Genomic DNA, 288,358 nt, shown 5'->3' with positions numbered 1-288,358 from the left:
TAAGTACCTACAGCTATCATGATTTAACAGTGTATTTACAAGGGCAATCAGGTACACACATAAGGAGTACAAACACAGACAGGTATCCCACCTGCAAATGTGTATCTACGGTGAATTTTTCCTGCTGTCTTTAAAACAAGGACTTAAAGAGGAAGGTTTTCCCATTTCCTAAGCCAGTTAAAGATCATCCTGAGTGGTGCAGAAGTTGAAAGTTTAGGTTTGTGTTTTACCAGATATGGTTGGTATTTGCCAAGAGATCAAATGGGACTACAAAGGATCTAGGTGTAATTAAACATTAATTACTTTATAATTCAAGGATCTGCATAAATCAAATAGTTTAACTAAATTTGTGCAAAATCACACCTTTAGTTCAGCTGATACAAATTTTAGATCAAGCCCAAGTACATTTTAGTAATTATAAAAATGAGGTCATTTACAGCTACTTCTACCCCTGCAAGACTGCTTATTTCCCTAGCCTAGACTCATACCTCTTTTAAAGTATTGTTAATTTTATGCATCACCTGTGGGTATAGCCTGTCATTTCTATTTAAAGTCTACACACAGAGCATTTTTATTTCTCAGTTTTGAATAACTGTTCCTGGGCCATTCTCTTTCTCTGTCCCTAGATACAATGTCTGACTTTCAGAGGTGAGAAACAGAACTGGGATTCTTTCTGAATCTTGGGAGAGGGTGCAGGGCTAACCTTTGCTCTTGTTTTGCCCCAGATTCTCAGCTTTGCACATGAATGGATACTCTTCTGTTGAGGTCTTTTGGGAGGATGAAACAAATAGACTGCAAAAGAATACCAGGGAATTAACTTTGTGCACTATCTCTGCAAAGTTTCTTTCTGAGACTCCATGGAAAAAAGAAATTCAGAAGCTTGAAATGCCTGATGCAAAACTTTCAGAATAGGCAGGGCAGCCCAGCATTCCTCACGCACTGCTCTACAATAAAAATACACACAAATCTCTTACCAACTACATGGTTTCTTGCCAAAGATGGAGTGTAAAATACATTAATATAATTCTTTTGAAGTCCAACTGCAGTTTTGAAGATAAAAAGTTTTGCACTTGTTTGTTTAATCGCTGCTCTCTAACTAAGAAGGACAGATGCTATTTTTAGTTCAATAACTTGGGGAGTTTAACAAAATATGATGTTGTCGTGGTTTAATCTCAGTCGGCAACTAAGCACCATGCAGCCGCTCACTTACGTGGCACAGGAGACACCATGATCAGGCAGGTGGTTTTCCCAGGGCGAGGCTTATTCCCTGCACTCCGGGTGTGCTGACCCCTGCGATTTCCCCAAATGCGGGAAACTCGACTGCATAACTTGTGGTAGTGGGGGACTGCGTTCGCGCTCTCCCCTGTTTTTGCACGTGGCGCTTGCCTTGGCGGGTTTGTGGGAGTGTGATATAATCGATCTGCCAGGCCTCCCCATATTTATATTTCAGCCATCGTCCTCCATACCACAGAGGCTTTAACCGCTTGGCTTGCTTGATTGCAGCGCATGTTTCGCATTCATGGATAATCTGTGCAATAGTGTCCATGGTCAAGTCCACCCCTCGATCACGAGCCCATCTGTATGTTGCATCTCTTCCTTGGTGACCTGAGGTGTCATGGGCCCACTGAGCTATAAATAACTCACCCTTATGTTGCCAGTCCAGATCCACCTGAGCCACTTCAATCTTAGCAGCCTGATCCACCTGCTGGTTATTTTGATGTTCTTCAGTGGCCCGACTCTTGGGTACGTGAGCATCTACGTGATGGACTTTTACAACCAGGTTCTCCACCCGGGCAGCAATATCTTGCCACAATGCGGCAGCCCAGATGGGTTTGCCTCTGCGCTGCCAGTTGCTCTGCTTCCATTGCTGCAACCACCCCCACAGGGCATTTGCCACCATCCCTGAGTCAGTAGAGAGATAGAGCACTGGCCACTTTTCTCGGTCAGCAATGTCTAAAGCCAGCTGGATGGCCTTTACTTCTGCAAATTGGCTCGATTCACCTTCTCCTTCAGCAGTTTCTAGAAGTTGTCGCATAGGACTCCATAGAGCAGCTTTCCACCTCCGATGCTTTCCCACAAGATGACAGGACCCATCAGTGAACAGGGCATATTGCTTCTCCTTTTCTGGTAGTTCATTATACATTGGGGCCTCTTCAGCACGCGTTACCTCCTCCTCTGGCGATATTCCAAAATCTTTGCCCTCTGGCCAATCCATGATCACTTCCAGGATTCCTGGGCGACTGGGGTTTCCTATTCGAGCCCGTTGTGTGATCAGTGCGACCCACTTACTCCATGTAGCATCAGTTGCATGATGTGTACAGGGGACCCTCCCTCTGAACATCCAGCCCAACACCGGCAGTCGGGGTGCCAGGAGGAGCTGTGCTTCAGTGCCGATCACTTCCGAAGCAGCTCGAACCCCTTCATATGCTGCTAATATCTCCTTTTCAGTTGGAGTATAGTGGGCCTCGGATCCTCTGTATCCCCGGCTCCAAAACCCTAGGGGTCGACCTCGAGTCTCCCCAGGTGCTTTCTGCCAGAGGCTCCAGGTAGGGCCATTCTCCCCGGCTGCGGTGTAGAGCACATTTTTGACATCTTGTCCTGCCCGGACTGGCCCCAGGGCTACTGCGTGAACTATCTCCTCTTTAATTTGTTCAAAAGGCTTGTCGTTGCTCAGGGCCCCATTTGAAATCGTTCTTCTTTCGGGTCACTTGATAGAGAGGGTTTACAATCAGACTGTAATTTGGAATATGCATTCTCCAAAAACCCACGATGCCTAAGAAAGCTTGTGTTTCCTTTTTGCTAGTTGGTGGAGACATGGCTGTTATTTTGTTGATCACATCCATTGGGATCTGACGATGTCCATCTTGCCATTTTATTCCTAAAAACTGGATCTCCTGTGCAGGTCCCTTGACCTTACTTTGTTTTATGGCAAAACCGGCCTTCAGCAGGATTTGGACTATTTCCTTCCCTTTTTCAAAAACTTCTCCTGCTGTGTTGCCCCACACGATGATGTCATCAATGTATTGCAGGTGTTCTGGAGCTCCACCCTGCTCCAGTGCAGTCTGGATCAGTCCATGGCAAATGGTGGGGCTGTGTTTCCACCCCTGGGGCAGTCGGTTCCAGGTGTACTGGACGCCCCTCCAAGTGAAAGCAAACTGTGGCCTGCACTCTGCTGCCAAAGGGATTGAGAAAAACGCATTAGCAATATCAATTGTGGCATACCACTTGGCTGCCTTTGACTCCAGTTCGTATTGAAGTTCTAGCATGTCCGGCACGGTAGCACTCAGCGGTGGCGTGACTTCATTCAGGCCACGATAGTCTACTGTCAGTCTCCACTCCCGATTAGACTTCCGCACTGGCCATATGGGACTGTTAAAGGGTGAATGAGTCCTGCTGATCACTCCTTGGCTCTCCAGTCGACGAATCAGCTCATGAATGGGAATCAAGGAGTCTCGGTTGGTGCGATATTGCCGCCGGTGCACCGTGGTGGTAGCGATTGGCACCTGTTGGTCTTCGACCTTCAGCAACCCCACAACAGAGGGGTCCTCCGAGAGACCAGGCAAGGTCGACAGCTGTTTAATTTCCTCCATCTCCAAGGCAGCTATACCAAAAGCCCACCGGTACCCTTTTGGGTCCTTGAAATACCCTCTCCTGAGGTTGTCTATGCCAAGGATGCACGGAGAATCTGGGCCAGTCACAATGGGGGGCTTCTGCCACTCATTCCCAGGTAGACTCACTTCGGCTTCCAATACAGTTAGCTGTTGGGATCCCCCCGTCACCCCAGAAATACAGATGGGTTCTGCCCCTATATAGCTTGATGGCATTAGGGTACACTGTGCACCGGTGTCTACTAGAGCCTTATACTCCCATGGGTCTGATGTGTCAGGCCACCGAACCCACACAGTCCAGTAAACCCGGTTGTCCATTTCCTCCCCCTGGCTGGAGGCAGGGCCCCTCTAATCCTCATCACAGTACTCATTTCTCATTTCTTGTACGTACGAGTCAGAAGTTTCTTCATTAAGATCAGGAGTAAGATCAGCCCTTCTACTCTCTCTGGGGAACTGCCCGCTGGAAACTGGAGCAGCAATTTTCCTGGAAGAACCTCTTTCTGTGATTGTTTTCCCTTGCAGTTCGCGTACCCGTGCCCCTAGGGCTGCAGTAGGTTTTCCATCCCACTTCCTCATGTCCTCTCCGTGGTCACGCAGATAAAACCAGAGGGTGCCCCGTGGTGTGTACCCTTTATATTCTCTCTCTTGAGCAGAAGAACGCTTACTTCTAATAGCCGAGATACTGGTCCGTACAGGTGAGGAGTAGGACCTATCCTCTCTGAGTTGCTGGATCTCCCGGGACAGTTTTTCGGACAGTTTCTCCACAGCCGAGACGAGGGAGGAAGAAAGACTTTCCTCGTATTGCCGGAGCTGACCAGCCAATTCATCCACCGTTTGTTCCTCTCCATCTTTCCAGGTCATCACTGCCAATGAATTGGCGTATGACGATGGTGAGCTCCTTATAAACTTCCGCCACATGGGTCGTGTGCACTTGACTTCATCTGGATCTTTGGATAGTTGTTCATTGTTCAGGTCATCATAAATCACCTCCAGCACAGCTAATTCTCTCAGAAACTGGATACCCTACTCCATGGTGGTCCACTTGCTTGGGCGACATATGACATCTTCCTTGAAGGGATACCTTTCCTTCACGGCTGACAAGAGTCGCCTCCAAAGGCTGAGGACTCGTGTCCCTTTTCCAATTGCTTTGTCAATGCCCCCTTCCCTAGAAAGGGATCCCAGCTGCTTGGCTTCCCTACCCTCTAATTCCAGGCTACTGGCCCCATTATCCCAGCATCGGAGCAGCCAGGTGACAATATGCTCGCCTGGACGACTGCTGAAATCTTTTCGTATATCTCGCAGCTCACTCAGGGATAGAGATCGGGTGGTCACTGCCTCGTTTATGAGTTCTTCCTCTTCTTCCTCCCTGATCAACGGCTGTCTCTCCTCCTCCCGTTCTCGTGATGGCCCTTCTCCAGGGTAGTCGTACAGTTCTTCCTCCGCTTCCCTTTTAGAAGAAGCTTCTTCCTCCCTTACTAAACGAGCTGACTTTCGCTTCCAAGATTTCTTCTTGTGTACAGGGGCGACTGATATCGGCACAGGCTGGTTCTTTGGTTCAGCCACAGGGCGTGTCGCCGGGGTTGGAGTGGCTGCAGTGCATGTCGCCAGAGTCTGAGTGGCCGCAGGGCCTGTCACCGGGGTTGGAGTGGCCGCAGTGCCTGTCACCGGGGTCTGAGTAGCCGCAGGGCCTGTCACCGGGGTTGGAGTGGCCGCAGTGCATGTCGCCGGGGTCTGAGTGGCCGCAGGGCCTGTTGCCGGAGTCTGAGTAGCTGCAGAGCATGTCACCGGGGTCTGAGTGGCTGCAGGGCCTGTCGCCGGGGTCTGAGTGGCTGCAGGGCCTGTTGCCGGAGTCTGAGTAGCTGCAGTGCATGTCGCTGGGGTCGGAGTGGCTGCAGGGCCTGTCGCCGGGGTCTGAGTGGCCGCAGTGCATGTCGTTTTACTGTCAGAGCCAGAGACCTTCGCTTCCCTTTGAGGGTACTGAATGGTGTTGAACAGGGCTCGGTAGGCATGGGCCAGGCCCCAGCACGTTGCAATGAGCTGCATCTCTCTGGAGTTGCCAGGGTGACAGCATACTTTGTCCAAATATTCTACTAACTTTTCAGGATTCTGCACTTGCTCAGGGGTGAAGTTCCAAAACACTGGGGGTGCCCATTGGCCTAGGTACTTGCCCATCTTGTCCCACACACCCTGCCACTCATAACTATTCGGCCTTGGGGCAGATCTCTGGATGATATTCTTAAATTGCTTACCAACTTTAGACAAAACCGAAACAATATTCCCAAGAAGTACCAATAGAAGTATCTTAACTGCCCAAGGATGTTCAAAATACTGAAAAGTTACTGTAATGAAGGAGGAAACATCATAGAAGAAGGTAGTGACACTGCCATCCTGTATTTCCTCCGTAAAAAAACTCTCAGAAAAGTTACTGCAATTGCTAGTTGTCTCCACGAAATGGTCTCCGTGGTACAGTAACGGCTTCATTGTGAAGTTTACATACCACACTAAGGTCAAGGTCAATGTTCTAAAAACAAACCTCACAAGCGAGACATCACTATTCACTGCAGACCACAGCAAACTGCAAAACCCAACACCAATCTTTAACATGTACAGCAGGAAAAAGAGCGCAATGCAGATTATACAAATCAATATCGAGAACAGAGAAACCAACATTGTGACCCACAACTACTAACAGATATAAGTTCCTTAATACACTCCGGCTAATCTGTTATTATCTCAAACCCTTCGAGCCCCACGTTGGGCGCCAAAAAGGACTGTCGTGGTTTAATCTCAGTCGGCAACTAAGCACCACGCAGCCACTCGCTCACTACCCCCCACCCACAGTGGGATGGGGGAGAGAATTGGAAGAGCACAAGTGAGAAAAACTCGTGGGTTGAGATAAAAACAGTTTAATAATTGAAATAAAATGATAATAATAATAATATGATAATAATAATAATAATACACAAAACAAGTGATGCACAGTACAATTGCTCACCACCCGCCGACCGATGCCCAGCCAGTCCCCGAGCAGTGGCACCCCCCCGGCCAGCTTTCCCCAGTTTATGTACTGAGCATGACGTCACAACGTCACATGGTATGGAATGTTTCTTTGGCCAGTTTGGCTGTGCCCCCTCCCAGCTTCTTGTGCACCTCCAGCCTTCTCAGTCAGTAGAGCATGGAAAACTAAAAAGTCCTTGGCTAGTGTAAGCATTACCTAGCAACAACTAAAACATCGGTGTGTTATCAACTTTGTTCTCATCCTAAATCCAAAACACTGTACCAGCTACTAGAAAGGAAATTAACTCTATCCCTGCCGAAACCAGGACAGATGTGCAGAAAAGGATTTTTTCATCTTGAGAACAGAACTCTGTGTGACAGAATGCCCACACTGTGTAGAGTATGAGTATATACTACAATTGTTTTTCTGAAAGAACGAACCTCATTATGCTTGTGCTATTAAATGTCACTTATGTCTAAGTAAATGTGCCTGGGTGGACATGTTGCTACCAAAGTGTCTTCTGTCCCTTGCTAACATTTAGGCCTTTAAACATCTCTGAAGTTCTTCCAGTTGTTTCATGTATGTATTTTACATGGAACACAGGAATTAATCTCTCATGATTCAATATGAAAAAGCTGTAGAAAAAGACGACCATTGCTACTTTTTGGTTTTTTGCTGTTAAGAAGCACTTAAATATGCAATATACACTCATTGAATCTTACAGTGTTTTCAGGTGAGACAGCGACACTGTGATCAACAATAATGAATGCTGTGCTTTGTCCATCAACAACGAACTACCATCAGCAGTGGAATCAACAATATATCACGGCTATCCTACTTCTGTCTCCTTCTCTGATCCTGTTTAGAGAGAATGTGAATTCTCCCCCTAACCTCTGAGATGCATTAAGAATATTAATGGTAAGTATGTGCAATCCAGCGGGTCATTCCCTCTTAGCTTATTGAACATCTTTTCACAAATGAGAAACATATTACTGTATATTAGTTGACAAGGTCACACAAGCCTAGTGAATTAAATACATATTAAAAAAATTAAACTATTTTATTCAGCTCTATTTATATGGATTTAAATATAGATTTGTTTCATATATATTAAAAAACAATATGTATGTATAAATGTAAAATGTGCATATGCTAATATTGGGAGGGTGGACAGGGCTACTATTTTAATTAATTCTTTATAATTTCCATAAAATAATGCTTTGTTATTAAAAAAACAAACTGATCTTGTCTTCTGGTTAGAGTACTGTGTTTAAACTCAATTTCCTAGCTTTTCTCATCTTTGTTTTTGAATAAGCATTTTCTGAAACATTCAGACGGTTTGATAATAGTGAACTTATAAGCACTGTAGATTTACAATTAAGACGTTCTTAATACTCACGACTATATTTCTCTTCACAAGCTGAGCATAAAGCGTAATGGCAGGTGAAGATTCATGACTTTGGGTTGTGAGAATTAGCTGAGAAAGGGGAAAGGGCTCTCCTGTTGTTGGTACTTTAGATTCAGCTTTTCAGACAGGTGTACAGGCCCTCACAACAAGTAGTTCTGCTTTTGAGGTTGAATAAAAGTAGTCTAGATTACCCAAATCATTTTTTTTAAACAGTCAAATTTAACTTGGACTAATTAACTGTATAGTTAGAGGGTAATTTGCATGATTAACAAACACTGCCTTTTACACTTTGGGAAAAAAAAATAAAAGGAATTAAAAGGAATTCCCCTTTTAAAATACAGTTTGTTTTGGATATACTTGTTATCCATCTTTCTTCCTGCTATTTTACCAAAATAAACATACTTAATTGTTTTTTACATAATACTGGTAACAAGATCAGAATCTCTCTGCAAATATTACAGCTCTGTCAGCGTAAGTAATTTGTATTTCCCAACTTCACGCTTGGTCATCAGGCAATCATCCCACATCAGGCAGCATAATACTTTAAACCCCTGAGCTACAGAGTGGCCAGCTGGAAGCAGAATAGGTTTCCCCTTACCCATTGCCAATGTGCTGGACTCAACCAATTCCCTGAAGAAAAATGACTATATACTTGGCACACAGCAGCTACTAAATTTAAATTCCTCCCACCCCTATATACTAAGTTTTCTATCTGGTTCAACACTGAACTCCTATGATTTGGCCAGCTTGGATTCAGAAAGGGATCTTAGCCATCAATAAATTGAGTGAAAATGATGCTCTGTTTTCCTTTCCTTCATAGTACTAAAAGGAAGTTTCAGGGAGATGGAAAAAGTGGCAGATACAGCCAGCCTAACATGCCATTGACAATCATTTTGGCTCTATTACATCCGATTACACTGCTTCATTTCTCTCATGAATTACTGTCGTCTGTAGCACTGTGCATGTTTAACTAGCAAATCTGAACCGAATGCAGATTTTCTAGAAAGGAATGGAAGAGGAAAATAGTCTGAATAGTCACTTTTACTTAATGAAAACAAATTTTAGTTAGGGTTCTCAACTGTTCTTGGGACTTCTATATGAGATTCATCCAACATCATATGGAAGAATCATTGTATCACACTCCTGTGATTGTTTAAAATAAGTGCCACTAAACTGAACAAATGTTGGCTGTGTGTCTCAGCAGACATTAATTTAACGCAGATGTTTATGAGTTCTCTGATGTCAATTTATTCTAGAGAAAACTTAATTGCAGAATTAATATCTTTATCTCAAATTAGATTATGTTATAAACTAGCCATGTATGTTGTAAGCCTGATGGATACTAGATAGGAGATGAATAAATATAAAGAACTCTGGCTTAAGAGATCAATAATAAAATACAACTATTATAGAAGCAGAAGCATGATTCTCTGATTTTGTAAACAATGAAATCAAGGTAATTGTGTTTGGTTTCAATGAAAGCAGGATTGGCTTCTTTATTTTTACTAATCTAATTTTGACACACAGGACTGTCTCCAGTTTCCATTATTCTTACAAACCTTTTTTATGTGGAGGCAAGATGGAACGACCCATTAAAACATCTTACAGCCACCCTTAGTATGTATACTAACATTGAGATGAATGTATACCAACTTGACAGAAAAAGAAAAATGATTGTCAGATGTTCAGAATCCTTATGCATATCCCTTAAATTAAATAGAAAATAGAGATTTTTCCATTGTGTTTTTAGACCGAGAACTTTGGGATTTTTTTCTGTGTGACATTCATTTTCTAATGTCTATCCCATATTAAGTCTAAATATAATGAAGCAACAGAGTTAATATTGCTCACAATATTTCTTGAATAAAATAACAGTTTAGCAGAAAACAGTCTTTATCTGAGCCAAATGCTTTTCAGGTTGCACTGCCTCCACTGCTGTTTCATTCCTTGCCAATACACAATTTGTGTTTGGAGCCATAAAGACCCCTCAAATTTGTAGAATTTGTTTGTAGAAAAAACAAAAAAAACAACTAGAGAACATATCTTTGGGCTTATATCCACCAGTGATTAGTCTCTTACAATGGGTTACAGTTTTCATCTCCTTTCTTTGAGTTTGAGAGTTTAGGAATAGTGACGGTGAAGTTGAAAAGGAAGTGGTTTATCTGATTAAAAAAAAAATCATGCGTCTTACCGTTTCACAATGAGACAAAATACAGTCTTCTGTTAAACTGTACAGCCAGAGCACTAAGCTGAGATGTGAGAGACCCAGTTTCATGACCCTGCTTCAAATAAGTCAATATTATTTAGAGTAACTGGAATTGATTTAACATAAAACCGGGGAGAGATCTATGCTTGACTGGTAAATAAGTTTGTTGTCCTGGTATTCAGTAACACAAATCAAGGTTCACACCTTTGCTTTGCACCAAGGTTTTACACATCCTATCTGGTAGCCCTTATTATTAGATTGTTTGGGAGGGGTTCTTTATTTTTTTTTGTTTTTGTTTTTGGCCTTTGTAGAGCTGAGAAACCTTTCCATAAAAAGAATACAACAAGCCATAGTCTATGGCCTGGATTTTAACTTCCATGAAACTGAAAAAAAAAAAAGGTACTTATTGGTTCCACCTACAATGGCATATAACTATTACAAGGAGAGAAGAAAAGTCAATTAAATGGCACACCTTATACTGAAAGATTTCCAACTATTCCATCACTACATTTACAGAAACTTGTTCTAAATTCAACTTTTTGAAAAGTTGTTATTTTCCACAGTTTTCTTACTTTTCATAAAGCTTAAGAGAGGGAGTACAATTTGGACTATGCTCCTATAAATTGATCTGCCAGGACTGAAGAATGTCAGTAATTGGCAAGCAAAGTACAAAACCTTTGTAAAGAAAAGATGCTTCCTTTCAAACTCTTAACTGGTAACTGTTTTTTTAAAAAATAAGTAAGGATAGATAACAGTAATAAATAAACAGCAAATAGAAATGTAGTACATAGCATGTGCTTGATCTTTGATCCACAGTTTCTATACCAGTTTCCTGGTATAGAAAGTGTAATGGAAGCTCTAGACATTCAACATGCTTAAAAACCTGGTCACTTAGGCTAGAGACTAAATACAGAGCTAAGTGTGCAGCACCAATTTATAATTTGCCTCTAAAATGCTGTTCGTCAACCTCTTCCAACAAACTGTTATTTGTTTTTGCGATTGTAATTCCTTTTTCCACCTTCCCAGTTTTGTGTGTGGCAGAGTTTGTTGAGAAAATGATGTCCTTTTCTGACAGAAAGACATTCTTATGTTCTAGGAACAAAGGACTGGAAGGCCCAACAAAAGCTACGACCTGGATCCCTATGGCCTGTTTGCACAATCTTGTTTTTTTTAAAATATTTTAAATATCAGTGGCTTGGCATCAAGCAGTAGGCTAGTAGGAAGGAAATCATAACAGAGTCTGAGGGCACCTAGAAGAGAGGTCCACAGCTTTCTTCTGTGGGAATCATTTTTGTAGTATTTTAGCATTTTCCAGCTGGACCTGGCATGCAGGTTCACTCAACGCTTTCAGACTTCCCCTGCAGGGTCCAGATTTCAGGCTCTGTGCAGATACGTGATTACGAGGGTCAGTTGTCCCTCATCTTTTTTCCATGTTGATATTGGAACCCAAGGCAGTTTTTCTGTGTAATACTAAATATCTTCTGGTTTATCAGTTTCATATGCGAATCTGACAAGTGTTCCACTGCAGATGGGAGAGGGACAACTGAATGATTCACAGAGCTAACCGAACTATCTGCATCTCGCCTCCATCCACAGCTCCTCTTTGTCGCTTTAGCAGCTCAGGTGTGCACCCCTCACAGAGAGTTTGATATTTGTGCGGATGACTTGCTTCTTTGGAGTCAGCAACAAGTGGCAGATGAAGAATTATCTCCCAAGGAGATACTGGTATGGTATCTGGATCAAAAATTTTACAGGCTTTGTAGTTGCACGGAATGCAACTGTTCATTCCTCCATAAGGAGACTCACCAGGTCCTCTGGGTTTCCTGGAAGCTGGAAATGGAAGGGGGGTGCATCTACCCTTCTCTGAATGTATTTATCTCCTTGCTCTTTGCAGCAGCATCCTGATCAGATGAAGGCTGACTGCCCAGAACAAGAAGGCAGTTGAAGATCCAAGATGATTCCCAATAGCTGATGGTATGTAACAAGGCTGACTCTTTTTCCACTGGTTAAGACATGACATAATGAGCTGCTGGAGAAGGATGCTCTTCCCATATACCTTCTAATGTGTTGGGAGGGATACAGACTTTTTGTTTTTATTCTTCATACAGGGGCTTTTCCTTTTAACATGATTCAGTGAGATTCTGCAAATTTTCTTTCACAGTTTTACAACATAATGGGTTAACTCACACTTGTATTATTGGGAAATAGAATCATAGAATCATAGAATAGTTTGGGTTGGAAGGGACCTTTAAAGGTCATCTAGTCCACCCCCCCCGGAATGAGCAGGGACATCTTCAACTAGATCAGGTTGCTCAGAGCCCCATCCAGCCTGACCTTGAATGTTTCCAGGGAGGGGGGCATCTACCACCTCTCTGGGCAACCTGTTCCAGTGTTTCACCACCCTCATGGTAAAAAATTTCTTCCTTATATATGTAATAATATAATAATATATGTACTAATAACCCCATGTTTATAGGGAAGTTTTTGGAAAACTCTAAAAAAGAAAAACATGTCCTGAACTGAGAATTTTTCACTAATTTGAATGAGGAACAACTGCAGGCAGTGCCCTGCTTACAAAGCAGCTAAAAATCTGCATCTGGTAACATTCTTGATGGGAAAGGGACCATTTCTTGCCTCTTAGCTTCCTCTGGACACTTCTATAAGAAAAAAAGAGATGCATCCCTCAGAATTGCCTCAGAAACCAAATGAAACTTTTTTTTAATGTATTAGTTTTGAAGAGAAAAATCTTCAGAGCAAGCTGTGCCACAAAGAAAGCATCTGGATAGAGGCTCAGAGCCAAAGATAGGTCTGTTCTGAGTTACAATAGGGCTAGGGAACACCCTGTTGTGAATACTGCTTGACCTAGAAGGTACTGATTTTGGAAGGAGAAATGGGAGAAGAAAGGAAATAGAAAACATAAAAGAGAAAGTCAAGAACAAAATATAGAGAAAGAAAACTTAAAATGTGTATGGAGGAAGATGGAAAGAAGAAATAGACACAAAATCTCTGAAGAAAATGGCATGAACTAATGGTGTGAACATGATAGAAGCAAAAAAAAAAAAAGACAAAAATGGCAGGTTTTTCCAAAATAAAATGGTAATTCTTACTCTAGAATTACTCTATATGCAATATATGGACTGAGATTTTAACATCATAGCATATAATGTAACAACTATTTTGTTGTTTGTTTGTTGTTTTAATTTAGACTACTAAAGGATACATAAGTGCTTCATATGTGCTAGAGATGCCGGGGGAGGGGAGCCTCAATCCATCCCACTCCTACCAGTTTGATGCCAGGGCCAGCAATAGATGCCCAGAGCCTGGAGAAGGAACACAGGTCAGCAGGAGAGCAGCACAAAGGAACTCCAGCCAGTAAGACAGCTTCATCGGGGGCCCAACTTAAATGCCTCTATGCAAACGCACGTAGCATGGGGAATAAACAAGAGGCGTTAGAGACGTGCGCACGCCTGCAGGGCTACGACCTTATTGGCATCATGGAGACGTGGTAGGATGGCTCCTATGACTGGAGTGTTGGGATGGAGGGATACAGGCTCTTTAGGAAGGACAGGCAGGGGAGACGAGGAGGGGGTGTCGCCCTCTATGTCAATGACCAGCTGGAGTGCATGGAGCTCTGCCTGGGGATGGATGAGGAGCCGACCGAGAGCTTGTGGGTCAGGATTAAAGGGAAGTCAGGGACAGGTGACATTACGGTGGGGGTCTGCTACAGGCCACCCAACCAGGAAGACCGAGCGGAGGAGGCCCTCTATAGACAGATAGGAGCAGCCTCACGCTCACAAGCCCTGGTCCTCATGGGGGACTTCAACCACCCCGACATCTGTTGGAGGGACAACACGGCAGGGCATAAGCAATCCGGGAGGTTCCTGGAATGCGTCGATGATAACTTCCTTCTCCAAGTGGTAGAGGAGCCAACGAGGAGAGGTGCTATGCTGGACCTTGTTCTCACCAACATGGAGGGGCTGGTGGGGAATGTGAAGCTCAAGGGCAGCCTGGGCTGCAGTGACCACAAAATGGTGGAGTTCAAGATCCGTAGGGCACCGAGGAGGGCGCACACAAGCTCGCTACCCCGGACTTCAGGAGAGCAGACTTTGGCCTCTTCAGGGACCTGCTTGGTAGAGTGCCATGGGACAAAGCCCTGGAGGGAAGAGGGGCCCAAGAAAGCTGGGTAATAGTCAAGGATCACCTCCTTCAAGCTCAGGAGCGATGCATCCCAACAAAGAGGGAGTCAGGCAAAAACGCCAGGAGGCCTGCGTGGATGAACAAGGAGCTCCTGGACAAACTCAAACACAAAAAGGAAGCCTACAGAGGGTGGAAGCAAGGACAGGTAGCCTGGGAGGAATACAGAGAAATTGTCCGAGCAGCCAGGGATCAGGTTAGGAAAGCTAAAGCCCTGATAGAATTAAATCTGGCCAGGGATGCCAAGGGCAACAAGAAAAGCTTCTATAGGTACGTCGGGGATAAAAGGAAGACGAGGGAAAATGTGGGCCCTCTCCGGAACGAAACGGGAGACCTGGTTACCCGGGACACGGAGAAGGCAGAGGTACTCAATGACTTTTTTGCCTCGGTCTTCACGGGCAAGTGCTCGAGCCTCACCACCCAAGTCACAGAAGGCAAAGGAGGGGACTGGGAGAATGAAGAGCCGCCCATTGTGGGAGAACATCAGGTTCGAGACCATCTAAGGCACCTGAAGGTGCACAAGTCCATGGGACCCGATGAGATCCATCCGCGGGTCCTGAAGGGACTGGCGGATGAAGTTGCTAAGCCACTATCCATCATATTTGAGAAGTCATGGCAGTCTGGTGAAGTTCCCACTGACTGGAAAAGGGGAAACATAACCCCCATTTTTAAAAAGGGAAAAAAGGAAGACCCGGGGAACTACAGGCCAGTCAGCCTCACCTCTGTGCCTGGGAAGATCATGAAACAGATCCTCCTGGAAGCTATGCTAAGGCACATGGAGGACAGGGAGCTGATTTGAGACAGCCAGCATGGCTTCACCAAGGGCAAGTCCTGCCTGACTAACCTAGTGGCCTTCTATGATGGAGTGACTACATCAGTGGACACGGGAAGGGCTACAGATGTCGTCTATCTGGACCTCTGCAAGGCCTTTGACACGGTCCCCCACAACATCCTTCTCTCTAAACTGGAGAGGTATGGATTTGATGGGTGGACTGTCCGGTGGGTGAGGAATTGGTTGGATGGTCACATCCAGGGGGTAGTGGTCAATGGCTCAATGTCCAGATGGAGGTTGGTGACGAGTGGCATCCCGCAGGGGTCCATATTAGGACCAGTACTATTTAATATCTTCATCAATGACATAGACAGTGGGATCGAGTGCACCCTCAGCAAGTTTGCAGATGACACCAAGCTGAGTGGTGCGGTCGACACGCCAGAGGGACGGCATGCCATCCAGAGGGACCTGGACAAGCTCAAGAAGTGGGCCCGTGTGAACCTCATGAGCTTCAACAAGGCCAAGTGCAAGGTCCTGCACTTGGGTCGGGGCAACCCCCAGTATCAATACAGGCTGGGGGATGAAGGGATTGAGAGCAGCCCTGCCGAGAAGGACTTGGGGATACTCGTGGATGAAAAGCTGGACATGAGCCAGCAATGTGCGCTCGCAGCCCAGAAGGCCAATCGTATCCTGGGCTGCATCAAAAGAAGCGTGGCCAGCAGGTCGAGGGAGGTGATTCTGCCCCTCTACTCTGCTCTGGTGAGACCCCACCTGGAGTACTGCGTCCAGCTCTGGAGCCCTCAGCATAAGAAAGACACAGACCTGTTGGAGCGGGTCCAGAAGAGGGCCACGAAAATGATCAGGGGGATGGAACACCTCTCCTATGAAGAAAGGCTGAGAGAGTTGGGGTTGTTCAGCCTAGAGAAGAGAAGGCTTTGGGGAGACCTTATTGCAGCCTATCAGTACTTAAAGGGGGCTTATAAAAAAGATGGCGGCAAACTTTTTAGCAGGGCCTGTTGCGACAGAACAAGGGGGAATGGCTTTAAACTAAAGGGGGGTAGCTTTAGACTAGATATAAGGAAGAAATTTTTTACGCTGAGGGTGGTGAAGCACTGGCACAGGTTGCCCAGAGAGGTGGTGGATGCCCCATCCCTGGAAACATTCAAGGTCAGGCTGGATGGGGCCCTGAGCAACCTGATCTAGTTGAAGATGTCCCTGCTCATTCCAGGGGGGGATGGACTAGATGACCTTTAAAGGTCCCTTCCAACCCAAACTATTCTATGATTCTATGATATATTGAGTAGTATATAAAAACAGTAGCATGTTATTTGTACTTAATTATGTATCACTATGCCAAAATAGGAAAACAACTTTCTAAAGTTGAGCACATCTTGTCTTATCCATTAATTATCAAATGTTTTGGAAAGTAATAGTGATTATAAACAAAACCATTACTATTTTAATATCTAGCTGCCATAGAGTATTAGTAAAGCATTACAATGATTACTTACTGCTTAAGTTTAGTTGAAATATACTGTTAATCAACAATGAAATTTTGATCACTATTACTATTGTCAGTAAATTTATGCAAAGGATTTCCTTAACCATCCAAAAAGCAGGCATAAATCTCTGAAATAAAACATTTTCATGGGAAAATATAGCATTCTAATTAATATACTAAAAATATTCCATTTGGTCTGATTCAGACTGATTTGTCAATTATGGACAATTGTGTAGTTTGCTAATAATTTGCTAAACTCCAATATCTGATAATGCTTTTTCACATAAGCCTGATCCCTGCCATACATATGCATGTTCATTGGAAAACCACATACTAATATTACTTCAATATAAATTACTTCTTAAATTGAGTTCTGAACTGCTACCACAAATTAAATGTTTGAAAGTGAAACATATCAACTTCAGTTTCATCATTTCAGTCTCTAATTTTTTCTAGGTACTCCTGCTTTTTAAAATTGGCAGTGGGTTTGTGACCCCTCACAGAATTAAGTGCATTCTGACTACCTTACAGTTTGCATTTTTGAATAATAGCAGCTTGAAAACAACCTTGCTAAAATATTGCAAAGATAACTTTGTTAAAGAATCGCAACAATGCTTCTTTGTAAACATTGCTACTGCAATAATCCAGTGGGACAGTTTCATCCCTGGTATAGCCCCACGGACAGTCCTATCTCTAATGGAAAAGAATTGCTGCAGGAACTAATTTGGCTGAGTAAAATAACTCTCTCTAGATTTAAGGTGAAGGTTTACATCTAAATCCTGATAGTTCTATATAGAGTTGTAGATTTGTTTTAGGATGTTTCTGGCATGGTATAGAAGACTTCTCATTGTAAGTACTATTCCCATCATACATCCTACTGGGGCTCCATCTGTCTTCTCCCAATTTAATTTGCTTTACGTGACTCTTAGCTCTCTAAAAAGTGCTGCTTCTCTTGTGGTAATTCACAGTTGATGTAGAGATGTAGTATTTCATAAAAACAGTATCTGTGTTACATTATAAAATTTGAACACTGCTGCAGCTACACTTTTCTTGACATAGAAGAGTCACTGTTTGACAAATTCAGTCAAGACATAGTTGTTATTCTCAAGGTCAGCTTCAGTGTTCCTGAACTGTAACCCATATGTGAGAGCTTTCCTTCTGAGTTAATCATCTCAAAGTTAGCAGTCAAGAGTCTTGGAAATGTTTTTTAAATTCAGCTTTGTTGTTCCTGCCCACGTCAGTCCTAGCTGTAGGAGGAAAGTTACATACAAATTCATATGTTGTTCTTAGCAGAATTCCGCTGAGACTCTCACATATGCAGTTATGGTATTATTTTTATACCTTTGCCAGCTTTTCAATATTTCATCTTCACAAATCATAGACTACATGCAATGTTGCCAGAATCCTGTCATATACAAGGGACTTTGATCAGGTTATACTATTTTTGTCAAGCTTGCGCTCAGTCAGTCAAAGAACATATTGACTGCGCAGCATTAGCCTTCATGCGCAAAGAGCATCAAAACTAAGCTCTTGTTTGCAGTCAGGGGTTGCCCTGCAAGGTTAGAGCCATCTGGGAACTACCTGATAAAGTCTAGTTGAATTTTTAATTTGCAAAACAGATAGGAGGACTATTCTGAACAGACTATCTAACTTTAAATTCAGCTCAGTTGAACAGTTTCACCTTTCCATGATGAAACGCAGATCTGTTCCCTTCATTCACGTTGACCTCAGCCTTTGGATTCTTCTCTTAAATACAACAAAACAGTTACCTAGTTTTCCAGTGTTGCAGTTCAGTGTTGCAGGACTATAACCAACATGTTCCTGGACCTAATCAAAATACAACTGTCAATGCAATGACTTTCACAAAACAAACCCATCTAATAGTGAATAGACACAAGTCCAAAAAGGAATCATACTAAAAGCATGCTGCACATTCAAATAAAAAACTAGATGCAACTGCATCCAGTTACACATGCAAAGTAACATAAGTTAACACTCGCTCTTCATTTATTAATATAAATTAATAATTATTAATTATTAATTAATGAATATTAATTAAAGTAATTGTAATTATAATTGATAGTATATTAATATAAACTAATAATTTAACCATAAGAGCTTTATGGTCAGTGCAAACAGAAAATTGAACAGTTCTGTTAAATAAAAGCAAAAGAAGCACCGAAGATGAACTATTATGAGATATCAATTTTAAGCACTGTAATTTGTTTCTGTGTGTGGTGGGTTGACCCTGGCTGGATGCCAGGTGCCCACCAAGCCGCTCTATCACTTCCCTTCCTCAACTGGACAGGGGAGAGAAAATATAATGAAAGGTCGAGATAAGGACAGGGAGATCACTCACCAATTACCGTCACAGGCAAAACAGACTCGACTGAGGGAAATTAATTTAATTTATTGCCAATCAAATCAGAGTAGGATAATGAGAAATAAAACCAAATCTTAAAACACCTTCCCCCCACCCCTCCCTCCTTCCCAGGCTCAACTTCACTGCTGATTTCTCTACCTCCTCCCCCCGAGCGACACAGAGGGACGGGGGGAAAGGGGGCTGTGGTCAGTTCATCACACGTTGTCTCTGCCGCTCCTTCCTCCTCACACTCTTCCCCTGCTCCAGCGTGGGGTCCCTCCCATGGGAGACAGTCCTCCACAAACTTCTCCAACGTGGGTCCTTCCCATGGGCTGCAGTTTTTCACAAACTGCTCCAGTGTGGGTCCCCCACAGGGTCACAAGTCCTGCCAGAAAACCTGCTCCAGTGTGGGCTCCTCTCTCCATGGGGTCACAGGTCCTGCCAGGAGCCTGCTCCAGCACGGGCTTCCCACAGGGTCACAGCCTCCTTCAGGGCACATCCACCTGCTCTGGCGTGGGGTCCTCCATGGGCTGCAGGTGGATATCTGCTCCACCGTTAACCTCCATGGGCTGCAGGGGGACAGCCTGCCTCACCATGGTCTTCACCACAGGCTGCAGGGGAATCTCTGCTCTGGCGCCTAGAGCGCCTCCTCCCCCTCCTTCTTCACTGACCTTGGTGTTTGCAGAGTTGTTTCTCTCACATATTCTCACTCCTCTCTTCCGGCTGCTGTTGTGCAGCAGTTTTTTCCCCTTCTTAAATATGTTATCACAGAGGTGCTACCACCGTCGCTGATTGGCTCAGCCTTGGCCAGCGGCAGGTCCGTCTTGGAGCCAGCTGGCATTGGCTCTATTGGACATGGGGGAAGCTTCTAGCAGCTTCTCACAGAAGCCACCCCTGTAGCCCCCCCCCCCCCCCGCCCCCGCTACCAAAATCTTGCCACGCAAACCCACTGTGGATAATTTAGTATTCTGGCAAAGATGTCTCTAGAAGATCATGACACCAAGAATAATGACTCGCTTCATCACCAATCAAAATTCCCCAGTGTTCTATTAAACAAAATAAAAGCACTTTATAATCTTAAGGAAACTTGAGCAATTGATTGTCAGGGAAATGATTTATTATAAATAGTAAAGGACTGGTTATTTATCAAGTAAACTGCAACATTAATCTATTTTAATTTGTATTTTAAGTCTTTCTGCCTGAAACAGTCTCCAGCAACTTATTTAAATGCAACCTAAATTACAATTACAATAGGAATACCACCAAAATTACATTTGTCTTGGCTAACTATAAACTAAAAGCTCATTTGGAAGCATCTGCAAGCAGCATTTGTTGCCAGATAGAGAAGGCAAGATTATGTTTCATTTGACACAATAAATTTTGTAAAGTAGAGCATTTAAAACTTTTACAGTACAAAGAACTTTTTGTAACTATGGCTGATTATAATTACAAGTAGTTCGGCACTGCTGATGTACCTTGGAATGCACATTGTTTAACCTGGAAACAATCTGAACTAAAACATAGTGTTAGTATTGCCTGAGAATATGCATGAAAAAAGAGTCTCACTGGGTTAATCACTAAAATTTCACCTTTGAGAATAAGTAAAAGTATTATGATCAGAAAGTTGCTATGCTAAAACAGTTTGAAGCAAAATAAATAAATAATAAAATAAAATAAAAATCCAACAAGAAAAAACCAGTAGACCAAACCAAAACACTGAAAAAACCCCCTTTCTCTCAGAAAGTACATGGATTGGCTATCTTTTGTGAATAAATAACTCATAAAGGATGTATTGGAGACTTAAAGTAAACAGGTGCAAGGTAGCAATACCTTCCCAGACTAAGTTTTATATGCTGTTTATTTGACAATGCCTTTTTTTTAAAGTTTCAAATACAATATAAGATACAGAAAATGTAGTGCTGTTGTATCAAAATACTAAAGATTGTTCTAGGTTTCAAGGTGCACTTATTTTTCTAAGGTTATATGCCTGTAACTAGCCATAGCAGTCTTCATTAGCATCACCTGTTCTCTCTCAAAAACACAAACAAAAAGCTCATCTATATTTCTGCCAAAACTTTATATCCAAAAATTTTTATGCCAGTCTTTTAAAAAATCACAATTCTTTTACCTGCAGCAAAATGCAGACAAATACAACAGTTAATTTTAATGCCACCATCAAAAGTTGAAAAACTACCCAGAACAATTTAGTTAATTCACTAGGAAGTGATGACAGTAAGTTTGTACCAATCGTAATCTTTTGCAGAGTTGAGTTTGTGAGGGCAGATGTGGTCTGCACTTCCTTGTAATACTACCTGCAAGAAGGTGTTCATGTTGCTAAATCAATTTCCTTGCAATATGAAGTTTGCTGTAACTATGTATTCTGAAAAGTGAGAAGAGTCAGGGGCTCTACACTATATGCGCAATCCAGAAGAACAGTTACTGTGGAATGCATCATTTTTTCCTCTTCATGTACGTGCCAATTTGGATCACATCAAAGCTGAATGGCAAGTAGCGCTCCCTTAGGTTGAGATTTTCTACTGAATCAGTCACAACCTAAAGCACCATTCTCTCAGATTTGGCCTATGATTCAGCAGGTGATCATTTATCCATGAATTATATCCTGGATGGTGACAGGGTTGTGACTGACATCTTTTTCTTGACCATATTAAAGGTGCAGCCATTGGCTCAATACTGGGAGAATATGATATGGGTTAGATGGAGAAGCCTCCTACTTATCTGACACTTAGCAGAGTCAGAGTTGTGAGGGGTTTTAAGCAGCATCAATACTCCAGAGATATGGGCCTAATCAAATAAACCCAGCCAAGTACAACACTACCTTACTCAGTAAGGATCAAAGTCAAAGAAATCTGTCCTTACTGCCCATTGCTATCATGGCATCTATCTCGATCACTATTGGTTTATATAGAAAACACAAAGATTCATTGTGGCTAACCAAGAAGCCTGGTTGAAACTTCTCAAGATTGTCCTGATATGATCAGCCAATTGTCTAAATATGAATTGACAGACAAGGTTTTAATTAAGATCTGAGAGTCCAAGGGCAGTTCTGTGTGTTAGTAAGATTGGCTCAGCTGTGAATCTCAGGTACACTTCTCATAGCTCAGATGGATAGCAATATGATGTAAACAACCTCTAAGTAAAAAAACATGACTCTGAAGTGATAGAAACAAGTATCGCCATTCAGAAGCCGTGATAACATATGTAGTGTTTGGCTTCCTCTGATCTGGGATATTATGAAGTTTCCTCTTCTTCAGAATAAGGAAATAAGAAAAATATCTGCTTACACTTCTGCATGATCTCTCCTACAGCTAAGTAAATCAAAGCAACCACTTCTTTTTATAATAAACTCCTTGAAAAGAATTATTGAAGTGAGGTGCAAAAATTCCCATATGAGCATAAAATATGTTTGCCATTGCTGACAATGTCTACTGTTCAAGTATCAACTGTAGTCTCTGACCATGTCCAGTGGAAACCATGTTTCCAAAAGTCAGCTCCAGGATGGTTTTAATGTGATTCATGCTCATGTCATGAAACTGCAGACTAGGCAATCAATTCTTTTAAGAACAGACAGATGAGATACTGTCCTCAGCTGGAATCCCAGACACCTTTAAATAGGTGTCTGAATTGTGACTCCTGCAGCCATGGATCAAGCATGCTAAAAACTCTTTCATTACACAGACGATCCATATGAACACTAAAGTGCTGGCAATAAAGATATGAATAACCTGGGTACATTCTCTTGGATCACTGTTGCCTTAATTTTAAGCTCCAAATTATTTACAAGAGCTGCTTTTGGAAGACCTGTAGGTTATCAACAGCCTGACAGACTAAGAGAACGCATACATCTGGAAAATGGAAAATTCCCTAAAAAGATGGGAAGGAATGAATTTTCTCCTGAGCCATACTACACTCCAGCGAGAGATTCCTCTAAATACAATAAAAACTATCTGAATAAACATCACCTGTAAGGTGGTAGGAAACACATTTTTTTCCAAGATGTGTGACAGAGCTTCAGCTCAGGACATAAAAAAGGGATCTCAAAGATGACAACAGTTACAGCAATCCACAGGTGGTCTGTTTGCCATCATTCATGTGTTGGACCTCACTATGGGATGCTTTCCCGATTTTAGTTTTGTTTGTAATTACTACTGCCATATCTGATATGTCAAGATGGACAAAATGTTTTCAAAGACTTATTTTGGTACCAGGAAGAACTTGCTTGTCAAGGCTAGTATACTTGTGTCTCAGCAGTGAAACCTTTTTTGTTATTATCACTGCCTTTTGTTATTGTTCCACAAATGTTTTAATGAATTGGCTTTGCTTCTTGACTTTTCTTTATAAGTTGGATGCATTTGTACTAATTTATAAATATGGCACTAGGCATATGAAACTGAAAATGTGATCTCTTGGTCACAGAGCTGGTGCTGATGAAATTAATGTCAAAGTCATAGACTCCAAAGCGCATCTAATTATAAACATGTTGGTATCAATGGTCACAATGCTTTTTATATTTCTTCCCCTTGGAATTACAGATGTCTTACTTTGAAGTAAGGGTAACTGTTAAAGTTTCCTAAATTTTGGCTGAAGGACAGTAACAGATAAGAATAGCTTAAGTGCTGTATCTGAGTATTCAGGTGCAGGATGAAAGAGAGCAAGAGCAATGGCTGTAGCATTTGTCAGGGATGTCTCCTCTCTTTGGGCATAAGATTTACCTGCTATGTTTGTTGATTAATGATGTGAAACAGTTATGACAGACTAATTTCAGTCATTATCAATAGCTGAAAGGGGGGGGGGGGGGGGGGGGGAAGATCTGTGCCTCTTCCTGAGTGTTTTCTAACTTATTTGGGGGAGGAAAGGTCTACAATATCCAGAAAAAAAAAATGTTTATGAAAGAAACTGAGTCAAAACTTCAGCCCCAGATAACTGCAGAAGCTGAAGAGCACAGGAGGAGGTTGTTGGAAGCTACTATGGCAGACCCGATTAAAGTCTATTGTGCCATGTATGATGATGATTGGGATGGGGATATCTGGAAACAAGCAGGCCCGCACACCCTCCCCTCAGGGCAAAGTGATAATGCGAATGATTCCCTGCCCTCTTGGTACCAGCAATCAAGACTGAACAAGAGAGCATGCCTATGGGGGCACAAAACCCGCCTCCCTCTACAACAACTACTCAAGGGTTTACTGCCCTAGAGTTAAGAGATCTGGAGGAGAGATACAGAGCTAACCCAGGGTTAGCTTGTCAACAACAAGCAAACCTTAGAGAAGGGAAAGTCCTTTGGGGTACTTGGCAAGTTAACTATATTGGACCCATGACACGTACCTCTGAAGGATGGAAATTTATTATGACTAGAGTTGAAATAGTAAGTGGTTTGGGTAATGTTTACCCTACACGCACTGCATCTGGATTGGCAACTGTAGCAGGATTAAACCAATGGTTTGCTGTGCACCCAATGCCACAAGAGATACAGTCAGATAATGGTTCATCTTTTAAAAATAAAATAGTACGGGAATGGCGTCTTAAGCATGGAGTTAAGTGGACTTTCCACTTACCCTATTGACCTCAGAGTAATAGTATAGTAGAAAGATTGAATGGGTTGCTTAAACAACAGCTCAAATGGCAAAATGGTAATGCTAATTGGGGGAGGAACTTATGGGAAGCTGTACAAGCATTGAACTCACGGCAGACTCCTACTGGCAGTCCACTATATAGAGGTTATGAACAATCCCCTGTGCTGAACCAACACCAACAGGATGCTTTGAATACCTCTGTGTGGCATCCAGGAGATCAGGTGAGAATTCAACACCCATCATTCGGAAAACGCTGGGTCACTTTGCAGCACTTCCGAGGGAAAGGAATATGGGAAACTGTGGATGCTGTTGGAGTGAAATTAATCATTACTGAGGCTTGGAAATGATCCAAGACCTAGGCCTTCTTTCTCTCTCCCTAGGAACTGTTGAACTCCTGGACAAATATGTGAAAATCTGTCATTTGACCTGCATACCACGGAAAGTATCTATCTAGAAAGTACACGGAGCGTTCCCTGGAACTTTGTTAATACTCACTATGGTGAGGTGTTGACGTCTAAAAAGACAAGAGCCTTCATGCGTTGGACAATTCTAATCCTCACATTGGGACATCTGGCATTCTATCACATAAATGTTGATGTACTATGCAATAATCAAACAAACCCACAGAAGCTGGTAACCTCCACCATAACACGGACAGCGAGGTCCAACATATCCAACACCTCAGATCAGTGCTGGTAGAATTCTGGCCTACAACTTGGTCCGGACCGATATGGGACATACAGTATACTCTCAAATTGAAGAACTGGAGTCCTTAATCGCCAGCTATGAAAAAGCTATTACATACCAAAAACAAGTGACTATTGCTATCAAACACGATACTGGCCGAATTGTCAGAATTGCAACAGAAATTGAACAAACTGCTGGACACCACTGGTATGACATTTTTATGGGATATGTACCATCTGCAACTGGCATATTGCATCTTACGTTACATCCTATGACTATTGTACTATTGTGTTCTATTTTATTAGCTTTGCTATTAGTGTGCTTGTGTATCCATTTATCGCTTATCTTGCCATGTTGAAAGCATGTACCATTAATTGGTACCTGATTACAAACTGTGAAGTCAGACTTCAGTGAAAGTGCTCAAAACTTTCCCCTACCCTCAACCCCCAACAAGGCAAGAGGAATAACAGTGTTGTAAATAGTTGTAAGATAAACGGCTGGATTAATCAAGCATGCGTCAAGCATACAAGGCCAAAGCTAACGAGGACATCGTGAGATAGATAAGTACTAGCAGAAACCAGACAAGGACAACCAAAACTGTGGCAAACGGCAGTGATGAGCCAATTGGTGACCATATAAGGAGAAGGGCCCAAAGGTTCAAGAAAAGTTCACCTCCTGCAAAGACCACAAGAGACCACCAGAGGCCACCTAAGACACCTGTAGATGCTCCTAAGGACTCAAAACGCATGCGTGAAAGACTATGCAGATATTATAATTAGTTCTTAGAAATATAATGAATATGTATGATCATTCCAAGAAATTATTATGAATACGTATATCGAAGAGCCATATAAGGGATGGTTGATGCAACATACGGCGTGCATGCTAGGAGGAGAGATCCCCCATGCATCCAGCCGAATAAAGTAATGCCTGCTCTTTAATACACCCAGTGTTAAGGAGTTTTATTCCCAATGTTCGGTGACAATTTGGCAACCCAGATGGGACTCCGCATCTGACACTCGACGGATTCTCAGGATCGAGAGGACTCCAGTGCCACCGAAGTCTTTTTTTCGGGGAGATCCTCCGATCCCCTGATCCAGTGAGTTCAATGCAAGATCCCCTGGGATTATAAGGCATTACTTCTAAGGGAACCAGTCCGTAAGGGATTAAAAGGGAAAACTGGTTAAAGGGAAGGCTTGTTTGCACATTATTCCGGGAACACCCGGAGTGCCAGCTGTGGAAAGGTGTACGAGTGTTGTGAGTGTAGCCGCGGAAAGGTGTGTGAGTGTTGTGAGTGTGTGAATGTGTCTGATATTGCTAATTGTCGGTAATTGTTGTCTGTAATTGCTGTATCATGGGTTCTGGACAATCCTTAGAAGGGGGAATTTTGAAAAAGTCACCTCTGGGATGTTTATTAAAGCACTGGAAGGATGTTGGGAATGACCCCCTCACAAGGAAGCAATTGATTGAATACTGTAATCATTGGAAGACCAAGAAAAATGGCCAAATGGGACTTTGAAGTATAATACTATATTACAATTAATGTTATTTTGCTGCCGTGAAGGGAAATGAAATGAAGTGCCTTATGTTGATTTGTTCTTTACATTGCGAAATCGACCGGAATGGCAGAAAGATTGTTGTTTAGTGCCAAACAATCCTATGGTTCTGGCCTTAGAGAAGGATCAGGGAAAGAAACCAAGGAGATGTTGTTCTGCTTGTAGTATTGGAAAGCGTTGTGTTAAGTACGGAAAATCAGAGGAAGAGGATGTAGATTTACTAGTGGCCCCAGGGCAAAGGAGGTGGGAGTCGCAAAGGCAGGAGAGATCAGGGACAAGGCAGGAAGATGAGTCGAGTACAGATGAAGAAGGGGATTTTAGCCCCATAGCCGGGAGAACTAGGAGGGGAATGGAACATCGTGATGCGGAAAGGGGGGAGGCACTTCAAGCACCTCTCCGGCAAGCGGTTGGGAATAACGGGCCGGTTAAAGTTCCATTTTCAGTAATTGATTTAAGGTCCTGGAAGGAATTGGCAGGGAAATATAGAGATGATCCAGAAAAGGTAACAAAAATATTCGAGACTATAGTTCGAACCCAGGACCCGTATTGGATCAATATACAGGTGGTGTTGGATACTTTGTTAACTCTAGATGAGAGAACTATGGTATTAGCTAAAGCTAAAGAAGAGGCAGAAAGAATACATGCTCAGAGTGCCCAACCAGGAACTGTGAATGACCATTTTCTACCCGCGGATCCCTGATGGGATCCTAACAACCCAGCTCAACGCAAATTATTGACCAGATACCAGAGATTGATAGTGTTTGGTATAAGACACGCTATTCCAAAAGCTATTAATCTGTCCAAATTGTACCAGGTGATACAAGGGAGGGAAGAATCTCCCTCTGACTTTCACGAGCGATTAATGTCTGCAGCTCGGAAGTACACAAACTTAGATCCTGAAAAGGAAGGGGATGCTTTGCAATTGGTAACTTTGTTTGTGGGACAGTCTGCACCAGATATCAGAAAGAAGCTTCAGAAATTAGAGGGAGAAGATTCCAGGAACCTGAACAAATTATTAGAAGCTGCTTGGAAGGTGTATAACAACAGGGAGGTCGCTGAGAGGGATCGGGAAAGGAAGCTGATTGCTGCACTAACAGAACAAGGATTGCGAGGAGTAAGGTATCGGGGAGGCGATGGAGGAAACAGATTCCAGCACCGACCTCTGGATAGGGATCAATGTGCTATTTGTAGGGAAAAGGGACATTGGAAACGAGAGTGTCCACGAGGGAGGAGAGTTAACGGGATTACCCCTGATCAGGCTGTAAAACTGTTGACTCTAGACGAGGCATGAAGAGGACTGGGGGAGTCATCCCCAGCTGAGCCCCTGGTTACCCTGATGCTGGGGAATGAGAGGACAGATTTTTTAATAGACACTGGAGCAGCATATTCCGTTTTAAATACTTGTAAAGAGAGTTTTAGTCAAGATACTGTAAATGTAGTTGGTGCCACAGGGAAAGGGGAAAACAGGCCGTTTTTCCAGCCATTAAAATTTAAAATGGGAAGGCGATGGTTGACACATCAATTCTTATACATGCCTGAATGCCCAATGCCATTGTTAGGAAGGGATATCCTGAGTAAACTGAATGCACAAATAACTTTTGAAAATGTGCGAGTACAAGTCCATATTCCAGAAAGTAAAGCCCTGGAAGCCCAGGTTTTTATGTTACAGCAACCCAAGGCAGAAGAAGGGATTCCGGAAGAGGTAGAGAACGCCATTACTCTGCTGGTTTGGGCCACCGAAATCCCAGGGAAATCACAAGCAGCAGAACCAGTAAGAATACAACTAAAACCTAATGCCAGACCGGTAAGACAAAAACAATATCCTTTAAAATTGGAAGTAAGAAGGGGATTGGAAAAATTGATTAATAACTTTATACAGTATGGATTGCTAGTAGAATGTCAATCAGCCTATAATACCCCTATTTTGCCAGTAAAGAAACCTCATTCAGACGAATATAGGCTAGTACAAGATCTTAGAGCTATCAATCAGATAGTGCAAGATATACACCCTGTCGTAGCCAATCCGTATACTCTATTGAATACAATCAAGGAGAATGATAAGTGGTTCAGAGTCTTAGATTTAAAGGATGCTTTCTTCTGCATACCTCTAGAGGCAGGAAGTCAGGCGTTGTTTGCATTTGAATGGGAAAGTCTGAGTACAGGCCAAAAAACACAACTTACCTGGACTGTGTTGCCCCAAGGTTTTAAAAACAGTCCCACGTTGTTTGGAAATCAATTAGCGAAAGAATTAGAAGTGTGGAAGAAAGAAAATGAAGATCTAACTCTCCTCTCTTATGTGGACGATATTTTGGTCGCCACATCCACATGGGAGGAATGCATTCGTTCGACTATCAGTTTATTAAATTTCCTAGGGCAAGCTGGCTACCGGGTGTCAAGGAAGAAGGTGCAAATAGCAAAAGCTCAAGTCTTATACTTGGGATTTACCATATCACAAGGAGAACGGAGTTTGGGAACAGAAAGAAAAGAAGCAATGTCAGACACCAGAGCCAAGATCTGTGCGAGAACTGCGTGCCTTCCTAGGAATGGCTGGATGGTGTCGGTTGTGGATCCCTAATTATGGGTTGCTTGTGAGGCCCCTATATGAAACTTTGAATGAATCTAAAGAAGTATTGTACTGGACTCCTGAATGTAGAACAGCCTTCCAGTCTCTTAAGAAGGCTTTGATGACAGCCCCTGCTTTAGGTTTACCAGACCTGACTAAACCTTTTGAACTTTTTGTACATGAACGCCTTCACTTGGCATTGGGAGTATTAACTCAAAGATTAGGCTCTTGGAAAAGAGCTGTGGGGTATTTCTCCAAACAGCTGGACAACATAAGTAAGGGATGGCTGGCCTGTCTCAGAGCAGTAGCTGCCACAGTATTACTAATTCAAGAAGCCCGAAAACTGACTATGGGGCAAAGAATGACCGTTTATGTACCCCACATGGTTATATTCGTTCTGGAACAAAAAGGAAGTCACTGGTTGTCTCCAAGCAGGATGCTAAAATACCAGGTGGTGCTCTTGGAGCAAGAAGACGTGGAATTGAAAACGACGACTGCCCTCAACCTTGCCATGTTTCTTGAGCCATCGGTAGAAGGAGAAATATTACACGACTGTCTCCAGACCATTGAACAAGTTTATTCGAGCAGGGAAGATTTGAAAGACACCCCGATAGAGAACCCTGACTGCGAACTGTTTACAGACGGAAGCAGTTTTGTGCGCCAAGGGAAACGAATGGCTGGTTATGCGGTTGTGACTCAGACTGAAGTTGTGGAAGCTCGTCCGCTACCTAGGAACACATCTGCTCAAAAGGCAGAATTGGTGGCACTCTAAAGAGCCTTAGAACTATCTAAGGATAAAAGAGTCAACATATGGACTGATTCCAAGTATGCATTTGGGGTAGTACACACCCATGGAGCTACATGGAAAGAGAGAGGACTGCTATCTGCACCGGGATCTCCTGTCAAGTATGGGGATATAATTAAACAACTGTTGGACAGTGTTCAGCTACCGATAGAAGTAGCCATAATGCATTGTAAAGCCCATCAGTCTGGACAAACATCAACTAATATAGGGAACCGATTAGCAGATAAAATAACAAAAGAGATAGCAGAGGAAAGCATCCTGATTGTTGCTCCATCAAGGTATGTGAACCTCCCAAATGTAACCCCGGAATATCAGAACCAAGATAACCAATTGGCCAAACTATTAAAAGCCCACCTAAACCCTGAAGGGTGGTGGATAACAGCAGATAGACAAGTAATAGTACCCCAGGCAGTAATGAGACAGTTGGCAGAAGACAAACAAAGCAACACATTGGGGTGCAGAAGCTATTGTAAATGCCTTAAAAGATCAAGTACTTAGCATAAGGATGACAGGAATTGTTAAAAGTATAGTGGGTAAGCGTGAAGTTTGCTTACAAAATAATCCACATTCCTATAAAAGACCCCCCTTAGGAATTATAAAAAAAGGAAATAGTCCTGGAGACTACTGGCAGATAGATTTTGCTGAGTTACCTTGATAAGAAGGATACTGGTATTTGCTGGTTCTAATTGATACATTTTCTGGATGGCCTGAAGCCTTTCCCTGTCGCACCAACGAAGTTACTAAGGTATTATTAAAAGAAATAATACCCCAATTTGGGGTTCCCTTCAGAATGTCATCAGAGGACCACATTTCATAGCAGAAATTGTACAGAACTTGTCTAAAATGTTAGGGATCAGATGGGATTTACATACCCCATGGAGGCCACAATCCAGTGGGAAAGTTGAAAGAATGAATCAGAGTCTAAAAAGACAAATGAGCAAAATTTGTCAGGAAACATCACTTAAATGGCTGCAGGCTCTTCCCCTGGCTTTATTGAGAGTCAGAATTCAGCCAAATTCCAAGGAAAAGGTGAGCCCGTACGAGATTCTCTATGGGATACCTTCTCAAGTTACCATCATTCCTGGGGAAAGCCAAATAAAAGGAAATAATGATTTAAAGGAGTATGTAATATCTCTGGGAAGGATACTTTCATCTTTACATCGATTTATTGTTTTAGCTTCTCCAATAACTTTGGACATCCAGGTACATCCCTATCATCCAGGAGACTGGGTATACATCCGAACCTGGGGCGATGAACCACTCAGAGAGAAATGGAAAGGACCTTTGCAAGTTCTTCTGACTACCCATACAGCGGTAAAGGTAGACCAAATAAATTCATGGGTACATTTCACTCGGATAAAACCAGCTCCAGAACCGAACAAACCTCAGTGGAAAAATAAAATCAGCAGAAGGTCTGCAGGTAAAACTGACAAAGAGACAATGATGCTTTTTGTGTTGTACATTCTAGAGTTGAGTGTATTAAAAGGGGCCACTGTTATTGATGGGGTTGGACATGAAAATACCTATGAGAATTTAAAGATAAGCTTTGCAAAGGCAGTGAATATGACTGATTGCTGGATATGTTCACAAGTAATGACAAGAGGGACAGGATTTCCTTGGAAAGTTATCCCCTTAAGTTGGCCTGGGATGTGTTCTTTTTGGTTAACAAAACAGAACATAACTGCATCTGATGTAGTGTATCAAAACTGTACCCTGATGGTAAATCAAAGTATGATCAACTTTGGCGATCAACCAAATTATTTCCCCACTGAAAAACCTCAGCCCATACTAGTACGAAACCATAGAGAGCAAGGGTTTGAGTGCTTCAGTATAAACAAAAATGATTCCTGAAAACAACCATGGAAAGCTGGAAACAGTACTTGTAAATATTATTTAACTCCTACCCAAAATGCCACCATACAGTTCCTCCATCCGAATGGCACATCAGACCAGTTTGTTGATTATATTCTTCCGTCTATGAGTAAACTGTGGAGCGAAGGGAAGGCGGCTTTACTTGCCAATGCCGGAACCTATTGGATATGTGGAGACAGCGCATACAAATGGCTTCCTTCCGGATGGTACGGTTCCTGTTATATGGGAACACTGGCCCCACCCTTTAGAGTTACAAAAACCTTACCTGAAGGACGCCCTAGACATAGAAGGATGATAGACACTAGCGATCGACCAATAATTAGTGAGGGGAGTAGGTTCTTGTATGTAATGTGCCCCATGTGTGCAGCCAGAAAGTATGGAACATATTTATGTAAGTTGAGCACTTTAGTTGAACGATTGGCTAATGACACTGTTAAAGTATTACACAGTACTTCATCATCTTGACTTGCAGTAGTTCGAGTGACTTTACAAAACAGAATGGCTTTAGATTATATATTAGCTAGTCAAGGAGGTACTTGTGCTATCATAGGGAAAGAGTGCTGCAGTTATACAGAAGATGATTTTAAGATCCAACAATCCGGAATATCATCAATTGAGAGGGCTGTGCAAGAATGGAAAAAGGCAAAAGAAAAATCCTGGTGGAACTGGGACTGGCTCACCTCCTGGTTGCCCAACCTACAGTGGCTTAGGGAAATATTTTTAGTTATAGTGGGAACAGTAGTAATATGTATATTGAGTTGTGTTATGATACAGTGTGTCCCTTTACTCACTCTATGTTGTAAAGTCTTATGTAGAACTCCAGAACAGAACGTGTGTTGCTACGAACATGAGCTATGAGACTCCCAAGAAAAGGATCTTGGAAGTCTCAAAGGGGGGATTTGTTGTAAATAGTTGTAAGATAAACGGCTGGATTAATCAAGCATGCGTCAAGCATACAAGGCCAAAGCTAACGAGGACATCGTGAGATAGATAAGTACTAGCAGAAACCAGACAAGGACAACCAAAACTGTGGCAAACGGCAGTGATGAGCCAATTGGTGACCATATAAGGAGAAGGGCCCAAAGGTTCAAGAAAAGTTCACCTCCTGCAAAGACCACAAGAGACCACCAGAGGCCACCTAAGACACCTGTAGATGCTCCTAAGGACTCAAAACGCATGCGTGAAAGACTATGCAGATATTATAATTAGTTCTTAGAAATATAATGAATATGTATGATCATTCCAAGAAATTATTATGAATACGTATATCGAAGAGCCATATAAGGGACGGTTGATGCAACATACGGTGTGCATGCTAGGAGGAGAGATCCCCCATGCATCCAGCCAAATAAAGTAATGCCTGCTCTTTAATACATCCAGTGTTAAGGAGTTTTATTCCCAATGTTCGGTGACACCATGAGCAATAAGAGGGAGAGTTTCAATGCCATCCTGACCTTTCCTTTACACTAACACACAAGGTGTGTATATACAGCTTTACGAAAAAGCTATTTAAGAGTTTATGAACTTGCATACCTAAGGTACAAAGGTATGTACAATGGAATCTACACCAAACTACATGCAAAATTGAAATTTTTTCCATGAAGCGGGACAGCATACTCAAGTGACATATTTAATACTCAGTGTTAGATTTAAACCCACTGTACAGGTCTGCCCTTTCTACTGAGGTTTCTCATCACCAAGACAATTTATCCTAGAGTAGCAGGAAATGAGAAAGGAAGCCTGGGGAATATTCAAGTAGGAAGGAATAGGATACATGACCTTCATAACCAGCAACAGAAGACCAGAACAAATAGGTATCAAAATGCACCCTAAAGCAGATTTACTGTGTAGACCTCCATACTGCGAGTTGCTCAGTGGAAGTCACCCATGTAAAAATGAGTCCTAACAGAAAATGTCTATTGATATTATCCAGGACAGATCAGTATCATGTCTAGTAAACAAATTAATATTCTACTTCACATAATAGGTAGCTAAACTGTGAAACTATTTGTCACAGGACATTCTGGATATTAAAAAAATACATGGATTCAAAAAGTGACTACACAAATATATAGGAATCTTGGTTAAGGACTTCATATTGGTGATTATGAGAACACTTGGCTCTCTTCCTGGCCCATGCAGCTGAAAGAGGACATACAGGCGCATTTTGAAAACCCAACAACATACTGGAAGCTAAGCACCTGTTAAGCAGTTCTAGTGCCTTAGCTTTACCACAGGTAGAAAGCTCACCTCTTTCCTCTGATCCTTTGTGACTTTTTCCACAATGAAGTGTTTTGTAACTGTGTATTAATTTCTACACTAGCAAATGTACTTGATACACTTATCTAAAGAAAGTAAATGCAGGTTGCTCATTGTTGGCCCTTGACTGGAACAAGGCACAAAGTGATTATTGTGAAGTGACAGAGAGGTCCAGCTAATTGAACTTGTCAGTATCTCTCCCATAAGAAAATTCATAACTATCCATAGTCACACTATCCACTAAAAGGTCACAATCAAAGAATGGACAACTGTGGATTAGATCAAATTTTCATCTTACTCAGGCTGGTAGCTCTGATTGTTAATCAAACTTCCCAGCTTTTTTTAATGTTAGCTTTGTAGAGTTAAAAATTGTCATTAAGCTAAGCAAATCCTTATTTCATAGAGTGCATATAGGTAGAGTCCCAATATTAGCATTTACAGAAGTGTTAATTCCAATTAAACAACTGTGAATTAGACATGCATGGATGAAAAAAAAAAATTGATAAGTTACCCTACACTCTGTCTTTAGATGTACTCCCCAACCTTCCTGATTGTTGATACTACTGATGGAAGATCCTATTCCAGGCTGTTCTCATAAGGAAGATTTGTTCTTCATTACTGCCTTGAACTTCTTCCATTTACTTGCCAAGAGTTTTCTAGGAGCAACAGTTTCCAGCTAGCCCAGTTTCAGTCTGAATCAGTCTCCCTTAAAAACTGATAATGCATTTTAGGCCATGAAAGAAAATGGATTACAGCTTTCTACAGCTTTTATTTTGCTGTAGTAAGTGACTTAATTGAGCCTAAGGAAAAAGCTCTACACTGAAGTATTGGGTTCTGAGCATGTCCGAAGCCTGAGGAAAAAGGCTTTCTGGAGGGCAATAAGATACTGTGGAGCTGCAACAGAGTCTCAAGGAATATCTATATATCTTCTCAGGGTCCAACAAGTAGCAGGATAGGGATTTCTGAAACAGCTGATTGCCAAATTTGTTCAGTAAGCACTCATGAATCTAAATTCTATAAATTGGCATTTTAAAAAAATTTATACTTAACCTTTACAGCACATTTTATGGCAGCAAGTTCCATAATTTATATGAAGAACTATATGGAGAAATGCTTTCTTTTTAACCTATTCTGATAATTTACTTGGATGAGATTTGGTTTGTGTTATGAATAATAATGAATATTTCATCTTCTCTAGAGCACTCATTTAGAGACTATCCTATCGCCTTCTCAGTTGTGGGGTTGGGGTTTTTTTTTTTGGGGGGGGAGGGGTGGTGGTTGGGTTTTGTGTTTTTTGGTGGTTTGTTTTTTTTTTTTCCCCTGCTCTTTTTAAAACTGGAGAAGCTACTTAGTGTTTAACATTTTTTTATTCAACTTACCAACGTCACCACAGAAGCAGACATCCAGGGTCAATAAAGTATTTGAGCTTTGTAATATTAGTAATAAGGTGAAAGGATAGCAGAATACTAAGTATTTAAAAACAAATGAAGAAAAAAAATAATCTAACGAGACAATGCTAGAAAGCAAAGCCAAGAAACTTAGCTGTTTGAATAATCAAGTAAAAAACCTGTAAGGTAAATGTGTATAGACTAGTCAGAGCTAGACTTCGAATAATGGAGGGCAGTTGAACAAGCAGTATGAAACAAATAAAAGTCAATGTTCATGCATAACAGCACACATCAGGATCTATACTCATGCCTAATCACCAATTGTGTGGGTAAAATTAACAGCATTAACTCAAAAAATACAAGACAATGAATTTTTTTGCTTAACGTTTAGTAGGGCTAAAAAAGGCAATTATGCTAGAACCTGCACTGGATTGGTCCTCCCTTCCCTCCCCCAAGTGTCTTTATATCACCTTGTCAAGTCGTCATGTGAAATACTCTGTTGAGCCCTGTTCAGGAAGAGACTTCCATCGTAATTTTCATTAGCTGCAAGACCTAACTGCAAAAAATAGCCTGATTTCAGTCATTGCATTTAGTTTCTTTATCTATATAATCCTTTATTTTTCTATGAACTAAAAAAATCATTAAAAGTTCCTACCTCAATAAACTAAAATATGCCTTTTATTAACTAGATTTCATTTCCCAAGGTTATAGTAACTACAGATCTGCAAGAGTAGAATTTACAGCTTCAGTTCTAGGGTTAATTTGAGACTATTTGTGTAAAATTGGGCAAGTTATCATTTGTGCACAAATGGACTACAATAATGAGGGCTATAGAAAAGCAGATTAGGATGACAAAGAATGCCAGCATTTATTCAGAAGGTAACTGTCAATTGACATAACTTAGAAACTGTAGAAATCTACAGAACAGAGATCTGTTATAAGCCTTGATAAACTAGATCTGAAAAGTGAAGACAGATACTGTTAGGCAAGATAGCATAACACAAAAAAGGGGCTGTTTAGGAAACATGCAGTTGTAGAGTTGCACGCTCAACATCTGCAGCCCTTTGCGCAGAAAGATGCATCAGCTTTCCTAAGTGTTTATCTTAAAACCAATATATTTGTTTGCAAAGCCTCTGGAAAACAACATATTCTTGAGATGCTACTTCACTGTTAGTTCCAAATGTCTGCAAGGCCACATACAGGAGGAGCTGAGTCATTTCAAATTTTGCCTCTACAGAACACAAAAAAATACTAAAGGAAATTGAGAATAAAGCAATCTAAGAAAAGAACATAAAAGAGAAGTCACATATAAAAATACGATTTTTAAAGTAAAAAGGACTGATAAGCATCTTTACTTTGTCTATTACCTGAATTTGCATCTTATTTAAGCAGCTGGAAAAAAACCCTCCAGAATGCAAACCTTGGCATCACTTGCCATAAAACTGAAAAACAACTGTAACTGTGAGCAGTTAAAGTAGAAATTTTTGTCTTTTTTTTTCCATATTTCACACACTGACCAAATGTACACTTTATTAAAAAGTCAAATCTATCCAACAGGAAGAGTTTGCCGATATGAAAAAAGCTTATCATAAAACATTAATATGTCTTCCCCCCAAGTAAGAGTACTGGTGCTCTGTTTTGTTTTAAAGTAAGCATGTAGGTCATGCTATTGGTGAAAGACTTCTAGGCGTATTCTGTTTGGATCTTCTGGATGTCTCAGGGCAATTCCATATCGCAGCAGCAGCTCAATATAAGGTGGTCAAAATGAGTCATTGATTGTTAAATAGGGTTCATGTGGTGTGCTCATTAATTTCTTTATAAGAATCTGGAAGACCAAAAGGATGAGATTTAGAAAAATAACAAAACGGCTAGATTTTGATCTCCTTTAGCCAAATTTGTACAAATTATTGTAACGAGAGACAGTTATATTGCCTACGTAAGAAATACAAGGCTACAGGAGAAATACAAGACCTGTTCAAGGTAGAAGTAAAATGAAGAATTTCCAATTAACTTCATTATATCTTTTTTGATGTAAAAATTAGAACCAGAATTCTCCTTTTATCCAGACTAAGTTTTTCACCATCTTTCAAAAATTCTTAGTGTATTTTAGGTAGTGGCTAAAAAAAAATCTGAACATGAAGGCGGTAAAATCCTTATATAATTAATCTTTAAATCAGTATCTGTCAATTTGGGATTAAAAGCATTAAATAAAGAGGGAAAGCTAGATTTTTTTTTTAAATCACTTGTCTCAAAACCATAGTGACTTACTGCCAACAAGTAGTCTTTCTCCCTCACTCTTTCAGATTTTAGCAGAGAAGAATGTCCATCTTACAATTTTTCTAAATTTCATCTCACTAATAAGCTAAAAAAAAAATCTGTCATCTTAGATTGGAAAGAATTATTTTTAGTTTGCACCTATGAAGAGTTAAACATCACAGTCATAGTTTACAACTTCACTACTTTTGCACGTCAAATCTTTTTGCTCATCTCAAATGGATTATCTAAATTCTAAATATCACTTCTTGTTTGGGCATGACAAGCACCTTACAACAATTGACCTCCTCTTGATACTTCCTTACTTCTTCCTTCCTTCCTTATCTAAATATAGTATTAGTTAGTGGAATTAAAAACAAAGATAAGTTTTGACATTCTTTTTCTGTTCTTGGAGACCATGTTTATGCCCTCATAATATTGTTCACAGGGAATACTGCAGACATACCTACAGATTATTTAATATTACCCATCTTATGGTGCTCTCTCTATTCATCCCAGATATTTCATCTTTCTACTCAGATCTTCTAAATGTTCTAGCTTTCCCAATTTCAGTAAGTACAAAATATTCTGCCTGCCTCTTTAGTAAAGAAAACCTCATCAAAATCCTCATTACTAGACTTTACTCTTTTTTTCACCTATTGCTATTTTCAAAAAAATACTGCTCTTCCTTTTTTCAGAACATCCCAAAGAACTGTTCCAGTTTATGTCTGTTATACTTATCCGCCCCAATTCTGAATATTTACTCCAAATACATTATTTTAGATGAACTGTTACTTTTCTGACATCTGATATTCCAAAATAGCCTTTATGGCTATAACTTTACATACATTTGTATAGTAAACATTCTTTCAAATCTTACACTAGTTCACTAAATTCTCAGTCAGATAGGAATAATCCTCAAACTGTTGAAAAGGAAAAGAAATACTACATTTTTAAAAAAGAAATACAGCTCATTACTAGAATAAAAAGTAGTATAATAAAAATTCTGAGGTTTGCATGAGAAAAGAGTTTACTGCTTGCTGTGGTATCTTATGCTAATTTAATGAAGTAGGTACTGATATACCTAAATAATATAAATATATACATCTAGCTTATCAAAGTGGATTTATTGAAAATGTACACTGTCATTATTTAAAAAAGTAAACACACGGGGATTGAGGAGACGTGGTTAGGAACATATGCATTAGTTGTAATTCTGGGAATGAATTACATTTGTACAACAGCAAATCCTAAATCTGTAATTATAATACAAAGATGACTTTGCATTTGTCTCTAAGAAACTATTATCTGTACCTAAGAAAACAGTTTTGAAATTTAACAGGCACTTGAAGCTAGAACCAAGTTGCTCAACAAAAAAAAAAAAAAAAAACCCACAAAAACCAACCCATAAAACAAAGATCAAGGGACATGCACAATTTACGCCAAGATAGTTAAAATTAAAAATAAGTCTGAATTTCTGGAACTAGTATGTTCTTTCAAATGGAAATCAGACATTACTTGGATGTGTTCACATTTTGAGGAGATTAATATTATAAAAAAATACAAAGGGCAATTATAAAGCATTAAAAGAGCTTTAAAATTTTATTTCCATAGGAAATGTGGCTATTTTAAATTCTGATCTGTTTTCAAGCTCTGCCTAATTTGGCATTAATAGGCATGCTGAGATACTTGAAGCATGTAAAATGATTTTGATGATATAAGTACAGATTCAGCATCTGGGCTTTAAAGTACAACAGTGTCACAGTGACCGGATTGTAGCATCTTAATACCAGAAAGTTGTTATTCATCAAGTTTTCCCTCAGGAAAAAAACTTCCCCCCCGGGAGGTCTTACGCATAGATGCTTACAACTGTCTGAACAGAGTGAGGATGGAGGAGGAATAGGAAATTTCAGTTCAAAGTGAAGGCACAATGCTAGTGAAAAGATTTTTAATGCTCCTTCAAAATTATGTTTTTTAATTCAAAATCATAAATTGCACCGTGATTAAAAATACACACTGAGCAATACTGGCATACTTATAAAATTGAGTAGAAATACATGTATAAGATTCATTAATTTCCTCATATGAGAAGATAATCCAATTAATACAAGAGACTACACATTAACTGGTCCTTCAATAACTATTTTTGAAATGTAATACAAAAACACTTTATTGAAACAGTACAAAATATAGCATAAAATGGAATACTTAATTTTTCTGTTAAGCATAGCATTTGTCTCCCCTAATATGAGCCACTAAGGCTCATAAAACTTCTTTAAAATAATTATAAAATTAAGAAATAAGGGATAACTAAATCTTCCGTTTGAGCTGGAGAATCATTATCTAAATTATTGCCACGTCTCGTAAAAATTTTGGGGTTTAATTTGATAGGAATTAAAATAGAAATCTGATATAACATTCTTAAACATTCTACTTTTCATTTAACTATCTTAACTGTATGTCATATACTGTTATTTATATATATTGTGATCAGATCTGAGTATTAGAAAATCCCCCAAATCTCTACATAACAAAGCCATCTTACCTCTAAGATTTCATGCAGCGTTATCAGTTGTACAGCTGGCTCTTCAGAAGAATTCTGCAAGGATAACCACCCCCCAGCCATATTAACAGAAATCCAAAACTAAATAGTCAGGAAGTAGTCTTCATTGACAAAGAAAAATAATCACACAATTATTTGATTGCATAGTACACAAGAGATTAAGACTTTTACTTACATTGTCATGACATAAATACAAGGTAGGTTTTAAATCATTCATCCACCAGTTCAATATCATAAACTTTAAATGTAACTAATAATTAATTCAAAAAATGTTAAGAAGATTAATCTTAAGTGATTATAGTATATCTACCTGGGTTTACATTTAAATAAAACCAAGGACATCATATTTATAAATGTAGTACAGTGCAAAACATTCTGTGAATATAATGTTAGGAAAAATAACGTTTTTCTTGAACTTTAGAAAATGTTTACAATGAGCTGCAAAGTTGACACAGCTCAAGACTTCAGTTCATAGTGCCTTAATATTTTTTCATGACTTGCCAATGAATATTTGTTTACTCTTACCCTGACTTTAATTTAAAAAATTGGCCAAGTTTAAGAAATAGAATCATAAAAAGTTAGGAAAAAAAAAAAAGCCCTTGATAAAATATCATTTGTACAGCAATCCATTAGAAAATTATTTGTTTTCACTTGCAGCAAGCAAATCAAGCCATTTGCCTATAAATTGATATGGATTCCTTAGGCAGCAATGCCAACAAAACTGCTTGTGCTGTTGCATGGTGAACCTGCTTCTTTTATTTTTCAGTTTTATCAGTTTTCCCCATCCACTTCCCATTCAACAAAATAAAGGAAATAACACAGCATTGGTGGCTGGTGGCCGCTTACTCAACACTGCTGTTGAATATGTTGACTTAAGTCCTAAGACATTAAGAGATGTGCAGCACCTTACACAAACTCCATTTCTGGAACAGAAAAGGAATACAGGCAATAAAGAAGAATTCGTGAAAGGCAAATTCTGGCTCCTTTTTCCACCACAGTTCTTAACATTCTCACCTTCAGAAAGGGGGACATACTGCCTGCTCCATGGAAATCTTGCAAACCGTGACGGAGCTAGGGCTCAAAAACGCATATCTTTGTGCCTTTATCTTGATACTAGGCTGAGGAAATAGAATCTACACTAAGAAGCTGCAAGAGCTTCCTTGGAGCACTCATGAAAAGATACTTCGTAGCCTCGGCTGTTGTATTTCTCTGCCCAAAAATATTACTTTGTAACTTAGGTAGTGGGTACAATATTCATGTTTCAAAGTTGAAATCAGGTTATGACTTCAGTAATTACTAAATGTGATATACAAAGAATAAAATCCTAAGGATATTAAAGAGGTTTGCACTCTCACAGAACTAGCAAACTTAATTTGCTAGGTCTATAACATACATTGTGTATACTGTTTTATAAAAATTATATTACCTATATATTTTAAGTGTTACCAATATAATAGCACCTCTAATTAATTAATGCTTATGTCCTGGTTTCGGCAGGGATAGAGTTAATTTCCTTTCTAGTAGCTGGTACAGTGTTTTGGATTTAGGATGAGAACAAAGCTGATAACGCACCGATGTTTTAGTTGTTGCTAGGTAATGCTTACACTAGCCAAGGACTTTTCAGCTTCCCATGCTCTACTGACTGAGAAGGCTGGAGGTGCACAAGAAGCTGGGAGGGGGCACAGCCAAACTGGCCAAAGGGACATTCCATACCATGTGACGTCATGCTCAGTACATAAACTGGGGAAAGCTGGCCGGGGGGGGGCCGCTGCTCGGGGACTGGCTGGGCATCGGTCGGCGGGTGGTGAGCAATTGTACTGTGCATCACTTGTTTTGTGTATTATTATTATTATTATCATATCATTATTATTATCATTTTATTTCAATTATTAAACTGTTTTTATCTCAACCCACAAGTTTTTCTCACTTGTGCTCTTCCAATTCTCTCCCCCATCCCACCGGGGCAGGGGGGAGTGAGCGAGCGGCTGCGTGGTGCTTAGTTGCCGACTAAAATTAAACCACGACAGTCCTTTTTGGCGCCCAACATGGGGCACGAAGGGTTTGAGATTATAACAGGTTAAGCGGAGTGTATTAAAGAACTTATATCTGTTAGTAGTTGTGGGTCACAATGTTGGTTTCTCTGTTCTCGATATTGATTTGTATAATCTGCATTGCGCTCTTTTTCCTGCTGTACATGTTAAAGATTGGTGTTGGGTTTTGCAGTTTGCTGTGGTCTGCAGTGAATAGTAATGTCTCGCTTGTGAGGTTTCTTCTTAGAACACTGACCTTGACGTTAGTGTGGTATGTAAACTTCGCAATGAAGCCGTTACTGTACCACGGAGATCATTTCGTGGAGACAACTAGCAATTGCAGTAACTTTTCTGAGAGTTTTTTTACGGAGGAAATACAGGATGGCAGTGTCACTACCTTCTTCTGTGATGTTTCCTCCTTCATTACAGTAATTTTTCAGTATTTTGAACATCCTTGGGCAGTTAAGATACTTCCATTAATACTTCTTGGGAATATTGTTTCGGTTTTGTCTAAAGTTGGTAAGCAATTTAAGAATATCATCCAGAGATCTGCCCCAAGGCTGAATAATTATGAGTGGCAGGGTGTGTGGGACAAGATGGGCAAGTACCTAGGCCAATGGGCACCCCCAGTGTTTTGGAACTTCACCCCTGAGCAAATGCAGAATCCTGAAAAGTTACTAGAATATTTGGACAAAGTATGCTGTCACCCTGGCAACTCCAGAGAGATGCAGATCATTGCAACGTGCTGGGGCCTGGCCCATGCCTACTGAGCCCTGTTCAACACCATTCAGTGCCCTCAAAGGGAAGAGAAGGTCTCTGGCTCTGACAGTAAAACGACACGCACTGCAGCTACTCAGACGCCGGCGACAGGCTCTGCGGTCACTCAGACCCCGGCGACATGCACTGAGGCCACTCAGACCCCGGCGACACGCACTGCGGCCACTCCAACCCCGGCGACACGCACTGCGGCCACTCCAACCCCGGCGACAGGCCCTGCGGCCACTCCAACCCCGGTAACATGCACTGCAGCCACTCCAAACCCGGCGACATGCACTGCGGTCACTCCAACCCCGGCAACAAGCCCTGCGGCTGAACCAAAGAACCAGCCTGTGCCGGTATCAGTCGCCCCTGTACACAAGAAGAAATCTTGGAAGCGAAAGTCAGCTCGTTTAGTAAGGGAGGAAGAAGCTTCTTCTAAAAGGGAACCGGAGGAAGAACTGTACGACTACCCTGGAGAAGGGCCATCACGAGAACGGGAGGAGGAGGGCCGGCCGCTGATCGGGGAGGAGGAAGAGGAAGAACTCATAAACGAGGCAGTGACCACCCGATCTCTATCCCTGAGTGAGCTGCGAGATATACGAAAAGATTTCAGCCGTCGTCCAGGCAAGCATATTGTCACCTGGCTGCTCCGATGCTGGGATAATGGGGCCAGTAGCCTGGAATTAGAGGGTAAAGAAGCCAAGCAGCTGGTATCCCTTTCTAGGGAAGGGGGCATTGGCAAAGCAATTGGAAAAGGCACACGAATCCTCAGCCTTTGGAGGCGACTCTTGTCAAGCGTGAAGGAAAGGTATCCCTTCAAGGAAGATGTCATATGTCGCCCAAGCAAGTGGGCCACCATGGAAAAGGGTATCCAGTTTCTGAGAGAATTAGCTGTGCTGGAGGTGATTTATGATGACCTGAACAATGAACAACTATCCAAAGATGCAGATGAAGTCAAGTGCACACGACCCATGTGGCAGAAGTTTATAAGGAGCGCACCATCGTCATATGCCAACTCATTGGCAGTGATGACCTGGAAAGACAGAGAGGAACAAACAGTGGATGAATTGGCTAGTCAACTCCGGCAATACGAGGAAAGTCTTTCTTCCTCCATTGTCTCGGCTGTGGAGAAACTGTCCGAAAAACTGTCCCGGGAGATCCAGCAACTCAGAGAGGATAGATCCTACTCCTCACCTGTACAGACCAGTATCTCGGCTATTAGAAGTAAGCGTTCTTCTGCTCAAGAGAGAGAATATAAAGGGTACACACCACGGGGCACCCTATGGTTTTATCTGTGTGACCACGGAGAGGACATGAGGAAGTGGGATGGGAAACCTACTGCAGCCCTAGGGGCACGGGTACGCGAATTGCAAGGGAAAACAATCACAGAAAGAGGTTCTCCCAGGAAAACTGCTGCTCCAGTTTCCAGCGGGCAGTTCCCCAGAGAGAGTAGAAGGGCTGATCTTACTCTTGATCTTAATGAAGAAACTTCTGACTCGTACGTACAAGAAATGAGAAATGAGTACTGTGATGAGGATTAGAGGGGCCCTGCCTCCAGCCAGGGGGAGGAAAGGGACAACCGGGTTTACTGGACTGTGTGGATTCGGTGGCCTGGCACATCAGACCCACAGGAGTATAAGGCTCTAGTAGACACCGGTGCACAGTGTACCCTAATGCCATCAAGCTATATAGGGGCAGAACCCATCTGTATTTCTGGGGTGACGGGGGGATCCCAACAGCTAACTGTATTGGAAGCCGAAGTGAGTCTAACTGGGAACGGGTGGCAGAAGCACCCTATTGTGACTGGCCCAGATTCTCCGTGCATCCTTGGCATAGACAACCTCAGGAGAGGGTATTTCAAGGACCCAAAAGGGTACCGGTGGGCTTTTGGTATAGCTGCCTTGGAGATGGAGGAAATTAAACAGCTGTCCACCTTGCCTGGTCTCTCGGAGGACCCCTCTGTTGTGGGGTTGCTGAAGGTCGAAGACCAACAAGTGCCAATCGCTACCACCACGGTGCACCGGCGGCAATATCGCACCAACCGAGACTCCCTGATTCCCATCCATGAGCTGATTCGTCGACTGGAGAGCCAAGGAGTGATCAGCAAGACTCGTTCACCCTTTAACAGTCCCATATGGCCAGTGCGGAAGTCTAATGGGGAGTGGAGACTAACAGTAGACTATCGTGGCCTGAACGAAGTCACGCCACCGCTGAGTGCTGCCGTGCCAGACATGCTAGAACTTCAATACGAACTGGAGTCAAAGGCAGCCAAGTGGTATGCCACAGTTGATATTGCTAATGCGTTTTTCTCAATCCCTTTGGCAGCGGAGTGCAGGCCACAGTTTGCTTTCACTTGGAGGGGCGTCCAGTACACCTGGAACCGACTGCCCCAGGGGTGGAAACACAGCCCCACCATTTGCCATGGACTGATCCAGACTGCACTAGAACAGGGTGGAGCTCCGGAACACCTGCAATACATTGATGACATCATCGTGTGGAACAACACAGCAGGAGAAGTTTTTGAGAAAGGGAAGGAAATAGTCCAAATCCTGCTGAAGGCCGGTTTTGCCATAAAACAAAGTAAGGTCAAGGGACCTGCACAGGAGATCCAGTTTTTAGGAATAAAATGGCAAGATGGACGTCGTCAGATCCCAATGGATGTGATCAACAAAATAACAGCTATGTCTCCACCAACTAGCAAAAAGGAAACACAAGCTTTCTTAGGCGTCGTGGGTTTTTGGAGAATGCACATTCCAAATTACAGTCTGATTGTAAACCCTCTCTATCAAGTGACCCGAAAGAAGAACGATTTCAAACGGGGCCCTGAGCAACGACAAGCCTTTTGAACAAATTAAAGAGGAGATAGTTCATACAGTAGCCCTGGGGCCAGTCCGGGCAGGGCAAGATGTAAAAAATGTACTCTACACCGCAGCCGGGGAGAATGGCCCTACCTGGAGCCTCTGGCAGAAAGCACCTGGGGAGACTCGAGGTCGACTCCTAGGGTTTTGGAGTCGGGGACACAGAGGATCCGAGGCCCGCTATACTCCAACTGAAAAAGAGATATTGGCAGCATATGAAGGGGTTCGAGCTGCTTCGGAAGTGATCGGCACTGAAGCACAGCTCCTCCTGGCACCCCGACTGCCGGTGCTAGGCTGGCTGTTCAGAGGGAGGGTCCCCTGTCCACATCATGCAACTGATGCTACATGGAGGAAGTGGGTCGCACTGATCACACAACAGGCTCAAATAGGAAACCCCAGTCGCCCAGGAATCCTGGAAGTGATCATGGATTGGCCAGAGGACAAAGATTTTGGAATATTGCCAGAGGAGGAGGTAACGCGTGCTGAGGAGGCTCCAATGTATAATGAACTACCAGAAAAGGAGAAGCAATATGCCCTGTTCACTGATGGGTCCTGTCGTCTTGTGGGAAAGCATCGGAGGTGGAAAGCTGCTCTATGGAGTCCTATGCGACAAGTTGTAGAAACTGCTGAAGGAGAAGGTGAATCGAGCCAATTTGCAGAAGTAAAGGCCATCCAGCTGGCTTTAGACATTGCTGACCGAGAAAAGTGGCCAGTGCTCTATCTCTCTACTGACTCATGGATGGTGGCAAATGCCCTGTGGGGGTGGTTGCAGCAATGGAAGCAGAGCAACTGGCAGCGCAGAGGCAAACCCATCTGGGCTGCCGCACTGTGGCAAGATGTTGTTGCCTGGGTGGAGAACCTGGTTGTAAAAGTCCGTCACGTAGATGCTCACGTACCCAAGAGTCGGGCCACTGAAGAACATCAAAATAACCAGCAGGTGGATCAGGCTGCTAAGATTGAAGTGGCTCAGGTGGATCTGGGCTGGCAACAGAAGGGTGAATGATTTCTAGCTCAGTGGGCCCATGACACCTCAGGCCACCAAGGAAGAGATGCAACATATAGATGGGCTCGTGACTGAGGGGTGGACTTGACCATGGACACTATTGCGCAGGTTATCCATGAATGTGAAACATGCGCTGCAATCAAGGAAGCCAAGCGGTTAAAGCCTCTGTGGTATGGAGGACGATGGCTGAAATATCAATATGGGGAGGCCTGGCAGATCGATTATATCACACTCCCACAAACCCGCCAAGGCAAGCGCCACGTGCTTACAATGGTGGAGGCAACCACCGGATGGCTGGAAACATATCCCGTGCCCCATGCCACTGCCCGGAACACTATCCTAGGCCTTGAAAAGCAAGTCCTATGGCGACATGGCACCCCAGAAGGAATTGAGTCAGACAACGGGACTCATTTCTGAAACAACCTCATAGACACCTGGGCCAAAGAGCATGGCATTGAGTGGGTGTATCACATCCCCTGTCATGCACCAGCCTCCGGGAAAATCAAACGATACAATGGACTGTTAAAGACTACACTGAGAGCAATGGGTGGCGGGACATTCAAACATTGGGATACCCATTTAGCAAAGGCCACCTGGTTAGTCAACACGAGGGGATCTGCCAATCGAGCAGGCCCTGCCCAGTCAGAACTTTTACGTACTGTAGATGGGAATAAAGTCCCTGTAGTGCACATAAAAAATATGCTGGGGAAGACAGTTTGGGTTATTCCTGCCTCAGGCAGAGGCAGACCCATCCGTGGGATTGCTTTTGCTCAAGGACCTGGGTGCACTTGGTGGATAATGCGGGAGGATGGGGAAGTCCGATGTGTACCTCAAGGGGATTTGATTTTGGGTGAGAATAGCCAATGATCTGAATTATGTGATGTTAAGTACTAATTATAGTTATAATAGTTATACTAATAATACACAGATATACTAATAATATTATATGCCATACTAATGTTATTACAATAAGAATCACCCAGACTAATGAAGAATAACTTCAGTGAAACCAAGCAAAGCACAGTGATGATGGTACCAGAACTGACTTCAACATGAAACAATCCAACACCACATACCATCTCCATTTTTCCTACCCTGAAAGATTATTATGACAGATGGAGCCTGAAGTCATGGACTAAATGAACTCACCGAACATTTTAGAGGGATGGCCCACAGACGAAGGGAATGATATCTGTGTGTGTGTGTATATATATATATATATATATATATATAAAAAAGGGGGTGGTGATTAATGAAAAAGTACTGGAAAATATGAGACTTGAGCATGACGCAGATGGTATAGAATAAGGGGTGAATATTGTCCTGGTTTCAGCAGGGATAGAGTTAATTTCCTTTCTAGTAGCTGGTACAGTGTTTTGGATTTAGGATGAGAACAAAGTTGATAACACACCGGTGTTTTAGTTGTTGCTAGGTAATGCTTACACTAGCCAAGGACTTTTCAGCTTCCCATGCACTCATGAAAAGATACTTCGTAGCCTCGGCTGTTGTATTTCTCTGCCCAAAAATATTACTTTGTAACTTAGGTAGTGGGTACAATATTCATGTTTCAAAGTTGAAATCAGGTTATGACTTCAGTAATTACTAAATGTGATATACAAAGAATAAAATCCTAAGGATATTAAAGAGGTTTGCACTCTCACAGAACTAGCAAACTTAATTTGCTAGGTCTATAATATACATTGTGTATACTGTTTTATAAAAATTTTATTACCTACATATTTTAAGTGTTACCAATATAATAGCACCTCTAATTAATTAATGCTTATAAAGTCACTTTTAAGCAGGACGCTCAGCATTTATTTATTTAACCTGAAAGGCACCTTTCTTCTCCCTTCCACGAGATAGATTTGCATAAAGAATAATCTTCAACAAATGGCTTTTCATATGTCTTATCTTGAAAAAAATGTGTCTCTTATCTGAGATAAAAAAGTATCTCAGTGTTGGGGCCAGTTCTGTTTAATATCTTTATCCATGATCTGGATGAGGGGATCGAGTGCACCCTCAGTAAGTTTGCAGACGACACCAAGTTGGGCAGGAGTGTTGATCTGCTCGAGGGTAGGAAGGCTCTGCAGAGGGACCTGGACAGGCTGGATCGATGGGCCCAGGCCAACTGTATGAGGTTCAACAAGGCCAAGTGCCGGGTCCTGCACTTGGGTCACAACAACCCCATGCAGCGCTACAGGCTTGGGGAAGAGTGGCTGGAAAGCTGCCTGTCGGAAAAGGACCTGGGGGTGCTGGTTGACAGCCGGCTGAACATGAGCCGGCAGTGTGCCCAGGTGGCCAAGAAGGCCAATGGCATCCTGGCCTGTATCAGAAATAGCGTGGCCAGCAGGACTCGGGAAGTGATCGTCCCTTTGTACTCGGCACTAGTGAGGCTGCACCTCGAATACTGTGTTCAGTTTTGGGCCCCTCACTACAAGAAGGACGTTGAGGTGCTGGAGTGTGTCCAAAGAAGGGCAACGAAGCTGGTGAAGGGTCTGGAGAACAAGTCTTATGAGGAGCAGCTGAGGGAACTGGGACTGTTTAGTCTGGAGAAAAGGAGGCTGAGGGGAGACCTTATCGCCCTCTGCAACTACCTGAAAGGAGGTTGTAGCGAGGTGGGTGTCGGTCTCTTCTCCGAAGTAACGAGTGATAGGACAAGAGGAAATGGCCTCAAGTTGCACCAGGGGAGGTTTAGATTGGACATGAGGAAAAATTTCTTTACTGAAAGGGTTGTCAAGCATTGGAACAGGCTGCCCAGGGAAGTGGTTGAGTCACCATCCCTAGAGGTACTTAAAAGACATGTAGACATGGCGCTTAGGGCCATGGTTTAGTGGTGGATTTGGTAGTGTTAGGTTAACGGTTGGACTCGATGATCTTAAGGGTCTTTTCCAACCTAAATGATTCCATGATTTAAAATGCAAGATAATTCTTACCTCAATCACTACCTATACTAAAGGTGTTGGGCCATTGCAACAGAATGGGCTAACCTGGGCTGCTATGATTTGGTCTTCCCTCCCACTCCCAGATGCAGGTGTCTGGTGAAAGGGGGGCGGAACCAGAACAGCTAGGTTTGGAGCAGTTCACACTGCTGTGGAGCCATGCCCTAAAGGCTTCAGCCCTGCACATTCGTGGTCACACAGAACTACTGAGAGCACAAGAAGCTTCCATGAAGCAAAGCAAAGTTACTAACATACAGAGTTAAGAGTTCTGTGCTTCTAGTGTGTTGAACAAAGCTGATAATAGACGCAAATAATGGGTTCCTCTGAATCAATGTAGCAGCAAATTTCATTATTAATGCCTACAATTTGTATTTCTGACTTATTAAAGAAAATAACATAGGTGAAAATGGCTGTCTCTCCTGCCTTCACAGTTAATCACTTAGATGCAGATTACAGGGGATCTGCAGTTGAACCAGTGAGATCCGACTGAGTCAAAAGATATAAAAGAAGCTATGAATTCAAAAGGAGTGGAAAGAAAAAAAAAGACTGATCAGAAAAAATAAACTGTGTTTAAGAGTTCAGGAAATTCATAAATAAAATTAAAACTAATATAAATAAGACCTTGCTTGGAAATTTATCAAAATAAATTTTACTTTTAAGTAAAAAAAAAAAAAAAAAAAAAGGTAGAAGGTGAGCTTCTGTGAGCAGGGGAAGGGTAGATTAATCCCAAACACCTTGGGTGATCATTTTTTTCTTTAGATTTTAATAAGGAAAATTGCATGGAAAAGAGATGAAGACAGGGTAGCTAATCAGAAGTTCTGACAGTCAGTATAACAAAGGCTGAGAAAATTCAAGCAGTTGAATTTTGCTCTGGGGCAGGAGATTTTACATTAAATCTTCCGCAGAATTCCAAAACACACGCAGGAATTAACTGTTTCTTATATTTAAAACTCAGCTGGATATGACCATGAGCAACTTGATCCAACTTAGAAATTGGCACTACCTTGATGATGGGGTTGGATTAGAAGATCTCTAGAGGTCACATCCAGCCTGAATTTTTCAACAACATCACACATATGGGAGCAAATGAACTGATGTATCTCATTGTAGGAAATATATTTTTAAGGAAATAATAATGATATATATGGGAAAAATGGACAACTACTTAAAATGCATCTGGGAAAGTCATTAGCATTTGAAGAGACACGTCCTAGAACAATTGTAATATGAATAAGAACCAGCAAATAGGTAGATGATATATCAGGCTGAAATCAGGAAATGTGCGACTGAAAGAAGACTTAATTAAATCCCTGAAGTTTTAATTTCTTAACGATGGAACAAAATGTAGGGGTGATCATATTTAGTAATAGCAGGAAATAGGAAGGCATTGATATGCAGAAGAACTGAAATATAATAGAATAAGATGTGAAAATAAGGAGGTGATTGGTGACAGCCAACATGGCTTCACTAAGGGCAAATCGTGCCTGACAAATTTGGTGGCCTTCTATGATGGGGTTACAGCATTGGTGGATAAGGGAAGAGCAACTGACATCATCTACCTGGACTTGTGCAAAGCATTTGACACTGTTCCACACGACATCTTGTCTCTAAAACGGAGAGACATGGATTTGACGGATGGACCACTCGGTGGATAAGGAATTGGCTGGATGGCCGCACTCAAAGAGTTGCGGTCAACGGCTCAATGTCCAAGTGGAGACCAGTGACGAGTGGCATTCCTCAGGGGTCAGTATTGGGACCAGTACTGTTTAACATCTTTGTCGGGGACATGGACAGTGGGATTGAGTGCACCCTCAGCAAGTTTGCAGATGACACCAAGCTGAGTGGTGCCGTTGACACGCCAGAGGGACGGGATGCCATCCAGAGGGACCTTGACAGGCTTGAGAAGTGGGCACGTGCGAACCTCATGAGGTTCAACAAGGCCAAGCGCAAGGTCCTGCACCTGGGTCAGGGCAATCCCAAGCACAAATACAGGCTGGGTGGAGAATGGATTGAGAGCAGCCCTGAGGAGAAGGACTTGGGGGTACTCGTGGATGAAAAGCTGGACATGAGCCAGCAATGTGCGCTCGCAGCCCAGAAGGCCAATCGCATCCTGGGCTGCATCAAAAGAAGCGTGGCCAGCAGGTCGAGGGAGGTGATTCTGCCCCTCTACTCTGCTCTCGTGAGACCCACCTGGAATACTGTGTCCAGCTCTGGAGTCCTCAGTACAGGAAAGACATAGAGCTGTTGGAGTGGGTCCAGAGGAGGGCCACAAAAATGATCAGAGGAATGGAACACCTCCCCTATGAGGAAAGGCTGAGAGAGTTGGGGTTGTTCAGCCTGGAGAAGAGAAGGCTCCAGGGAGACCTTATAGCAGCCTTTCGGTACTTAAAGGGGGCCTACAAGAAAGCTGGAGAGGGACTTTTTACAAGGGCATGTAGAGATAGGACAAGGGGTAATGGCTTTAAACTGAAAGAGGGTAGATTTAGATTAGATATAAGGAAGAAATTCTTCACTATGAGGGTGGTGAGGCACTGGAACAGGTTGCCCAGAGAAGTTGTGGATGCCCCATCCATGGAAGTGTTCAAGGCCAGGTTGGATGGGGCTTTGAGCAACCTGGTCTAGTGGAAGGTGTCTCTGACCATGGCAGGGGGGTTGGAACTAGATGATCTTTAGAGGTCCCTTCCAACCCAAACCATTCTATGATTCTATGAATGACTTCGAAGATGGACATCATGCCTCAAAGGCTGCATTTGGTATTTCTATGTGCAAAATACATACTTCTGTGCAAAACCAAAGCTTTTTAAATTATTATTAGAAGCTCAAGGTTCATCAGTTGGAAATAACATGAAGAAAAAGACAAGGGTGTAATTAGCTGCTTTCGTGACAACTATGAGCTAGTAGTTTTGTTTATAATATTGGTTTCTACCAGGTTCCAAAAAAGATGAATCCAAGCGGAAGCAAATATAGGAAATGGACGTTATTACGATAAGCCAGGGAACTGAAAAACTATCTTACAGGAGAATAAGAAAGCTTTGTTAGTTCAATTATCAAAACAAAGAAAGAGAAGGGATAAGATTGCTGTCTATAAATATATTAGGAGAAATAAACACAAGAGAGTGAGCTAAGGACAATACTGGTGTAAAAATACATGGATCTGTGTTAGACACGAATAAATTTAGACTGGAAATTAGGAGACAATTTCTAACCAGAGTACTGAGGCACTAGAACTCCAATAGAAACAGTAGTAACAAAAATATTTAGTTTTAAAATGGAGCTCAATGATAGCATTAAAGAAATTATGTGGTTGTCTACAATAACAGGGAACCGGATTCAAGAAATCCTTTCTATTTCTGTGTTCTTAAGTGTGTCTGAAATACAAATCAATCCCCACTTTTTTTGTAGCTATTTTGTAACTGTTCTTTCAAATGGTAATGGTAGACTTTGAATTTATTATGCAAAATACTCCCTCATTGCCTATTTTCCCTAAAGTTTTAAGATAATTTTTGGCCCAGTTTGCCTGAAGAGAAACTGATGGTTAACATTCTGAACTACACTGTAATTATAAATGCTTGTCCTTATTATTGTTCCAAAACCACTGTTAGACAATTAAAATTTGCTTTGCCAAGGAAAATATGAATCCACTTGCCTAGTCCAGTAAAACAAAAACAAAACAAAAAGGTGGAACAATTTGGAGTGAACCCGTCACTATTTCCAAATTTGGCACAGCTTGCAGTTCAGTAAGAAATACAATACATTGCTATGCATCTTATTTGGTAAAAGATATATGCATTAAAAAAGAAAATATCCAGCTGGGAACAGCCTTAAATAATATAAACCAACTTGAAAAATATCAATTAAACATAAAGGATCAGCTGTAAGAACTATAGTTATTTCAAAATATAACTGAAGATTCTATGCTAGTGACTTTAAAAAGATATTATGTGTAATTAAATAAAAATTGAACATTCCAAATTTAATAGTTAAAGTCTTACCTTTTTCTTTTTAGCACTTCCACCTTTCTCTGGAAGGGGAAAATGTTCTTCTAGGAATTCACCCAAAGCATTCAAGAGTTCTTCCTTATATGCCCTTAGTTTCAACATTTTATTTTCCAGTTCTTGAAATGCTCTAGTATCCAAAGTAATAGTAAAAACATAGTAATAGAATATGAAATTCAAGAAAATAATTAAAAAGTTCTTAAGTAAAAAAAAAATCCCTTATTTTCTGTTGTTTTAAGTTCAACATCTTGAATCACAGGATATAAGCAGATTGTAGCAATATTTTCCATGTTTCAAATATGCATTACTGAGTTGTTATTTCATCTATTTAACAAAACAAGTAGTATGCTTTTAAGAGTTTGTTTGTTCAGTTCCTCTTGTTGATATTTAAATTCTTCAATAGAAAAAAAACTCAACACTATAGAAATACCTTTTTTCAGAAAATCGTACAACTTGTTTTTTCATCTCTTCTTCAATTCCATTAAGAGCATCTAGTATCTGCTCCTGTTCCTCATGCCACTGCTGTTCTCTTTGAAACATGAGAAGTAGGAAATGGCACAATAGATAAATAGAGTTTTCCTCGACAGTCAAAAAAATAAGGTGTGGTAAAAAAAGCTTACAGCATTCATAAGTCCAAATTACCGTATTACCTTTTCAGATCATCTTCAATTTTTTTATTCTTTGACTAAACTGTTGACAGCACCATTTCGAGATCATTCTTTACTTTCTGCAACTATAAAAAAGCAAAAATGAACCTACAGTTTGCAGAGTCTGGAAGAACTCAAAATATTTGCAGATTTCCACAGAATTCTAGATCTAAGAATACTGACTCTTCTGTGTAGCATATAATGTTACATTATTTTATATAAAGTATGAAATGCAATATATAAAGTTTTAATAATAAAATGCAATAAATAAAGTTTTCTTTTTGTTTAAAAAAAAAATCATTCATTACAACTAGGAAATTTTAGTAATTATAATACAAGGGAAGAAAAACATTAGAACAACAACAATGCCTGAAGAAACATACACAATATCTTAGCAGTAGTCCACCACAGGAGCAGTCATAGGAAAACGTAGCAACTGTATATACTTCTTTCATTTTTTTAACAAAAGTTTATCATCTCTTAACAAAGAGACTTACCTCTTCTTTTCCTAATGCTACCAGTACATCTGGATTGGTAGAAATTACTGAAAAATAAAATGAATTGGTTTTTTTGCATTGCATGATGTAGACTTGTTTATACTGAAAATCAGCCTGGCTAGAAAGAAACTCCTGTAGCCTCTAAAAAACTAGCTTGGCTATCAGCAGCAGTTTAACCACATTTTGTGGTGTCCTGCTGGGCTAATTTACTGTTACTTTTCAGCAAATTAAATTAGACTGAAAAAAGTGTGGTGTTAATGCTTCTGCGTTATTTTTTTGTACCTGAGCTAGTTCAGGTACATAATATTGAAATGTGAAGTACAGATAAGCAAGCCTGATTTTTTCAGTGGAAGGGATTCCATCAACATTACCAACATGGGCAAATTCCTCCAGTCTTCTAATTCCTTGTAAAACAGCCTCCCAACTGCTTGATCAGGATTGTAAAATCTATCATATTTAAAGAACTTACAAAGCAAAGCATGATCTTTACTGTTCACAAGAACAGCAACACGTAGGGAGATGAAAGGCCCAGCAAGGCCAATATCCTAACTCCAACCCTGAGCAACAGCAGTACTTAAGGGAAAATACGGTATTATTCAAGGATGTTGTAATGTTTCCCCAGTGAGCGAGCAGCTGTGTGGTACTCAGTTGCCAACTGAAGTTAAACCACAACACCTAGTGATACATAGTACAATTACTAAGCAAAACACTACCAGATGCTAGGAATGTAAAAAGCAACTACTATACACATGTTCATACAGAAACTCCTATTAAAATAAGAAGAATTTGGCAGAATACTGATATTTTGCAAAGAAAAACGGAAATCATGCAGAGCCCCCAACTGTTTTATACAGTTTAAGATATGGTTGCTTCCACTTCCTAGTTTCGCAAAGGTAAAAGTTAAATTCTATTTTTATGAGCCAAATACTTGTTAAAAAGTTTTAATTTAGCTGATTTAGCAGCTCTAGAGCTAAATAAATAGTACCAGAAATTGAGAAAGAACAAGAGACTAAAGTAAAAGCTTTGTAAACATAAAATTTACATTGTGGATTCAAGTCTGTTTGCCAGTATTGTGCCCAAAGAAACGTAGAACTGTCAAGTTATAACCTCTGAAAATAAGGTTTAAAATTGAAATGCTGACAGGACCTCATTTATAAGAAATGAACTGGCCATTACTAAAATCATAAACCAAAGTAACAAGACAGCCTGACATTCGTGCTCTATTAGTAAATTGTATGAAATTAGCATTTCTGCTATTCCTATTTAGGTTCATTCAGACAACGTTTTCAATTAAGTAATTCCTCCTTCAAAACAAACAATAGGTAGAAAGAAGCCAAAATGGACACAGAAGATATAAGCACAGTAGACTTCATTTTCATACAAGCACTATAACTATTCAAATTCTTAGCAGCAACTTCTTTTTCCTTCCCTCAGAAAGGTAGCCAGAAAGGCAAAGCTTTGACTGCAAAATATTATTTGCATTATAATACACATAGATCATTTCTCTAGTACAAAATTAAGATTTCTAATAATAAATCTTATGACCTGGGAACAAGCAAGAATAGCTTGCTGAGTTGCTTTGCTCAACCAATAAAAATAGGTCAAGTCCCAAGAATATTTTTAAGTAAATAGCTCAAAGTTTAAAATAATTACATATTTTAGTAAGGAAACCTAACATCTCCAGGTATTTTACCCAGGTAAAAACTGTAAGTGCTTTCAATTAATTTGCTTTAAGTCAGCAGCTTATTCATGAACAGCAGCCAAGAACAAGTATTTCCCAAATTCATTCAGTGTCATACTCTTGGTCTACATACCTCTAAGAAGCACTTGAGGCTGACCATTCTTAGAGACAGGCTTACAAAGCACATGAACTATGAATTTATTCTAATAGAGCAACAGTATCTATTTATAAGAAAGAAGAAATATTTTTTTCCAGCTCCTATTACTTGATCACGATATGCAGCAAGTACATGAACTTGGAAAGAAACTGGAGAAATTACTTTAATGTTAATCTGAAAATGCATTCCAATTTGGCCAAATGACAAAGTATTGGAAATCACCATTTGCTGTCTACAACACATTTCTGTCATTTTGGAAACACTAAAAAAAAAAACCAAACCAAGCCTCTTCTGGCATAGAAATATTCAAATGAGTCAATGTATCCATTTAAAGATTAACTAATAAGTTTTACTGGGTTGAGAGGTGCCAACAGGTCCTTGACAGGAGACATAACAGTGAATGCTACCAGAATACTAATGATAGTGCAGTGTAAACTGTTTTAGGAGTCTCCAAATGAGACATCTGAAAGACCAGATTACTCACACTTAGTGAGTAAACCATTCTGAATGGTTTTATTTTCACAGTGTCTAGCCACATCAGCCTTGCAACAAGAGTGAAATCAGTTAGCACTGATGCTTATGCACAGAAGGCATTTTGAAGAACTGAGGAATTTATACCTTTTGACCGATAATGCCTAACAACTATAAAAGCTACCACTTGTCTCAGTGGTTTGTGTTTCTTGGGATCAATAAGTGATCTGGATTCCTGTGGTGTTAAAATAAACTGAAGTGTCTTTTACCACTTTTTCTTGACCTGAAATCTTGACCCCTGTTAAATCCAACCTAGGTTTTTTTTTTTTTATTAGAGCGTAGTGGGCTTACCACTAAAGGTTTATTTCAAAGTTACAGCTAGTACATCATAATACAAAACACTTCTGTGAAGTATTAATAATAATAAAAAAAATTCAAAAGAAGTATGGTTAAAAATATGTCTGAGTAAATTAGTTTATTAGCAATACTTGCAAAGATAGAAAGTATATCAGCTTCTTAAAAGACAAAATGAAGACAAAATTCTTTGCCAAAGTAGTTCTGTCCTAAAAAGGAAGTACAAATAAAAGAAGGAGAAGAAACAAGCACAGAAAGGAAAAAAAATGAAGGAGGGTAACAGCATAATGAACTTTCATTTGGGACAAAACATTTTAGGAGATGTGCTAACAGTTCTTTTCTGACTGATGAATAGTGATATGAATTATGCATTTATTTGTCCAGAATCATAATATTAAGTTATATTAAATTTACTTTCAATTCTAAATTCACTTAGAACTAAAGTGCTAAAAGGATATAGAAATGAAACATACATGCTATTGTGGGAAATATTTAATTTTAAGTAGTTACAGTATAATAATACAAATTAGCAGACATCCAATATATACACAGTTTAAGATGCCTAGATGAAAGGGACTTTGCAGAAGTTTATATGAGTATATCTTACATGTAAGCAGTTACTTTCAGGACTTCTTTTTTGCCATTGATTATACTCCGCTGTTAAAGCTTTCACTCGCATCATTAACAAGGAAAGCTGTATAACAAGAAAAGAAGCATCTCTTGAAGTGTGCTGAGTTGCATTGGAGTAAAATGAGACAGAATGGGATAGAAATTTAATTATTAAGTTTACACAAAACGAAAGAGCACCTATCGCAAAAGACCACTTATTTCTTTAAAGGATTCAAAAAGCCACTTGCAGGGATCAAGAAACATTTTCATTCTTTTTTTTCCAAAAGGGGGAAATCAGAAGTAGTTAGAGTTGGAATTTTTCCCCTAATTTCCTCTGCAATATCAGACAATTACCACAACTGAAGATGAGCCACTAGAAACAATGACAATACTTCACATCCTCACTCTTCCTTAGATGCATAGTTGATACACATTTAAGGTTAAATGGACTGTGATCGATATGTGTGATGACTAAACAAAAGATTGTCTTCCAAAAAAACAGTAGTCAAATACATCTTCTATCAAAACCACATCTGTGGACTCAACAAAAATCCTTTATAACTACTGTTCTAGCTCACTGTAATCACTGAAAATATAGAAGCAATTAGACAAAACATCAGTTCAGGAAAGTTTATGAAGAAAAACTCAAACTAAACGACTGTAGATTTTAAAAAATGTACTTATTTTAATATCTTACTATGTTTTGGAGAAACAATATATTCATTATTACTATTCCACTTCCTGAAGTTGGGGACTGCACCTATAATTTGTCTTCAAATACATTATATATTACATATAGATATCATATTACAAGTAATCTGATGAGAAATTAAGCATACATTTAAATACAAAAGGTACTGCTGATATGGTCAAACATTCCATAAAAGGCACTGCAGATTATATTTGGCTTTTCATCAACTAAAAAAAAAACAACCTGAAGAGAAAAACGTGCTAAGAATCATCAGCCAAGTTCTCATAATAAAAATACCAAGAATTGAAAACTTAAGTTTGGCTTTTCACTACTCAAAATAACTTTGTAAAGTGCATCTTCAAAAGACAGCCTTTTAAAATAAAGGAAAAGAAAACAAACACAAAACAAAAGAAATAATCACCAGACAAACATTTCTTATTTTCCAAATAAGGTGGTGTCATCTCTTTCGTAATACTGGAGCACTACTCTTGACAATACCATCAGCTCATTCTTTGATCCTTTAAACTTGATAAAAAAGGATGTACGAAATGTTCTGGATATTCCAGTAACTTGACAAAAAGCTTACAACTAAATTAACACTACCATACAGCAACCTTAAATCAAGGACAGTCTTTTCAACAGACAAATGCATACAGCAAATATGTACATCAGATGTCTCTCTCTCATGCCCTATATATTCCCAGCAAAATATGCTGCTCAGTAAGTAAACTATTACATTGTAGACCAGAATCAGTCCCCAAACTTAAAGCATAAAACCACACAGAATACATTTCAAGATTACGATCTTGAGGTGATTAAGGAGTGAACGTTAGTGACAAGGTCAACAGCAAGGAAAAAACCCACAGCTTCTTTGCCAGCTACAATGAAAATACAAGTGCCTATGTTAGGGCTGCAATAAGATCCCATGAAAGTTGCTGACAGAGGGTATAACATGACCTTTTCCTCTCCTCCCTACTTTCTATCATGAAGTGCAATCCACCCTTGCAACTCCATTTAATCATTGTCTTGCTATGACAGTTTTCAAGAAAAGCACATCTCCAAAGTTTAAGTATTAATTGCAAGGGTATGATGTGCTTCAATAAAGCTGCAAAGAAACATAAAAACCTGAGTCTACACCAAATTAAAATTATACAAAATTTATTTCTACTTTTAGGATTTTATCCAGAGTCCTAAAAGAAGAAAAAGATTGTATTTTATGCATTTGAATATGTATCTTCATTTTTTTATTTGTTCTGATTAAATAATAGTTTAGAACATAGTTTATTACTAGCAAGAGATTAACGTTAGTAATTAACTAGTAATTAAATATCTGAATGTATTCAACAGATATATCTCTAACAAAACGAGCACTTTTCTTCAGTCAAATATATTAACTATCTGAATACACTTACTGAAGTTATGCAAGATGGAGATTTATAAAACCTATATATTTCACCCAACCAGGTCAATGTTTAACTATTTATATTTTCAAAATTTGGGGTCCAAATTCCATTTTAAAGGTTCCTATTTAGAATTTACAAGCAACTAAACAGTGAGCCAGCATTACCTTTTTGCATGTTCCCCAAAATTTGAGGGATACAGGAGCTCACATTCATGCACTCAGCATCACTCAGTTCATTTCTAATTCAAGCACATCAGTTTTTTAATGTTTCCCATTTGTGGATATCAACTGTAGTTTGCAAATCCAAAGTTCCAGAGTAAAACTAAAGGGATTCATATACAGTTTCACAAATTACACATACACTGATTAGGAAAGAGTCCAAATGGCTATTAAAGTTACACACCCCTCCATTTTGCTGCCTACGTTAGTCATTTATCAGATTGTGTAGCAGGACTGCACAGAACCTTTGCTATACATAAATGAAACTTTTCAGTATTTGCTGGACACATACTTCAGAATAAACCTTCAAAGTTAATAAGAGTACAGCTCTCAGCTTTAGAGACTAAGTAAAGATAATTTAGTTTCCTTCTTTTGGAAGCACACCATTTCTTTACAGAAAACTAAATATTTTGTGGAGAATAAATAAATAAATAAATACTGTCTTACCTTGGCATCTGATTTTTGCAGTGTTTCTGTTCCTAGAAGCATTAGCTTGCTCTGACACTTGGTAGAAAACAAACAAAACACAAACAATGTTTACTTAATCTTCCCTTTTGTAGGAAAGAAACATGATGTTTAGAAATTCCAACAAAAGTTGTTTACTATAGGGAAAAAAAAAAAAGTTTTGACTTGGCTCCTACCACGTCCCTCAGAGCCTGACCCAGAACAGCAAAGAATAAATATTTTGAAATCATACTGCAGTAAAAAAGTAGAACTTCAATTAATTGATAAGTAGAAAAGCAGCAGCTAACAAAAGATGATGTATGATTTGAGGTAAAAGGCAAGTTACAAGGGAAAAGTTGATATGGGGAAAGACACTAAACAGATAAAGAATGTGAGAAACTGGGAAGAGAGGAGAGTCATGGACAATGACAAAGGCTGAATAGGGAAGCTGCTGTCAAATTCACACACTTGGTGCTACTATTCTGGCTCTCCAAACAGAGCAATCACAGTATAATACACATTTTTTGTTTCAACTCCTTTAGCAGGGCGATATACCATACACTTCAGAAATGGTCTGATTTTTAAGAGTGCTCTACATCAGCTCCCATTGACTGCAATGGGATGTATATAAAGTCTGAAACTCAGGCCACCACAGGTATCCAAGGCTTCAGCAGGAGACACCTGCTAAACTCTTTCTTGTTTTATAACTGTTAGCAATTTATCCTGCCGCATGACAGGGCAGGATGCATTCTACTAAGCAGTACTTTAGAACCAAACACAATATAGGATTTCTCCAATAAAAATTGCTAATGCTGACACAGTCATTGGAACATTGCATCATAAACCATATAACCTGAGGAGCTAATTCAATGACTATTAGTTCTTTAAACTTTTTGCTGAAACATGCTTGCATTCAGGATGCAACAATCACAAAGCAATAAAAATCCAAAAATATCCAACTTCCAAAAATAACACACATTATCATTTCCTGTATTGTTTTGGGGACACTGGAAACGAGATACAAGATTTCAAAGATTTTCAATTAAATTCAAAATAATAAACATTCTAACTTCCCTTCTAATCTGAAAATTTCAAAGAAAGTTCACATCCTCTGAAGTGGTGCCAAACAAACTTCTGTTGATAACTTATTACAATACTTCAGAAATCTAGATACAGGATTCCCTGCCACTTGTTCAATATTAAGATATGCATTGTGCCAATTTCTTAATAACATAAACAAGTGTTAAGTTTACACATAACAGCAAAAGTTTCTCTTTCCTGGAATTCCTGTAAATAAAAAACTCACTCTAAAATGTTATTATTAACATATTGGACGATATATCAAGAGAGATAAATTTTATTCTTGAGGATGTAACTGTCAGCTTGCATGACTGTATGCTAACAGCATTGTCCTTCTAAGCCTCTTTCACCTCCCATTCTCTCTCCTTTAAGATCCAAAGTACTTGTGAACAGGAGTTGAATCCTATCTTGCATGAGGCTAAAGAGAGAAGGATCTCAAGTCTCAGTTTGCTGGTAAAAGGGAAAAAAGGAAGACCCGGGGAACTACAGGCCAGTCAGTCTCACGTCTGTGCCTGGGAAGATCATGGAACAGATCCTCCTGGAAACTATGCTAAGGCACATGGAGGACAGGGACATGATTCGAGACAGCCAGCATGGCTTCACCAAGGGCAAGTCCTGCCTGACTAACCTAGTGGCCTTCTATGATGGAGTGACTACATCAGTGGACACGGGAAGGGCTACAGATGTCATCTATCTGGACCTCTGTAAGGCCTTTGACACGGTCCCCCACAACATCCTTCTCTCTAAACTGGAGAGGTATGGATTTGATGGGTGGACTGTCCGGTGGGTGAGGAATTGGTTAGACGGTCGCATCCAGAGGGTAGTGGTCAACGGCTCAATGTCCAGATGGAGATTGGTGACGAGTGGCATCCCGCAGGGGTCCGTATTAGGACTGGTACTGTTTAATATCTTCATCAATGACATAGACAGTGGGATCGAGTGCACCCTCAGCAAGTTTGCAGATGACACCAAGCTGAGTGGTGCGGTCAACACGCCAGAGGGACGGGATGCCATCCAGAGGGACCTGGACAAGCTCAAGAAGTGGGCCCATGTGAACCTCATGAGGTTCAACAAGGCCAAGTGCAAGGTCCTGCACCTGGGTCGGGGCAATCCCCAGTATCAATACAGGCTGGGGGATGAAGGGATTGAGAGCAGCCCTGCCGAGAAGGACTTGGGGATACTCGTGGATGAAAAGCTGGACATGAGCCAGCAATGTGCGCTCGCAGCCCAGAAGGCCAATCGTATCCTGGGCTGCATCAAAAGAAGCGTGGCCAGCAGGTCGAGGGAGGTGATTCTGCCCCTCTACTCTGCTCTGGTGAGACCCCACCTGGAGTACTGCGTCCAGCTCTGGAGCCCTCAGCATAAGAAAGACATGGACCTGTTGGAGCGGGTCCAGAAGAGGACCACGAAAATGATCAGGGGGATGGAACACCTCTCCTATGAAGAAAGGCTGAGAGAGTTGGGGTTGTTCAGCCTAGAGAAGAGAAGGCTTTGGGGAGACCTTATTGCAGCCTATCAGTACTTAAAGGGGGCTTATAAAAAAGATGGCGGCAAACTTTTTAGCAGGGCCTGTTGCGACAGAACAAGGGGGAATGGCTTTAAACTAAAGGGGGGTAGATTTAGACTAGATATAAGGAAGACATTTTTTACGCTGAGGATGGTGAAACACTGGAACAGGTTGCCCAGAGAGGTGGTGGATGCCCCATCCCTGGAAACATTCAAGGTCAGGTTGGACAGGGCCCTGAGCAACCTGATCTAGTTGAAGATGTCCCTGCCCACGGCAGGGGGGTTGGACTAGATGACCTTTAGAGGTCCCTTCCAACCCAAACTATTCTACGATTTTCACATATTTTCTATGCTACTACCAGAACACAAGTAAATTGCTTATAGTTTCCCTAGTTTTAACATATACTCCCATTCTATTTAACTAAATCATAACATCAGCACACTGTAAACAAAGTTTGACACAGGCATTCTTCACCCCTGCCAGCACTTCTACCTTTGGCCTTTTTGAAGATATTTTCTTCTTCCTCTTTTTTTGTTGTTGTTGTTGTGGTGGTGGTTTCTTTGGAGGGGGTGAGGTAAGCATGCAGTGAAGGATGGGGAAATGAACGAAAAAACACTGAGAAAAGTTTACAACAAATCTAGTCCAACACTCGTGATTTGCATACCTCTTCCATCTGCTTCCAAATACTCTCACATTCATCCAAGAGTTCTTCTTTGGCATCTACAGGACAAACCGAGTCATTGATTTCTGGTAATTTTTCAGGCTATTAACAAGCAAATAGAACAGTTACCATGTAGATCTACAATAAATATTAATGGGTTACTGAATCATACCTGCTACTTTAGGTCAAATGTGTAACAGAGCAATCCCTTTGAATCCAAAGTTTTCAGTTAACTCCCTATATTTCTAGATAGCACTCTGATTCAGTAAAATCAGCTAACCATATTACTATAGTAAAATTTGAAGACACTGATAACTTTTTTTTATTGAATCAGTCCTAAATTTTCAAAACTGTTTTGATCATCTGCACTTGTGTTTTTTATTTTCTGACAACTTTATTAAAGAAACAATGAGAGAATAAGTACACATCTACAAAGCCATGCTTTTCTTCCATATATCTGCAAAGTTCTTAAGCATAGTTACTTCTACTCTGTTTTCTAATAAATGTCCTAATCTACTTCTCCTTATGATAACTTTCATTTGTTAATCAAAGACTCTGAATTCAAGTGTCCTGGAGATTACTAGAAAAACAAATAACAAAAGAACCTAAAAGATATGTAGGTGACCAAGTAAAGAGGGCACCAGGACAGCAAAGACAAAATCATCATAGGTTAAATTAAAAAGTTTGAGAAACTGTTGGGTCAAATAGAAACAAATAGAAATTCAGAAATGTAATCCTAGTTAAATCTAGAGGGATACATAAATGACAATAGCAATTAAGAGGGAAAAACCAGAAGGGCCAAAATGGCACTCAAAGGGAATTTTTTTTTTAAGGTAAAACAACCAGAAATTTCTTAACTGTACAAGATGCAGGAAGCCTTTAAAAATACGTAAATGGATCACTAAGCCCACCAAATAGGTAGAGATTAGAAGGAGACATTAAAAAAGATAAAGATCTAAAGAAGAAAAACATATCTCTGCCTTCTTAATGATGCATAAATTCCTAAGTCAACCTTTTGTTCATTTTCAGAACAAAAATGAGGCATCAGAGAAAAATATGCTGAACAAATGAATAATTTAAGAGGAGTGAAATATTCAACTAGTCCTTCCGAAGTTCAAGTATGCCATAGAAGAGTGGCTAAGAAAAAAAAAATCAGAACGTCTCACTGAACACTGGAAGTATTCTAGAGAACTGAAAGGTAGCAATACTTCCACTAAGCCTTCCTGGCAAATTTGTTGCATCAATAATTAAAAACAGAACACTAGAAAGTCTGGATTGCCATGATCTGATAAGGTCTAACAAGCACAGTTTTTGCAAAGTAAAATCATTATCTTCTTAAGAGTCTTGGAATGTCTCCATAACATAAAAGAGAACTAGTTCACATAATTTATTAAGACTTCTGAAATGCCTCCAGCAAAGTCCCCCACAGAAGGCTAATAAAGAAACTAAGTAGTCTTGAGATGCGATGTACTTTTTTTCTTCAGACCAAAAACTGGCAAGACGACAAACAAACAAAAAAGCCTGAACAGATAATTTTCATCATGGCAAAAAGGCTCAGCAGCAGAGCTGAGAGGGCCTGAACAAAACAAACAAACAAACAAAAAACCCAAAAAAACACTCACCAAAAAAAACCCCTTTGGAAATTGGAAAGGGGTGTTGGGGTGGAACAAAAAGTTCTATCCCCCTCTCCCCCACCCCCAATAATATGATCCATCAACATGAAAACATTATATGAAATAAATCTCTGAATATATAGCCAAAAAAACCAACACCCAAAACAGTTTAAATTATTATGATTATTGTTGACCTTCAAAATTTCCATGATTGATTTTACACAAAGTTTCAAAATATACATATTATGAGGAGATACTACAGGCCTCTGTACTGCAAGCCAAATTGACTTGTGGTCCCTAATACTGTGCTGTTAATTACCTTATAAAGTATATATAAAGTGTCACATTTGTTCAGATGTTTTTCTTTGTAGCTTAACAGTTTCCCTATTTCTGTATGGTAAGATTAGGATTCTACCTGTATGCCATACCGGAAAACTGAAGACTTTTTTTTTTGTGTGTCGATAATATTAATGCATTCCACTTTCGACATGTTATTCCTTCTTACCTCAGTTTAGAACTACATAATTAGGTAAAAAAATACATGCAGGGACAAGTGTGCATTGTAGGCCATTTTTAAATAGCAGGCTTATCTGTTGTAGTTTAAAAATAAAATGAAGACTTTTTCATTTCATAAATATACTAAATCCTTCCTACAAAAGTTTTTGAGAAACAAGGCCTCCTGTTAAAGAATTATAAGCTTGGGACAAATTGGGCAGCTTGCAAACAAGTTTAGTTTGCAAAAGAAATTAAAAAAAAAAATTTCCCTTAAGGGGAAAAATGTTTTTCTTTCATGGTTTCAAAATTTCTGTAAAGTTCTCACCTTTCACTCATGGATAAGGAATAGCAACAAGAAGCATGCAAACGGCACATTATATTCATCAGAACCAGAAGAGACCATGAAATTGAAGAGAGCTCTATACTAGGCAAGGGAATAGGTAAGCTTTATGGTAAGTGTCTCATGTCAACAAATACAAAACGACCAACTAGTGGAAGAAATTCAGAGATGAGAAAGGAAAGTAACAGCAGCCCTGGGGAAAACCGATAGGAAAAAAAAAAAAGACTGAAAACTGGGAGTTCACCTTAGGAAGGAGAGTAATAAAAGCAGGATACAAATAACATCACAAAAAAAGGTTAGACAGGAAGCTCCTATTCTCCCTAACGTAAACCCCGGAACTACAGCCAGTGACAGGAAAACACGGGAAAAGAGATTATGACTCGTACACTAGGGCTGAGTCTATCCTTTTCCCACGCAGAAACAGGCGGACATAGCCACAGGGGCCACCCGCTCCCGCCCCAGCACCCCGCAGGCCTACGTCCGCAGCCTCCCCCCAGGCGCCGCGGCTGCCCCGGCTCCACGGGCAAGGAGCTGCTCCGCTCAGTCGCCAAAAGATTACCATGGCAGCTCCGCTCAGTTCTGCCCGGCCCACGTCCCCGTCTGCGCTCGCTCCACGCTCACTAGCTGTGACACAGGGGTGAGGCGGGGAAAGTGACGTTGGGCAACATGGCGTCGTCCGGCTCGGAACGTAAGTGAAAGCAGCCCAAGACGGCGACGTGGCGAGGGCCTTTCTCTGGGGTATGGGTCTGTGAGGCGTCCGTGGTGCTGTCTCGGGCCGAGTTCTGAGCGCTGGGTTTGCGTCGTGGCCGCAGGCCCTGCCAGGAGCGGGAGCAGTCCCAGGGTGGGGGCGCCTGGCAGCTAGAGCGCCCTTGGGCGGTTCCCTCGCTCCCCGGGGCGGGGGGGCACGGGTGGGTGTGTTCGCGTTTGGGTGGAAACCTGTTGCCTGAAGCGGTGTCTCGTACGTAAAATGACTGAGCTTTCTGTGGAACCGTGGGGGGATTTCTTGGGTGCAGTTGACTACTGTGCAGAATTATAGGCCAGGGACACCATATTTCTACTTCATCGGGAAGACATCCTTAGGCTAAGAGGCATTGCTTTGCAGCGTCTGTATTGCTGAAGCCGTGCTGCTTATAGCTGTGGAATTAACTGTCTTCTGGATCACTGCCCTAAGCTGGAGGAGTAGGAGAAGCCTCTAGGCTGTATTTTGACATATGGTATTGATGTGTCCACATATGGATGTGTCCAGCAACTCAAAGCTCTGTGGGTATGATCGTAATGTAAATGTGAGTTTAACACTGTTCAACAGATACAAGCCTGCCAGTTCAGTAACAAATGCTATTGCACAGGTATTAACAGTTAGGATGTAAAAATCAGAGACAAAAACAGAAAAACAGATTTTTTTTTAGGTGGGCCAGTTAAACAATGAAATAGGTAGATGCCAGTGCTTAGAATTTAAGCTATGATACCTGAGTGGGTCCTTGAATCTCTTAACAACAACAGGGATACGTTTGTTTTTGGAAGAAAATGAGGTGTGGTTGATCTTCTGTTTTCTGGCAGTACCTTAAAAATTGTTGTGCTGAAATTCTTTGTATACATTCAGAAAGCCAAGGTAATAGTCACTTTAAAAGGCAGCATCTGTATGGGCAAAAGTGGAGTTTGAGTGGCTTTAGTCTACCAAGAATCTCGAAGTCTGAGCACAAAGCCACAGTGGAAACCCCTTTTATTATGTTTGCACAAAATCCTAGCATATTCTTGACTAAAATGGAAGTAAGCTATTCAAGGGTAATTAAGGGAGAACAGAAGCCAGATGCACCTTTATGAAAAAAAAAAATTCCTCATTTTTCTTCTTATTCTGTTTAGTTCTTGAATTTGAATGTGTTTATCTTGAAAATCTACCATGTGCTTTGATGTATGAATGCAGTTACATGCACAGAGATGTCATTACACATATAGCATGTACTAAGTAAGTGTCTTTTTTTTTTCCCCACTGTATCTCATTGTCAGAGATGTATTTTTGTATATGCTAGGAAGTTTTCATTGTAGAAGTTTAATAATGGAAAGTTATTATGTCCAGAGGTGGTATTTTAAGATTTTTTGAAAACTAAGTGCAGAGGAAAGGGCATACTGAGAAGCAATATAAAAAATGTTTAAATAGACTAAAAGGGGTTCTTAAAATCCTTATTGCAATGTGCAGTATTTACAGTAATAAGAGAAACTGACTGCATCTGAACAAAATATGATTCAACAGAACTGCAGAGACTGAGGAGATAGTTTTCTTCTCTTTTTTTATATATATATAAATGATTTATTTATTAGGAAAGTGGTGTGGAAGTGTGTAATATGTGTATTTTTTTTTTTTTCATTTTCTTTTGTAATTGTAGGACAGATTTTATCATAACAGCCAGTCACGATGGACATGTAAAATTCTGGAAAAAAAACAGAAGAAGGGATTGAGTTTGTTAAACACTTTCGTAGCCACTTAGGTGAGAAGTTGCTTTTTCTTCTATAAAGGAGCTCGCTTTTTTTCCCCCCCCCGTGGGGGGTTCTGCAATTCATTTACTGCAGTCAGGGATTAAATGATATCTACCTATCTTCCTTCATTCCCCTGTCCTGTTACATTCTGCTCCCAAACTGCAGGAGGGATAGGGTGAGAATAAAACACGTCAGACTCCTCCTGCACAGATCCCCTACATCCTTTGCATCTTTTTCTTCTATAAAGGAGCTCGCTTTTTTTCCCCCCCCCGTGGGGGGTTCTGCAATTCATTTACTGCAGTCAGGGATTAAATGATATCTACCTATCTTCCTTCATTCCCCTGTCCTGTTACATTCTGCTCCCAAACTGCAGGAGGGATAGGGTGAGAATAAAACACGTCAGACTCCTCCTGCACAGATCCCCTACATCCTTTGCATTGCCTTGTGCTCCGCCTTTGGGGAGAATGTCTAAGACAGGAAGAAACTGTCTATTTAAAAACAAGTGAATGGGGTATATAAAATCCAGAGAAGTTTAAAAAAAATGTTACTTTAAGTAAGGGTACCTTCATCCCTTATCATCTTTTTTTCATGGAGTCAAGTCTCTTCACTTTGATGTGGTGAATATTCTTATTTTGTATAGAATACCCCCCCCCCCCCCCGCAGCATGGTTATTTTCATCTGGAATTATTGCAACTGTAGAATAATTTCTGCATCAATGCCATGATTATCAGCTGAATTGCAATTAAGAATTTTAACCCAATTTTCTGGGTTAGTAAGTACACATAGTTCTTCTATACTGTGATAGGCATTAAATAGGCCTGACAGACAATGAAGTTCTCATTGCTCTTAGAAATGATGATATGCCTGATGGAAAAAACAGTTTGATATGCAGACTGTCACAATAAGTAAAATATATAATAATAGATAGTAAAAGTACCATTTCTTTTTAGAGTTAGAAAAAAAATATTATGGTGGGTTCTTAATCTTAACTATCAGCTTCTCATTACATACAGAAACAAAATGTGAGAACGAAGCCTACCAAGCAAAAATAAGTATTGTGAAAAACTTGTGGAAGGCTCAGTTGCAGAGTAATTTTGAGTTTATGTGTGTTAATAGCAGAACTGTAATAGTTTATGGAGTTCTGCTGCTTTTTCTCTTTTGAGAGATGCAAGCCAAAGAGCATATAATTTTTTTACCCTATCATAATGTTGTTCTCAAATTTTTTAAATGAACATTTAAAATGAAAATAATTGTAATTATAATCTTTCATTTATGTAGATGGTAAGTAGTTCATTATCATGTACCTGATTCTAAACAGTGATAGGATACAAAGTGGGTTTTTAATTTTTTTTTTTTTTTAGGTTTTTAATTAAAGTCATGTAGGTTTTTTTAAAGTCAAAAAAGGTGGAGAAACAGCTGAGAAACAGGTTTAGACCTCTGTAGGTTTTTTCCCTGTGGAATATGGAAGTGAAGGATGTCCCTTTCCTGTGTCTTAATAGTAAGTTAACTTTTTTAATAGGTGTTATTGAGAGTATTGCTGTTAGTTCAGAGGGGGCATTATTCTGTTCAGTTGGAGATGACAAAACAATGAAGGTGTTTGATGTAGTCAACTTTGATATGATCAACATGCTGAAACTCGGGTAAGTTACTTAGTTCTTGAAAATGTTTGTTTAGGATTATAAATGAGGGTTATTTTGCATAAGAGGTAAGTAAATAACTTGTTTTATTTTAGTTGTTGGTTTTTTTTTTTTTTTCCCCCAATCAGATGAAGCTGAGTAAGTTGCATTATCCAAAATGCATCCAGTGGCTGGAGACTGCCTGACTGAATAGAAAAATCTATGAGACTGTACGCACAATACATATGAGTGGAGTAGGTCTACGCCTTTCCTCAGTGTCAAATATCATGCACAAAGATGTGGTGTTTCTCAAAATACTTAGCTAGGCATAATTTTTCTTCTGTTGTTTGGCACTGAATTTAAAAATTATAGTCAACTAATAGTTCCAGTAGAGAAGGAACTCAGCCTGTATGTATTGTCTTATTTGTTGTCATAAGGATATGTCGTGGTTTAACCTCAGTCGGCAACTGAGCACCACACAGCCGCTCGCTCACTACCCCCCACCCGGTGGGATGGGGGAGAGAATTGGAAGAGCACAAGTGAGAAAAACTCGTGGGTTGAGATAAAAACAGTTTAATAATTGAAATAAAATGATAATAATAATGTAAAAATAGTAATAATAATAATAATACACAAAGCAAGTGATGCACAGTGCAATTGCTCACCACCCGCTGACCGATGCCCAGCCAGTCCCCGAGCAGCGGCCCCCCCAGCCAGCTTTCCCCAGTTTATGTACTGAGCATGACGTCACATGGTATGGAATGCTTCTTTGGCCAGTTTGGTTGTGCCCCCTCCCAGCTTCTTGTGCACCTCCAGCCTTCTCAGTCAGTAGAGCATGGAAAACTAAAAAGTCCTTGACTAGTGTAAGCATTACCTAGCAACAACTAAAACATCGGTGTGTTGTCAACATTGTTCTCATCCTAAATCCAAAACACAGCACTGTACCAGCTACTAGGAAGGAAATTAACTCTATCCCTGCCGAAACCAGGACAGGATAGCAGTTTTCTTCTGTTAGAAAGAATGTTGTTGTTTTCCTTAATCTTGCTGTTGTAGGATTTCTGTAGCTAAAGAATCTGGGAGAAATAGGAATGGATGTTATTGGAATTATATCAATACCAGAGGAAAACAAGCCCCACACTTTTACAAGAGTGGGTTTGGAGAGTAGGAGGATCAATGAATGCTATACCAAGATTGGTAGAAATACTGATGTTTCCACAAGCCTTTTAAAATTGCAAAACATTTATCCCACAGTCTACTATTTGTTGGTTAATTGTGAAACTGAATAAAAGTATAAACAAAAAAAAAAGAAAAAAGCTTTTCAGAATGCCTATAAAAATGCTTATGTTAGCTGCTTTGTTGGTTATAGTTTTAGTAACATCCTCCAGATAATGTACTTAGCCTGTAGGAATTGATTCCCTCTTGGCTGTGTGCTGTGGAAAAATTCCAGTTAGCCGTAGTCTTTTGTTTTTGCTGGTGTTTTCTACTTAGCAGCCCTGTATTGTCACTACAAAATTGGTAAAATTATAGGATGAAATTAATTTAATATTAAAAAACCCACTTAATTTGATGTTATGATAGAAAGTGCATTTTTTTCCTGTTTGAGAATTCAGGGAAAACTGAGGTAGAATTTAAATCCATTTTGCTTCAGGGATACCCTGAATGTTACCTATAACACTTGTCTATAGTATGTCCCCTGATTTATCTTTGAATAGTTTGTTTTCAACTTCAGTAATCTAGACCCTCCTCTTCCCATGTATTTTTTTTTCAGAGATAATTGGGTTTGACCTGAAGTGAACTCTTTAATGAAGAAGAGAAAAGTATACAGCTGTAATATAAGCATTGTCCTGAATAGCCTTTTAAAATTTAATGTTTGTTGCTCTATCATCTTCTGCATTACTGTTTATTGAGCAGATAGTTTCTGTTGACCTGCCTTAGAATTTTTTCATGGCTGTTTGCTTGGGCTTGCAATGATTAATGTAGAATCATAAGTTTTGTGTGATCTTTTCAGCTCACGTTATCTTGTGTTGTCTGCTTTGATAGGTATATGCCGGTATGTTGCATGGTTGATTAGCTTTGTCTCAAATTCTTCAGATCCTTTCAGTTCTAACTAATCTATACAGTGTGGCTATCTGCAAATCCCTATGCTTTATGCTTCCATCAATGATCTGGAGAACGGTGGCTATTTCTACAGAAACTTTGGATAATGATGCATAGATCAGTGGAACATCTTATTTATTTATTTGATCCTATTCTTTCTAGGGAACCTGAGACAAAGTTCTGGTTATGTTTCTCTGTTTGAGAATCTTTACCAGACAGGCATTGAAAATCCAAATGATTAGTATCTGTCAGTCCCTCAGTATCTGTTAGTTTGATTTGTGAAAGGATACTAAATATGAGTTTCCTATGGAGACTGTATCATTTCTTTGTGCTCTGTCATTTAGTTTCCGAGTTCTGGTTCTCAGAATCTTTGGTTACAGACTTTTTTAAAAACAGACATAACTTATATTATTGACCATATCTCTGGCTTGTTTTATTTGTAGAGTACGTTTTTGCTAGTAGCAAATGGGTTCCTTCTTAAATGCATTCAAAACACTTATTGAATATAGGGCGATTGTCTTAATTTTACTTACATCTTGATAATTCTTTTTTTTTTTTTTTTTTTGCAAGACCTAGTTGTACTTTTCTGTAAGTATATGGCAAAGGTGCGGTTGTCTTCATTTGCACTGAAGCATTAATCATTTAACAGATGGAAGAGAAATGCTATTGAGTCATAGAAGTTGAGTAGTAATCTTTAATGCCACTGGTGCTATTTAGCTGGATTTCCATCCTTATTCTTCTTTTATACCCACCTCCTTCTACCTCTGCTTTCTGTCACAGCCTCTTTATGAAACAATATGGGAGCAACAGAAATTGTTGTACATCCACTGATTTGTATTGCTTGGAAAAGCTTGGTTATAACACCGTTGAATTTTAGCAAGACAGATATTAGCAAGACTAGTAAATAAAGTTCAAAATTTGCTTCCGATATTTGATTTCAAGTTTATAGCATAACTCTGTTCTTATCTAAGTAAAACCTGTTCGGGTTTTTTTGGGGTTTTTGTTTTTTTTTTTTCCCCTCCTTCCACTCTTTGTTGCAGCTACTGCCCTGGCCAATGTGAATGGGTATATTGCCCTGGAGATGCCATATCTTCTGTTGCAACATCTGAGAAGAGCACAGGAAAAATATTCATATATGATGGATGAGGAAATAACCAGCCACTTCACGTTTTTGATAAACTCCATATATCCTCTCTTACTCAGATATGGTTAAACCCTATCTACAAAGTAGTAGCGTCTTCTGCCAAATCTGGAATGATTGAGTACTGGACTGGTACTCCTCCTGAATATAAATTTCCCAAGAATGTGAACTGGGAGTATAAAACAGAGACTGATCTATGTGAATTTGCTAAATGCAAGGCTTACCCATCCAGTATAAGTTTTTCCATTTTTTTGATGGGGAAGGTCATGAAAGTCTTTGATGAATCTCTGAGTGTGAGTTTGGTCTTGCTTCTCTTTTTTTCTACTTATTTGAATTTATTTACCAGCACATTCACCTACGTTATCATCTGTTTCTAAAGCTGAGCTTTATTGCTATATTTTTCTTGCGGAAAAGGTTTTCCATGTTCTCTTCCTTGCTTCTTGTATTGCTTTGTCACAAAATTAATTCTTATTAATTTATGTTAGTTATGCAGTGAAACTGAGTTGTTGATTTTCATCTGTGTTTTCATACTGCTAGATTTCTTTTAACTAGAAAGCAATAAGGGAAAATGCCCATTTCAAATAACATCATAATAATGAAAAGAATTAAATTTGTAATCTTCTAAGAACTTTTAGACAGCTACACACTTTTCTTTCTTTGCTTGAGCCTACTACTACAACATGGCTATTAGGTCATTAAAATAAAGAGAGTATTACTTGTATTTATTTTAATTCTTCAGATAAGTTTGAGTGGAGTAGTCTCGCTTGAATTCTGTATTTTCTAAGCATGTGGATTGGTGTTTTGCTGGGTCAAAAGTTTAAAATATGTTCATATAATAGTGATTTTTTTTTTTCTTTAGATGTTTACTGAACTTCAGCAGATGAGACAGCAACTACCAGACATGGAGTTTGGCCGACGCATGGCAGTTGAGTGTGAGCTGGAGAAAGTGGACGCAGTAAGATTAATTAATATAATTTTTGATGAAACTGGACACCTCGTTCTCTATGGAACAATGTTAGGCATTAAGGTCATAAATGCAGAGACTAACAGGTAAGTTTCAGTGAGACATATGGAGATAAATATATTTGTTTCAAAGTCTATATTCAGTTAAATTTATAGTATATTTAAAACTTGATATAACTGTGGGTGTGTCTAATCTTTTTTTGTTGTTGTTATTTGGGAGCCTTAAATTAGACTGTAGATAAGAGATTCCCATGCTTAGTAATAAGTCGTTGCAGTTTAAAGCTTAGTAAAATGAGGAGAAAATATGGCAAGCATATTCGTATTAAAAATGTGTAATCAATTCATCTCTGGCTAACTGGATGTGATAACAAAGTAAATGTGGATCATGTGGTTGGGTTTTTATCAGGTAGGGAGGCTGACTAGTAAATTACGTAGCAAGTTTGAAAGAGAAGCATTATAAAAACAATTAGTAAAAAATTATTTTGAGAGGCTTTTGTAATTTTGCTTTGAGTCTCTTGCAGTCAGAAAGGAGACATTCTCTGACTGAGCAGCTAACAGTAGTTACACCTTTTTACATCTTGTACTTCAGGTGTATTCATATCTTGGGGAAAAGAACATCAGAGTGATGCAACTAGCTTTGTTCCAAGGAGTAGCAAAGAAACATCGTGCTGCAATCACCATAGAGATGAAGGCATCTGAAAACCCTGTTCTCCAGAATATCCAGGCAGATCTGACGGTAATTAGCACAGCTTTTTTTTTTTTTTTTAAAAAAAAGGTTTTACATGGTGTATGTGGTTTCTCTTTAAGTAACTCCATTCTTGTATTGATGTTTTCTCTGTATTATTTTTTAATTTCCTCCTTGCGCATTTCCAGTGCTTTTTGTCTTGAGTGTTTGCAAACACAACTTTTGCAGAGGCATCCCTTTAAATTGCAAGTATATTCTAGAATTTTTAGCTTGAACAAGCCATAAATTGACTAGAAATAGCTTTGTAGTCTTTATTTTTTTCACTGTTGCTCAAGCAGTTAAAAAAACTTGGATATTTTTGGCTGTCTAAATTATAGTTCTCTGAGAAGGGTATAGGCTTTTGGTCTAGTTTAAGAAGCTTAAAGAACATTTAAAAAAAGAAAAACAAACAACCCTAACCAGATCTAATACTGATAAAGAAACAATAATTAACTGTATGTATAAAACATATAATAAAAAACAACTAAATTCAGAGAAGCATCAGGACTCAGTAGCACTAAGTGCTAAGTAAGTGGTAAGTAACAGACAGGAGTCTTCTTCCTGCTCACGATTTAGATTTTAGATGAGATGCAATGAATAAGCCAAACAGACAAGCAATTCTGGAGTAGCTATTAGTTGATCTGGGATGTAATCACCACAGAGGTTAGAGGTCGGTCTGTCTGTTGTTACTTTTGCTTGAATTTGAATGTGTTTTCAGTTGGAGCAAGACAGTATACTTTCTAAACCTTTGTGTGGTTAGCATATAGTATATAATGGAATATACTATTCTGAACAATTTGACAAGTAAGGAAGAAAAGTTAGATAAAATCTGGAAACATTACTTGCTGTTAGAAATCATGACTATATGGCAAATGAATGCATGCAGAAAATTAGTGATTGTCATTTGATACGTAAGTGTACTCACTTATGTGGATGCTTGTGTACTCTGATATTTACTGTATTATTTGGTCCTTTAAGAAGTACTATAAAAATTTCATTTCTGAGATTTCTCCTGTTTTGAGTTAAATTTGCTGTTTTTCTATAGTTTTGTATTAACGCAGTATTGGAATAAGAAGATTTCGTTTGACTTTGTAGTGAAACCAAAAGTTTTGTGATGAAACCTGCCATTTACACAACAGATATGGGGCCCTGGAACTTGAGGGCCAGGCAAACGAGGATGTAGACGAAGGTCCATCCAGGAGGTTGCCTAGGGTGAGGCAGTCAGACCCACGCATTATGACTGCCTCTGCTAAGAAAAAAAGGAGGGTAATTGTCATAGGCGATTCCCTTCTGAGGGGAACAGAGGGCCCTATATGCCGACCGGACCCGTCCCACAGGGAAGTCTGCTGCCTCCCTGGGGCCCGGGTCAGAGACATTACTAGGAAGCTCCCTGGTCTGGTACGGCCTTCTGACTACTACCCGCTGTTGGTTGTACAGGCTGGCAGTGATGAGGTTGCAAAGAGAAGTCCTGCAGTGATCAAAAGGGACTTCAGGGCACTGGGGCGACTGGTTGAAGGATCGGGAGCACAGGTAGTGTTTTCCTCAATCCCTACAGTGGCAGGGAAGGATACTGAAAGGAGCAGGAAAACCCACCTGATCAACACGTGGCTCAGGGGCTGGTGCCATCGGAGGAATTTTGGGTTTTTTGATCATGGGGAGGTTTACACGGCACCGGGCCTGCTGGCGACAGATGGAGTCCAGCTGTCTCACAGGGGGACAAGGATCACTGCTCATGAATTGGCAGGGCTCATTGAGAGGGCTTTAAACTAGGTTCGAAGGGGGAAGGGGATAAAACGAGGCCCACTAGAGATGAGCCTAGGGGTGGCATGCCAATGCCGGAGGCGAAATCGATAGCCCAGCTCAAGTGCATCTACACCAATGCACGCAGCATGGGCGGCAAACAGGAGGAGCTGGAAGCCATTGTGCAGCGGGAGAGATATGACTTAGTCGCCATCACGGAAACATGGTGGGGTGACTCCCACGATTGGAGTGCTGCAGTGGATGGCTATAGACTCTTCAGAAGGGACAGGCGAGGAAGGAGAGGCGGTGGGGTGGCCCTGTATGTTAGGGAGTGTTTTGATTGTCTAGAGCTCAACGATTGTGATGATGGTACGGTTGAGTGTTTATGGGTAAGGATGAGGGGGAAGGCCAACGAGGCAGATATCCTGCTGGGAGTCTGTTATAGACCACCCAACCAGGATGAAGAGGCGGATGAAGCATTCTATAAGCGGCTGGCAGATGTCTCTCAATCGCTAGCCCTTGTTCTCGTGGGGGACTTCAACTTCCCGGACGTCTGCTGGAAATACAACATGGCAGAGAGGAAGCAGTCTAGGAGGTTCCTGGAGTGTGTGGAAGACAACTTCCTGACACAGCTGGTAAGTGAGCCTACCAGGGGAGGTGCCTCGCTCGACCTGCTGTTTACAAACAGAGAAGGACTGGTGGGAGATGTGGTGGTTGGAGGCCGTCTTGGGCTTAGCGACCATGAAATGGTGGAATTCTCAATTCTTGGTGAAGGAGGGGGGCCAGCAAAACCGCAACCGTGGACTTCCGGAGGGCAGACTTTGGCCTGTTCAGGACGCTGGTTGAGAGAGTCCCTTGGGAGACAGTCCTGAAGGGCAAAGGGGTCCAGGAAGGCTGGACGATCTTCAAGAAGGAAGTCTTAAAGGCGCAGGAGCAGGCTGTCCCTGTATGCCGTAAGAAGAATGGGCGGGGAAGACGACTGGCCTGGCTGAATGGGGAGCTTTTGCTGGGACTCAGGAAAAAAAAAGGAGAGTTTACCGCTTGTGGAAGAAGGGGCAGGTGACTCAAGAATGAGTACAGGGATCTCGTTAGGTCGTGCAGAGAGGAAATGAGAAAGGCAAAAGCCCAGCTAGAAGGCAATCTGGCCGCTGTCATTAGAGACAACAAAAAATGTTTTTACAAATATATTAATGACAAGAAGAGAGCCAGGGAGAATCTCCATCCCTTATTGGATGCAGGGGGGAACGTTGTCACCAAGGATGAGGAAAAGGCTGAGGTACTTAATGCTTTCTTTGCCTCAGTCTTTAACAGGCAGACCAGTTATCCTCAGGGTACTTGGCCCCCTGAGCTGGAAGACAGGGACGGCGAGCAGGATGAACCCCCCATAATCCAAGAGGAAGCAGTTAACGACCTGCTACACCACCTGGACACTCACAAGTCTATGGGGCCGGATGGGATCCACCCGAGAGTGCTGAGGGAGCTGGCGGAGGTGCTCGCCAAGCCACTCTCCATCATTTATCAGCAGTCCTGGTTAATGGGGGAGGTCCCGGATGACTGGAGGCTTGCCAATGTGACGCCCATCTACAAGAAGGGCCGGAAGGAGGATCCGGGGAACTACAGGCCTGTCAGCCTGACCTCGGTGCCGGGGAAGATTATGGAGCGGTTCATCTTGAGGGCGCTCACAAGGCATGTGCGGGACAACCAGGGGATCAGGCCCAGCCAGCACGGGTTCATGAGAGGCAGGTCCTGCTTGACCAACCTGATCTCCATCTATGACCAGGTGACCCGCCTAGTGGATGAGGGAAAGGCTGTGGATGTGGTCTACCTGGACTTCAGCAAGGCCTTTGACACTGTTTCCCACAGCATTCTCCTAGAGAAGCTGGCGGCTCACGGCTTAGACAGGTGTACTCTTCGCTGGGTCAAAAACTGGCTGGATGGCCGGGCCCAGAGAGTGGTGGTGAATGGAGTTAAATCCAGTTGGCGGCGGGTCACGAGCGGTGTTCCCCAGGGCTCAGTTTTGGGGCTGGTCTTGTTCAATATCTTTATCAATGATCTGGATGAGGGGATTGAGTGCACCCTCAGGAAGTTTGCAGATGACACCAAGTTGGGCAGGAGTGTTGATCTGCTCGAGGGTAGGAAGGATCTGCAGAGGAACCTGGACAGGCTGGATCGATGGGCCGAGGCCAACTGTATGAGGTTCAACAAGGCCAAGTGCCGGGTCCTGCACTTGGGTCACAACAACCCCATGCAGTGCTACAGGCTTGGGGAAGAGTGGCTGGAAAGCTGCCTGGTGGAAAAGGACCTGGGGGTGCTGGTTGACAGCCGGCTGAACATGAGCCGGCAGTGTGCCCAGGCGGCCAAGAAGGCCAATGGCATCCTGGCCTGTATCAGAAATAGTGTGGCCAGCAGGAGTAGGGAAGTGATCGTGCCCCTGTACTCGGCCCTGGTGAGGCTGCACCTCGAATACTGTGTTCAGTTTTGGGCCCCTCACTACAAGAAGGATGTCAAGGTGTTAGAGCATGTCCAGAGAAGGGCAACGAAGCTGGTGAAGGGTCTGGAGAACAAGTCTTATGAGGAGCGGCTGAGGGAACTGGGACTGTTTAGCCTGGAGAAAAGGAGGCTCAGGGGAGACCTTATCGCTCTCTACAACTACCTGAAAGGAGGTTGTAGCGAGGTGGGTGTCGGTCTCTTCTCCCAAGTAACTAGCGATAGGACGAGAGGAAATGGCCTCAAGTTGTGCCAGGGGAGGTTTAGATTGGACGTGAGGAAAAATTTCTTTACTGAAAGAGTGGTTAAACATTGGAACAGACTGCCCAGGGAAGTGGTTGAGTCCCCATCCCTGGAGGTATTTAAAAGACGTGTAGATGAGGCGCTTAGGGACATGGTTTAGTGGGCATGGTGGTGTTGGGTTGACGGTTGGACTCGATGATCTTAGAGGTCTCTTCCAACCTTAATGATTCTATGATTCTATGATTTCTTTCTGAACTGAACGTACTGATATTTTCCACTCCTTTTTAAAGAAAAAATGCTGAACTACTGTGGGCTTTCTGTTGAAAAGGGGAGAAAGTTTAGAAGATAACAGAGAGATTATAAAAAGTTAATTGGATTTGCATGTAGTTGCACTGGAATTTGTGACTGTGGAAATGCTGATAACACACAACACTGAAATGCAAGGATAGGCTGTCTATGGATTCTCTGCCTACATTTCAAATCTAGTTGGGTGTTTAGCAGGTTGAATAATCACACTGATGTCTCGGGTGTGGAGCAGTATGTAATACAAGGAAAAAAAGAGAAAACCAAAGTTACCTTCTTTTGTTCTTCAGTTTGTATCTTCTGGTTCACGTTTAGTAAAGAGTGCAGATTCTGACAGAGATGTATTTAATGAGAAACCTTCTAAAGAAGAGGTCATAGCAGCCTCTCAGGCAGAAGGTCCTAAAAGAGTTTCAGACAGTGTCATCATCCACACAAGTATGGGAGATATTAATATCAAGCTTTTTCCTGTTGAGTATGTACCTGGTAGTTTTTCTGTTATTCTGTTTTTCTTTCCTTCTGTGTTTTTTGGTGGTAGTATCCAAGACTTACATTCCAAGCAAGGAATAGTTCTTCCCCTTTTTCTACTGTCCTTGTTTCCTGACAGTTTCTTAATGCATCAAGCTAGGAATGTGACTCTTGACAAACACAAATAAAGTAGGGTAAAAATAGGTTTAAGTAACAGTGGGGGCACAGGGTTGTTTGGGGTTTTTTTTTTATGATTTTTGCTTTTTTAAATTATTGATTCAGGGGGTTTATTCTTTTCTTAACTTTTGTTCTTTCTCTAAACCGCAAATGTGGATAGGTCATGATGCTCTTCTGTGTAAGCTACGTATTATTGTAAGGCAATGCTGTTTGATTCCATCTTGAAAGAGAAGAATGATGTTGGCAGCAGCAGTAGTAGAAGATTTGGCAGTAGGTCTGTGTAAGCCAGAGGAGTAGTAGAGTTTGCAACTTCCAAATGTGGCCATCGTACTACATTTTATGTTATTGCAGCCCCTTCAAGAGCAACATAAAATTTATACCAGCATATAACATTTAGTGCTGTGTATATCCAAAAACAGGCATATAACTGAAAAGGAGTTTTATGCATGACTATTGGTAAAGTTCTTATGTCAGCATCTCTCCTTTATGATGCTAATAAATGCAAAGATTTGTTATGAAACAGTAGATTTATATATTATATATATTATTGCTATACATTGAAACTTAAACCATTTAAGTGTAGTCCATGCTTCTCCAAAAACAAGTTCATGTTTTTTCAGAAGCACAGGTAAGGCAACACAATCTCAATTCTACCCTGTAGGGCTGCTTTCGTTGCTCTCTTCACCAATGTCTCCTTGCATCAAGTTCTAGTTCCTGGAATTCATAATTGTAGTATGTAGGTTGCAGTAACTGTACAGCCTTTACCAGTGAGTGACAGGCCAAGCTACGTTATTTTTGACACCTTTTTTGTTTGTTTGTTTTTTAATTCTCATGCCAATGTGTCGGTATATTTGCATGCATGGTATTGCTAGGTGCTGCACTGCAATGTTTTGTATACAATATTACCAGTCTTGGTTATTGTTAGGTTTGTCCTTTCTTGTTCTGGTATTTCCTCCCAGCTGAGCTTTGAAATTAAAATCTCTTTAAGATGAATGTGATGAAAAATTAAAGAAGAGCATAGAGGATGTGGCTTTGTATGCCCTTTAAATCTTTGGCCATATGCTTGTGGAATGAAGTTGTGAATGACTACTTTTGTACTGTTCAGCAGGAACTGGGACTATAATCTTGTCTGTTCCATTAGTTATGCCATTGGTGCTCTGTTTCATGAGATGCTTTAGAATATCACTAAGCCCAAGCTAATGTTCCTTGTCACAGCTAAAGTAACTCTGTAGCTATGGACTCAACTTGGCTATTTTCTGGTTTGCTGGGAAAATGTGTGTGACTGCGTAAACCTGTCTATGTAGATCTATTCTGGCTACTAATCCATTTTCTAAAACCAGTGGAAGAGCTATCGCAAAGAATTTTCACTCTGGTAGCAAATCTCTCAGAAATAAAAAAAATAATAAAAAAAAAAATCAAGTCACAAAGGTGAAGGGGTGGTTTGTTTGGGGTTTTTTTGTTTGTTGTTTTCCCTTTTTATTCCATCAACAGTAATATTCTACCTCTTCAGCCTGATTCCAAACAATGTTTGCCAGTAGTTTCAGAGGAGGATAACTGACTCTGTTGACTGCAAAATTGTTCTATAATATTAAAACACTGTATTTTTAGATTTTACTTCTCATATGCAGCACTGGACACCTTACATATATAGCTTAATAGAATTATAGAGGTAAAAGAATGAACACCTTTCTGCTTATGGAGCATATATTCCTTAATTGGTTTTGTAAATGCACAATATGTAAGTATAAAGCTGGAGAAGGAACATTTAATCAGTGGTGCTTTGAGGAAATAGATTTGGTTCCTGACCCTGTTGCTCCCTTCCTGTGTAATCATGCAACTTAGTACTCCTCTCAAGATTTTTTACTTCCAGCTCTGGGTTTGAGGAGGTGGGGGTTTGGTTTTTTCCTTATTTGATGAAAGCCCTTTCTACAGTGTGCTGAAACATTGCTCAGTACAACAGGATCTCAGTCTCAACTGAAATCTTTATGGCCTTGCCACAATACAATTAAATATTTATTGTAGCCTGTATTTTCTGTTACATGATTTTAGGTGCCCCAAAACAGCAGAAAACTTCTGTGTGCACAGCAGAAATGGTTATTACAATGGACACATATTTCATTGTATCATCAAGGTAACTTGTAAAAAAGTTAATTTATTTGTTGGTTTAGATAATGTACTTTTTGGTCAGTACTCTCTGTTAACCCTTTAATTTCCCTTTTGCACAAAGGATTTCTGGAATGGCTTCAGAGTTCCCTGTACAGTCTGAACAACTCTGAGGTTCTAAAGAGCTTTATCACTTAACTAAGTTGCTTAATAGTTGTCCTGCAACTGACAAGGTGGAAGAAATCTGAAAATAGAGAGAAAGATCAATTCAGCAATCCTGATTGAATTAGGACTTTGTTTCACGTCAGAATGGCATTTTGTGTAAGGCTTCTTATTTCTGTTGCCCAGAAACAAGTTGATACAGCCTAAGTGTTTGCAGAAAGTACAGATAGACAGGTTTCTGCCCTTCACTAGCAGGAACAGTGAGTAATCTTTTTTTACAAGTACTTGATTATCACTTAAAGAAGCCTCAAATGCCTTGTCCCTTATCCACAGCATTTTAACACGTTTTGTTGAAAGGTATGATGTAAGCTTGGAAAAAAAGGTCACTTGGCATAAAACATTTTTGTTTATTCTATGTGATGATGTAATAACATTTAATTTCTATGCAGGATTTCATGACTGTCATGGTTTAACCCCAGCCAGCAATTAAGCACCACACAGCCACTCGCTCACTCCCACCCAGTGGGATGGGGGAGAGAATCAGAAGGGTAAAAGGGAGAAAACTCGTGGGTTGAGATAAAGACAGTTTAATAGGTAAAGCAAAAGCCGCGCACGCAAGCAAAGCAAAACAAGGAATTCATTCACTACTTCCCATCGGCAGGCAGGTGTTCAGCCATCTCCAGGAAAGCAGGGCTCCATCATACGTAACGGTTACTTGGGAAGACAAAACGCCATAACTCCGAACGTCCCCCCCTTCCTTCTTCTTCCCCCGGCTTTATATGCTGAGCATGATGTCATATGGTATGGAATATCCCTTTGGCCAGTTTGGGTCAGCTGTCCTGGCTGTGTCCCCTCCCAGCTTCTTGCTGGCAGGGCATGAGAGGCTGAAAAGTCCTTGACTAGTGTAAGCACTACTTAGCAGCAACTAAAACATCAGTGTGTTATCCACATTATTCTCATCCTAAATCCAAAACACAGCACTATACCAGCTACTAGGAAGAAAATTAACTCTATCCCAGCCGAAACCAGGATACTGGTACAGTCCTTCAGGAACAGACTGCTCCAGCGTGGGTCCCCCACGGGGTCACAAGTCCTGCCGGAAAACCTGCTCCAGCATGGGCTCCTCTCTCCACAGGACCACAGGTCCTGCCAGGAGCCTGCTCCAATGTAGGCTCTCCACAGGGTCACAGCCTCCTTTCAGGCGCATCCACCTGCTCTGGTGTGGGGTCCTCCATGGGCTGCAGGTGGATATCTGCTCCACTGTGGACCTCCATGGGCTGCAGGGGGACAGCCAGCCTCACCATGGTCTTCACCACAGGCTGCAGGGGAATCTCTGCTCTGGCGCCTGGAGCACCTCCTCCCCCTCCTTCTTCTCTGACCTTGGTGTCTGCAGGGTTGTTTCTCTCACATATTCTCACTCCTCTCTTCCAGCTGCTGTTGCGCAGCATTTTTTCCCCCTTCTTAAATATGTTATCACAGAGGCACTACCACCGTCGCTGATTGGCTCAGACTTGGCCAGCGGTGGGTCCGTCTTGGAGCCGGCTGGCATTGGCTCTATCAGACATGGGGGAAGCTTCTGGCATCTTCTCACAAAGCCACCCCTGTAGCCCCCCTGCTACCAAAACCTTGCCACACAAACCCAATACAATTCATGTTCATTTATTCTAGATAAGTCTCTTCCTGGTTTTGTACCTAACCTACGTGCTGCTTTCTATTTTAATATGCCTTTTCTTTCTCCTCCTGTGCCCTCAAACAGCCTTAGCTAGACAATCAGCACAGCATGTTTGAACGGGTGACTAAAGGAATGGAAGTTGTTCAAAGAATCTCAAATGTAAATGTCAATCCCAAAACTGACAAAGCCTATGAGGATATCAGCATCATTAATATCAAAGTGAAGTAAACTAGGAGTTGAATGTTCCAGCTTAAACAAAAAAAACCTCAGCATGGTGGGACCCAAAAAGGACTTAGTGTGTGCTACGTGCTGGTTTTGGCAACAGAGTTCATTTTCTTCATAGCAACTATTATGAGGCCATGTTTTGGCTATGTGCTGAAAACAGTGTTGATAACACAGGGATGTTTTAGTTACTCCTGAGCAGTGCTTACACAGAGTCAAGGCCTTTTCAGCTTCTCACACCACCCCACCAGCGAGCAGGCTGGGGGTGCACAAAAAGTTGGGAGGGGACACAGCTGGGACAGCTGACCCCAACTGACCAAAGGGATATTCCATACCATATGACATCATGCTCAGCAATATAAAAGCTGGGGGAAGAAGAAGGAAGGGGGGACGTTCGGAGTGATGGCTTTTGTCTTCCCAAGTAACCGTTACGTATGATGGAGCCCTGCTTTCCTGGAGATGGCTGTAAACACCTGCCTGCCGATGGGAAGTAGTGAATGAATTCCTTGTTTTGCTTTGCTTGCGTGCGCGGCTTTTGCTTTACCTATTAAACTGTCTTTATCTCAACCCACGAGTTTTCTCCCTTTTACCCTTCTGATTCTCTCCCCCATCCCACTGGGTGGGAGTGAACGAGCAGCTGTGTGGTGCTTAATTGCTGGCTGGGGTTAAACCACGACAAAAGAATAGAAACCTTTTGGATAATTCCTAGATGTAAGAAGTACCAGGACAGAGCAATCACCAGTTCTACTATTTTTAATGTACCTAACGTGCCCTAAGTCTGTATTTCTGGTAACTTTGTATTTTAAAGTAAAAACATCTCCATGTTTCTTACAAAGTCTACTGTTTTTTTTGTGTCTCCTCTATGCAAGACTGAAGATGCAAACCCACACCCTGGCTCATAATAGCATTTTTAAAATAGAATCGGTATAATTTTTAAGTTTTCCAGGTTTATTTGCATCTTTCATATCTAATTAATCCTTTTCACAGTAGTGAAATCTTTGACAGAGGAAGAGGTCAGAAATCTTAAGCTATGAATAAACTCTTCAGTCATATGTACACGCATCAAAAGTTAGATTAAGTTATAATACTATTTGCTATAACAGTGTATGTAATCTACCTCTGTCCTTTGAAGAGGGTTGTGTACATGTCATCTGTGTCCAAAAGCCATGATCAACTCATGGAATGCCAGTGTATGAAGTCCTGTGGAATTTGTTTGGCATTGCCAATAATTTTTTTTTGTCTTTTAATGTTTGCTTTCTCATTATTTTAGCCCTAGGGAGTCTGCTTCTGGCCTCATATTTACACAAAATCCTATAAACATTACTACTTCTACTGAAATACTTAGTTGAGGTAATTGTCATCATTTATTTTAAAACTAAGCTTATGTCAGGTGTTTCTGATACAGTCCTCAATGAAAGCTCAGACAACTTCTCAAGCTGTTGTGAACCTGTGGCTTAAATATGGTCCTGTTACTATGTTGGATAGTTAAGTCTACTCTAAATACAGTAACATTAACTTTGACTGTTTATTTTCACATAACACCACTACACTCATACAAGACTCAGGAGTTCACAGTTGTGGTAACTTCGTTCATGAAACCAGATGTGATGCATGCTAATCAAATTCAGTCCCTCAAAAGCTGCTACCACTAGGAAGCTTTCCTTCAGTGAGGTAAAGGGATATCTTCAGGGATCAATAAGAATAATTTTACAGTAAGTTAAAATGTAGCACACCTCTATTCTGAGATGACCTTAAAAAAAAAAAAAAAGTAAGTTTATTAAAATTAATTCTCAAAGTTTTAGATACTTTTATTGAAGAGAATTCATTTTCTGGGCAACTCAAATCGCAGCAGCTCATTAATTGTTTCCACTAAAAGAGCCCTTTCTTTCAAAAAATCATTATATTACATCCACACAGTTCAGAATAAGAACTATCTCAGAAGAAAACCCTCATGTACCACATACTCCACAATAAATTTGAAGGTAGCATACAGTAAGACCATATCAAATGATAAAACATTATTTTTCAGTTAGCCTAGACATACTGTTTTTGAGCCAAGATTCTTTAAAGAACACCACAACACAGTCACTGGCTCTTGTATTTACTCAGTTTCACAATTAAGTCAAAATCCTATGAAAAGTTATTCAGTCTTTTCAAATAGTCGTCATAGTAACGCTTGAGTGAGTTCAAGTTGAGGAAATATTCCAATTACACATTGCATAAGTCAGTACACTAAAAACTAAAGTTCAATAAAACTGGTGAAACAAGCTTAAATTTATAACTGAAGCATTTATAGATAGTGTTAATTTATAATACAAATAAACCTCTTAGTGTACCTGTTTACACTGAAGAGTTCACAGACGAACACAACACTTTCACAGTTACTTCAAGTCATCTTAAATTCCATTTAAAAACACTTTTATGGTAGCATTCCGTGTGTCACAAGCAATCCTTTGTACTCAAAAGTACACGAGTATTTTTCTTCTGCCTTCAAATGTACTGTTACAAAAAACCAAACTGGTCACCTTGAACATTTTATAGTAGTAAGTAGAACTATAGTTAAGAGTTTGAGAGGCATGTATAACAAGCAAAAGCCAGCTAAAATAAAATTACAGATTCAGGATTTTCTAAAGAATGCGTGTCTTCTCTGTTAAAAGTACTCCAGGAAAATGTATCTACCATACTTAGCAGAACTTGTTCATATTTTAAAAAGAGCTATGAAGGGACAGTCAGCCCTAACTAGATCTGGGACTGCTCTGCAGTACAGGTTAAGCAGATGCTCAAGTCAGAGCAGCCAACTGTCTATTGTGCAAGAAGTTACAGGCTGGGAAGGATGAACAATTTTTAGGTTGGTTGGTGCAAGGAAACACCCTTCACCCTGTTGTAAACTATTTCCAAATCTATCAGGTTATCTAAATAAAGACTAACTACCCCCTTCTCAGTACCTATTTTTGTGAAATGGGCTTCAATGCCTACATTTAACTACTTTAAAGCTTAGTGGTTTTTCAGCTACTATTTAAGTCATTAGATTTGCTGAAACTGAAGCTGCATTTAACACCATTTACATGAAATTTAAGTAACAAGAGAAAACTACAAATAAGTGTCATTATGAGGAAGTAGTTACTTTAACTGCTTTCTCTTCAAGAAAAGTGCAAATGTACTAATTTATTTGTTTATACATTCTTGGCTTTACCTAAGGTATGTAGTGGGAAAACATAAAATTGATAATATTACAATAAAAGCCATAGCCACAGATAATGGGATACATTTTCTTTGCCAAGTGAGGTTCAGAGCCCTCACAGGTAAACGCGTGCGTGCGTGCGTATGTGTGTAATCTACCGATCTGTGAAACAACACTGCTCACTTGCACTGTCTGGTTCTCCCTATTCACCTCTACTCTAGTAAGAAAAGTGACAATATGCAGTTTTGATCTATTGGCTATGCTTTTCGTAGCTCCTCTACCAATGTGAAGAGGGCCATGGCATGGCTTCTTCAATTGGCAATGACTGTGCACTTAAAGAGCAGGCCAGAAGATTCTGGTGTGCATACCAGACAGATAAAATTGTTATCAGAGTTGCACGTGCAGCAGAAAAGGAGACCACTAAATTTAGAGAAGGTTGCAATGACTTAAACAGCACTACACCCATATTTCATGGGTTTGTGAATGAGTAACCTTCAAAAATAGAGGCATTGGTGACAGTTCCATGTAGAAGATACAGTAAGAATTAAAAATCTAATCACGGAAGGTTTACATCACATTTTACCATCTGCTCTTCTAAGTAAGGGTTATAATTAGTGTACGCTGCTTTTACATTGTGTTATTTAATATTAAGGTCACTACCTTAATCTGGAAGCATGACTTATGTGTAAGAGTATATAGCTGAATTGACGTTACACCACACTGCTTCTTAAAGAAGTTCTTTTTTTTTGTTGTTGTTGTTTTTTAAGCTTCATTTGACTTCTTGAGGAGTAGGCTTAATCCCAAGAGGCAGATTATGTCCTCAAGCATGCACAAAACACTTTCACCTCAATATCTCTATATTCTGTCCATAAATAATTTAGCATGTTTACAATTAACAAAAAAAACCCCCAAAAAACAACCAACTCAAAATGAGAAAACAACTAGCTAAACAATGCCACAGCCCCCTAGCCCTGCAACACTGTTCCTCATTCTCAGTTTTCTTTGCCCAGTTATGCTCCCTTCCGGTAACAAACAGGGAAGCTAATAAATAATGGGGGAAACATTTTTCCTTTTGAAGTGTATTTGCATGTAATTTTCAATCCCACCTTTAGATGAATGCTTTTTTTAGATATTAAACAGTAGCACCATTTATTTCTGACTAATAGCCAGAGCTGGCTATTCTAATAAATTGAGATGGATTTTTGGAATAGTTTCCTGGGAAAGTGTTTCTAAACCACTCAAAATTTTTCTGACATCAATTAACTACTGTAACCTTGTTATAATTATTAGATGAACTCCAATGCATATTTTATCAGTTAAGAATTTTAAATTGTAACAACCTAATTTCACCAAAAATAATTTCAAGGCACCCTTGTAACTAGATCATTCCATTACTTGTAAATGTATCAAATTTAAAAAACATAACTGCACAAGTTTACTGAACCAATTATCCAATCTAGGATAAAGGCTTATATTTTTCTGTAACCACCCAGTTAAATAAAGTCCCCTCTTCAGACTGCAGACCTGGCTACAACATCCTAAATCGTGCAAACAAAACAGTAAACTACAACCTTAAATTGCAGCTGCTGTGAAATTAAGCCACATCCAGGACACTGGCAGCCACTAACTGCCTTGAAAGCCAGTCCAATCCTTCATAAAGTCCTGTACCACTTTGGGCATCACAACCCTGAATATACCAGCTACAGCCACAGCGGAATTTGTGGAGACTCAGCAGTTCTGTAATTTCTTCCACTGAAAGCGCACCTGCTACATCCTGCAACAGAATCAGATACACAGACTCAATTATTCTTCTGTATTATGTTTGAAGCATTTTATTTTTAACTGATAGCTTAGATTGAGGCTACAGATCATATAAAAGCTTTCCAAACGTGAAAGCCAAATCAAGCAGTTACAAATTTACTACTTTTTACCATAAAACAAAAACTGGTTGTTGAATCTACTAAGCACTCTAGCGTCACTTATTTTACCAGCATTAAACATAATGAGAACAGCTACATTTTATCCTTTCCACATTACCATTCCCTACTCACAGCAGAGGGTTCAGAAAGTTGGAATTTGATACACAAACTGAGGAAAAGAGTAACAGAGTGAAGAAAAAAAAAAAATCACAAGTACCTGTTTATTAGCAAAGATCAAGAGCAAGGCATCCCACAATTCCTTCTCTGTTAACAATTTTGCAAGTTCACTGTGTGCTTCACTGACCCTGTCTTTGTGACTGCTATCAACAACAAACACCACTGCTATGAAAGAAAAAAGAGAAATGTTTTACACACATTCAAATATGAACTCTGTAAAGTTAGCTTTCAACCAACACAATTCTTTTTTCCTAAGCAGCCTTCTATGTGAGGTTTCTCAGCAGTGCGCAACTTCAATTTCAACTCCAGGAAGACTGAGAAATGCCTTACATACCTCTATACTTTTGACAAAAATCTAGAATTCATCCTAAAATGGAAAAAAGTCTGAAGTTTTTGGCGTAGTCTAACATAAAGGCTGTGATATTTTAACTGCTTAGGTCTGAAACCAGGTTTACCATGTATGGATTGAGTATCTCAGTTTAAACCATTTCTTGATCCATTTATGCTCAATAAACTCCCACGCAACTGTTCCAATTTCCCTTAACTGGCTGTAAAATCTACAGGTTCAGCCAAATCAGCACAGCTTCCTTGAGACTACACAATCCAGAGAAGATTCCCATGGACCCGACACAGCAGTGGTAGATTTTACTATCCACTAGAGAGTAACCAAGATGCCAGAAAGACTGGAGAGTCAGGGAGGCAGAGCTAGAGGACAGAATTTAAACTCATGCTTTTTGCAATGAAAAACACCCCAACACCAAAACTAAACAAAACTTACTGCAGGTATGCGCCAGGGTAACTGCTTAGACTTTCTCTCCAACTTAAAATTCAAGGCAGACACGATTCTATGCTACTGGTGTTTGTAGGGTAAGTTTTAAGAAGACAACAGAAACCCCAAAATACGATTTTTAAAAGTCTGAAAAGATGAACAATTTAAAATGTTTAAGTTTGCAATGAAGGCTGAAATAACACACAAAATGGAGCACATAAACTGATGTTTGTCATTCCTAAGTATTTCAGATAATTCTGAATGAATTAATGAAGAGGAACCCCTTTCTAAATTGGAAAACAACTATGGAGGATTTACAGAAGGAGAGCATGAATTTCCAAGTCAACATAATTTATAACAATGTTTTCAGAATCAAGCAGTTCATCTAGTCTATGACTAGATATTACACTGCAATACCAAGTCACAAGTTACAGAACTTTGTAGAATTTTATAAGTTGCCAACTAAAGGCTCCTAAAGGCTGAGTATTTTCATTTCAAGTGCTATTTAAAGTTCATACCTGGCAAGTACTACTTCTCACTATGCAAACTTTGGAATGCTGCACCTTGTCTGTTGTCAGCTAAAACCGGTTTAACGGAGATTCTCCATGAACTGTCTGATGGGTTTATGGAGAATGCACCTTTATCATGCAGATGACACTGACCAACTGGATTAAAATTTCTTAGCTCATGAATCTAGCAGCTGTACTTTGCATTAGATTAACAACTTTCTACAGTTATAAATTATTTCTATTAATAATATTTTTGGCTCTGAAATACAAGCTAGAAGACAAAATACAGTTTAAAAGTTGTATTAGTCTCACCTTGTGTATTGAGATAATAATGTTTCCACAAGGGCCTCAATTTGTGCTTCCCTCCTACATCCCAAATAGTAAACTTCAGATTCTTGTATTCTACTGTTTCAACATTAAAACCTAAAATAAAAATAAAGTTTTATAGTCTTGTTCTGTATGAATATAAAATAATCAAATTCTACAGATAAATCAAACATTCAGAAAATCATTACATTTAAATTGTTGCTACTAACCTATTGTTGGAATTGGCTGCATGAATTCATCTTGTTTTAACTTAAACAAAATAGTTGTTTTGCCAGCTCCATCTAATCCTAGAGTGGCAACCCGAATTTCCATTTTTGGTCCAATATGTATCCCGTTGTCCTGGAAGAAACAGCATACACAAAACAAGAGCAAGTTTAGGAAAATCAAATTAGAAAACCCCTATGTTTAAGATATTTATCTTCTCACTATTTGTAAAGTGATTAAATGGACAGACTCCAAGAGTACAAGGCACAATCACCATCCAACAATAATATAAACCACTATATCCAATAATTTCTGTAGTGAACTTGTAAATTCTGCCTGAGTTATCACATTTCTTTTAGAAAGACAGCTAATTTCATGCTAGTATGTCTGTACTTGACAAAATTTCAAATTCTTTTATCATTCTTGGCTCAAACCCCATGACGAGTTGTTCGCAACAATTAATTAGAATTCTCTGACCAGAGAAAACTGTTGGTTTTGTAGCTTTTCCACTATGTTTTGTCACATTATTAATGCCCCCACCTACAGAATTATTTCCTTGCTGGAGGCTCCATAGCTACACCTCTTCACCTCAAGCCACTTCCAATCCTTTACCACATTACAACAGCAACATTATTGGCATTAAGCAGTAATTTGAAATAGTGAAGAAAAACTAACAAAAAAACCCAAGTCTTGCTTGGAGGCAAGGAAAGAAAATCAACTTCCTATTTGTAGTTTAGACCAAGCTACCTTGAGTATTGAATGAGCTGAGGCTAACAATGCGATCAAGTGGCATTACTAATATAAAGCAGCAAAACGTAAACTGTAAAACAAAACAGCATAGGCTAAGATTACTGTGTATCCCTGAAACATATTTTTGAAGTACTTATAAATGCTATCTTGATGAAACACCAGAGTTTCAATCATCAGAACTATGTGGCAATATATTTGTTTTCTTGCAAAATCTGGACAGCACCTGTGCTGGGCAATACACAAAAAACTGTGTCTACCCCACACAGCTTTTTATTTCTTCTTGCAATAGAAATGTTATTTATCATATGCAAAAGTACTACAACCTCTCCTGGTACAAGACCAACGTGCACCAGCGTGACCAGATGTATAAACATTGCATCATGTGATGAGAGAGAGAGAGATACACACAAGATCCATTATATAGCTGGATGTATGTCATCATGACATGCAACTCCATTCTCCCCTCTGTCACAGATTAAGTAGCATACTGCCAGAATAATCAATACAGCTTAATTCAATGACCTTATGCTATTGCAATCTCCAAAGAGAGTAAAAACACCTTGGGAAACTGCTTTCTAAAAAAAAAAAAAAGAGGGAGAGAGAGAGAAAAGGTGTAGGAGTAGGAGTCAGATCAAAGGTCCATCTAATCTAGCATGTTGTCTGAAACTGGGTAATGATTGATACATGTGAAAGTAAGGAACAGGGAAAGCATATAGTGATAACTCCCCTAAATACCCTCCCTGTGTCTAACAGCTTGCAGCTCATGGACTTACTGAGCCAACAGTGCAGTTTCTGCAACTAACAGATCTCGATGTATTATTCATCTATGAATCTGTCTGCTTCTTGAAACTACAGACATTTAAGGCCCAGAAGATCCTTGGCATAGAACTCTACAGGCTAACTATTTGTTGTGAAAAACCTACTTTATTTGCTTTGAATCTGTTGAAATAAAACTTGTACAAGCTGAGCAGTATCAGCACTAGAGTTTTGATACTACACAAGACAGATGCTCCAAAACCAAAAGACTAATTGAATATTTGAGATTTGGAAAATAAAACATTGAGACTTATTTTCTTTTTAATAAGTTTCCTCTAATTTCTAGATTTTTTTGATTCAGAGCTGAAGTTGCCAAATTCAGTGACAACATTGCAACACAGCATGTTATCACAAAGGGTTACCTCCTTCCGGAGAAGAAAAACCTGCAGGCAGATTCTTGGCAAGCATGTCAGCAGGAAAGGTGCGGGCAAAGAGAAAGAACACAAAGAAGTATGCAAAAAGGCACTGAAGAACCTAAAAAATGCCATGCCTCCAGCACCCTTTTCACACTCACGCCTCAGTTCTGATCTTGTCTAAAATTTCTGGGTATGAATCTCCCCAGTTCTTCTCTGTACCTAAAAGGAAGGAGGAAGAAAAGAGGCAGCTCTGAATAGAGTTGATAAGGTATCGGTTTCTTGCTGGAGGTGGCACCCTGGCTATGGCCAGAGCTTGCTGACAGTGAGCCAGCCTGGCCATTTTCTCAGGGCTCCACTAGAAGCACCAGTCACCTCTACAGCTCCCACAGCTGGAGGGCAGAGGCAGTGCTGGCCTGGGCAGCTTAAAGCATCAGGGAAGTGGAGATGAATGATTCTGTCAATTTTAGCCATCCTATTGCAGTTTGCTTTCTGTAAGCTTTAGAATGAAAACAGGTTGTTTCAATATGTTTGTATTTTCTCAAAAGGAATCAAAATGCAATCTGAGAAGGACACCAAATTTCCATTTTTTGTGTGAGTAGTTCTGTCACTTCAGGAAGAACTATGCAAGACAAATTTCTACTCAGAAAACAACATGTAGCACTTATAATACAAGTCAGAGATAACCGACTATTGATGATAACAGCTAGAAATTGACAGGTGAAAAAAAAAAAATCTCTGCATCAACTATATCAGCACTTCTAATCAGAAGTGTTATTTAAAAAAATCTGACCAGTAGAACCCTTTCACGTCTGTATTTCTGGCAGGTGCATAACTTGATAGCATGCTTAAAAACAGGTAACCTGTGACTTCTGTTCAAGTAAAACCATTGGTGTTTTCTTAAATCTCAGTACAGAAACCGCAAAAGAAAAATCCACACAACAGCTAGAATCTCTTGCTTTTTGTCCTTGTCCTTTGTCCCTCTTAAGAAATTTGTTGACGTGACAAAAGCTGTATATAGGTTTACTTAAAGATTGTGTTAAGTGCTTTCCCTCTGCTAGATTACTGTCTTCTTGGGTACTCTTGGTATTGGTAAGGGTTAGCAGTTTCCCATACTTGCTTTAATAGTGAGGGATAAGTGCTCTTTACTGTCACAGGTACTGTTTTCTTAATTGTTTTCCCTCTCCCCAGTATGTACACACAAATATTTAGGATGACCAATTACTATTCCTGTATATAACACTCCATAGCCACTGCTCTCATTTGACCAGGACACAGCAGCAACCTCTCTCTTCAAACAAGGATCACACTCCTAGATGAGGAGCCATTTCCTTGCCAACAAGCTAAATATTTGATCAAAGTCCTCATAAATGCATATGTAAAGAAGGATCCACTGGAAACAATATATTAACAATATTTGGATAAAATATTATATACTAACATATTTCATGAAAGATTTTCAGTATCTTGTCCTGGAATTCTTCAAATCCTCCCTTCAGAGCTTTATATGTGGCATTTCCCTTGATGGTTTAGAAGGACGAAACAGCACTATTCATGTTTTTCATGTCATCTGTGAAACAAATGTGGATAAAACCTACTAATTTTGAATAGTGAAAAGGACTTCTCCTTCCCCTCCTTAAATCTCTGAGTCCATAACCTTCACTGGATATGGAAATGTCATGTTCCTCTGATCTGGTACCGTTTGAAATGCTTTTTTAAATTTATAATGGATGCAGCCTTCAGCACGAGAGATCCTGAGAAAGACCTTTTCAGTGATATAATAACAGTTTAGTTTTTGATCTGAAGATAAATCCCATTTTATTTTTGTCTGAAATCTGTTGCCAGGCACAGACTTTTCAGGTACAACAAGCCTCACTATAAGTCACAACAGTGGCCATCAGCACAGCAGTACTCAAAAAAAACCCCAAATGAACAAACACCATTGTGTAGAAGGAGAACTTTAAACTTTATCAGAAATGAGGAAACATTAAAAAGTAAGAGACTGAAATCATTATTTTCACCTTATTTTTTCATGGCTGCTGCTGTTTTTGTGAAAAAATGACATTTGCTTTGGCACCTTTGAAATTTAGAATCTAAGCTTCAGAAGATTTCATAAAATCCCAATTCATGACAGGAGAAAACAAATAAGCCCCATTTCTTTCCAAAGAATGCTGAGGTGTAGAGAGACACTCGAAGACTTCTGGGTCCCCCAAGCCTAGACCTATTTCAGATCTCCTATTACAGCTTAGCTGGCTGCAAACATTCTCTTTCCAAATGCTCAGAAATTCCCAATCAAAAATTTCTGAGTCAGATTAACAGCTCCTAAGGGCAAAACCAGACATCCAAAACACCTCTCTGACTCAGCCCTGTAAGATGGCAGCATCAATCAACTCTGAATACACAGAATATAATTTATCTTCTGTGAAATGTGAATGCTGCTTCATTAATGGAACATCACTTCAGTTTGACCAAGGTTTTGCAGAAGAGGCCTTCCTGACCCTACTACCTCCAGTCTCTGCCAAATAGGGGAGGGAGAGGCAGAGGTGAAAATATTGCATTTATAGATCTGTTGACTGCAACCTTCACCTACCTACCTGAGACAAAGCAGTTATTACATGGAAACTGAAACATACTGAAGTTACAAAACAAATTATTTGGAAGAAATTGAATTTCTGACATCAACAAGTGGAATATGTTGATGTCTGATGTTGATGTTTACTATAGAAATGCAACATGTGCAAAAAGACAAGACCTAGACACTTCTAAAGAACACTAATTATTAATTATTCTGAGAACACTAATTAAGAACAGCAATTGATGATGAATCTGTAGAAAACAACAGAAAACACACACACCACTTCTGAATTACCTACTTTGTTGCAGAAGTAACAGGAATACACCAAATTAAATCAAACAATTTTTTTCCAAAAGGACATGGTGTGAAATCTCTTACGAGAATGCCATACTAGGACACAGATGTTGATAGCAATACTGATAATTAATACAAAATGACTGGAACAGAATCCCCATGGAAGCATCCATTTCCTTAAAATGAAGGCTTCAACAGCAACAGTTAAATCCTCAGTTTCATCTCAGCAACAATAGATCCTATTCCTCTTTCAGTCATTCGGAACAAAAAACCTCACACACACAAAACAAAAAAACCCCCACAAACCCAGTAAATCAAAGTTTTTCTTGTCCTTTAGATTCTCAAACTTATTTGCTCTACTAGGTGAAAAGAATCACCATTATCAAACTCCAAATAATTTCATCCCTTTCAAAGAATAGGTGGTATTGAAATGATATTAAAGCAATAAAAAAGCTACCTAGAAGATGAACTGTGTCCAAAATATCAGTGAATACAAAGCAAATATAAGACAAATCACCATTTAACAAATTGAAAGAAATACATTATTTTGACTATTATAAACTGAAATACATAATGGCATTTTTGTATTTTAAAATGGGTGTGCAATATTCAGGAAATAAAATAATAAGCATTCTGCAAAAGTTATGCTGTCTGCATGAAAAAGCCAAAGAAACATGAAAAAAAAGGGGTAGATTCCTGGTCCGAGTTGAATGTATAACAAATCAGGGATGTTTCCAAAGAAAGGTGTTTCTAGAATTCACAAATACTATCTTAAATATTTAAAAGAAAGCAGCTGATGTTCAAAGCTACTGATGTAGCCAATATTAAACAAATGTTTCTCACACTAATTAACAGTACAGTGGTTTTGTTGTTTAAATACCAGATGGCACTCATCATACGATAAGACGCTGTGGCTCTTACTGATGCTGAACTGCCTGAATTTGCTGCAACAAATACAGCATCATAACAAACATACATTATTCCTGCTTTCTTTTAAGATACATTTGGGACTTCATAAAGTGGATAGCTATGTTTTCATGAGATTAAGAATACCTTTGTAAAAGTGACAGGTATGCTAGCATCCAGCTGTACGTGATCTGCAAGTTCTGTAAACTGCTGCTGTTGTTTCTGTAATGTTTCTAGCAATCCTGTAATTTCCTGTTTGGCCAACACTACTCTGCAGTCATCCTAAATAGACAAAGAAAACTTTCGTGAAGGCCCGCAGCGGGTGTTGACGCGATGTGATTTCTGCCCAGTGCTCTGAATGTCAAAGTGAAGAAATTCAATGAAGCGCGGGTAAACAGCGGGAGTAACTATGACTCTCTTAAGGTAGCCAAATGCCTCATCATCTAATTAGTGACGCACATGAATGGATGAACGAGATTCCCACTGTCCCTACCTACTCTCCAGCAAAACCACAGCCAAGGGAACAGGCTCGGCGGAATCAGTGGGGAAAGAAGACCCTGTTGAGCTTGACTCTAGTCTGGTGCTGTGAAGAGACATGAGAGGTGTAGAATAAGTGGGAGGCCAGGCGCGCGCTCAGCGGCGCGGAGCGACCCGCCTGCTGGCGTCCCAGCCGCTGGTGAAATACTACTACTCTGATCGTTTTTTCACTTACCCGGTGAGGCGGGGGGGCGAGCCCCGAGGGGGGCTCTTGCTTCTGGTGCCAAGCGCCCAGCGAAAATTTTTAGGCCAATGGCATCCTGGCCTGTATCAGAAATAGTGTGGCCAGCAGGAGTAGGGAAGTGATCGTGCCCTTGTACTCGGCACTGGTGAGGCCGCACCTCGAATACTGTGTTCAGTTTTGGGCCCCTCACTACAAGAAGGACGTTGAGGTGCTGGAGCGTGTCCAGAGAAGGGCAACGAGGCTGGTGAAGGGTCTGGAGAACAAGTCTTATGAGGAGCGGCTGAGGGAACTGGGGTTGTTTAGCCTGGAGAAAAGGAGGCTCAGGGGAGACCTTATCGCTCTCTACAACTACCTGAAAGGAGGTTGTAGCGAGGTGGGTGTCGGTCTCTTCTCCCAAGTAACTAGCAATAGGACGAGAGGAAATGGCCTCAAGTTGTGCCAGGGGAGGTTTAGATTGGACATGAGGAAAAATTTCTTTACTGAAAGAGTGGTTAAACATTGGAACCATTGCCCAGGGAAGTGGTTGAGTCCCCATCCCTGGAGGTATTTAAAAGATGTGTAGATGAGGCGCTTAGGGACATGGTTTAGTGGGCATGGTGGTGTTGGGTTGACGGTTGGACTCGATGATCTTAGAGGTCTTTTCCAACCTTAATGATTCTATGATTCTATGATAAGAAAACAAATGTATGCCTTTCCTTCAGTAACTTACTTAATACAACCAAACACAACGTAAATATGATGGCTGGAAATAAAGCATTTTAAATAGAAATACTCTAATTAAAGAAACTCACATTTACAAAAAAAGATTTATTTAAAATTGCGATGGAAGTGTGAAGGCCTTGTCATTCTTCCTTAATACTAAAAGATACTAAATAGCTCTGCAGTTTAAAAAAATCCCACCTTTTTCTTTGACCTCTCTTAGTCCTGTAAGAATATAAATTATAAAAGAGTAATGTAATATATAAAGAATATTTATATTATTCATATATCATCCCAGCAGCTGCTTTGCAGCATACAGGAACACAACACAAAAAGAAGATTAATATCCACCCATTAACGATGGGAACATTTGCATGGTTAAATGTACATTTGAATAAGCAACCAGACACTATCTCTAAACAAGTTAAAAAAATTTAGAACAAATAACACATTAATGAAGTAATTTCTCATGCTCAGTTTACTGTTGTGGTGGGTTGACCTTGGCTAGCCGCCAGGTGCTCACCAAGCCGCTCTGTCACTCCCCCTCCTCAGCAGGACAGGGGAGAGAAAATACGATGAAAGGCTCGTGGGTTGAGATGAGGACGGAGATCACTCACCAATTACCATCACGGGCAAAACAGACTCGACTCAGGGAATTTAATTTAGTTTATTGCCAATCAAAAGCCAGAGTAGGATAATGAGAAATAAGAACAAATCTAAAAACACCTTCCCCCCCACCCCTCCCTTCTTCCCAGGCTCAACTTCACTCCTGATTTCTCTACCTCCTCCCTCCGAGCAGCACAGGGGGACAGGGAATGGGGGTTGCGGTCAGTTCATCACATGTTGTCTCTGCCACTCCTTCCTCCTCACACTCTTCCCCTGCTCCAGCGTGGGGTCCCTCCCATGGGCTGCAGTTCTTCAGGAACAGACTGCTCCAGCGCGGGCTCTCCACAGGGTCACAGCCTCCTTCGGGCGCATCCACCTGCTTTGGCGTGGGGTCCTCCACGGGCTGCAGGTGGATATCTGCTCCACCGTGGACCTCCATGGGCTGCAGGGGGACAGCCAGCCTCACCATGGTCTTTACCACAGGCTGCAGGGGAATCTCTGCTCTGGTGCCTGGAGCACCTCCTCCCCCTCCTTCTTCTCTGACCTTGGTGTCTGCAGGGTTGTTTCTTTCACATATTCTCACTCCTCTCTCCTGGCTGCTGTTGCACAGCATTTTTTCCCCCTTCTTAAATATGTTATCACAGAAGTGCTACCACCGTCGCTGATTGGCTCAGCCTTGGCCAGTGGCGGGTCTGTCTTGGAACTGGCTGGCACTGGACATGGGGGCAGCTTTTGGCATCTTCTCACAGAAGCCACCCCTGCAGTCCCCCCCGCTACCTAAACCTTGCCACATAAACCCAATACAACTGTTCACTGCATATACTATCTACTTTTTGCTGTCATTAAATCAAGTGAATAATGGACCAACCAGATACTCTCATATAGCCACTTTCTTCACACATTTAATATGATCTTGAATTATCTGTATTGCAAGTGCTACAGCAAGTTATTTAGTCCAAAACACATTTTTTCCTACCAGCCTCACATGACAACTATCCTCCAACACTTATACTAGTAACTGCAACTATAAAATCCTTCCTATAAATCTTGTAGGTTTTTTGCTTCAGTTTCATATCTCCTTCCCACTAACCTCACAAATAACCAGAAATTACTCCAGACTAGAGAGTCACACCACGGGATTTCCAGCAACTGGAGGACTTGATGCTTTTGTACTGATTATCCTTGTCTAACACCCCGTTGTAATGAATACTTCCAATCTCATGTTATACCATTATTTTTTTAACATTGTAAAGGAAAAAAAAATGCTGAGTACCATTTAACCTTTTTGTTTGTAGCCTAAACTTAATTTGCAGTTCCACGTATCTTATCCAATGTTACGGCTCACTTGCCAACCTGCCTGTTGTAAAGTCTTTTCACAATGAAGGCAAGCTGTTGAAACCTGTGACAAGAGGATGGTCATGTCTTCTTGCTGTTGTCTAAGCCAAATCAACTCCTCTCTCACATGAGCATCAACAACACTAAGAGCCATTTCCTCCTGATGACAAAGGGTTTCACAAAGATCAGAAAAATAGGCTCGAACACATGAGCGAGCATTCTCTGCAGTCCCTGGTACCTACAGTGTTGCAGTTGAGAAATCAAGAGGATTAAGGACACCAGCTGATTCCAGAAGTTCATTTTTCATTTTATTCCAATTTCTAGCTTATGTTCACATCTGCTTGGCTACCTCACAGTTCAAGTCCCAGTTATACAGAAAGTCTAGACAGCCCTAAGACCAAGATCCTCCAAGAAGTTACTCCAATAATCAAGTAGCTTATTTGTATAGATACACACCTTAGTAGAAATGACCAGGGAAAAAAGCTTCAATAGTATCATAGCACCTGAAAACAGATGTGCAATCTGTCACAGTACTTCAATATTGTACTTGCAGTTACACAGCTTTCCCTACTGCCTCTCTATTTTTAAGTAAACTAAAAACATTGTAACGGACTACAAGGTCCCCTCTATCTGCTGTCTTAAGCCTCAATACCAACTTGGCAGAGATAAGAACTTAAGGTCTTGTCTTACAAAACCTATGTATCATTTTCAAAGAAATTCCTTAAAATGGCACACATTGTAATAAGGTATGTTATCATTTACTGCCCTGAAAAATTCTTCATTTGTTAGAAGATTAAAAACAACCTCATAAACTACATCTCAGTTATTACAAAAAGCAAATATTCAGTGCATGTGGGAAAAAAAAAAAAGCATATGTGTTCACTATGGGCCATTCCAACTCCATCTTCAACTATTTGTTCTCCTCCTTCTATATGCTGAACAATTCCAACTAGTTTTCTGGAATAATCTGAGATTTCTTCTGTGAAGGTTCTTATACAGTGGGCCATGTCTAATATGGATGCACGAATCTGGTTTGCTTCTGGTTCCAAGACAGAATGCTATTAATTAAAAGCAACATATCAAAGATCAAGCATAAATATCTTCCTTAATAAACTTTTTTATTTTACTATGTATTTTAAAAAAATATATACATTTTTAGGAAAGACAAGTAAGAATTTAAAACCATCTTGCAATTTTAAATGCAATCAGGAGTTACAGATTATGCTGAGACTAAGATAGGCATCTAGCAATTACACAAGTAAACATACGAATTTGCCTGTTTCCCATAATCACTTATAAAAAAAGTAGGGTGGTTGGACTGCACCGGGTTGAGTGAGCCTAGTATTTGCATGATGAAAACAACTTTCAGAACTGGTGACTCGATGCTGTGAGAAGTTCAGAAAAGCATCAAATAAAGGGACTGTCCATCTTAATATATAAATAACTTATTGTGGTCTTAGAAATAATGTTGGGCTTTTTTTCCTTGTAATTTTAGCATGACAGTTATCTGAAATGAAGGGAAAAGGAAAAAACAGTATGAAGTTACTTCTATAAAGACATATCAAGAATCTACCCTCCTTTCTTAATAATCTTTTGTACTTTAATTGGATAAATAATTATGCAAGCCACCCCCATGGCATGACTAGAAACAGGTTCTTAGCAGTACCTTATGACCTTGATGCTTCCCATATTCTTTGCAGACACAACACATAAGAGGACTGGCTTGACAGCCCTCTTCTAAACAAGCATGCACTTGGTGTTGGGAGCACATGGTCTTCTCATGCAGCTTATCAGCAAGAGGTACACGCCTGTGTTTTGCTAGTGTCTTTGTAGAATGAGTAAGCTGGGAACAGTCTACACACAGGTGAGTGGCACAAAGTGCAATAAACAGATACAACGTGGGCTTCATCTTCATTGCAATGAATGATACTCTAACAAAAAAAAAAAGACAAAACTGAAGTTGTTAATATTTGATCCCAATAACTGGGGGAAAATCAGAAGACCTGCCACCAATATAAGCCCGAAAATAGACTTTCCTTAAAAGTTACATGCTAATAAATATTTGGATTACTTTGGAAACTTCATTTTAAGTTCTCAATAAATTTTAAAAAAATAAAAGTCAGTTTCCTTTACAGTCAACTCCAATAAATTAATCTAGAGGTGTTCAGTGGTTCTATAAATCCAAACTTCAGTGGAAGTTGTAAAGGTTTGGAGGCTAAAATAATTCACGCTCCAGTCATTTCCTCCAAAGCAGGCATTACAGAACAAAGAATTACAGTTACATACAGACAAAACACCAATGGACAAATTTGCACTTAGGGCACTTATCTATTCCTAGAATGGCACTGCATGATACTTTTTGCATACCAATTGTTAATACTGGGATGATTAAAGCAGCCAGTTTTGATAATGAAGTGCTATCACATGATGTAGTGATATCAAATGACTATAAAAGGCAACTACTTGGGAAGAATTGAAGTCTTTAGGAAGAGTTTCTAAGAAGTTTTAGAAAACTATCCTTAAATCACTATAACTAAAATATCCAAATGAGTAACCTTTTCTAAGAATCTTAAAAGCCTAAAAAAGGGGAAAAGAGTATACATGCATGGCAATAACTTTTTATTTTCTGCTTTAGTCAGTGCATATTAGCATTTAATTATGAAGCAATTAATTAAAGCCTTAATACTAGATACTGAAAGAAAACAACAGCATTATTAGTGAAATTAAATTTGGCAAGGAACTGAATTTCTTTTTTTTTTATCTAAAGATAATTTTAAGCAAATGTAAAAAACTTTTCTGCTTTTTTAAAACTCAGTACCTCTCCAGATAGACCAATAGCTGCTTCTGCTGTCCCACATTGCCCAGCAGGTCCATTCTGCAACCATTCCAAGAATTCCAACAAAGCAAAATTCTTTTTCAAGCCCCAGACACCAGAATCTCCTATTTTTGAGGAAGAGTTAAATGAAGGGGAGGAGAGGAAGAAAAACCTCAAGCAAATACCATCATGACAAGCTCCACAAACCACAGGTAAGATTCTGACAAATATTAAGAGGGCATTAACTACAGTGATATTAGTTAGAGTGAGATACAACTACCACTTTTTCTATGTAAGCTCACACTGCCTTTCCATCCTCTTCCTTCCTTCCATCACGGAACTATTTAATATTTACGCAGATTTTCCCTACTTAAAAGATGCCAAGATTATTAAAATTTACAAAAACTCAGTAAAAACACTTATAAAATAATCTGTGATAGCTAACAACTAAGGACTACAGGGAACACACACACTATAATGTGTATCATAAAAATTAATACATTTTGTGTAACTATGTACAGTGAACATTTCTACCGTACTAACAGAAGCTGTGAAGAATTCACACTGACAAACCTCATTCCCTGAATCACAAGATGCAACACCTATTGCAGTTCTCAGTCCAGTAAAAACCTGAATAAGAGTTAAAACAACATTCATAAAGAAGGACCCACATACAACACTAGTTAATACAGCAAAAAAGAAGATATCTCATACTCCCTAGAGCAAACCAGAAGTCCATGTCTACTCCTGTATCATCCTCATTTTGTAGAGGTTAACATGAAGCAATGTAATGAGAAGCAAAACCAGAATTGCATCCCAATGACTGCTGCTAAATGCTACCTGCATAGATTATGTAGTATATGAGAACCCTAGTGATTGCTTCTTCAAGAAAATATCATCCCTTGACTTTTTTCAGCATCACTGTCATAAATTTAAAGACATTTTCTCTGTTGCAGGGTAAAGGTGCCTCAGAGATGAGGCATCATCTTTGAGCGCTGGGTTATTACTTTTTAGTCATTACAGAATCACAGAATGGTTGAGGTTGGAAGGGACCTCTGGATGTCACCTTTCCCAGACCCCCTGCTCAAGCAGGGTCACCTAGAGTTGGTTGCCCAGGACCATGTCCAGATGGCTTTTGAAGATCTCCAAGGATGGAGACTCCACCATCTCTCTGGGCAACCTGTGCCTGTGCTCGGTCACCCTCACAGTAAAAAAGTGTTTCCTTATGTGCAGGCAGAACTTCCTGTGTTTCAGTTTGTGCCCATTGCCTCTTGTCCTGTCACTGGACACACTGGAAAGAGCTTGGCTCTGTCTTCTTTCCACCCTCCCTTCAGATATTTATAAAAATTGATGAGATTCCCCCCCTAAGCCTTCTCTTCTCCAGACTGAACGGTCCCAGCTCTCTTAGCCTTTCCTCATATGAGGGATACTCCAGTCCCTTCATCATCTTAGTGGCCTTTCACTGGACTCTTTCCAGTAGCTCCACATCTCTCTTGTACTGGGAAGCCCAGAACTGGACACGGGACTCCAGGTGTGACCTCACCAGTGCTGAGGAGAGGGGAAGGATCACCTCCCTGGACTTTCTGTCAACACTCCTTCTAATGCAGCCCAGGATACTGTTAGCCTTTGTCCTGGTTTCAGCAGGGATAGAGTTAATTTCCTTCCTAGTAGCTGGTACAGTGCTGTGTTTTGGATTTAGGGTGAGAACAATGTTGATAACACACTGATGTTTTAGTTGTTGCTAGGTAGTGTTTACACTAGTCAAGGACTTTTCAGCTTCCCATGCTCTACCGACTGAGAAGGCTGGAGGTGCACAAGAAGCTGGGAGGGGGCACAGCCAGGACAGCTGACCCAAACTGGCCAAAGGGGTATTCCATACCATGTGATGTCATGCTCAGCATATAAAGCTGGGGGAAGAAGAAGGAAGTGGGGGGACGTTTGGAGTGATGGCGTTTGTCTTCCCAAGTAACTGTTACACATGATGGAGCCCTGCTTTCCTGGAGATGGCTGAACACCTGCCTGCCGATGGGAAGTGGTGAATGAATTCCTTGTTTTGCTTTGCTTGCGTGTGCAAGCACGGTGCCTGCCTGGGCCTGCCTTCTACTGTGCCTGGGAACATTTTGATAACAGCAATGGCCATGCGCTTGGGCTGGCAGATGGCCAGGGCATCGCTGCTGTTTCTGTGCTGCTGTACTGGGCAGGCTGGAACTCCAGTGTGAACTCGAGTCGAAGGGACTGTGACCTGTGGATAAGCCCATGCCAGAGCAGGTACATCTCGAAGCGTCTGTGGCCGCGGTTACATTTGTGCTACAGCAGGTTTACTTCTGAAGGGACTGTGGCTGCGAGTAAGGCCATGCTGGAGCAGGTATATCTCTGAAGACATTGTGGCCCATGGAGAAGGCCATGCTGGAACAGGTGCATCTCAAAGTGACTGTGGATAAGTCTATGCTGCAGCAGGTGTACCCCTGGAGAGACTGTGGCTCATAGATAAGGCTCCACTTGGAGCAGGTACAACCCTAAGGGACTGCAGTCTGTGGATAAGTCCAAGCCAGAGCAGGGGCAAGGGGAGGAGTTCATTGCAATGTTAAACCCTATGGTTTGATCCGAAGGGACCAGGGGTGGAGATTGTAATGGAAACATCTTTAAATTGTTGTAACCCATGATTTGAGTTGCATGTTGTAGGAATTACTATAGCAGGAACCCCTTGTTGCTAGCCAGGCTAGGAGCAAGGGGAGGAGTTCATTGCAATGTTAAACCCTATAACCTGGCCCAAAGGGACCAGGGGTGGAGATTGTAATGGAAATACCTTTAAATTGTTGTAACCCATGTTTTGAGTTGCATGTTATAGAAATTACTATAGCAGGAACCACCCGAACCAGTGGAGGACAAGCCTTACAAGAAGCAGTGCAAGTGCAGCAGTGACCTGACCTGAGCTGGCTTTGGTACCCAGTAACTCCACGCAACACACCACCTCTCCTGGCCTGAGTGACCACCATCACAGATGGAGCCCAAAGTCACGGACTAAATGAACTCAATGGATATTTCATGGACATTTCTGGACATTTTACAGACATTCCACAAGGGTGGTCCATAGACTAAGGGAATAATATCTGTGTGTTATATCAAAGGATGGAAAGCGGGGCGGGTGGTTAATGAGATTGTACTGGAAAATATGGGACTTGAGCATGACGTAGATGGTATAGAATAAGGGGTGGATACTGTCCTGGTTTCGGCAGAGATAGAGTTAATTTCCTTCCTAGTAGCTGGTACAGTGCTGTGTTTTGGATTTAGGGTGAGAACAATGTTGATAACACACCGATGTTTTAGTTGTTGCTAAGCAGTGCTTACACTAGTCAAGGACTTTTCAGCTTCCCATGCTCTACCAACTGAGAAGGCTGGAGGTGCACAAGAAGCTGGGAGGGGGCACAGCCAGGACAGCTGACCCAAACTGGCCAAAGGGATATTCCATACCATATGACGTCATGCTCAGCATATAAAGCTGGGGGAAGAAGAAGGAAGGGGGGGACATTTGGAGTGATGGCGTTTGTCTTCCCAAGTAACCATTACGCGTGATGGAGCCCTGCTTTCCTGGAGATGGCTGAACACCTGCCTGCCAATGGGAAGTAGTGAATGAATGCCTTGTTTTGCTTTGCTTGTGTGCACAGCTTTTGCTTTACCTATTAAACTGTCTTTATCTCAACCCATGAGTTTTCTCACTTTTACCCTTCCGATTCTCTCCCCCATCCCACTGTGGGGGAGTGAGCGAGCGGCTGTGTGGTGCTTAGTTGCCGGCTGAGGTTAAACCACGACAGCCTTCTTTACCACAAGGGCACACCAAGTCCACCAGGACCCCCAGGTCCTTTTCTGCAAAGCTGCCCTCCAGCTGGTTTGCTCATTCTTTTCTCATTCTCTCTCTGAATTAATTATTTACTTCTAATGCAGAAAACATCTAGCAACTTCCTCTCAGCAGAGTTGTTATATATAAAATTAAAAATACATATTTTAGTTGTATGCTATCAGATATTCCTCAAATGGGATGTTTGCCATTTTCAAGGACTGAGTATACAGAATCTGAGGTTCTCCTCAATATACAACATCTAGAGAGTTATATTTGATTAACTGCAATAGGCCAACTACCACTGCTGAATCATGACTATATACTTTTGGATATCAAGAATGACCAATTGCAGCTGGATGATCTGAGAATAAAGAGGTGTTTTTAATGGAGCTTAGTGTTGAATTCACTATGAATTTCCAGAATGAGTGATTTCTGTGGGTTTGGGTTTTTTTCCCCCCTCTCTCTTTTTTTTTTCCTCCCCTTCTTTAAAATCAGGGGCAGATCATCTTTTGAAGTTGTCTGATGCCCAAACTAAACCCTTATTACCGCACAGTTTAGAATCAGTTTAAGTCCTAATTGACACTAACAAGGCTGTTCATATATAGCATCAGTACATGCCAATCCAGGTACAGGGTGTAATTACTTGTTAATGATTCCTGATTTGGAAGGGACAAGTAAAGAAACACATGTGCTCTTCCTCCTGCCTCAACACTATGATGAACTCAAAAAAAGATGTCTTCTGCTGTTGTCATAGGGATTTTATTATGATCAGTTCACCAAAATTGGTAGAACAGAGATATATAAACCAATCCCCATTAAACCTCCAAACATCCTGTTTTCCTAACAAATATCACAGAGTTAACCCATCAATGCCTATGATCTCATAACAAATTATTTTCACCAGCTCTTGGAACTACATATCTGAGAACAAAGACAATCTCAAGAAGTTAATTACATCCAACATTACCACTGAATACTAATAGAGCACTTCTTTTGTGCACTGAAAGGAAGGCAAGATGTGAAGGACATTAGTTTTATCACATAACATTGCCCTTATCTCTTTATCAGATGTTTACAGAAGTGTACACAAACTGCAAACTTCAGAAAAAGAAATACAGGTGTTTTGCTAGCTTTGAGTAGAATGACAGAAGGCACAACGTTACCAGTAGTGCCTGGGGTAGTGACACATGTACAGTTACGTAGCTAAGAAGGTGCCTGGAAGTGCCACCTTGTATTTAAATAGAATCTGTATGAACAGAAATTGACTCATCTATTTTATTACGGAACTTTTGAACTGTGTTCATAAGACAAGAAGAGGCAGCTGCAGTTACTTTTTAGAGTGTGGTACACCACTATCTGGACAAAACTGCAGCTGCATACTGCTTCTGTAATTCAAGTATGTTTCATACTTCATGCAAACATATCAATCTAAGAATATGATCCAACCCTTTAGTGCACTTCTGCTAGTCATGGTAAAAAAAAAAACCAAAAAACAAAAACAAAACATACAGTAGTTCTTTATTAAATTCAAGTAACTGCTTTATTTGATTTACGCTTTGCTTCAAGCATGATCTGGAAAACACAATTTTAGAAAACAATGCCAGATCCAGAAAAAAGTTGGGCTGCCTCTCATAATCCAGATGCAAAGACTAGCAGAACAGCAACTGGAGCCTGAGGTTGGTTCCAGATGATCTCTAAAAACTCTTGACATTTTCAGTCCACATATCTGGTGTCTGACAGAAGTCTGCATCTGATGTGAACTCACAGAAACTATATCCCACATGTTTTCCCAAAGAGAAAGCCCAGGCTACTTGACTTGTCTGGTTCTCCTGAGTGTTGTTTCGTAACTCCTAAATTATGCTGCCCTGTGGTGGCCTGGTAGGTATATGCCCTCTGCATCCTTCTGGAATTCAGATGTCATCTCACTGATCCTATACAGACATTAAGTCTTTCTTCTTCAATACTGAGATTTGTCAAACACTCCATAGATTTTGATACATCATTAGAGTGAAAGTGCTGTTCCAAATGAACAGACAGACACCAACTACTATGAGTAGCAGAGAGTTATGAGAATGAGCAAAAGAAAGTACCAAATACTCATGTTTCACTGCTCCTCAGCTTGGTACACACAGACAGAGAATAATCAACATTTTCATGGTTCTAAAAATACGTATCTTCAGTTCCCACAGGAGTCTGGATTTGCAACACACAGAGTATACACTGCTATAAAGGTTCTTTGTAGAATTACACAAACACTGTTCAAATATATTCACTACATAAAAGGCAAAGCTTTTAGAGCTAGATATGTTACAATATTGTTTGTAAGGAAGGGACCACAAAAGCCAAAAATGGATCTGCAAGTTCTCCTATCTTCAGCTTGTTAAGAATTATTCTCTGTACTGGTTTTGGCTGGGATAGAGTTAATTTTCTTCATAGTAGCTTGTATGGGGATATGTTTTGGATTTGTGCTGGAAACAGTGCTGATAACACACCCATATTTTAGCTATTGCTGAGCAGTGCTTACACAGAGTCAAGGCCTTTTCTGTTTCTCACACCACCCCACCAGCGAGTAGGCTGGGGGTGTACAAGAAGTTGGGATGGGACACAGCTGGGACAGCTGACCCCAACTGACCAAAGGGATATTCCATACCATACGACGTCATGCTCAGCATATAAAGCTGGGGGAAGAAGAAGGAAGTGGGGGGACGTTTGGAGTGATGGCGTTTGTCTTCCCAAGTAACTGTTACATGTGATGGAGCCCTGCTTTTCTGGAGATGGCTGAACACCTGCCTGCCCATGGGAAGTAGTGAATGAATTCCTTGTTTTGCTTTGCTTGCACACGCAGCTTTTGTTTTGCCTATTAAACTGTCTTTATCTTAACCCACTCTTGCTTCTACATTCTTACTTTAGCTTTTTATTATATTAGCAAATCTCAGGGTATATATGGTACGCACTGTCAATCTTGGGCACAGACGGAAAAACAAGCAAAGCTTACAAGTATGCATCTCAACTATTAATCTACTAAAACAAAAGTTATAACCGGTAAGCACCCTATAAAACATGCATTATCATACAGAAAGTCACATCTCATTTCACTGGTATCTACCATAAAGTTTACATATTTGAGAAAAAGCCACTTTGCTTCTTTTTACACTAAACCTAGTATAAAATTACGGCGTACTCAATATACACATTTTCAAAACATCTGATCAAGTGTTTATTTTATATTAAAAACACTAAAAGATGAATCGTGTAAATACATCTATTTAATCTGTTAGACTTTAATTCAAATTCTGCTTTGGTCACAAGTGTGTGAGTCACAAGTGAGTCTAGTGATCTCATCCTTGTGCCTACAGGGGATGTTTGTGCCCATTGCAAAACCACTACACTGACTATCTGACTGTCTCTTCTCAAGAGAAGAATAAGACATGAATAGCAGGAAGTATGTCAGCCAGGAATGAGATAGTGACAGAGCTGTGTGAAGATATTAAGACCAACTCCAGCCAACAATACAAATGTCATTTTCAAAAAGCATGAAGCTTGTCTGCGAAAGGATTATAAATAATGCAAGGAATAAAAGAGCAACTTGTGTCTAAATGTCTGAACAAAGCAGAGAGAATGTTATGTTATAGCCACATTTTCTTGCACAATGTTTTCAAGTTTTATCTTAGCACTCAAACACTAGCAAAAATATATGAATGTAGACAATACCAATGGGATGGATTCCATGAAGGATGCCAGAACTTGCATACATCAGTTCAACAAGTTCTAATGATAGAAAGTAGTTTCAGCCCTGTTATGTGATGATGGCAGGGAGAGTTCACCTGAGCCATAAACTGCTAAATGCTTCCTTAGCAGAGCTGCTCAGCTAAAGTGAGAAGTCAGAGCCTCCAAAACTGTTATATAAGCACATCCTTCCCCACAGTTCCCTGGTCTATGTATTTCCAAAAAACCTAATCCCACACAGGAAAGAGAAGAGAGAAAGCAGGCTGCAAGAAATGATTCACCTCTTCTCCCAAATCAGGATACTTTAAAGAAAAAGCTTTAAGAGGAGTCGTCTTCTAAAAAAGACCATTTTATAGATTTCCCCCCCAAATATACTGCCTGAATCAACATCATATCCAGAATACATGGCTTCAAAAGCTTGAAAACTGAAAAAGCTTTTCCATTACATCTTTTTGGTTAAAGAATGTTAATCCAGTTGAATATAAACACTAGACAGCTCACCTACCTTCAACATCTACATGCTCATTTAAAAATCGCCACCGGAAAATTAGTCACAGGCAACTGTCCTGGTTTCAGCTGGGATAGAATTAATTTTCTTCCTAGGAGCTGGTACAGTGCTGTGTTTTGGATTTAGCATGAGAATAATGTTGATAACACACAGATGTTTTAGTGTTTTATTATTGTTTAGCTTACACTAGTCAAGGACTTTTCAGCTTCTCATGCCCTGCCAGCAAGAAGCTGGGAAGGAGCACAGCCAGGACAGCTGACCCAAACTGGCCAAAGGGATATTCCATACCATGTGATGTCATGCACAGTATATAAACTGGGGAAGTTAGCCGGGGGGCAGCGACTGCTGCTCGGGGACTGGCTGGGCATCGGTCGGCGGGTGGTGAGCAATTGCATTGTGCATCACTTGTTTTGTATATTCTTTTATCATTATCATTATTATTATTATTTTCCCTTCCTTTTCTGTCCTATTAAACTGTCTTTATCTCAACCCATGAATTTTACTTCTATTTTTTTTTCTCCGATTCTCTCCCCCATCCCACTGGGGGTGGAGGGGGAGTGAGCAAATGGCTGTGTGGTGTTTAGCTGCCTGCCAGGTTAAACCACAACAGTCCTTTTGGCACCCAGTGTGGGGCACGAAGGGTTGAGATAACGACAGATCTGACCAGAGCATGTCAAGGCAAATTTGTTAAAAGCATTCATCATATTGGTTTAACAGTCGCTGGTCATAATGTTGATTAATTTGCTCTCAAAGTTGTCGTACTTGCTCTCAAAGTTGTGTGATGTAACACCTTACTTGCTGTATATGTTCCCTGTTGTGCTATCACCTCTGGGAGCTGGATCAAGGATATCATTTTGCTGCACTGTGTAACACTACTGGTTTATGATGGGATAAAATTTTTGGTTGTGAGACTAATTTTTGTACTTGTACTTGTGTATTTGTACCCAGCATTGCCGTCATCTCCATACCTCGAGAGTCACTTTTTGGAAACTATTAATAATGACACCTTTTACCTTTTCTCCTCGGGGAACCAATCTATGGGGGAGAGAGTGGGGGGACACTTTCCCCGCTCCTTCACCTTCCCTTTCTCCTTCAGGCTAGTTAAAACAGCTCTTGAGAATTTTGAATATCCTTGGGATGTTCAAACCAGCATGTTCCTATTGCTTTGTCTCCTGAATCTGGTTCAGGTCGTGATCTTGTTTAAGGTTAAACAATTATTTAAGAATACCACTGTCGTGGTTTAACCTCAGTCGGCAACTGAGCACCACGCAGCCGCTCACTCACTCCCCCGCCACCCCCGGAGGGATGGGGGAGAGAATTGGAAGAGCACAAGTGAGAAAAATCGTGGGTTGAGATAAAAACAGTTTAATAATTGAAATAGAATAAAATAATAATAATAATAATAATAATAATAATAATAATAATAAAGAAAGCAAGTGATGCACAATGCAATTGCTCACCGCCCACTGACCAATGCCCAGCCAGTCCCCGAGCAGCGGCCCCCCCCGGCCAGCTTTCCCCAGTTTATGTACTGAGCATGACGTCACATGGTATGGAATATCCCTTTGGCCAGTTGGGGTCAGCTGTCCTGGCTGTGCCCCCTCCCAGCTTCTTGTGCACCTCCAGCCTTCTCAGTCGGTAGAGCATGGGAAGCTGAAAAGTCCTTGGCTAGTGTAAGCATTACCTAGCAACAACTAAAACATCGGTGTGTTATCAACATTGTTCTCACCCTAAATCCAAAACACAGCACTGTACCAGCTACTAGGAAGGAAATTAACTCGATCCCTGCCGAAACCAGGACAACTATCCAGAAATCAACCTCAGCGACAGGCACCGCAACTACTCCAACCCCCACGACAGGCATTGCAGCTACTCCAACCCCGGTGACAGGCACTGCAGCTGAACCAGAGAATCAACGCGTGCCGGTATCAGTCGCCCCTATACACAAGAAGAAATACACAAGAAAATCAACTCGTTTAGTAAGGGATGAAGATGAACCAGGGCCATCACGAGAACAAGAGGAGGAAGAGGCAGAACCCATAAACAAGGTGGTAACCACCCGAGCCCTATCCCTGAGTGAGCTGCGAGATATACGAAAAGATTTCAGCCGTCGTCCAGGTGAGCATATTGTCACCTGGCTGCTCCGATGCTGGGATAATGGAGCCAGTAGCCTAGAATTAGAGGGTAGGGAAGCCAAGCAGCTGGGATCCCTTTCTAGGGAAGGGGGCATTGACAAAGCAATTGGAAAAGGGACACGAGTCCTCAGCCTTTGGAGGCGACTCTTGTCAAGCGTGAAGGAAAGGTATCCCTTCAAGGAAGATGTCATATGTCACCCAGGCAAGTGGATCACCATGGAGAGAGGTATCCAGTACCTGAGGGAATTAGCCGTGCTGGAGGTGATTTATGGTGACCTGAACAATGAACAACTATCCAAAGATCCAGATGAAGTCAAGTGCACACGACCCATGTGGCGGAAGTTTGTAAGGAGCGCAACATCGTCATACGCCAACTCATTGGCAGTGATGACCTGGAAAGATGGAGAGGAACAAACAGTGGATGAATTGGCTAGTCAACTCCAGCAATATGAGGAAAGTCTCTCTTCCTCCCTATGGGCCTGCATCTCAGCTGTGGAGAAACTGTCCCGGGAGATCCAGCAACTCAGAGAGGATAGGTCCTACTCCTCACCTGTACGGACCAGTATCTCGGCTATTAGAAGTAAGCGTTCTTTTGCTCAAGAGAGAGAATATAAAGGGTACACACCACGGGCCACCCTGTGGTTTTAACTGCGTGACCACGGAGAGGACATGAGGAAGTGGGATGGGAAACCTACTGCAGCCCTAGGGGCACGGGTACGTGAGTTGCAAGGGAAAACAATCACAGAAAGGGGGTTCTTCCAGGAAAACTGCTGCTCCAGTTTCCAGTGGGCAGTTCCCCAGACAGAGTAGAAGGGCTGATTTTACTTCCGATCTTAATAAAGGGACTATCTGATTCACATTTACAAGAATTGAGTAATGGATACTATGACCAGGACTAGAGGGGCCCTGCCTCCAGCCAGGTGGAGGAATGGGACAACCGGGTTTACTGGACTGTGTGGATTCGGTGGCCTGGCACATCAGACCCACAGAAGTATAAGGCTCTAGTGGACACTGGTGCACAGTGTACCCTAATGCCATCAAGCTATATAGGGGCAGAACCCATCTGTATTTCTGGGGTGACGGGGGGATCCCAACAGCTAACTGTATTGGAAGCCAAAGTAAGTCTAACTGGGAATGGGTGGCAGAAGCACCCCATTGTGACTGGCCCAGAGGCTCCGTGCATCCTTGGCATAGACTACCTCAGGAGAGGGTATTTCAAGGACCCAAAAGGGTACTGGTGGCCTTTTGGTATAGCTGCCTTGGAGACGGAGGAAATTAAACAGCTGTCCACCTTGCCTGGTCTCTCGGAGGACCCCTCTGTTGTGGGGTTGCTGAAGGTCGAAGACCAACAGGTGCCAATCGCTACCAGCACGGTGCACCGGCGGCAATATCGCACCAACCAAGACTCCCTGATTCCCATTCATGAGCTGATTCGTCGACTGGAGAGCCAAGGAGTGATCAGCAAGACTCATTCACCCTTTAACAGTCCCATATGGCCAGTGCGGAAGTCTAATGGGGAGTGGAGACTAACAGTAGACTATCGTGGCCTGAATGAAGTCACACCACCGCTGAGTGCTGCTGTGCCGGACATGCTAGAACTTTAATACGAATTGGGGTCAAAGGCAGCCAAGTGGTATGCCACAATTGATATTGCTAATGCGTTTTTCTCAATCCCTTTGGCAGCGGAGTGCAGGCCACAGTTTGCTTTCACTTGGAGGGGCGTCCAGTACACCTGGAACCGAATGCCCCAGGGGTGGAAACACAGCCCCACCAGTTGCCATGGACTGATCCAGACTGCACTGGAACAGGGTGAGGCTCCGGAACACCTGCAATACATTGATTACATCATCGTGTGGGGCAACACAGCAGGAGAAGTTTTTGAAAAAGGGAAGGAAATAGTCCAAATCCTGCTGAAGGCTGGTTTTGCCATAAAACAAAGTAAGGTCAAGGGACCTGCACAGGAGATCCAGTTTTTAGGAATAAAATGGCAAGATGGACGTCGTCAGATCCCAATGGTTGTGATCAACAAAATAACAGCCATGTCTCCACCAATTAGCAAAAAGGAAACACAAGCTTTCTTAGGCGTCGTGGGTTTTTGGAGAACGCATATTCCAAATTACAGTCTGATCGTAAGCCCTCTCTATCAAGTGACCTGGAAGAAGAACGATTTCAAATGGGGCCCTGAGCAACGACAAGCCTTTTGAACAAATTAAAGAGGAGATAGTTCACGCAGTAGCCCTGGGGCCAGTCCGGGCGGGGCAAGATGTCAAAAATGTGCTCTACACCACAGCCGGGGAGAACGGCCCTACCTGGAGCCTCTGGCAGAAAGCACCAGGGGAGACTCGAGGTCGACCCCTAGGGTTTTGGAGTCGGGGATACAGAGGATCCGAGGCCCACTATACTCCAGCTGAAAAGGAGATCTTGGCAGCCTATGAAGGGGTTCAAGCTGCTTCAGAAGTGATCGGCACTGAAGCACAGCTCCTCCTGGCACCCCGACTGCCGGTGCTGGGCTGGATGTTCAGAGGGAGGGTCCCCTGTCCACATCATGGAACTGATGCTACGTGGAGTAAGTGGGTCGCACTGATCACACAACGGGCTCGAATAGGACACCCCAGTCGCCCAGGAATCTTGGAAGTGGTCATGGATTGGCCAGAAGGTAAAGATTTTGGAATATTGCCAGAGGAGGAGGTGATGCGTGCTGAGGAGGCTCCAATGTATAATGAACTACCAGAAAATGAGAAGCAATATGCCCTGTTCACTGATGGGTCCTGTCGTCTTGTGGGAAAGCATCGGAGGTGGAAAGCTGCTCTATGGAGTCCTATGCGACAAGTTGTAGAAACTGCTGAAGGAGAAGGTGAATCGAGCCAATTTGCAGAAGTAAAGGCCATCCAGCTGGCTTTAGACATTGCTGACCGAGAAAAGTGGCCAGTGCTCTATCTCTCTACTGACTCAGGGATGGTGGCAAATGCCCTGTGGGGGTGGTTGCAGCAATGGAAGCGGAGCAACTGGCAGCGCAGAGGCAAACCCATCTGGGCTGCCGCACTGTGGCAAGATATTGCTGCCCGGGTGGAGAACCTGGTTGTAAAAGTCCGTCACGTAGATGCTCACGTACCCAAGAGTCGGGCCACTGAAGAACATCAAAACAACCAGCAGGTGGATCAGGCTGCTAAGATTGAAGTGGCTCAGGTGGATCTGGACTGGCAACAGAAGGGTGAGTTCGTTATAGCTCGGTGGGCCCATGACACCTCAGGTCACCAAGGAAGAGATGCAACATACAGATGGGCTCGTGATCGAGGGGTGGACTTGACCATGGACACTATTGCGCAGGTTTATCCATGAATGCGAAACATGCGCTGCAATCAAGCAAGCAAGCGGTTAAAGCCTCTTTGGTATGGAGGACGATGGCTGAAATATCAATATGGGGAGGCCTGGCAGATTGATTATATCACACTCCCACAAACCCGCCAAGGCAAGCGCCACGTGCTTACAATGGTGGAGGCAACCACCGGATGGCTGGAAACATATCCCGTGCCCCATGCCACTGTTCGGAACACTGTTCTGGGCCTTGAAAAGCAAGTCCTATGGCGACATGGCACCCCAGAAAGAATTGAGTCAGACAACGGGACTCATTTCTGAAACAACCTCATAGACACCTGGGCCAAAGAGCATGGCATTGAGTGGGTGTATCACATCCCCTGTCATGCACCAGCCTCTGGGAAAATCAAACAATACAATGGACTGTTAAAGACTACACTGAGAGCAATGGGTGGCGGGACATTCAAACATTGGGATATGCATTTAGCAAAGGCCACCTGGTTAGTCAACACGAGGGGATCTGCCAATGGAGCTGGCCCTGCCCAGTCAGAACTTTTACGTACTGTAGATGGGAATAAAGTCCCTGTAGTGCACATAAAAAATATGCTGGGGAAGACAGTTTGGGTTATTCCTGCCTCGGGCAAAGGCAAACCCATCCGTGGGATTGCTTTTGCTCAAGGATCTGGGTGCACTTGGTGGATAATGCGGAAGGATGGGCAAGTCCGATGTGTACCTCAAGGGGATTTGATTTTGGGTGAGAATAGCCAATGATCTGAATTATGTGATGTTAAGTGCTACATAATATTATATGCCATACCAATGATATTACAATAAGAATCTCCCAGATTAATGAAGAATAACTGCGATGAAACTAAGCAAAGCACAGTGATGATGGTACCAGAACTGACTTCAACATGAAACAATCTAACACCACATAACCATCTCCATCTTTCCTGCCCTGGAAGATTGTTACGACAGATGGAGCCCGAAGTCATGGACTAAATGAACTCACCGAACACTTCAGAAGGATGGCCCATAGACTAAGGGAATGATATCTGTGTGTGTGTGTGTATATAAAAAACGAAACCCAGGAAAAGGGGTGGTGATTAATGGGAATGTATTGGAAAATGTGGGACCTGGGCATGACGTAGATGGTATAGAATAAGGGGTGGATATTGTCCTGGTTTCGGCAGGGATAGAGTTAATTTCCTTCCTAGTAGCTGGTACAGTGCTGTGTTTTGGATTTAGGATGAGAACAAAGTTGGTTACACACCGATGTTTTAGTTGTTGCTAGGTAATGCGTACACTAGCCAAGGACTTTTCAGTTTCCCATGCTCTCCTGAGTGAGAAGGCTGCAGGTGCACAAGAAGCTGGGAGGGGCCACAGCCAAACTGGCCAAAGAAACATTCCATACCATGTGACGTCATGCTCAGTACATAAACTGGGGAAAGCTGGCCGGGGGGGCTGCTGCTCGGGGACTGGCTGGGCATCGGTCGGTGGGTGGTGAGCAATTGCACTGTGCATCACTTGCTTTGTGTATTATTATTATTATTACATTATTATTATTATTTTTAGTTATTATCATTTTATTTCAATTATTAAACTGTTTTTATCTCAACCTATGAGTTTTTCTCACTTGTGCTCTTCCAATTCTCTCCCCCATCCCACCGGGGGGGGTCCGGGGAGGAGTGAGCGAGCGGCTGTGTGGAACTCAGTTGCCAACTGAGGTTAAACCACAACAAGTAGCTTCGAATAGCGGGGGGGGGGGGAAGCTGTTGGAAGGAGGAAAATCATCAGAGAAGGACATATATAATGCAGTAATCCATGAAATAAATGTTTCAATATCAAATTAGCTTGAATAAGAATTTACTTTGAAGTAAGAGAATCTGCTTGAGCGTAGATTAAACTGAGAGGAATACTAAGGTACTCTCTGGGATGCTTTAATGGAAATGGGAGTCAGGAAAAGTAATATTAATGTTGTTGTGAAAGAGGGTGTTGTTTGGTGCTGGGGGGGCGGGGGCAGTATGAGCATCATGAATGATTGCCAATCTGGAAGACGTGGTTAAAAGAGTCACAATGTGTTTTACTTCTATCTATGACTGTACAGCTGCACGAGATTTCTTGAAGTATGCTTTTAAGAGGGGTATGTTAGTCAATGAGACTCAGTCCTACTGTGTTGAAACATTTCTGTGTAAGACCACTGCTTGTATCTTGTAAACCAAAAGCGTTTTTATTGTAATAGGGAACTTGTCACTCTTTTATTGTGCATTTTTTTTTCACCAGACATCTGAAAGTATCCTATTGTAATCTTTTATGGGTTTTAGGTTTAAGAAAAATGAAGCTTTATAAATACATTTAAAGTTTCTTCATCTTTTATAATACTGATGAGCTTCTGACGAAACACAGTGAAATGTTATTAAACTTGTAAGGCTTCTACAAAAAGGAGGAGGGAAGAAAAGCTTCAGCTTTTGTGTCTAGGATAGTAGACTAGCAGCCTACTGGCTAGTTCTAGAAAGAAGGATGTTATGTTGTGACCAGCAGTTGCTCAAAAAACTGATAGGTGAAAAACTTTAGCAAAACAGCTTGAAAGTAAAAATACTTCTGTGAATAAAAACGTTCTGCCTGGTGATTTGGGGTGAAAGAGGGTCATAGCCACTCTTAGTCTCACCAGGTCCAGAAGAACTGTCTTAAGAAATATTATTGCTTCCAGCATGTAAAGATGGGGTGTTCTGTGGAGTGCATCTCATCATGGCCCCTCTTTGAGGTGTCTGTGTGTTTGTTGTCTTGCTCTAATCACGTAGTAGTTATTGCTGTTGGTGAAATCCACTGAGCTTGTGGTTCTGTTTCCTTCTGAGAGCTCAGGAGTGGAGCTGGGAGGGAGGCATGGCAACTCTGAGCCTGTTAAAGGGAAATTCTCATCCTTCCCTCCCTTCCATTTGAGGGCCTGTGAGGAAACAAGCTCCATTTTCACCCATTTCTGCAATTGCCATTCTGCCCTTTAATGAGGTAGTCTCAGGAAGCTGTTTATTATCTAAATCTAGATTATAGGATCACTGTCAAGAGAAAGTTTTCTCAAAGGAAAACCTGTATAATCAGGGCATAAAGCCACCTGTGTTGAATAAAGTTCCTTAATCGGTAACTATGGGTTTTATGGATGCTTTTAGTTGGTCATTTAACATATACAATTCAGCAGATAGACTTGCTTGTTTTCCTTTGCTCGTATTACTAAATCACTTAATCCTATATTTCTCCAAGTTTTCAGAAGGAGTCTTGGGAATTTTTTGAAAGAGGTACTTGGGGATCTATATGAAAGCTGTATTTTATTCCCTTCTGAAGTAGACACTTTGTTTAAATTTGCTGGCCTGTGTCTTCTACATGTATATAACTGTATGGGAAGGCAAGGTTAAAAGTCCTTTGTCAGTCAGGATTTCTGGAAATATGGAGTCTGCAAGTGAAAACTGACAATACATTGTTTACATCCTTAGCAAAATGTTCTAATAGTTCATAAAATCTTGCCATGAGAGGAAAATATTTAGTCATGAACTCGTAGGACTAAAGCCTGTCCAAACCATATTAATTTGCAGAGTACCCTAACATACATTTAGGTTTGTTTGGTTGGTTGGTTGCTTTTGAGAGTTCTTTAATGAAGTTGCAGTTGTGGTTTGACCAGCAGGCAGCTAAACACCACACAGCCGTTCGCTCACTAACCCCCCACCCCCAGTGGGATGGGGGAGAGAACCGGAAAAAAAAAAGTAAAAATCGTGGGTTGAGATAAAGACAGTTTAATAGGACAGAAAAGGAAGGGAAAATAATAATAATAATAAAAATGATAATGATAAAAGAATATACAAAGCAAGTGATGCACAATGCAATTGCTCACCACCCGCTGACATATGCCCAGCCAGTCCCCGAGCAGCGGTCACTACCCCCCTAACCAACTCCCCCCAGTTTATATACTGAGCATGACATCACATGGTATGGAATATCCCTTTGGCCAGTTTGGGTCAGCTATCCTGGCTGTGCCCCCTCCCAGCTTCTTGTGCACCTCCAGCCTTCTCAGTCGGTAGAGCATGGGAAGCTGAAAAGTCCTTGACTAGTGAAAGCATTACCCAGCAACAACTAAAACATCAGTGTGTTATCAACATTATTCTCATCCTAAATCCAAAACACAGCACTGTACCAGCTACTAGGAAGGAAATTAACTCTATCCCTGCTGAAACCAGGACAGTATCCACCCCTTATTCTATACCATCTACGTCATGCCCAGGTCCCCACACTTTCCAGTACATTCCAATTAATCACCACCACTTTTCCTGTCTTTTGATATATACACACAGATATCATTCCCTTAGTCTATGGGCCATCCTTCCAAACTGTTCGTTGAGTTCATTTAGTCCATGCCTTTGGGCTCCATCTGTCATAACAGTCCTTCAGGCAGGAGAGATGGTGTGTGGTGTTGGATTGTTGCATGCTTAAGTCAGTTTTGGTTCCATCACCGCTGCACTTGTCCGGTTCTATCATTGCTGCACTTTGCTCAGTTTCATCAAAGTTCATTCTTCATTAATCTAGGTGATTCTTACTGTAATACCCTTGATATGGCATATAGCCACCACAGAAATGAAGATATACAGTATTATATAGCACTTAACATCACATAATTCAGATCATTGGCTATTCTCACCCAAAATCAAATCCCCTTGAGGTACACATCGGACTTCCCCATCCTCCCGCATCATCCACCAAGTGCACCCAGGTCCTTGAGCAAAAGCAATCCCACAGATGGGTTGGCCTTTGCCCGAGGCAGGAATAACCCAGACTGTCTTCCCCAGCATATTTTTTATGTGCACTACAGGGACTTTATTCCCATCTACAGTACGTAAAAGTTCTGACTGGGCAGGGCCTGCTCGATTGGCAGATCCCCTCGTGTTGACTAACCAGGTGGCCTTTGCTAAATGCGTATCCCAATGTTTGAATGTCCCAGCACCCATTGCTCTCAGTGTAGTCTTTAACAGTCCATTGTATTGTTTGATTTTCCCAGAGGCTGGTGCATGACAGGGGATGTGATACACCCACTCAATGCCATGCTCTTTGGCCCAGGTGTCCATGAGGTTGTTTTGGAAATGAGTCGCGTTGTCTGACTCAATTCTTTCTGGGGTGCCATGTCGCCATAGGACTTGCTTTTCAAGGCCCAGAACAGTGTTCCGAACAGTGGCATGGGGCACGGGATATGTTTCCAGCCATCCGATGGTTGCCTCCACCATTGTAAGCACATGGCGCTTGCCTTGGCGGGTTTGTGGGAGTGTGATATAATCGATCTGCCAGGCCTCCCCATATTGATATTTCAGCCATTGTCCTCCATACCACAGAGGCTTTAACCGCTTGGCTTGCTTGATTGCAGCGCATGTTTCGCATTCATGGATAACCTGCGCAATAGTGTCCATGGTCAAGTCCACCCCTCAATCACGAGCCCATCTGTATGTTGCATCTCTTCCTTGGTGACCTGAGGTGTCATGGGCACACGGAGCTAGAAATAACTCACCCTTATGTTGCCAGTCCAGATCCACCTGAGCCACTTCAATCTTAGCAGCCTGATCCACCTGCTGGTTGTTTTGATGTTCTTCAGTGGCCCGACTCTTGGGTACGTGAGCATCTACGTGACGGACTTTTACAACCAGGTTCTCCACCCGGGCAGCAATATCTTGCCACAATGCGGCAGCCCAGATGGGTTTGCCTCTGCGCTGCCAGTTGCTCCGCTTCCATTGCTGCAACCACCCCCACAGGGCATTTGCCACCATCCATGAGTCAGTAGAGAGATAGAGCACTGGCCACTTTTCTCGGTCAGCAATGTCTAAAGCCAGCTGGATGGCCTTTACTTCTGCAAATTGGCTCGATTCACCTTCTCCTTCAGCAGTTTCTACAACTTGTCGCATAGGACTCCACGCAGCAGCTTTCCACCTCCGATGCTTTCCCACAAGACGACAGGACCCATCAGTGAACAGGGCATATTGCTTCTCCTTTTCTGATAGTTTATTATACATTGGAGCCTCCTCAGCACGCGTCACCTCCTCCTCTGGCAATATTCCAAAATCTTTGCCCTCTGGCCAATCCATGACCACTTCCAAGATTCCTGGGCGACTGGGGTGTCCTATTCGAGCCCGTTGTGTGATCAGTGCGACCCACTTACTCCACGTAGCATCAGTTGCATGATGTGGACAGGGGACCCTCCCTCTGAACATCCAGCCCAGCACCGGCAGTCAGGGTGCCAGGAGGAGCTGTGCTTCAGTGCCGATCACTTCTGAAGCAGCTTGAACCCCTTCATATGCTGCCAATATCTCCTTTTCAGTTGGAGTATAGTGGGCCTCGGATCCTCTGTATCCCCGACTCCGAAACCCTAGGGGTCGACCTCGAGTCTCCCCTGGTGCTTTCTGCCAGAGGCTCCAGGTAGGGCCATTCTCCCCGGCTGCGGTGTAGAGCACATTTTTGACATCTTGTCCTGCCCGGACTGGCCCCAGGGCTACTGCATGAACTATCTCCTCTTTAATTTGTTCAAAAGGCTTGTCGTTGCTCAGGGCCCCATTTGAAATCGTTCTTCTTTCGGGTCACTTGATAGAGAGGGTTTACAATCAGACTGTAATTTGGAATATGCATTCTCCAAAAACACACCACACCTAAGAAAGCTTGTGTTTCCTTTTTGCTAGTTGGTGGAGACATGGCTGTTATTTTGTTGATCACATCCATTGGGATCTGACGACGTCCATCTTGCCATTTTATTCCTAAAAACTGGATCTCCTGTGCAGGTCCCTTGACCTTACTTTGTTTTAGGGCAAAACCGGCCTTCAGCAGGATTTGGACTATTTCCTTCCCTTTCTCAAAAACTTCTCCTGCTGTGTTGCCCCACACGATGATGTCATCAATGTATTGCAGGTGTTCCGGAGCCTCACCCTGTTCCAGTGCAGTCTGGATCAGTCCATGGCAACTGGTGGGGCTGTGTTTCCACCCCTGGGGCATTCGGTTCCAGGTGTACTGGACGCCCCTCCAAGTGAAAGCAAACTGTGGCCTGCACTCCGCTGCCAAAGGATTGAGAAAAACGCATTAGCAATATCAATTGTGGCATACCACTTGGCTGCCTTTGACTCCAGTTCGTATTGAAGTTCTAGCATGTCTGGCACAGCAGCACTCAGCGGTGGCGTGACTTCTTTCAGGCCACGATAGTCTACTGTTAGTCTCCACTCCCCATTAGACTTCCGCACTGGCCATATGGGGCTGTTAAAGGGTGAACGAGTCTTGCTGATCACTCCTTGGCTCTCCAGTTGACGAATCAGCTCATGAATGGGAATCAGGGAGTCTCGGTTGGTGTGATATTGCTGCTGGTGCACCGTGGTGGTAGCGATTGGCACCTGTTGGTCTTCGACCTTCAGCAACCACACAACAGAGGGGTCCTCCGAGAGACCAGGCAAGGTGGACAGCTGTTTAATTTCTTCCGTCTCCAAGGCAGCTATACCAAAAGCCCACCGGTACCCTTTTGGGTCCTTGAAATACCCTCTCCTGAGGTAGTCTATGCCAAGGATGCACGGAGCCTCTGGGCGAGTCACAATGGGGTGCTTCTGCCACCCGTTCCCATTTAAAGTCACTTCGGCTTCCAATACAGTTAGCTGTTGGGATCCCCCCGTCACCCCAGAAATACAGATGGGTTCTGCCCCTATGTAGCTTGATGGCATTAGGGTACACTGTGCACCAGTGTCCACTAGAGCCTTATACTTCTGTGGGTCTGATGTGCCAGGCCACCGAATCCACACAGTCCAGTAAACCCGGTTGTCCCATTCCTCCACCTGGCTGGAGGCAGGGCCCCTCTAATCCTCATCACAGTACTCATTTCTCACTTCTCGTACATACGAGTCAGAAGTTTCTTCATTAAGATCAGGAGTAAGATCAGCCCTTCTACCCTGTCTGGGGAACTGCCCGCTGGAAACTGGAGCAGCAATTTTCCTGGAAGAACCCCTTTCTGTGATTGTTTTCCCTTGCAACTCACGTACCCGTGCCCCTAGGGCTGCAGTAGGTTTCCCATCCCACTTCCTCATGTCCTCTCCGTGGTCACGCAGGTAAAACCACAGGGTGGCCCGTGGTGTGTACCCGCTGTATCCTCTCTCTAGAGCAGAGGGACGCTGACTCCTAATAGCCGAGATACTGGTCCGTACAGGTGGGGAGTAGGACCTATCCTCTCTGAGTTGCTGGTTCTCCCGGCACAGTTTCTCCACAGCCGAGACGAGGGAGGAAGAGAGACTTTCTTCGTATTGCCAGAGTTGGCCAGCCAATTCATCCACTGTTTGTTCCTCTCCATCTTTCCAGGTCATCACTGCCAATGAATTGGCGTATGACGATGGTGAGCTCCTTACAAACTTCCGCCACATGGGTCATGTGCACTTGACTTCATCTGGATCTTTGGATAGCTGTTCATTGCTCAGGTCACCATAAATCACCTCCAGCACAGCTAATTCTCTCAGAAACTGGATACCCTTCTCCATGGTGGTCCACTTGCTTGGGCGACATATGACATCTTCCTTGAAGGGATACCTTTCCTTCATGCTTGACAAGAGTCGCCTCCAAAGGCTGAGGACTCGTGTCCCTTTTCCAATTACTTTGTCAGTGCCCCCTTCCCTAGAAAGGGATCCCAGCTGCTTGGCTTCTTTACCCTCTAATTCCAGGCTACTGGCCCCTTTATCCCAGCATCGGAGCAGCCAGGTGACAATATGCTCACCTGGACGGCAGCTGAAATCTTTTCGTATATCTCGCAGCTCACTCAGGGATAGTGATCGGGTGGTTACTGCCTCTTTCATGAATTCTTCCTCTTCTTCCTCCTCCCTGATCAGCGGCCGGCTCTCCTCCTCCTGTTCTCGTGATGCCCGTTCTCCAGGGTAGTCTGCCTCATCCACTTCTTCCTCCGGCTCCCTTTTAGAAGAAGCTTCTTCCTCCCTTACTAAACGAGCCGACTTTCGCTTCCAAGATTTCTTCTTGTGTACAGGGGCGACTGATACCGGCACAGGCTGGTTCTTTGGTTCAGCCACAGGGTGTGTCGCCAGGGTCTGAGTGGCCGCAGTGCCTGTTGCCCGGGTCTGAGTGGCCGCAGTGCGTGTCATTTTACTGTCAGAGCCAGAGACCTTCCCTTCCCTTTGAGGGTACTGAATGGTGTTGAACAGGGCTCGGTAGGCATGGGCCAGGCCCCAGCACGTTGCAATGATCTGCATCTCTCTGGAGTTGCCAGGGTGACAGCATACTTTTTCCAAATATTCTAACTCTTCAGGATTCTGCACTTGCTCAGGGGTGAAGTTCCAAAACACTGGGGGTGCCCATTGGCCTAGGTACTTGCCCATCCTATCTCCCACACACCCTGCCACTCATAACTATTCAGCCTTGGGGCAGATCTCTGGATGATATTCTTAAATTGCTTACCAACTTTAGACAAAACCGAAACAATATTCCCAAGAAGTACCAATAGAAGTATCTTAACTGCCCAAGGATGTTCAAAATACTGAAAAGTTACTGTAATGAAGGAGGAAACATCATAGAAGAAGGTAGTGACACTGCCATCCTGTATTTCCTCCGTAAAAAAACTCTCAGAAAAGTTACTGCAACTGCTAGTTGTCTCCACGAAATGGTCTCCGTGGTACAGTAACGGCTTCATTGTGAAGTTTACATACCACACTAAGGTCAAGGTCAATGTTCTAAAAACAAACCTCACAAGCGAGACATCACTATTCACTGCAGACCACAGCAAACTGCAAAAACCAACACCAATCTTTAACATGTACAGCAAAAAAAGGAGCATGATACAGATTAGACAAATCAATATCGAGAACAGAGAAACCAACATTGTGACCCACAACTATTAACAGATTTAAGTTCCTTAATACACTCTGGTTAATCTGTTCTTATCTCAAACCCTTCGAGCCCCACGTTGGGCGCCAAAAAGGACTGTTGTGGTTTAACCTCAGTTGGTAACTGAGCACCACACAGCCGCTCGCTCACTCCTCCCCACCCTGCCCCCGGTGGGATGGGGGAGAGAATTGGAAGAGCACAAGTTAGAAAAACTCGTGGGTTGAGATAAAAACAGTTTAATAATTGAAATAAAATAATAATAACAACAACAATAATAATGTACTACTACTACTAATAATACACAAAGCAAGTGATGCACAGTGCAATTGCTCACCACCCGCCGACCGATGCCCAGCCAGTCCCCGAGCAGCGGCCCCCCCGGCCAGCTTTCCCCAGTTTATGTACTGAGCATGTCACGTGGTATGGAATATCCCTTTGGCCAGTTTGGCTGTGCCCCCCTCCCAGCTTCTTGTGCACCTCCAGCCTTCTCAGTCGGTAGAGCATGGGAAGCTGAAAAGTCCTTGGCTAGTGTAAGCATTACCTAGCAACAACTAAAACATCAGTGCGTTATCAACATTATTCTCATCCTAAATCCAAAACACAGCATTGTACCAGCTACTAAGGAGGAAATTAACTCTATCCCTGCCGAAACCAGGACACTACTGCAGCCAGTTCTATTAACAAGTTCTCGGTACAAATTCTTCTGATAACTTGACTTCTCTGTAACTCTATGTTGAATAGGCAATTCCTATTTTGAAGGAATTATAAGCATTTGTCATCTTTCGCCTAAAATAAACTCCCACTGTAGGGTAAGAGTTGTATGTTATCCTTTCAAATACTCTCTGCAGACACTCCTACAATAGTGAAATTCCTGTTGATAGCCTGCCACTATCAATTATTGCGTATATAGAATTACTTTACACTTTAAAAACAGGTTTGTTAACACCGATACTTCCCTCAATATCACTTCATTGTGAATCCGGACAAATCTGTTTGTCAAAGAAACTACCTATTTAATTGCATGGTTTATTTAGTGTTTAGGACAACAGGAAACTAATACCCATTCAGATACCCTTAGACACTAGTTTAAAATAGAGCAGTCCCTTTGTAAATATAGGTGCAAGCCCAGGTTCAAGGAGAAGATAAAGGTAAAATCTTATGACTTTCTAAGATATCTATTTTACTAATGCTTAACAGTGCTATGAGCTTCTCTGAATGAAAAAGAACATTCCACATTCATTACTTAGAAATATTAATTATCACTGAAGTGGAGCATTAAGAAGGACTATTGCACAAAACCAGTGTATTTAGCACACCCATATTATTGGGCCCTGTGCATTATCCACATACGCCATCCAGCTACTCATTTTCCTTTTCCTGTACCTCCCCGCTTTTCATGGATTTTCAGCAAAATCAAAGCTATGAATTGTAAAGATTCTGATATAGCCATAGCATGCAACAGAGTTTACTAGCCCACAAACAGGAATTAGCTCTTGTATATTTTTTGCTAAAACTTCACAGTCTTAGTCTTCTAGATATCCTTGGCTGACAGGTTTTAAGAACTTTAGACTTACATTTTCTTACCTAGTTCAGTAACTTGTTGATTAAAAGGACAACAAACTGCTCTGCCGCAAAGGGGAAGCCGGGTAAGACAGTCATGGCAGACAGTATGGCCACACAAAAGCAGCCGGGGAACTTTGTCACCTTGCAAAGAAAACACATCTTCACAGACTCCACACTCAAGAACCTAAAATTTAAGGAGAGACCGTATTTGTTTTCAAGCTGATAAAAAAAGCAAAACTTCATGCAGTAAGCCATTTGACACAGTTTATTTTATAAAAGTTCCTGCAGTCACAGCAGAGTCATTAATTTTGCTTTGTACACACAAATAATGATCATAAGAGTGATAGTTAAAAAATAAATACACATGAACAGAACATTTTAACTCTTCAGCATCCCACCTGATCACCACTAGTTCTTACCCACTTCATTTAATGCACTGCCACAAGAAAAGCCCACTGGTCAATCAGTACAACTAAGTAAGCAGAAACTTCCTCTCAGGAAAAGGAAACGGGGCGGGGGGCAGGCAATACCCTGCCAAAGCAGACAGGCAGCTGGTGGAGAAAGTTTCTCTTCATAGCTGATCCATGTAAAAAGGTCAGTCATACCAAGTTAATAATTTATGAAGCTAGAAACGCAGCATCGAGGTACCAGGACCAAATAGTGGGCGACTAGGACGTCTTAAACCGTTAATAAAAAAACAAAATTAATTGTCGTTTAAAAACAAAAAAACCCAACAAACTGTAAGATGATTGCATCAGCTAACCAAGAGCCTCCCCGTCGGGCTGTCCTCCTTCATGGAATCCAGGCATTACATTTTCTCCGAGGCAGCTACCCGCTTTGAGGCAGCTACCCTTCCTCTCACACGGAGGCCTCGCAGCTCGCTCCGAGGCACCCCGCAGCAGAGCGGCTCTGCGCGGACGAGGCAAGGAAAGGGTCCCTGAAGCGGCCTCCCAGCCCGACCCGAGCCCCACGGAGGCCCGACCCGAGCCCCACCACCTCAGGGAACGCCTCCTGCCCCGGAGACCCCTTGCTACGGCGCAACCCCAGCCGCCACAGCCCGGCCTGCCACAAGAGGCAGCCGAGCCTGATGGCGTGAAGAACCAGACAGCCCATCTCACCTTCACTGCAGCACCAGCCAGGCCCCGGCCCTTGCCACTGGACCACCCAGCTACCGTCCAACCCAGTACCGGCCCCAACCTTGTGTAAACCCAGGGCCGCCATCTTGGGAAGAGCAGAGCAGCCACCAGCAGAAAGGAGCCAGCAACCACTCACCCCTCAAGCACCACCCCAATAAGCGCATGCACTCCCACACCGAGCCAGTCTGCGCCCGCCTCCTTTGACTTGCACCAGAGAACTACAGTTCCCATCGTAGAATCATAGAATCGTTCAGGTTGTAGAAGACCCTTAAGATCATCGAGTCCAACCGTTAACCTAACACTACCAAGTCCACCACTAAACCATGGCCCTATGCGCCACATCTACACCTCTTTTAAATACCTCCAGGGATGGGGACTCAACCACTTCCCTGGGCAGCCTGTTCCAATGCTTGACAAACCTTTTGGTGAAGAAATTGTTCCTAATATCCAGTCTAAACCTCCCCTGGCACAACTTGAGGTTGTTTCTTCTCATCCTATCACTTGTTACTTGGGAAAAGAGACCGACCCCCACCTCGCTGCAACCTCCTTTCAGGTAGTTGTAGAGCGATGAGGTCTCCCCTGAGCCTCCTTTTCTCCAGGCTAAACAACCCCAGTTCCCTCAGCTGCTCCTCATAAGACTTGTTCTCTCTAGACCCTTCACCAGCTTCGTTGGCCTTCTCTGGACACGCTCCAGCACCTCAACGTCCTTCTTGTAGTGAGGGGCCCAAAACTGAACACAGTATTCGAGGTGCGGCCTCACCAGGGCTGAGTACAGGGGCACGATCACTTCCCTACTCCTGCTGGCCACACTATTTCTGATACAGGCCAGGATGCCATTGGCCTTCTTGGCCGCCTGGGCACACTGCCGGCTCATGTTCAGCACCTGACCAACACCCCCAGGTCCTTTTCCGACAGGCAGCTTTCCCACTCTTTCCCAAGCCTGTAGCATTGCATGGGGTTGCTGTGACCCAAGTGCAGGACCCAGCACTTAGCCTTGTTGAATCTCATACAATTGGCCTCAGCCCATCGATCCAGCCTGTCCAGGTCCCTCTGCAGAGCCTTCCTACCCTCGAGCAGATCAACACTCCCGCCCAACTTGGTGTCGCGCCGCGCGGCATAGCCGTCTCCGTAGCTTATGAAGAACTACATATCCCAGCACGCAACGGAGGACGAGGCGGCTCCTCGGAACGGGGCACTCATCCACCCCGTCCGCGAGAGGGGAAGCGGGAGGCAATGCGTTCTGGGGGCTGTAGTTTCGCTTGCCGTGCTGGTGCTGTGACGGTGACGAGTTGCATCCTGGGACAGCTGTTTCCGGGTTCAGAGATATTTGCCGCGCCTGGGTTTTGTATACGCATTTATTTTGCGTCTCCTAGGCGCGTGTTTTCTGCTACCGGTAGCGTTTTGGCCTGTCTGCCCTCCCGTAGGGGCGAAGGCTGGCGTCATGGACGTTAACAAGCACAAGCAGGAGTCCTTGCTGGCTCTGAAAGGTACCGACAGCGCGACCCGCCGCGCTCGCCCGAGCCGCTTGTGCCGGCGCCTCTGCTTGCCCTGCCCTGCCCTCCCTTCCCTTCCCCCGCCCTGTGGTCGGCCCTGAGGGGCGAAACAGGGCTGGCCGCTCCGGCCGGGTCGGGCGCTGCGGTCAGGGAGGAAGCCCAGGCGGCTCCAGATTACGAACCGGTCTTGAAACACTGTGTCCGTTCCGGAGGCGAAGCCGTTTCTTCTCTCCGCTTTAGAAGAAGGTCGAGTAGGGAGCGGCCCGGCAGCAGCGCCTGACTATCGGGCGCAAGGCGGGAGGTGCCGGAGGGTAAAAGGAGGCTGTGGCGGGGAGGGGGAGCTATTGCAAGTGATAGAGGGCCCTCGAGGCTGTTCGATGTATTTGCATTTTGCAAAAGGTTTTCAGTAGTTACAAGGAATTTTTTTTTTTTTATATATCTAATTAGTTCCCTGATGGGTTTTGGTTTTTTTGTTTGTTTGTTTCCTTTTAATGGTTTTTGCCCCTTTAAGCTGTTGCTTAATGAACAACTGCTAGGTGTTGATCGTTTCTACTGGCAGTTAGGTACCAGTAAGTTAGCAATTGAAATACTGAAAAGCCTGAATCTACTTTCACCTTATTTCAGTCAATAGACATAATATTTACTTTCTTTTTGACAGTGCTTGTTTTGAAAATAAATGTCTCCAGTGAAGTAGGAGTAATAGTTGGTTAAAACCTCAATTCTGCAGGCATTCTAAATCAGTGAGTCCCCTCAGATGTGTTAAGTAGTGCAGGTGTTTAGATGATTTCAGAGTCCATCTTCTGTCCATTTACTAGTTTTACAACACTCCTGGAGAGAGTTTTTATGGTGTCTGCATGTCACAGTAAAATCTGTTAACCATAATTCAGAGATCAAAAAGCCCTTTTCCATATATGTACACACACAAAGTAACAAAGCCAAAACCCTGAGAACATGAAACACCATCAGCTGCTATTAAAAATGCATTTTGATAGTAATTAATTCAAAGCAAAAAGTTTTACGATGAATTGTTTTGCTTTTGTGAGAAATCAATGGAATCCTTGGGCTTGTATTGAATTTGGTGCAGTGTCCAGGCTGTAGATTTTGCAAATAGAAGTGAGAAAGGTGTCAGGGTTTCTTTGCATTGTGTTCATTTTAAACAAAATCTTGACAGTGTAATGATTAAGCAATACTAGGTTTTATTGATTTTAATATCATTGTATGTTGCTGATCTCTGGCAGGGAGCCTGAAATGATTGCAAGCGTGTTAGGGAGGGGGGAAAAAAACCTCAGGAGAACAAGAGAGTGCATGTTATGTTATGTTTCACAGTAGTGTCTGTAGTTGTTCTCCCCTCCCCTACATTTAATATAATCTTTGCATGAAAGAAAGCAATGATGGATTTTTTTTTTTTTTTTTTAGAGTATAAAATCTGTAAGGAATTATCAAGTCCTTCAGTTATTCTAAAAGTCTAATAAATTAAGGAATTATCAAGTCCTTAAGTTATTCTGAAAGGATGTCTGCATGCATTGCTCAGAAGCTCTGAGAGTAAAACTAAACGTGTAGTTCTGATATAAAATGGAAAAAAGCAGACAACTTTAGTTTGCCCATAGTACTTCCCTTTTAACCTGTGACTTTAAAAACTGCTATATCTGTCAGTACTATTTCAGGAAGGTTTTTATAACGTACAATGTGTTTTCTAGTTGCTTTATATGCCCTGGCTTAGCATGTTGAAGTGTAGGAGGAAAATACTTTAAAAAATATATTTGGTAAATTTGATAAAATAGGCAGTAGTAATTGTATGTCTTATTAAAGGTGATGTTTTAAATGAATTTTTCACTTCATACTTTGTTACGCTTATTAGAAATACAGTCATATGTGTACATAATCTCTAGGAAAAGATAATGATGGTTACCTTAGTATATAAAATTTGACATCTGAGATAACTTCTGAGTTGTCCTTAATGGGAAAAAATTTCTTTTTAATACGCATCACAACAATATAGCAAGAATAATGACAGATGGATGGCAAGTATGAGATGGTGACAGTAAAAGTCCCTCTTAGGAGGGACAACGTTGAGTAAACTGTGTGCATATGGGTAATATTCAGCGTACTGAAGTTACGCTGGTAATGATGGAATACAGTTGCTAATGTTCAGCCTGGGTAAAGGAGAAATGTTCTGATATATCTCTCTAGCTTATTTTTACTACATGTTGGTTTTTTTTGCAAAGTATCCTAGCAATGTTTTTCTTAATATGGTAGTATCTTTTTTTTTTTTTTTTTTTTTTTTATAATACTTCTGCTTTAGGTCCTGTTTTTCACTGAACTTTGCAGCACGGGGCAAGGAAATTCTTGTAAATAGGATGCTTTGGTCTAGATTTGAGAATCCTAATCAAGAGACTGTTCCTTTTCTTAAGAATAACTGGATTCCTACTGTACAAGCATGGAAGTGGTCTTGCATTATCGACCACATCAGAGAGATCTAATAAAACTGCAGAAATTTGCAGAAGCAGCAGTGAGGGAGTTTCCCACTCATCAGTTACCGAGACTTACACCCTGGTTTCCAAATGATCTATACAGACTTCCCCTCAAAACAAAAAAGTAACCACCTGTTATTTCTTGTGAGGAAGCAGAAGAATTGAAGCAACTTTCTACACCTTCAGAATATATTATAGGATCTCCTGATTATGACTGCATAAAAAATCTCATTGAGTTTCAGTCTAACATGAAACATGGGCAGGCTTTGTCCAAGCACAAACTGTTCACAGATCAATTAACTTGGAGAATCAAGGAGAACCACCACTTAATGGAAAACAAAAATTGAAAGGTCTTGGAGTGTCTTTCTCCCTAGCCCTAAGCTTAAAGAAAAGATTCTTCCTTTATCTCAAGAACTGCGGAATAATTTGGAAAGACTAAAACTGCATGTGTTTTACAGAGCAAAGTGGACAATTGAACAGTCTATTTGTAATAATCAGAATTTGGAGGACATCTGGATAAAACTGAATAGACTCATCAAGCAGAATGAATTGCCATCTTGCAATGCTACTATTCAAAGATCTGTGGGACAGATATGGATTTTCTGTGATATGTTATACTGTGAATATGTTAGAAATATTCTTAGGGAAAAGCTAAGCCTTACTGATAAAATGAATTTGCTTGTACATAAATTTGTAATTATATTTAGTTTATAATTGTAAGTTAGAGTTTCATAATAATATTGCTGTCTGAAGTACTGGAGTTTTTAAGCATCTTAGAATATACAAACTTTAGAACAACTGATGAATTAATGAGCAGAAAACTATTTAATATTACTTTGCTACAGTTTTTTTTAACTGTAATAATATATTTATTTAACTTTTTTTTTTTTGCCAGGAAACTTACTAATCTTAATAGAACCATTCATAAGTTTCTCTTTAGTTTAGTACTGCATTTTGTAGCTTTTCTCTACCTCAGTGGTCTAAAGGAAAAAAATAAAAATTCCAGACTATTATGGCAAGCTGTGTCAGATAATAAAAGTTATGCTTTCAGTTAAACAAAGTACATCCTCACTGTGCTTCTTTGTTTGAACCTAGAAGGAGATGGAAAAATATTTTTAAGTGAGTTGTTATAATCACTATAAGGATCTGTAGTTATTTTTGACACTGAGACTTTCAAGATCTGATTATTTCCTGAAAGTAGTGTGTGGTGGTGTGTTTTGGTTTTTTGGTGGTTTGTTTTTTGTTTTTTTAATTTTTTTAAATGAAGGCATAGCCCTCGCATGAAATACAGACTTACTTTCTGTTGCATGGATATGCTGTCTTAATAATGTTATCCATATTTTCCCAGAAATATTAATGAAAATTTCAGTGAAAGTTGTGTGCTGGAGAATAATGAACAACTTTAGCATTTGCTGTTTTATGACTTTGGCAATAAGATTATTTTTTTTTTTCCTCCCTGATGTTTCTGGTCTTTTCTCTATGACCAATATGGGAGCCTCTAATTATATTGGGGAACAAGAAAGCACTAATTTCCTACAGGTCAGGAAATTAAGAAATCAGACTTCTATCTGTAAACCTCTATTTGTTGTCATTATGGGAGGTAATGGTCTCTGAGGATATGGATGTGTTTTATGGTGATAAAAGGCTGAGTTCAGTATGACTTTTTGTTACCTGAAAGAATAAACTGTTTCAAAGTCATGCTGTCCCTGCTCAGTATGATATTTGGGGGGGTCAGTAGAGCAAATAAGTTGGGATCTATATGGCTGCATGGATATGCATTTCTCTTAGGGACCCCTTCTAACTCCTCTCCAGATAATTTTGCTGTAGCTGGAGATCAAGGTCTGTGGTATCTGGAAAAGGAGGAAAATAAGTGAATGGTATTTGCAGATTATTAGATTATCATTAAGACTGATCAAATAAAAGTGAACGTAAACATAACAGAGATCCCTCTGTGTGAAAACTAAATAAAATCCCCTTGGACTTTTACTTACATTGTTCTTCTGATGACATCCTTATGTTGGAATAATTATATTTTATTATAGCCATTACATATCTCTTTGTAGCTTAAAATTAAGGATACTGCTCAATTTGGATCATTGACATGTATTTCTAAACTTTGAATGTTAAGGCGGTCTTATATTGACATTTGGGGTGTTTATGTGACAATATTAGCAAAATTGATGTAAAATGCTGTCTGGAGTAACTGAGGGTCTTTTATTAGTTTTAACACTTATATAGCTGAGTTATTTCACTGGAATTATTTTTCTGAGCTTAACACTAATAATAACAAAGTTACTTTGTGCAGTCAGAATTTTTAAAGATATGATGGAGTAGAATGCAGTGTGATTTGAGTTTCATTTAATGTTGTATTTTGTATCTAGGATCTTAGAAGAAAAGCAAGAGATGAGAGGTAGTCCTGCAAAGATACAATATTTTCTAATATTAATTTAGTAGTCCCATTAAATATGGTAATCTACATATCTTAATTTGTGTGTTTTGACTTCAGTGATTTTTTTTTTTAATTTATTTATTGCTATCTTTGTTTTAAACATGTGACTAAACTTGATCTGTAACTGTTCCTTTAGAAACAGTCAGCAAGTATTAGTTTATATGAGCTTACTGTAGAACTGAATACAATTAGGTAACTGCCAATAATACAATCCCACTATATTTATTTAATACACTGACAACAGAGCTAAACAAACATCATACTAAATAGAAGGAGAGATCAGTGTCACTACTCAGTGGTAGCTGTCAGCTTTCTGCTGCTTTGGGTTGGCTTGTGTATGAATAATGATACATGCACTACTAGCTATGAGCACCTCAGCTGGATAACTGTCATGTAATAAAGCGTGAACACCACATTGGGTTTCTCTATAGAATTATTACAGTCTTGGGTAGCACCAACGTACAAGCTGAAATCCAGAATTTAATTTTGAACTGTTCCAGAAATCCTTAGTTCATATGCATGTATAACTCAGTATCTATCTTTTTCATTTTCAGTGTTGAATCTGGTTCTCCATTTACTTTGTTTTGTATATTTTGGGGCTTTTTATTTACCTCATGGTTCTAAGCCTTCAGAGGTCATGTTTTTCAACTTTTCACTATAACAAAGAGAATGTATTACCTTTTTAATGTGAAAACTGAGATTTGTTCGTGTCAATGCTAACTTGCATAGGTCTGCTGTATGGTAGTGTAAGTTCTTGTGAACCAATACAGCCCACTACACCCAAATGTGTATCAAAATAATTGAATATTTTACAGTTGGAAATAGTGAATGCTGACCGGATGTATAAGATAGCATATAAGATCTACAAAAGTACAATAAAGATAAAAGCACAATACGTGTGTCAGTTCAAGGATGTTGATTAACTTGTTGCATTCAAGAGAAATCCCTTGATTCTTTTAGTTTTCAGAAAATATATGGTTTTATGTTTGTTAAGATTAGAAGAAAAATGAATCAGCGAATTTTACATATTCAGATCAACACCTAAGTTTACAAATGCTCAACTTTAAGTTTGATGCAAATGCTTTCATGTGAAGCTATGTGCAAGATTAGGGACATTGGTTTATATGAACAGGAAGGAATTCTTTTAATAAGCAACATTTTAAATGTGTAATAGAAATAAAAATAATGTAATTTTGAGTATTCTGAGTTAAAATAGCCTTTGAAAATACAGCTTTCTTGAAGTAGAGGGGTTTTTAATAGCAAGATCTCAATGATTTCGAATTTGTCAGTATAGATAAAATATTTTTGTAAGTGGGTTCCTGAGTTTTTTGTGATTATTTTTCTGGTTTGATTTTAAAGTTTGTGACTAAAAGAAAAAGCAGTTGTATAAATAATCTAGGCTTTTAGACTTGTATCTCTATCTTGCGTATGTTTTAGAGATTAGGGTGATTGATGCAGTTCCTTATATCCTGGAGTGTATGACCAAAAGGGTCCATATTAGTCGTAGTGTCCCATTCTAGAGTAACCAGGATCACAGAACAGGCTTTTAGCCTAGAAGAGTCCACAAAAAGATGAAACCGGTACACTTCTGAAGTCCACAAAGTACTTAACGCTGTAACAGATATAAGACTTTTAGCACATAAGATTGAAAGCAGTAGATGTTAGCATGCCAGGGGAATAAAGCAAGAGGGAGCAATGGCATCACCAGTGCTCTCGTATCTCATAGTAGCAGGGATTTTGTTACACTGAAAATGGCCAGGTGATCCAAAAAGGTGTTACCCTCCTGAGGTTTCGTACCCAGAAAACAAAACCCCACAAAAAAACTTGTTTCATTGACCTTTTCTTTCTCCCCCCTCCCCAGTGATGAGGCTAACCAAACCTACTTTATTCATTAATATTCCGGTGACTTGTGAAGAAAGAGATTAGTCAGGTATGTCTTTTCTACTAACTGGTTATTATGTACGTATTACCAGGCTTAAGCAATGTGAGTGTCTGAGACACTGAGATGTTAGAGGCGTTTTACAACCTCCCATAGACAGTAATCTGAAACAGCAATATATTTTATGTTTGGTAATGGCTATAGGCAAATACCAAGGTGCACTCTACTACTATTGACCTACAGCTTTGAGAGCTTGGTGATTATATTGCAAACACGTGACCTCAAAGTCTGAGCAATTAAGACACAATATCCCTGTAGATGCTGTTGTGGGGTAGGGAGCACGCAGATATTGTAAGATGGAAGGTAGCTGTAAGAAAGAGAAATATGTAATTGTAGAAAACAAGTTTGGCATTACTGTCTTTATCTGGAGAAAACTCCGTGCTAATTAGAACCAACACATGAATGTTGTATGGAAAATGATTTTGCAAGAATTGCTGCTTTTGAATTGTTATGCTTGGTGTAGAGAGGCATAAATTGGAAGTTCCTGGGTTGTCCCTCAGTAATAGTTGCAGTCTAGAAGTCAAGTATAAGAAAGAGGCAAAGGAAAGATCCAAGAAAAGAGGATTGTGTGGAACTGCAAAGCAAGCGGGGGAAGAAAGTAAGTGGGGCTGATTAGTTCTGTTACGTAATATGCTTTACTCGGGCAGAATTTATCTTGAAGTTTAATGTTAATTTGAGCAAGGCCTTTGGGATTGAGCCCTTCAGCATGTATACTGAATGACTTATTGGACACAAATGCCTGGAAGTAAGTTGTAATTTATAGGCAGGCATATAGATATGTATTTTATCCCTAAATAAATTGCTGTCTAAAATAAATTACGACTAAATAAGTGATTAAGTGTCATAACTTAAACGCAGACAAAGCTTTAGACTTGGCAAATATTTAGATACTAGCAATTTGATGTTTCTACAGGTAACCTATTTAACCAGCTCATGAAAGATGATCCTTCTACTGTAAAGGGAGCAGAAACTTTGATGCTAGGAGAAATGCTGACTTTGCCTCAAAATTTTGGGTAAGAATGAATTATTATAACTGTAGCATGCAAGGTTTAAGATTCATTTAACAGTAATGTGTTTGTTACTTTTTTTGAACATCATTGTTATGTAATGAGATGTGCAATCATTTTTAAAATAATCTGTGGCTTGATTTATAATGTGACATAACGTATAAATGTGTGCTGCCTGGTGTTCTTTGTCTGTAGCCTAACTCTGAATGTAATAAGGGTTGGAAGTTGAAATAAATTTGCACCTGTGGGTGAATTTCTAACATAACGCACTACTATAAACCACAGCTTATACAAACAGAGTTTACTATGGTGGTTTTTGTGGATACTGTAAGCTATCTTCTTATTCTTCTCAGATTTTTATCTAGAAAAAAATTCTGGTTTGTTTGTTCTCTGTTGAAATTGTTTCTCTTAGAAGGATGACATTTAGAAGTATGGGTGTGAAATTGCCAATGTACTTTTAGGCTTTGATCTGGCAAACTCTTAAGCTATTCTCACATTTGACTCTTGGGAAGAATCCTGTTGCCTTCTGGATATAAAAAGAGAGAGAGAAAAACATTTGACCACTATGTCTGATGCAGCTCTGTAATCATAGTAAATGGGATTCCCATAATAGAACCTGTTGCTTCTCATTTAAGCACTATATTGACTTGTGTGCTCTGAGTAGGGTTTACTGCAACTTCTATGTAAGCCTCTTCTAGGGCCTTCACAGACTGCCTCTATATAGCATTATAAGAACTGGAGCTAGTAATTGGTATTGGCAAGGTAGCTGAACAGCTTAAAATATTGTGGTGGGTTGACCTTGGCTGGATGCCAGGTGCCCACCAAGCCGCTCTATCACTCCCTTCCTCAGCGGGGGGGGGAGAATATAACGAAAGGCTCATGGGTCGAGATAAGGACAGGGAGATCACTCACCAATTACCATCACAGGCAAAACAGACTCAACTTGGGGAAATTAATTTAATTTATTGCCAATCATATCAGAGTAGGATAATGAGAAATAAAAACCAAATCTTAAAATACCTTCCCCCCACCCCTCCCTTCTTCCTGGGCTCAACTTCACTCCCGATTTCTCTACTTCCTCCCCCCGAGCAGCACAGGGGGATGGGGAATGGGGGTTGTGGTCAGTTCATCACATGTTGTCTCTGCTGCTCCTTCCTCCTCAGGGGGAGGACTCCTCACACTCTTCCCCTGCTCCAGCGTGGGGTCCCTCCCATGGGAGACAGTCCTCCACGAACTTCTCCAACATAGGTCCTTCCCATGGGCTGCAGTTCTTCACGAACTGCTCCAGCATGGGTCCTTTCCACGGGGTGCAGTCCTTCAGGAACAGACTGCTCCAGCGTGGGTCCCCCACGGGGTCACAAGTCCTGCCAGAAAACCTGCTCCAGCGTGGGCTCCTCTCTCCACGGGACCATGGGTCCTGCCAGGAGCCTGCTCCAGCGTGGGCTCTCCACAGGGTCACAGCCTCCTTCAGGGCACATCCACCTGCTCTGGCATGGGGTCCTCCATGGGCTGCAAGTGGATATCTGCTCCACCGTTAACCTCCATGGGCTGCAGGGGGACAGCCTGCCTCACCATGGTCTTCACCACAGGCTGCAGGGGAATCTCTGCTCTGGTGCCTGGAGCGCCTCCTCCCCCTCCTTCTTCACTGACCTTGGTGTTTGCAGAGTTGTTTCTCTCACATATTCTCACTCCTCTCTTCCAGCTGCTGTTGCGCAGCAGTTTTTTCCCCCTTCTTAAATATGTTATCACAGAGGTGCTACCACCATCGCTGATTGGCTCAGCCTTGGCCAGCGGCAGGTCTGTCTTGGAGCCATCTGGCATTGGCTCTATTGGACATGGGGGAAGCTTCTAGCAGCTTCTCACAGAAGCCACCCCTGTAGCCCCCCTGCTACCAAAACCTTGCCATGCAAACCCATTACATTTATATATAAATGTATATATATTATTTAAAACTTAAAGGAGTTTTAGTGAAATGATATGTAGTTTTTTAAAAATAATTGTTACTAAACTTTTTTTTTTTTACAGTGAAATATATTTCTGGGAGAGATGTTTTCTGGTTACCTTAGTGTACATAATGATAGTAATCAAGTTGTCAAGGACATAGTGGTGAAGGTATGTGAAGATAAATCTACTTACTGGATTTATACAAAATAAAATATGTTGAGTAGGTTTTCTGACAATAGCTGGTATGTTTAACGCTAATATATAGACTTTAAGAAATATCTGTCACTTTCCAATCCAGAAAATATCCCTGGAAATTGGAAACAATTAGAAATAAGAATAGAAATTATGTTAGAAATCTTTAAAGATTAAAATAAAAAAAAAAGGATAGGTTGTAAAGCTTCTTTTGGAGAATTAGCATAGCAAAACTTCCACAGCTGAAAAATTGGAGTTATATTCTCTTACTTGCACTTTCAATGAGGTAATCGAAGCAAGTCTCTAAAGCATGTGTTGACTTGTATTTTGCTTATATTTCAAACGAATTCTTTTCTAGTGCATCTTTTTTTTGCATTTTCTGCTGAACAAATAATACGTTGAGAATAGAAGTTCTAGAAATCGTTGTGGAACTCAATGTAAAAAGTAAATGGAGATTTTTATAAGCTGCATGTTAAAGGATTAGACTGTTTATATATATTTTAGAATTTGTCTTTAGCTTTGACAAGTATCTTGTCATCTTAACATATCTTAGTTGTGTTATATGTATAAAAGTGTGTAGGCTACAGAATGCTTAGTGAAACCTAGTACTTTTCAACATAAGTTATTTTTCTTTAGATTGCTTTAAGCAGCTGTAGTTCTAACCAATGCTTTGGTTTTTTGTCCCCAGGCTGATCTTCAGACAAGTTCTCAGTGCCTGAACCTTTCAGCTTCTAGTGCTGCAGTGGCAGAACTTAAACCTGACTGTTGTATTGAAGATGTGATCCATCATGAAGTAAAAGAAATAGGAACACACATGTAAGGTTTTAAATTTTTCTCTGATTTTTTTTTTTTTTTTAAATTACGGCAGAGCTTAATCAAGCTTAAATGAAACTGCAGCACATGCATGCTATTCTGTTTCTGCTTTGATATAGACACAAAATTTAAAGTAATTAAATTATTTTTTAAAAAAATTGTTTCTTTTAGCTTAGTTTGTGCAGTAAGTTACACTATGCAGACAGGAGAGAAGATATACTTCAGAAAGTTCTTCAAATTTCGGGTATTGCATGAAGTATTCTACTCGTAATAAGTAGGTAAATCTGGAAAACCTATTTTAAGAGTTGATACTTTAAAAGCACTTTTACATACTAAAAATATATTTTACTTTTAAAATTGAACCAGTAAAAACTATAGCTTCAAACTTCACATGAACTGATGGTTTCTAATTACCATGCAGTTAAACATTTCAGAAGTAATAAATATTCCCTCTTATAATTTTTATTCATTTATTGGGAAAGAAAAAATCAACTCTTTAAAAAAAATCTTTTTATAGCAGCCAGCTTTATGATTATTTTTAAACAGAACAAGTATTGTTCATTCTGACTTTGACACATCTAACCTTTGAGTTTAGATTGTAAAATTCTTGTTTTCTTTTAGTGTGTGTAACCTTTTTTTTTTTTTAATTGGAACTTAATGTCGGTGTGTGTTTATTTAATGGATGTTTATTTTTCAGAGAAATATGCTGAGACCTGGATAATTGTGGGCCCTTTTCCATAGAAAGGAGGATTAGGTGACATGCTTTACTGAATACGTTTTTAGATATTGTCATAGAGTTTCTGGTAATATAGGAATATTATATCATTTAGACCTGTATCTTTTGCAAGTTGCAGGTGATTTAATTTTGCTATTTTAGCCCTATATTCAGTCTAGATACTTCAGACAAAAGTATTTCAGTCTTTAGAAGGCTAAATTGCTATGTGCTACAGACAAAGAACACCCGAGTGCTGTTAGTACTTGTGGGCTTGAAATGGCAGGTATTGATTAGGCAAGATGTTCATAGACAATCCTAGGGAATGATCCCTACCAATTTTTGTGTTATACTCTCCTCTGAACTCAGAAACTCTGCAGTGTTTCTTCATCTTTATTGAAGTTGATTTTCATCTTTGTGTGTTTTGTCTTGCTCTCCTTGTGAAACTGTTTCCCTTTCAATTTCTCCATTCTTTGTCCCCCGGGTGTTCAGTATTCTGTCCCTCTGTCTCCTCTAGGATTTCTGATGTATGCATCTGCAGGCTTCCAGTTCTCATCTTCTCTCCCCTCCCTACCCTTGTTCTTGCCAGAGCCTCATTCAGGACTGTTGATTTGTCTCCTTTACATTTGATACAGACACTCTGTGATAACATATTTAAGAAGGGGGAAAATGGACACATTTTTCAGCAGTCTACATGCATATTGTAATTTCTATATGTTTTTTAACTTAATCCAACACAGGCAACTTTAATGTCAAAATAGCTAAGGCCAGTTATCTGTCAAATTTGAAGCTTTTCCTTCAAAAAAGGAAGCATAGGAGCTTCTCAAAAAGTATATGTACACTTTAACACCGTTCTGTAAATACTCTCTGATTCATTATGAGAAAAACACTTCACTGAGTAATTTTGGTTGCTATTTTTTTTTAATTTGATGTGGAGACCCCAGGTAGAAAATCTGAGAATGAACAGACAACTGAACAGTGTTTACAACGGGAATTGATGGCTGCTAGTGATTGAGGTGCCACCAGCTACTTCATAACATAAAAACCATTTTCTGTTTGACAGATTTTGAATGTTTTCCATTATGTTTTCTAGGGTCATTTAAGTTGAACTGGTGTTACAATTGGTTTTAAACAGCTTCTTTTTCAATCATATATGTACTTTAATACTGATCAGTAGTGCCTTTTTGTTCCAGAGCTTTCTCTGAGTAAATAACACCATTATGTTTATACGGAGAAGGAATGATTCTTTCTACGGTTTGGTTGTTTCTTGTTTTGTTTTGTTTTCTTGTGAACCTCACAATAATTATTTGATTTTCACTGGAATGCCACTTGAAATTTACTGGAATGAACGGAAAGACTTTGTTTATAAAAAGGAGATAGAAAACATCGGAGTTTAGGGAAATGAATAAGAAGCTCACTGAAGCAAAATATTTGGGGGAGGACACCAACAAACACCTACATTAAAATTTTGACTTTTTTTCCTCACTAGAGAGAGAGATAGTTATGATTATTTGAAAGATTTTAACATTATGGCTGTTATGCAAAAACCTCTATGAAGACTACTTTTTAACCTTGAATTCTTCAGGGCTAAAAACTTTGTTCACAACTTGGAACTTTAGGGGTCTCTCAAGATGCTGTACATTTATATGTAAACAAAAGAAAATTTTCCCTGTGTAAAGGAAAACACGTCTTCAGCAAGATAATTTAAATTTGTTTCCTTACATTAGAAGATTATTTCTGAGTTATATCAATGTATATCCATTTCATATTTGAATGTGTTACCTGTAGGGGCTTTATGCACAAAATTCAAGCACTTAAGAACCAACATTTTATTATCACCTTTTACATCATCAAATTGTTCTCTCTTGCTGATTTAATCTTACGTGATTAATATGTTATAAGAAAAAAAAGGAGGGTAATTGTCGTAGGCGATTCCCTTCTGAGAGGAACAGAGGGCCCAATATGCCGACCAGACCCATCCCACAGGGAAGTCTGCTGCCTCCCTGGGGCCCGGGTCAGAGACATTACTAGGAAACTCCCTGGTCTGGTACAGCCTTCTGATTACTACCCGCTGTTGGTTATACAGGCTGGCAGTGATGAGGTTGCAGAGAGAAGTCCAGAAGCGATCAAAAGGGACTTCAGGGCACTGGGGCGACTGGTTGAAGGATCGGGAGCACAGGTAGTGTTTTCCTCAATCCCTACAGTGGCAGGGAAGAATACTGAAAGGAACAGGAAAACACGCCTGATCAACACGTGGCTCAGGGGCTGGTGCCATTGGAGGAATTTTGGTTTTTTTGATCATGGGGAGGTTTACACGGCACCGGGCCTGCTGGCGACAGATGGAGTCCAGCTGTCTCACAGGGGGAAAAGGATCATTGCTCATGAATTGGCAGGGCTCATTGAGAGGGCTTTAAACTAGGTTCGAAGGGGGAAGGGGATAAAACCAGGCTCACTAGAGATGAGCCTAGGGGTGGCATGCCGATGCTGGGGATGAAATCGATAGCCCAGCTCAAGTGCATCTACACCAATGCACGCGGCATGGGCGGCAAACAGGAGGAGCTGGAAGCCATTGTGCAGCGGGATAGCTATGACTTAGTCGCCATCACAGAGACATGGTGGGGTGACTCCCACGATTGGAGTGCTGCAGTGGATGGCTATAGACTCTTCAGAAGGGACAGGCGAGGAAGGAGAGGCGGTGGGGTGGCCCTGTATGTTAGGGAGTGTTTTGATTATCTAGAGCTCAACGATTGTGATGATGATATGGTTGAGTGTTTATGGGTAAGGATGAGGGGGAAGGCCAATGAGGCAGATATCCTGCTGGGAGTCTGTTATAGACCACCCAACCAGGATGAAGGGGCGGATGAAGCATTCTACAAGCGGCTGGCACAAGTCTCTCAATCGCTAGCCCTTGTTCTCGTGGGGGACTTCAACTTCCCGGACGTCTGCTGGAAATCCAACATGGCAGAGAGGAAGCAGTCTAGGAGGTTCCTGGAGTGTATGGAAGACACCTTCCTGACACAGCTGGTAAGTGAGCCTACCAGGGGAGGTGCCTCGCTCGACCTGCTGTTTACAAACAGAGAAGGACTGGTGGGAGATGTGGTGGTTGGAGGCCGTCTTGGGCTTAGCGACCATGAAATGGTGGAATTCTCGATTCTTGGTGAAGTAAGGAGGGGGGCCAGCAAAACTGCAACCATGGACTTCTGGAGGGTGGACTTTGGCCTGTTCAGGACGCTGGTTGAGAAAGTCCCTTGGGAAACAGTCCTGAAGGGCAAAGGGGTCCAGGAAGGCTGGACGATCTTCAAGAAGGAAGTCTTAAAGGCGCAGGAGCAGGCTGTCCCTGTATGCCGTAAGAAGAATGGGCGGGGAAGACGACTGGCCTGGCTGAATGGGGAGCTCTTGCTGGGACTCAGGAAAAAAAGGAGAGTTTACCGCTTGTGGAAGAAGGGGCAGGCGACTCAAGAAGAGTACAGGGATCTCGTTAGGTCATGCAGAGAGGAAATGAGAAAGGCAAAAGCCCAGCTAGAAGGCAATCTGGCCGCTGTCATTAGAGACAACAAAAAATGTTTTTACAAATATATTAATGACAAGAAGAGCGCCAAGGAGAATCTCCATCCTTTATTGGATGCGGGGGGGAACATTGTCACCGAGGATGAGGAAAAGGCTGAGGTACTCAATGCCTTCTTTGCCTCAGTCTTTAACAGGCAGACCAGTTATCCTCAGGGTACTCGGCCCCCCTGAGCTGGAAGACAGGGACGGCGAGCAGGATGAACCCCCCATAATCCAAGAGGAAGCAGTTAACAACCTGCTATGCCACCTGGATGCTCACAAGTCTATGGGGCCGGATGGGATCCACCCGAGGGTGCTGAGGGAGCTGGTGGAGGAGCTCGCCAAGCCACTCTCCATCATCTGTCAGTGGTCCTGGTTAATGGGGGAGGTCCCAGACGACTGGAGGCTTGCCAATGTGATGCCCATCTACAAGAAGGGCCGGAAGGAGGATCCGGGGAACTACAGGCCTGTCAGCCTGACCTCGGTGCCGGGGAAGATTATGGAGCGGTTCATCTTGAGGGCGCTCACAAGGCATGTGTGGGACAACCAGGGGATCAGGCCCAGCCAGCACGGGTTCATGAGAGGCAGGTCCTGCTTGACCAACCTGATCTCCATCTATGACCAGGTGACCCGCCTAGTGGATGAGGGAAAGGCTGTGGATGTGGTCTACCTGGACTTCAGTAAGGCCTTTGACACCGTCTCCCACAGCATTCTCCTAGAGAAGCTGGCGGCTCATGGCTTAGACAGGTGTACTCTTTGCTGGGTCAAAAACTGGCTGGACGGCCGGGCCCAGAGAGTTGTGGTGAATGGAGTGAAATCCAGTTGGCGGCTGGTCACGAGCGGTGTTCCCCAGGGCTCAGTTTTGGGGCCGGTCTTGTTCAATATCTTTATCAATGATCTGGATGAGGGGATCGAGTGCACCCTCAGTAAGTTTGCAGACGACACCAAGTTGGGCGGGAGTGTTGATCTGCTCGAGGGTAGGAAGGCTCTGCAGAGGGACCTGGACAGGCTGGATCGATGGGCCGAGGCCAACTGTATGAGATTCAACAAGGCTAAGTGCCGGGTCCTGCACTTTGGCCACAACAACCCCATGCAACGCTACAGGATTGGGGAAGAGTGGCTGGAAAGCTGCCTGGTGGAAAAGGACCTGGGGGTGTTGGTGGACAGCCAGCTGAACATGAGCCGGCAGTGTGCCCAGGCGGCCAAGAAGGCCAATGGCATCCTGGCCTGTATCAGAAATAGTGTGGCCAGCAGGAGTAGGGAAGTGATCGTGCCCCTCTACTCGGCCCTGGTGAGGCTGCACCTCGAATACTGTGTTCAGTTTTGGGCCCCTCACTACAAGAAGGACGTTGAGGTGCTGGAGCGTGTCCAGAGAAGGGCAACGAAGCTGGTGAAGGGTCTAGAGAGAACAAGTCTTATGAGGAGCGGCTGAGGGAACTGGGGTTGTTTAGCCTGGAGAAAAGGAGGCTGAGGGGAGACCTCATCGCGCTCTACAACTACCTGAAAGGAGGTTGTAGCGAGGTGGGTGTCGGTCTCTTCTCCCAAGTAACTAGCGATAGGACGAGAGGAAATGGCCTCAAGTTGTGCCAGGGGAGGTTTAGATTGGACGTGAGGAAAAATTTCTTTACTGAAAGAGTGGTTAAACATTGGAACAGGCTGCCCGGGGAAGTGGTTGAGTCCCCATCCCTGGAAGTATTTAAAAGACGTGTAGATGAGGTGCTTAGGGACATGGTTTAGTGGGCATGGTGGTGTTGGGTCGACGGTTGGACTCGATGATCTTAGAGGTCTTTTCCAACCTTAATGATTCTATGATTCTATCAAATGGAAATAAAAACCTTTTAAGGTAATTTTTGGGCAAACTTTTGACATAGGTCAAAAGTATTCTTTTCTTACAAAATTGTTTTACTGACTGGCCTTGATAAAGGACTGAATAAAATATCTGCATTCCTCAATTAGCCACCAATTCCTCATGATAAAGATCTATGAGAAGCTTTGTTGTCTGAGCTGGTATTTGTGGGTTTTTCTTTTTTTGCTTTTTTTTGCTTTTTTTTTCCCACCCCATAAAGGTTTTAAAAGGCTGCTTTGATGCCTTTTGTTCTTTGTCCAGGAATTTGTGACTCCCATTACCATAGTATCCATATGATTAAAATAAAAATAATAAAAAAATTCAAAGATTGTGGATGATATTAACTGAGGGATTTTCATTTGCCTAGCAAACTTATATAGTACCATTCAGATTTCATTTCTGAAAGTATATAAAGTGTTGCTATGTGTTGTGACCACAGAAGTCAAATAAAATTAAAAAAAAGAAAACTAGAAATAAGTCTTTGGTTAGATGTTGTATGTGATACTACATTGCTGTCAGTAGCACCGAGACCTTCATCCTGATATATTAAGGAAGACTGTTATCCTTGGGAGCAGGGGAGAAAAAAAAATTGTATGTGTCAGTTATTGGTTAACTAAAGGTCTTTAAAGGTTAACTAACCAGTTAAACTGTTACCATTAATGTTAGAGTGATGTGATGCTATCTATTCATAAAGTCTGTCAGTAAAATTTTTTTCTACTAGAAATTGTAATCTATAATTTCATTTTTTTCCAAGACAAGGAATGCTGCTGAACCTTAATCTTTTTGCTTGTTGCTCATATTGCAGAAGCATCCAAATCAAGTTGATCACTTAAATTCGTGCATAGAATGCATGCCCTGTCACCCTAACCTGCTGCAATCCTGGGATTTTGAATTACTTGTCCCGGTCTATAGAAAGTCTCTCACTGACTTTGGTGTGCCTTGGAAAAGGCTCTGTAAAAGGTTCTGTTCCTGCAAACATGCACAGGGAGACAAACATGCAGACACTTAAGAAAATAAAGTTTGCAATTACAGTTGGGTTTTGGAAATGATGGATACTCAAAAAAGAGTTTTTCCTGATTACATTATGCCAAATTTTGTTATAAGCTGCAGTATTGTAGCTTTTTTAGAACACATTACCACATAATTTGAAGTATCCACATATATAAGGTCTCAAAATAAAAATAATCTGTGAAATCACAAGGACTTTTTTTTTTTCCCATTTCATATACAACCCATTGCATGGATTTAAATTCAGGACAAACTTTAAACTTGCTCAAAAACTAACTCTCTTTTTTTTGGGTCAATTTGTTCTACCATACCTTATTTGTGACTGGTGTGCTTTAGGCTCTACTTCTGGATTGGTTCTGAAGCAAAGCTAGTAAACCATGTAACAATACTAGCTATAACTTATTAGAAATGTAGTGGTCATCTTTTTTTGCATCCATTTTTATTTACATTTCTGTCTTACTAATGTTATCTTGTTTAGATGGTGCAAAAAAATGCAAAATGTATTTTGTTTGAAAGTTAGCCTCTGTTTTCTTTAACATTTAACCCTAATTTCTCTAATGTGCTTTTTTTTAATTTTCCCATTAGAGTGACCTCAGTTTTGTGGTAACTTTTATTTATTGTTTTATAAATACATATGCTTTTTTAATTGCCTATCTGTCTCTGTGCTTGTTGTTGACATTGCTTGTCCATTATGTCTTTAAAATGTTTGTTCTGCATATCATGAACTGATGTTTTATGATCTTTATATGTGCAGCTAATCATTTAAATGGTTAGCTCTTTCTTTAATACCCATTGTTGAAACTAAAAGTTGATTATCACAAACCCTTGTTCGTGGGGGTCCTTCTACAAATGTGTTTTTCAACTTTTAACTGCATGTAGCAGTTGATGAGTTAGTATGATACTTCTGCAGTCTGATTTAACTTTAAGGTGTGCATTGTATTAAAATAAACTACATTCTTGTGACATACTAAAGGATTTTTTTTTTAAACCATGTGATATTAAAACAACTTAAGAATAACACTAAACTAACTTGCTTTTTCATTATGCTGTTTGTTTTTTCTTTTCCCTTTCAAATTAGCTTTTTCTAAATTTCTGCCTATGGTTGCTGCTTTGAAAACAACTAAAATTTGGGTAAATGGAGATTTTGAGCAATGGATTTATGGGATATAAACAATATCAATTTAAGTGACAGGTGGCAGTTGTATTGATTACTGAGAGCCATGTTTTAGTTGTGGGTATTTCCAGCTCCTTCTGCAAGTGCAAAGTCTGTCCATAACCCATGGAGCTGGCAGTTTCCATTACTATATATATGCTATCATCTGGTTTGTGTGTAACATGTTTATAAGGCACAACAAATAGTTCCAGTACCATTCTGTATTTCTCCTTCTAACATGGCACCTTTTGAGAATAAAAAAAAACTTTTACTATCTTGTCCCACTTTTTATTTTGTTATTTACAAGCAGGACTCCATTTGCATAATGAAGTCACTTATTTACACTGATTAAAAAGAAACTGTAAGCTTCCTTCCACCTTCCCCTTAAAATACGTTTTTTTGATTTATCATAACGAAATACCTAAACTGGTTCTTACTGAATTTATCAATAACTCTCTTGTAAATGCAGATTTGGTACCCCCCCTCCCCTTTTTTTTTTGTAGTTGGCACTTCTTTGTTTTTCTTTTTCACTTCTCCAGGGGCTTATATCTCTAGTAGACTGAGCCTTCAATAATTATTCTATCCTGAGATTTTAGAGCTGCAAAGTGGCTTTACTGGTCTGCAATTCCACAGAAGCAATGAGGCAAAAACACCTCTAGTTTCATGGTTTTTTCAGCTTGTGAAGTTAAGCAGTCTGTAGCTTTCATTCCTATACTAGAATTGGTCCTTATATACCATTCTTAGGCATTAGCTTCATTTAACAGATATGTTTTATAGGATGTTTTGAAGGTAGAGCACCAGTTAAATTGTTGGATGCATATGATATTGGTAACCATTGGCATGATGCAGCTGAGTGAGAGAGGAGGTTGGTTTTTGCTTTTTAGCCAGTACATCAATGTTTCATAATAATAATAAAATCTCAGAGCATGTACCTGAACTATTATACTTCAGTTAAAGAAAAACATACACACTTATTTTAATTTTTTTATACAGCTTGATTCACTAGTAATCTGACATGGCATGGCATTAATGTGCATTGCAATTCCTTACCATTTATTCTATTTTTTAATTTTTTTAATAATTTGGATTAAAACTTGAGTTGCAATTGAGGTGCTTAAAGTCTTGGGAAGCGGTGACCTCAAGGTGTGCTGGTTTTGGCTGGGATAGAGTTAATTTTCTTCATAGTAGCTAGAATGGGGCTATGTTTTGGACTTGTGCTGAAAACAGTGTTGATAACACAGGGATGTTATAGTTACTGCTGAGCAGTGCTTTCACAGAGTCAAGGCCTTTTCTGCTTCTCACACACCCCACCAGCGAGTAGGCTGGGGGTGTACAAGAAGTTGGGATGGGACACAGCTGGGACAGCTGACCCCAACTGACCAAAGGGAGATTCCATACCATGTGACGTCATGCTCAGCATATAAAGCTGGGGGAAGAAGAAGGAAGGGGGGAACATTTGGAGTGATGGCGTTTTGTCTTCCCAAGTAACCGTTACGCGTGATGGAGCCCTGCTTTCCTGGAGATGGCTGAACACCTGCCTGCCGATGGGAAGTAGCGAATGAATTCCTTGTTTTGCTTTGCTTGCGTGCGCAGCTTTTGCTTTACCTATTAAACTGTCTTTATCTCAACCCATGAGTTTTCTCCCTTTTACCCTTCTGATTCTCTCCCCCCATCCCACTGTGGGGGGAGTGAGCAAGCGGCTGTGGTGCTTAGTTGCCAGCTGGAGTTAAACCATGACACAAGTGTTAAAAATAAGCAATAGCTAGAACATAGCAAAATTATGCCACATCCATTGTTTGGCAAGATATCTGTTGACTAACACTTTTGCTCCTATTGTTACTGGGATTAAGGGTTTTTTTCCTTGCATTAATTAATTTGATTTGCAGGCATGAACTAAACGTGACTTTTTTTAACAATAGGACTGTGCTTTTTTTAATAACACTAATCACATTTTCATGAACTTGCAATTTTGTTTTTTCAGATACATGAAGTGTTTCTGGAAGCTCAAATTCAGAATATCACTACCTCTCCAATGTTTATGGAGAAGGTTTCTTTAGAGCCATCTATTATGTACAACGTTGCAGAAATGAACACAGTTGACACAGCAGGGGAAAGGTATGTTCAGATTCAGGATATTTGACTTTGAAACTCTTTGTATTATGATTTCATGAGACATAAGCACTGCAGTTAGTGAGTTGTCTGTAACGGTAGGATTGTACTTCTTTCCTTGATTAAAAAGATCAAATTCCTGCTATGTATTCAAGCTGGAAAAGTTGTTACAGTTTTCTTTTTATAGAAACTATTCTTAAAACTTTATACTTCTACCTAGTAGAGAAATCCTCAACTTAATCATCAAATAATTGATAACATGGATTTATTGAAAACATACTACGCTTTCAGTATTTCCTATATAAAATTTAGCCCACACCTGGTTCTAACTTGATCTGTTTATACATATTTAGCCTTACAGGACCCATCTGACTTGTCTTTGTTTCCTTCTAGTAGACTGGTGTCTGTTTTCAATTGTTCTAATTAAGATCTAGCAAGCTAGCAGTCAAGGTGAATCGGTGGAATGCCCTTATAGGATATTAGAATATAAAAATTTGTTACGCTGAAATAAATTACATGTCATTTAGTGTCAATTAGTAAAATGCCAAATACCAGAATTGTCTACTGTGTTCAGTAAACTGTTGTGGATATAAAAGCTTGTGATATCTGGGTAGAGGTTAACTTTGGCTGTTTGTGCTTTGCAGTTGCTTGGGTTTTTGGAGGAGGTGTAGTTTGAGTGCTTCTGTAGTGGGAGCTGAAGTGAAAATTCTGTCTTTTCCTTGTCTGTCGAAGGGTTCAGCTGCAGCATTGTGGAGCATTGTTCTTACAAAGTGTTTGCATCTGCTGTAATGGTTCTTGTCCTGAACGGGAATCATGGGCTCGTGAGACTGAGATAGAGAGTCTCGGAGACTTACTGAGAGGGAACCAAATAGCAGTTTGCATAGCAGAAGTATTTAGAAAGATTTAGAATTAATTGGTTTTGCATATTGAGACTTAACGAATGCATTGTATGAGATGCAGTTCTGCACCTGTGCATTAAATTCCACTTGGTGATCACTGCCACAGTATGGCATCTAAGCAGTTAAGAAAACGTTATCAAGGCTAGCAAGAATGGTATAGAGGAGATAACAGTGTGGGGGGAGGCAAAATGAAGGGTTGCTGAAGATATAGACTCTAAGTCTTGAAGGCAAAAAAAAGGTCTGTTGGAAAAGCTATAGTGATTACAGAAGATTGTAGTGTGGTAAGTTCTTGTCAGAAGTAGTTTGAGAGAGTTGGGCATTAAAGTCCAGTTTAAGTTCTATAGCTCCTAGCAGTCATAATGATGTATTTCTTTACTTCTCAGCATGAGAAGTATTGGGTCTGGCTGGGATGGAGTTAACTTTTCCCATAGCAGTCCTCATAGTGCTGTGCTTTGTATTTGTAGCTAGAAAGGTGTTGATAACACACCAGTGTTTTGGCTACTGCTGAGCAGTACTCCCACAGCATCAAGGCCGCCTCTCCAACATTCCCCCTCCTCACCCCCAAAGGCCAGTAGGCTGGGGACATAGCCAGGACAGCTGACCCAAACTGACCAAAGGGATATTCCATACTATATGACCTCATGCTCAGCAATAAAAGCTAAAAGAAAGGAGTGGGGGGTGTGTGTGTGTGTGTGTGTGTGTGTTCGTTATTAAGGCATTTGTCTTCCAGAGCAACCGCTACACATACTGAGGCCCTACTTCCCGGGCAGTGGCTGGACATCACCTGCTGATGAGAAGTAGAGAATAATTTCTTTTTGTTTCCCTTTGCTTCTGTACGTGGCCTTTGCTTTTCTTTATTAAACTGCCTTTATCTCAACCCATGAGTTTTTCACCTTATTTTCTCCCCCCTTTCCCACCGAGGAGGGGGAGTGATTGAGTGGCTTGGTGGGCACCTGGCATTCAGCCAAGGTCAACCCACCACAGTCCTTTTTGGTGCCCAATGTGGGGCACAAGACAACAACAGTTGTCTTATCACAGTTAAGCGTGATATAGTAATTACTACGTGGCAAGCTTCTGTGTGGGTCGTGCAGTTTGCTGGCTGCCCTGCTTATCTCTCTATTTTGCTGAGCTTGGGAACATGTTAATACAAAGAATGGCTATCTGCTTCGCCCTGGCACTGATGGCCTTGCTGTGCTGGGGGAGCTATCTTGTGGAGAGGATGAGGGTACACATCTCCCTCTTCCTACCTGGGATTGGTGTGGGTGGTTTTATTGCGCAGGCTCCCGAGGTCCTTGTTCACCCTTACATGAGCTGTTTAATACTACTAATTAACACAGTTGGCATACTGCGGGGTTTGTGGAATCTGGCGTCGTCCTGGTGTAAGAGGAGACAACTTTTGGGTGAGGTGATACTGAAATGTGCCCTGAGGCGGCCGGTCCCTGGGTGGCAGGGTGTGTGGAAGGATTTGGGCAGGTTCCTGGGGTGGTTATCACCTCCCATAGCCTGGGATTTTACACCTGAACAGGCAAGCAACCCTGGCAAACTGACACGCCACCTGATAGAAGGGTGCCTTGCCTACCCCAATGAAAACCAGCAGCTTCTAGCACTGTACTGGGGCTTGGCCTGTGCCTACCAAGCCACAGTTCAGTACTATCAGAGGACTGTGGTTGAGGCAGGGACCCAAACCACCTCTGAGAATACCTTGACTGAGACCGGGATACGAACTACATCTGAGGACATGATAGCAGTGATAGGGACCCAAACTACATCTAAGAACATGATCGTTGAGACAGGGACCCAAACCGCATCTGAGGACACCATAGTTGAGATAGGGACCCAAACAACAACAACTACAGTAATTGCCCCAGTAGTGAAAAAGAAACAGTGGACAAGGAGGTCAAGGGGTCCGTATCATCAATTAGTAAGGGAGGAGGAAGAAGAGGAGGGGTTTGATCAAGAAGCCGGTCCTTCAGCAGAGAAACGGGAGGAAGGAGTGAGAGAATTCAGACAAGAGGTGGAAACTACCTGGTCCCTGACCTCGAAAGAACTTCGAGACATGCGGAAAGATTACAGCCGCCAGCCAGGTGAGCGGACTGCTGCCTGGCTGCTCCGATGCTGGGATAGCGGGGCCAACAGTCAGCAATTGGAAGGTAAGGAAGCCCAACAGCTGGGATCCCTTGCTAGAAACCGGGGAATTGAGAGAGAAATTGGAAAAGAGGCAGCAATTTGCAGTCTCTGGAGACGGCTCCTCTCAAGTGTGAGGGCAAGATATCCATTCAAGGAAGATCTTGTGAACTCCCCAGGAAAGTGGACTACCGCAGACAAAGGCATCCAGTACCTGAGAGAATTAGCGGTGCTGGAAGTCATCTACGGTGATCTAGACAATGTCGAGGTCTCCACAGATTATATCCTGTGCATATGGGCCATGTGGAGGAAGGGGGGTCCAAAATGCCCCAGCGTCATATTCTAACAGCTTGGCAGCGATGTATTGCCCAGATATGGATACACCAACTGTGGACAGAGCATCTTCTTGGCTCCAAAACTTTGAAGAAAATCTCTGTCCCTCCTCATCCCAACAGGCCAGAGCCTTGGCTGTCAGGGGCACCCCATGGAGTCAGTCCCCTCTGTGAGAGACTGAAAGAGTTAATGTCTCAAACATTGTGGTAAAACAAGTCACGGTCTGCATAGCAGCGATAAACCTTAAACGAGAGGTCAGATAACTCAGGACACGGAGGGTGTGCTGGAGGGTGCGCAGTTCCATGTTCTGATAGGCCCGGCATGACAATGCACCATATATGGCTAGAGGTTATACAGAGTTTATTTGAGGAAGGGGTTCTTGACCACCCCCCCCAATGGTGCCTGCACAAAGGATCAGGAGCTACGTAACTCCCCGAGAGGCGGGGACTAGACTATAAAAGGCACAACTCCAAGGAGCCATGCGTGCGCCCATCACCGGAGGATTGCCACGTCCATCATCGTCATCGCGGGATCCAAGGGTGGCGATATTTCTCTCTCTCTCTCTCTTTTTCCTTTTCTTCTCTTTCCTTTTCTTCTTATAAATGCCTCAATAGAATCCACGCTGCCTATTATTATGCTTTCCAAGTTTAAGTTGCATGTTCCATAAATAAAGCATTTAATTAATCGCCTGGTGTCGTTTCACCTTTATTTAGCCCAAGGGAATCATGAAACCACTACAACCCCCTGAGTCACCCAGTCTGGGTTGTAACATTTTTATTGGCGACGAGGATGGGATTCCCTTGTTGGTGCTAAAGCGATCGTTGGGACCAGGCCTTTACCGCAGCCCCTCTCTGAGAGGAGTCATACACCAGGGGAGACAGTCCTCAGAGGACTAATAAGGGATCTGATCCCTATAATTGTAGGCTCATTATGGCCTCCTTGGGAGGTCTGACTGTAGATTGTACCCCTCTCCTGGAGAAATTAGAGGGCTATAATGCCCAACCTTCTCCCCCTGGTATGACTTGGGCCCATAGTAATTGGCATGATCCGCAAGCGGTAGCGGACAGAATATCCACTTTAGCTAAGGAGCGAAGGTTGAAGCTAGGAAAGGGGAAAGCGTTGGTATGTGCGGTTTTGGGAGCTGCCCTGGTGGCAGCACAACGGGATAAACACGTGGTCCAACAAGCAGAAGGGGAGGGAATAAAATCCCTTCAAGATCTAGTGAAGGCTCTGCAGGAACACAACTAGAAAACGAGGCAAAAAGTCTCTCCGATCAGCTTGCTGCCGAGCAGGTGACCAACCAAAGGCTACATACCGCTTTGACGGAGGCTCTGGAGCGGGAGAGAATATTACGGGAGCAATTAGATGAAACCCGCTCTCAAATTGGTGTAGGAAATATGGATGCAGATTCTGACGAGGGAAAAGAATCAAAATTGTTATACCCTCTTAAAGATCTAGAACATGTAAGAGAAATATTTTCCCTTGGAAGGGAGGAAGCTATAATGCGACCTTTAATTAAGACCGAGACTGTAGATGGTGGTCAAGGGGGAGCCCAACAAGTTACTACCCGCATTGTTCCTTATTCCCCTACTGATTTGGTTAAAATTCAGGAAAAATATTCCCGGGGACCCCGAGAAACGGAAACTGAATATGTATGGAGAGTATCTCTTACTGGGGGGGACTGTATCTTGCTGAGCGAGGATGAGGCAAGAGGGTATTGGGGACTGGGGGTTTTTATAACCACAAATGACAATAGAGAACCCTGGTCCCTGACCCAAAGGGTAGCATATTGGGCAGGTGGACTGGATCCTATGGAAAGGGGAGACCCCTTCTCGATTAAAATGCCTACGGCGGGTCACATTTTAGAGAGCGTACAGAAAACTGCGTGTCTCCAGTTGATGCATGACCGATTACTGGTTCCGCAACAGCCCTCTCCCATGCAACATGTGGCAGACCCCGACAGGTTGCACCCTCTTATAAGGGGACTACCCGATGCCTTGAAATTATATGCGGTGCAACTACAAGATCGGTTGAGGGCACTCCGACCCCAGAGAAGGGGAGGTCCCCCGGAGATGACATGGGGAGAAGTAGCACAGGAATTGATTAATTACGAGAGACGAATGGGATTTACCGGTCTGGGAGAGACAAAATCCAAGGCAGACCTTAGAAGGGTGGAAAGGAATGGGGGAATAAAAGCTATGCCCTCGCGCAATCCTCGACCCACCCTGGCGAGTCCGACGCGACCCCCTGATAATAGAAGATATACACTATGGGCAGAGGGCATTTCAAAAGGGATTCCCAGGGAGGTGATGAATGGGTTGCCCATTCCCAACCTGGAAAGTTTGGTGAAAAGCTGGGACAAAATAAAGGGAACCCCATCTCCCTCGGACCCCAAGGATCTTCCTATCCCGGGAACCCGGAATAATAACCGTCTGCCCCCCGGGAGACTGAGTTGACTGATTTGAGCGTCCCCGAGCCGGGAAACCCCCTCTGCCATCCCCAATCAAGTGAGCCGGGGGATGGACAGTGGATCTGTTTAAGAAGGCTCACAGAAAGTGACAAAGGGGACTTGTTGATTACCTTTCCCCTAGGCCCCTTCAAGACTCCAGTCACCTTTTTGGTAGACACAGGAGCTCAAATGTCAGCTCTCCGGATGGATGTTGCTAACCGCCACGGAATAGTTGCTGACAAAAAAACAAATTTGGGTCACAGATGTTTTTGGAAATTCTAAGTCACAGCCAACCGCCCGAGTCAGGTGCTGGCTGCCGGGAGATCCATCCCCTGTTGAAGTCACAATGATATTAGGCTCATTGCCCACAAACATTCTAGGATTGGACTTATTAAAGGGGACAGCGTGGGTAGACTCAAAGGGAAGGGAATGGAAGTTCGGACTCCCTGTGGCCTCAGTGAGACTGTTACAGTCGGCGCCTGCACTTCCTCCTTCAAAGACAGTCAATGTGAAACCCTATGCCTTGCCGTTAGGGGCAAGGGAGGGAATTACCCCTGTAATAACTGAGTTGCGGGAACAGGGGATAATTATCCCAACTCACTCCCCTTATAACTCCCCTGTGTGGCCAGTCCGTAAACCAAACGGAAAGTGGTGATTAACAATTGATTATCGGTGCCTGAATGCCAATACAGGTCCCTTAACAGCTGCAGTGCCTAACATGGCTGAGCTGATTGCAACCATACAGGAACGAGCCCACCAGATCTTGGCAACTATTGATGCGAAAGACATATTTTTATGGTTCCCTTGCAGGAAGCAGATAGAGAACATTTTGCTTTTACCTGGGAAGGGGTACAGTTTACTTTTACACGTCTTCCTCAGGGATACTGCCACTCACCGACCATCGCCCACTACGCACTGGCACAGGAGCTTGCCCGGGTTACCCCTGAGAAGGGAGTTAGGATGTACCAATATATTGATGATATATTGATTGGCGGCCCTGATACCAGCATAGTGGGACAGACCCAGATGAAAATAATCACTCACCTGGAGAGTTTAGAACTCCAGATCCCGACAGAGAAGGTACAGCTCCCATCCTCGGAGGTAAAGTTCCTGGGTATCTGGTGGAGGGGTGGGACAGTGTGTATTCCCCCCGCAACCTTGACTACCCTTGAACAAGTGGGAATGCCCGGAAACAAAAGGGAACTCCAACATGCCTTAGGCCTGTTGGTATTTTGGAGGAAACACATTCCAGATTTTTCCATCATAGCCTGACCCCTATATGATCTGACATGCAAAAGGGCCTCTTGGGATTGGACCCCCATCCATGAGGAAGCCTTAAAGCTGCTGATTTTTGAGGCTGGGGTATATCGGGCCTTAGGGCCGATACACCTGACTGATCCCCTCCATATCGAGTGGGGTTTTGCCATTCACGGGCTATCAATACACATGTGGCAACGTGGACCTGAGGGACCGACTCGTCCCATCGGGTTTTATTCACGCAGTTTCAAAGATGCAGAAAAATGATATTCAGTTTGGGAAAAGGGCCTTTTTATAGTTAATCTAGCCCTGCAGGAAGCCAAAAAAATCATAAGGCAACAATCAATTATTTTGAGAGGGCCCTTTAAAGTCCTGAAACCAGTATTGGCTGAGACCCCACCCCCCGCAGGGGTTGCACAGCGGGAAACAGTCAGAAAATGGTATGCACAACTGGATCACTATTGTCATGCGCGTACGATAGAAGAAGGAGCACCTAAGGTACTTCAGATACAAGAGTCACCCGATAACCAATCCAACCAGGAGACCCCCCCCCTTCCCTTATAAAACCAGCTCCCCCATTTGAACCTCACTTGAAGAATGTGTGGTTTACTGATGCATCTTCAAAAAGAGAAGGAAAGGTATGGAAATACCGGGCAGTAGCCTTACATGTTGATTCGGGGGAGCAAATTGTAACGGAGGGGGAGGGAAGTGCTCAGGTAGGGGAGTTGATAGCAGTTTAGAGCGTGATAAAAAGAGAAGCTGAGAGCAAAGAACCAACATTTATTTATACGGATTCATATGCTGTATTTAAAGGATGTACTGAGTAGCTCCCCTTCTGGGAACAAAATCAGTGGGAAGTTAACCGGGTACCTGTGTGGCAAAGGGAAAAATGGGAGGAAATCTTAAATGCTGCTAAACAGGGGACTTTCTTGGTGGGATGGGTAGCTGCACACCAAAGGGGGAATCACCCAGCCCACATTTGGAATAACCAGGTAGATTCGCTAACCCATTTAGCTACAATGGCAGCAGAAGCTGAAGAAGAAAAGTGAGAATATCTGTTAGAGTGGTTACATGTGAAACGTGGTCATTCAGGGGTTAAAGACCTTTTCAAAGAAGCTGGTGGCAGGGACTGGCCTGTTACTCAGGAACTGTGTAACACAATCATTTCTGCTTGTAATCAGTGCCATACCAGATTAGAGAGGCATCCCTTGCAAGAACCCCCTCTCCACTTATGGGATGGGAAGGGCCTCTGGGAGACTTGGCAAGTTGATTACATAGGGCCTTTTAAAAAGACAGAGGGGAAGCAGTATGTTCTTGTTGGGGTGGAAGTGGTGTCGGGACTTACCCAGGCTGAGGCTGCTGCGAGAGCAACTGGGGACAACATGGTGAAAGGGTTGAAGCTATGGTTTAGTTATCTACCTAAACCCCAGTCGATCCAATCAGATAGCGGTAGGCACTTTACTGCCGGGGTGGTTCAGGAATGAGCAAAAGGTGAGGGAATACAATGGATATTTCACACCCCCTACTATCCTCAAGCTAATGGGATAGTGGAAAGGACAAAAGGATTGCTGAAACGTGTCCTTAGCCCCCACAATTCCGGATGGCCTGCACGACTCCCCAATGCCGTAGCAAAAGTGAACAGTCACTGGGGGGGGTCAATGGATGTCCCAGGCTCACCGCATTTTGCCCCAAAACCCCCTCCCTGCTCCAGGGGAAGAGGGAAACGAAGGACCCGGTAAAACCACTCCACTACCCAGCACAACCCGTTTTGGTAGACTTACCAAGGGTAGGAGAAGTACCCTTAACTCTGAAAACTCTGCTTAACCTCTATGCCTGGGTAGCCACCGACACCCATGGAAGGGATCATCGAATTAATACTAGATGGATTGTACCGTCCCTTTGAACCTGCTCTGTTCTTGTTCTATGTATTTGCAGGTCGTCGCAGAAGTCTTTACGGACCATATGCGTACATTATTACTCCTAGTGATTATTTGCATCATCTGTGTAGTTTTCTTTATTGTTTTTGTATGTTATAGCAAAACACGATGCTTTGGAAAACCCTCTTCCTCGCCTTCGCCATCCTTGGTGAGGGAAGAGGAGATGAGTCTCCGAACCTTGCCTGGGAACTAATTCAAGGGTTCGCATGCATCTGGAACCATACTAACCAAGGAATTTGTGTCCCAATTCCCAAGTCTTCAGGAGAAGGTATGGGCTTCTCTATAGTTAATCTTAACCTCTCCAAGTTGCTGGAAAGTAAATTACGTACAGTCATTAATAACTGTATCGCCAATTGCACTTGGGGCAGAGTGAAAGCTCCATTCGAGAATCAACCTAACAATACCTTTGGTGGGGCCTGGAGGGTGAACCAGGATGCGTTTTATCAAATTCCCCCGGAAAATTGGACTGATCTTTGGAACAAAACATGTAATAGAAGGAATATGAGTGATCCGGTAACTCCCATGTTGGAAGTTCCTTTTAGATTGCCAATATCTCCTTATCCTGAAGATTTGATGAACATCATTCTCCTGGTTTCGGCAGGGATAGAGTTAATTTCTTTTCTAGTAGCTGGTACAGTGTTTTGGATTTAGGATGAGAACAAAGTTGATAACGCACCGATGTTTTAGTTGTTGCTAGGTAATGCTTACACTAGCCAAGGACTTTTCAGCTTCCCATGTTCTACCGACTGAGAAGGCTGAAGGTGCACAAGAAGCTGGGAGGGGGCACAGCCAAACTGGCCAAAGGGACATTCCATACCATGTGACGTCATGCTCAGTACATAAACTGGGGAAAGCTGGCCGGGGGGGCCGCTGCTCGGGGACTGGCTGGGCATCGGTCGGCGGGTGGTGAGCAATTGTACTGTGCATCACTTGCTTTGTGTATTATTATTATTATTATCATATTATTATTATTGTCATTTTATTTCAATTATTAAACTGTTTTTATCTCAACCCACGAGTTTTTCTAACTTGTGCTCTTCCAATTCTCTCCCCCATCCCACCGGGTGGGGGGGAGTGAGCGAGCGGCTGCGTGGTGCTTAGTTGCCGACTGAAGTTAAACCACGACAGTCCTTTTTGGCGCCCAACGTGGGGCTCGAAGGGTTCGAGATAATAACAGGTTAACCGGAGTGTATTAAAGAACTTATATCTGTTAGTAGTTGTGGGTCACAATGTTGGTTTCTCTGTTCTCGATATTGATTTGTATAATCTGCATTGTGCTCTTTTTCCTGCTGTACATGTTAAAGATTGGTGTTGGTTTTTGCAGTTTGCTGTGGTCTGCAGTGAACAGTAATGTCTCGCTTGTGAGGTTTGTTTTTAGAACATTGACCTTGACGTTAGTGTGGTATGTAAACTTCGCAATGAAGCCGTTACTGTACCACGGAGACCATTTCGTGGAGACAACTATCAATTGCAGTAACTTTTCTGAGAGTTTTTTTACAGAGGAAATACAGAATGGCAGGGTCACTACCTTCTTCTATAATGTTTCCTCCTTCATTACAGTAATTTTTCAGTATTTTGAACATCCTTGGGCAGTTAAGATACTTCTATTGGTACTTCTTGGGAATACTGTTTCGGTTTTGTCTAAAGTTGGTAAGCAATTTAAGAATATCATCCAGAGATCTGCCCCAAGGCTGAATAATTATGAGTGGCAGGGTGTGTGGGACAAGATGGGCAAGTACCTAGGCCAATGGGCGCCCCCAGTGTTTTGGAACTTCACCCCTGAGCAAGTGCAGAATCCTGAAAAGTTAGTAGAATATTTGGACAAAGTATGCTGTCACCCTGGCAACTCCAGAGAGATGCAGCTCATTGCAACGTGCTGGGGCCTGGCCCATGCCTACCGAGCCCTGTTCAACACCATTCAGTGCCCTCAAAGGGAAGGGAAGGTCTCTGGCTCTGACAGTAAAACGACATGCACTGCGGCCACTCAGACCCCGGCGACATGCACTGCGGCCACTCAGACCCTGGCGACATGCACTGCGGCCACTCCAATCCCGGCGACATGCACTGCAGCCACTCAGACCCCGGCGACATGCACTGCGGCCACTCAGACCCCAGCGACATGCACTGCAGCCACTCCAATCCCGGCGACATGCACTGCAGCCACTCAGACCCCGGCGACATGCACTGCGGCCACTCAGACCCCAGCGACATGCACTGAGGCCACTCAGACCCCGGCAACAGGCCCTGCGGCCACTCAGACTCCGGTGACATGCACTTGCACTGTGGCCACTCCAACCCCGGCAACAGGCCCTGCGGCCACTCAGACTCCGGTGACATGCACTTGCACTGTGGCCACTCCAACCCCGGCGACAGGCCCTGCGGCCAATCAGACTCCGGTGACATGCACTTGCACTGTGGCCACTCCAACCCCGGCAACAGGCCCTGCGGCCACTCAGACTCCGGTGACATGCACTTGCACTGTGGCCACTCCAACCCCGGCAACAGGCCCTGCGGCCACTCACACTCCGGTGACATGCACTTGCACTGTGGCCACTCCAACCCCGGCGACAGGCCCTGCGGCCACTCAGACTCCGGTGACATGCACTTGCACTGCAGTCACTCAGACCCCGGCAACAGGCCCTGCGGCTACTCGGACTCCGGTGACATGCACTTGCACTGCGGCCACTCCAACCCCGGCGACATGCACTGCGACCACTCCAACCCCGGCAACAGGCCCTGTGGCTGAACCAAAGAACCAGCCTGTGCCGGTATCAGTCACCCCTGTACACAAGAAGAAATTTTGGAAGCGGAAGTCGGCTCGTTTAGTAAGGGAGGAAGAAGCTTCTTCTAAAAGGGAACCGGAGGAAGAAGTGTACGAGTACCCTGGAGAAGGGCCATCACGAGAACAGGAGGAGGAGAGCCGGCCGCTGATCGGGGAGGAGGAAGAGGAAGAACTCATAAACGAGGCAGTGACCACCCGATCTCTATCCCTGAGTGAGCTGCGAGATATACGAAAAGATTTCAGCCGTCGTCCAGGTGAGCATATTGTCACCTGGCTGCTCCGATGCTGGGATAATGGGGCCAGTATCCTGGAATTAGAGGGTAGGGAAGCCAAGCAGCTGGGATCCCTTTCTAGGGAAGGGGGCATTGATAAAGCAATTGGAAAAGGGACACGTATCCTCAGCCTTTGGAGGCGACTCTTGTCAAGCGTGAAGGAAAGGTATCCCTTTAAGGAAGATGTCATATGTCGCCCAAGCAAGTGGGCCACCATGGAGAAGGGTATCCAGTTTCTGAGAGAATTAGCTGTGCTGGAGGTGATTTATGATGACCTGAACAATAAACAATTATCCAAAGATCCAGATGAAGTCAAGTGCACACGACCCATGTGGCGGAAGTTTATAAGGAGCTCACCATCGTCATATGCCAATTCATTGGCAGTGATAACCTGGAAAGATGGAGAGGAACAAACAGTGGATGAATTGGCTAGTCAACTCCGGCAATACGAGGAAAGTCTTTCTTCCTCCATCGTCTCGGCTGTGGAGAAACTGTCCGAAAAACTGTCCCGGGAGATCCAGCAACTCAGAGAGGATAGGTCCTACTCCTCACCTGTACGGACCAGTATCTCGGCTATTAGAAGTAAGCGTTCTTTTGCTCAAGAGAGAGAATATAAAGGGTACACACCTCGGGGCACCCTCTGGTTTTATCTGCGTGACCACGGAGAGGACATGAGGAAGTGGGATGGGAAACCTACCGCAGCCCTAGGGGCACGGGTACGCGAATTGCAAGGGAAAACAATCACAGAAAGAAGTTCTTCCAGGAAAATTGCTGCTCCAGTTTCCAGCGGGCAGTTCCCCAGAGAGAGTAGAAGGGCTGATCTTACTCTTGATCTTAATGAAGAAACTTCTGACCCGTACGTACAAGAAATGAGAAATGAGTACTGTGATGAGGATTAGAGGGGCCCTGCCTCCAGCCAGGGGGAGGAAAGGGACAACCGGGTTTACTGGACTGTGTGGATTCGGTGGCCTGGCACGTCAGACCCACAGAAGTATAAGGCTCTGGTAGACACCGGTGCACAGTGTACCCTAATGCCATCAAGCTATATAGGGGCAGAACCCATCTGTATTTCTGGGGTGACGGGGGGATCCCAACAGCTAACTGTATTGGAAGCCAAAGTAAGTCTAACTGGGAACGGGTGGCAGAAGCCCCCCATTGTGACTGGCCCAGAGGCTCCGTGCATCCTTGGCATAGACGACCTCAGGAGAGGGTATTTCAAGGACCCAAAAGGGTACCGGTGGGCTTTTGGTATAGCTGCCTTGGAGATGGAGGAAATTAAACAGCTGTCCACCTTGCCTGGTCTTTCGGAGGACCCCTCTGTTGTGGGGTTGCTGAAGGTCGAAGACCAACAAGTGCCAATTGCTACCACCACAGTGCACCGGCGGCAATATCGCACCAACCGAGACTCCCTGATTCCCATCCATAAGCTGATTCGTCGACTGGAGAGCCAAGGAGTGATCAGCAAGACCCGCTCACCCTTTAACAGTCCCATATGGCCAGTGCGGAAGTCTAATGGAGAGTGGAGACTAACAGTAGACTATCGTGGCCTAAATGAAGTCACGCCACCGCTGAGTGCCGCTGTGCCAGACATGCTAGAACTTCAATACGAACTGGAGTCAAAGGCAGCCAAGTGGTATGCCACAGTTGATATTGCTAATGCGTTTTTCTCAATCCCTTTGGCAGCGGAGTGCAGGCCACAGTTTGCTTTCACTTGGAGGGGTGTCCAGTACATCTGGAACCGACTGCCCCAGGGGTGGAAACACAGCCCTACCATTTGCCATGGACTGATCCAGACTGCACTAGAACAGGGTGGAGCTCCAGAACACCTGCAATACATTGATGATATCATCGTGTGGGGCAACACAGCAGGAGAAGTTTTTGAAAAAGGGAAGGAAATAGTCCAAATCCTGCTGAAGGCCGGTTTTGCCATAAAACAAAGTAAGGTCAAGGGACCTGCACAGGAGATCCAGTTTTTAGGAATAAAATGGCAAGATGGACGTCGTCAGATCCCAATGGATGTGATCAACAAAATAACAGCCATGTCTCCACCAACTAGCAAAAAGGAAACACAAGCTTTCTTAGGCGTCGTGGGTTTTTGGAGAATGCACATTCCAAATTACAGTCTGATTGTTAACCCTCTCTATCAAGTGACCCGAAAGAAGAACGATTTCAAATGGGGCCCTGAGCAACGACAAGCTTTTGAACAAATTAAAGAGGAGATAGTTCACGCAGTAGCCCTGGGGCCAGTCCGGGCAGGGCAAGATGTAAAAAATGTGCTCTATACCGCAGCCGGGGAGAATGGCCCCACCTGGAGCCTCTGGCAGAAAGCACCAGGGGAGACTCAAGGTCGACCCCTAGGGTTTTGGAGTCGGGGATACAGAGGATCCGAGGCCCGCTATACTCCAACTGAAAAAGAGATATTAGCAGCCTATGAAGGGGTTCGAGCTGCTTCAGAAGTGATCGGCACTGAAGCACAGCTCCTCCTGGCACCCCGACTGCCGGTGCTAGGCTGGATGTTCAGAGGGAGGGTCCCCTGTCCACATCATGCAACTGATGCTACATGGAGTAAGTGGGTCGCACTGATCACACAACGGGCTCGAATAGGAAACCCCAGTCGCCCAGGAATCCTGGAAGTGATCATGGATTGGCCAGAGGGCAAAGATTTTGGAATATTGCCAGAGGAGGAGGTAATGCATGCTGAAGAGGCCCCAATGTATAATGAACTACCAGAAAATGAGAAGCAATATGCCCTGTTCACTGATGGGTCCTGTCGTCTTGTGGGAAAACATCGGAGGTGGAAAGCTGCTGTATGGAGTCCTATGCGACAAGTTGTAGAAACTGCTGAAGGAGAAGGTGAATCGAGCCAATTTGCAGAAGTAAAGGCCATCCAGCTGGCTTTAGACATTGCTGACCGAGAAAAGTGGCCAGTGCTCTATCTCTCTACTGACTCAGGGATGGTGGCAAATGCCCTGTGGGGGTGGTTGCAGCAATGGAAGCAGAGCAACTGGCAGCGCAGAGGCAAACCCATCTGGGCTGCCGCACTGTGGCAAGATATTGCTGCCCGGGTGGAGAACCTGGTTGTAAAAGTCCGTCACGTAGATGCTCACGTACCCAAGAGTCGGGCCACTGAAGAACATCAAAATAACCAGCAGGTGGATCAGGCTGCTAAGATTGAAGTGGCTCAGGTGGATCTGGACTGGCAACATAAGGGTGAATTATTTCTAGCTCGGTGGGCCCATGACACCTCAGGCCACCAAGGAAGAGATGCAACATATAGATGGGCTCGTGATCGAGGGGTGGACTTGACCATGGACACTATAGCCCAGGTTATCCATGAATGCGAAACATGCGCTGCAATCAAACAAGCCAAGCGGTTAAATCCTTTTTGGTATGGAGGACGATGGTTGAAATATCAATATGGGGAGGCCTGGCAGATCGATTATATCACACTCCCACAAACCCGCCAAGGCAAGCGCCACGTGCTTACAATGGTGGAGGCAACCACCGGATGGCTGGAAACATATCCCGTGCCCCATGCCACCGCCCGGAACACTATCCTGGGCCTTGACAAGCAAGTCCTATGGCGACATGGCACCCCAGAAAGAATTGAGTCAGACAATGGGACTCATTTCCGAAACAACCTCATAGACACCTGGGCCAAAGAGCACGGCATTGAGTGGGTGTATCACATCCCCTATCATGCACCAGCCTCTGGGAAAATTGAACGATACAATGGACTGTTAAAGACTACGCTGAGAGCAATGGGTGGCGGGACGTTCAAACATTGGGATACACATTTAGCAAAGGCCACCTGGTTAGTCAACACTAGGGGATCTGCCAATCGAGCAGGCCCTGCCCAGTCAGAACTTTTACGTACTGTAGATGGGAATAAAGTCCCTGTAGTGCACATAAAAAATATGCTGGGGAAGACAGTCTGGGTTATTCCTGCCTCAGGCAGAGGCATACCCATCTGTGGGATTGCTTTTGCTCAAGGACCTGGGTGCACTTGGTGGATAATGCGGGAGGATGGGGAAGTCCGATGTGTACCTCAAGGGGATTTGATTTTGGGTGAGAATAGCCAATGATCTGAATTATGTGATGTTAAGTACTAATTATAGTTATAATAGTTATACTAATAATACACAGATATACCAATCATACTAATAATATTATATGCCATACTAATGTTATTACAATAAGAATCACCCAGACTAATGAAGAATAACTTCAGTGAAACCAAGCAAAGCACAGTGATGATGGTACCAGAACTGACTTCAACATGGAACAATCCAACACCACATACCATCTCCATTTTTCCTGCCCTGAAAGATTATTATGACAGATGGAGCCCGAAGTCATGGACTAAATGAACTCACCAAACATTTTAGAGGGATGGCCCACAGACGAAGGGAATGATATCTCTGTGTGTGTGTATATATATATATATATATATATAAAGGGGTGGTGATTAATGAAAATGTACTGGAAAATATGAGACTTGAGCATGACGCAGATGGTATAGAATAAGGGGTGGATATTGTCCTGGTTTCGGCAGGGATAGAGTTAATTTCTTTTCTAGTAGCTGGTACAGTGTTTTGGATTTAGGATGAGAACAAAGTTGATAAGGCACCGATGTTTTAGTTGTTGCTAGGTAATGCTTACACTAGCCAAGGACTTTTCAGCTTCCCATGTTCTACCGACTGAGAAGGCTGAAGGTGCACAAGAAGCTGGGAGGGGGCACAGCCAAACTGGCCAAAGGGACATTCCATACCATGTGACGTCATGCTCAGTACATAAACTGGGGAAAGCTGGCCGGGGGGGGCCGCTGCTCGGGGACTGGCTGGGCATCGGTCGGCGGGTGGTGAGCAATTGTACTGTGCATCACTTGCTTTGTGTATTATTATTATCATATTATTATTATTATCGTTTTATTTCAATTATTAAACTGTTTTTATCTCAACCCACGAGTTTTTCTAACTTGTGCTCTTCCAATTCTCTCCCCCATCCCACCGGGTGGGGGGGGAGTGAGCGAGCGGCTGCGTGGTGCTTAGTTGCCGACTGAAGTTAAACCACGACAATCATACATAACGCATCAGGTAAATGGTGGAGCCAAACTCACTGTGCGAATCCCCACAAAATATCATGTACCCAAATCCCCTACTGGCCTCCACCTCCTGAAACGGAACCTTTTGAGCACCCCTATATGGTTAAGTGGTCTCCTACATGGTGTATACAGATTCTGGATCACCCAGGTCAGGAATATGGTAAAATTAATAGAACCAGATATGAGTGGGCTTGGTCTATCAAACATGTTGTAACGGAGACACCAATCCCGATCATCCAGTTGATGAGAAATATGCTGAAGTCCCCTCCCCAAGATACTCTCAGTTAATGAACTGTACCACCACCCTAAATTGCACCACAGGTGCAGGAGACCCCATTGAGACATGGTATATCCCAGAACTCCGAACCTGTATACGGGATATGTGTACTTGTTGGGGATACCCTTCCCGGGGTTTCCGAAATTTGGACAATAGGTGCAACGGAACCTGGAAAACAGGAAGAACTGCGATTAGGTGCGGTATTCCCACAAGCCATGGTCCGGAACGCCGAAAGGTGTGGGATAGGGACCTACAGGGTACTTGGGTACCCAGAGATGATGGTTACCAATGTAATACAACATGGTACCCTGCTCCACAAGGAACATTATGGAGATGCTCGAATGGAAAATTATATTCCCATCTTAATGTGAGACAACATGCCGGATTACAGTGTGGAATAGGAGTTCCTACAACGTGTCCTTCTAGAGTGTTCAATTTCTCAGTGTCTCATAAAAACAGAAGGCGCTGGGAAAGTGATGGGTCCCAGGCGCGACCCGAGTGGGCGGTGCATGGAATCCAAGTACCCGATTATTATACCTGGGGCATGACAAAATCTCCGATGTTAGAAAATATATTTACCCCATATGTGACCCTGTCCTGGTTTTGGCAGGGATAGAGTTAATTTTCTTCCTAGTAGCTAGTACAGTGCTGTGTTTTGGATTTAGGCTGAGAATAATGTTGATAACACACCGATGTTTTAGTTGTTGCTAGGTAATGCTTACACTAGTCAAGGACACTTCAGCTTCCCATGCTCTACCGACTGAGAAAGGCTGGAGGTGCACAAGAAGCTGGGAGGGGGGCACAGCCAGGACAGCTGACCCAAACTGGCCAAAGGGACATTCCATACCATGTGACGTCACGCTCAGTACATAAACTGGGGAAAGCTGCCTGGGGGGGGCCGATGCTCGGAGACTGGCTGGGCATCGGTCGGCGGATGGTGAGCAATTGCACTGTGCATCACTTGTTTTGTGTATTATTATTATTATTACTATTTTTACATCATTATTATTATTTTATTTCAATTATTAAACTGTTTTTATCTCAACCCACGAGTTTTTCTAACTTGTGCTCTTCCAGTTCTCTCCCCCATCCCACCAGGGTGTGGGGGAGTGAGCGAGCGGCTGCGTGGTGCTCAGTTGCCGACTGAGGTTAGACCACAACAGTCCTTTTTGGCGCCCAACGTGGGGCACGAAGGGTTCGAGATAATAACAGATTAACCGGAGTGTATTAAGAAACTTATATCTGTTAGTAGTTGTGGGTCACAATGTTGGTTTCTCTGTTCTCGATATTGATTTGTATAATCTGCATCGCGCTCTTTTTCCTGCTGTACATGTTAAAGATTGGTGTTGGTTTTTGCAGTTTGCTGTGGTCTGCAGTGATTAGTGATGTCTCGCTTGTAAGGTTTGTTTTTAGAACATTGACCTTGACGTTAGTGTGGTATGTAAACTTCGCAATGAAGCCGTTACTGTACCACGGAGACCATTTCGTGGAGACAACTAGCAATTACAGTGACTTTTCTGAGAGTTTTTTTACGGAGGAAATACAGAATGGCAGTGTCACTACCTTCTTCTATGATGTTTCCTCCTTCATTACAGTAACTTTTCAGTATTTTGAACATCCTTGGGCAGTTAAGATACTTCTATTAATACTTCTTGGGAATATTGTTTCGGTTTTGTCTGAAGTTGGTAAGCAATTTAAGAATATCATCCAGAGATCTGCCCCAAGGCTGAATAGTTATGAGTGGCAGGGTGTGTGGGACAAGATGGGCAAGTACCTAGGCCAATGGGCACCCCCAGTGTTTTGGAACTTCACCCCTGAGCAAGTGCAGAATCCTGAAAAGTTACTAGAATATTTGGACAAAGTATGCTGTCACCCTGGCAACTCCAGAGAGATGCAGCTCATTGCAACGTGCTGGGGCCTGGCCCATGCCTACCGAGCCCTGTTCAACACCATTCAGTACCCTCAAAGGGAAGCGAAGGTCTCTGGATCTGACGGTAAAACGACACGCCCTGCAGCCACTCCGACCCCGGCAACAGGCACTGCGGCCACTCCAACCCCAGTGACATGCTCTGCGGCTACTCAGACCCCAGCGACAGGCTCTGCGGCCACTCAGACCCCGGTGACATGCTCTGCGGCTAATCAGACCCCAGCAACAGGCCCTGCGGCAACTCTGACCCCAGCGACAGGCACTGCGGCCACTCAGACCCCGGTGACATGCGCTGCGGCTACTCAGAACCAGGCGACAGGCCCTGCGTCCACTCAGACCCTGGCGACACGCCCTGTGGCTGAACCAAAGAGCCAACCTGTGCCGGTATCAGTCAGCCCTGTACACAAGAAGTCTTGGAAGCGGAAGTCAGCTCGTTTAGTAAGGGAGGAAGAAACTTCTTCTAAAAGGGAGCCGGAGGAAGAAGTGGATGAGGCAGACTACCCTGGAGAAGGGCCATCACGAGAACAGGAGGAGGAGAGCCGGCTGCTGTTTGGGGAGGAAGAAGAGGAAGAACTCATAAATGAGGCAGTGACCACCTGATCTCTAGCCCTGAGTGAGCTGCGAGATATACGAAAAGATTTCAGCCGTCGTCCAGGTGAGCATATTGTCACCTGGCTGCTCCGATGCTGGGATAAAGGGGCCAGTAGCCTGGAATTAGAGGGTAAAGAAGCCAAGCAGCTGGGATCCCTTTCTAGGGAAGGGGGCATTGACAAAGCAATTGGAAAAGGGACACGAATCCTCAGCCTTTGGAGGCGACTCTTGTCAAGCGTGATGGAAAGGTATCCCTTTAAGGAAGATGTCATATGTCGCCCAAGCAAATGGGCCACCATGGAGAAGGGTATCCAGTTTCTGAGAGAATTAGCTGTGCTGGAGGTGATTTATGGTGACCTGAGCAATGAAGAGCTATCCAAAGATCCAGACGAAGTCAAGTGCACGCGACCCATGTGGCGGAAGTTTATAAGGAGCTCACCATCGTCATATGCCAATTCATTGGCAGTGATGACCTGGAAAGATGGAGAGGAACAAACAGTGGATGAATTGGCTAGTCAACTCCAGCAATATGAGGAAAGTCTCTCTTCCTCCCTCGTCTCAGCTGTGGAGAAACTGTCCCGGGAGATCCAGCAACTCAGAGAGGATAGGTCCTACTCCTCACCTGTACGGACCAGTATCTCAGCCCTTAGGAGTAAGCATCCCTGTGCTCAGGAGAGAGGATATAGTGGGTACACACCACAGGGCACCCTATGGTTTTCAACTGCGTGACCACGGAGAGGACATGAGGAAGTGGGATGGAAAACCTACTGCAGCCCTAGGGGCACAGGTACGTGAGTTGCAAGGGAAAACAATCACAGAAAGGGGTTCTTCCAGGAAAATTGCTGCTCCAGTTTCCAGCGGGCACTTCCCCAGACAGGGTAGAAGGGCTGATCTTACTCCTGATCTTAATGAAGAAACTTCTGACTCGTATGTACAACAAATGAGAAACGAATACTGTGATGAGGACTAGAGGGGCCCTGCCTCCAGCCAGGGGGAGGAAAGGGACAACCGGGTTTACTGGACTGTGTGGATTTGGTGGCCTGGCACATCAGACCCACAGGAGTATAAGGCTCTAGTAGACACCAGTGCACAGTGTACCCTAATGCCATCAAGCTATATAGGGGCAGAACCCATCTGTATTTCTGGGGTGACAGGGGGATCCCAACAGCTAACTGTATTGGAAGCCGAAGTAGGTCTAACTGGGAATGAGTGGCAGAAGCCCCCCATTGTGACTGGCCCAGAGGCTCCGTGCATCCTTGGCATAGACTACCTCAGGAGAGGGTATTTCAAGGACCCAAAAGGGTACCGGTGGGCTTTTGGTATAGCTGCCTTGGAGATGGAGGAAATTAAACAGCTGTCCACCTTGCCTGGTCTCTTGGAGGAACCCTCTGTTGTGGGGTTGCTGAAGGTCGAAGACGAACAGGTGCCAATCGCTACCACCACGGTGCACCGGCGGCAATATCACACCAACCGAGACTCCCTGATTCCCATCCATAAGCTGATTCGTCGACTGGAGAGCCAAGGAGTGATCAGCAAGACTCGCTCACCCTTTAACAGCCCCATATGGCCAGTGCGGAAGTCTAATGGAGAGTGGAGACTAACAGTAGACTATCGCGGCCTGAATGAAGTCACGCCACCGCTGAGTGCTGCTGTGCCGGACATGCTAGAACTTCAATACGAACTGGAGTCAAAGGCAGCCAAGTGGTATGCCACAATTGATATTGATAATGCATTTTTCTCAATCCCTTTGGCAGCGGAGTGCAGGCCACAGTTTGCTTTCACTTGGAGGGGCGTCCAGTACACCTGGAACCGACTGCCCCAGGGGTGGAAACACAGCCCTACCATTTGCCATGCACTGATCCAGACTGCACTGGAACAGGGTGAGGCTCCGGAACACCTGCAATACATTGATGACATTGTCGTGTGGGGCAACACAGCAGGAGAAGTTTTTGAGAAAGGGAAGGAAATAGTCCAAATCCTGCTGAAGGCCGGTTTTGCCATAAAACAAAGTAAGGTCAAGGGACCTGCACAGGAGATCCAGTTTTTAGGAATAAAATGGCAAGATGGACGTCGTCAGATCCCAATAGATGTGATCAACAAAATAACAGCCATGTCTCCACCAACTAGCAAAAAGGAAACACAAGCTTTCTTAGACGTCGTGGGTTTTTGGAGAATGCATATTCCAAATTACAGTCTGATTGTAAGTCCCCTCTATATCAAGTGACCCGGAAGAAGAACGATTTCAAATGGGGCCCTGAGCAACGACAAGCTTTTGAACAAATTAAAGAGGAGATAGTTCACGCAGTAGCCCTGGGGCCAGTCCGGGCAGGACAAGATGTAAAAAATGTGCTCTACACCGCAGCCGGGGAGAATGGCCCTACCTGGAGCCTCTGGCAGAAAGCACCTGGGGAGACTCGAGGTCGACCCCTAGGGTTTTGGAGTTGGGGATACAGAGGATCTGAGGCCCACTATACTCCAACTGAAAAAGAGATATTGGCAGCCTATGAAGGGGTTCGAGCTGCTTCGGAAGTGATCGGCACTGAAGCACAGCTCCTCCTGGCACCCCGACTGCCGGTGCTGGGCTGGATGTTCAAAGGGAGGGTCCCCTGTCCACATCATGCAACTGATGCTACATGGATTAAGTAGGTCGCACTGATCACACAACGGGCTCAAATAGGAAACCCCAGTCGCCCAGGAATCCTGGAAGTGATCATGGATTGGCCAGAGGGCAAAGATTTTGGAATATCACCAGAGGAGAAGGTGACGCGTGCTGAGGAGGCCCCAATGTATAATGAACTACCAGAAAATGAGAAGCCATATGCCCTGTTCACTGATGGGTCCTGTCGTCTTGTGGGAAAGCATCGGAGGTGGAAAGCTGCTGTATGGAGTCCTATGCGACAAGTTGTAGAAACTGCTGAAGGAGAAGGTGAATCGAGCCAATTTGCAGAAGTAAAGGCCATCCAGCTGGCTTTAGACATTGCTGACCGAGAAAAGTGGCCAGTGCTCTATCTCTCTACTGACTCAGGGATGGTGGCAAATGCCCTGTGGGGGTGGTTGCAGCAATGGAAGCAGAGCAACTGGCAGCGCAGAGGCAAACCCATCTGGGCTGCTGCACTGTGGCAAGATATTGCTGCCCGGGTGGAGAACCTGGTTGTAAAAGTCCATCACGTAGATGCTCACGTACCCAAGAGTCGGGCCACTGAAGAACATCAAAATAACCAGCAGGTGGATCAGGCTGCTAAGATTGAAGCGGCTCAGGTGGATCTGGACTGGCAACATAAAGGTGAATTATTTCTAGCTCGGTGGGCCCATGACACCTCGGGTCACCAAGGAAGAGATGCAACATACAGATGGGCTCTTGACTGAGGGGTGGACTTGACCATGGACACTATTGCGCAGGTTATCCATGAATGCGAAACATGCACTGCAATCAAGCAAGCCAAGCGGTTAAAGCCCCTCTGGTATGGAGGACGATGGTTGAAATATAAATATGGGGAGGCCTAGCAGACTGATTATATCACACTCCCACAAACCCGCCAAGGCAAGCGCCACGTGCTTACAATGGTGGAGGCAACCACCGGATGGCTGGAAACATATCCCGTGCCCCATGCCACTGCCCGGAACACTGTTCTGGGCCTTGAAAAGCAAGTCCTATGGCGACATGGCACCCCAGAAAGAATTGAGTCAGACAACGGGACTCATTTCCGAAACAACCTCATAGACACCTGGGCCAAGAAGCACGGCATTGAGTGGGTATATCACATCCCCTATCATGCACCAGCCTCTGGGAAAATTGAACGATACAATGGACTGTTAAAGACTACGCTGAGAGCAATGGGTGGCAGGACATTCAAACATTGGGGGACACATTTAGCAAAGGCCACCTGGTTAGTCAACACGAGGGGATCTGCCAATGGAGCTGGCCCTGCCCAGTCAGAACTTTTACGTACTGTAGATGGGAATAAAGTCCCTGTAGTGCACATAAAAAATATGCTGGGGAAAACAGTCTGGGTTATTCCTGCCTCGGGCAAAGGAAAACCCATCTGTGGGATTGCTTTTGCTCAAGGACCTGGGTGCACTTGGTAGATAATGCAGAAGGATGGGGAAGTCCGATGTGTACCTCAAGGGGATTTGATTTTGGGTGAGAATAGCCAATGATCTGAATTATGTGATGTTAAGTGCTACATAATATTATATGCCATACTAATGTTATTACAATAAGAATCACCCAGTCTAATGAAGAATAACTTCAGTGAAACCAAGCAAAGCACAGTGATGATGGTACCAGAACTGACTTCAACATGAAACAATCCAACACCGCATACCATCTCCATCTTTCCTGCCCTGGAAGATTATTACAACAGGTGGAGCCCGAAGTCATGGACTAAATGAACTCACCGAACATTTTAGAGGGGTGCCCCATAGACTAAGGGAATGATATCTCTGTGTGTGTGTGTGTGTATATATATATATATATATTAAAAGAAACCCAGGAAAAGGTGTGGTGATTAATGGAAATGTACTGGAAAATATGAGACTTGAGCATGACGTAGACGGTATAGAATAAGGGGTGGCTATTGTCCTGGTTTCGGCAGTGATAGAGTTAATTTCCTTCCTAATAGCTGGTACAGTGCTGTGTTTTGGATTTAGGATGAGAACAAAGTTGATAACGCACCGATGTTTTAGTTGTTGCTAGGTAGTGCTTACACTAGCCAAGGACTTTTCAGCTTCCCATGCTCTACCGACTGAGAAGGCTGCAGGTGCACAAGAAGCTAGGAGGGGGGCACAACCAACCTGGCCAAAGAAGCATTCCATGCCATGTGACGTCATGCTCAGTACATAAACTGGGGAAAGCTGGCCGGGGGGGCCGCTGCTCGGGGACTGGCTGGGCATCGGTTGGCGGGTGGTGAGCAATTGCACTGTGCATCATTTGCTTTGTGTATTATTATTATTATTTTATTTCAATTATTAAACTGTTTTTATCTTAACCCATGATTTTTTTTCACTTCTGCTCTTCCAGTTCTCTCCCCCATCCCACTGGTAGCGGGGAGTGAGCGAGCGGCTGTGTGTTGCTCAGTTGCCGACTGAGGTTAAACGGCGACAGACCCCTAAAAGACACCAGTTTGTTTTAGAAAATCTGACCTGGCAAATACACGTGCTAAGCAATTGGACCAATCAGGCCTTTGGGGAAATGAATTTACAGATTCAACAGGCGTCTACAGATTAGCTTTAGATATGGTATTGTTAAAAGAGCAGGGCGTATGTGGAATGTTAAATCTCACTGATGGAGAATGCTGTCTATATATTGTCTATATAGACAATGTTTGAGCCACACGGTGGTGTGAGAGACTGAAAGAGTTAATGTCTCAAACATTGTGGTAAAACAAGTCACGGTCTGCATAGCAGCAATAAACCTTAAACGAGAGGTCAGATAACTCAGGACACGGAGGGCATGCTGGAGGGTGCGCAGTTCCATGTTCTGATAGGCCCGGCATGACAATGCACCATATATGGCCAGAGGTCATACAGAGTTTATTTGAGGAAGGGGTTCTTGACCACCCCCACCAATGGCACCTGCACAAAGGATCAGGAGCTACGTAACTCCCCGAGAGGCGGGGACTAGACTATAAAAGGCACAACTCCAAGGAGCCACGCACGCGCCCATCACCGGAGGATTGCCATGTCCGTCATCGTCATCGCGGGATCCAAGGGTGGCGATATTTCTCTCTCTCTCTCTTTTTCCTTTTCTTCTCTTTCCTTTTCTTCTTATAAATGCCTCAATAGAATCCACGCTGCCTATTATTATGCTTTCCAAGTTTAAGTTGCATGTTCCATAAATAAAGCATTTAATTAATTGCCTGGTGTCGTTTCACCTTAATTTAGCCCAAGGGAATCACGAAACCGCTACAACCCCCTGAGTCACCCAGTCTGGGTCGTAACACCCTCCTGCCCCGGTCAGAGGGAAAGGCAGCCCCAGGCGCATGCCACGTGGCACCCTCTGGTTCTTCCTGCGTGACCAGGGGGAGGACGTGAGGAAGTGGGATGGTGAACCTGTGGGAATGGGAGTCTCACTAACGGACATTCCTGAGTTTGATTTTAATGAGCAAACACTGCACCACCTGGCATGACAAGGCACTTAAGCAGTAAATAACGGAGAAAGGAATGTGCAGCTGGAAGGAGAAAAACAAGATAAAGACCATGAAGGCATTTCGCATGATCAGAAAGAACGGGCCAATCTGCTAGAGCATAGATGCGCGTGAACACAAGGCTGTAACCTATCTGCAAGCTGCAGGTAGCGCGTGTTCATAGTAGTTAACTATATAAGCCCTGTTATAAGTGTAAATAAAGGAGAATGACCATACTCATATTGAGATCTGTCATTACTCCGGAATCGCAACTCCCGCTCCGTCGTCAACACTGAACAAAGGGAAACTCCGACATCTGGTAGCAGAGGATGGTTCGGCGCATATCTTCGAGACTGCGGTAAGAGCAGCGAGAGAAGGGGAGCGGGAGAAAAGCGGCTGGGAGTTGTACTATCCCGATGTTCGGAGGGGGATAAGATAACGGAGCAGTCTGGCCAACTGCCTCCCAGTGAGCGACCGCTATGATGGAAATAGAGGCGGCAGCTGCGTTGCTCGTAAGCATCCTCTCCAAGAGAGGGATCGAGACAACGGTAAAACAATTATGTACGTTGATTAAATTAGGACAACGTTGGGGACATTTTAAGGACAGTCAAACTATTTTTTCTGACCTTGAGTGGCGAGAGCTTGGCAATACTATGTGGGAGCAGACTATCACGGGGGATGAAAAGTCAAAGAAGGAGATTAAAACAGTGCGGGAACTATGGAGGTCTGTGTCAGAGACTTTAAAAGCCATGAAAGCTGAAAGAAAGGTGGCTTGTGCAGCCACTCAAATGCTAGCCCCAGAACCCTTGCCTGATAGACCGAAGAATACAACATCTGGACTGTTTCGGTTCTTTGGGCCGTCTGCAGTCCGAGGTATGTCGGGTACCCCCAAACGAACTGCCTTGGAAGCCAAGTATAGTGTTCTGGGGGGTGACGGCGCTTCTGAACTGCTTGAAACGTACCCTCCGCTTACGGACTGCAAAGATGCAGAAACTAGCGGTAACGGGGCCCCTCTTTCACCTGAGGCGGTCGCGGAAGAGCGACGACCCGGGGAGGAGGAGCGGCTAGCTCCGTTAACCCCTCCGTGGCCAACAGCCCCGCCTCTAGGAGTCTCTTCAGGTGCGTCTACTCCGCCACAGGGTGACAGCAAAGAACAGAGTATGGCTGAGACTAATGAGCTCCTGAAGAAGGTAGTGCAACAGTTACAGGACTTAACAATTACAGCCCAGAGGGGAGGGATGGAGCACCTGTCCGGGGCATCAGGGGAATCCCTACCCCCTTGCCTCTCTGGACCACCAGCGACGGTTCAGCCCAGACGCTGGAGCGAAATGGCTAGAGACGCTATGCTGGACGGGCAGTGGCAAGCGGTATCCAGCTTGGGGGCGAGTGCTTTTCCTGTGCTGCAAGAGAATAACGGCAATAAGTGGGCACCTCACGATTGGAAAATCCTACAGCAAGCAAAAAACACTGTGTCCCAGTATGGGATAAAATCAGAAGCTTCACGTCAAATTGTAATCTGGATTTTTTTGGCTGACCTGGTGTGCCCTACTGACTGCCAAAACCTTATGAGGCTTTTATTGTCACCTACGCAGTATTTGTTGTGGGGGTCGGAATGGTCACGGCGGGCGGCAAGTGCTGCGGCACAGCATCAAACGCAGGGGGATCCCCTCTATGGGATTACCGCGGAAATGATAACGGGGACGGGAAGGTTTAACGATATTAATGCTCAGTTGGTTTTTCCTATTGCTTTGTTGCAGTTGTCTGCCAAACTGGCGCTAGACGCCTTTTTAGCCTTACCCGGTTCGTCCACTCCATCCTTTAGTTCTGTACAGCAAGGTGCCACTGAAGCGTATAGTCATTTTGTCGATCGCTTGTCGGGGGCGATACGTGATCATCCAGATTTGGGGGAGGATAATAAACAACAAATGTTTCGCATTTTGGCTTTTGACAATGCCAATAATGCCACAAAAAATATATTAGCCACCCTGCCAAAAGGCGCAGGAGTAGAGGACATGCTCATGTGAATGGAGCGTGCTCAAATTCGAAAACAGACTGAAGTAATGGCTGCTACATTGCAGACTGCCATGAGGGAAGTGGTGCAGCCGTTAGCGGCCGCTGTGCAGCGATCGTCTGAGACCCTGCAGATTTTTAAAGGGAACTGTTATCGTTGTGGGGAGAAGGGGCATAGCCGCCGGAACTGTAGAGCGACAGTTTGGTGTGACAAATGTCAAAAAGGTACTCATGCTCAAAAGGCCTGTTCGGGAAACCTGAAGGGGAGCGCGAAGAGAGGGCGCGTGCAGAAACAAATGCACTCTCCAAGCGTGAACCAGAGGGGTTTCTCGACAACCACATCCCAGCAACCACAGGGAGCCTGGGGGTTGACCTGGAAACAGCAGTAGAGGTTACACTAATTAACTCTGAAGTTTGCAAAATCCCCAGCAATGCTAGTGGGCCATTGATGTCTGAGGACCAAAAGATAGGGGGACTTTTGTTGGGACGCTCCTCTGCTGGAGTAAAGGGACTAATCATTATTCCAGGAGTTATTGATGCTGATTATGAAGGAACAATTTATATAATGGCTTATACCCTAAACCCACCTCTCTTTGTGCCAAAAGGAAGTCGGATTGCTCAGATTCTTGCTTTTAAGAGCCCAGTAACCTATCCCCCGCCAAGTGAAAGGAAGCGAGGCAATACAGGCTTCGGCTCTACCGGGCCAGCAGTGTGTTTTTCGGCAAAATTAAACCACAGGCCGATGATAAAAGTCAGCCTCCAACAACAGGGCCTCACTGTATGGTTAAACGCGATGATGGATACGGGGGCAGATATTACCATCATAAGCTATTCACTTTGGCCCCCGCAATGGAGACTAGAACCTGCAGGAACTGCGGTTGCTGGGGTAGGGGGTCAATCAGCTACCTACGTTAGCCGTGAGCCGGTACAGATAATCTTTCCAGAGGGACAACGGGTAAATAATCGAGTACACGTTTTGTCCCTCCCCAGCAGCCTTGAAGCCTTAATTGGGCGAGACGTACTAAGCCAGATAGGGGCCGTTCTGACAACTAAACCTTTTTAGTTATGGGCACTGGAGAGCAATCGCACAACCCCCCACTGACATGGATCTCTGATGATCCTATCTGGGTTGACCAGTGGCCCATGACCAAAGAGCGATTGCAAATCACAAAACAGTTAGTTGCTGAACAATTGGCCCAAGGACATATTAAGCCTTCTGTTAGCCCGTGGAATACCCCTATTTTTGTAATTCCCAAAAAATCAGGCAAATGGAGGTTATTACATGACCTCAGGAAAATTAATGCCCAAATGTTACCTATGGGAACATTGCAACCTGGAATGCCATCACCAACCATGCTACCAGCTGGGTGGCACATATTGATAATTGATCTTAAGGACTGCTTTTTTACTATTCCTTTACACTCTCAAGATACTCAGCGCTTTGCCTTTTCGATTCCATCCATAAACAAGGCAGCTCCTGCTGACCGATATGAATGGGTAGTTTTGCCGCAGGGAATGAAAAATTCGCCTACATTATGCCAACTTTATGTAGCCACAGCGCTACAGCCAGTGAGAAAGGAGTGGGTTGATACCATTATTTATCATTATATGGACGATATTTTATGTTGTCAACAACAGCCTTTTACAGCGAAAGATATCCAATGGCTAACTATACTGTTGGCAGAAAAGGGGCTCATAGTAGCGCCAGAAAAAATTCAACAGTCTACACCGTGGAAATATTTAGGCTGGACCATAGAAACATCAAAAATTCAGCCTCAGAAACTTACATTAAAAACCCCATTAAAAACATTAACAGATATACAAACCCTTTTGGGAGATATTCAATGGGTCCGTAACTGTGCTGGAATTACTAGTGAGGATATTAGACCACTAATTGAACTGCTCCGAGGGTCGCACCCTGCAGAAAAGATTTTGCTAACACCTAAACATTATGCTGTGTTGCAAAACATAGTGGATAAACTTTCTGTAGCTTGGGCGACCCGACGGATCCTCAACCTTCCAATTTCACTTCTAGTTTGCAATTTAGCCGAATCCCCGTTTGCGGTCGTTTGTCAATGTGTCCTGGTTTCAGCAGGGATAGAGTTAATTTCCTTCCTAGTAGCTGGTACAGTGCTGTGTTTTGGATTTAGGGTGAGAACAATGTTGATAACTCACCGATGTTTTAGTTGTTGCTAGGTAGTGCTTACACTAGTCAAGGACTTTTCAGCTTCCCATGCTCTACTGACTGAGAAGGCTGGAGGTGCACAAGAAGCTGGGAGGGGGCACAGCCAGGACAGCTGACCCAAACTGGCCAAAGGGATATTCCATACCATGTGACGTCATGCTCAGTATATAAAGCTGGGGGAAGAAGGAGGAAGGGGGGGACGTTCGGAGTGATGGCGTTTGTCTTCCCAAGTAACCGTTACGCGTGATGGAGCCCTGCTTTCCTGGAGATGGCTGAACACCTGCCTGCCGATGGGAAGTAGCGATTGAATTCCTTGTTCTGCTTTGCTTGCGTGTGTGGCTTTTGCTTTACCTATTAAACTGCCTTTATCTCAACCCATGAGTTTTCTCACTTTTACCCTTCCGATTCTCTCCCCCATCCCACTGGGGGGGAGTGAGCGAGCGGCTGCGTGGTGCTTAGTTGCCGGCTGGGGTTAAACCACGACAGTCCTTTTTGGCGCCCAACGTGGGGCTCGAAGGGTTCGAGATAATGACAGGTTTGATTGGAATGTGCTAGATCGAATTTATACCTGTTATAGCTGTTTAGCTATTAATTGGCAGGCTCCTGTGCTTGCCATGGGGCTTGCTTGCCTTACTGTATATTAGAGTCTAGTGCTCGTTAGTGGCTGCTTTTTGCTTTCGCTGCTTGCTGTACTGCTGTGCTGCTTATCACCTTACTGTGCTGTGCCTGGGAACATTTTGATAACAGCAATGGCGATGTGCCTGGGCTGGCAGATGGCCAGGGCATCCCTGCTGTTTCTGTGCTGCTGTACTGGACAGGCTGGAACTCCAGTGTGAACTCGAGTCGAAGGGACTGTGACCTGTGGATGAGTCCATGCGGGAGCAGGACACCCCAAAGCGTCTGTGGCCGTGGATAAGCCCATGCCAGAGCAGGTACATCTCGAAGCGTCTGTGGCCACGGTTACGTTTGTGCTACAGCAGGTTTACTTCTGAAGGGACTGTGGCTGCGAGTAAGGCCACGCTGGAGCAGGTATATCTCTGAAGGCATTGTGGCCCATGGAGAAGGCCGTGCTGGAACAGGTGCATCTCAAAGTGACTGTGGATAAGTCTATGCCGCAGCAGGCGTACCCCTGGAGAGACTGTGGCTCATAGATAAGGCTCCACTTGGAGCAGGTACTACCCTAAGGGACTGCAGTCTGTGGATAAGTCCAAGCCAGAGCAGGGGCAAGGGGAGGAGTTTATTGCAATGTTAAACCCTATGGTTTAATCTGAAGGGACCAGGGGTGGAGATTGTAATGGAAACACCTTTAAATTGTTGTAACCCATGATTTGAGTTGCATGTTATAGGAATTACTATAGCAGAAACCCCTTGTTGCTAGCCAGGCTAGGAGCAAGGGGAGGAGTTCATTGCAATGTTAAACCCTATAACCTGGCCCAAAGGGACCAGGGGTGGAGATTGTAATGGAAATACCTTTAAATTGTTGTAACCCATGATTTGAGTTGCATGTTATAGGAATTACTATAGCAGGAACCACCCGAACAAGTGGAGGACAAGCCTTACAAGAAGCAGTGCAAGTGCAGCAGTGACCTGACCTGAGCTGGCTTTGGTACCCAGTAACTCCACGCAACACACCACCTCTCCTGGCCTCAGTGACCACCATCACAGATGGAGCCCAAAGTCACGGACTAAATGAACTCAATGGATATTTCATGGACATTTCTGGACATTTTACAGACATTCCACAAGGGTGGTCCATAGACTAAGGGAATGATATCTGTGTGTTATATCAAAGGATGGAAAGCGGGGTGGTTGGTTAATGAGGTTGCACTGGAAAATATGGGACTTGAGCATGACGTAGATGGTATAGAATAAGGGGTGGATACTGTCCTGGTTTCAGCAGGGATAGAGTTAATTTCCTTCCTAGTAGCTGGTACAGTGCTGTGTTTTGGATTTAGGGTGAGAACAATGTTGATAACTCACCGATGTTTTAGTTGTTGCTAGGTAGTGCTTACACTAGTCAAGGACTTTTCAGCTTCCCATGCTCTACTGACTGAGAAGGCTGGAGGTGCACAAGAAGCTGGGAGGGGGCACAGCCAGGACAGCTGACCCAAACTGGCCAAAGGGATATTCCATACCATGTGACGTCATGCTCAGTATATAAAGCTGGGGGAAGAAGGAGGAAGGGGGGGACGTTCGGAGTGATGGCGTTTGTCTTCCCAAGTAACCGTTACGCGTGATGGAGCCCTGCTTTCCTGGAGATGGCTGAACACCTGCCTGCCGATGGGAAGTAGCGATTGAATTCCTTGTTCTGCTTTGCTTGCGTGTGTGGCTTTTGCTTTACCTATTAAACTGCCTTTATCTCAACCCATGAGTTTTCTCACTTTTACCCTTCCGATTCTCTCCCCCATCCCACTGGGGGGGAGTGAGCGAGCGGCTGCGTGGTGCTTAGTTGCCGGCTGGGGTTAAACCACGACACAATGGCATAACAAAGACAGGGTAGCAAGGGAGTCGCGTACAGATATGGATGCCATTGACGCGACCACAGTAGATAGGCCCACAATTGACAAGAATGGCAAACGTAATAAACAAAAACACCACTTGGCAAATCAGCACAATTTCTATATTTTGGAATGGATATTTTTACGAGTGCAACCCCCTACTAGCATACAAACGAGGCCAGAAGCAGTGGGTGAATTAGTTCGCAAAGGGCGGTCACGGATTTTAGAATTAACAGGAGAAGAGCCTGCCGATATCAGCATTCCCGTTAACGCAGCAGACTTGGAATGGTGGATGCGTAATTCCTTAGCCATCCAAGAGGCGTTACTAGGGTATGCGGGAATCGTGCATTCTCAACAACCTCAGGGGAAATTATGGCGGTTAATAAAACAAAATCAATGGCTTGAAAAACCTAAGGTTATAGAAGTGCCAATTTCAGGAGGTATTACAGCATACACCGATGCCGGGAAGCGGTCCAAGAAAGCTGTCTGTGTATGGTATGAGGCCGGCAGATGGCACCGTCAGTCTCTCGTGGGACAGGAGGGAGACACCTTGCAGACACTGGAACTGACCGCGGTAATATGGGCATTGGAGCATTGGTTAAATTTCCCACTAAACGTGGTATCTGATTCTTTATATGTTGTCGGGCTGGTGCCAAGAATTCAAGATGCATTAATCAGGGAAGCTAGCAATCCTCGCTTAGGAAAGTTATTTATTAGGTTACGGTCAGTTGTCTCACAGAGAACTACTCTGTGTGCAGTCCTGCACATACGCAGTCATCAGCGGAATTTAGGCCTGGGCCAAGGTAACCAAATAGCTGACAACCTTGTTAGTCCCGTGAGTCATGTACCACCAGTGGACCGGTTTCTTCAAGCCAGACAAGCCCATGAAATATTCCATCAGAATGCAAAAAGTCTGCGAAGGCAATATGGACTGTCTGACAGTGAAGCCCGTTCCATTGTTCATGCCTGTCCCAAGTGCGGCAATCATGGGCCAGGAGTAGGGCTAGGAGTAAACCCGCGCGGCCTTAAGGCTTTGGAGCTCTGGCAGATGGATGTGACTCATATCGCTGAGTTTGGACGGTTGAAATATGTACACGTCACAGTAGATACCTTCTCCAAGGCAATGTGGGCCACGGCACTGCTGGGGGAAAAAGCCCAACATGTATGTAAACACCTCCTTGCTTGTTTCGCGGTTCTGGGAGTACCGGAACATATTAAAACGGATAACGGTCCTGCATATATCAGTGCTAAGTTGCGGTCCTTTTTAAGGACATGGAGCATTAAACATACCACTGGTATCCCGCACTCTCCAGAAGGACAGGGTCTTGTGGAACGTGCACATCAAGTGCTTAAAGACTACCTGCAAAAACAGAAGGGGGATGAACAGGACCCCCAGATGAGGCTTAATAAGGTCCTTTTTACTTTAAATTATCTCTGTTTGATGGGTGACAGAGAAGAGCCACCAATTGTTATTCACCATCAGAATCTTAAATTTAATCAGCAGTCTGTAATTCCGAATTTAAAAGTGATCTACCGGGATCCTGCCACAGGCCAATGGCTGGGCCCTGTACCTGTAATCTTTAGTGGAAGAGGATATATGTGTGTTTCCACAGGTAATGGACCGGTCTGGGTGCCCAGCAAATCTGTGAAGCCTGCATTATCATCAGGACAACAGGAATCAGAGGACCTGTAACTGCAAAACTTAACTCTGAGCAGTTTATCTTATCTTTTACCACTGTGTTTCCAAAGACAGTGGTGAAGGATGAGATAAATTACTTAAAGTGCTTATGGTGTGTGCCGTGGGTATTGTGTCAGTTTTACCATTGTGATAAGAAGCGGTGAGCCCGGTGCACGCGCGCACAAAGGTGGTGTGAAACTTGCTATCTGAAAGAAATAGTGCTGTATAGAATATTAATAACCACTGGACACGAAATGCAGTCCACGAAACTGCCAAATTGATTATTGTTTGTAAAAAAAAAAAAAAAAAGGCAATTCGCCTAGAAGAGAAAATGTTGAGCCAGGCAGATGTGATCGTAATTGGGCTAATCTTAATAATCCCAGGGTCGGCAACTATACATCGCATTAACCCAAGGGAAAATATGTGGGTAACCTGGGCAAATAAAACAGGGCAGCCCGCGTTTTGCCTTTCCCTCGCCTCAGCAACTGAGCCGTTTAGGACTTGTTTGTTAGGTATGCCTGGATATAAGGAAGGTGACTTTGCCGGGTTCAGTAATGGCAGCTGTACTAATGTGACTGCAACTAGCAACTGTAGTGCTAACTTGATAAAAGGATTAAATCACTCGCTACCCTGGGATCCCCAGGAGTTGGAACTGTTAGGGTCGATGCGAGTTGGAAATACATCTAAAAATTGGACTCAGACATGTTTTATATTTGGGGGACCCCTACAGACGGGTATCCAGCTCTACCAGGCAAGAAATTGGACAGGGTGGACTAATGTCACCTCTCACGCATCTTACTACAAGTATCAGGATGCGGGCGATTTTTGTGGTACCAATGACAGTGGTAATAGCTATGCTTTAGGAGCGGCTGGAGCGGAAACAAAGGGAGGAATAGCAATCTGGAACAATGGTACCCCAAAGGCGTTGCCCCCACAGGTATTTTTAATATGTGGGGACAGGGCCTGGCAGGGTATCCCAGCAAATGCTGTAGGAGGGCCATGCTACTTAGGAAAATTGACCTTGTTGGCCCCGGGAGAAAATTGGTGGAAAACCATAACAAGAAAAGGGCAACAACAAAGACGGAAAAGAGCCGCCACGGGTCTTTCCCCAGACTGTCGTGATGACGTAATTCTGCCTAGCGACACCGAAAAGGTCTTCCTTTCACTATTTGTACCAGGCGCTGCAGCTGCGAGGGCCCTAAATGAGATAGGGAAATTAGCTTGTTGGGCTAAAAAGCAGGCTGATATGACAACAGAGCTTATTGAAAAATTACTTGCAGATCAGGATACCTTCCATCATGCGATTTTACAGAATAGAGCTGCTATTGACTTTCTGTTATTAGCACAAGGACATGGGTGTGAGGATTTTGAAGGGATGTGTTGTATGAATCTGTCTGACCATGGGGAGTCAATCCACAAACAGCTACAATGGTTAAAGGACCACGCCAAGAATATTCAACTAGATCACGGGTTATTCGATACCTGGCTTAAGAATATATTTGGGGAACTGCCATCTTGGATAATAAGTTTAATAGAAGAAAGCTTACGCATTTTAATTGTTATATTAGTAATAAGTATATGCTCTTGTATAATTTTTAGCTGTGTGAAGAAAGCAATTATGAAAATTGTTAATCAAGTCTGGGTTGCTCAAAAACAAGAAGGGGGAATTGTGGAGGAGTGGCTGGTACAGCAGGGGCACGATCTAGTATCCCTGAGCAACCCATGTTTTTAACAGTAGCAGGGATATGCTGACAAAGACGGCTGGTGACCTTGACCATCCTTCCCTGAGCAGAAGAAGGAACCTCGCTACGTGATGAACAACAACAGCGGAACAACACCCAGGATAAGGAGGAGGCACAGATCGGCGAGACCAGCCGGCAGCTACCAATGAGAAGGGTGTTGTGAGTGCGTGGACAGCTGTGATTAACCAATTATAGGTTGTTATGAAGAGCGTGCCCAGCCACCCCATCCGTTCCAGTGAATGATGGGGGAGTGACCGGGGAGAAAGACCCCCTGGCTGCTGCGTTTGCAGACTTGCGGGTATCAGACAGCTCCTCCTCGTGGCTGGTTAAAAGGACTAGCCAAGCTAGGAGGGATATGTGTAATAGTATTTATATGCATTTTTGTTTTGTGTACCCTGTTTGTTGCAATGTATACGAAAAATGATTGAAAGATCGGTTTCAGCAGTGTTTCTAGTAAAACAAAAAGGGGGAGATGTGGGAATGGGAGTCTCACTAACGGACATTCCTGAGTTTGATTTTAATGAGCAAACACTGCACCACCTGGCATGACAAGGCACTTAAGCAGTAAATAACGGAGAAAGGAATGTGCAGCTGGAAGGAGAAAAACAAGATAAAGACCATGAAGGCATTTCGCATGATCAGAAAGAACGGGCCAATCTGCTAGAGCATAGATGCGCGTGAACACAAGGCTGTAACCTATCTGCAAGCTGCAGGTAGCGCGTGTTCATAGTAGTTAACTATATAAGCCCTGTTATAAGTGTAAATAAAGGAGAATGACCATACTCATATTGAGATCTGTCATTACTCCGGAATCGCAACTCCCGCTCCGTCGTCGACACTGAACAAAGGGAAACTCCGACATGAACCCACCTTTAAGCTGGAAGCCCGTGTACACGAACCGAGAGGGAAGACAGCTGTTAAGAAGGGGCCACCCAAGAAGGCTGTCAGCTTAGATGCTGTAGAGACACAAGAAGGCAATCAGCAATCTCCCAGACATAGAAGGACTGAGATCACCTCCCTTGATCCTGGTGAGGGGACTTCTGGTCTGGCGCTGCAAGGGTCAGACAGTGAATACTCTGACCAGGAACAGGAATAGAGGGTCCCTGCCTTCGGCCAGGAGGAGGAAAGGGATGACCGGGTATACTGGACTGTGTGGATTCGATGGCCTGGCACATCAGACCCACAGGAGTATAAGGCTTTGGTAGACGCTGGTGCACAGTGTATGCTGGTGCCATCAGGGTATAGGGGCATGGAACCCATCTGGATTTCTGGAGTGACAGGGGGATGCCAAGAATTGTCTGTATTGGAGGCTGAGGTGAGCTTAACAGGGGACAAGCGGCAAAAGCACCCCGTTGTGACCGGCCCAGAGGCCCCTTGTATCCTTAGCATAGACTACCTCACGAGAGGGTACTTCAAGGACCCAAAGGGGTACCGGTGGGCTTTTGGTGTAGCCACCGTGAACACAGAGAATATCAAACGGCCATCTACCCTGCCTGGCCTCTTGGAAGATCCCTTTGTTGTAGGATTGCTGCGAGTTGAAGAACAGCAGGTGCCGATTGCTACCAGGATGGTGCACCGGCAGCAATATCACACGAACCGAGACTCCCTAGCTCCCATCCGTAAGCTGATTCATCAATTGGAGAGCCAAGGAGAGTGATCAGCAAGACTTACTCAGCCTTTAATAGTCCCATATGGCCAGTGCGAAAGTCTGACAGAGGGTGGAGGTTAACAGTAGACTATCGTGGCCTGAACGAAGTCACGCCACCGCCGAGTGCTGCTGTACCAGACGTGCTAGAGCTCCAATACGAACTGGAGTCAAAGGCAGCCAAGTGGTATGCTACAACTGACATTGCCAATGCGCTTTTTTTCAAGTCCTTTGGCAGCAGAATGCAGGCCACAGTTTGCTTTCACGTGGAGGGGTGTCCAACACACCTGGAATCGACTGCCCCAGGGGTGGAAGCACAGTCCTACCATTTGTCACGGACTAATCCAAACTGCACTGGAACAGGGTGATGCCCCTGAACAACTGCAATACATCAATGACATCATTGTGTGGGGCAACAAGGCAGAAGAAGTGTTTGAGAAGGGGAAAAAAAAACTGCTGCGCAACAGCAGCCGGAAGAGAGGAGTGAGAATATGTGAGAGAAACAACTCTGCAAACACCAAGGTCAGTGAAGAAGGAGGGGGAGGAGGCGCTCCAGGTGCTGGAGCAGAAGATTCCCTTGCAGCCTGTGGTGAAGACCATGGCGAAGCAGGTTGTCCCCCTGCAGCCCATGGAGGTCCATGGTGGAGCAGATATCCACCTGCAGCCCATGGAGGACCCCATGCCAGAGCAGGTGGATGCGCCCGAAGGAAGCTGTGACCCTGTGGAGAGCCCACGCTTGAGCAGGCTCCTGGCCGGATCTGCGGTCCTGTGGAGAAGAGCCCACGCTGGAGCAGGTTTTCTGGCAGGACTTGTGACCCCGTGGGGGACCCACACTGGAGCAGTCTGTTCCTGAAGGACTGCACCCTGTGGAAAGGACCCATGCTGGAGCAGTTTGTGAAGAACTGCAGCCCATGGGAAGGACCCATGTTGGAGAAGTTCATGGAGGACTGTCTCCCGTGGGAGGGATCCCACGCTGGAGCAGGGGAAGAGTGTGAGGAAGAAGGAGTGGCAGAGACAACGTGTGATGAACTGACCGCAACCCCCATTCCCTGTCCCCCTGTGCTGCTTGGTGGAGGAGGAGGTAGAGAAATGGGGAGTGCAGTTGAGCCTGGGAAGAAGTGTGAGGGGTGAGGGGAAGGTGTTTTAAGATTTGGTTTTTATTTCTCATTATCCTATTCTGATTTGATTGGTAAGAAATAAATTTGGTAATAAATTGGTAATTAATGATCAGTCACCAAGGGGAGCAGTCAGTTGCCAAGGGGAGCTGCTCTGGAGCCAGCCCGATCCGCGGAGCGGCAGATCTTGGTGTACAGGGGGATTTCCTGAAGCAAGGAAATGCTAGGGCAGCGGAGAGCCCCGCCAGGAGCTGGCAGCTCTCACGAGAGACGCTGACAAGGCCTGGGCATTGCCAGAGCAACCGCGGCCACCCCCACACCTATAAAAAGCAGCCTAGGGTGTGCTGCAAACAGAGCGTGGCATGTCAGCCAGGGCGTGGTGCAGCAGTTTGCACGGAAGGGCCTAGTCACCCTACCAGCTCAAGAGATGAGTTCCATTGGTGGTCATCACCCTCTCAGAAGGAGCTTAGCTATGGTATCCACCCAGCAGAAAGCTATGTCCTCTGCACTCACCAGAATGGATGTGGCATCCCAGACAGAGCTCCCACAAAAGCATGCAGCCATCCGGGTCTCAGGCTGCAGGGAGTGCCAGAGCCTTTCACTGGTAACAGATGGCAGTAGTGAGAACAGCTGTGTGAGGTGTGACCAAGTGGATGATCTGCTCAGCCTGGTGGCAGAGCTATGACAGGAAGTAGAAAGGTTAAGGAGCATCAGGGAGTCTGAGAAAGAGATAGACTAGTGGAACCATGCTCTGCCCTCCCTGAGACAGAAACAGCAACAGCCACCAGAAAAAACACAAGATTAAGGGGATCCTCTATCCTCCCCCCACCAGGCAAAAAGCAGTAGCTTAAAGGAAAGGAGTGAGTGGAGGCAACTACACACCCAGGGTGGCAGGCAAACCCCCTTCTTGCCCATCTCACCTTCCCGGGTGCCTCTGTACAACAGGTATGAGGCTCTGGATGTGGATGGCCAGTCAATGGATGATGTAAATGATGGTCCATCTACACCAGAGGCGTTGCCAAGGTCAGAAAGGCCTACCCCCCGTATCATGATCACCTCCACGAGGAAAAAAAGACAGGTTATAGTTGTAGGTGACTCCCTTCTGAGGGGAACAGAGGGTCCAATATGCCGGACAGACCCTCCTCTTAGGGAAGTCTGCTGCCTCCCTGGGGCCCGAGTTAAGGACATCACTAGGAAACTTCCTAGCCTGGTACAGCCCTCGGACTATTACCCATTATTGCTCTTCCATGTGGGTGGCGATGAAGCCACAACACATAGTCCAAGGACAATCAGAAGACACTTCAGGGCCTTGGGACGGTTGGTAAGGGAATCTGGAGCACAGGTAATTTTTTCCTCTATCCTTCCAGTTGTGGGCAGCAACATTGGAAGAAACAGACAGACCCAGTCTATTAATACATGGCTCTGTGGCTGGTGTCGCCACCACAATTTTGGGTTTTTTGGTAATGAGATGGTCTACATGGCACCAGGCCTGCTCGTGTCGGATGGGATTCACCTTTCTCAAAGGGGGAAGAGGGTCTTTGCTCAAGAGCTAGCGGGGCTCATTGACAGAGCTTTAAACTAGACTTGAACGGGGAAGGGGATAACATCGGACTTGCCTGTGACAAGCTGTGGGATGACATGCCAAGGTTTAAGGGATGGGGTGCTAGCGAGGGCCCTCAGCCTGTTGCTCTGAGAAGTGCTAGGCACACTGGAGCACGCTTGAGAAGTCTTACAGAGAGGAGCCAGGGGCTCCTGAGGTAATAGGGGCCAACAGGGAAAGACCAGTGAAATACCTCAAAGTAATTAAGGGGTGTTCCTCTAAGAAGGTGACACAGCTGACAGCCCAGCTGAAGTGCCTCTACACCAATGCATGCAGCAGGGGCAACAAACAGGAGGAGTTGGAAGCCACTGTGCTGCTAGAAAGCTACGACCTAGTTGCCATTACTGAAACTTGGTGGGGTTAATCCCATGACTGGAGTGTAGCTATCGATGGCTACAGGCTGTTCAGAAGGGACAGGCGAGGAAGGAGGGGCAGAGGGGTTGCCCTCTACAGCAAGAAATGGATAGAGTGTGAAGAGCTGTCCCTGAAGAATAGCCACGAGCAGGTTGAAAGCTTATGGGTAAGAATTAGAGACCGAGCCAACAAAGGGAACCTTGTGGTCGGTGTTTACTACAGGCCACCTGATAAAGGGGAGCCTATTGACGAAGCCTTCTTACTCCAGCTACAGGAGGCATCGTGCTCACAGGCTCTCATCCTGCTGGGGGACTTCAACCACCCCGACATCTGCTGGAAAAGTAGCATGGCGAGCTGCAGGCAATCCAGGAGACTCCTGGAGTGCATCGAGGATAACTTCTTAGGCCAGGTAATAGACAGCCCTACCAGAGGGGGGATGCGATACTGGACCTGTTGGTCACCAACGCAAGTGAGCTAATCGGTGACGTCAAGATTGGAGGCAGCCTGGGCTGCAGTGATCACGCACTGGTGGAGTTCGCAGTCCTGAGGGATATGGGTCAGGTGAAGAGTCAAGTCAGGACCCTGAATTTCAGGAAAGCAAACTTCCAGCTGTTCAAGGAGTTAGTCAATAGGACCCCCTGGGAAACTGGCCTCCGGGACAAGGGAGCAGAACAGAGCTGGCAGATCTTTAAGGACGCTTTCCATAGAGCGCAAGAGCTCTCGATCCCCAGGTGTAAGAAATCAGGAAAGGAAGGCAAGAGACCGGCATGGCTGAGTCAAGACCTGCTGGTCAAACTAAAGGGCAAGAAGGAAACGCACAGGCAGTGGAAGCAGGGACAGGTATCCTGGGAAGAGTATAGGGACGCTGCCCGGTTGTGTAGGGATGGGGTCAGGAAGGCCAAGGCGTGGATGGAGCGGAACTTGGCAAGGGATGCAAAGAATAATAGGAAGGGCTTCTATAGGTATGTCAGCCAGAAAAGGAAGGTCAAAGAAAGCGACTGGCAAACTGGTAACAACAGGCGAGGAGAAGGCTGAGGTACTCAACAACTTTTTTGCCTCAGTCTTCACTGGCAACCTCCCTTCCCACACCTCTCGAGTGGATGGACCGCAAGACGGGGACTGGGGGAGCAAAGTCCCTCCCACTGTAAGAGAAGATCAGGTTCGAGACCACCTGAGGAACCTGAACATACATAAGTCTATGGGACCTGACGAGATGCATCCCAGAGTCCTGAGGGAATTGGCTGATGGAGTTGCCAAGCCACTCTCCATGATATTTGAAAAGTCATGGCAGTCCGGTGAAGCCCCTGGTGACTGGAAAAAGGGAAACATTGCACCCATTATTAAAAAGGGTAGAAAGGAGGACCCTGGGAACTACCGACCTGTCAGCCTTGCCTCTGTGCCTGGGAAGATCATGGAACAGATCCTCCTGGAAGCTATGTTAAGGCACATGGAGGACAGGGACATGATTCGAGACAGCCAGCATGGCTTCACCAAGGGCAAGTCCTGCCTGACTAACCTAGTGGCCTTCTATGATGGAGTGACTACATCAGTGGACACGGGAAGGGCTACAGATGTCGTCTATCTGGACCTCTGCAAGGCCTTTGACACGGTCCCCCACAACATCCTTCTCTCTAGACTGGAGAGGTATGGATTTGATGGGTGGACTGTCCGGTGGGTGAGGAGTTGGTTGGATGGTCACATCCAGAGGGTAGTGGTCAATGGTTCAATGTCCAGATGGAGACCAGTGATGAGTGGTGTCCCTCAGGGGTCTGTATTGGGACCGGTACTGTTTAATATCTTCATCAATGACATAGACAGTGGGATCGAGTGCACCCTCAGCAAGTTTGCAGATGACACCAAGCTGAGTGGTGCGGTTGACACGCCAGAGGGACGGCATGCCATCCAGAGGGACCTGGACAAGCTCAAGAAGTGGGCCCATGTGAACCTCATGAGGTTCAACAAGGCCAAGTGCAAGGTCCTGCACCTGGGTCGGGGCAATCCCCAGTATCAATACAGGCTGGGGGATGAAGGGATTGAGAGCAGCCCTGCCGAGAAGGACTTGGGGATACTCGTGGATGAAAAGCTGGACGTAAGCCAGCAATGTGCGCTCGCAGCCCAGAAAGCCAATCATATCCTGGGCTGCATCAAAAGAAGCGTGGCCAGCAGGTCGAGGGAGGTGATTCTGCCCCTCTACTCTGCTCTGGTGAGACCCCACCTGGAGTACTGTGTCCAGCTCTGGAGCCCTGTCGTGGTTTAATTTCAGTCGGCAACTAAGCACCACGCAGCCGCTCGCTCACTCCCCCCCTGCCCCGGTGGGATGGGGGAGAGAATTGGAAGAGCACAAGTGAGAAAAAGTCGTGGGTTGAGATAAAGACAGTTTAATAATTGAAATAAAATGATAATAATAATATGATAATAATAATAATACACAAAACAAGTGATGCACAGTACAATTGCTCACCACCCGCTGACCGATGCCCAGCCAGTCCCCGAGCAGCGGCCCCCCCAGCCAGCTTTTCCCAGTTTATGTACTGCGCATGACGTCACATGGTATGGAATGTTTCTTTGGCCAGTTTGGCTGTGCCCCCCTCCCAGCTTCTTGTGTACCTCCAGCCTTCTCAGTCAGTAGAGCATGGGAAACTAAAAAGTCCTTGGCTAGTGTAAGCACTACTTAGCAACAACTAAAACATCGGTGCATTATCAACTTTGTTCTCATCCTAAATCCAAGACACAGCACTGTACCAGCTACTAGGAAGGAAATTAACTCTGTCCCTGCCGAAACCAGGACATTGTCAAATTACAGTGTTAAGATGAAGAACTGTTTACTTCAAAATACTAATGATACACAGGGAGACTGAACTGCATCAGTTGCTTTTTCTACTCTCTTCTGACTAGGTAAGCCCCAAATTGATAAGAAAATCAGAGCAGGCAGCCAGATAAATTTTTGTTCTAGTACCAGTGTTTGCCTTTCCATAAATCAGATACTTGGCTTCTGTATAGCTGTCTTTTTGATTTGTAACTGTTTCCTGAGGGTAAAAAATATACATGAAATATTGAAGTTATTTTTGTGTATTGTTTTACATCTGTCTCCCTCAATCTATGAATATCTCAGGCAGAATTAACAGGGTAAGTTAAACGTAGTGTATGTTTCAGGTAGATGGAGCATTGCTGCAGTTGATTTTTTTTTTTTTTTACTTATAATTAAATCACTATTTTAACATACTATTTTAAAATATATTTATTGTGCTTTGCTTTTTTTTTCAGAGCTGTATACAAGCCTTGACTAATGAGATTAAATTGCATTTTCAAAATTACTAGCACTGTTGTTCAAATGCTAAGATGCTAGATACTAAATTATAACATAACAAAGTGGATTTCCACCTCAGTTCTCTCTGGCTCAGCTGAATTGGCTTTCTTCTCATCTAAACATGGTCTTTTAGTTCTACATAAATTGTAGAATTGTTTTCGGTTGTGAAAACACAAAAATGCAATGTGTTTTGCCATAAATAAAATATCGCACACCCAGTAAAACTGTGGAGGGACTGGAAGAAAGGTTGGGTTCTTCTTAAATCCTCTTGAAATTATGTTTAAATTATCCTGTTTAAATTAAGGTTCAATGTTTTTTCTTTTAATGAGTCTACTTTTGGCTCAAGGACTTATTTGCAACCTATGGATACATGTCAGTACTTATACTGCCTAAAAGCAAAGCAGGAATTTGCAGAGAAAGCTGGAGTAATAAAAGGTGTAATGGTGACTGGTAAACTAGATATCATACGGAAAACGAATCTGGGTGAAGAGGAAGGTTGCTGTCCTGGTTTCGGCAGGGATAGAGTTAATTTCCTTTCTAGTAGCTGGTACAGTGTTTTGGATTTAGGATGAGAACAAAGTTGATAATGCACCGATGTTTTAGTTGTTGCTAGGTAATGCTTACACTAGTCAAGGACTTTTCAGCTTCCCATGCTCTACTGATTGAGAAGGCTGGAGGTGCACAAGAAGCTGGGAGGGGGCACAGCAAACTGGCCAAAGGGACATTCCATACCATGTGACGTCATGCTCAGTACATAAACTGGGGAAAGCTGGCCGGGGGGGCCGCTGCTCGGGGACTGGCTGGGCATCGGTCAGCGGGTGGTGAGCAATTGTACTGTGCATCACTTGCTTTGTGTATTATTATTATTATCATATTATTATTATCATTTTATTTCAATTATTAAACTCTTTTTATCTCAACCCACGAGTTTTTCTAACTTGTGCTCTTCCAATTCTCTCCCCCATCCCACCGGGTGGGGGGGAGTGAGCGAGCGGCTGCGTGGTGCTTAGTTGCCGACTGAGATTAAACCACGACAGTCCTTTTTTGGCGCCCAACGTGGGGCACGAAGGGTTTGAGATAATAACAGATTAACCGGAGTGTATTAAGGAACTTATATCTGTTAGTAGTTGTGGGTCACAATGTTGGTTTCTCTGTTCTCGATATTGATTTGTCTAATCTGCATCGCGCTCTTTTTCCTGCTGTACATGTTAAAGATTGGTGTTGGGTTTTGCAGTTTGCTGTGGTCTGCAGTGATTAGTGATGCTCTGCTTGTGAGGTTTGTTTTTAGAACATTGACCTTGACGTTAGTGTGGTATGTAAACTTCGCAATGAAGCCGTTACTGTACCATGGATACCATTTCGTGGAGACAACTAGCAATTGCAGTAACTTTTCTGAGAGTTTTTTTACGGAGGAAATACAGAATGGCAGTGTCACTACCTTCTTCTATGATGTTTCCTCCTTCATTACAGTAATTTTTCAGTATTTTGAACATCCTTGGGCAGTTAAGATACTTCTATTGGTACTTCTTGGGAATACTGTTTCGGTTTTGTCTAAAGTTGGTAAGCAATTTAAGAATATCATCCAGAGATCTGCCCCAAGGCTGAATAATTATGAGTGGCAGGGTGTGTGGGACAAGATGGGCAAGCACCTAGGCCAATGGGCACCCCCAGTGTTTTGGAACTTCACCCCTGAGCAAGTGCAGAATCCTGAAAAGTTACTAGAATATTTGGACAAAGTATGCTGTCACCCTGGCAACTCCAGAGAGATGCAGATCATTGCAACGTGCTGGGGCCTGGCCCATGCCTACCGAGCCCTGTTCAACACCATTCAGTACCCTCAAAGGGAAGAGAAGGTCTCTGGCTCTGACAGTAAAACGACATGCACTGCAGCCACTCAGACCCGGACAATGCGCCCTGCGGCCACTCCGACCCCAGCGACATGCACTGCGGCCACTCCAACCCCGGCAACAGGCTTTGCGGCCACTCAGACTCCGGTGACATGCACTTGCACTGCGGCCACTCAGACCCCAGCAACACGCCCTGTGGCTGAACCAAAGAGCCAACCTGTGCCGGTATCAGTCGCCCCTGTACACAAGAAGAAATTTTGGAAGCGGAAGTCAGCTCGTTTAATAAGGGAGGAAGAAGCTTCTTCTAAAAAGGAAGCGGAGGAAGAAGTATACGAGACAGATGACCCTGGAGAAGGGCCATCACGAGATTGGGAGGAGGAGAGCCGGCCGCTGACCGGGGAGGAGGAAGAGGAAGAACTCATAAACGAGGCAGTGACCACCCGATCTCTATCCCTGAGTGAGCTGCGAGATATACGAAAAGATTTCAGCCGTCGTCCAGGTGAGCATATTGTCACCTGGCTGCTCCGATGCTGGGATAATGGGGCCAGTAGCCTGGAATTAGAGGGTAGGGAAGCCAAGCAGCTGGGATCCCTTTCTAGGGAAGGGGGCATTGACAAAGCAATTGGAAAAGGGACACGTATCCTCAGCCTTTGGAGGCGACTCTTGTCAAGCGTGAAGGAAAGGTATCCCTTTAAGGAAGATGTCATATGTCGCCCAAGCAAATGGGCCACCATGGAGAAGGGTATCCAGTTTCTGAGGGAATTAGCTGTGCTGGAGGTGATTTATGATGACCTGAACAATGAACAGCTATCCAAAGATCCAGATGAAGTCAAGTGCACACGACCCATGTGGCGGAAGTTTGTAAGGAGCTCACCATCGTCATACGCCAATTCATTGGCAGTGATGACCTGGAAAGATGGAGAGGAACAAACAGTGGATGAATTGGCTAGTCAACTCCGGCAATACGAGGAAAGTCTTTCTTCCTCCCTCGTCTCGGCTGTGGAGAAACTGTCCGAAAAACTGTCCCGGGAGATCCAGCAACTCAGAGAGGATAGGTCCTACTCCTCACCTGTACAGACCAGTATCTCGGCTATTAGAAGTAAGCGTTCTTTTGCTCAAGAGAGAGAATATAAAGGGTACACACCACGGGCCACCCTGTGGTTTTATCTGCGTGACCACGGAGAGGACATGAGGAAGTGGGATGGGAAACCTACTGCAGCCCTAGGGGCACGGGTACGCGAATTGCAAGGGAAAACAATCACAGAAAGAGGTTCTTCCAGGAAAATTGCTGCTCCAGTTTCCAGTGGGCAGTTCCCCAGACAGGGTAGAAGGGCTGATCTTACTCCTGATCTTAATGAAGAAACTTCTGACTCGTACGTACAAGAAATGAGAAATGAGTACTGTGATGAGGATTAGAGGGGCCCTGCCTCCAGCCAGGGGGAGGAAAGGGACAACCGGGTTTACTGGACTGTGTGGATTCGGTGGCCTGGCACATCAGACCCACAGAAGTATAAGGCTCTGGTAGACACCGGTGCACAGTGTACCCTAATGCCATCAAGCTATATAGGGGCAGAACCCATCTGTATTTCTGGGGTGACGGGGGGATCCCAACAGCTAACTGTATTGGAAGCCGAAGTGAGTCTAACTGGGAATGGGTGGCAGAAGCCCCCCATTGTGACTGGCCCAGAGGCTCCGTGCATCCTTGGCATAGACTACCTCAGGAGAGGGTATTTCAAGGACCCAAAAGGGTACCGGTGGGCTTTTGGTATAGCTGCCTTGGAGATGGAGGAAATTAAACAGCTGTCCACCTTGCCTGGTCTCTCGGAGGACCCCTCTGTTGTGGGGTTGCTGAAGGTCGAAGACCAACAAGTGCCAATCGCTACCACAAAGGTGCACCGGTGGCAATAACGCACCAACCGAGACTCCCTGTGTCGGAGTTTCCCAGTTTCGACGGCGGAGCGGGAGTGCGAATCCGGAGTAATGATGGATCTCAATATGAGTATGGTCATCCTCCTTTATTTACACTTATAACAGGGCTTATATAGTTATCTACTATGAACACGCGCTTCCTAACAACTTATGATTGGCTAATTGCGGTTCCTAACAACTTATGATTGGTTAATTACGGCTATACACGCACTCACAACACCTTCGGACACACGCTTCATAACAACCTATAATTGGTTAATCACAGCTGTCCACGCGTTCACAACACCCTTCTCATTGGTAGCTGCCGGCTGGTCTCGCCGATCTGTGCCTCCTCCTTATCCTGGGTGTTGTTCCGCTGTTGTTGTTCATCACGTGGCGAGGCTCCTTCTTCTGCCCAGGGAAGGATGGTCAAGGTCACCAGCCGTCTTTGTCAGCATATCCCTGCTACTGTTAAAAACATGGGTTGCTCACGGATCCTAGATCGTGCCCCTGCTGTACCAGCCATTCCTCCACAATTCCCCCTTCTTGTTTTTGAGCAACCCAGACTTGATTAACAATTTTCATAATTGCTTTCTTCACACAGCTAAAAATTATACAAGAGCATATACTTATTACTAATATAACAATTAAAATGCGTAAGCTTTCTTCTATTAAACTTATTATCCAAGATGGCAGTTCCCCAAATATATTCTTAAGCCAGGTATCGAATAACCCCTGATCTTGTTGAATCTTCTTGGCGTAGGGTTAATGCGATATATAGTTGCCGACCCTGGGATTATTAAAATTAGCCCAATTACGATCACATCTGCCCGGCTCATCGTTTTACCTTCTAGGCAAATCGTCTTTCCTTTTTTTTTTTTTTTTTTTTTTTTTTTTTACAAACAATAATCAATTTGGCAGTTTCGTGGACTGTATTTCGTGTCCAGTGGTTATTAATATTCTATACAGCACTATTTCTTTCAGATAGCAGGTTTCACACCACCTTTGTGCGCGCGTGTACCGGGCCCACCACTTCTTAGCACAATGGTAACACTGACACAATACTCACGGTACACACCGTAGGCACTCTAAACAACTTATCTTATTTCTTTTTTTTTTTTTTCTCTTTTTTTTTCTCTCTCCTTTTCTTTTTTTTTCTTTTTTTCTCTCTCTTCCCCCCCCCCTTTTTTTTTTTCTTTTTTTTTTCTCTCTCTCTTTTTTTTTTTTTTTTTTTTTAACCACCGTTTTTGGAAAGCTCATCACATGAGCTAAGTTCTGCGGTTACGGGTCCTCTGATTCTCTTTGTCCTGATGATAACGCAGGCTTCACAGATCTGCTGGGCACCCAGACCGGTCCATTACCTCCTTAATGGCGGTTTGTAGTGTGGCAGCCATCACTTCAGTCTGTTTCTTAATTTGAGCACGCTCTACTCGCATGAGCATGTCTTCTACCCCTGCATCTTTGGGTAGCGTGGCCAAAATGTTTTTAGTGGCATTATTGGCATTGTCAAAGGCCAAAATGCGAAACATTTGCTGTTTATTATCCTCCCCCAGATCTGGGTGATTCATTATTGCCCCCCACAGTCGGTCGACAAAATGGCTATATGTCTCGGTGGCGCCTTGTTGTACCGAGCCAAACGACGGTGCCGAAGACCCGGGCAGAGCAAGGAAGGCATCCAGGGCCAGCTTGGCAGATAGTTGCAACATGTTGTTGGGAAATGTCAGCTGAACGTTTACATCCGCAAATTGCCCTCCGCCGACAAGCATTTCCGACGTTACTCCGTATAACGGATCTCCTGGTTGTTGGTGCTGAGCAGCAGCATTGATCGCCCGCTGAGTCCACAGTGACCCCCACAACAGATATTGCGTGGGTGACAATAAAAGTCTCATGAGATTTTGACAGTCAGAAGGGCACATCAAATCCGCCGAAAAAATCCAAATTACAATCTGACGTGAGGCCTCCGATTTTACCCCATATTGAGACACAGTGTTCTTAGCTTGCTGCAAAATTTTCCAATCGTGAGATGCCCACTTATGTCCATTATTCTCTTGTAACACAGGAAAGGCGCCTGCTCCAAGGTCAGACGCCGCTTGCCATTGTCCATCCAAAATAGCATCTCTAGCCACTTTGCTCCAGCGTCTGGGCTGAACCGCCGCTGGTGGCCCAGAGAGGCAAGGGGGTAAGGATCCCCCTGATGCCCCGGACAGGTGTTCCATACCTCCCCTCTGGGCTGTAATTGTTAAGTCCTGTAACTGTTGCACTACCTTCTCCAGGAGCTCATTAGTCTCAGCCATACTCTGTTCTTTGCTGCCACCCTGTGGTGGAGTAGACGCACCTGAAGAGACTTCCAGAGGCGGGGCTGTTGGCCAGGGAGGGGTTAACGGAACCAGCCGCTCCTCCTCCCCGGGTCGTCGCTCTTCCGCGACCGCCTCAGTTGCCTGGTGAGCCTCCCCACCGGCAACTTCCGGACTCTTAGAACAATGGGTCGTAACCGGGAGACCCGGGGGACATGTTTTAGCCGGGTCGGACAAACCGGAACGACACTCAACGCTGTCCTTGAGCTCCTGTACAGTTTTAAATGGACTTCCCGACATTCCTCTTACCGCCGACAGCCCAAAAAACCGTGAGAGTCTAGACTCTGTGCTCTTTGGCTTTTCAGGCGGAGGCTGCGGGGCCAGCATCTGAGCGGCAGCACACGCCACCTCCCTCTCCGCCTTCATGGCTTTCAGAGTCTCTAAGACAGATCTCCACAGCTCTCGTACTGCTTTGATTTCCTTTTCCGTCTTTTCGTCTCCCTCAATAGTCTGTTCCCACATAGTTTTTCCTAATTCTTTCCATTCGAGCACGGAAAAGATCGTATGGGTGTCTTTAAAAGGACCCCAACGCTGTCCTAATTTAATCAACTTACAAAGTTGTTTTACCGTTGCTTCTATCCCTCTCTTGGAGAGGATACTCGCAAGCAACGTTGCTGCCGCCTCTAATTCCATGCTGGCAGCTATCCCGCTGGGAGGCAGTTGATCAGGCTGCTCCCTTATCTATCCCCTCCGATCACAGGATAGTACAACTCCCAGTCGCTAGTTTCCCGTTCCCCTTCTCTCGCTGCTCTTACCGCAGTCTCGAAGACGCACGTCTAACCATCCTCTGCTACCAGATGTCGGAGTTTCCCAGTTTCGACGGCGGAGCGGGAGTGCGAATCCGGAGTAATGATGGATCTCAATATGAGTATGGTCATCCTCCTTTATTTACACTTATAACAGGGCTTATATAGTTATCTACTATGAACACGCGCTTCCTAACAACCTATGATTGGCTAATTGCGGTTCCTAACAACTTATGATTGGTTAATTACGGCTATACACGCACTCACAACACCTTCGGACACACGCTTCATAACAACCTATAATTGGTTAATCACAGCTGTCCACGCGTTCACAACACCCTTCTCATTGGTAGCTGCCGGCTGGTCTCGCCGATCTCTGCCTCCTCCTTATCCCGGGTGTTGTTCCGCTTTTGTTGTTCATCACGTGGCGAGGCTCCTTCTTCTGCCCAGGGAAGGATGGTCAAGGTCACCAGCCGTCTTTGTCAGCATATTCCTGCTACTGTTAAAAACATGGGTTGCTCACGGATCCTAGATCGTGCCCCTGCTGTACCAGCCATTCCTCCACACCCTGATTCCCATTCATGAGCTGATTCGTCGACTGGAGAGCCAAGGAGTGATCAGCAAGACTCGCTCACCCTTTAACAGTCCCATATGGCCAGTGCGGAAGACTAATGGAGAGTGGAGACTAACAGTAGACTATCGTGGCCTGAATGAAGTCACGCCACCGCTGAGTGCTGCCGTGCCGGACATGCTAGAACTTCAATACGAACTGGAATCAAAGGCAGCCAAGTGGTATGCCACAATTGATATTGATAATGCGTTTTTCTCAATCCCTTTGGCAGCGGAGTGCAGGCCACAGTTTGCTTTCACTTGGAGGGGTGTTCAGTACACCTGGAACCGACTGCCCCAGGGGTGGAAACACAGCCCTACCATTTGCCATGGACTGATCCAGACTGCACTAGAACAGGGTGAGGCTCCGGAACACCTGCAATACATTGATGACATCATCGTGTGGGGCAACACAGCAGGAGAAGTTTTTGAGAAAGGGAAGGAAATAGTCCAAATCCTGCTGAAGGCCGGTTTTGCCATAAAACAAAGTAAGGTCAAGGGACCTGCACAGGAGATCCAGTTTTTAGGAATAAAATGGCAAGATGGACGTCGTCAGATCCCAATGGATGTGATCAACAAAATAACAGCTATGTCTCCACCAACTAGCAAAAAGGAAACACAAGCTTTCTTAGGCGTCGTGGGTTTTTGGAGAATGCACATTCCAAATTACAGTCTGATTGTAAACCCTCTCTATCAAGTGACCCGAAAGAAGAACGATTTCAAATGGGGCCCTGAGCAACGACAAGCCTTTTGAACAAATTAAAGAGGAGATAGTTCATGCAGTAGCCCTGGGGGCAGTCCAGGCAGGACAAGATGTCAAAAATGTACTCTATACCGCAGCCGGGGAGAATGGCCCTACCTGGAGCCTCTGGCAGAAAGCACCAGGGGAGACTCGAGGTCGACCCCTAGGGTTTTGGAGTCGGGGATACAGAGGATCCGAGGCCCGCTATACTCCAACTGAAAAAGAGATATTAGCAGCATATGAAGGGGTTCGAGCTGCTTCAGAAGTGATCGGCACTGAAGCACAGCTCCTCCTGGCACCCCGACTGCCGGTGCTGGGCTGGATGTTCAGAGGGAGGGTCCCCTGTCCACATCATGCAACTGATGCTACATGGAGGAAGTGGGTCGCACTGATCACACAATGGGCTCAAATAGGAAATCCCAGTCGCCCAGGAATCCTGGAAGTGATCATGGATTGGCCAGAGGGCAAAGATTTTTGGAATATTGCCAGAAGAGGAGGTGACTCATGCTGAGGAGGCCCCAATGTATAATGAACTACTAGAAAATGAGCAGCAATATGCCCTGTTCACTGATGGGTCCTGTCGTCTTGTGGGAAAGCATCAGAGGTGGAAAGCTGCTGTTTGGAGTCCTATGCGACAAGTTGTAGAAACTGCTGAAGGAGAAGGTGAATCGAGCCAATTTGCAGAAGTAAAGGCCATCCAGCTGGCTTTAGACATTGCTGACCGAGAAAAGTGGCCAGTGCTCTATCTCTCTACTGACTCATGGATGGTAGCAAATGCCCTGTGGGGGTGGTTGCAGCAATGGAAGCAGAGCAACTGGCAGCGCAGAGGCAAACCCATCTGGGCTGCCGCAGTGTGGCAAGATATTGCTGCCCGGGTGGAGAACCTGGTTGTAAAAGTCCGTCACGTAGATGCTCACGTACCCAAGAGTCGGGCCACTGAAGAACATCAAAACAGCCAGCAGGTGGATCAGGCTGCTAAGGTTGAAGTGGCTCAGGTGGATCTGGACTGGCAACATAAGGGTGAATTATTTCTAGCTCGGTGGGCCCATGACACCTCAGGTCACCAAGGAAGAGATGCAACATACAGATGGGCTCGTGACTGAGGGGTGGACTTGACCATGGACACTATTGCGCAGGTTATCCATGAATGCGAAACATGCGCTGCAATCAAGCAAGCCAAGCGGTTAAAGCCTCTTTGGTATGGAGGACGATGGTTGAAATATCAATATGGGGAGGCCTGGCAGATCGATTATATCACACTCCCACAAACCCGCCAAGGCAAGCGCCACGTGCTTACAATGGTGGAGGCAACCACCGGATGGCTGGAAACATATCCCGTGCCCCATGCCACTGCCCGGAACACTATCCTGGGCCTTGAAAAGCAAGTCCTATGGCGACATGGCACCCCAGAAAGAATTGAGTCAGACAACAGGACTCATTTCCGAAACAACCTCATAGACACCTGGGCCAAAGAACACGGCATTGAGTGGGTGTATCACATCCCCTATCATGCACCAGCTTCTGGGAAAATTGAACGATACAATGGACTGTTAAAGACTACACTGAGAGCAATGGGTGGCGGGACGTTCAAACATTGGGATATCCATTTACCAAAGGCCACCTGGTTAGTCAACACTCGGGGATCTGCCAATCGAACAGGCCCTGCCCAGTCAGAACTTTTACGTACTGTAGATGGGAATAAAGTCCCTGTAGTGCACATAAGAACTATGCTGGGGAAGACAGTTTGGGTTATTCCTGCCTCGGGCAAAGGCAAACCCATCCGTGGGATTGCTTTTGCTCAAGGACCTGGGCGCACTTGGTGGATAATGCGGAAGGATGGGGAAGTCCGATGTGTACCTCAAGGGGATTTGATTTTGGGTGAGAATAGCCAATGATCTGAATTATGTGATGTTAAGTACTAATTATAGTTATAATAGTTATACTAATAATGCACAGATATACTAATCATACTAATAATATTATATGCCACACTAATGTTATTACAATAAGAATCACCCAGACTAATGAAGAATAACTTCAGTGAAACCAAGCAAAGCACAGTGATGATGGTACCAGAACTGACTTCAACATGGAACAATCCAACACCGCATACCATCTCCATTTTTTCCTGCCCTGGAAGATTATTATGACAGATGGAGCCCAAAGTCATGGACTAAATGAACTCACCGAACATTTTAGAGGGACGGCCCATAGACGAAGGGAATGATATCTCTGTGTGTGTGTGTGTGTGTGTATATAAAAAAGGGGGTGGTGATTAATGAAAATGTACTGGAAAATATGAGACTTGAGCATGACGCAGATGGTATAGAATAAGGGGTGGATATTGTCCTGGTTTCGGCAGGGATAGAGTTAATTTCCTTCCTAGTAGCTGGTACAGTGTTTTGGATTTCGGATGAGAACAATGTTGGTAACAGACCAAAGTTTTAGTTGTTGCTAGGTAATGCTTACACTAGCCAAGGACTTTTCAGCTTCCCATGCTCTACTGACTGAGAAGGCTGAAGGTGCACAAGAAGCTGGGAGGGGGCACAGCCAAACTGGCCAAAGGGACATTCCATACCATGTGACGTCATGCTCAGTACATAAACTGGGGGAAAGCTGGCCGGGGGGGGCCACTGCTCGGGGACTGGCTGGGCATCGGTCGGCGGGTGGTGAGCAATTGCACTGTGCATCACTTGCTTTGTGTATTATTATTATTATCATATTATTATTATTATCATTTTATTTCAATTATTAAACTGTTTTTATCTCAACCCACGAATTTTTCTAACTTGTGCTCTTCCAGTTCTCTCCCCCATCCCACTGTGGGTGGGGGGGGTGAGCGAGTGGCTGCGTGGTGCTTAGTTGCCGACTGAAATTAAACCATGACAGTTGCAGACTAGCCAACTCCAAAGAATGGTAAGTCTTTAACTTAAGCATCAGTTTAACTTAGCATCCATTTTTAAGGCAACCCAATGAACAATTGCATAATGACTTGAAGGAAAAGTTCAAGCTGCTTACTTTCTGGACCTCAGTCTGAATTCACATGTTTCTGTACATATTTTGGAAAATTATTTAATACAGATACTGAGCACATATTTGGTCAGTAAAGTGTGGAAAAAATACTGTTCCGAGGGACTGTAGCTGAACAAAAGCATTCTTATTCCTTTTGGTCATGTGAATAGCAACGTCTTTTGTTTTCTTGAGGATTTGTTTTCTGGCACATAACATGCCTCTTTTTTCATAGCACTGAACAACATAACTTAATGGATTGTGCACTTGAATTGCCAGAATCAAGTAGTCTATGTAGCAAAATACATTGACTAGAATAAAATTAACTTCTTGGATGCCATTTGGCAACAAACTGAAAAGCACTGACAAAAGAACTCCTTTAAGTATGCCAACTGTTGACACAGAAGTCTGCTCCCTAATTCATACAGACATTTTAGCTTCTTTCAGTAACAATTTTTACGTATAGCATACTACTATTTATCTTCCATGTCTACAGTTTTGATTGAATCTATTCTATTCTGGGTGATTTATAAATTGTTCATGAATTTTAAGTTGTAATTACTAACTTGCTTAAGTCAGCTGCACAGCCTGTCTACTCTTATGCTTAAACCTGACTCGCATCTTTTGAATTTAAGATGGTGGAATATGGGAGACAAGTAAAAAAGCTTTGACAATTGCATCTTAGTCTGAATTTGCAAAGCTTGTAATTGGGTTTCTGCCTCTGTCTCTCCTCACCCCTTCCCCCAATATCTTCCAGAAAATTTAGCAGTTCTGTAGGGAAATCAATCATATCAACTTGGAACTGGGCAAAGAGACTTGGATCCTGGAAATTCACAGCTAAGTCACTAAAATGTCTCTTTGTTTTTAATTTAGGTGTCAAGTATCTGTATAACCCCATCAAATTAGAAACTGGCCTTTTTTCTAAACTTAGTTACTCCCATTACTTTAAAACTTGTTGCTTGGTTTTGGTTTGTTGTGCTTGGTTTTTTGGGGTTTTTTTAACTAATAATCTATCACATTTTCAACTGACCTTTTCTATCATTTCTCTTTACAGACAGATTTTCCCTTCCTAAATTGGTATTCTCTCACTCTTCATCCCTTCTTGTTGAACCTTTGAGAATTGCACTTGAAACAGACAGTGGTCATTAACCCTGGAGTGTGGAGGTGTGTTAGTTTTATTTACTCATCCATCATTGTTTTGTGCTAGTGATTAACAGAGAAACAGGAGATATTTTGTATACTTTGAGCAACATCTGTCTTTGGAAAACCATCAAACAAGTTTTGTTTTTTCCCTTTGAGTTGCGTTGAAACTCCCTCTTGTCTTCTCCTCGTCTTTTAAGTGCTATCAGATTATTTCATTTCTAGGCTCCTTTCACCTTCCATCATTTTCCTCCTAATCCACTTACTAGCCCTATAACCATTGTTTCTCTCACAGGCCCAGAATTTTACCTGTACTGTGCCTCTGTCATTGTTTTGGTTCAGATCAGGAATGCACTTTTGAAACAAGTATCTTGGATCATCCCCACATAAAATAGAATCCATCCGGACATTGAACCATTGACCACTACCCTCTGGATGTGACCATCCAACCAACTCCTCACCCACCGGACAGTCCACCCATCAAATCCATACCTCTCCAGTCTAGAGAGAAGGATGTTGTGGGGGACCGTGTCAAAGGCCTTGCAGAGGTCCAGATAGATGACATCTGTAGCCCTTCCCGTGTCCACTGATGTAGTCACTCCATCATAGAAGGCCACTAGGTTAGTCAGGCAGGACTTGCCCTTGGTGAAGCCATGCTGGCTGTCTCGAATCATGTCCCTGTCCTCCATGTGCCTTAACATAGCTTCCAGGAGGATCTGTTCCATGATCTTCCCAGGCACAGAGGCAAGGCTGACAGGTCGGTAGTTCCCAGGGTCCTCCTTTCTACCCTTTTTAATAATGGGTGCAATGTTTCCCTTTTTCCAGTCACCAGGGGCTTCACCGGACTGCCATGACTTTTCAAATATCATGGAGAGTGGCTTGGCAACTCCATCAGCCAATTCCCTCAGGACTCTGGGATGCATCTCGTCAGGTCCCATAGACTTATGTATGTTCAGGTTCCTCAGGTGGTCTCGAACCTGATCTTCTCTTACAGTGGGAGGGACTTTGCTCCCCCAGTCCCCGTCTTGCGGTCCATCCACTCGAGAGGTGTGGGAAGGGAGGTTGCCAGTGAAGACTGAGGCAAAAAAGTTGTTGAGTACCTCAGCCTTCTCCTCGCCTGTTGTTACCAGTTTGCCAGTCGCTTTCTTTGACCTTCCTTTTCTGGCTGACATACCTATAGAAGCCCTTCCTATTATTCTTTGCATCCCTTGCCAAGTTCCGCTCCATCCACGCCTTGGCCTTCCTGACCCCATCCCTACACAACCGGGCAGCGTCCCTATACTCTTCCCAGGATACCTGTCCCTGCTTCCACTGCCTGTGCGTTTCCTTCTTGCCCTTTAGTTTGACCAGCAGGTCTTGACTCAGCCATGCCGGTCTCTTGCCTTCCTTTCCTGATTTCTTACACCTGGGGATCGAGAGCTCTTGCGCTCTATGGAAAGCGTCCTTAAAGATCTGCCAGCTCTGTTCTGCTCCCTTGTCCCGGAGGCCAGTTTCCCAGGGGGTCCTATTGACTAACTCCTTGAACAGCTGGAAGTTTGCTTTCCTGAAATTCAGGGTCCTGACTTGACTCTTCACCTGACCCATATCCCTCAGGACTGCGAACTCCACCAGTGCATGATCACTGCAGCCCAGGCTGCCTCCAATCTTGACGTCACCGATTAGCTCACTTGCGTTGGTGACCAACAGGTCCAGTATCGCATCCCCCCTCTGGTAGGGCTGTCTATTACCTGGCCTAAGAAGTTATCCTCGATGCACTCCAGGAGTCTCCTGGATTGCCTGCAGCTCGCCATGCTACTTTTCCAGCAGATGTCGGGGTGGTTGAAGTCCCCCAGCAGGATGAGAGCCTGTGAGCACGATGCCTCCTGTAGCTGGAGTAAGAAGGCTTCGTCAATAGGCTCCCCTTTATCAGGTGGCCTGTAGTAAACACCGACCACAAGGTTCCCTTTGTTGGCTCGGTCTCTAATTCTTACCCATAAGCTTTCAACCTGCTCGTGGCTGTTCTTCAGAGACAGCTCTTCACAATCAGCCATAATTTGGTTTGTTTTGTGGAGTGGTCTTGGTGTTCACAAACTATGATCTTTTTGGATGGCATTAAACCAGACGATGCATGTCCACAGTATGCCAAGGGTGCTCCATCTGCTCATGGGCATTCAGTCCAGGACTAGACTAGAACCAGTCTTAAGTAAACCCCAGGGCACATATGGAATAGATGTCAGGTCCTCAGCACCAACTGATTTGCTGTACACACTGTCTCCTGCATCAGTTGTTAATGTAGATGTAGCCTCAGTGAATTAGGGAGGATTACCTATGACAGTGCATGTCATTCCATTTTGTAAAAATCTCCTTGACTTTGCCACGTTTGCCTTACATTTTTTTTGCTAAACATGGATGTAGGAGAGTGTTCTTATCCTTCTAGCTGCTTCTCCTAAAACAGTTGGCTTTGTGCCCGTCCATATTACAGAAACTGCCTTTGTCTGGGTGGTGGGCTTCCTTCTGATTAGCTCTCTGTGTAGCTTTAAAGAATGTTATTCTTGAGTAGCACAAGCGAGGAATTGTCTAGTTGATTCCATACTCTGAGCAATTCTCTCATTTTTGGATGAGGACTACATTCCTCCTTTTGGTGTTATTGTAAAGCCTTTACCTCTAGCCATCAGTTCTTGCAGTTATCTCATTGTTAAGGCCAACCGGTATGTGCTGTTTTAGGCCTTCTCATTTACTCTGATCCTGTCTTGATTTTGTCAATTGCTGCGAAGTTTATTCTATAAAATACTGCTTTTATTGTTTTTTTTTCTTAATGTATATCTCTCTTAATAGAGGAGTCTAATGTTATGGCAAACTACCTGTTGTTTAGGGAATTAGGTATAATTTTTCCAGTAGATTCCTTCCTGTCACCTAATACAGCTGAAAATGTGTGCCCTTTTCCAGTGGTGGATAATTAGTTCTCTTTCTTGAAAGGTTCCAAATTTAGATTGCTCTACTGGTCTGAATTCTCCATCAGTTTGACATCCCTTTGCTTACTCTACTGTCCAATTTAATATGCTTTCTAAAATGTCATCTGTCTTCAGTCTGTAATGAACTGTATATGACTAAAACCTGTTCCCAACCTGTCAATCACTGGCTTTCTGGGCCTCTTTGGGACTATCTTTTAATTGAGTTGTAAATGTAACTTTTGCTACAGCATCCTTCTATCAGCAGAATTGGAACATGTGTCACAACTAAGCCTTGTCAGGGAGGACAAATATTTCCTTGGGTTTTTTTGCTTACAATCTATCATTTGTGGGGATTGAAAATCTAAAGCTTTTTATCCGCAGGTTACTGTCTTGAATCAGCCCCGGTTGGTAGTAACTAGGGTATTTATCATAGGTTTATTAGTAGACCGTATGAAATGTGTTCAGCTCTTGACAGAATTGGATAGTTGACAAGTGTTCATATCATGTGCCTTTCTAACTCGTGGCAATTAATTATTTTGGCAGAGGCTTGGAGGACTGACATGGCAAGGAGGATGAACAATCTCTCAGTTTCTTAGGAACAATGCTTTTTCGAAGGTTGTAGAATAGTGGTGGGCTTATGCAGGAAAACTATACTTATGTTGTCCATAGTATATCTGTTATCCATCTAACAGAGAGGTCTTAGAATAAAGCTGATCTTCTCAGGAACCATATATGGGTATTCAAACTTTAAGGACGTGAACTATCTGAAAAACTTAGTAATAAAGTGTGTACTGTTTCCTATAAATAAACTGCACAGATCATCCTTGTATAATGAATTGTTAAACCTATCAAGAAGGTGATATTCGGTAGTGGATGGAGCACTGCTGTGATTTGGGTACATATCAAAAGCATGAAGAGTCAATCTTCTTTCTTCAAATTGCTCTTATTTTAAGCTTGTTGCAGTAAATGAAAACTTAAGTAGTAAAAATTTCAACTTTGCTATCCAGCATCTGAGAAATATGCATTCTTGTACCTTCTCAGGCTCCTGGTTATGGTGACGTAAGGCTTTCTCTGGAGACAATACCAGACACTGTAAATTTGGAAGAACCTTTTGACATTACATGTAAAATAACAAATTGCAGGTAATGATGTCGTGATTCTTGTGCTTTTTCCTGAGTGGGTAAGTTGTGGCTGTCTTGGTTTTATTTTTCAATACTTTCTCCTGAAACTACTCAAATCTGGTCTTTACTATGAGTTGTAGCAACATAAACTACTGGTCTATTACTTGAAACACATCTTTTGGATTACAATGATTTAAAAAAACCCAAACAAAAAAAACTTCCATAATTATCTGTTAATACTATTTGAACTAGGAAATTGCCAAAAATCTGTAGTGGAATTCCATGGAACTGGCTGCAGTATCATTTAAGATTGCACCCCATACTTAAATCACAAATCATCTTAGTTCTTAAACAAAATTAGTGCTTATATAGAATTTTTTTAAACTACAAGTAATTTTTTGAGAATAAATGATGCCATTTGTATCCAGTCTGATTTTACCGCTAGTTCTGCACCACTCCTAGAATGCCTGCTAAACATTGTTGATGTAGTCTTTTGTATGTAGTTATCCATGTTTTGACTTGATTTGTGTTTACACTATGATCCATGGTAGTCCTTTATAAAAGGGTTGCAAGAGTGAAATTTAAATAAAGTAATTCTAAATAGAAGTTGAAGCCAGGGACTAAAGCATGTATCTGGTCTGCAGTTACTTCTCACAAAAATCTTGTAGTCTAGCCAAAATGTGAACAGTATTATGCTATCTAGTATAGTTAAACCCATGACAGAATGCTCATGTCAGGCAAAGCTATATGCACCTGAATTACTGCATATCACATTAAATCTTGCTTGCTGTCGTAGTTTAACCCCAGTTGGCAACTAAGCACTGCACAGCCGCTCGCTCACCCTCCCCTCCCCCCCCGGTGGGATGGGGGAGAGAATCAGAAGAGTAAAAGTGAGAAAACTCATGGGTTGAGATAAAAACAGTTTAATAATTGAAATAAAGTAGAATAGTAATAATAATAACAATAATAATAATAAAAGAATATACAAAGCAAGTGACGCACAATGCAATTGCTCACCACCCGCCGACCGATGCCCAGCCAGTCCCCGAGCAGCAGCCCCCCCGGCCAGCTTTCCCCTAGTTTATGTACTGTGCATGACATCACATGGTATGGAATGTTCCTTTGGCCAGTTTGGCTGTGCCCCCTCCCAGCTTCTTGTGCACCTCCAGCCTTCTCAGTCAGTAGAGCATGGGAAGCTGAAAAGTCCTTGACTAGTGTAAGCACTACTTAGCAACAACTAAAACATCAGTGTGTTATATCAACATTATTCTCATACTAAATCCAAAACACAGCACTGTACCAGCTACTAGGAAGAAAATTAACTCTATCCCAGCTGAAACCAGGACACTTGCCACCTTATAATTATATAACTTAATTATAAATGCTTGATTAATAATAACCTGAACAATAAAGTAATCAAGCTGTTACATGTCTGCAGTCCTTGAATGCTTAAAAAAAAGCCCACAGGTTTATTCTTGTTTTGTATCCTCTAGCAGTGAAAGGACTATGGATCTGGTTTTAGAAATGTGCAATACTCATTCCATCCACTGGTGTGGAGTTTCAGGAAGGCAACTTGGAAAGCTGCACCCAAGTTCATCCCTCCATCTTGCACTTACATTATTGTCTTCAGTGCAGGGATTGCAAGTAATCGTTATAGCATAGTTTTGTTATAAAATAGCTGTTTTATAAGCTATTAGCTTTTATAAGCTTAGTAATTCTTTCTAATAACACTTATAAATCTTTTCCCTTTCTAGAGTGTCTCTGGCTTAAGACTTACAGCCACATTTTTGAAGAGAACATATGAGGATGATGATATTGTACAGGTCTGTGTAGTTTCTTCAGAAGTCAAACAAGAAAGCTGAAGAAAAAATTCTGTATTTCTGCTGGGCTTTTTTTTTAAATTTTGTTCAACTTCCAGTGTTTTTGCAGTTGAATCATATTAAAATGTATACAAACAAAACCAAACCCCTATATATTTGTAAACATAACTATGCTTATTTAATTTCTCTGAGCATTTTTGGAATGTTTTAAAATCTTTTTAAAAGATGCATATGCATTTTATCTACTGAAAATAAAGCCTTTGGAAAAAGTGTAGCTCTGTCAAATTATATTGCATTAACATCACCTTGGGGGGGAGATTAATATGAAATAGTAGCACTTTGTACTTATTTTTGTTATTTTAATTATTTTTAAAATATTTAAAGTTTTTAAATTGTGGTTCTGACAAAACTGCTTCAGTTTGAAGGAACTGGCCTTTTACAGACCAAGTTCCTGGAATCCAAATCCCTAAAAGAAATACTTCTGGGTACCTGGAGTGGCAGTGTATTTGCATGGTTACATGCACAGCCATAAGAATTAGAGCCTGATAAAGGCATGAGATGAGAGAGTGAGTACAACCGGCACTGTCAAGATGCTAGTAGCTAGAAAGTAGAGTATCAGCCAAAGAATGTGCTGGTTGTGGCTCAGTCGTTGTGAAGGAGTAATACAGCAAATCTGTCCCAATTAGCTGCAGCCTTGTGCAGAGTTGTGCATCCTTGCAATACAGGGTGTGCTGTGAACAGGTATGTTACTTCTGAATTAGTAGAGAACTGAAAACTAAAATAGCAGAACTCAGGCATTTTTTTTTTATTATTGTTGAACTGAGGTGGTGCAAATTATTCCTCCCATGCCAGAGGCATTTAAGTAAATTTTTAAGAAAAAGGAGAAAAACCCTGCATAACTGCCCTAGATCAAGTTCTCCAAAGCATATGCAGGAAGGAATTCAGGACTTGGTTAAGCACTGAAATTAACTTTTCCCTAGCTTTTGTTTTGACAAAAGATGGAAATATTTTTTGCTGAAATATCTAAGGTCACCTAAAGGTAGCCATTTAATACAGAAAAAGGTGACTGGCTTTCCTAGTTAACTAGTGTTAAAGATTCTACTCAGTGGCTTGTCATATTTCTCAGCTACCATATTGGCACTTAGCAACCTTAGTTAGTTTTGACAGTATTTAAGACTTTCCTATGTATAAAATTTAAAATGATGGATAAATTTATGACCAGCTTATTAAATTAAAGGAATGAGTCCATACGGGGGGAAAAAAATAATAAGATTATATCCTGCACATCTAATAAAATGCATAGCAACCAACATAAATACCCGTTTATGTGGTGGGTTGACCTTGGCTGGAAGCCAGGTGCCCACCAAGCCGCTCTTATCACTTTCCCCTGCTCAACTGGACAGGGAGAGAAAAATACGATGAAAGGCTCGTGGGTCAAGATAAGGACAGGGAGATCACTCACCAATTACCGTCACAGGCAAAACAGACTCGACAGAGAAATTAATTTAATTTATTACCAATCAAATCAGAGTAGGATGAGAAATAAAATGAAATCTTAAAACACCTTCCCCTCACCCCTCACTTCATCCCGGGCTCAACTTCTCTCCCAATTTCTCTACTTCCTCCCCCTGAGCGGTGCAGGGGGACAGGGAAAGGGGGTTGCGGTCAGTTCATCACATGTTGTCTCTGCCACTCCTTCCTCCTCACATTCTTCCCCTGCTCCAGCGTGGGGTCCCTCCCACGGGAGACAGTCCTCCACAAACTTCTCCAACACGGGTCCTTCCCACGGGCTGCAGTTCTTCATGAACTGCTCCAGCGTGGGTCCTTTCCATGGGGTGCAGTCCTTCAGGAACAGACTGCTCCAGCGTGGGCTCCTCTCTCCATGGGGTCACAGGTCCTGCCAGGAGCCTGCTCCAGCGCAGGCTCTCCATGGGGTCACAGCCTCCTTCGGGCGCATCCACCTGCTCTGGTGTGGGGTCCTCCATGGGCTGCAGGTGGATATCTGCTCCACCGTGGACCTCCATGGGCTGCAGGGGGACAGCCTGCCTCACCATGGTCTTCACCACGGGTTGCAGGGGAATCTCTGCTCCAGCACCTGGAACACCTCCTCCCCCTCCTTCTTCACTGACCTTGGTGTCTGCAGAGTTGTTTCTCACATATTCTCACTCCTCTCTCCGGCTGCAGTTGTTGTTGCACAGGCTTTTTTCCCCCCCCCTTCTTAAATATGTTATCACAGAGGCACTACCACTGTCACTGATTGGCTCAGCCTTGGCCAGTGGTGGGTCCCTCTTGGAGCCGGCTGGCATTGGCTCTATCGGATATGGGGGCAGCTTCTGGCATCTTCTCACAGAAGCCACCCCTGTAGCCCCCCCGCTACCAAAACCTTACCATGCAAACCAATACAATTTAAAAAAAAAGAATACAATTTACCTGTTACTCTAGATATATCAGCAAACCAAAACAGTAAAACCACAACTACCCACACAAAAAATGTAAATAGCTTTATTTATAATCCATTTTCAAGTTAAACTGATGGAAAAGTTGAAGGAGATGTAACTATATGGTAATAAGAGGTAGGAGAGACACAGAAATGGTAGACAAGTTGCATTTTGCCAGTATGACTAGCTGTAGCCTTAAACAGTGTATGAAGATTTCTTTCGAAGTTGCAGACAGTTCTTTCACAGTATGAATGAGTGATTTTACTTTGTACTTGTTACAAAACCAGAAGTGCAACTGAAACAGTTTCTACACTGAATATTTCATTAGCTGTTTTTCTTATCAGGCATAGTTAGAAGAATATATTTCTATACAAGTAGGTTACAGGAGTTTACAATTTGAGTGCAAAACATTTTTTTTCCTAACAATTATCACACTTATATGCTGGAACAGTAATGATACAAAACCAATTAGGTGTTAAATGCATATTTGTTCAATTGAATGATAAACTGCAATTGACCTTAAATTAAAGCAGTATTTACCGGTATTGTCGCTTACCACTTGATCTAGCAGGATGAAAAATTTTAGTGCAAAATGAAGTGCAGTTATTACACAGGAAAAGATTCCTTCCTTACCCTGTGATTAAGACATATTGCATGACTCTGTGAAACAATCTAGCCTATTTAAGGCAAAATAGATTTTAGCATAAATGATCTCTCTGTTCCTGGCTTCAGTGGAAAAGTATGTAATGATAGCTCCTGTTATTGGTTTCACTGTTTTTTATTTAGGCTATAAAGCCCTTTCTTTTAATATACAAGAAACAAAGAATGTTTACAAGTATTGTGCCAGTTGTAGCAAATTCCTAAAGGGTTAGCTAATGCCATCAACGTTTTAATAAATACTCTGGTTACATATGATCTGTACTGGAGTAAAACCTAAACATGACAATAGTGTAGTATGCGAAATGAAAGTTACTGCTCTATCAAGATTATTTCAAGAGAAATTTTCAGATAACTAACCAATGCTTCATTCCATTTAACCTTGGGGATAATTCTCCCATAAATACAGTAAGCTATAGGGCTTGTATTTAACAGCACAACTTCTACAGCCAGTCTTTGAATATTATCATATTTTGCAGTTCTTAAGGAACTCTGAAGAGGTTCTTGACACTCTTTCTGTTTTGAAGGAGAAAGATAACTAACTGCATGAAGATTGCTGTCTGTATTGGTTCTGACTGGGATGGAGTTAACTTTCCCCATAGCAGCCCTCATAGTGCTGTGCTTTGTATTGGTAGCTAGAAAGGTGTTGGTAACACACCAGTGTTTTGGCTACTGCTGAGCAGTACTCCACAGCATCAAGGCTGCCTCTTCAACATTCCCCCCCCCTCACCCCCAAAGGCCAGTAGGCTGGGGGTGGGCAAGATCTTGGGAGGGGACGTAGCCAGGACAGCTGACCCAAACTGACCAAAGGGATATTCCATACCATATGACATCTGCTCAGCAATAAAAGCTAAGAGAAAGGAGGAGGAGAGGGGACATTTGTCTTCTGGAGCAACTGCTACACATACTGAAGCCCTACTTCCTGGGAAGTGGCTGGACATCATCTGCTGATGGGAAGTAGAGAAAAAACCTTTTGTTTTCCTTTGCTTCCGTGCACAGCCTTTGCTTTTGCTTTATTAAACTGCCTTTATCTTGACCTGAGTTCTTTTTCATCTTATTTTCTCCCCCCTGTCCTGCTGAGGAGGAGAACGATAGAGTGGCTTGGCCACTTGACCTGCTGTCCAGCCAAGGTCAACTCACTACGCTGTCACACAGTAAGGATAAATTGAGTGTTGAGAGATCTTGCAGTGCTGTCCAGTCCACGCTGGATGTATTGGTTCCCCTTATCAAAGTTAGTAGTGAGCAGTTGAAAATATGAAAGAGAGAACTAAGAATAAACATGAAGTTTAATAGGATATATGCTAGGAGCAATGCTTCTCTCCTGACACAACACACTACTCCAAAGCAATGTTTGTACAGTAGTTGTAGCCCACCTATAGCCTCTATCGATCTTTCTTGTAAATGGTATCCTGTCCTAGTAAATGTGACTGAACTTAAGTAATAGTTTTATTGAATGGATTAGATTCAGAATTGGAACAACCTCTGAAAGAAGATCATGTTAAGGATTTTCTTCTTTGTCATCAGATGTTATTTGGAAATGTATTTAATGTAAAGCTTAATTAGCTCTACAGCCTCAAAAAGGCAGCTACAGCAATTTATATAGAGAATTTTAAAAAACCCACACATTTTAATGCTGTGTGTAGGCAAGCTCTATTGAATAAAATATGAAATGTCTTAGTTGTTTAAGTTGCTCTATTAAGCTTTACCTCTTTATTTAACAGATGGTAATATAGATTTTCTATTTTTGTGTTTTCTCCAATTCTTTTCATTTCTCCTTGGATCCAGCTGCATTTTTCCCCCTGTTTTAGTAGAAGACGACTCATACAATAGATGCACAACTAGCATTTGTTACAGTCAAGTGCCTGACTTAGCCCCAAATTTTGCATTTGCTTCTACTCAATGTGCTCTTTTTTTGACCACAAGATTAATCAGATATAATGTCTGAGGTCCAGGAGTTCCTGTGTATTTGGCAGTCTCTATTGTTACTCCTCCACATACTTTCTCCAGTCTAACTGGCCAGCAGAGGACACTTTGTCTTAGGAATCAAATTAGTTTTGATATACAAATTGGAAATTGGGAGTGTTGAAAACCTCCCTGGAGAAAAAACAAGTGTACCTTGTAGCAGAAAGCAGTGTGAACAGTAAGCAGAATAAAAAAAGGTAACATGATAAAATACAGAAAATCAGTGGTCTCTGAAAGAGTAAGATTAGCTGAGCAGGGTAGGAAGAGAAATGCTGTAAGACTGGAAAAATCTTTAACTTGGCCATATAACCATCACTTAAGATAGATATGTGTAATGAAACTTTAAAAAAATCCTTAATTGTTTAAGCCAGTGATTTACCACACAAGAACAGAGAATCCTTCTTTCTAAGGCAGTTATTTTTTGATAAATTTTCAGTACTAATTATTTGTACAATCATAGAATCAGTTTTAGCTTATTACAGTTAAGAATTTTAAGCTTATATTAAATACTGCATACATACGGAATGTAATACAGTTTGCCATGCCTAGGAAAATAGTGCCATAATGCTGACCTCCAAGGCTACCATCATGATTTGAGGATGGACATGGCAATAGAAAAGCCTAAAACTTCTTAATAATCTTTCCTTTCCCAAGCCAAGTTCTATTTTGGTTTCTGTGTATTATCCTACTCAGGATTAGTGTCTTCTCTTTCTCTACAGTTTGTTGTACTCCTTCATATGCAATCATCTCCCTCTCTCCTGCCAAATGAAGCTGAAAAGTATTTCATGTTACTAATGACAGCCCCTCCACAGGCTTAAAGAAACAGACTTTTCAAGCATTAGTTTTAAGTACATTCTATACTCCAACACTGATTTATGCTCATTATACAAGGGCACATCAGATGGGCCTATTGTTTCAATAGCATATTTGACAGGGAGTACAGCCATAACAATTTTCACCATAAGAATTATGTGCCTTTTACACTAGGATTTTAGAATTAAGCTGTTATGCAAGATCAGCCTACTACAAAACTCCTCTCCACTCAATAGCCCTGGAGATCAATCTAATGCACATACTGAAAATGACTTGTACGTAGGAATTTTAATAAACCACTTAATCTATTTAGTGTATTCATTTTCAGAGGAGTAAATATACATAAACGATATGTTCCAAGTTATGTGCAATAGGTCTGTTTAACAGATTTATTCTTGTTTGCAAACATGCACAAAGAATTTTCTGTCTTCTATTCAAGCAGAAGTTACAGTGGTACTTTTGCTACTAACTATGGTATACATTTTGGGGTTATATACCATTCCAATTCACATGCCTCCTTTAAGTCAGGAATGCTCTTCAGTGCTGCCACTGAAAGATCTGCTCCGGACATGATTTCTCAGTTGCTCTATGAGCTCTGGATTCTGCTGCTGTATCTGTTGTGCAAACTGCTGCCCCCTGTGTTGAACAGTTTTAAGTAAAATCAACAAGTGGAAAAAAAAAACACCAAACCAAACTGACAAGCAGCATTTGTAAGAAAACAGGATATCCTAATATAACTGAAAGCTGCATTATATGAAATTTAAGACTAAAGATATCTTGATTAAGACTATACAGCAAGATAGCTGTAGTATTACCACTTTATCTAGTTAAAGTCTCTCCAAACAGGATTATCATCAGGTCTTCATTTTCATTCTTTAGGACTATTGCTTCTACTTGATAGCATGAAGGAAAAAATATTATCTTACTTGCTAAAACTAAAATTTAGCAACAAATCTGCTCCAGTGATTTGCTCCCTTCTTTTTGAGAGAATCCATTCTAGTTGTTTAAGATAACTATTCTTATAGTTGAAGTTCTAGTTTTTCCAGAAATACAGTATGCAGCTGCCAACTTGTACGGCCAACAAGATGTCATTAGTAGAAAGCAAGCATACAATTACACCTGTATGACTGAAGTAATGACAAATCCATCTCCATAACAGTTGTAGCTTAAGAGTAAAATTAATAGGTGAGATTAATTCCATGTAAAAGATAAGCATAACCCTGGTTTACTAGAAAAAGCAAGTAAGTAAAACATATTACTTCATGAATAGCCTGGCATGGCATTCTCTGTAACTTCTGCATTTTGCCCAAGTAGCAAATTATCAAGACTCCTTTAAACCACAGTACAGGTTGAAGGAAAGCCACCATTTTCATAGATCTAGGCATAGCACATTATTTTTGTGAAAACAGCCCTTGATTTTGTGGGGGCACATTCCTGTCTGTGATGTGAATTATAAATTACTTTTGCCCTGAAGGGACAAAACTTAAAAATAGTTTGAAGCAGGCTAGAATGCTGAAATAAAGTAAAATTGTATGCTTGTTAAGAGGTCTTGCCATATAAGCAAATTGCATGTTTTTGTGCAGACTCTTCCAGATGGATTATCATTATTATATTATAAAAGACTTGGGTCCTGGTTTTCATAAAAGCCACTCCTCTCCTTATTACACTGAGTTCCCTGAAGCCTTCCTAGTCCAAATGGAGGGATGCCAGAGCACGGTCAGTCAGGAGTCAACTTTAGAACTTGTTGAAACCTGTGCTAAATAAATCTGTAGCTTTTCTAACTAGTATCTGGGATATCCGGTAATAAATTGATCAACACAATTTGAAAGCACGCATAGGAGTACCCAAAAGGTTTAAAGGAACATTTTTAATAACTGGCGTTTAGAAAGTAAACAGTGTATGAGAACCAGAAAGTGAAACTGAGCACACAGTTCAGTCATTCCAATTGATGGAAACGTAGAAAGCAAACAAACAAGAGAGTGGAAAATAAGTCTTCAAGTTCTCAGTTTAAATAATAATCAGGTATACAATGGGGACAGGCCACAGTATAATTGGCTTGACACTATCCCTTTTAAATAGATGGTGCACAATGATGCTTCTACAAATGTAACAGTTAAAACTATGCAATTCATAACACTTACGCATGGATCAGGCTGGACAAATCTGACAGGCCACCAACACCCGCAGCAGGGCCACCAATGGCATTTGACATCATCCCTGACATCCTGAAACAGTTAGCACAGTGTTGGCATTGGGGTATGCAGGGACCTTTACAGTAAGCAATAAACTGTAGTTCTTTGTTGAATTGCTGGGAGGAAATAAGCTGCAAGAGGAAGAAACTGCAGTAATTCTATTTACAGTAAGCAAAAATAAAATTACATTTTCAGGAATACAGTACTATCCACCTTTTCTCTTATTAATTCAAACCCCTAAAGACATTTGTTTCAATGGTACTCCATTTTAATACTTACAATTGTTGAACTTGAGGATTCTGCATTAAGCTTGCTGCCTAGAATAGACAATATATAGCTGAAATTATAACACATTTACTACATAGGTATCACTGAGGAAAATGTGGAAAAATAGAAAAACCCACAAGGTGCATTCTATGTTTTATTACAAAATTAAGCTAAGTTTATGTGCACAGAGATGTATGGTCCCCAGCAAAAAGAATCATTACAGGAAAGTATTTCAAGGATATGAAGCTGAGACAATTTGTTACATGTTAGATAACAAATACTGGTTACAGATTCAGGCATGAAATATATGACAACAAGATATTAAACATAAAAACCCAGTACTGGAAAAATTAAAAAAAAAAAAAAAAATAACTTAAGACTTCCAAGGACAAAGGTTTTCTATTGCGCTTTTTGGAGAAAGGTCTGTATTATGTTGATTCCCAGCGTGGATAAATCAGTTTTGCAACTATTATTACTAGTGGGTATAAACTGTTAAGATTATGGCCACAAAATATTGCAGAGTAAACCAGTGGGGACTTACTTTGTACCATGGTTTTGTGGTAACATATATCTTCTGTGGTGACTTGCATATCTTCTTACTTTGTAATAAGCATGAGGTTATTTAAATTTCTCATTCATAAGGTACCTCAAGAATTATATTGTGTTTACCATAGTGTAAGGGTGTATATGGACAGATACTATAGAATAAACCAGGTGATGGTTTAAAGTTAGTAACGTAACTCCTACAGAAATCAGTGTCTGTATGAATACAAGACCAATAGGCACAACGCAGTATCTGCTCTTTCACTATCTTATTAAAGGTACTACAAAAAACAGACATATACAGTATTAATTTTATTGACTGATATATTTCCATACAACCGCTCAAAAGTAAATCAACTGTTTTCTCTAGTCTACAGTTGGATATAAAATGCCAAATTCAGGTCAATTCTATAGGAAGTATAGGATTTTTTCTCTCTTCCATCAGTAACAAGTCTGATCAAGGTTAGGGGCCCAAAATGGAGAAATAACTTTCTCAAGGTCAGACAGTGAGTTAATTTTTTTCCTTAAAAAAAAAACAAAGCAAAAAAACACACCACAGGAAAATAACTTATTCATTCCTGGCTGAATGCCCTGTGTTCTATCTACTTGACCATGTATCTTCTGGAAATGATGCAAAAATCCTTTCCCTATAGTTAGCTCCATATTGAAGAGTACATCTTTGTCTCTAAACAGATGCAGACTCTCTGAATAAGTCACGTGGCCATCGAAGTGGTACATGGAGTTCTAGTGCTATTTAATCACTAATGCCATTGGAGAACTTGTTCTCTTTTTCATTGCCTACCATCTCTATTATTTGGACCACAGTATCAGACCAGATGTATTGATCTCTCTTGCATGCAGAGCATTTCCACGCTGAAGCACTTGTTAAAATGTCATGTCCTAATGAAGCTACCAGATGGGTAGTAAAGTTTTAACTGAGTTCTCAAAGGAAATAAGTATTCTTTACATTTTTTTTTCTCCAAATTCTATTCTTCAAAGTTAATTCATACAATTTGGCTAAGAAATCCATGCATGGAGAAAAACTACTAAGGGACAAAACCACAATTTGCCATTGTACTGGAAAGTAAAGGAAAGCACTGTGTGTTTGCGATTCACTTAAGAGGCGATTTCTTTGTATTCACTGTTAACTGCTTGTCCTGGTTTCGGCAGGGACAGTTAATTCCCTTCCTAGTAGCTGGTACAGTGCTGTGTTTTGGATTTAGGATGAGAACAATGTTGATAACACACCGATGTTTTAGTTGTTGCTAGGTAATGCTTACACTAGCCAAGGACTTTTCAGTTTCCCATGCTCTACGACTGAGAAGGCTGGAGGTGCACAAGAAGCTGGGAGGGGCCACAGCCAAACTGGCCAAAGAAATATACCATACCATGTGACGTCATGCTCAGTACATAAACTGGGGAAAGCTGTCCGGGGGGGCCGTTACTTGGGGACTGGCTGGGCATCGGTTGGCGGGTGGTGAGCAATTGTACTGTGCATCACTTGCTTTGTGCAGTAGTAGTATTATTATTATATTATTTTTATCATTTTATTTCAATTATTAAACTGTTTTTATCTCAACCCACGAGTTTTTCTAACTTGTGCTCTTCCGATTCTCTCCCCCATCCCACCGGGGCAGGGGGAGGAGGAGTGAGCGAGCGGCTGCGTGGTGCTCAGTTGCCGACTGAGATTAAACCACGACAGTCCTTTTTGGCGCCCAACGTGGGGCTCGAAGGGTTTGAGATAATAACAGATTAACCGGAGTGTATTAAGGAACTTATATCTGTTAATAGTTGTGGGTCACAATGTTGGTTTCTCTGTTCTCGATATTGATTTGTCTAATCTGTATCATACTCCTTTTTTTGCTGTACATGATAAAGATTGGTGTTGGGTTTTGCAGTTTGTTGTGGTCTGCAGTGAGCAGTGACGTTCTGCTTGTGAGGTCTGTTTTTAGAACATTGACCTTGACGTTAGTGTGGTATGTAAATTTCGCAATGAAGCTGTTACTGTACCACGGATACCATTTCGTGGAGACAACTAGCAATTGCAGTAACTTCTCTGAGAGTTTTTTTACGGAGGAAATACAGAATGGCAGTGTCACTACCTTCTTCTATGATGTTTCCTCCTTCATTACAGTAACTTTTCAGTATTTTGAACATCCTTGGGTAGTTAAGATACTTCTATTGGTACTTCTTGGGAATACTGTTTCGGTTTTGTCTGAAGTTGGTAAGCAATTTAAGAATATCATCCAGAGATCTGCCCCAAGGCCGAATAGTTATGAGTGGCAGGGTGTGTGGGACAAGATGGGCAAGTACCTAGGCCAATGGGCACCCCCAGTGTTTTGGAACTTCACCCCTGAGCAAGTGCAGAATCCTGAAAAGTTACTAGAATATTTGGACAAAGTATGCTGTCACCCTGGCAACTCCAGAGAGATGCAGATCATTGCAACGTGCTGGGGCCTGGCCCATGCCTACCGAGCCCTGTTCAACACCATTCAGTACCCTCAAAGGGAAGAGAAGGTCTCTGGATCTGACAGTAAAACGACATGCACTGCAGCCACTCAGACCTGGGCGACACGCCCTGCGGCCACTCCGACCCCAGCGACACGCTCTGCGGCCACTCAGACCCTGGCAACAGGTACTGCGGCCACTTAGACCCCGGTGACATGCTCTGCAGCTACTCAGACTCTGGCAACAGGCCCTGCGGCCACTCCGACCTCAGCGACAGGCCCTGTGGCCACTTCGACCCCGGCGACAGGCACTGAGGCCACTCTGACCACGGCGACAGGCCCTGCGGCCACTCAGACCCTGGCGAGGCACCCTGTGGCTGAACCAAAGAACCAGCCTGTGCCGGTATCAGTCGCCCCTGTACACAAGAAGAAATCTTGGAAGCGAAAGTCGGCTCGTTTAGTAAGGGAGGAAGAAGCTTCTTCTAAAAGGGAGCCGGAGGAAGAAGTGGACGAGGCAGACGACCCTGGAGAAGGGTCATCACAAGAACAGGAGGAGGAGAGACGGCTGCTGATTCGGGAGGAGGAAGAAGAGGAAGAACTCATAAATGAGGCAGTGACCACCCAATCTCTATCCCTGAGTGAGCTGCGAGATATACAAAAAGATTTCAGCCGTCGTCCAGGTGAGCATATTGTCACCTGGCTGCTCCGATGCTGGGATAATGGGGCCAGTAGCCTGGAATTGGAGGGTAGGGAAGCCAAGCAGCTGGGATTCCTTTCCAGGGAAGGGGGCATTGACAAAGCGATTGGAAAAGGGACACGAGTCCTCAGCCTTTGGAGGCGACTCTTGTCAAGCATGAAGGAAAGGTATCCCTTCAAGGAAGATGTCATATGTCGCCCAAGCAAGTGGACCACCATGGAGAAGGGTATCCAGTTTCTGAGAGAATTAGCTGTGCTGGAGGTGATTTATGGTGACCTGAGCAATGAACAACTATCCAAAGATCCAGACGAAGTCAAGTGCACACGACCCATGTGGTGGAAGTTTGTAAGGAGCGCACCATCGTCATATGCCAACTCAATGGCAGTGATGACCTGGAAAGATGGAGAGGAACAAACAGTGGATGAATTGGCTGGCCAACTCCAGCAATACGAGGAAAGTCTCTCTTCCTCCCTCGTCTCAGCTGTGGAGAAACTGTCCCGGGAGATCCAGCAACTCAGAGAGGATAGGTCCTACTCCTCACCTGTACGGACCAGTATCTCGGCTTTAAGGAGTCAGCGTGCTTTTGCTCAAGAGAGAGAATATAAAGGGTACACACCACGGGGCACCCTATGGTTTTACCTGCGTGACCACGGAGAGGACATGAGGAAGTGGGATGGAAAACCTACCTCAGTCCTAGGGACATGGGTACGTGAATTTCAAGGGAAAACAATCACAGAAAGAGGTTCTTCCAGGAAAATTGCTGCTCCAGTTTCCAGTGAGCAGTTCCCCAGACAGGGTAGAAGGGCTGATCTTACTCCTGATGTTAATGAAGAAACTTCTGACTCGTATGTACGAGAAGTGAGAAATGAGTACTGTGATGAGGATTAGAGGGGCCCTGCCTCCAGCCAGGGGGAGGAAAGGGACAACCGGGTTTACTGGACTGTGTGGATTCGGTGGCCTGGCACGTCAGACCCACAGGAGTATAAGGCTCTAGTAGACACCGGTGCACAGTGTACCCTAATGCCATCAAGCTATATAGGGGCAGAACCCATCTGTATTTCTGGGGTGATGGGGGGATCCCAACAGCTAACTGTATTGGAAGCCGAAGTAGGTCTAACTGGGAATGAGTGGCAGAAGCCCCCCATTGTGACTGGCCCAGAGGCTCCGTGCATCCTTGGCATAGACTACCTCAGGAGAGGGTATTTCAAGGACCCAAAAGGGTACCGGTGGGCTTTTGGTATAGCTGCCTTGGAGACGGAGGAAATTAAACAGCTGTCTACCTTGCCTGGTCTCTCGGAGAACCCCTCTGTTGTGGGGTTGCTGAAGGTCGAAGACCAACAGGTGCCAATCGCTACCACCACGGTGCACCGGCGGCAATATCGCACCAACCGAGACTCCCTGATTCCCATCCATGAGCTGATTCGTCGACTGGAGAGCCAAGGAGTGATCAGCAAGACCCGCTCACCCTTTAACAGTCCCATATGGCCAGTGCGGAAGTCTAATGGAGAGTGGAGACTAACAGTAGGCTATCGTGGCCTAAATGAAGTCACGCCACCGCTGAGTGCTGCCGTGCCGGACATGCTAGAACTTCAATACGAACTGGAGTCAAAGGCAGCCAAGTGGTATGCCACAATTGATATTGCTAATGCGTTTTTCTCAATCCCTTTGGCAGCAGAGTGCAGGCCACAGTTTGCTTTCATTTGGAGGGGCGTCCAGTACACCTGGAACCGACTGCCTTAGGGGTGGAAACACAGCCCCACCATTTGCCATGGACTGATCCAGACTGCACTGGAACAGGGTGAGGCTCCGGAACACCTGCAATACATTGATGACATCATCGTGTGGGGCAACACAGCAGGAGAAGTTTTTGAGAAAGGGAAGGAAATAGTCCAAATCCTGCTGAAGGCCGGTTTTGCCATAAAACAAAGTAAGGTCAAGGGACCTGCACAGGAGATCCAGTTTTTAGGAATAAAATGGCAAGATGGACGTCGTCAGATCCCAATGGATGTGATCAACAAAATAACAGCCATGTCTCCACCAACTAGCAAAAAGGAAACACAAGCTTTCTTAGGCGTCGTGGGTTTTTGGAGAACGCATATTCCAAATTACAGTCTGATTGTAAACCCTCTCTATCAAGTGACCCGAAAGAAGAACGATTTCAAATGGGGCCCTGAGCAACGACAAGCCTTTTGAACAAATTAAAGAGGAGATAGTTCATGCAGTAGCCCTGGGGGCAGTCCAGGCAGGACAAGATGTCAAAAATGTGCTCTACACCGCAGCCGGGGAGAATGGCCCTACCTGGAGCCTCTGGCAGAAAGCACCTGGGGAGACTCGAGGTCGACCCCTAGGGTTTTGGAGTCGGGGATACAGAGGATCCGAGGCCCGCTATACTCCAACTGAAAAAGAGATATTAGCAGCATATGAAGGGGTTCGAGCTGCTTCGGAAGTGATCGACACTGAAGCACAGCTCCTCCTGGCAACCCGACTGCCGGTGCTAGGCTGGATGTTCAAAGGGAGGGTCCCCTGTCCACATCATGCAACTGATGCTACGTGGAGTAAGTGGGTCACACTGATCACACAATGGGCTCGAATAGGAAACCCCAGTCGCCCAGGAATCCTGGAAGTGATCATGGATTGGCCAGAGGGCAAAGATTTTGGAATATGGCCAGAGGAGGAGGTGACACGTGCTGAGGAGGCCCCAATGTATAACAAACTGCCAGAAAATGAGCAGCAATATGCCCTGTTCACTGATGGGTCCTGTCGTCTTGTGGGAAAGCATCAGAGGTGGAAAGCTGCTGTATGGAGTCCTATGCGACAAGTTGTAGAAACTGCTGAAGGAGAAGGTGAATCGAGCCAATTTGCAGAAGTAAAGGCCATCCAGCTGGCTTTAGACATTACTGACCGAGAAAAGTGGCCAGTGCTCTATCTCTCTACTGACTCATGGATGGTGGCAAAAGCCCTGTGGGGGTGGTTGCAGCAATGGAAGCAGAGCAACTGGCAGCGCAGAGGCAAACCCATCTGGGCTGCCGCATTGTGGCAAGATATTGCTGCCCGGGTGGAGAACCTGGTTGTAAAAGTCCGTCACGTAGATGCTCACGTACCCAAGAGTCGGGCCACTGAAGAACATCAAAATAACCAGCAGGTGGATCAGGCTGCTAAGATTGAAGTGGCTCAGGTGGATCTGGACTGGCAACAGAAGGGTGAATTATGTATAGCTCGGTGGGCCCATAACACCTCAGGTCACCAAGGAAGAGATGCAACATACAGATGGGCTCGTGATCGAGGGGTGGACTTGACCATGGACACTATTGCACAGGTTATCCATGAATGCGAAACATGCGCTGCAATCAAGCAAGCCAAGCGGTTAAAGCCTTTTTGGTATGGAGGCCGATGGCTGAAATATCAATATGGGGAGGCCTGGCAGACTGTATATATCACACTCCCACAAACCCGCCAAGGCAAGCGCCACGTGCTTACAATGGTGGAGGCAACCACCGGATGGCTGGAAACATATCCCGTGCCCCATGCCACTGCCCGGAACACTGTTCTGGGCCTTGAAAAGCAAGTCCTATGGCGACATGGCACCCCAGAAAGAATTGAGTCAGACAACGGGACTCATTTCCGAAACAACCTCATAGACACCTAGGCCAAAGAGCACGGCATTGAGTGGGTGTATCACATCCCCTATCATGCACCAGCCTCTGGGAAAATTGAACGATACAATGGACTGTTAAAGACTACGCTGAGAGCAATGGGTGGTGGGACGTTCAAACATTGGGATACGCATTTAGCAAAGGCCACCTGGTTAGTCAACACTCAGGGATCTGCCAATGGAGCTGGCCCTGCCCAGTCAGAACTTTTACGTACTGTAGATGGGAATAAAGTCCCTGTAGTGCACATAAGAACTATGCTGGGGAAGACAGTCTGGGTTATTCCTGCCTCGGGCAAAGGCAAACCCATCCGTGGGATTGCTTTTGCTCAAGGACCTGTGTGCACTTGGTGGATAATGCGGAAGGAGGGGGAAGTCCGATATGTACCTCAAGGGGATTTGATTTTGGGTGAGAATAGCCAATGATCTGAATTATGTGATGTTAAGTGCTACATAATATTATATGCCATACCAATGATATTACAATAAGAATCACCCAGACTAATGAAGAATAACTTCAGTGAAACCAAGCAAAGCACAGTGATGATGGTACCAGAACTGACTTCAACATGAAACAATCCAACACCACATACCATCTCCATCTTTCCTGCCCTGGAAGATTATTACGACAGATGGAGCCCAAAGTCATGGACTAAATGAACTCACCGAACATATTATAGGGGTGCCCCATAGACTAAGGGAATGATATCTCTGTGTGTGTGTGTATATATATATATATTAAAAAAAGGGGGGTGGTGATTAATGAATATGTACTGGAAAATATGAGACTTGATCATGACGTAAATGGTGTAGAATAAGGGGTGGATATTTTCCTCGTTTCGGCAGGAATAGAGTTAATTTCCTTCCTAGTAGCTGGTACAGTGCTGTGTTTTGGATTTAGGAGGAGATCAAAGTTGATAATGCACCGATGTTTTAGTTGTTGCTAGGTAATGCTTACACTAGCCAAGGACTTTTCAGCTTCCCATGCTCTACTGACTGAGAAGGCTGGAGGTGCACAAGAAGCTGGGAGGGGGCACAGCCAAACTGGCCAAAGGGACATTCCATACCATGGGACGTCATGCTCAGTACATAAACTGGGGAAAGCTGGCCGGGGGGGCCACTGCTCGGGGACTGGCTGGGCATCGGTCGGTGGGTAGCGAGCAATTGCACTGTGCATCACTTTCTTTGTGTATTATTATTATTATTATTACATTATTATTATTATTTTATTTCAATTATTAAACTGCTTTTATCTCAACCCACGAGTTTTTCTCACTTGTGCTCTTCCAGTTCTCTCCCTCATCCCACTGGGGAGTGGGGGAGTGAGTGAGCGGCTGTGTGGTGTTCAATTGCTAACTGAGGTTAAACCACGACACTGCTACGCAGAGAATAGAAAAAATATTTTCACCATGCTGTTGACAAGTGTTTTGCTATTCATGCCATCTATAAAAACAGCATAGCTAATCTATGCATGTCGTTGTTCATAAGTAGGATAGAATCAACTGGAAATAAGACAGGCATTATAGGAGATTTATGCTTCACTTCTTGGTTTGAGTCTAAAATGACTTAAAAAGTTTAAATTTAGTATAATGAAACCATTGCCATTATAATAAGCATTAAAATCACTTGTGTTATTAAACAAAGAGTTGTTCTTAAAACTTCAGTTTTAAAAAACAATACAATGTAAAGCTTGAAATATACTCACCATACTAATGAAGGCAGGATTGTTTATCAAGCTTGCCATGTCAAAACTCAGTCCAGTTCCAGTCTACAAAAAAATTACAATTGAAGATAAGTTTACCTACAAAATCCCAGTTAAAACTATTGTAAATAAATAGATGCAGAGCTAACTTACAGGACTGGACACATCTCTTAGTTTCTGTTCTGCTATTTTCAAATTTGACTTATAAGAGTCATTTTCTGGATCAAGATCCAGTGCTTTTTTGTAACTTGTAACTGCTTCTTCATATTTATTCACTGAGGTCAGAGCCAACCTAATGTGAAATAAAGAAATCCCGGGTAGAACATAAATGACCATCAAAAGATAATGATACGTTTTCTGTTCTAAGTAAAACAGTATCTCACAACTAATTTTTAGCTTGAGCACTAAGTTAAAGCAAGTTTTGCTATTGTGCTACTATTGCTTAGTGTAAGCCCTTATTTTTGCAAACAGATGAACCCTCAAAAACTCATCTTGCACTGTCTGTTCCATATATATGCAAGTTTCATTAAAAACTCTTTGGCATCATCAAGTGATTTAGTCTGCATTTGAGAGCACAAGCTGGATCCAGCATCTGTGACTTTTCACATCAGCTCAGGAATTCCTCTAAATGTTTCCTCCAGTCCTTTTGATCCAAGAGATTATTCACAAGGGTACATGGGTAAGTAGGATGAAGATACTGCAGCTTCAAGAAACCAAATACTGGAGCCACAAGTTTCAGTGTAACAGATTTTTTCTTAGGATCAGTGCAAGATTCTCCTCTTGGATCTTCTACTTCAACAGCTTGACAAATGGGTTATACAGGATAGTAGTAACGTCTGTAAGACTAAGGAACCCTTGTATCAGGGAAGCCTGCTTAATGTTTTGAAAAAGATTCTTCTCCAGCAGCTCAGGAGAGCACAGGACAGATTATCTACTACTTTTGAAACAGTATTTGTTTTCAAATTTTATTAGCTACTACATTTAAAACATCATCTTTCTTTGAGCTATTCCAGAAGTCCATCTGGTTGCAGTTTCAATTCTATCTTCTACTGTATTTTCAATTTATGCTGACCACAAAACTAAATTGATCTTTTCCACATTTTGTGAAAGATCTGTATAACCCACATTCAGCTATTCAGTACTCCAGTCTCCCTTTAGTATGTGCTGAGCTACACAGACTGGGTTGATAAGCCTGTGCTAATGCCCACTAACAGACCTTAGTCTTTTATCTCAGGCAAGAGAGCTCAGTGTGTTAGATACATCAGTCACAGTCATTACTCTCGGTGACTATGAACTCAATAACAGTATGAAACTCCAGGAGATTCCAGTAACGCTCCTGGAGGAACCCATGCAATATTAATGTTTTCTCCCTTAATACAGTTACTCCCATAAACAACATTCTCCCTGTTGGGCCATTAATTTGCCAAAATAGTTTCTGACCAGATGAGAAATGCAATCACGTATTTCTGTGATGCAATCGTGGGGTTTTTTTTACAGAGAAAGTATGTAAAAATTTGCTTCTTGGAACACAGTACAAGTCAGAACAGCGGGCGACAGTTTCTTTGCTCACAATTCCAGGCCCACCTCCTACCCAGACAAGTGCTCTCTCAGGGTCATGCTGGCAGCATCTCTTTAAATGTCTACATGGCTCCCACCTCTGCATATTTCTGCAGCACTTCTGCTTCTTTCTGTGACATATACAGAGTTTCTGTCAAATCCTCTGAAAAACTGATATGCCTGCATAATGCAGTCAGAAAACATAGCTTTCTCATAAGGATTTTTTGTTGAGAAGGTGGTTTCTGCACTTGTTTTTTTCAGTTATTACTAAAAAAGCAGTTTCCTCATTCAGCCTATGCTAAATGTATTATTATATCCATCTGCTGAGTTAAGCAACAGCCTGTAGCTCAAAATATATCCTCTATTAAAACAACCAATCAAAAAAAAAAAAAAAGAGAAGTTTGATTGCCTGAAAATGATCACACTTACACTGTGTATCAAAAGGCACACTGGTCTTACACCCAAAACTCTAAAATAACCTCCAATTTTCAATTAAATCAGCCTGTAGCTTCCCTCCATCTCACTGAAATCGGGGGATCTCAGGTTGTGCTATATGAAGAAATGATCTAAAGAGAGTTAAATAGGACAAAAACAATCCAACAGTCCCTAAAATTTCAAAGTGAATTAACCATCTCAAAAGCCAGTCAGGCTACATTCGTACTAGTAAAATAAACTGTATCAGGGAAATTTTTCAAGTGATAGAATTCCATCATCTTTGATCTTAAATAAACGCCCCCTGGCATGGTTTTGTCCCAGGCCAACAAGCATTATTCCATACAATTTTGGGGCATGGTTCAGAATTTAACACAGGCCAAGGCAATTTAGCAATAGGCAGTTTGGATGTGGTCACTCCATACTGCAAACTAGATTTTAGTAATATGGACATGGGCCATTTTGTGCCAGCTGACCCCAAAGAACAATCCCAAGTATTTTGTAATTTACTAGTATAGATACAACCTCAAAAGCCTTAAGCAGTATTCAGCCCACACCCACAATATGTTTGATTATTGAAAATGCAAAGTTACACATCCCGGAAGAACGGCCCTTCACTCAAGTAGATATCCCATTCAGGAGAACATTCCTGACATAATTTTTTTTTTTTTCAGATAGCACTTAATCAGACCCACCACCTAAAGGGGCAATACTGTTAATCTCTCTGACATGACTGAGAAAAACTACTAAAGGGACATAGCTTAGTCTTGCTAAAATATCTGCTTCCTGAGAGTTATTGAATGGAAAAATTAAGCCTCTATTCCTGCTAGTGTGAAGCCTCAATATTTTAGGATCCTGTTCTCTGACAGCATCATTAACAGATTCACTGTTCCAACTGCAGAATTTTTATTACTCGTAACTAGGTAGGAGGTAGAAAAACACAGCATGACTTCCTAAACTAAATTTGCAAAGTTAAAGTTTTTTTTCTTGCAGATAAACTGAAAGGAAAAAAAAGCAAACTGATGAAATCTGATATGAAAATGCTGAGATCAACTACCTATATAAAACTTAAAGCTGACAGCCTGATAGGGTCATCTTCAGAAAATTGCTACACTTTCAGAACAAGAATGTCAGCTAAGTAAAACAACATAGTTCCACTTATTTCAGAAAATCTATGGTGATTTACACTTGGGTCTTCAGCGTTTACTCAGATTTGTATTAGCTTACCCCATTCTCCCATACGCTTTGCTGTACTTTGGATCTATTGCTATGGCTCTCTCACAATCCTTTATTGCTTCACTGTAGTTGTTGAGCTTACTTTGAGCAGCAGCCCTAAGAGGAAGAGGGGAGGGAAGGGACAGAGCTTTGTAAAAAAACCAAAACAAAACAAAACCCACCACCAATAACAGCAAAAAAAACCCCAAACAAAAAACAGCTTAGATATTCACATGTCCATGACTAACTTTAGACTTGTTTAATCTTACTGACTTTTCATTCACTATTTAGGCAATGCCTCAGCTTTCTTCAATTAAGCAGGACAAGCAAATGTTCTGAATTAAGTATGTGCTTAAGTGCATTGCTAGACTAGGGCTTTGGAGAACACACACTCACCTTTGAAGACATAAAGGATAAATAATTCTAAGGAATTGTTTTAGATCCAGCATATGACTATGCACAAAATACATCACAAAACCTATTACAAGAAGTGAAACCTCTCAAGTAGTAGTTTAAATAGAAGCATTTTATACAATTGCGCTTTTCCAGTAAGAAGTAGAGTTTTACTGCCACTCAAAGGAATGCTGTGATTTTTCCCTGCTCAATTTTTTAGCAGGCAACTCATACTTGCAGGTAAATCAGGATAACATTTCTCAATAATCTCTGAATTACTAAATTAAAATTGCATCTCTATACCAGAGAAATACCAAATGTTGTGGACATTTATACAATAAGACTAAAAAATTGCCCAAATTAAAAAGGACACTGGAACAGATTAGTACTCAAAATTTTACCTGCTTAAAAGGCCTCAAAACGCTAATTTGTTCTTCCTTGATTAAAAAACTATAGTAGAAATGACAATATTTCCATTGCATAAAGCATTTTTCATTTTTATTAGGAATGCTAGATGCTACAATCATCACTGTATTCAACCCTTTCTCCTGTGATAACCTCCGAATTGCATGTTTTTTCTGAATTTGATTAAAATCTCTTCTGAATGGGACTACTTGTATCTTTTAAATATTCAGGCTATTTAACAGTTGTCCAACTCCGCAGATGCCAGTGAAGACGTATGGATAAAAATTGGGGACAATGCTTAGTCTCACATGTGTTTGAACAGAAAATGTTTTTTCCATGTTTACAAAAAAATTATACGGCCAGTTAAAACTTCAAGGGCATCTCAGCTCTCTTTTTCCACTTCTGTGAGTAAAAAGCAATACTGTTGAAGGCAATAATTGTCCATTGCTTCCATACTAGCTTAAGTAAGATAAGAATAAGGCTTATGTTTATTCAGATACCACATCACCCTCAAAACTCCAAGCAACTGCCCGTCTTCTTTTAAATAACTTTGTACAATACCATGCTCACTGACATCAAGATTCATTTTGGTCCTCACAAATGTAATATGTGATGATGTAGCACACAGTGAAGTATTTCTACTCTTCTGCCAATTACAGATTTGGTGCTCAAGCCCATTCAGTGATTTTTGGGAGGCTTTTGAATCAGGACTTATATTACCATTTGATACCTAAAATCACATCTACTTTCCTTGAGAAAACCGACCACATATGATTTACACTTTGAACTACTGTCTTAAAGACATAAAATATTAGTAAACTGTGCATTCCCTTTCTCTTTATGCTTGCCACAAAACACTGAATCATTTACTTGTATTTATCACAAACTAAACTCTGAAGTAATGGAAGCACAGCTCCAAAAATGGAAAAATCCACTGGGTACAGTGCCACAAGGCCAGATTGACTGCACTTAAGTTAGTAAATCCTTCTGGTAACAGAGGCACTGAAAAGCGTAGAGCAGAAGGGCTCTAGAGGCAGGCCAGTTCCAGTAGGGCTCATAGACTATACTGCCTTTGTTCTTATGCCAGTCTTCAGGGCAGTATACTGAAAGAGCATACTGCTGCTACTGGGATAACATGCCCTTCCAGACTTCCTCTGGTCCCATATCAGTACTATGGTGAAGAACTGATTATACAATGAAACTACAACAGTCTTGTTATTTTTCAAAAGGTCGTGCATAAAAATGCTGAGTATTTATACAATGCTTGAAATCTCCAAAATGGTATACCGACATTGATGATATTTTTTTCCAGGGAAAGTCAATACTAGGGGAGATAGAGATGGCAGCTGAGTCACTAGAACACCAGAAAAAAGGCTCTTACTACTCTCAACAGACTGGAAACCACAGCCTAAGTTATAATTTAATATAGACATCCTAACTCACAAAAAACTGATCTCAAGGTTTTACAAGTAATTTTAAAGCCCATATTACACCTTTAACTGATACAGATATGCTGAATTAGCTCACTTTTCCTTTAAATATGTTACAAAATTAACATGATAAATTTCTGAATTGTGGGTTTTTCTAGCCTCATGTTGTTTTGATCTACTTAACAATTTATCTTTGAAATAATGTTCATGAAGTCTAGGAATGAAAAGTGTATATTATTTTGTTTTTACCTGTTGCAGTAATAGACTGCATTGTTTGGATCCAGTTCTATAGCCCTAGTATAACAATCCACTGCAGCACCATAATTTTCTTCTTTCATATGACTGTTACCTGAAATAAATTATAAAAAGGTCTTAAGTAGTTAAAGATACAGTGCTACGTTTGAAAGAAATAGAGCAGCCACATTATAGCATCTATATAAAGCAGTTATGACTGTACTTTTCTGAGATACATTCTTTTAAATGGAATTGGCATGGAATAATGCAAATAAAAATATCTACCATGTCTGTAAAGTTTATTATATACATTGTAGTCCACCACATAAACCTTCCCCTTCTCATCTTGCTATTTCACACTTCCCAGATAGCTTCTGCTGTTAAACAAAGATCACTTTGTTGAGAAGTATAATTGTAATTGCAGTTCCACTCTAATATAGATTGATCAGTCTTAACTATCTTTGCAAGCCTCATAATCCAATAGGCTATATGTCAATGCCTTTTCGGTCTCATCTTCTCACATCTCCCAACAACTTGCCTGTAACTACCCATATAACATGGAAAATCAAACAAAAGCAAAACCAAGCGCATAAGCCCCACTTCTGTGATGTTGTCACATAATTCATTAAGATAATGAAAAGCACATATAGCACAGGCAATCTAAAATGATTCAGAGGTAAAATTTCTCACCTTCAAAGCTCAGAACTTCTGCTCTATAATGAAGTCTCATATTTCATATTTTTTAAGCCTAGTACAGTGAAAAAAACTAGAAAAATATAACTTTTCTATGGAAAGAAAATTCTGGAGTAAGGTCTTTCAAAACAAAGGATATCTTATACATTCTTTCCTCCCCAACACAGGGCAGTCCTAGTAGTTTCTTTCTTTCCTCATAACAGAGTAGCAGAGAAAAAGTTCTAGTTCAGAGTGCCCAAGCTTAAGGTTATCCCTGGTCTAACCACTATGGATCTTTGGCCTGCTAGATCCTACTATGCTTTGTTCCCCAGCAATGTCAAGACATTCTCAGGAAAATTATAGACTTTCACTGACTTCTTTGTGTTTTGGCAAAATATTTCAACCCTCTCCCAAAATAAGCAAGAGAAGGGATAGGTCAACAGGTTACTACAAATGTATAAAACTGCATAAGCAAAGGCTGGAAAATTTCAGTCAGTGCAACATTTTATCTCTGCTAGAAAGCAACACACTGTGGAGTAAGCATTCTAGGTGCCAGCACTAAATGAAAACAACTATACTTGCACTTATTTGTGAACATGGAGAGCTTAATAAACAAAATGAGATTTAAGTAACTAAGTATCATCAATGTAGTACAAAATCACCTCTTCACAATAGTGATATACTAGACTGTAATTATAGTCAGCAATCCCTGCCAACGAGAAGGCAAAATGAAACTGTAGTTGCGTGTATACCTTCAAAATATACACAGAATGTAACCACATGTGCCTCATCTTTACAGGCCCACCATCTACACACCTTTCCTTTGATCTAAGGTAAAGGTCTGTACACTAAATCCTATGGTCACTTTGTTGTAGTTTAATCCGGCAGGCAGCTAAACAGTACACAGCCATTCGCTCACTCCCCTGCCACCAGTGGGATGAGGGAAAGAATCGGAGAGAGAAAAAAAAAAAAAGTAAAATTAATGGGTTGAGATAAAGACAGTTTAATAGGACAGCAAAGGAAGAGAAAATAATAATAATAATGATAAAAGAATATACAAAGCAAGTGATGCACAATGCAACTGCTCACCACCCGCCAACCGATGCCCAGCCAGTCCCCAAGCAGCGGTCACCCCTCTCCCAGCTAACTCCCCACAGTTTATATACTGAGCATGACATCATATGGTATGGAATATCCCTTTGGACAGTTTGGGTCAGCTGTCCTGGCTGTGCCCCCTCCTAGCTTCTCGCTGGCAGGGCATGAGAAGCTGAAAGGGCCTTGACTACTGTAAGCTAAACAATAATAAAACACTAAAACATCTGTGTGTTATCAACATTATTCTCATGCTAAATCCAAAACACAGCACTGTACCAGCTACTAGGAAGAAAATTAACTCTATCCCAGATGAAACCAGGACAGTATCCACCCCTTATTCTATACCATCTACGTCATGCCCAGGTCCCCACACTTTCCAATACATCCCAATTAATCACCACCACTTTTCCTGTCTTTCGATATATACACACAAATATCATTCCCTTAGTCTATGGGCCATCCCTGTAAAACATTCCTTGAGTTCATTTAGTCCATGACTTTGGGCTCCATCTGTCATAACAGTCCTTCAGAGCAGGAGAGATGGTGCGTGGTGTTGGATTGTTGAATGCTGAAGCCAGTTTTGGTCCCATCACTGCTGCACTTGTCCGGTTCTATCATTGCTGCACTTTGCTCAGTTTCATCAAAGTTCATTCTTCATTAATCTGGGTGATTCTTATTTTAATACCGTTACTATGGCATATAGCCACCACAGAAGTGATGATATACAGTATTATAGAGCAATTAACATCATACAATTTAATTCATTAGCTATTCTCACCCAAAATCAAATCCCCTTGAGGTACACATCGGACTTCCCCATCCTTCCGCATCACCCACCAAGTGCACCCAGGTCCTTGAGCAAAAGCAATCCCACGGATGGGTTGGCCTTTGCCCGAGGCAGGAATAACCCAGACTGTCTTCCCCAGCATAGTTCTTATGTGCACTACAGGGACTTTATTCCCATCTACAGTACGTAAAAGTTCTGACTGGGCAGGGCCAGCTCCATTGGCAGATCCCCTCGTGTTGACTAACCAGGTGGCCTTTGCTAAATGGGTATCCCAGTGTTTGAACGTCCCGCCACCCATTGCTCTCAGCGTAGTCTTTAACAGTCCATTGTATCGTTCAATTTTCCCGGAGGCTGGTGCATGATAGGGGATGTGATATACCCACTCAAAGCCGTGCTCCTTGGCCCAGGTGTCTATGAGGTTGTTTCGGAAATGAGTCCCGTTGTCTGACTCAGTTCTTTCTGGGGTGCCATGTCGCCATAGGACTTGCTTTTCAAGGCCCAGAACAGTGTTCCGGGCAGTGGCATGGGGCACAGGATATGTTTCCAGCCATCCGGTGGTTGCCTCCACCATTGTAAGCACGTGGCGCTTGCCTTGGCGGGTTTGTGGGAGTGTGATATAATCGATCTGCCAGGCCTCCCCATATTGATATTTCAACCATCGTCCTCCATACCAAAGAGGCTTTAACCGCTTGGCTTGCTTGATTGCAGCGCATGTTTCACATTCATGGATAACCTGCGCAATAGTGTCCATGGTCAAGTCCACCCCTCGATCACGAGCCCATCTGTATGTTGCATCTCTTCCTTGGTGACCTGAGGTGTCATGGGCCCACCGAGCTAGAAATAACTCACCCTTCTGTTGCCAGTCCAGATCCACCTGAGCCACTTCAATCTTAGCAGCCTGATCCACCTGCTGGTTGTTTTGATGTTCTTCAGTGGCCCGACTCTTGGGTACGTGAGCATCTACGTGACGGACTTTTACAACCAGGTTCTCCACCCGGGCAGCAATATCTTGCCACAATGCGGCAGCCCAGATGGGTTTGCCTCTGCGCTGCCAGTTGCTCTGCTTCCATTGCTAGTAACCACCCCCACAGGGCATTTGCCACCATCCATGAGTCAGTAGAGAGATAGAGCACTGGCCACTTTTCTCGGTCAGCAATGTCTAAAGCCAGCTGGATGGCCTTTACTTCTGCAGATTGGCTCGATTCACCTTCTCCTTCAGCAGTTTCTACAACTTGTCGCATAGGACTCCATACAGCAGCTTTCCACCTCCGATGCTTTCCCACAAGACGACAGGACCCATCAGTGAACAGGGCATATTGCTGCTCATTTTCTGGCAGTTTGTTATACATTGGGGCCTCCTCAGCACGTGTCACCTCCTCCTCTGGCCATATTCCAAAATCTTTGCCCTCTGGCCAATCCATGATCACTTCCAGGATTCCTGGGCGACTGGGGTTTCCTATTCGAGCCCATTGTGTGATCAGTGCGACCCACTTACTCCACGTAGCATCAGTTGCATGATGTGGACAGGGGACCCTCCCTTTGAACATCCAGCCTAGCACCGGCAGTCGGGGTGCCAGGAGGAGCTGTGCTTCAGTGCCGATCACTTCTGAAGCAGCTCGAACCCCTTCATAGGCTGCCAATATCTCTTTTTCAGTTGGAGTATAGCGGGCCTCGGATCCTCTGTATCCCCGACTCCAAAACCCTAGGGGTCGACCTCGAGTCTCCCCTGGTGCTTTCTGCCAGAGGCTCCAGGTAGGGCCATTCTCCCCGGCTGCGGTGTAGAGCACATTTTTGAAATCTTGTCCTGCCTGGACTGGCCCCAGGGCTACTGCATGAACTAGCTCCTCTTTAATTTGTTCAAAAGGCTTGTTGTTGCTCAGGGCCCCATTTGAAATCCTTCTTCTTCTGGGTCACTTGATATAGAGGGCTTACGATCAGACTGTAATTTGGAATATGCATTCTCCAAAAACCCACGACGCCTAAGAAAGCTTGTGTTTCCTTTTTGCTAGTTGGTGGAGACATGGCTGTTATTTTGTTGATCACATCCATTGGGATCTGACGACGTCCATCTTGCCATTTTATTCCTAAAAACTGGATCTCCTGTGCAGGTCCCTTGACCTTACTTTGTTTTATGGCAAAACTGGCCTTCAGCAGGATTTGGACTATTTCCTTCCCTTTCTCAAAAACTTCTCCTGCTGTGTTGCCCCACACGATGATGTCATCAATGTATTGCAGGTGTTCCGGAGCCTCACCCTGTTCCAGTGCAGTCTGGATCAGTCCATGGCAAATGGTGGGGCTGTGTTTCCACCCCTGGGGCAGTCGGTTCCAGGTGTACTGGACGCCCCTCCAAGTGAAAGCAAACTGTGGCCTGCACTCCGCTGCCAAAGGGATTGAGAAAAACGCATTAGCAATATCAATTGTGGCATACCACTTGGCTGCCTTTGACTCCAGTTCGTATTGAAGTTCTAGCATGTCTGGCACGGCAGCACTCAGCGGTGGCGTGACTTCATTCAGGCCATGAGAGTCTACTGTCAGTCTCCACTCTCCATTAGACTTTTGCACTGGCCATATGGGGCTGTTAAAGGGTGAGCGAGTCTTGCTGATCACTCCCTGGCTCTCCAGTCGATGAATCAGCTCATGAATGGGAATCAGGGAGTCTCGGTTGGTGCGATATTGCCACCGGTGCACCGTGGTGGTAGCGATTGGCACCTGTTGGTCTTCGACCTTCAGCAACCCCACAACAGAGGGGTCCTCCGAGAGACCAGGCAAGGTGGACAGCTGTTTAATTTCTTCCGTCTCCAAGGCAGCTATACCAAAAGCCCACCGGTACCCTTTTGGGTCCTTGAAATACCCTCTCCTGAGGTAGTCTATGCCAAGGATGCACGGAGCATCTGGGCCAGTCACAATGGGGGGCTTCTGCCACCCATTCCTGTGGGAATGGGAGCCTCACTAACGGACATTCCTGAGTTTGATTTTAACGAGCAAACACTGCACCACCTGGCATGACAAGGCACTTAAGCAGTAAATAACGGAGAAAGGAATGTGCAGTTGAAAGGAGAAAAACAAGATAAAGACCATGAAGGCATTTCACATGATCAGAAAGAACGGGCCAATCTGCTAGAGCATAGATGCGCGTGAACACAAGGCTGTAACCTATCTGCAAGCCGCAGGTAGCGCCTGTCCATAGTAGTTAACTATATAAGCCTTGTTATAAGTGTAAATAAAGGAGAATGACCATACTCATATTGAGATCTGTCATTACTCCGGAATCGCAACTCCCGCTCCGTCGTCGACACTGAACAAAGGGAAACTCCGACATCTGGTAGCAGAGGATGGTTCGGCGCGCATCTTCGAGACTGCGGTAAGAGCAGCGAGAGAAGGGGAGCGGGAGAAAAGCGGCTGGGAGTTGTACTATCCCGATGTTCGGAGGGGGATAAGATAACGGAGCAGTCTGGCCAACTGCCTCCCAGTGAGCGACCGCTATCATGGAAACAGAGGCGGCAGCTGTGTTGCTCGTAAGCATCCTCTCCAAGAGAGGGATCGAGACAACGGTAAAACAATTATGTACGTTGATTAAATTAGGACAACGTTGGGGACATTTTAAGGACAGTCAAACTATTTTTTCTGACCTTGAGTGGCGAGAGCTTGGCAATACTATGTGGGAGCAGACTATCACGGGGGATGAAAAGTCAAAGAAGGAGATTAAAACAGTGCGGGAACTATGGAGGTCTGTGTCAGAGACTTTAAAAGCCATGAAAGCTGAAAGAAAGGTGGCTTGTGCAGCCACTCAAATGCTAGCCCCAGAACCCTTGCCTGATAGACCGAAGAATACAACATCTGGACTGTTTCGGTTCTTTGGGCCGTCTGCAGTCCGAGGTATGTCGGGTACCCCCAAACGAACTGCCTTGGAAGCCAAGTATAGTGTTCTGGGGGGTGACGGCGCTTCTGAACTGCTTGAAACGTACCCTCCGCTTACGGACTGCAAAGATGCAGAAACTAGCGGTAACGGGGCCCCTCTTTCACCTGAGGCGGTCGCGGAAGAGCGACGACCCGGGGAGGAGGAGCGGCTAGCTCCGTTAACCCCTCCGTGGCCAACAGCCCCGCCTCTAGGAGTCTCTTCAGGTGCGTCTACTCCGCCACAGGGTGACAGCAAAGAACAGAGTATGGCTGAGACTAATGAGCTCCTGAAGAAGGTAGTGCAACAGTTACAGGACTTAACAATTACAGCCCAGAGGGGAGGAATGGAGCACCTGTCCGGGGCATCAGGGGAATCCCTACCCCCTTGCCTCTCTGGACCACCAGCGACGGTTCAGCCCAGACGCTGGAGCGAAGTGGCTAGAGACGCTATGCTGGACGGGCAGTGGCAAGCGGTATCCAGCTTGGGGGCGAGTGCTTTTCCTGTGCTGCAAGAGAATAACGGCAATAAGTGGGCACCTCACGATTGGAAAATCCTACAGCAAGCAAAAAACACTGTGTCCCAGTATGGGATAAAATCAGAAGCTTCACGTCAAATTGTAATCTGGATTTTTTTGGCTGACCTGGTGTGCCCTGCTGACTGCCAAAACCTTATGAGGCTTTTATTGTCACCTACGCAGTATTTGTTGTGGGGGTCGGAATGGTCACGGTGGGCGGCAAGTGCTGCGGCACAGCATCAAACGCAGGGGGATCCCCTCTATGGGATTACCGCGGAAATGATAACGGGGACGGGAAGGTTTAACGATATTAATGCTCAGTTGGTTTTTCCTATTGCTTTGTTGCAGTTGTCTGCCAAACTGGCGCTAGACGCCTTTTTAGCCTTACCCAGTTCGTCCACTCCATCCTTTAGTTCTGTACAGCAAGGTGCCACTGAAGCGTATAGTCATTTTGTTGATCGCTTGTGGGGGCGATACGTGGGGGGGGGAAAAAAAAAAAAAAAAAAAAAAAAGAGAGAGAGAGAAAAAAAAAAAGAGGGAAAAAAAAAAAACAACAAACAAAAAAAACAAAAACAAAGAGTGCCTACGGTGTGTACCGTGAGTATTGTGTCAGTGTTACCATTGTGATAAGAAGTGGTGGGCCCGGTGCACGCGCGCACAAAGGTGGTGTGAAACTTGCTATCTGAAAGAAATAGTGCTGTATAGAATATTAATAACCACTGGACACGAAATGCAGTCCACGAAACTGCCAAATTGATTATTGTTTGTAAAAAAAAAAACCAAACAAAAAAAACCCCAAACAAACAAAAAAAACCCAACAAAAAAAGAAAGGCAATTCGCCTAGAAGAGAAAATGTTGAGCCAGGCAGATGTGATCGTAATTGGGCTAATCTTAATAATCCCAGGGTCGGCAACTATACATCGCATTAACCCAAGGGAAAATATGTGGGTAACCTGGGCAAATAAAACAGGGCAGCCCGCGTTTTGCCTTTCCCTCGCCTCAGCAACTGAGCCATTTAGGACTTGTTTGTTAGGTATGCCTGGATATAAGGAAGGTGACTTTGCCGGGTTCAGTACTGGCAGTTGTACTAATGTGACTGCAACTAGCAACTGTAGTGCTAACTTGATAAAAGGATTAAATCACTCGCTACCCTGGAATCCCCAGGAGTTGGAACTATTAGGGTCGATGCGAGTTGGAAATACATCTAAAAATTGGACTCAGACATGTTTTATATTTGGGGGACCCCTACAGACGGGTATCCACTTCTACCAGGCAAGAAATTGGACAGGGTGGACTAATGTCACCTCTCACGCATCTTACTACAAGTATCAGGATGCGGGCGATTTTTGTGGTACCAATGACAGTGGTAATAGCTATGCTTTAGGAGCGGCTGGAGCGGAAACAAAGGGAGGAATAGCAATCTGGAACAATGGTACCCCAAAGGCGTTGCCCCCACAGGTATTTTTAATATGTGGGGACAGGGCCTGGCAGGGTATCCCAGCAAATGCTGTAGGAGGGCCATGCTACTTAGGAAAATTGACCTTGTTGGCCCCGGGAGAAAATTGGTGGAAAACCATAACAAGAAAAGGGCAACAACAAAGACGAAAAAGAGCCGCCACGGGTCTTTCCCCAGACTGTCGTGATGACGTAATTCTGCCTAGCGACACCGAAAAGGTCTTCCTTTCACTATTTGTACCAGGCGCTGCAGCTGCGAGGGCCCTAAATGAGATAGGGAAATTAGCTTGTTGGGCTAAAAAGCAGGCTGATATGACAACAGAGCTTATTGAAAAATTACTTGCAGATCAGGATAGCTTCCATCATGCGATTTTACAGAATAGAGCTGCTATTGACTTTCTGTTATTAGCACAAGGACATGGGCGTGAGGATTTTGAAGGGATGTGTTGTATGAATCTGTCTGACCATGGGGAGTCAATCCACAAACAGCTACAATGGTTAAAGGACCACGCCAAGAATATTCAACTAGATCACGGGTTATTCGATACCTGGCTTAAGAATATATTTGGGGAACTGCCATCTTGGATAATAAGTTTAATAGAAGAAAGCTTACGCATTTTAATTGTTATATTAGTAATAAGTATATGCTTTTGTATCATTTTTAGCTGTGTGAAGAAAGCAATTATGAAAATTGTTAATCAAGTCTGGGTTGCTCAAAAACAAGAAGGGGGAATTGTGGAGGAGTGGCTGGTACAGCAGGGGCACGATCTAGTATCCCTGAGCAACCCATGTTTTTAACAGTAGCAGGGATATGCTGACAAAGACGGCTGGTGACCTTGACCATCCTTCCCTGAGCAGAAGAAGGAGCCTCGCCACGTGATGAACAACAACAGCGGAACAACACCCAGGATAAGGAGGAGGCACAGATCGGCGAGACCAGCCGGCAGCTACCAATGAGAAGGGTATTGTGAGTGCGTGGACAGCTGTGATTAACCAATTATAGGTTGTTATGAAGAGCGTGCCCAGCCACCCCATCCGTTCCGGTGAATGATGGGGGAGTGACCGGGGAGAAAGACCCCCTGGCTGCTGCGTTTGCAGACTTGCGGGTATCAGACAGCTCCTCCTCGTGGCTGGTTAAAAGGACTAGCCAAGCTAGGAGGGATATGTGTAATAGTATTTATATGCATTTTTGTTTTGTGTACCCTGTTTGTTGCAATGTATACGAAAAATGATTGAAAGATCGGTTTCAGCAGTGTTTCTAGTAAAACAAAAAGGGGGAGATGTGGGAATGGGAGTCTCACTAACGGACATTCCTGAGTTTGATTTTAATGAGCAAACACTGCACCACCTGGCATGACAAGGCACTTAAGCAGTAAATAACGGAGAAAGGAATGTGCAGTTGAAAGGAGAAAAACAAGATAAAGACCATGAAGGCATTTCGCATGATCAGAAAGAACGGGCCAATCTGCTAGAGCATAGATGCGCGTGAACACAAGGCTGTAACCTATCTGCAAGCTGCAGGTAGCGCGTGTCCATAGTAGATAACTATATAAGCCTTGTTATAAGTGTAAATAAAGGAGAATGACCATACTCATATTGAGATCTGTCATTACTCCGGAATCGCAACTCCCGCTCCGTCGTCGACACTGAACAAAGGGAAACTCCGACACATTCCCAGTTAGACTTACTTCGGCTACCAATACAGTTAGCTGTTGGGATCCCCCTTGTCACCCCAGAAATACAGATGGGTTCTGCCCCTATGTAGCTTGATGGCATTAGGGTACACTGTGCACCGGTGTCTACTAGAGCCTTATACTCCTGTGGGTCTGATGTGCCAGGCCACCGAATCCACACAGTCCAGTAAACCCGGTTGTCCCTTTCCTCCCCCTGGCTGGAGGCAGGGCCCCTCTAGTCCTCATCACAGTACTCATTTCTCACTTCTCGTACATACGAGTCAGAACTTTCTTCATTAAGATCAGGAGTAAGATCAGCCCTTCTACTCTGTCTGGGGAAACGGGAGCAGCAATTTTCCTGGAAGAACCCCCTTTTGTGATTGTTTTTCCTTGCAACTCACGTACCCGTGCCTCATGTCGTCTCTGAGGTCATGTAGGGCTGAAATACTGGTCCGTACAGGTGCGGAGTAGGACATATCCTCTTTGAGTCGCTGGACCTTCCGGGACAGTTTCTCCACAGCCGAGATGAGGGAGGAAGAGAGACTTCCTTTGTATTGCCAGAGTTGGCCAGCCAATTCATCCACCGTTTGTCCCTCTCCATCTTTCCAGGTCATTACTGCCATTGAGTTGGCATATGACAATGGTGCACTCCATACAAACTTCCACCACATGGGTCGTGTGCACCTGACTTCATCTGGATCTTTGAATAACTGCTCGTTGTTCAGGTCATCATAAATCACCTCCAGCATGGCTCATTCCCTCAGATACTGGATACCTCTTTCCATGGTGGTCCACTTGCCTGGGTGACATATAACATCTTCCTTGAAGGGATACCTTTCCTTCACACCTGACAGGAGTCACCCCCAGAGGCTGAGGGCTCGTGTCCCTTTTCCAATCACTTTGTCAATACCCCCTTCCCTGGTGTCCTAGTTTCGGCAGGGACAGAGTTAATTTCCTTCCTAGTAGCTGGTACAGTGCTGTGTTTTGGATTTAGGGTGAGAACAATGTTGATAACACACCAATGTTTTAGTTGTTGCTAGGTAGTGTTTACACTAGTCAAGGACTTTTCAGCTTCCCATGCTCTACTGACTGAGAAGGCTGGAGGTGCACAAGAAGCTGGCAGGGGGCACAGCCAGGACAGCTGACCCAAACTGACCAAAGGGAGATTCCATACCATGTGACGTCATGCTCAGTATATAAAGCTGGGGAAAGAAGGAGGAAGGGGGGGGATGTTTGGAGTGATGGCGTTTGTCTTCCCAAGTAACCGTTACGCGTGATGGAGCCCTGCTTTCCTGGAGATGGCTGAACACCTGCCTGCCGATGGGAAGCAGTGAATGAATTCCTTGTTTTGCTTTGCTTGCATGCGTGGCTTTTGCTTTACCTATTAAACTGTCTTTATCTCAACCCATGAGTTTTCTCACTTTTACCCTTCTGATTATCTCCCCCATCTCACCGGGGGGGAGTGAGCGAGCGGCTGCATGGTGCTCATTGCCGACTGAGGTTAAACCACGACACCTGGAAAGGGATCCCAGCTGCTTGGCTCCTTTACCCTCTAATTCCAGGCTACTGGCCCCATTATCCCAGCATCAGAGCAGCCAGGTGACAACACGCTCGCCTGGACGATGACTGAAATCTTTTTGCATATCTCGCAGCTCACTCAGGGATAGGGGTCGGGTGGCTACCGCCTTGTTTATGGGTTCTGCCTCTTCCTCCTCGTGTTCTCGTGATGGCCCTGGTTCATCTTCAGCCCTTACTAAACGAGCTGATTTTCTTGTGTATTTCTTCTTGTGTATAGGGGCGACTGATATCAGCACGGGTTGGTTCTCTGGTTCAGCTGCAGTGCCTCTCGTGGGGGCTGGAGTAGCCGCAGTGCCTGTCACCAAGGTTGATCTCTGGATGGTAGTCTTAAATAATTATTTAACCTTAAACAAGATCATGACCTGAACCACATTCAGGAGACAAAGCAATAGGAACATGCTGGTTTGAACATCCCAAGGATATTCAAAATTCTCAAGAGCTGTTTTAACTAGCCTGAAGGAGAAAGGGAAGGTGAAGGAGCGGGGAAAGTGTCCCCCCACTCTCTCCCCCATAGATTGGTTCCCCGAGGAGAAAAGGTAAAAGGTGTCATTATTAATAGTTTCCGAAAAGTGACACCCGAGGTATGGAGATGACGGCAATGCTGGGTACAAATACAGAAGTACAAGTACAAAAATTAGTCTCACGATCAAAAATTTTATCCCATCATAAACCAGTAGTGTTACACAGTGCAGCAAAATGATATCCTTGATCCAGCTCCCAGAGGTGATAGCACAACAGGGAACATATACAGCAAGTAAGGTGTTACATAACACAACTCTGAGAGCAAGCACGACAACTTTGAGAGCAAAAAAATCAACATTATGACCAGTGACTGTTAAACCAATATGATGAATGCTTATAACAAATTTGCCTTGACACGCTCTGGTCAGATCTGTCAATATCTCAACCCCTCATGCCCCACACTGGGTGCCAAAAGGACTGTTGTGGTTTAACCCGGCAGGCAGCTAAACACCACACAGCCGTTCGCTCACTCCCCCTCCACCCCCAGTGGGACGGGGGAGAGAATCAGAGAGAAAAAAAAAAAAATTAGAATTCGTGGGTTGAGATAAAGACACTTTAATAGGACAGAAAAGGAAGGGAATATAATAATAAAAATGTGTCCTGGTTTTGGCAGGGATAGAGTTAATTCCCTTGCTAGTAGCTGGCACAGGGCTGTGTTTTGGATTTAGGAGGAGAACAAAGTTGATAACACACCCATGTTTTAGTTGTTGCTAGGTAATGCTTACACTAATCAAGGACACTTCAGCTTCCCATGCTCCACCGACTGAGAAGGCTGGAAGTGCACAAGAAGCTGGGAGGGGGCACAGCCAGGACAGCTGACCCAAACTGGCCAAAGAAGCATTCCATACCATGTGACATCATGCTCAGTACATAAACTGGGGAAAGCTGGCCGGGGGGGCCGCTGCTCAGGGACTGGCTGGGCATCAGTGAGCGGGTGGTGAGCAATTGCACTGTGCATCACTTGCTTTGTGTATTATTATTATTACATTATTATTATTATTGTTTTATTTCAATTATAAAACTGTTTTTGTCTCAACCCACCAGTTTTTCTCACTTCTACTCTTCCAGTTCTCTCCCCCATTCCACCGGGGCAGGGGGAGGAGGAGTGAGCGAGCGGCTGCGTGGTGCTCAGTTGCCGACTGAGGTTAAACCACGACAGTCCTTTTTGGTGCCCAACGTGGGGCACGAAGGGTTTGAGATAATAACAGATTAACCGGAGCGTATTAAGGAACTTATATCTGTTAATAGCTGTGGGTCACAATGTTGGTTCCTCTGTTCTCGATATTGATTTGTCTAATCTGCATCGTGCTCCTTTCTTTGCTGTACATGTTAAAGATTGGTGTTGGGTTTTGCAGTTTGCTGTGGTCTGCAGTGACTAGTGATATTCCGCTTGGGAGGTTTATTTTTAAAACATTGACCTTGGTCTTAATTTGGAATCTGAATATCACAATGAAACCATTACTGTACCACGGATACCACTTTGTGGAGACAACTAGCAATTACAGTAACTTTTCTGAGAGTTTTTTTACGGAGGAAATACAGAATGGCAGTGTCACTACCTTCTTCTATAATGTTTCCTCCTTCATTACAGTAATTTTTCAGTATTTTGAACATCCTCGGGTAGTTAAGATACTTCTATTGGTACTTCTTGGGAATATTGTTTCGGTTTTGTCTGAAGTTGGTAAGCAATTTAAGAATATCATCCAGAGATCTGCCCCAAGGCTGGATAGTTATGAGTGGCAGGGTGTGTGGGACAAGATGGGCAAGCACCTAGGCCAATGGGCACCCCCAGTGTTTTGGAACTTCACCCCTGAGCAAGTGCAGAATCCTGAAAAGTTACTAGAATATTTGGACAAAGTATGCTGTCACCCTGGCAACTCCAGAGAGATGCAGATCATTGCAACGTGCTGGGGCCTGGCCCATGCCTACCGAACCCTGTTCAACACCATTCAGTACCCTCAAAGGGAAGAGAAGGTCTCTGGCTCTGACAGTAAAACGACATGCACTGCGGCCACTCCGACCGAGGCGACACGCCCTGCGGCCACTCTGACCCCAGCAACAGGCCCTGCGGCCACTCAGAACCCAGCGATACACCCTGAGGCTACTCCGACCCCGACGACAGGCACTGCGGCCACTCAGACTCCGGCAACAGGCCCTGCGGACAATCCGACCCCAGCGACAGGCCCTGCGGCCACTCAGACCCTGGCGAGGCACCCTGTGGCTGAACCAAAGAACCAGCCTGTGCCGATATCAGTCGCCCCTGTACACAAGAAGAAATCTTGGAAGCGAAAGTCGGCTCGTTTAGTAAGGGAGGAAGAAGCTTCTTCTAAAAGGGGGCTGGAGGAAGAAGTGGACGAGGCAGACTACCCTGGAGAAGGGCCATCACGAGAACAGGAGGAGGAGAGCCGGCCGCTGATCGGGGAGGAGGAAGAAGAGGAAGAATTCATGAAAGAGGCAGTAACCACCCAATCTCTATCCCTGAGTGAGCTGCGAGATATATGAAAAGATTTCAGCCGTCGTCCAGGCAAGCATATTGTCACCTGGCTGCTCCGATGCTGGGATAATGGGGCCAGTAGCCTGGAATTAGAGGGTAGGGAAGCCAAGCAGCTGGGAACCCTTTCCAGGGAAGGGGGCATTGACAAAGCAATTGGAAAAGGGACACGAGTCCTCAGCCTTTGGAGGCGACTCTTGTCAAGCATGAAGGAAAGGTATCCCTTCAAGGAAGATGTCATATGTCGCCCAAGCAAGTGGGCCACCATGGAGAAGGGTATCCAGTTTCTGAGGGAATTAGCTGTGCTGGAGGTGATTTATGGTGACCTGAACAATGAACAACTATCCAAAGATCCAGATGCAGTCAAGTGCACACGATCCATGTGGCAGAAGTTTCTAAGGAGCGCACCATCGTCATATGCCAATTCATTGGCAGTGATGACCTGGAAAGATGGAGAGGGACAAACAGTGGATGAATTGGCTGGCCAACTCCAGCAATACGAGGAAAGTCTCTCTTCCTCCCTCGTCTCGGCTGTGGAGAAACTGTCCCGGGAGATCCAGCAACTCAGAGAGGATAGGTCCTACTCCCCACCTGTACGAACCAGTATCTCGGCTTTAAGGAGTCAGCGTTCTTTTGCTCAAGAGAAAGAATATAAAGGGTACGCACCACGGGGCAGCCTATGGTTTTACCTGCGTGACCACGGAGAGGACATGAGGAAGTGGGATGGGAAACCTACCGCAGTAGCCCTAGGGGCACAGGTACGTGAGTTGCAAGGGAAAACAATCACAGAAAGGGGTTCTTCCAGGAAAATTGCTGCTCCAGTTTCCAGTGAGCAGTTCCCCAGACAGGGTAGAAGGGCTGATCTTACTCCTGATGTTAATGAAGAAACTTCTGACTCGTATGTACGAGAAATGAGAAATGAGTACTGTGATGAGGATTAGAGGGGCCCTGCCTCCAGCCAGGGGGAGGAAAGGGACAACCGGGTTTACTGGACTGTGTGGGTTCGGTGGCCTGGCACATCAGACCCACAGGAGTATAAGGCTCTGGTAGACACCGGGGCACAGTGTACCCTAATGCCATCAAGCTATATAGGGGCAGAACCCATCTGTATTTCTGGGGTGACGGGGGGATCCCAACAGCTAACTGTATTGGAGGCTGAAGTAAGTCTAACTGGGAATGAGTTGCAGAAGCCCCCCATTGTGACTGGCCCAGAGGCTCCGTGCATCCTTGGCATAGACTACCTCAGGAGAGGGTATTTCAAGGACCCAAAAGGGTACCGGTGGGCTTTTGGTATAGCTGCCTTGGAGATGGAGGAAATTAAACAGCTGTCCACCCTGCCTGGTCTCTCGGAGGACCCCTCTGTTGTGGGGTTGCTGAAGGTCGAAGACCAACAGGTGCCAATCGCTACCACTATGGTGCACCGGCGGCAATATCGCACCAACCGAGACTCCCTGATTCCCATCCATGAGCTGATTCGTCGACTGGAGAGCCAAGGAGTGATCAGCAAGACTCGCTCACCCTTTAACAGTCCCATATGGCCAGTGCGGAAGTCTAATGGAGAGTGGAGACTGACAGTAGACTATCATGGCCTGAATGAAGTCACGCCACCGCTGAGTGCTGCCATGCCGCACATGCTAGAACTTTAATACGAACTGGAGTCAAAGGCAGCCAAGTGGTATGCCACAGTTGATATTGCTAATGCGTTTTTCTCAATCCCTTTGGCAGCGGAGTGCAGGCCACAGTTTGCTTTCACTTGGAGGGGCGTCCAGTACACCTGGAACCGACTGCCCCAGGGGTGGAAACACAGCCCCACCATTTGCCATGGACTGATCCAGACTGCACTGGAACAGGGTGAGGCTCCGGAACACCTGCAATACATTGATTACATCATCGTGTGGGGCAACACAGCAGGCGAAGTTTTTGAGAAAGGGAAGGAAATAGTCCAAATCCTGCTGAAGGCTGGTTTTGCCATAAAACAAAGTAAGGTCAAGGGACCTGCACAGGAGATCCAGTTTTTAGGAATAAAATGGCAAGATGGACGTCGTCAGATCCCAATGGATGTGATCAACAAAATAACAGCCATGTCTCCACCAACTAGCAAAAAGGAAACACAAGCTTTCTTAGGCGTCGTAGGTTTTTGGCGAATGCATATTCCAAATTACAGTCTGATTGAAAACCCTCTCTATCAAGTGACCCGGAAGAAGAACGATTTCAAATGGGGCCCTGAGCAACGACAAGCCTTTTGAACAAATTAAAGAGGAGCTAGTTCACGCAGTAGCCCTGGGGCCAGTCCGGGCAGGGCAAGAGGTAAAAAATGTACTCTATACCGCAGCCGGGGAGAATGGCCCTACCTGGAGCCTCTGGCAGAAAGCACCAGGGGAGACTCGAGGTCGACCCCTAGGGTTTTGGAGTCGGGGACACAGAGGATCCGAGGCCCGCTATACTCCAGCTGAAAAGGAAATATTGGCAGCCTATGAAGGGGTTCGAGCTGCTTCAGAAGTGATCGGCACTGAAGCACAGCTCCTCCTGGCACCCCGACTGCCGGTGCTGGGCTGGATGTTCAGAGGGAGGGTCCCCTGTACACATCATGCAACTGATGCTACATGGAGGAAGTGGGTCACACTGATCACACAATGGGCTCGAATAGGAAACCCCAGTCGCCCAGGAATCCTGGAAGTGATCATGGATTGGCCAGAGGGCAAAGATTTTGGAATATCGCCAGAGGAGGAGGTGCTGAGGAGGTCCCAATGTATAATGAACTACCAGAAAATGAGAAGCAATATGCCCTGTTCACTGATGGGTCCTGTCGTCTTGTGGGAAAGCATCGGAGGTGGAAAGCTGCTGTATGGAGTCCTATGCGACAAGTTGTAGAAACGGCTGAAGAAGGTGAATCGAGCCAATTTGCAGAAGTAAAGGCCATCCAGCTGGCTTTAGACATTGCTGACCGAGAAAAGTGCCCAGTGCTCTATCTCTCTACTGACTCATGGATGGTGGCAAATGCCCTGTGGGGGTGGTTGCAGCAATGGAAGCAGAGCAACTGGCAGCGCAGAGGCAAACCCATCTGGGCTGCCGCATTGTGGCAAGATATTGCTGCCCGGGTGGAGAACCTGGTTGTAAAAGTCCGTCACATAGATGCTCACGTACCCAAGAGTCGGGCCACTGAAGAACATCAAAACAACCAGCAGGTGGATCAGGCTGCTAAGGTTGAAGTGGCTCAGGTGGATCTGGACTGGCAACAGAAGGGTGAGTTATTTCTAGCTCGGTGGGCCCATGATACCTCAGGTCACCAAGGAAGAGATGCAACATACAGATGGGCTCGTGATCGAGGGGTGGACTTGACCATGGACACTATAGCGCAGGTTATCCATGAATGCGAAACATGCGCTGCAATCAAGCCAGCCAAGCGGTTAAAGCCTTTTTGGTATGGAGGACGATGGCTGAAATATAAATATGGGGAGGCCTGGCAGATCGATTATATCACACTCCCACAAACCCGCCAAGGCAAGCGCCACGTGCTTACAATGGTGGAGGCAACCACCGGATGGCTGGAAACATATCCCGTGCCCCATGCCACTGCCTGGAATACTATCCTGGGCCTTGAAAAGCAAGGCCTATGGCGACATGGCACCCCAGAAAGAATTGAGTCAGACAACGGGACTCATTTCCGAAACAACCTCATAGACACCTGGGCCAAGGAGCACGGCTTTGAGTGGGTGTATCACATCCCCTATCATGCACCGGCCTCTGGGAAAATTGAACGATACAATGGACTGTTAAAGACTACACTGAGAGCAATGGGTGCTGGGACATTCAAACATTGGGACACACATTTAGCAAAGGCCACCTGGTTAGTCAACACTCAGGGATCTGCCAATGGAGCTGGCCCTGCCCAGTCAGAACTTTTACGTACTGTAGATGGGAATAAAGTCCCTGTAGTGCACATAAGAACTATGCTGGGGAAGACAGTCTGGGTTATTCCTGCCTCGGGCAAAGGAAAACCCATCCGTGGGATTGCTTTTGCTCAAGGACCTGGGCGCACTTGGTGGATAATGCGGAAGGATGGGGAAGTCCGATGTGTACCTCAAGGGGATTTGATTTTGGGTGAGAATAGCCAATGATCTGAATTATGTGATGTTAAGTGCTACATAATATTATATGCCATACCAATGATATTACAATAAGAATCACCCAGATTAATGAAGAATAACTTCAGTGAAACCAAGCAAAGCACAGTGATGATGGTACCAGAACTGACTTCAACATGGAACAATCCAACACCACATACCATCTCCATCTTTCCTGCCCTGGAAGATTATTGTGACAGCTGGAGCCTGAAGTCATGGACTAAACGAACTCACCGCACATTTTAGAGGGATGGCCCACAGACGAAGGGAATGATATCTCTGTGTGTGTGTGTATACATATATATGTTTATATATATTAAAAGAAACCCAGGAAAAGGGGTGGTGATTAATGAAAATGTACTGGAAAATATGAGACTTGAGCATGACGTAGACGGTACAGAATAAGGGGTGGATATTGTCCTGGTTTCGGCAGAGATAGTTTCCTTCCTAGTAGCTGGTACAGTGCTGTGTTTTGGATTTCGGATTAGAAAAATGTGGATAACACACCGATGTTTTCGTTGTTGCTAGGTAGTGTTTATACTAGTCAAGGAGTTTTCAGCTTCCCATGCTCTACCGACTGATAAGGCTGAAGGTGCACAAGAAGCTGGGAGGGGGGCACAGCCTAACTGGCCAAAGGGACATTCCATACCATGTGACATCATGCTCAGTACATAAACTGGGGAAAGCTGGCCAGGGGGGCCGCTGTTCGGGGTCTGGCTGGGCATCAGTCGGCAGGTGGTGAGCAATTGCACTGTGCATCACTTGCTTTGTGTATTTTTATTATTATCATATTATTATTGTCATCATCATTTTATTTCAATTATTAAACTGTTTTTATCTCAACCCACGAGTTTTTCTCACTTGTGCTCTTCCAATTCTCTCCCCCATCCCACCGGCGGGGGCTGGGGGGGAGGAGGAGTGAGTAAGCAGCTGTGTAGTACTCACTTGCCGACTGAGGTTAAACCACAACATAATGATAAAAGAATATACAAAACACGTGATGCACCATGCGATTGCTCACCACCCGCCAACCGATGCCCAGCCAGGTCCCAAGCAGCAGTCAACACCCCCTAGCTAACTCCCCCCAGTTTATATACTAAGCATGACATCACATGGTATGGAATATCCCTTAGGCCAGTTTGGGTCAGATGTCCTGGCTGCGTCCCCTCCCAGCTTCTCGCTGTCAGGGCATGAGAAGCTGAGAAGTCCTTGACTAGTGTAAGCACTAACTAGCAACAACTAAAACATCGGTGTGTTATCCACATTTTTCTCATCCTAAATCCAAAACGCAGCACTGTACCAGCTACTAGGAAGAAAATTAACTCTATCCCTGCCGAAACCAGGACACAGTTAAAAGACTTCTAAGTTAGCTTCACTCAACAAGATTTCAGCAGTTAACATTTCTCTAAAACAAAACCACTGTCAATGACTATCAAAGTTAGAATTTCTGATACTGCTCTGAACCAATGATGACCTGGGATACGTGGCTAAATTGGAGCTAGTATCAATGGGTACCATTCTTGCTCGCTCTCTCCAGCTCAAAATTGGCTAAAGGAAAACCAAAAAATAGCTAGACCTACTATGTCTGCTAAGATTAAGCATTTTGGGACAATAGGAAAAGCAAATGTAATATTTTATTTCAACGCCAGACAAAAATTCTTAAGACAGAAAAAGAAACAAATGGTTATTCTTTTGAATGTCTGTCCTTTATAACAAAAATACTACCTTTTGTTATAATTTATACTGTGGTAATGCCCAGCACTTTTTAGGATTCAGCCACAGTTACACTATACAAACCCGCAGACAATGTGCTCTGCATAGCTTACATAAAGCCAAAGTGTCAAGTGATAGGCAAGTCAATTCAAGTATTTACTAGTCCGGAGGGTATATTGCTTCCTGGTTTCATAACGACCAAAAAAGAAAATTCAACTATCTGATTTTGTTTCACCATGCATTAGCCAATTTCTACAAATACTAGGGCTGGTTTGAGAGCAGAGATGGAACAGGTTGGTAGCCAAAACGGTGAGGGAAATTATTCCATAGGTAAGGACATACAGATAGAAACAAGGAAATGACAGTTATAGAATTACAGTATTATAGAAGATATGACTCAAATTAACTTCACCAAGTTATTTAATTTATCTACCTAACCCTGGGCAGAAAAGTACTCATAACTGAAAAACATGATACTGGTGATAGATATACATGTGGGAAAATGAGAAGGATTAATATGACAGAGCAGCAGTAGAAAACAGGACAAGAAGTTTTAATTTCATTATGGGAAATTAACGAAAAGCATTTCAAGCAGTTCCAAAGTGCTTACTAATGCCCCCGAGAGCTGACACTTTAAATGGCCTTTTGTCAAAGTTTAGACCCCTTCAATTTTTTTAGTAGAGACTTGGAATTGCTTCAGTAGCACCACACAAAGACTAACACATAGCACACATGAATTTCATTTTCTTAGTCCATTTCACAAATCCCTGAGGGCTGACAGATACAGTTGCAATCACAGAAACATGGTGGGATGACTCGCACAACTGGAGTGCTGCAATGGATGGCTATAAACTCTTCAGAAGGGATAGGCAAGGAAGGAGAGGCAGTGGGGTAGCCCTGTATGTTAGGGAGTGTTTTGACTGTCTAGAGCTTGATGATGGTGATGAAAGGGTTGAGTGTTTATGGGTAAGAATCAGGGGAAAGGCCAACAAGGCAGATATCCTGGTGGGAGTCTGTTATAGACTACCCAACCAGGATGAAGAGACAGATGAAATATTCTATAAGCAGCTGGGAGAAGTCTCACGATCGCTAGCCCTTGTTCCCGTGGGGGACTTCAACTTACCAGATGTCTGCTGGAAATACAATACAGCAGAGAGGAAGCAGTCTAGGATGTTCCTGGAGCATGTGGAAGATAACTTCCTGACACAGCTGGTGAGCAGATCATCTTGAGTGCCATCACACGGCAAGTACAGGACAACCAGGCAACCAGGCCCAGTCAGCATGGGTTTGTGAAAGGCAGGTCCTGCTTGACTAACCTGATCTCCTTCTATGACCAGGTGACCCACCTAGTGGATGAGGGAAAGGCTGTGGATCTTGTTTACCCGGACTTCAGTAAAGCCTTTGACACCATTTCCCACAGCATTCTCCTGGAGAAACTGCCTGCTCATGGCTTGGACGGGCATACTCTTCGCTGGGTAAAAAACTGGCTGGACGGCCGGGCCCAGAGAGTTGTGGTGAATGGAGTTACATCCAGTTGGCACCCGGTCACAAGCGGTGTTCCCCAGGGCTCAGTTTTGGGGCTGGTCTTGTTCAGTATCTTTATCAATGATCTGGATGGAGGGGATCGAGTGCACCCTCAGTCAGTTTGCAGACGACACCAAGTTGGGCGGGAGTGTTGATCTGCTCGAGGGTAGGAAGGCTCTGCAGAGGGACCTGGACAGGCTGGATCGATGGGCCGAGGCCAACTGTATGAAGTTCAACAAGGCCAAGTGCCGGGTCCTGCACTTCGGCCACAACAACCCCATGCAGCGCTACAGGCTTGGGGAAGAGTGGCTGGAAAGCTGCCTGGCGGAAAAGGACCTGGGGGTGCTGGTTGACAGCTGGCTAAATATGAGCCGGCAGTGTGCCCAGGTGGCCAAGGCGGCCAATAGCATCCTGGCTTGTATCAGAAATAGTGTGGCCAGCAGGAGTAGGGAAGTGATCGTGCCCCTGTACTCGGCACTGGTGAGGCTGCACCTCGAATACTGTGTTCAGTTTTGGGCCCCTCACTACAAGAAGGACATTGAGGTGCTGGAGCGTGTCCAGAGAAGGGCAACGAAGCTGGTGAAGGGTCTAGAGAGAACAAGTCTTATGAGGAGCGGCTGAGGGAACTGGGACTGTTTAGCCTGGAGAAGAGGAGGCTGAGGGGAGACCTCATCGCGCTCTACCACTACCTGAAAGGAGGTTGCAGTGAGGTGGGTGTCGGTCTCTTCTCCCAAGTAACGAGTGATAGGACAAGAGGAAACGGCCTCAAGTTGTGCCAGGGGAGGTTTAGATTGGATATTAGGAAAAATTTCTTCACCGAAAGGGTTGTCAAGCATTGGAACAGGCTGCCCAGGGAAGTGGTTGAGTCCCCATCCCTGGAGGTATTTAAAAGACGTGTAGATGAGGCGCTTAGGGACATGGTTTAGTGGTGGACTTGGTAGTGTTAGGTTAATGGTTGGACTCAATGATCTTAGAGGTCTTTTCCAACCTAAATGATTCTATGATTTAAAACATGCATTGCTATAATACTCACACCTGGAAAGTGCTCAATATCCCTACAATCCAATAACCATACTGAGTGCTGCAGGTATTCTTCACTTTCCATGAGCTGACAGTAGCAGACAGCAAAACGAAAAGCCAGCATGCATGGCGGGTATGTTTTAACTTACAAACTAATTTTCACTTGTGACCTAACATTGTTTGAGCTCTTATCCTCAGGATTAAAGAGCTAATGAGCAACTGCAACAATTAGCAAAACTTACTTTCAGAGCCAGTAATGGACTGCATTCATGACCAGTTTTAAGACAGACATGGAACTTGTTCTCAAATACAGTAGAACTTTTTCCACATGATTATCCTGAAATTTTTGAGAGGATTACATCTGTCTTGCAATTAGAAACTTACTTATTTTTTCTATAAAACTCAAATATCTGAAAATCCAAACATGTCATAAAAAATTGTGATTTTTAAAGCATCTATCCACCTGATACCAATTCATATCAGCTATCAGTGCTACATGCTGCTACTTTTTTTTTTTTTAGGGGAAATAAAATGGATTCCTTCTTGGGTAGCATTAGTGAAGACTTCTATGGTACAGCTGCTTTTCCTCATGTCAACAGCAATAACATCTCTCAAAGGGAAAACAAACAACTGGCTTTTCTGCAATTTTTATAGAGCACACAAGTTATTTCACACATGTGAAATAGTAACCCTAGTAAGCTGACAGGAATTTTTCCGTTGGCTTCAGTTACCAATGTTTTAATATTCAACTAGCATATAATCCTTGACATCACGCAACCTTTTCAACATAAAGTAGAAACTTGTATAGAAATCCCATGGACAGACACATCTATAATACACCAAACAATAACTGTTCATTCTTTAAAGCTTCTACTACTCGGGAATGTTGCTCAGGACTTCATGTGTTATCCCTTAGGTTTTAAGCAACCTCCTGAGCAAGGGATAGAATAGACTATATTTTCTTAAACCCCAGATGGAGCAAATCACTTAGCCCTCTTACAACATAACAATTGCCAGAGAATATAAGTTGAAGTTTTTGTGTGGGGTGTGTGTTGCCCAGCTGCTATACTATCACTATCCATGATAACCCAAAAATCTTAATAAAAGCATAAGATGTTTATTACAAACCTTCATCCTTCAGTTGGTCAGCCTTTTCAACATCCTCTGGTAAAGAATCTGAGAGAGGCAGCATGTCATTCTGTATGTAAACAAACCAAGATTTTTTTCATTAAAATATAAGCCCTGATTATACTAAAAAGTTATTTCATCCTGGGCAGCATTGTATCAACAAGCAACCAGATTTTCTGTAGTGCACAGGAAGTGTGAAATAACTAAAACATCACTAAAACATCCTTAGAAGAGAAAGATAGCTTGCTTTCTACTACTAAAAAAACCTTATGGCTCACCACACATTTTAAGGAAGTCAAGGGGAAAAGAGTTAACATGTCTCTACAATCTTGGTTTTCTCACTTTTGACTCTCCTATTTGCCATCCTGGTGGTTCCTGTGCTTCCTGTACTGGGGACTCCCAGATAGAATGTATTATTAGTACACATTTTTAAAGTTCCCATTTTAAGGTTAATCTTCATGGGGATGTTTTTAAAACTGAGCAACTAAATTATTTCCAGAAGGGAGTGAGAAGCATCAGAAAACTGCAGATGACCTCAAGCACTTTGCAGACATTTATCTCTGGGAATTGCAAAATGCTTAACTGAAGGATAAAATGCTTCAAGTAAGAATGAGACATCCACTGTTTAGTATTCTACATGGAATTGTCCTTGTCTAGCTGAAATTAATTCCTTCCACTGCCCCAAAAGATTCTCATTCTGCTAGCTTTTATGGAAATGTCACTTTTTTCATGTTTTCCTTAAGTTTCTTCATCATTTTGACCTATACAGCACTTTAAGGCTGTATATACTATATGAAATCTTAGCACATATTGGCAAAGTAACTCTAAAATCTAAATTAAATTCTTACCTCGTGAAAAGAATTTGTGAACATTTCTATCAAATGCTGTGGAGGTGCAAGATGAGTATCTTCCGGGTTAATCTTAAAAACAGTCTCCAGACACTGAATTGCAACTTACAAGAAAAAAAAAAAAAAAAAAAAAAAGAAAAAAAAAAGTCACCAGTTTCTTTAGAAGTGTAATTTCATTAATTTATTTATAAAGCTGTGATTCACTTCCTTATTCAGCTAGTAAAAGCAGCTCTTTGGAACACATCATAAAATAAAGAGAGGCTACCTGATCCCCACAGAATTGACTGCCTATACAGATTCTATACATAGTTCAGCCATTATTCTTAAACCAATTTAAAACTTCTATTTCAATTCTTTCAATCATTTGATGTCTTTTTTCTTTCTTTTTTTTTTTTTACATAAAAATATGAGTATATAACAAAAGCACCACAATTCATAATACAACTATGCATGTGTCACACACCTCACCCCAAAACACCACAACCAAACTGCCATATATTTCTGTGGCATAATACTTGGAAGAAAATGGCTCATCTTTATTATAAAGAATAAATGCAAGATACTCATATATCTTTTTTGGAACGAAATATATTCATTTGAAGACACTGTTTATTAATAAAATGCTTCATTAATCACAAGCCTTTATCCTATAAGAAAATACATCTGCAGTATCCTTTCACATGTTCTGTTGTGTAAGGATTAAGTGGCCCTCCCAATCCTGCAATGATGCAAGTACACTCACAACAAGCAATTCTGAAAAAAGTAGAACCAAATACCAAAACGAAGTTTTAAATGTGCTCACATATTTTTAGACAAAAGAAGATAAATGGCAATTACTATATACAATCCTCTATATACATATATTTTGTTAATTATAATATCTCAAATTATATTAACATGTTCCCTTTCGAGAATCTAGTAGAATGTTTTTATTAAGGTATAACATCTAAATGTTTTAGACTGAAAACTGAGGAAGAACAAAGAAGAATCTTTGTAAAGCCTAGTTTAAACAGAAAAATTAGGTTTATGTTATATTTTATTTTATAGATATGACTTTTTTAACCCGAGCTAGAGATAACCAGGAGTAGCTGAATTCAAATTAAGTACCAGTAAAAACTGAGTCTTAGAATTTAAATTGAATTTCAGTCCAATGTTAACATAATAAATATAATCTGAATTCTTATTTGCATTCTAACGAACCTGAACACCGACCCAAAATTAGAAAAGTAAAATTACTTAAAGGTAACAACGGTAAGGCCAGTTTGAGGAGCGTATTTTCTACATCACAGCTGGGAGAAAGGAGGAAAAAGTAAACTTGTAAAATAAATAGTAAAAATTGGAAAAGGTAATCTTCTTTTTAAAACTCTGATAACATAAAAAAGAAATTATTCGGAAAAAGTCAAGTATGACACAAATTTTATGTTGATAACATGTAACACTAATTGAATACACGGCTAAATATGCAACCTGATCTAGTTGAAGATGTCCCTGCCCATGGCAGAGGGGTTGGACTAGATGACCTTTAGAGGTCGCTTCCAACCCAAACTATTCTATGATTCTATAAATATGCATACAACTTGCTCCTATAATCTAAAAATGCTAAAAATGTATCAATTTGTTCTAAATTACTCAGTAAGAATGCTGAAGGATTTGGGTTCAACTCCTTTGTCTCCTGCTATGTTGTCGTGGTTTAACCTCAGTCAGCAACCAAGCACCACGCAGCCGGTTTTCATTAATCACCACACCCTTTTTTTCAATATACACACACACACACACACAGAGATATCATTCCCTTAGTCTATGGGCCATCCCTCTAAAACGTTCGGTGAGTTCATTTAGTCCATGACTTCGGGCTCCATCTGTCATAATAATCTTCCAGGGCAGGAAAAATGGAGATGGTATGTGGTGTTGGACTGTTTCATGTTGAAGTCAGTTCTGGTACCATCATCACTGTGCTTTGCTTGGTTTCACTGAAGTTATTATTCATTAGTCTGGGTGATTCTTATTGTAATAACATTAGTGTGGCATATAATATTATTAGTATGATTAGTATATCTGTGCATTATTAGTATAACTATTATAACTATAATTAGTACTTAACATCACATAATTCAGATCATTGGCTATTCTCACCCAAAATCAAATCCCCTTGAGGTACACATCGGACTTCCCCATCCTTCCGCATTATCCACCAAGTGCACACAGGTCCTTGAGCAAAAGCAATCCCACGGATGGGTTTGCCTTTGCCCGAGGCAGGAATAACCCAAACTGTCTTCCCCAGCATAGTTCTTATGTGCACTACAGGGACTTTATTCCCATCTACAGTACGTAAAAGTTCTGACTGGGCAGGGCCAGCTCCATTGGCAGATCCCCTCGTGTTGACTAACCAGGTGGCCTTTGCTAAATGGGTATCCCAGTGTTTGAATGTCCTGCCACCCACTGCTCTCAGTGTAGTCTTTAACAGTCCATTGTATCGTTCAATTTTCCCAGAGGCTGGTGCATGACAGGGGATGTGATATACCCACTCAAAGCCGTGCTCCTTGGCCCAGGTGTCTATGAGGTTGTTTCGGAAATGAGTCCCATTGTCTGACTCAATTCTTTCTGGGGTGCCATGTTGCCATAGGACTTGCTTTTCAAGGCCCAGAACAGTGTTCCGGGCAGTGGCATGGGGCACAGGATATGTTTCCAGCCATCCGGTGGTTGCCTCCACCATTGTAAGCACGTGGCGCTTGCCTTGGCGGGTTTGTGGGAGTGTGATATAATCGATCTGCCAGGCCTCCCCATATTGATATTTCAGCCATCGGCCTCCATATCAGAGGGGCTTTAACCACTTGGCTTGCTTGATTGCAGCGCATGTTTCACATTCATGGATAACCTGCGCAATAGTGTCCATGGTCAAGTCCACCCCTCGATCACGAGCCCATCTGTATGTTGCATCTCTTCCTTGGTGACCTGAGGTGTCATGGGCCCACCGAGCTAGAAATAACTCACCCTTCTGTAGCCAGTCCAGATCCACCTGAGCCACTTCAATCTTAGCAGCCTGATCCACCTGCTGGTTGTTTTGATGTTCTTCAGTGGCCCGACTCTTGGGTACGTGAGCATCTACGTGACGGACTTTTACAACCAGGTTCTCCACCCGGGCAGCAATATCTTGCCACAGTGCGGCAGCCCAGATGGGTTTGCCTCTGCGCTGCCAGTTGCTCTGCTTCCATTGCTGCAACCACCCCCACAGGGCATTTGCCACCATCCATGAGTCAGTAGAGAGATAGAGCACTGGCCACTTTTCTCGATCAGCAATGTCTAAAGCCAGCTGGATGGCCTTTACTTCTGCAAATTGGCTCGATTCACCTTGTCCTTCAGCAGTTTCTACAACTTGTCGCATAGGACTCCATACAGCAGCTTTCCACCTCCGATGCTTTCCCACAAGACGACAGGACCCATCAGTGAACAGGGCATATTGCTTCTCATTTTCTGGTAGTTCATTATACATTGGGACCTCCTCAGCACGTGTCACCTCCTCCTCTGGCCATATTCCAAAATCTTTGCCCTCTGGCCAATCCATGATCACTTCCAGGATTCCTGGGCGACTGGGGTTTCCTATTCAAGCCCGTTGTGTGATCAGTGTGACCCACTTCCTCCACGTAGCATCAGTTGCATGATGTGGACAGGGGACCCTCCCTTTGAACATCCAGCCCAGCACCGGCAGTCGGGGTGCCAGGAGGAGCTGTGCTTCAGTACCAACCACTTCCGAAGCAGCTCGAACCCCTTCATAGGCTGCTAATATCTCTTTTTCAGTTGGAGTATAGCGGGCCTCGGATCCTCTGTGTCCCCGACTCCAAAACCCTAGGGGTCGACCTCGAGTCTCCCCTGGTGCTTTCTGCCAGAGGCTCCAGGTAGGGCCATTCTCCCCGGCTGCGGTGTAGAGCACATTTTTGACATCTTGTCCTGCCCGGACTGGCCCCAGGGCTACTGCGTGAACTATCTCCCGTTTAATTTGTTCAAAAGCTTGTCGTTGCTCAGGGCCCCATTATGAAATCGTTCTTCTTCTGGGTCACTTGATATAGAGGGGGCTTACAATCAGACTGTAATTTGGAATATGCATTCTCCAAAAACCCACGACGCCTAAGAAAGCTTGTGTTTCCTTTTTGCTAGTTGGTGGAGACATGGCTGTTATTTTGTTGATCACATCCATTGGGATCTGACGACGTCCATCTTGCCATTTTATTCCTAAAAACTGGATCTCCTGTGCAGGTCCCTTGACCTTACTTTGTTTTATGGCAAAACCAGCCTTCAGCAGGATTTGGACTATTTCCTTCCCTTTTTCAAAAACTTCTCCTGCTGTGTTGCCCCACACGATGATGTCATCAATGTATTGCAGGTGTTCTGGAGCCTCACCCTGTTCCAGTGCAGTCTGGATCAGTCCATGGCAAATGGTGGGGCTGTGTTTCCACCCCTAAGGCAGTCGGTTCCAGGTGTACTGAACACCCCTCCAAGTGAAAGCAAACTGTGGCCTGCACTCCGCTGCCAAAGGGATTGAGAAAAACGCATTGGCAATATCAATTCTGGCATACCACTTGGCTGCCTTTGACTCCAGTTCGTATTGAAGTTCTAGCATGTCCGGCACGGCAGCACTCAGCGGTGGCGTGACTTCATTTAGGCCACGATAGCCTACTGTTAGTCTCCACTCTCCATTAGACTTCCGCACTGGCCATATGGGACTGTTAAAGGGTGAGCGAGTCTTGCTGATCACTCCTTGGCTCTCCAGTCGATGAATCAGCTCATGGATGGGAATCAAGGAGTCTCGGTTGGTGCGATATTGCCGCCGGTGCACTGTGGTGGTAGCGATTGGCACCTGTTGGTCTTCGACCTTCAGCAACCCCACAACAGAGGGGTTCTTCGAGATACCGGGCAGGGTGGACAGCTGTTTAATTTCTTCCATCTCCAAGGCAGCTATACCAAAAGCCCACCGGTACCCTTTTGGGTCCTTGAAATACCCTCTCCTGAGGTAGTCTATGCCAAGGATGCACGGAGCCTCTGGGCCAGTCACAATGGGGGGCTTCTGCCACTCATTCCCAGTTACTTACTTTGGCCTCCAATATAGTTAGCTGTTGGGATCCCCCTGTCACCCCAGAAATACAGATGGGTTCTGCCCCTATGTAGCTTGATGGCATTAGGGTACACTGTGCACCGGTGTCTACTAGAGCCTTATACTCCTGTGGGTCTGATGCGCCAGGCCACCGAATCCACACAGTCCAGTCAACCCGGTTGTCCCTTTCCTCCCCCTGGCTGGAGGCAGGGCCCCTCTAGTCCTCATCACAGTACTCGTTTCTCACTTCTCGTACATATGAGTCAGAAGTTTCTGGAGTAAGATCAGACCTTCTACTCTCTCTGGGGAACTGCCTGCTGGAAACTGGAGCAATTTTCCTGGAAGAACGCCCTTTTGTGATTGTTTTCCCTTGAAATTCATGTACCAGTGCCCCTAGGGCTGCTGCGGTAGGTTTTCCATCCCACTTCCTCATGTCCTCTCCGTGGTCACGCAGGTAAAACCATAGGGTGCCCCGTGGTGCGTACCCTTTATATTCTCTCTCTTGAGCAAAAGAACGCTGACTCCTAATAGCCGAGATACTGGTCCGTACAGGTGGGGAGTAGGACCTATCCTCTCTGAGTTGCTGGTTCTCCCGGGACAGTTTCTCCACAGCCGAGATGAGGGAGGAAGAGAGACTTTCCTCATATTGCCGGAGTTGACTAGCCAATTCATCCACTGTTTGTTCCTCTCCATCTTTCCAGGTCATCACTGCCAATGAATTGGCATATGACGATGGTGCGCTCCTTATAAACTTCCGCCACATGGGTCATGTGCACTTGACTGCATCTGGATCTTTGGATAGTTGTTCATTGCTCAGGTCACCATAAATCACCTCCAGCACAGCTAATTCTCTCAGAAACTGGATACCCTTCTCCATGGTGGTCCACTTGCTTGGGCGACATATGACATCTTCCTTAAAGGGATATCTTTCCTTCACGCTTGACAAGAGTCGCCTCCAAAGGCTGAGGACTCGTGTCCCTTTTCCAATTGCTTTGTCAATGCCCCCTTCCCTGGAAAGGGATCCCAGCTGCTTGGCTTCCCTACCCTCTAATTCTAGGCTACTGGCCCCATTATCCGAGCATCGGAGCAGCCAGGTGACAATATGCTCGCCTGGACGACGGCTGAAATCTTTTCGTATATCTCGCAGCTCACTCAGGGATAGAGATTGGGTGGTTACTGCCTCATTTATGAGTTCTTCCTCTTTCTCCTCCCCGATCAGCGGCCATCTCTTCTCCTCCTGTTCTCGTAATGGCCCTTCTCTAGGGTCGTCTGTCTCGTACACTTCTTCCTCCAGCCCCCTTTTAGAAGAAGCTTCTTCCTCCCTTACTAAACGAGCCGACTTCCACTTCCAAGATTTCTTCTTGTGTACAGGGGCGACTGATACCGGCACAGGCTGGTTCTTTGGTTCAGCCACAGGGCCTGTCGCCGGGGTCTGAGTGGCCACAGGGCGTGTCATTTTACTGTCAGAGCCAGAGACCTTCGCTTCCCTTTGAGGGTACTGAATGGTGTTGAACAGGGCTCGGTAGGCACGGGCCAGGCCCCAGCACGTTGCAATGATCTGCATCTCTCTGGAGTTGCCAGGGTGACAGTATACTTTGTCCAAATATTCTAGTAACTTTTCAGGATTCTGCACTTGCTCAGGGGTGAAGTTCCAAAACACTGGGGGTGCCCATTGGCCTAGGTACTTGCCCATCTTGTCCCACACACCCTGCCACTCATAACTATCCAGCCTTGGGGCAGATCTCTGGATGATATTCTTCAATTGCTTACCAACTTTAGACAAAATCGAAACAATATTCCCAAGAAGTATTAATGGAAGTATCTTAACTGCCCAAGGATGTTCAAAATACTGAAATGTTACTGTAATGAAGGAGGAAACATCATAGAAGAAGGTAGTGACCCTGCCATTCTGTATTTCCTCCGTAAAAAAACTCTCAGAAAAGTTACTGCAATTGCTAGTTGTCTCCACGAAATGGTCTCCGTGGTACAGTAACGGCTTCATTGCGATGTTTACATACCACACTAAGGTCAAGGTCAATGTTCTAAAAACAGACCTCACAAGCAGAGCATCACTGCTCACTGCAGACCACAGCAAACTGCAAAACCCAACACCAATCTAACATGTACAGCAGGAAAAAGAACGCGATGCAGATTATACAAATCAATATCGAGAACAGAGAAACCAACATTGTGACCCACAACTATTAACAGATATAAGTTCCTTAATACACTCCGGTTAATCTGTTATTATCTCGAACCCTTCGTTGCCCCACGTTGGGCGCCAAAAAGGACTGTCGTGGTCTAACCTCAGTCAGCAACTGGGCACCACGCAGCCGCTCGCTCACTCCCCCCGCCCCCGGTGGGATGGGGGAGAGAATTGGAAGAGCACAAGTGAGAAAAACTCGTGGGTTGAGATAAAAACAGTTTAATAATTGAAATAAAATTATGATGATAATAATAATATGATAATAATAATAATAATAATACACAAAGCAAGTGATGCACAATGCAATTGCTCACCACCCGCCGACCGATGCCCAGCCAGTCCCCGAGCAGCGGCCCCCCCGGCCAGCTTTCCCCAGTTTATGTACTGAGCATGACGTCACATGGTATGGAATGTCCCTTTGGCCAGTTTGGCTGTGGCCCCTCCCAGCTTCTTGTGCACCTGCAGCCTTCTCAGTCGATAGAGCATGGGAAACTAAAAAGTCCTTGGCTAGTGTAAGCATTACCTAGCAACAACTAAAACATCGGTGTGTTATCAACTTTGTTCTCATCCTAAATCCAAAACACAACATTGTACCAGCTACTAGGAAGGAAATTAACTGTCCCTGCCGAAACCAGGATATATGTAGAAAGACTTATTTATAGTCAAGTGAGTACTGATTATGCTGAATTCTGAATTATATATTATTAGTACTTCTTACCAGGCTTATAATAAAATCAATGGAATTACCTATCTTGTTTTTCCTTATATGACTTAATAGAAAGCCACTGCCTATAGTATACTTACCAATTTTTCCCTCAAACTTATTTTCACCTGAAGGCATTCCCTTTCCTGAATGCCTCACCTCATTCTTAGTTTTGCATAAATATAAAATAGAACCCCCTCCTTTATCTTTCTCAAGGCATTAAGTCTGTGACACCAACTCTCTATCATACAGGAGAGTTTTACAAAGTGCAGTAGTGCAAATTACACTTAAATAAAATAATCCTGAGTATAGTATTATTACCAGTAAGCATTTCTATTAAATAATCAGTTGTTACAGTGAACTCCCACATTTCTCCTTTAACTGAAAAACTGAATTTATAATCCTTATCATCTATCACAGGCATAACAAAATTAGGAGCTCTTATGGGATGAATCCATAGGTTAGAATAATAACCACTGCTTAACATGCAAGCCAACAATAGAAACATAGCCAAAGCTGAAGCTTTTCCAAATCAGAGGATGTATTAAGTTGTGACAAGATCAGTAACTACCCTGTTTTAACATGAAATAAAAACCTGGCCCGAGTAAAGTCAAAGGGGCGAAGATTTGTTTTTGTCTGAAAAGTGTCTCGAGACCCGACTGCCAGCATCTCATTACCAAAGTGAGGCACTATCAACTGCCACAAGCTCAAAGTCATCAGTAAGTTGGGAAAGACTTGCTGCACTACATGAGCTATTAATCTAAGATTTTTCCTGTGTGTGATTTCAGAGGCCAAAGCTATCTGTTCTCCCTATTACCTCCATCATCACACACGCTTTCCGAGGCCTAGGCAGTTGCTGAAGCTTGTACTGACCACCTTGCAAACCAGTACAGATACCTACCTCCCTGCTGAACAGCCGGGGCTCACACAGACACCTACTACCTGGCAACAAGAGCACCTGGGCTATGCTGGAGCCCAGCTCAGCATCCCCAGCGCCACACAGCTCAAGGATCTTTTGCACAAGCTGCAAGCAACATCAAGGCATCACAGAACACATGCAGGCTGTTGATCACTGAATAATGAATATTAATTGGGCTGCTGAGGGCCCTTTAATACTTGATATCATCTTGCTTCATCTTATGCATAACCTTCCCCCATCTCAAGTATTACATGCATACCTCACCTTAAGGGGTGCATCCCACAGTTTTGGAAACACTGCCTTAGAGAAATTCATTGTGGTATACTGATCTCAGAAGTCAGAAAAAAAGAAAAAAAAAAAAAAAAAAGAATCACAGCCTTGTGCACGTTGTAGGGAGTTTCTGCTTTAATCCCACAGAAATAGGTGTTATAGACAAGAAAAAAACCTAGAAACTGTAAACAGGAAAGGGAAATAACTGCCATTTAAACATACTATCTAAAATATAACTTGAAAGAAGTGAAGTTGCTAGTTCATACAATAGGTTTGAGCATTAACCACCAGAGATCTATATCACTGCTCTAGATCCTAGATTGTTGGGAATATATTTCTCCAGTCTACCTTCCAATTACTCTGTTTTCTCAAATTAAGACATTTTTATTCATCAAGTAAGTACAAAATTCCTAGAGGAAATTTACACTATCATTGACATAATTTTATAATTCAAACATGCAGAATGCAGGTTATCAATATAAATGGAGTTTGAATACATGCTAGACTTCTATTTTGATAAAGTCTAAATTTTATTTGTAATGTTCTAGCTTTTTGTTGTTTTCTGGGGAATGGAAACTATTTAAATTACTTCTTGGCACATACATTTAATCATACAGTGGGTTTTTTTTAATCTTTTCATAGACACCAAGAAGGTACATAAGGTACCAATGAAAAACATCAGTCAAATTCTTTAATCCCTTATGTCTCCACCTAACATTAACCACTTCAATGGATGGGACTTGGGCTATTGCTATTCCACATGCACTAAAGATATTTTGCACAACTAAAATGAGTCAATTATTCAGAATGCCCGCCTCTGATCCTCTAACACATAGCATATGGTACCATACTTTTGGCAAGGTACAGCTCTAAAATTAGGATTTCATACCTGTATTAAAATGGTATTTTTTACATCAGCATTTAAGCACAACTGAAGTTTTATAATATTTTTTGTTCAGAAAATAGAATCTTAAAATTGTTCATACCTTCATATAGACATTGGCTAAGGCTGCTCTAAGACATGTAATCAGGTAAACCTTCATAGTCACAACCCAATGTTTATCAGTTTCATTATAAAAACAAAAGGAATATCTTAATTTCTCATTATATGGATTTCCAAAAACATTGCTTTCTTTTATGAGCTAAACACCATCATAACCTGATACAGGTTAAATTCATAGATGACTACCACTTTTCAAATCTACAAAATGCTCCAGATTCTGATGTAAAACTAAATCTTTTGGTTTTTATTCTTTTGGAAATATCCTTTGAATATCATGGTACAAATATTTCTTTCTTGCTTACATTAGTGAACAACTGCACTGTAGAATCAATAGACACTGGAAGGAAGAACATTCCAGCTTTATCTTTTTAAGTTTATGCCTCTGAGAAGCAGGACTTGCTTTGCACCTGTAGAAAGTCCACTCCCCACACCTCAGATTTCAGGTAACTCAATGATCAACTGCCTGGATGTTGTTTATTGCACTGCTGGTCCTAGACTTCCCCCTCTTACCTCCAAATTCCTCCTCTGGTTGAATCATACAACCAAAGACTGTTTGAAACAGTGCACAGGTCTTTTAAGCAGATTCTATGAAAAGCTCATTGCAGAATTAAGACTCTTTGTTCTTCTCTTGCTTAATTCCACATTGTGATACCACCTCCCATGAAGTCTCCAGGAATTTGGGAAAAGGAACGAGAGCAATATGAAGGAGAAAGATAGATACTATGAAGTTACAAAGACTTAATGAATGTCTGTCAACAGAGTAATACACACAGAAGCCCATCTTTCTGTAGCTATGTCTTCTGTTAATAGAAACTACACCATACTGAAAATATTCACTACCACGTGCTCTTTGGAATCACTATTCAAGTGAAAAAGCAATGCAAATAATTTATTTTCCATGTTCTTAGGATCTCTTAGCTTTCCCTCATAAATTACACGGAATTCTTGCATGTATGAAACATGAGTTCTTCCCATATACCAAAACCAATATATGGTAATTGTTTTACTTCCTCCATGGCCAGCACAGCTACCATCACACACAAAATGCAGAAAGAAACCAAACATAGAAGCAAAGTGAAAAAGAATCAGCTAGCAAAAAGTTATGGGACACATACACAAATCATCCCATAAGTCTGCATTATGGCACTGCCTAACTTGATGTAACTCAAAGTACCTGTTGCTCAAAATTAAGGTAGTACAAATTTCATAACTTTAGAACATTTTTTAAATGAGAGATGTTTTAAAATTAATAATCTCAGAAATATTAAGATCGTGATCTTATTCACAGATACGTGGTGGCAGTTTCAGTTAGGTCACTCCAGTTACTTTCTATGATAATATACATCAAGCAATTTAACATATGTATGTATAATACCTACCCATGCATTAGCACCTTTATCACTTACCTTCCAAACTTTCTTGTTCATCTGGAGTGAAAGTATGCATCTGACGCTGCTCTCTCAAGAAATGGATGACTGCATAAACCAAGCGTTTGACTGATGACATTTTGAAATTGATGAGTTTCTCCTATGTCTTAAAAAGGATAGGATTTCTTATTTCAAAAAAAATGAAGAAAAGCTTTAGAATATGACAGGACACATGCTTTGGGCCCATCCGTGAATTCCTTGAGTATTCCATCCTCCCACTGACCTCAGTAAGAAGTACACACAATACACAAAAACTTATCCTTCACCAGAAAGCCTAAAGCAGCGATGCCTTGAAACAAGTCGTTAAATTGTATGGATTATAGAGAACTCCCGTAATCATTTAATTTAACTATCAGCAAAAGAGCAGATATTTCCCGAGATTCACTCCTGTGGGAGAGTTCATCGAGGATAATTTAGCAACTTTTTTTCCTGAAGGACATAGTTTGGATTTTATTTCTAAGACACATGCACTTTGAAGCAGGAACACATGCTTAAGAAATGATTGTTTAAAAAGCTGCATTGATAAATATAATGACATAATGAAACATGCTTTAATAAAAGCTATTCTATTTTCTGATATTGTGCTGCTGAATGGTTTATATTCACTTTGGACAAAAAACTGGAACGCTGTGACCTCAGTGCACGCTTGTGATTAGTGACACTACTGGCTCAGTCTGATTTGCATTCAGCATCAGCTAGGAGTTACATAACTTCGAGGAAAATTTTAGTTCCAATTTTCTGAGTTATTTTTCCTTAAACCGTTTCGATTTAAAAGGGCATAACCTTATCCAGTCGTCGGGGAAGCAGGTTAAAAAAAGAGCATAAAATGAATGACAAGACCAGGGCCAACCCTCGCTAAGTTATTTTCCCTCTACAACCCCCGAGCAAACCGATGTGCAGCCAAACCCACGCCGAGCAACCACCACCGCGGGGAGGCTACCGGAGGTGCACAGCGGCAGTGCCCGCCATATTTGGGCTTCCCGCACAGAAGGGTCGAGGAAGCGGCCGCCACCATGCCCCACTCCTCGCCGAGAGGCCCCACCAGACGGGCAGCACGGGGCCCCGCTAGCTCGGGCGGGTCCCCACGGGCAAAGCCGGGGGCCACGATCCGCCCGCCATCCCCCCCCCCGCGTCCACCTCCCGGTCCCGCGGCAGGCCCGGGCGCGGGGCCGCTCGGCACCGCAGGGACAGCGGCCGCGCCGCCCAGCCCCTCCTGCCGCCTCGGGCCCAGCGAGCGCCCGGACGGGGCCCGATCTGCCCCGTCATCCCCGAGCTCCGGGGACGAGGGGCTCCGGGGAGAAGGCGTGCAACCTCCCCACCCCCGCAGAGCGGGGCTCCCTACGGAGACAGGGCATCACCCTTACCGTGCGAGACGCAGCTAACCCTGCAACAAAAACCGTCCCAGTCAGCGCCGCCGCTAGGTGGGAGAGAAAAGGGGCGTGAGAGAAAAGGGGCGTGAGGGCGAGCGCGCGCGCCCCCGCGGCGGGAGAAAGAAAGCGGGGGGGGGAAGGGCATGTGCGGTGGCTGCGCGTGCTCGCGGCGGGCACGCGCTCGCTCGGTAGCAGCGGGAAGGGCGTGAGGAGGCGGATGCGCAAGTCGGCGGGCTATGCCCGCGGCAGCTGGAGTGAAGCTACCCCTTCCTTCTCCGACCCCGTCTCCATTCGCGTCGTCCTTCTTATGCTGGCTCTGTGCGCAGGCGTGGCTCGCGGGTAGGCGCGGAGGGGAGGGGGGCGCCTTATGGCTAGCCGCGGCAGGTGGTCTCTGGTGCGGGAGCTGCCTGTCTGGAAGCTGTGAGAGCCCTGAGCCGCCCGTGGCTGACAGGGAGATCTTCATCCCTTAGGGAGATGGGCCTGGGCTGTGGCCGGGCGTCCTGACGCGGTGGTGGGGTCTGGCTGACCCCCGTGCGGCCGGGCTGAGGAGGGAGCTGCTAAGCAGCTCTGAGGAGAGAAATGCCCGCTCGCCTGCGGGGTGAGGTGAGATGGGGCGGGCCGGGAGGTGGGCTGCAGGTGTGCGGCGCGTGCTCCGAGGGGCCAGGCAAACAATAGGGCAGGAAATTTTACATCCTGCGGGGTTTATTTCCTTAGGTCTTGGTGTGTTTCCCGCAGTCCGCCTTCCCTGAAATAACCACCATTATGTACAGCTTCCAGGTGGACAGTGCGGGTGAGGTGAGGTCTCTCCCTTACAATTCTTGCACCGAGTATCGGATGTACCGCAGGAGAAACGGGCAGGAAAGCAATAGAGTGAGGTCTAAGGCTATAGCAGCGGGGCTTTTCAGCAAGGTATGTGTGAAGCAAGACGGGGCAATGTGTTCTTAATAGCTTTATAAAAAGGCGTGTCGCTATTTAACATTATGTGAGAGATGAGATGAGTACAAATATATTATCAGTTTTAAAACAAGGTGGTAATTGTTTTATCTGAAATGAATACTAGGTCTAAATGGACCCAGAAAACCAGTGTGGAAGAAGGCTTGTAGGCAGTACTAGATGAACTAGACAAATGAGAACCTGAAATTAGCATCACTGGAGAAATTGAGAGGACAGAAGAACATAAGCAAAGGACCAGATTTAATAGAGAATATGGAAATAGTTGAAAGGTCACAATGTAAATATGTTGTGGTGATGAGAATGGAGCTGAATTTGAGTGTAAAATGAAGAAGATGGTTACCTTTTGTGGACTTTTGAGAAATGACAATTATGTACTTATTGCATAAAATGTACCATTTCTGTCTCATTTCACAGCCTTTGTTCAGGTAGAACTAGGATTGAGGGGTACTAGCAGTTAGAAAATAAGATTCAGAATCTTTTCATAAAGCTCCTGCTGTTGTAAATGAATTGATCAATTTACTGTTGTCAAATAAAGTGCACAACTATTTTTTTTCTTCCCAATATACATTTACGTTCTTTTTCTATAGTTGTTTTCACTGTTCTCCATGTTTTGTGTTGACTGTCCTTGTTTGTCCTACAGATTTTTCAAACAAAAAAAGGAAAGGAAGTGTTTGAATGATGAAAGGGTTTTTTTCTTTAGAAAAAAAATTAAAAGGTCTATCTTTGTTTGCAATTTGCATTTGGAAACTAAAGATACCTCCTTAAGTAATAATAAAGTATTGGGTATTGATTTAAATATTTTTTTTCATCGCTTGTAAGTACAGCTGGAAATGATCATTGCAGTTTGTTAATTGTGATTTCTTTTTTTTCTGTCAGTCATCATTTGAGTGTGCCCAAATAATTATTTCGCAAAAGAGAGTGATCTTGAATGCCAAATGGTGACCTCTAACTTTAAAAAGTTAAGCAAATGGTCACAGGCATCTTAACGTGAGATAAAAATGACAGTTCTTAGCAAGTTTCAAGAAGCATGTCTTATGTTGAATAAAACGACACTGAAAGTTTGATTCTTTTGGTTAAAATAGGCAGCTTTTGTGAAGGAGGCTATTTCCAGTTAAATACCTTTCCTATTAGAATCCAAAAGATTTGAAGATTAACATTTATTTCAACAAAATGCATGGAAAAAGGCTAAAATGTAGATTAATTAAATTAGCACAGCAGTCTGTGTATAGATATTCTTAGTAATGGAAAAAATCTGAATAAAAGCAGTGTGACTTATTTAATTTCAGTGTCCTAAAATAACTTTCTAGGCTTCAAGAATTCTGGAGTCTTTCTTTCAAAATCGGGTTTTGAATAGGAAAATATACATACGCGGACTCTGGAAAAACTCTGAACACTGGCTTTTCTCTTGAGGAGGAAGTAAACCAGCAAGAAACTGGGGCTGGGGAAAAGAGGCAGGAGGAGCAGGGAATGGCATTGGAAGGCAAAGAAACAGGAAGAACTTCTATAGTCGCTTTCTTATATCATACTTATCACTGTAGAGTGTGTGTATATACTTTCATTAAACTATCCAGTCCAACACCTCAGCAATGGCAAGGGCCAGACAGGACACTTGGAAAATTTTTCCCTTTCTCTGTGCTCCGTGGACTGCACAACCTCCTCTGTGTACTGCAGCAGCAGTTTTTTGGGGTGATTTTGCAAGCATTGAAGCAATCATGGCATGCTATAATGCACTGTCTTCCCAAGAAGAACAGTGACTTAAAGTGGTGCACGTAAGGAAGATTAAGTCATCATCTGCCATGAAGGCATAGAGTTTTCCAACTAACTAGTGATGGCAAAGAACATTTCTCATTGCTTTGACTGTATGAGACTTAAGATCAATGGGAAATCAAAGGGCATTACCATGGTACAGGCTGAACTGATTAACTGTGGGTGTAAATCAAAGAAACCTTTTGTGTTTACAAACCTTCCTTAATAGTTTTCTCTGTCCTGCAGCACCACTTCTTTTTTTTTTTTTTTAGTTGGAGTCAACAAGCTGTTTTTCATGCATTAGCTGGTTGCATTCAAGTACTGAACTATCCTGGCAGTAATAGTGTGTGGTGTTTGCACTAAATAGCATGCACTTTACCTGCTGTTTATATTGCTGGCATGATAGATGTATGCTTATGCAGCAGCACCGGAGAGAGCTGTAGGGCCTTTAAAACCAGTATTTTTTTTCCACTGTGTATTGCATGGTTCACCTGATGGTAGAACTAAACAATAAGATAACCCTAATGAGCACCTCCTGCATTAAACTGTGTAGTACACTTATTGTCTGCATGCGAGTATTGAAAAGTCTCTCAACTTCCTTCCTCAATCTTCTAAGCAAGGTGTGCTGTGATGGAGGTTTGCTGTGACACAGAATGGATTCAGTTCACAGAATGGGTTTGAAGCCTAGTTTAGCAGTCCTAGTAAGTTTGGGGTTTGGTTTGTTTGGTTTTTTCTTTCTTTCTTTTTTTCCTAGAACCATGGGTACCATAATTTTAGGAGAGAAGAGATCAGACACTCTGCAGAAACAGTACCCTGACACTTCTATATGGTCCACTCCAGACTACTGTGTGGAAATCACCTCCTCTTATGAAAGTCAGTCACACCAGTTTCCAAATTCCTTTTGTTTAAAGACTGTTGGAGGAGGTCGGGGGGGAAGGGAGAGGGTGCAAGTACAGTGTAACGTTATGTGCATGTATGAGTTCCTACTTAAGGTCTGGATTTTCTGTTAGTTGCCACAGAGTGCCTTTTTCAATTACTTTGCTGTTGATGTTAATTGTATCAGAGAAACCAGTAAGCATTTGTTGCCAGATAGTAAGATCGTAAAAGCAGCACTGAGGGTAATATATGTATCAATAAAGATTTAAAAATGTTTGTATGACTTGCAGCTTTTTTGACTTGCTCACATGGATCTGAAGAGCTAAAAGTATATCTATTATAGGAGTATGATCAATGTAGAGCTTATAGTGAACTAAGTTGCAGAGAATCCTTTTTTTCCTGAAAGGTGTAGTGACAAAATTAATGGTTTAGTGTTAAAAGGTGCTAGATTGTCTCCTATTCCTTCAAACGCAGCTTAAGAAAAAAACAGTTTCTAATGGCAGTTATGGAGCTTTATTAGGAAGTACTAAACATGCTATCCTCTTGCCATAGTGAGATCTGTCTGTGCCAAACACAGTCCTGACACAGAGCCAAGTACTTTTCTAAGGAAAATGGCCCAAGAATTCAAGGCGTGTATTCACCGTTCCAGACACTGTCAAGAGCCAAATGGGTGAAAGGACTGAGAAGCGAACTGTAACAAGGACTTGAAATGTGTTTGTCCAGCAGGAAAAAATGATGACATATTTTGGGGCTGTGGTCTCATTCCTTTAGCTCAATTGAAATAGTGTTGCCCTGTGATTAGCTTTGAACTATTTAACTATACTTTGTTTGTTCTGTCTTAGACTTCTCTCTTTTTAAAAAAAAAAAAAAATTTTTTTAACTTATTCTTGGTTTTGCCTTGGGTTACTCAGTCCTTTGCTTACTTTGCTTGATTTTTGTCCTTGCTTTACTACAAAATACACAATTTACTTCTTGTCTGAAACTGAGTCAAAACTGAAACAATATGGAGATATATTTAAAATTCAAGCAAGAATTAAGGTTATCTAAATAGTACAAAGATCTTAGCCTATTAAATTTCTGTGTTAAAATCCATCCTGAGAACACAGACCGACTGCAGTATATCTTACATTATATTAGATGCTGCTGAATATTCATTGTGGTTTGTTTCTGAAATGCTTTTTAACTTCTTTATTTAAAGAAGGAAAAAAAAAAAAAGTCTTATGTTCCACTGACTATGAAGCTTGGCTGTTAAAGCTTTACTTAAACCATGCCTGTCTGCTATCATTTATATATGTTTGGTAGCACTTGAGTCTTACTTTCAGGGAAACACCAACATATGGCATATTATTCAAGTATTAAATAATTTGTCCTCAGGGAAACTGTCAGTTTTTATATTGCCTTAATGGGACGTGTCTGTCCCTTTTTTTTTTTTTTTTTTAAACAAGGCCGCTAGGTGGAGTCGAAGTATTGAGGCCCTGTGAATGTTGATTGCAGTTACCTGATGAATATGGTCTTCACATACGCAATGCTGGCTTCCAGCATGTAGCGCTGGTTCTCCCACAGCCTGTAAGACTAGGAAGCGTTGTTTAACTAAGATCTACTATTTCAAAAAAATAGAAAGACCAAAATGATCTTGCTGATCTTATTTTTCAATTAGCAGCTTTTACAAAGCTTCATACAGTAAATTACTGCTTAAAAAATAAGTTCATTGTGTTCGTTGTGATTTGCAAATCTGCTCTTATTTATATCCATAGGAATGCCCCCCGAAGTGTACATAAGGTGCAGCAAGAAAAGCATCTTTGTATTTATTTGCCCTTAGAGTATTTAAAAACTAGAAGATGACTAAATCATCTTAATCTCTCCCTCTCTTTTAAAATCTCCTGTCTTGGTTCCCACTTTACCCCTGAAGCTGTTATCCCAGACCTCTTGTCAGTAGAGAATATAGTTTTCCATCCTACGTGAAGCTGATATACTCTGAATTTTGTGTGGCTACATGGAATTGTCAGAACTATGAGCAAGTACAATAAACCTATGTGTATATATGTTTCCCAGAAATACATTTGTAAATACATTTTATTATTCTGTAAAATTGTACTTATTAGTCTTCCCCTAAACAGTGTCATTGTAACTAATTTGAAAACTAGAAATACCATTAAAGAGTCTTGGATGGAATCATAGCTATCCATATGTAATGAGAATTAAATGAGACAGCAGACTTAAATCTTGGCTGTATTAGAAAGTGATCATCATTAGTAGGAGCGTCTTGTGCACAAGCTTGCAGTTTTTTGTGTTTGTATTTTCTAAAGCTGGTACTACCCTTTGCTGCTTCTGCTTCATAGATTGTGGCTTTTTTGTTTTATTTTAATAGTGTGCTATTACAAAGGGTTGCTTGGCATGTTCCAGTCATGGAAAATGTTTTTAAACAAAAACACTTACATAAATGTTTAATATGTTTAAAATATTTACTGCACAAGTTAAAAATCAGCCCATAAATTCAGTTGCTTTGTCTTTGCAGCAGTTATGTTGGCCACTGTATTGCTGTAAGAGTATTATAAAGGTCCTTCTCATTTGTAAAATCAAATTTATATTTTCCAGAAGCAGCAAGTAATCAAATTGTAGATTTGTTGGTAAAATAAATTACCTGGCATTCTAGCAAAAATAGCGATGATTGCAGTCTATAACTTAGAAGCTTTGATTTCTTCTTAAAAATCCTCTTGAAGAAGTAGCTACTTTTAAATTATCATGCAACTTACACTGCTTTTGGTAGAAATTATCATTGTTACTGCTTTTGGGATTGGCAGATTAATACCATAATTTGTGAAAACAGCTGCTTCTATAATAGTCTTTGTTGTAGCTGAAAGTCCAAACCAAACCTTCTGTGCCATTCCTCCTGAACTTCTCATAGATGGATGAAGCAGTACACAAATGCATAATATATTTCAGTCTGCCCTGTATGTCATTCCACTGACATTATTAGATGCCATAGGACTCGCCCAAAAAAAAGGCCAGTGCAAGTTGCTAGCAGAGGCCAGTTAGATATTCATAGTAAAAATACAAGGTAAATAAAGGTGCCTTAATTTTGAAGGACATCACAGGAACATAGGGACTGGAAGGGACAATTGGGGTGATCAAGTCTAGTCCTGTACTACCTTAGGTAACCAAGTAATATGATCCATTTTATAAACTGGTCAAGCTCCATGTTATAAAAAATAAATTGAGGTGTTTTTACTTCCATGATGCTTATTGGGCAGCTGTTTCAGAATCTCACTGCCCTGATGGTTACAAATGTCTCTTAAATTTCTAGCTTACATGTATTCCTGACCAATTTATTTTAATTTGTTCTTATGTCAGTATTGCCTCTTAGTATCAATAGCTCTTTTCACTTTGGGGCATTTAACTGGTATGCTTAATGACAGCAATCATCTTGAGACTCTCTTGCTAGACTAAATCTATGCATTTAATATGTATTTTCTAGCAGTAGTGCAGGCTTAGGTGGCTATTGGCACTCTTTTGATCCTTTATTTATGCCAGTACAACTGTTTTGAAGTCACACATCAAATAGATGATGGAACTGATAAGCTGAAAAAAAGCTGCCCCCCCTCCATTTTTTTTGGTCTGCTTCATTTTTTTCCACTTGTATGCTGTCCTGACTATTTTTGAAGTATGACCCTACCAGTAGTTATGCTGCTGTCATTGATAGAGTGTTGTACAGGGACAGAAATGAGCAGCAGAGGGAGGAACAGGAAAGAGGAGGAATATCTTAAGGCAATACTGCTGCTGAACACGGACCTTATCCTTAACCCAGGCTTGTTTAGATAAGTCTACCATTCTACACTGCCCTGCAGAAAATTGAGTGTAATATCTGAAACAGTTTGAACTAGTCAGTTCAGGCATTAGCAACAGCCTACCCGTGGCCACACAGGGTAATTGCAGTATATATGTAACATGACTTACAGACCTACATTTGTTTATCCTTCTGTCTAATTTAAACTGAATCAACTTCTGATTGCTCAGTCCAAGCAATGATTGGCGCTTTTATAACGTTGCTGCTGTTTACCAAAAGCAAGCCTAAAATAATAATTGCATCTTGTTGGTTCAGTTACTCTTTGAAGTATGCTGTTTGCTATTGCATCTGGTTCCTACCATTATTAATAGAATTTATTTTCCAGTTTATATCTGGGAAGTTAAAGTTTCCCTCAGTGATACAATTCACTGTAATATTTTCTTCCTAATAACATGACACGTGTAGTTGCAGAGCATTTTTGAAACAGTCATACTATTTTAGCTATGCTCTCTTGTTTCTTTATAGTCTATTTAATCTTTAATTTTACATTCAGCATTGTTTCCTTATTGAGCAAATAAGACAAAGTTAGTAAATTATCAATTTTATTGCAGTATGATACATGATGTTTGGGGAATTTATTTGTTTACAGTTTTATGTAGAAAAAGAATACAAAATGCCAAGCCATGAAAGAAATGGCCAAGATTTCACCTGTGCATATATTTTTACTTGCATGTTGTTTTTCATTAATCTGCTGTGAGTTACATTGGCCCCAAGTACAATCTGGTTGACTGGTAGCGAGGCAACAACATGTGTAAATGGTTATTTGAAGATGGTTGCATGTAGTGATTGGTTTTATGTGAAATGTTATGTTATGGTTTTTGAAAGCCCACCTTCATTTGGTCAGTTAGAAAGACTTACAGGTCTTTCTTAAGTTTGTACTGCCTTTGAAGAGAAGGCGGTGGATGTAGTTTTTCCGGATTTTAGTAAGGCTTTTGGTACTGTCCCTCACAGCATCCTTCTGGACAAGTTGTCCAACTGTGGGATGAGTGGGTTCACGGTGCGCTGGGTGAAGAACTGGCTGAAGGGCAGGGCTCAAAGGGTTGTAGTGAATGGGGCTACATCTGGCTGGCAACCGGTCACCAGTGGCATTCCTCAGGGCTCAATTCTAGGGCCAGTTCTGTTCAATATTTTTTATCAACAATCTGGATGCAGGAGTTGAATACACCATTAGCAAGTTTGCTGATGATACCAAACTGAGAGGTGCTGTTGATTCTCTTGAGGGACAAGATGCCTTGCAGAGGGATCTAGAAAGATTGGAGCATTGGGCAATGATTAATGGGATGAAATTTAACAAGTCCAAATGCCGGATTCTGCACCTAGGACGGAGTAACGCCAGGCACAAGTCTAGATTGGGAGAGGAGTGGCTGGAGAGCAGCCCTGCAGAAAGGGATCTGGGGGTGCTGGTCGACAGCAGGCTCAATATGAGTCAGCAGTGTGCCCTGGCAGCCAAGAGGGCAAACCGCATCCTGGGGTGCATCAAACACAGTATAACCATCCGGTCAAAAGAGGTGATTATCCCGCTGTATTTAGCGTTGGTGCGGCCTCACCTTGAGTACTGTGTGCAGTTCTGGGCCCCACAATTTAAGAAGGATGTGAAGGTCCTTGAACGCGTCCAGAGGAGGGCAACAAAGCTGGTGAAAGGGCTGGAAGGCATGTCCTATGAGGAGCGGCTAAGGACTTTGGGGTTGTCTAGTTTGGAGAAAAGGAGGCTGAGGGGCGACCTCGTTGCTCTCTGCAGCTTCCTGAGGAGGGGAAGCGGAGAGGGAGGGGCTGATCTCTTCTCCCTGGGATCCAGTGATAGGACGCATGGGAATGGTTCAAAGCTGCGCCAGGGGAGGTTTAGACTGGACATTAGGAAGCATTTCTTTACCGAGAGGGTGGTCAAACACTGGAAGAGACTTCCTAGAGAGGTGGTCGATGCCCCAAGCCTGTCAGTGTTTAAGAGGCATTTGGACAATGCCCTTAATGACGTGCTTTAACTTTTGGTCAGCCCTGAAGTGGCCAGGCCATTGGACTAGCTGATCGTTGTAGGTCCCTTCCAACTATTTATTAATCTACATAAATGACTGCTTCCTTGTATCAGCAGGAGGAGACAAGGTATCAGCATTTCAAAACTAGGCAGTTTCTGTTCTGTGTTTTCCTGTCTCTAACAGATACAGACAACCACTTGCTGCCATTTATGGCAGTCCTTTATATAGCTGTCAAATTTGTATGTGTATTCCTCAATGTAACTAGCCAACATACTAAGAAAATCAGGTGGCCTAATCTTTTTTTAGTATTTAAAAGTAGTGCTCTGCAGCAATCAGAGCAATCAGGGATCCTGCATTCAAGTTCATGAAATCAGTCCAACTTTAATTATTAAACTCGTTGGACAGGCTGAAATTAATATAATCTGTTGGTGCTGTGACTATTTTAGTGTTTTGTTTCTGATAATATGCAGCTGGTCAGTGACAACTGTTTTCTACATGTCTAGGTGAAGTTAATGAATTACAGAAAGCTGTAGGTTCCCTTTAAAAAAGAATATCTGCTTCATATCTTGCACTTTAGCATAGTTGTCAGCTTTTATGTTTTTCAGGTTGTTGTTTTTCTTTGATTCTATTTCATTTCTATTTTGACCCTTAATTTGGCACATTTTGTATTCTTTCTGATATTCTTGGGGGGGGGGGGGGGGGGTAAAGTTCAGAGCCTTGAACCTGCTTTTGAGGAGGTTCCTCTTCAGCTCTCATGAGGTTTAAGAGTTGCACTAGCGATGTGTGAAAGACTAGACATAGTGCAGTCCAGTGGGAAGTTGTTCATGACTTAATGAAGTACTGTTCTTTAATGGATTTGTAGATTCAGGGTAGAATTCAGTAGATTTTTGGGATGGGAAACTAATGCATTCTGAGAATGCTAATACTTACCCTTTTGCTTTCATGATAGCAGCTTCATTTATCATTAACTTCTAAATGAGGTTCAAAGTTTCAGTAGTCTAGTGGAGAAGCTATTAATGTCAGATTTGAGTTGGTATCAGAGAGAGAACAGAGGTGGAAGGAATAGTCTTTATTCAGGCTTCATTTTCAGAGTTAAATCGTCAATATGCTGGATATTGATGTTTCTGTATGCCAGTAGAAGGGAAAAATAAACATCTTGTCTACACTGGGATGGAGGATTTGAAGAAACTGTGGTAACAAGGAAAAAAAATTCTCAAGATAAAGCATAGATAGGAATGTTGTCTTTCATTTTTGTCTTGCATAAAAATAATTTTGACTAGGCTATTTCTAGAGAATTCCTCTTATAGATCAGTGAGACTTTTTATTAAAAGTCTTGCCTTCAAACAGAAGCCCTGCATGTGTCTCAGATTGTTGGCATTTCACTCTTTTGTTTTGTTTTTCCTTCAGGCTGAAATTGCCTATCCTTTTTTGTTGCTCCCTGCATTGTATGTCAAAACCTATCTGAGCACTTATGCACATACCAGACTGGTTTTGCAAAAAAATTAATACAGGTACAGTGGCTAACGTTAACAGAAAAAGGTATTTAATATAAAATAGTGTTAAGTAAACATCCCTTTTAGTAGCAAGCTCTCTCTCTGTGTTCTTATATTTCTGTAGTTATGGTTGAAAATTGTAAGTTGTCATTATTACCATAACAACGTATGGTGGTTTTGTTTGTTGTTTTTTTTTTTAAGTTATGCAACTGAAATGGGGAGGCAGTTAGTAAGTCTCTGCCAGCCAGAGATCCTCCTATGATACTAAACACTGCAGCAAGTTTTACTCCTTGAATGTAAACTGTCTTTTAATTACTATCAAATTATCATCTCCCTCAGCAACTACTTCATATATAACTGAGCTATTACTGTATTCTCCAGATGGACATCTTGTTGACTATGTGGGTTTCTATTAGCCCCACTTCAGTCAGTTGTCTGAGTCTGTATCCTTCTCCTTCATACAACCAAGTTGAATGTTGGTTTGTTGGGGTGGGAGGGTGGAAGCCTGTATTTCTGAAGCCAGTATCTTCTTAACTTGGAGCAATGAATCCAAATATGTTACTTTTTTTTTTTTTTTAGTATTGTCAAAAAGATTAGTGAAAAGGCAGCCATTGCTTCCACA

General features: G+C 43.1%; 5 protein-coding genes, 1 non-coding gene and 2 pseudogenes across 8 annotated transcripts; 5 read left to right on the top strand and 3 right to left on the bottom strand.

Annotated features, from left to right (window-relative positions):
- Positions 1-1,202: 1,202 nt before the first annotated feature.
- On the top strand, positions 1,203-1,366 carry LOC143172297 (U1 spliceosomal RNA). Its single transcript, XR_012997320.1, has one exon. It is a non-coding gene; the product is annotated as a U1 spliceosomal RNA (small nuclear RNA).
- A 35,123-nt stretch (positions 1,367-36,489) lies between these two features.
- Positions 36,490-67,678, bottom strand: LOC143171852 (centromere protein K-like). Its single transcript, XM_076360952.1, is given in 10 exon segments — positions 36,490-37,592; positions 40,566-40,619; positions 54,168-54,300; positions 54,601-54,699; positions 54,821-54,903; positions 55,315-55,361; positions 58,599-58,671; positions 61,346-61,402; positions 64,594-64,692; positions 67,598-67,678. Coding segments are annotated over 10 exon segments (807 nt in total). The 5' UTR covers positions 67,601-67,678; the 3' UTR covers positions 36,490-37,433.
- Positions 67,679-67,704: 26 nt separating this feature from the next.
- On the top strand, positions 67,705-83,947 carry LOC143172241 (peptidylprolyl isomerase domain and WD repeat-containing protein 1-like; annotated as a pseudogene).
- A 6,453-nt stretch (positions 83,948-90,400) lies between these two features.
- Positions 90,401-130,760, bottom strand: LOC143171851 (E3 ubiquitin-protein ligase TRIM23-like). The gene is given in 13 exon segments (XM_076360951.1): positions 90,401-90,580; positions 90,943-91,067; positions 92,493-92,603; positions 92,717-92,846; positions 98,553-98,687; positions 101,789-102,004; positions 102,642-102,824; positions 103,433-103,643; positions 103,645-103,697; positions 104,585-104,706; positions 129,561-129,723; positions 130,658-130,705; positions 130,707-130,760. Coding segments are annotated over 13 exon segments (1,731 nt in total).
- A 1,356-nt stretch (positions 130,761-132,116) lies between these two features.
- LOC143172239 (trafficking protein particle complex subunit 13-like) lies at positions 132,117-216,115 on the top strand (annotated as a pseudogene). Its single transcript, XR_012997311.1, has 12 exons — positions 132,117-132,162; positions 138,950-139,018; positions 139,941-140,062; positions 142,060-142,146; positions 142,859-142,986; positions 143,155-143,227; positions 153,218-153,367; positions 197,898-198,092; positions 208,664-208,690; positions 213,895-213,995; positions 215,468-215,618; positions 215,729-216,115. The product of XR_012997311.1 is annotated as a trafficking protein particle complex subunit 13-like (transcript).
- LOC143172074 (shieldin complex subunit 3-like) lies at positions 134,508-135,353 on the top strand. The gene is given in 2 exon segments (XM_076361316.1): positions 134,508-134,922; positions 134,954-135,353. Coding segments are annotated over 2 exon segments (717 nt in total). The 5' UTR covers positions 134,508-134,605.
- Positions 158,216-159,169, top strand: LOC143172154 (uncharacterized). The gene has a single exon (XM_076361414.1). It carries the CDS (start codon positions 158,216-158,218, stop codon positions 159,167-159,169), a length of 954 nt encoding a protein of 317 aa, XP_076217529.1.
- Positions 216,116-221,950: 5,835 nt separating the features above from the next.
- LOC143171993 (small glutamine-rich tetratricopeptide repeat-containing protein beta-like) lies at positions 221,951-276,943 on the bottom strand. 2 transcript variants are annotated; one of them, XM_076361199.1, is made up of 11 exons: positions 276,848-276,943; positions 275,463-275,589; positions 263,870-263,973; positions 263,022-263,091; positions 238,843-238,942; positions 236,378-236,482; positions 233,315-233,453; positions 233,165-233,227; positions 224,136-224,173; positions 223,806-223,889; positions 221,951-222,300 (listed from the first exon to the last, which is right to left on the bottom strand). In XM_076361199.1, the coding sequence occupies exons 2-11, from the start codon at positions 275,560-275,562 to the stop codon at positions 222,189-222,191; spliced, it is 915 nt and encodes a 304-aa protein (XP_076217314.1). In that variant the 5' UTR covers positions 275,563-275,589; positions 276,848-276,943; the 3' UTR covers positions 221,951-222,188. The 2 variants fall into 2 exon arrangements, with proteins under 2 accessions (XP_076217314.1, XP_076217315.1); XM_076361200.1 differs by lacking the exon at positions 276,848-276,943 and having other exon boundaries at positions 263,870-263,962; positions 275,463-275,535.
- Between the last annotated feature and the right edge of the window lie 11,415 nt (positions 276,944-288,358).

Source organism: Aptenodytes patagonicus, chromosome W, assembly GCF_965638725.1.
Source record: "Aptenodytes patagonicus chromosome W, bAptPat1.pri.cur, whole genome shotgun sequence".
In the NCBI taxonomy this organism is placed as follows: Eukaryota; Metazoa; Chordata; class Aves; order Sphenisciformes; family Spheniscidae; genus Aptenodytes; species Aptenodytes patagonicus.
This window is presented reverse-complemented; position numbering and strand designations above follow the sequence as displayed.

Excerpts from the sequence above, each read along its gene's own strand:
- LOC143172154 (XM_076361414.1), top strand. The coding sequence starts at position 158,216 with ATGCGACCTTTAATTAAGACCGAGACTGTAGATGGTGGTCAAGGGGGA.
- LOC143171993 (XM_076361199.1), bottom strand. The coding sequence starts at position 275,562 with ATGTCATCAGTCAAACGCTTGGTTTATGCAGTCATCCATTTCTTGAGA. Across the intron at positions 233,228-233,314 it reads TAAGAGATGTGTCCAGTCCT|ACTGGAACTGGACTGAGTTT; the intron begins GTAAGTTAGCTC and ends ATTTTTTTGTAG. Across the intron at positions 222,301-223,805 it reads TTGTCCAGCCTGATCCATGC|GGGGCAGCAGTTTGCACAAC; the intron begins GTAAGTGTTATG and ends TGTTCAACACAG.